Source organism: Lissotriton helveticus, chromosome 1_1 (genome assembly GCF_964261635.1).
Source record: "Lissotriton helveticus chromosome 1_1, aLisHel1.1, whole genome shotgun sequence".
Lineage (NCBI taxonomy): Eukaryota > Metazoa > Chordata > Amphibia > Caudata > Salamandridae > Lissotriton > Lissotriton helveticus.
This window is the reverse complement of record NC_136057.1, coordinates 1,215,649,234-1,215,937,591: the sequence shown is the minus strand read 5'-3', so window position 1 is coordinate 1,215,937,591 and position 288,358 is coordinate 1,215,649,234.

The window sequence follows — 288,358 nt, the reverse complement described above, 5'->3', positions numbered from 1 at the left end:
AAAGAGAATTCTTGATTCAGATTCTTGGCAAAACCAACTTAACTTAAACTGCTACTTACTTACTCCTTCCCACGTATTAGGCTTAGGTCAGGTACACCGGGGTAGGCGTATTTAGAAGCACCAGTTGAGTACGTTAGTCAATGTATATATGTATGTATATCTTTTATCTGGATGTATGACGTTACAACGCAGGCTATTACAACGCCTGCCTTTACAACGCGGTTTTTACATCGCAATCCATTACAACGCATAGTGCTTTTGGGTGTTGGATACTGAATAGTTTAATTTACTATTCCAACTCCAGTCCCCATGGACACTAGGGAAGGTTATTGGATGGTAAAATAATCTATTCCCTAGCCTAGAGCGTCCCCCAGCGCAATGCGTTGTAATGGTTTGCGTTGTAATGACCGCGTTGTAATGGTGGTGCGTTGTAAAAGTTTCGTTGTAAAGGTTGTTTACCCTTTTATCTATTTAAAAGTATCATATGGCTAAGAAACCATATCAATGCTTTTACAGTATTATTTCATAATACTCCTTTTACTGTACGCACTTTACTTTACTAGGAGTATTTCAATTGTGGCAATTCATTTCTCTTGCATGAGAAAGAAGACTGCTCAATAAATAACACTTTTTATTGAAAACGCCCGTCTCTCTTTTCTCTGCACTCTTGTGAAACTAAGTATGCACACTTGACTGAGTGAAATAGCTGTCTATTGTTTTCACATGCCTCTAGAGATACACTCTTATTCTGAGGGAGCAAAGTTGTCATGTTTTATGGTTGTCAGAAGCTAATCCCTTCTTGTCTATCCAGGGAGGTTAAACTCCTCCTCGTTTATTCGAGAAAGTTTCTAGTGACCTCTGAGCTAGCTGGCAAACCTTAAGTCTAATATAGTCAGTAGAGACCTAGATGACCTCAGTCCTACGTCTACACTGCTGTTTATATTATTCCAATGTGGAGAGCCTATTGGGAATATAGGAACTACACTACAATAGAAAGGAACTCACCAAAGTTAACTTTGCTAAAGTCAGGAAGGAAATCTCTCTGGCTATGAGAGCTTGGACACACCTGCCGCTAACATTATATGGCCGAGTCAATTTGGTGAAAATTATGGTTTTACCCAAGATAACTTTTCTATTTGACTCCTTGCCTCTTATGTTCGAGAAGGAGGGGCTCACGAAGCTGCAAAGTGAGATGGGTCATTTATCTGGGCATCTAAGGGATCGCGCCTATCTTGGAAAAAGATCAGGAGAAAACTTTTGAAAGGAGGCCTGGCAGCTCCAGACCGCCAGATTTATTCTTGGGCTTTTTTCTTGAAGAACTGCAGAATGTTTCTGGGCACTCCAGGGAGTTCAGTCATTGGTAAATTACTGTCAGCTCTGCTTAGAACGGAGAAGATCAAGCAGAATGAATTTATGTACAAATTTGCCGACCCGAAATACTTAAAAAAAATAAGATTAAAGGTGCTGAAAGATCTAGCGTTGGTCTGGTATAGAATTAGGAGGGCAACAAAAACACCATATTTTGGCGCAATGGCACCGATTTGGGATACAATTTGGGATACACCAGGAGCTCAGAGCTGGTCCGAGGACGTGTTGGCAAGGTCACTAAAACTAGAGGGACCTCGGAGATGGGGGGATTTGTTTATAGAAGGTAGCTTAGCATCGTGGAGATATTGTGAACATGAGTGGCGACCCAATTTTTCTAAGTTTAAATATCTCCAGATACAAAGCTGGGCCGCCGGGAAAGAAAATTTAATTGGGCAATATAATGTTTTTGAAGAGAAGCTGGCTTTGGAGACCCCGTTTAAAAAAGAAGTGGCGATGTGGTACTGGTCAATAGTGGAAATGGAAGACGGACCTTTTACATTGCCGGAGACCCTGTGGGGAGAGTGCTTGCCGAGGATCGCGTCGGAGAACCAATGGCAAGTAACTATGTTGATTCTTTACAAGGTGGTTAAACCGGCGAATTTAAGGAGAAACCACTTGTTCACTCTCCATAGGACGTATTGGTCTCCCAAAAAACTGGCGAAATTCAAAGCTGGCGGATCAGTGAGGTGTTCCAAATGCAGCAGCCCGAACGAAGACGACCTGCATATGTTCGTCACATGCCCGGCGATAGAGGACTTCTGGAAAGCAGTGAGTAAATGCTTGTCAACAGTACTGGGCCAACATCTGGAGGTAAGCCCCGAACTTGTCATGACGGGAAGAACTGATTTACAAGGTAAGGACTTCAACGACAAAGCTAAACTGGTGTTTTACGCTATATTGGTGGCCCGGAGGGAAATTTGCAGGATGTGGCTATGTGCAGACCCTCCGTCAGACTTGAAATGGTTAAGAGCTATGAGAGCTATAGCAAAGCTAGATATGGTCGGTCGGAATAAGAAGAGATACAGATTTTGGACTCCGTTCTTACAATGCTATGGGTGATGGTGAGGGGGGTAAAGGTAAAGGTGCAAATAAGTCCTATGATTAAGCCTCTCCAAAATCTCGGCGGAAACTTGCTTTAAGGAGGAAAGGTTAGGGTGATGCTTCCAATAGCACTATTTCTACCAGATGAGATGAAATTGCCCTAGGGTGGAACCGCGACAGAAAGGGGTGAGGAGAGGCGAATGAGGACAAAAAATAAAAAAATAAAAAAAAACTGTTTCTGTGGTATGTGGCCCTAAACTAAAGAAATGTAAAACGTTTTATATTGATAGCACCCCAGTAGAAACCGTTAAAACTTTTTGCTACTTAGGAGTACTCTATTGAGGCAATGGGAATTGAACTCATGCAATAACCAATGTCTGTTCTAAGATGACTAAGAGTGCACATGGGGTTTTTAGATTTGAATCAAAACTAGGCAATCGCCATGTAAAAGAAATGTTAGCAATATATAAGGCTAGATGTGTTGCTACCACCCTATATGGTGCAGGGGTGTGAGGCCATAACTGTAGTCAGACCCTGCAGCAAGTAGAAAATTATATTTTAAAACGCCTCTTAAGTTTACTGCTTCAGCATCCACTGAAATAATACATCAAGAAGTAGGACTAATATACCTAACTAATCTGTTTGTTATGCGGCCGTGGCTGTTATGGAGATCTATTTAGGCCAAAGACAAAACCAATTTTACTAAATCCATTATTAAGGATTGCCTACTCCTGGATAAAAAAATCACATAATCCATTGTTACATTAGTGATATATATAGTAAATTATTTAAATTACAGATGCATGTAAACCAGGTGCATGTGATAACGTTAAGTTAGCAGGAGATGAAGGATTCATTTTTAGCTTACAAAATAGAGACTCGTATGAGAGGGGTAGAGAAGCAATCCACTTTTATAATTGATCAAACATTTAAATCCAGGAAGGGAATGAAAGATTACCTGACCCTAGTGAATAAGCTTTCACACCGTTTTGCATTGATTAGATTGAGGCTAGGAATAGTACACCATTTAGTTGCTTTTCCTGTAATGAAAATGTGTCCCCTAGATTCTACTCCATACCCCAGTGATGAGCAATCCAAGCAAAGCACAATGCACTTTATGCTCTTTTGTAAATTATACCTGTATTTTGGATGTTAATAGTTGAAACCACTTTTATCAAATATAATGTGAGAACACACCATGCTACTATGAAACTACTTGTTGCACTTAATGATACTGTGATATGTTTTTATGTTGCGTCATATATTTTAAAAGCAATTAATGTAAGAAAAGGCATTGTCCTCTGATAATTGATTGAAGTACTTTGATATGGAATATTTTATGTATGGCTTGAAATGTTTTCAGAATTGTATTTTAAATCTGTAACCACTTTTATGGTTGTTTGTACACACTGAATAAAAATTATATTGAAATGAGTGCATATTCTTCTGCTGGTGATCAGTATGTTGCTGACTAGGTCTTCTTTTTTGAGAAAGTCTTCCACCACCAGGTTGATGGATGAGTCAAACACAGGACCCTGAAACAGCCAATGTCTGCAGTGGTCTTGACTATGTTACTAAGCAAACACAAGGAGATGATGAACGGAGCGCTGAAACATTTCTGACACTCGCCCCCATTCACAGATCTGGGTTGCATCCATCATCGTTTATTTAGCTCACTTCGCCACCCCAGTTCAGACACAGCTATATGCAAATCAGTCTTGACCCTTTTCCTCATGAGAACAGTCCAGCCCGAACTGCCAAGCCATGTCTTCCCTGGACTGGAAACAATCATCCTGGTACCGGTTTTGGGTTTACAGCCCTCATCAGCAAGGCTAGCTTGAATCCAGTGGCAAAGTGAGCCATGGACCCATGTCTGGGCATATCCTGCCAACTTAGGGCAAACAAAGCAAACACAAGGAGATGATGGACGGAGTGCTGAAACTTTTCAGACACTCACCCCAGTCATAGATCTGGGTTGAATCCATCAATGTTCTTTAGCTCAGTTTCCCATCCCAGTTCAGACACAGCTATATGCAAATCAGTCTTGACCCTTGCCTCATGGGAATAGTCCAGCCCAAACAGCCAAGCCATGTCTTCTCTGGACCAGAAACAATCATCCTGGGACTGGTTTCGGGTTAACAGATGTCATCATCCCGGCTAGCTTGAATTCAGTGGTAAAGTGAGCAAGGGACCCATGTCTGGGCATACCCTGCCAACTTAGGGCGAACAAAGCAAACAAAAGGAGATGATGGACGGAGCGCTGAAACTTTTCAGACACTCACCGCCAATCACAGATCTGGGTTGAATCCTTCAGTGTTCTTTAGCTCACTTTGCCACCCCAGTTCAGACACAGCTATATGCAAATCAATCTTGACCCTGTGCCTCATGGGAACAGTCCAGCCCGAACTGCTGAGCCATTTCTTCCCTGGACCAGAAACAAGCATCCTGGGACTGGTTCAGGCTAACAGCCCTCATCAGCCAGGCTGGCTTGACTCCAGTTGGAGGGTGAGCAAGGGACCCACGTATGGGCATACCCTGCCAACCTAGGCCGAACAAAGCAAATACAAGAAAATAATGGACGAAACGCTGAAACTTTTCAGACACTCACCCCCAATCACAGATCTGGGTTGAATCCATCAGTGTTCTTTAGCTCACTTCGCCACCCCAGTTCAGACACAGCTATATGCAAACCAGTCTTGACCATGTGCCTCATGGGAACAGTCCAGCCTGGACTGCCAAGCCATGTCTTCCCTGGACCGAAAACAATCATCCTGGGACTGCTTTCGGGCTAACAGACCTCATCATCCAGGCTAGCTTGAATCCAGAGGTATAGTGAGCAAATGACCCACGTCTGGGCATACCCTGCCAATTTAGGGCAAACAAAGCAAACACATGGAGATGATAGAAGGAACGCTGAAACTTTTCAGATACTCACCCCCAGCCACAGATTTGGGTTGAATCCATCATTTTTCTTTATCTTACTTCAACACCCAAGTCCAGACACAGCTATATGCAAATCAGTATTGACCCTGTGCCTCATGGGAACATTCCAGCCCGAACTGCCAAGACATTTTTTCTCTGGACCGAAAAGAATATCCTGGGACTGGTTTCTGCCTAACAGCCCTCAACAGCCAGGCTAGCTTGAATCCAGTGGCCAAATAAGCAAGGGACCCAACGTCTGGGCATACCCTGCCAATTTATGGCGAACAAAGCAAACACAAGCAGATGATCGACGGAACGCTGAAACTTTTCAGACACTCACCCCCAATCACAGATCTGGGTTGAATCCATCAGTGTTCTTTAGCTCACTTCGCCACCCCAGTTCAGACACAGCTATATGCAAATCAGTCTTGACCCTGTGCCTCATGGGAACAGTCCAGCGCGAACTGCCAAACCATGTCTTCCCTGGACTAGAAACAAGCATCCTGGGACCGGTTTTAGGCTAACAGCCCACATCAGCCAGGCTAGCTTGAATCCAGTGTTAAAGTGAGCAAGAGACCCACGTCTGGGCATACCCTGCCAACTTAGGGCGAACAAAGCACGTGGCAGCAAATCCAATTCTGTAACCTCTGGGTCACATCCATTTTTACACCTTGCTGTTAAATTCATCCAAGAGGTTTACAGCTGTATATAATTTCTCCATGGTGAACATGGCTGCTGCTGCATTAGACCGAAAGCTCTTAAAAAGTTCTTCAGGGCCAAGAACTTTAAATATCTTTTATTGTACCACAACAAAGGAGATCCACTGTGCAGTGATGCTCATGTAATCAGTCACCTGACAACTGATTTATTTTTATGCCATCAGGTGGATAGTTTGAAAAACACTTTGCTGTAAAGCTTGTCAAACCAACTTCAGGATGTCATGATGTAGCCCTGGAACAGCAACTCTGGAAAAATTGGTCCAACTTGAAACCATCTTTTCTGCGGCCACAGACACAGTTGACCTTTAAGAAGTAGGTGGTGACAGAGTCAGTGTTCATTATAGTGGGGCAGTCACTGCATGCTGTGGTGTCTCCAGCTGCCTCCAAATCCTGTGCCATGGTGAAGTCGCTGAGGTGGGTGATTCTGCTGGCACATTGTTGGGAACAGGAGAGCTTTGTATGAGGATGTCATCCTCTTCTCCCTCATCATCATCACTTCCCACCGTGATTGGATTTATAAATGAAGTTTCTCAGCTCTCCTCACCTTGATCACCCTGTTTACATTCAGCAATATTTTAAGGTGCTTCTCCCACCGGATTGTGCGATGTATTTTCATATGAATCATTTGGCGTCCAGTACCATAATATGTACCAGGCTTACCTTGACAAATATGTGAGTGGGAAATGGGGCATAGTGCATTGTGCTCCCCCTCTTTACTAAGCATAAAAAAGTCCAAACTGGGGAGTATTCATTTTGAACTGTGCCACTGCCAAAGCCTGAAGAGAAACCAGAGGCAGGTTTGCGTGTCATTGATTGCCTCTCTACAATGCATACTTCTACTGAGGTAGTAGTTACCAGTGCAGGTCTCTGATGGGGCTTTTCAAATATAGGAACTGGCGATGCTACCTGTGCCACATCCCTTGGAGCAGGTTGAATACCAATGTTGTACTCCTCTGTGTCCCCTTCCACAATGACTCGCTCATCATCATCATCATCCTTCTCATCACTCGCTTGCATTATTCTAAGGCTTTCAGGAACATTTCTTTTCCCATGTCTCTCCTGGCATCTCATGAACTCTGCCGGGGTCCATTCCATATCCCTATCATCATCCCAAGTGGTGCTTAGACAGAGTAGTACCCTTCCTTTTTCTTGCTGGAGATCTGGGAGCCCATAACTATGAAAGATGAGGTTCTTACTCCTAAGGAAGCTCAACTCCCAGTTCTGCTCCAAAATCAGGAAGATGTAAAATTGCTGACTGTGCAGCTGTCCACTTTGCTCTGTTTCCTGAAATGATTTATTTTAGGAGTTTTTTAAAGCACTGGCCAGACCCGAGGGTATTGGAGTGCTTCACAACATGATTTGAATAAGTCAAATACAGAGTCAACGAGTAAAAAACACACAAAGATAAGCATTCAGATGGTCTGCAGGTAAAATAAACACCAAGATACGTGTTCAGACAGACCACAGGTGATGTGGGCTGAGGTGTGCCGCTGAGGACTAGGGTTCAGGGGATCGGAGGTCCTCGTTGAGGTAGAACAGTCAGGAAGAGTTCTTGCTGACTCGGCAAGGTATTAACCTGAGAGATTCCCCTAGCGGTGTAAACCACATGTGATGGGGAGGATATAGGGGGTGAGGTCGGTTTCCGGTGCGTCCGGTCTGATGATTGACATGATTAGCGCTTGAGTGTTACGTGATTGGGTTCAGGAAGGCACGTATGAGGTACAGGTCTTTTAAGCGGCTTTTAAACTTTGGAAAGGAGGGAGTAGTTCTGATGTCCACGGGGATGGCGTTCCAGATTTTTGGAGCATTCCCTGCAAAGGAGCGGTTCGCCGTTTTCTGTTTGCTTGTATTCAGGGCGATGAGAAGGAGGAAGTTTGAGCTTCTGAGACTTCTAGATTAACCAGCTTTCTTGAGTTTCGAGGCTAGGTATTCTGGTTTCCTTGTGTGCAAGGCTTTGTGTGTCAGGCAGGCCGTTCTGAAGTTGGCACGCATTTCCACTGGGAGCCACTTTAGATCTTTGAGTGTGGGAGAAATGTGGTTGAATTTTTTTACTCCTGAGACCATTCTGGCCGCTGCATTGAGGGTGGTTTTTAGGGGTGCTAGGTGAGAGAGAGGCGTACTAGAGAGGATCGCGTTCCCGTAGTCCAGTCTGGATAACACCAGAGATTGGGTGGCTTGCTTGAGATCCGTAGGTGGAATGTAGGGTTTGATTTTGTTGAGTAGCTTCAGATTGAAGAAGGCGCACTTAGAAGAGTTCTTGATGTGGTTAGTCATGGATAGTTTGTGGTCCAGGTGATTCCCAGTGATTTTACTGAGTTTGTCAGAGTGAGATTCACGTTGAGAGTATCAATGGCTTTCACCCACTCCACCATTTGCGGGTTTTCTTCCTTGTTGGAGATGAGGAGGATCTCGGTTTTACCTTGATTGAGTTTAAGGTGGTTCGTTGATAACCACTCTTGGACTTCTTTGAGAGTATTATTGAGTCTTAGAATGTCGTTGAGGGAGGAGGATTCTAGGTGAATCTGGGTGTCATCTGCGTATTGATGGAAGGGGATGTTGGCTTTATTCAAATGGAGGCGAGGGGTACCATGTATATGTTGAACAATTGAGGGGAGAGAACCAATCAATCAATCAATCAATCAATCAAAACATTTATATAGCGCACTACTCACCCGGAGGGTCTCAAGGCGCTTGGGGGAGGGGGATCCACTACTGCTCGAACAGCCAGGTCTTGAGTTGCTTCCTGAAGGCGAGGTGGTCTTGGGTCAGGCGGAGGTGGGTCGGGAGGGTGTTCCAGGTCTTGGCGGCCAGGTAGGAGAAGGACCTTCCTCCTGTGGTGGCTCTTCGGATGCGGGGGACGGCGGCGAGGGCGTGGCTGGTCGATCGGAGCTGGCGAGTGGGAGTGTAGAAGTTGAGGCGGCTGTTGAGGTATCTTGGCCCTTGGTTGTGTAGGGCTTTGTGTGCGTGGGTGAGGAGACGGAAGGTGATTCCCTTGTTGACCGGGAGCCAGTGCAGGTCTCTCAGGTGTTTGGAGATGTGGCTGTGTCGGGGGATGCCGAGGATGAGTCTTGCTGAGGCGTTCTGGATCCGCTGGAGTCTCTTCTGGAGCTTGGCGGTGGTTCCGGCGTAGAGGGCGTTGCCGTAGTCCAGACGGCTGGTGACGAGGGCCTGGGTGACCGTCTTCCTGGTCTCGGTGGGGATCCACCGGAAGATCTTACGTAGCATGCGTAGGATGTTGAAGCAAGACGAGGAGATGGTGTTGACTTGTCTGGTCATCGAGAGGGAGGAGTCCAGGATGAAACCCAGGTTGCGTGCGTGGTCTGCTGGTTTGGGTGCGCTGCCTAGGGCGGGGGGCCACCAGGAGTCGTCCCAGGCGGAGGGCGAGGAGCCCAGGATGAGAACTTCCGTCTTGTCTGAGTTCAGTTTCAGGCGGCTGTTGGTTCTGGCGGTGGAGGGGTCGTTGGTAAGGGAGAGGATCAGCTGGGTGTCATCGGCGTAGGAGATGATGTTGAGGTTGCGTTGGCATGCGATGGCCGCAAGGGGGCTCATGTAGACATTAAAGAGGGTGGGGCTGAGCGAGGAGCCTTGAGGAACGCCGCAGATGACTTCGGTGGCTTCTGATCTGAACGGGGGTAGGCTCCTTGCCCTCTGCCTGGGACGACTCCTGGTGGCCCCCCGCCCTAGGCAGCGCACCCAAGCCAGCAGACTACGCACGCAACCTGGGTTTCATCCTGGACTCCTCCCTCTCGATGACCAGACAAGTCAACACCATCTCCTCGTCTTGCTTCAACATCCTACGCATGCTACGTAAGATCTTCCAGTGGATCCCCACCGAGACCAGGAAGACCGTCACCCAGGCCCTCGTCACCAGCCGACTGGACTACGGCAATGCCCTCTACGCCGGAACCACTGCCAAGCTCCAGAAGAGACTCCAGCGGATCCAGAACGCCTCAGCAAGACTCATCCTCGGCATCCCCCGACACAGCCACATCTCCAAACACCTGAGAGACCTGCACTGGCTCCCGGTCAACAAGAGAATCACCTTCCGTCTCCTCACCCACGCACACAAAGTCCTACACAACCAAGGCCCAAGATACCTCAACAGCCGCCTCAACTTCTACACTCCCACTCGCCAGCTCCGATCGACCAGCCACGCCCTCGCCGCCGTCCCCCGCATCCGAAGAGCAGTGGCAGACAGTGTCGAACACCGCGAAGAGGTCCAGGAGGATGAGGGCCGCTGTTTCCCCATTGTCCAGCAGGGCTCGGATGTCATCCGTGGCTGCGATGAGGGCGGTCTCGGTGCTGTGGTTGGCCCGGAAGCCAGACTGCGAGAGGTCGAGGGATCCGTTTGTCTCGAGAAAGGCGGCCAGCTGCTTGATGACGGTCTTCTCGATGACTCTGGCCGGAAACGGGAGGAGCGAGATGGGACAGTAGTTTTTGAGTTCGGTGGAGTCCGCTGATGGCTTCTTCAGTAGAGCGCTGAGTTCGGCGTGCTTCCAGCTCTCCGGGAAGGTGGCGGTGTCAAAGGAGGGGTTGATGATGTCCCGCAGATGGGGTGCAATGACGGCGTCGGCTTTGTTGAAGGCGTGGTGGGGGCAGGGGTCGGTTGGAGATCCGGAGTGGATGGAGTTCATCGTGCGGATGGTGTCTTCGGTGGTGATCGGGGTCCAGGCACGGACGGTGGAGGTGGGGGGCGTTGGTGCGGTCGTGGGGTGCGTCGGTTGTGTGCTGAAGCTGTTGTGTATGTCTGCGATCTTGTTGTGGAAGTAGGAGGCGAGGGAGTTGCAGAGGTCTTGAGATGGGGTGATGTCGTTGTTTCCGGCGTTGGGGTTGGAGAGCTCTTTGACGATGTTGAAGAGTTCCCTGCTGTTGTGTGCGTTGTTGTCTAGTCGTGCCTTGAATGCAGTTTTCTTGGTGGTGTGGATCAGTTGGTGGTGTTTTCGGGTGGCAAGCTTGAAGGTGGTCATGTTGTCTGGTGTCGGGTCTTTGCGCCATGTTTTCTCTAGGGCTCTGCAGTTCTTCTTGGAGCTCTTGAGTTCGTTGGTGAACCAGGATGCTTTCTTGCTGCCGGGTCTGCTGGGAGGGGTCCTCAGTGGGGCGAGGTCGTCTGCGCAGTTGCTGATCCATTTCGTGAGGTTGTTGGCGGCCTGGCTAGGGTTCGCTGAGCTGGTGGGTGGGCGCTGGCTTAGGGATGCGATGAGCTGGTCGGCTGTGATCTTGTTCCAGCTTCTGCGTGCAACCTGTTGGTGGTGGTGGTGGATCGTGGTTCTTCTGAAGCTGAAGTGGACGCAGCTGTGGTCCGTCCAGTGGAGTCCGATGGCGTGGCTGAAGACGATGTCTTTGCTGGATTAGAAGACGGCGACGAGTGTGTGTCCGGCGTAGTGGGTGGGGGTGGTCACCAGCTGCTTGAGACCGAGGTTGGCGAGGTTGTCCAGCAGGGTGGTGGTGTTGCGGTCGTTGTTGTTCTCCAGGTGGAAGTTGAGGTCCCCTAGGAGGATGTAGTCAGCGGAGGGGAGGGTGTGCCGGCTGATGAGGTCGGCGATGTCTTCGCTGAATTGTGTGCGAGGTCCCGGGGGTCTGTAGATGAGGGTGCCTCTGAGGGTGGTCTTGGGGTCGGTGTGGATCTGGAAGTGCAGGTGTTCGGCGGTTGTGAGGGTGTTGTCGGTGTTGGTCGTGATGCGGATGGTGTTCCTGTGGATGATGGCGATGCCTCCTCCAGTCTGGTTGGCGCGGTCCCTCTGGGTGATCTTGTATCCATCCGGGATGGTGATGGCAATGTCGGGTGCTGAGGTGGCGTTCATCCAAGTTTCCGTGAGGAAGGCAACGTCTGGAGATGTGGTGTCGATGAGGTTCCAGAGTTCGATGGCGTGTCTGTGGATGGAGCGGGTGTTGATCAGGATGCACTTCAGGTGGTTGCTGCTGGTGTTTGGCTTGTTGGGTGCTGGTGTAGTGCAGGTCCGGTTGCAGGTGAACTTGCAGGCGTGGCAGCTGAAGGGTCCGTGGGTGCTATCGGAGTGGCTCGGTAGCATCCGGGGGTTCAGCCGGTGTTGAGTGCGTTGAGTTCGGTGGCGTCGTAGGTCCGGCGGGTGGACTGGTGCCTGCAGGGGCCACGGGTCCTGGCGCTGGGTGCGGTCCAGGCGCGGACGGGCGCAGACGGGCTTACCTTTGGCGCACCTTCGGCGCTCAATCGGTGCGTCCGCTGTGCGCGCCCGCTGTGCGCATCCGCTGCGCGGTCGCTCTAGGGGCGTCATAAGTGAGGAGCCGGGAGGGCGGGCCATAGGGCAGGAGGGGGGCGGAGACGCCGGAGGGCAGTGGCGGGAAGGGAGGACCGAGGGCGGCTCAGCGGTGGCTGGGTCGTCCGGCGGCTGGGCAGGAAGCACACAGGAGGGGTACAGAAGGAAAAAGGGGAGAGGGGAGAGGGGAACACAAAGTTAAAAACACAGGGCGAAAGGCAACAGTGGAACAAAGGCACAATACAAACGGCGGAGTGCAGAGGGGGAGACAAAAGTTAAGTGAACAAGGCGAAAGGCAACAGGGGAGACAGGTTAAACAGACGGCGGACTGCAGGGCAAAAATTAAGGCAGCAGCAGGGAGTGTGCAGCAGTCAGCAGGGCAGGATGCTGGCAGATAGCGGGCAGGAGCAGCAGTGTGGGGGCGACCTCGCCTGGAGCAGGCTCAGCGGTCGCTCCCTATCCCTGCGTATGGTCCCCTTAAGTGAGGAGCCGGGAGGGCGGGTCAGCTGGGTGGCGGGAGCGGGGGGCCAATGGGCAGGAGGGGGCGGAGACGCCGGAGGGCAGTGGCAGGAAGGGAGGACCGAGGGCGGCTCAGCGGTGGCTGGGTCGTCCGGCGGCTGGGCAGGAAGCACACAGGAAGGGTACAGAAGGAAAAAGGGGAGAGGGGAGAGGGGAACACAAATTTAAAAACACAGGGCGAAAGGCAACAGTGGAACAAAGGCACAATACAAACGGCGGAGTGCAGAGGGGGAGACAAAAGTTAAGTGAACAAGGCGAAAGGCAACAGGGGAGACACAGGTAAAACAGACGGCGGACTGCAGGGCAAAAATGAAGGCAGCAGCAGGTAGTGCGCAGCAGTCAGCAGGGCAGGATGCTGGCAGATAGCGGGCAGGAGCAGCGGTGTGGGGGCGACCTCACCTGGAGCAGGCTCAGCGGTCGCCTTAGGGGACGCCTCTGTTCATGGGGAGAAGGTCAGAAGTAAAGATTTTGATTTTGACTCTCTGGGAGCGATTCTGGAAGAAGGATAAGAACCATTTCAAAACCTGTTCTTCTGCACCAACTCTTTCTCTTAGGGCCTTGATAAAAAGACTATGATCTACCGTGTCGAAGGCAGCTGACAGGTCAAGGAGGACGAGTAGACAGCAATGGTCTGAGTCAAGGGATTGATGGATGTCATCCACAATGTGAAGGATTGCAGTTTCGGTGCTACAACCTTTTCTAAAACCTGAGTGATGCTGGTCTAGCAGGTTGATAGTGTCGATATGTTTGTTCAATTGCCGGAGAACGAATTTTTCCAGAATTTTGGCCAAAAAGGGAAGATTGGAGACCAGTCTGAAGTTATTCAGGTCATTAGAGTCTAGGCCTGGTTTTTTCAGGAGAGGTGTTACTTGCCCAACCTTGAGGCAGTCGGGTATGGTGCCCGTTTTTAAGGCGCTGTTTATGATTCCGCACCAGAGTGGGGCAAGGGAGAGTTTGAGATCTTTGGCCAGTTGGGATGGTATGGGGTCCAAGTTGTGGGAAGAGGGTTTGGATTTGCGATTAAGTTGAGAATCTCCGTTTCCGTGAAGGGGTCGAAGGTGGATCAGGTGATTGCAGGTCATCTGCTCGAGGTGGTTTTGGTTTTTGTGAGGTTGTTGTCTTGAGGATGAGGGTTGAAGTCAAGGTAAAGTTCGATCATGTCGATTTTGTCGTTAAAAAAGTTGGCGAAGTTATCGCATAAGGCTTTAGAGGGCTGGACAAGGGAATTCGACGGTTTGGATGTTTGTTTTTTAATGATGTCAAATAGTTCTCTTGGTCTGTTTTTTTCCTTATCGGGCGCAGTGCAGAAGAAGTTGTTTTTTTCATTGTTGATATGCTTTTTGTACTTTCTTCTGGCTGATTTGAGCTTTACGCAGTGGCTAGAGGAGGGGTTCTTTCTCCAGAGCTATTCTGTTGCTCTAAGTTGCCTCCTTTCCTCGTTGATGTCCTTGTTGAACCATATTCAAGAGGGGATCTTCCTGTTTTTTTTCAGTTTCACAGGGGTGAGTTGGTCTAGGATGGAGGACATCGTTGTGTTGTAGTGTGCTGTGAGTTCTGCAGTAGAGAGATTGTCCGGGGAGATGGGTAGGAGGGAGGATATTTCTTCTTCTAAGTCGACAGTGTTGATCTGCGATAGGTTCCTAGACCATGTAGGGGGTCTCTGGTGGAGGGCTGACACGTGATCGGTTACGATAAGTGGAATAGGATTAGGTGATGATCCAACCAGTTGACTGGAAGGATGTGATCTATAGTGACTGTGTCCTGTTGGGCGATGATGGCGTCCAGGATTGCTCCTTTGTTGTGGGGTTCTTTTGAGCAGTGTTGAGTCAGCCTGTTAGAGTGTAATAGGTCATTCAGTGCTTGTACTGGAACACTATTCTCATCATTCCAGTGGAGATTGAGGTCGCCTAAAATTATGTTGTTAGTGTTCTGGAGGGAGCAGTGGGCTATCAGGTCTGATAGGTGCTCCGTGAACGAGGTGGTGTTGCCTGGTGGATGGTACAGGAGGTTACAGTGGAGTATAGTGTTGTTGACAGTACTGATGTTGGTGGTTAGGCATTCAAAGGAGTTGTGGTTGATGGACTCTATTTCAGAAATCGATATGCTGTTGTTGTGGATAATAGCAACGCCACTGCCTACTTGGTCCTTCCTATCCTTGTTGATGATAGAGAAGCCCGGAGGTACGAGCATATCCAGAATGGGTGACGAAGAGTCATTTAGCCAGGTTTCAGTGAGGAAGGCTATGTCTATGTCATGATTGACTATGGTTTCAGCCAGCTCTGTGGCATGCTTCGAGGCAGATCTGCAGTTAATAAGCATGCAATTCGTGTTGGATCTTTCTACTTTGGGTTCAATAGGTATGTTGATGACGGAGGCTGGTGGTCTAGGGGATTTTGGGAGTGTTTGATCGCTTCTGAAGCCGGTGATAACCTGGATTGTAGATTGCTCGCCGCGAGGGGAGGTGTATGATGAGGCCAGCTCGAGCGCTTCCTGCGGAGACATGGCTTCTGTGGTCCTGCTTGGTCTCGTGGCATGGTGTGGGGAGGGACGGGGTAGCAGGCTAGGGGGCGGGGTATTTGTATGCCTAGGGTATGTGGGGTGAAGAATGGTGGGAGAGGGGTGGGAGCTTAGGGGGGTTGTGAAGCGTCTAGAGGTTGGATCAGATGAGATTCAGTCCTTGTATTATAAAGGCAACTTGGCTTTCGATAAGGGCGAGACGGCAGTCCGTCTCATCTTGAGTGGGTGGGGGTTGCTTCTGGATGGGGTCGCTGCGGCCTGCTGGTGCATTGCTGGAGATGTGATGTCTTTTGGTGCTTATTACGTTGCCGGATAGGGTACTGGGGTAAGTCGAATGGTGCAGGGGATCAGGGTGTGGTGGTCTTTTAGAGTTGAAGAAGGGTTGAGACTGGGGGTTGGGAGCCGCGGAGGATATATTGGGCTTGTCAGGAGCAGGGAGGGGGGTGTTAGGCTTAGTGTGGTGTGGGGGATCAGGATGTGGTAGTCGTATGGTCTTAAGGAAGGGTCGAGACTGGGGTTTGGGAGCCATGGGAGAAGTATTGCGGTCATCTGGGGTGGATAGGGGGATGTTAAGCCTAGGGGGAAGATCTGATAGAAGGCCTGAACCAGGGGGAGTGGCCAAGTCCTTGGAGCTGCAGGGGGTGGATAGGGTTTGGTGTTGAGCGTAGGTGGCTGAGGATCCGGGGGTGAACTGGAACTGCAAGGAGAGGGGAGGATTTGAGGTTGAGCGTAGGTGGCTGAGGATGCGGGGTGAACTGGACACGAGGGGCTGGTTGTCCGGTTGGGAGGGGAGCGTAGGGGAGCATAGGGGAGGAGGGTGATATGAGGATGGGGTTGGAGTGAAGGGACGGCAAGAGGAGATCAAAGGCCTCAAGATTGTCGTTGTTGGCTTGGATCAAGACGGTGCCGTTGGAGTAGATGGTCACCGAGGTGGTCCCTTGGCAAGGCAGGTGATTAGGGGGGTGAAATGAGAGTTTACAGCTGTGGGTCGTGTTGGTAGTTTTCGTGATTTGGCGTTTTGCTCTCAAGGTAGAGATCCAAAAGCTGGGTCTAGCTGTATGAAAGATGAGGTCCATTTTCACTTGGCCTTTCACAGCAGAGTGATAAATGTCGGCAAAGAGGGATTCTGGGAATTGCCTGATCAGTTTGTGTTTGAGGGATTTTTTTGATTTAGGTGCGAGGTTGGAGGGGAGGGACAGCGAGAAGGAGTTTGGCCCATGACGCCTAATGTAGGGTGAGGCAAGGGGGTTAGGGGGGATTGTCGTGGGTGAAGGCACTACTAACCTAGTGGATGAGGCGGGAGTGCTACCTGGCGGGTATAGGGAGACCGATCTTTCTCTAATTGTAGTGAGTTGGAGGGAATTGAGACGTGATCTAGTAAAACAAGGGGAGATAGGCAGAGGGGAAGCTTTGGGTCCGCTTAGAGAGTGGAGGTGAGACGTGATCTAGGAGATCGAGTGGAGAAGGGGAGTGGGGGATGTAGTGTCTGCTTAGAGTCTGCAGGTGAGACGTGACCAGGAGACCGAGGGGAGATAGGGAAAGAGGGAGGGGTCCACTAGAGACTGCAGGGGAGTGAGTTAATGGTGATGACCAGTACGAATAGGGGTTGAGGTATGCTTCCCCCGATACAGCGATTCATCAATGGGGCTGCGGAAGCTCTGAAGGGAGAGAGTTAACTGGGTTAGGTGGTAGCTATGACGAGGGGCTGCGGTCTCTCCGCAGACGATGAGTAGCTACTGTGGGAGGTGCTCTTTACATAATCAATCAATTCGGGACAGGAGGAGAGCGCCTTGGCGAAGGGAGGAGGTCGGGTTTACTGGACGAAGGGAGTGACTCATCTGCACCTACTTCAATTAGGAGTGGTTGCTCCCTTGTGTAGGGTCCGGGCGCTCACCAAGGGTTGTCTCCTAGAGTTTCATGGGGAGTTGTCTTGATTGGCCACCATTTTGAGATCAGACAGATCGGGGAGGTTTGAAACAGGATGTTCACGAACTGCCATGTATCTTGGAACGATGTCCGGGGCCAGGAGACCGTCTAGGGTCTTGTTGCCAGGCGGTGTTCCCCTGTGCTTTGTTCAGAGTGCCCCTCGTGAGCATCCCACTCTGAGTGTCACGTCTATTTGTCTGTAAATTTCCGCCATTTTGGGGCCAGGCGGGCCGATGGGATCCGGACAGTGGCTCAGGTTACGTTTGTGTTCTTTTCAGTGGGAGGACAGAAGGCAGGAGATAGAGCCCAGGTTCGTGCCAGGGCGATTGCCCCCCACGCGCTCAGTTCAGGGTGCCCTCGACTCAAGTTGACTGAATATTTGCGCCATTTTGAAACCAGGCGGTACGGGGGGATCCGGGTAGGCGCTCCTGTTTCACTTGTGGGTTTTACAGTGTGAAGCCAGAGGCTGGAGATAGAGCCCTGGATCGTGCCAGGGCGTTGCCCCCCCCCCCCCGCGCTCAGTTTAGGCTGCCTCCGAGTCTAGTTGACACTAAATTTCTGCCATTTTGGGGCCAGGCGGGACGGGGGATCCGGGCATGAGCTCCGGTTTCGGATTGAGGCCTTTTCAGTGTAAGGCCGGAGGTGGGAGAAATAGCCAGGGTTCGAGCCGGGGCGTTGTCCCCTGCGCTTACTTCGGGTTGTCCCCGAGTGTTTTGGAGCAGAGCTTTCACGTCCCACTGGGATGTTTAGACTGCCATTGTTAGGAAAGGCGGCAAGCGGATGGATGATGAATGATTGTGTACTACTTTGCAAAAGGGTCAAATCAATTTCAGTGTCTTTGAAGATAACTGTGCCCCTTGAGAGACACTCAACGGGCCACAAAAGGAATTTCAAAAGCCCAGCAAACTAGATCATCTTCAGGGTGCAAATGGGGCAAAGAACATGCGCTCATGCGCTGGGGAAAGACTACACGGGTCTCGGGGAGGGGTGTTAAATTTTAATCTGTCCCAAGGTTTGAAATCACTGTTTTTAGCTCGTTTATACTGTTCATTTTTACTGTAAAGATTTTAATTAATCATACAGTTAACAAAAAAACAAAAAAAAATTATACAGTGGCCACTTCACTGACAGACATGGTCTTGGGCTTAGGTTGGGGTGGTGCTAAAGCAGGCACACAAAATGGTCTAAAAAAGGTTTGGGTTGACACACCATTAGTGGGAATCAGCTTCTTCTCGCTGACCCCTTTCTTAGAAGCATCTTTCTTTGTGGCAATCTTAAAACTCTCAGTTGGCAGTTGCACTAAGCTGCAGAAGCTGGAGAGATTGAAGGACGGACATGTGACATTACTGCACAGGGCTTCTGTTTGGCAGTACTGCATGTGATATCTCTTCTCTTGTGCACCTAAAAGCAAACAAGCTAGTGAAATGTGGCATTGTTGCAGTTTAAATTACAGACAAATGCAATATTAGTGTGGTTGGTTACTTTAAATTCAAACCACACCACCATACCATAAAATGTACTCCCCTATCAGAATAACACAAAATATACATAATGATAGATTTCTTTCATTAATGTCCATGCCTTCTAAAGGAGAGACCTTTGCCACTCAGGGAAGGGCAGGGGTAATTGTAATAGTATTAGTAATCTTTGAAAAATTGGAGGTTAATGTGCACCTATGGCAGGCAATGTGGTCTAGAGGGAAATAGAATCATCATTACACAAATTAATGATGCTGATGTGTCCAAAGTTCACAGCAGCCAGGGTGTCCAGGAGGTTAATGTGCACCTATGCTGGATGAATGGATGGATGTGTCGACCAAAACAAAATGGAAAGTAACAACTACATTGAAAAAAATTACAAGGTTTAAAAAAATAATTATTCGTAAAATTAAAAATTACCATTTAAAAAATGAAAACAAAGAATCCAAAAAGTAAAAAATTTATTTAAAAAAAAAGATAAAATAAAAATTATAATTTTAAAAAAATCAACAATTGCTGATGCTCATATAGGAGGAGAGGAAACCTACTGCAAGTGCAAAATAAAAAAATGCATGTAAGGTTATATAAACACTGTTCATCACAATCATATTCTTAATATACATATAATACAATTATACTCAAGCATTTTATTAAACTGATTTCTCACATCCATCCATGCAAGCCTATGTCAATGGCTCACTGGCTGGATGCACAAAGTAGCTGCCAGCCATTGTTACATGGTCAAATATTATTACGGAGCCAGGAGGTTTGGGGAACAGAGAACACATGCAAGCCTATGGTAAAAGCACTCTGACTGGATCCACAAACTGGCTGTCAACTCGTGCCACATGGTCAACAAAACTGAGCAAGGAGGCAAAGGGAACAAAGAGAACACATTCAGGCCTATGGACACAGACTCCACAAACTGGCCCCCGGTCATATGACATTGAGAACAAAGATAAATCAATGATGGCCTATGGGAAACACACACACACACAAGGCCAGACAAAGGAGGCATGGTAATACTGAAGAAAACCCTACCATTAAATCAGCAATGCCCAAAATGAAAGTTAACTGAGTTATAAAGGTTTTACAACAACATACATCTTCCCAATGTACCACTTTTTGTGAAAAAGAAATGTGAAATACAAAAACACCCCACATTTTTAATTCAATCCAATGCCATTCGAGCCATAACTAAAGTTTAAAAAAAATATATACTAAAGAAACCATTGTTTTATGCACCTCTGACTAGCACTTGCCTGGACCTACTGGATGGCCCCTTGGCAGACTAGGCTACATAGTAAAATGAATAAATATTGCAAATTTATCAGACATGGAGGAAACGCACTGAACTGAGCAACATTGCTCCTTTACAGAAGTTCAAAAATGAAATTAAAAAATATAACCAGGCCCCTACTGAAAAAATGCAGGCCAACTACCACAATAACGAATAATAGTACAATTAAATATTGGGGCATGCCCTCTGTCAATCAAAACAACACTTTATACGAGAGTTTTTTAACTTACTTGTCAAATCTCACACACGGGGAGAGGTGTGGCGCCACGGCCAGGGTGACTGATGCTGGAATCTGGGGATCACGTTCGATCCCCGGCTCCGGCGGCAGGTTAGCCCAGCACCATGTGACTCTGAGCAAAAGCTTGCTTAATCTTCCCGACGGCCCCCAGAGCCTAGAGACCCTTACGGGTGATGGTTCGCACTTTACAAATGTGGATTTATATTTATTATTTTTACAAAGTCCTTAAATCCAATGGTATGTTTGCAGCAGACAAGGAGATGAAGTTCCAAATCCAAATGACAAGTGACCAGGAGATGGACAAAGAATTGGGAGGAGCCTGCTAGATAGGAACAGGAAGTTGGAGTCTCTAGACTGCTTTCTTTCAGTTGGAAAAATAATGTAAAAAGGTGTCTCACACAAAACACAACTCCAACACCCTGTTGGAGAAGAAAATCCAGTTGAAAAGCCTCTCAGCCACTTCTCGAGCACAAAAGCTGATCTACTGATGCAGTCGTAACTGTGATTTCCACTACATCAGTGCCATTCGGGCCAGAGGCCATGCAAGCAAGCGTAAAGACTTGTGTGAGCTCGCTAAAGGCACGAGATTATCGTGGCACTCAATAGAGAGCGTCAAAACAGATCTTGAGCACACAAATGGAACAAAACTCCACTTCTCACCCGGGAAGGCTGAAATCAGGAACTCTGCACTCCTCCGCGGAGTACCCAAATTCGACAAATGCTGAGAGCAAAGTGGAGTTAACCAGGCATAATTATTACCCAAAGCCTACACGAAGATGCCATCAAAGTACACACACTTTGCCGAATATGCTCCTTCCTTACAGGCTGCACCTATTCCTGTCAGTGTGGCTTCTTCCCTTTCAGACACCCTCAACCTCGTCTGTAGAGTCTATCAAGGATCAGCGCTCAGCCGTAGCCTACTTGATAGTATCATTCACGCCTACGTGTTATGCCAACAGAATTCAGTTCATACTCAACCTCCCCATCAAAATGCCAAACACCCAAACTAACTATGCTGCCTGCATGACTGAAGTCGCTGGATGACTGAAAAATAACTGGGTCAAACTAAATACTGACAATATGGAAGCTATGATCTTCGGCAGTTCCACCTTACCATGGGACTACACCATGGGGACTGTGGGATTTAGAGCTCCAAGGCTAGAACAGAAGATGAGATGACTAAGAAAGGATGCCTGTCACCTTCTTGGAGGCCCAGTTGACGGATAGCAGTGCCACCAGGCACCCTTGTCATCCATCCACCTACCCACTTCCTTTTCTTCCAGCAGGTGTCCCCTATAAGTACTCACTGTAGGGCTACCTGTGCTGTGCAGGCATCTAAACCTTTACAAAGGTGGTTTATTAGTAGGTCCAGGTAGGTACCCACAGCTAATAATAACTAGGTCTGGGCAGAGATCACTATGTTTCATTCAGTAGAATTCTGTGGAGTTACCAAAAAACTCCACAAAATTCCCAAGTGTTCCGTGAGTGGGCGAAGTCTTGCTCAGTCACCTCCCATTGTCTGCTGAGGGTCATTGTTGACCAAGAATCCCTATTGTTACCACAAGTAAGTCCCACACATTGGGATTGCTGAGAGTTCATCAGAGGCCACATCCCTTTCTCAACCATTGCCTCCTGGCGCATTATTATTTGGGGGATGAAGTCCCTTGGCTGCTTAGGGTCTCGGGGGTCAAGAACCCCTCTTATTACCACCAGTAAGTTCCACCCAGCAGGATTGTTGATAGCTCATCTAAGGTCGTGACCCCTTTCTCAATCACTCAGCAAATGCCCCTTCTGGTATACAACTTGTTGGGGGATGAAGTCCCCTTGGATGCGGATTGATGTTGGGAGCCAAGAACACTTCCTTTTGCCACCAGTTAGTCCCACACAGTGGGATTGCAGAATGCTCATCAGAACTCCCACCCCTTTCTCAAGCAGTATGTAAATGCCCCTCCTGGCCTACCAGTGGTTGGGGGTTGAAGTCCCCTGTGCTGCTAAGGGTCTTTGGGGACCAAGACCCCATCCTGTTACCACAAGTAAGTCCCACACAGAGGGATTGCTGACACCTCATCAGAGGCCCTGCCCCCTTACTCTACCACTCTGCAAACATGCCTCCTGGTGCACTATTGGTTAGCGGAGGAAGTCTAGGGGTGAGGTGCCGGTAAACTCCACTCCACCGGAAGTTGATGGAGCTTGTGGAGTTTTGCCACACTGAATGGCAAACCTCCATGAACTCCGTTGACGAAATGGCCTCTACTGCCCACCCCTAGTAATAATACCACAATGTTTTGGAGGATAGTGAATGGGGGGTCAGGGAATTTACAATCGGCACTGGAGCCAAATATAGCGCCTGGGGTTTGGAAAGCTCATTTCCAGTCACTCTACAGCTCTGAACCAGGCGAAGTCCCTGAATCTATTGAGGTGGAGGGGTCGGGCTACCAAGGGGAGGCAATTACGCTGGGTGAGGTCACTGCCGCTATCTCGGGCCTGGCTTCTGCAAAGGCACCGGGACTAGATAGCCTACCGGGGGACCTGTTTAAACAGGAGCCCATTGTCTGGGCACCCTATCTCGCGGCCCTTTTTAACAGCGTTCTTGGTGGGATGGAAATCCCTGGTACTTGGCTGGGGGCAGAGGTGGTCCCTATCTTTAAAAGGGGTTCCCCTCTCCTCCCAGCCAACTACAGGCCAATCAGTCTGATTGATGTACCGCAGAAACTGTTCGGCAGGGTCTTGCTGAATAGGCTTCAGGACTGGATAGAGGAGGTGGATGCCCTTAGTCCCTATCAGGCGGGGTTTAGGAAGGGGGTATCCACAGTGGACCAGATCTTTAGATTAAATCTGATTTACTGGAAGACAGCTAAGTTCGACGGCGGCAGTTTGTACACAATTTTTGTGGACTTACGGGCCGCTTTCGACCTGGTCCCCAGGGGGAAGCTTTGGAGCGTCCTGGCCGAGATGGGCGTTCCCCCAGACATCCTGTCAATCCTACAGAGGCTCCATCACGGTAACTATGCCCGAGTGAGGTGCGGGAGGTCTGGGGAGCTTACCGATATGTTCCCCGTTGGCCGAGGGGTAAGACAGGGTTGTGTGCTGGCGCCAACCCTGTTTTGCCTTTTTGTCAACGGGGTAATCGCCCATCTCAACGCCACTGACTACACTGACGCCCCTAAACTAAATGGCCGCAGGGTGCCCGCAATTATGTTCGCGGATGACACCCTGCTGCTTTCAAAAACCCCTATGGGTATTCAAAGGATACTTGACTCCTTTACTGCATTCTGCCGGGATAGAGGGTTAGAAATTAACGCCACCAAAACCAAATTTATGGTTTTAAACCCGAGTAACAAATTGCGCCAGAACCCGCAATTGGGAACCGAGCGGCTCGAGAGAGTGGCCACTTTTGAATATCTGGGTGTGACCCTCAATGAAACTATGACCTGGGGATCTCACCAGAGTAGGGCAAATCTTAAACTCGTGCAAACTACTGGGGGTATTGCACGAATAATGACCGGCTCGACGTACCGGCCATTGGGCGCCCTAATTCAGATATACAAGGCCCAGGCAAGGGGAGCAATCATGTATGGGGCTGAACTGTGGGGGCACACGCCCTGTCATAGCCTCTCTGTAACAGAAAATAAATTCATAAGAAGGGTGGCTGCTCTCCCCGCGAGCACTCCTCTTCTTCCATTGAGGCTTGATTTAGGATTACGACCACTAGCTGATGAGATAGGTCTGAGACCCATAGCCTATTGGCGCAGGCTGTGGAGTAGCAACGATCTCACGGATTATAGGGCGGAATTGGTCGAACTATTGAAACATCCCAATGTGCTTAGTGTCCCTTGGGTTAAAAACATTCAAGCCACCTGCATGGATTTGGGGCTTCCTGATCTATGGACGGACCCGGCCACGGCAGCACTTAATATCTCCAAGAAGTCTCTGTCGAAACTATACCATGAACGTAAATTGTCAGGGACCATAGCTGCCCAGCCAGATGGGTCCTTATCAGCCGTGTTCCTGCAAAGCAAGGACACCTATAGGCTTGAAAAGGTCCTGGACCCTATTTTTCCCTTGCTGGCAAGAAAATTGTATCTCCAGTGGCGGTATGGCACACTACCCTTCCGGTCCTTTACTAGTAGGTGGTCGCCGGCTGCCCCTAGCAAGCACTGCCCTGTGTGTGAGGATAGGGAGGAAAACGACCTGCATGTGGTCTTTTTTTGCCCAGCCTACAGGGCAGCTAGGAAGTATTGGCTGCTCCCGTTTATAAGGAACATGGGAGCCAGGGAATATGTACCAATGTACAGGATTTTAAAAACTGATGTCACTGCCCCAACTGTTTTCGCACTCTCTAAGTTTTTTACCAACGTGTGGTACACTCGAAACCGTTTTTTAAAAAATGTTGGGTAGTGCCTGAATTTTCTCTTTTAAAACATTATAAAGTTGTTATTCCTGTACTGAATCTTTTCTATGTATTTAATATTTTAGATGTAATGATATGTGAACATGTGTTTTTTTCCTTCTTTGTATTGTGTATCTTTTATGACCAAGTGGTCGAAATAAAGATTGGAAATGGAATACCACAATCGCAAATAAGGTTCAGTCATGTCTCAATGAATGAGTCCTTGTTCAACCCTTGGTAGCTTGGCTCACTAGCGGTCAGACCTAACTTAAGAGACAGGTGTGTAATATGTATCATTCAAAACAGTTTACAATTAGGACACAACACACAATAAAAAATCCAACACCAACTTATAACAATATAAAATGTTTTTATCTTTAAAATAACACCAAAATGACAAAATTACAATGTAGGGAAATGGAGATATGATTTTTTGAAGATTAAATATACCTGCTAGTGCCAAAAACAATATAGAGCAAACCTGGGCTGACTGGTCGTGCTTGATCTGGACCAAGTCAAAGTTTCAGCCCGACCACAATGGTGCCTGAATCAGATACGTTGGGTGGTTGATGCCGGTCAAATTTTACCTCTGCACTTAGTCACTTTTTTGGTTATTTTTCCCTCAAAAAGCATTGAGCGAGCCTCCTCAGCAATCCAGCTTCCAGTTTTATGATGGTGGCCTGCTTCAGCGCAATGTCTCTGTGACTCCTGGAGGTCTTTGTCATTGATGGCGAAGAGATCCAGAGCTTTCAGTGGGGATTACATGCTGAGTCGCAGATTCAACGTCGCAGGCTTGACTCTTGTCATTGGGACTGGTCAACCTATGGAACTTTTTGACAATATAATGTCCAAATGTTTCCAACATCTGGATCTTCTTCCAGAAAGAGGTTTTAAAAAGCCCGCCAAGTGTCCGGGAGCTCTGAATGCCTCTTGGAGGTGTGCCACTACAATTCCCACATTGCACCTGGTCAAATCCTTTAAAGTTCAGGTAATGCTGGTCAGCTATCTTGGTGGAGCTGATGCAAGTGACAGAGGAGGCTCCTACAAAGCTTGTCTTTAGGTAGCTTTAGGAATGCAGTTTGCACATTTTTTGCCACTATAGTTAGAATCAATTTCACCATGGCAAGTTGCTGGATTCCTTGTAACTAATATTTTAATACTTCAAAATATTGTTCTAGCTCACTCCTGTCAAAAAATAGATGTTATTAAAGTTCAATACAGCCTTCCCATGTTAGCCTATGGAGCTAGTGAACTACAAAGGGGTAAAGCAAAATTGGCTCACCAGGGCATGTAAAACATCTTGTATAATATTACTGCTCATGACAACAATGTACCCTACCCTTGGGAAATCTAGGGCAGACCTTAGGAGTGACTCATAAGTCAAAATAAGGTTGCTTAAGAATGTGGAAGTACTTTTAGTCCCAAAGTCGAATTTAACATATTTTTCTTTTTCAAGCTGCCTGCAAAGCAGGGCTGGTTTTCAAATTACATCAGACACCACAGCATTGCACACTTGAGTGTATTACATTTATTTGCATCTCTAAACATGCATACCCTACCAAATACTAGGGAATTACTGGTAGGATGTCAGAACCAATTGTAATTAAATCTAATTACCATATACTAATTAAATGAGCACTGATCCTGGGCGTGGTCATCATACCCCTGGCAAATCAGAGTAAGTAACCACCAGTATCAGTCAAAAATGGGGGTGTTACGGGAAAAAAATCACTTTCTCACAAGATATAATGTAAGTGTCCAGTGTGGCATTAATAGGTGTAAGGAGCATTGTAGTATTAGCATAAGGTGTAAGTGATAACATATTTCTAAGTAAGATGAAGGATTGACAGTACTACCAGGGAGAGCAATAAATGTAGTTGGTGTGAGGTGGAATAGGTCAGCTAGTGTTATTGATGATGGGTATGTAGCATTAGGGTATATATAGGATGTTGCTACCAGGGAACAGAAATAGTTGATGTTATGGAGGGATGCGTGACAGGGCTGATAAGGGTAATGTGAGTGTAACCCATTATTTCTGGTGTTGGTGATGGATTAGATGAGGATGGGGTTATTGTAGTGCAGTGCTGCTTTAGGGTAGAGATAGATTGGGATCACAAGTAATGTAGGATCGGAGAACTAGGAAAGGGGGGATTCTTCCAATCAAATTGAAATGTTGTGAGATGTGCAATTTATTGTATAGTTGCATAACCACTAAAGTTGCCATTCACCTTAACCTACTCCTTACACATCTCCTATCTGCATTATTATACTGCGTGCAATAGACAAGAATGATGTTCACCAGCTTATCAGGTACTTATTCCAAGGCACCACTGGGGAGAAAAAATTGTTGTGTGCTTGGATGCAGGAAAAGTATTTTGGAGTTTGTGGTTTGGGGAAGGGGAATATAGCCAGGTAGACAGTGAATAACCAAGGTAGCATAGAGGAGATAGAAGGTAAGTAAGGTTTTACAATAACATAGTTGAAGGCGAACATGCAGTGGTTGATTTACTATTGAATACAAGCCTGAGACTTCTTTAAAACCATGTAACATATTACATTTGTACATTTGTAGATGTCATCTCTGTGAGAATTTTAGGATTGTAGCCATGATGTTGGTAATGTGGCACAATCAAAAACATCTGCATGATAGTCAGACATTGCAAAAATGTGTAAATAAAAGTGTTCAAAATGGTGGATTTGTCTACCTGCAGGACTCATTCACAAGATCTGTCAAGATAGATCATTGCATTACATTCAAGGTGGACAGTCATACATATATTCATTAAACAATACTTGTTTCTGTCTGTAGCACACTCTCCTTCTCAGCTTTAGTTGTCATTGTCAGTTCATCCTGAAAAAGTACACCCTTAATAATACAGGCATGCTGCCATCATATAAGATAACCCTTGATAACTGAGAGTCATGACTACAAGTTCATACATTCATTGTGACCATTACATTTATATCCTTTGTACTGCATGCTTTTTTTTTTTTTTTTTTTTTAAATATTTTTATTAGTGAGATGGAATAGAATACAAACAGAAAAAAACAGAAAGCATACATACACAGGTATAGATTATCAGCTGGGTACAAACAAAGAAATATGCATGGAGGTTTTAAAAAAAAAAAAAAAAAAAAAAAAAAGAAATTGTCAATATACATGGAGAATTAAAAAGGTCAATATCAAGCTACACACTAACTTCTTATTATTAAATTTACATATACTCCATTTCATCCTCTTGATTCCCTCCATTTACTAAGGGGTGCCCAAATTTTTTCCCCAAGATCTTTCTTCTTTGGTCCCTTAAAGTTATACAGACAATCCTCGATATTATGAATCCCAAGCAATCTAGTTAACCATATCTGGAATGAAGGTGCTATTGGATCTTTCCAGGCTGCCGCTATTAAAATTCTTAATACTGCAACACACAAGAATACAAAGGCTTCCGCATCCTGAGTAATATTAAGATTTTCATCCCTGCCAATTAAAACAGTCGTTGGGGATAGAAGAATTTGGCCCTATAGCAGCCCCGATAAAAACTTCTCCATTTCAGTTAAGATCGGTTTTAAATTTGGACAAGAGTAAAACATGTGGATTAAATCTGCCGGGCCTTGATCACATCTTGGACATCTGTCCGTATCCCTTTTTCCCCATTGATACAGTTTCGCAGGTGTGTAGTATAAATTAAAAATCATCTTATAATGTTGAGCTTTTAGGTTAGTTGCTCTTAAAATTTTCTTATTCAATGCCAATGCATAATCCACATCCACATTTGGGTCCCCGATTTTGATAGCCCAGGCATTTTCCACCTGTACAACATCATCTTCCATGGCCTGTAACAGAAATCCATAACCTATTTTAATCTTCCTACCACCATTCCTTACATATTGAACAATCGGATTAACCTCCTGAATAGAGATCTTGGGTCTTATGGATTTCACCGATTGTTCTAACTGGTTGTACAACATCCAGTGATTCACTGAGATACCATATCTTTGTTGTAGGGTCTCAAATCCCAACATCTCTTCCTTATTCATCACATCCCCCAAATACTGAATACCCAACCTTTTCCAGAGAGCACTATTTCTATTCTGTCCCAAATGTATGAATGGGGTTGACTCCCACAGGTCTATAATTCCATTGATTTTAGGGATTTTAAGAAATTTCAAGATTAACTTCCAAACCCCCCATACACCTAGCATAACTTTACTTTTGCTCCTCTTAAAAAATTGAGCACTCACTTCCCGGGTTAAAATTCCATTGGCTTTTTCACCAACTGCCAATTCGTATATTGTAGGAACCCTAGGGGAATCATCAGATATATTAAAACAAAGTAGGTGTTTCATATGTAACAGTAGACATACCCAATGATATAACCTTAGATTAGGAGCTGCTAGCCCTCCTCTCTCTATTGGTAATGATAATTTAGCCAATGACCTTCTAACTTTCCCGTATTGCCAGATAAATTTAGAAAAAACTGAGTCCATTTTTTTCATCAAGGATTCATCAATTAGCAGCGGGATAGCCCGGAATAAATACAACAATTTTGGAAACATTGTCATCTTGAGCACATTAACTCGTCCAATCAGGGAGAGATGTAAGACGTCAATCCTCTTTAGTTCTTTCTCAATCTCCACTAATACTGGCAAATAATTTTCCTGAGTTATTTTACCCACATCAGCATGGATTTTAATTCCTAAATAAATCGCCGCATCAACATATCTTTGATCTTTTTTCGGAATATTCTTTGTACTGCATGCTTATATATTTCTGCATGCCACATTAGTTTACAGTTATGCTGTATCATGTGAAGTATGTGTGTTTGAGATAAACTAGTCTAGTAGCCGTGTCCTCTGCGGTTGAATTGTCTTCAAAATATGTGGGATTTTGCTGTTCCTGGAGAACTGCGAGGTGAGTGAAACCAGTGAATTAGGCCCAACAGTGTACAATGACCATCAACAGCACATTTGCCTACCCCGATAATTATCTGTTTAGAGGCCCCAAGAAGAAGAGTTCCCACATAGGTGAGATCTAATTCCCCCCACTCCCAATCTCATTAACTTTGCTTTGGCGCAATGTTTTGGGTTTTGGTCTGTGAAAGGCACTTGTGAACTGCTTAAATAGCTCAGAAAAAATATACAGTGATACTACTTACAGGCTGCCCACTGGAGCCTGAATTCCCATAGTAGCAAACAAATGCAGAACAGCTAGCATTTTCATGAGGAGGTATGGAAGTACGTATACCAATGATTGCTGCAATGCATCTTCAGATGCAGTCAGGAGTTTCAGGGTGGTGTCGATGTCAATCCGATATGTGGTCATTTCATGGAGTTTGAGTATGATTAGGAGTATAAGCTACCTCTTGATGTGCCTTCTCCTCCCATTTGGACAACATGCTGTTGTAGTTACAGTTTGGCTTACAGGACCTCTATTTGTGGTTTATATACTTTAATGTAATGCAGAATTGAAGTTTCCTCCATGGTGCTGTCTGGAAGTGTGTGTGTGTGTATGTGACAGTGGGTGTAGCCAGCATTTATAAACCTGATTGCATAATTGGAGTCACTTGTAATTGTTTGTGCTCCCTGATATCCAATATTTGTTGGTGTATCTGAAGATTTGATGAAATGTATATGACTTAATTATTGCAGTCTTATTTCATGTCACCATTTTGTGAAATTAAGGTTATCACCTCACGCAAGGTCATAACGGACACTGTCCCCAGTCCTAAACATTTCACCCTCAAAACTACACTATTATACAAAGGACCAGGATTGAACAAAGTGTCCTGAATGACCTGGAGGGAGGTTTTCATACTATGTAAAGTATAGTTTAAATGCTAATATGCCATTGAACATTGTTTTTAGGTCTTCCTTACAAGACAAATGTATGTGCTGTTTGTTGCAGGACATATTGTGGGCTTACCAAAACATAGGGGGGCTTGGAATCCAGCCATTGCTTTCCATTCATTGACTTTTGAGTCACCCTCATTTGCCTGAATCTTATTTGTACCTCAGCTTAGCAATCTTGTGTTCGTCCATTCCAGGGAGCTTTGTCTATTACAGTCACTTTTGATCTGCTTCTGTGCTTCCACTGCCTTGTTTTCAATCATTACTATTTTCTTTTCAGATAATCACTCTATAAGATTGCATGTTTTTCCAGATATCTTTCTTGTATACTTTTTTCACCCACACTCCATTTTGTACTCTGTTGTCCAAGTGCTTCTCTCAGCCTCCCTCCATGTTGTGCTCTCCCTCTTGTGCTTCCCCTGTTGCTTTCATACCAGTGTTCTTCTCCCTGCCCACTCTATGTTGCTCTCTTGCTCATTGCTTCACCTCCTCATACTGCCATCCATGTTTCTTTCCCCACTCGGCCCTTATCTTTTCCCTGTTGCTTCTCTTCCCCACTCCTGTACTCCCCCTGGCGGCTGTTTGCCTGTGTGGTTCTCCCAACCAACTCCATATTGCTCTCCTGCCTCTTGCTTTCAGGAGCGGCCCGTGCAGGTTAGAGCGGTGGGGTGGGGGATATTCGTGAGGGGGGAAATTAAATAATTAGTTTTCCCTCATCATTTTCTGCTGAAGTCCCCCCACCCGACCCAATGCCCTAAAGCTCTTACCTGCACGGGCCAATCCTGGTTGCTTCTCTTCACCTGGTCGCACAATGTTGCTTTTGCACCCAGGACCCTGTGTTGTTTCCACTTCCCCTAGTTACTTCTGTCCTTGTGGTTCTTCTGCTCCTGTTCCTTCCCTTGACCTGCTTTAAAAATAAAAATAATATTTTTCACATGTTTTCCTTTTTAGTTACTAATTCAATTGGGACAGGTAACAAATAAGAAAAAATCACCTGTATCATTTTATCGGCATGCTCCTATAAAATGATGTGGGTGACAATGTCACCGTTTTTTAAAAATACTTTAGCCATGTTGCACAGCATTGGTGACGCTGTGCAGCATGCTAAAAACCATTGGCAAAGTCAATAGGTCCCAAATGCGAGACCTGTTGGCTTTGCCAATGCTCATTCTTGCTTTGTGGAAAAGTAAATTTTGCCATGTTCTGTGTCCCTACGTGTCATCCATCATATGTTATGTGTGCATGACCAATATGCATATGCATTCCCCATGTCTGATTAATGACGCAATTACAGTTGTGTCCACCTCCAGTATGCCAGTTTCCAGGCCTCGTGAATACTACGAATATCAGGCCTATGTAAAGCTATGTTGCCACGTTTCTCAGTGTGCACGTTATTCCATTATAAAGTCCCCGTTTCTAGGCCTCAAAAGGGCCTGGACATCAGATTCAGCTCCTGTCTTCTGAAGCCTCGCTGAGGAGCGATGCAGCCCCCACCTGTATCCTCGACCTTTCACTTACTTCCTGCCTCGCAGTGCCCGGTACAGCTTGGCTCTGCCTCTGAGTCTGCCAAAAGTCTGTTACAGTTCCAGTTATCAGTTCAGTCCTCCTTCTCTGCATTCCTAAGCTACTGAACTGCATCAATAGTTTCCGTCATTGTCTAGCCTATGCGGCTCCATGTTAGAGAATACTGTATTTAATGGTCATTTAATATTCTTCATCACGCACTACATGTAGAATAATGCATGGTCCAGTCTTAGAGTCAGTTAGCCTTTCCCCTCTTGACTTCTAGTTTATATCAACATGTTCTCTAAACATCAGATACTAGATAGGGTTTAGGTACATGTCGCTCCGACCCTCCAGACTTTAGTCTCTGCTCCTAGCACAGAGTTCATAGCCCCCAGCTTCTCCTCGTGACACGTCATTGCCCGTTTGCGCGCACTACCAGGTTAGAGGTCCCGGCTCCTTAGGTAGCCCCCTCCAATGTTTCCGCCCCATTCATGACATATTCTGTTACGTCTGCACCACATGTGTATGTATTCGCCCAGTTACACCTACTTTTACTCTTATCTTTCGCGACTGCTACGCGTCACGCCTTCTGCTCCACCCACTGCTACGCCTACTGCAATGTAATGCTATGTGTTTGCGTTATGTATATATGCTCTTGTATTGTCATTAAAAGGCTGGCGCGCTCATCCCAGATCCTGGCCCCCGGCAGCTGCCATCCTATTCCCGTGCAGGTTGTCCTGTTCCTGTCCTTATGCTGTATTAAACCTGCAAAACTCCTACTACCTCGAATCTTGACTCTTATTTATTGAGCTATCTGTTATGATATATGTCTAGTCAAAAATAGGGTATTATTTATTTATTTACCACATAATGGCGCCCGAATAGGGACCTGCCCTTTCCCCACGCGTCGGTGAAGCCACGCCGACCCCCTGACCCTCTGCAGCCGTGACGGAACCATACCGGCCACGTGCAGATATTTCTGCTTCAAGTATCCCTCAGGCCCACGGAGGAGACGGAGGAGGCGGTCCAGCATCCAAACGAGACGGTGGAGGAACGCGGCGAGTCCCGACCAGAGCCCAAGCCAAGAGTCCAAGGTCCGAGGTATCCGGAGGCCCACCCGTAACCGAAGTCCGAAGTTCGTCGTCCGTCGTCGTAGCAGTCCAGTCCAGTCCGAAGCTTTCCGTTCTTGCTGCCCGGTGAGTACCATTACTGGGGTAGTATCTAGACAGGGTCAATCTAAATTGACTCTGGTCCGTGGGTTGGTGGTACCCAGGCCCACAAACGAAGTGTTCACCTAGGTGGATACGGGTCTTGATGCGTCCCTTTATGGGACCGGTATGTTCCGTACTGTTCCAGCAGCGCATCCAGTAACTCTAGTCTGTTCCGTTCTCGAGAAATTCTTGTGTTTCTGTTCTCAGTATTCCAGGTAATATTTCTGTCCGAACTGTAATGTTATGATGTTGTTCAATGTATTTCCAATGTCGTGGTATGCCTGAATTGTTTTCCCAATTGTTATTGTTCCTCGTCTATTGTATTGTGTTCCGATTCAAGTTTACAATGTCTCTCTTTTCGAGATTACGTCAGTTAAAAACTAGAAAGGGTTTGTTAGAAGAAGCAGTTCCTGTTCCGCCTAGGGACAGTCCAGGTCACTTTATGTATCAGAAACATGGCATAAGCGCCATATTGTATCTAGATTTATGGGTAGATTATACCAAACAGTTAGAAGAAAAGTATAGATGGCCCGTATCGGGTACATGGGATGCCGAATGCATCATGCGAGTAGAAGAAGCATTATGGAAAAAGAAAGCCAGACAGTCACAGAAAGATGCCATCGAGTTATGGCGCAAAGAAGCTCATAAAAGAACCGAAAAAGAAATCAGAAAGTCAGAACTAAGTAGAGAATCCCAAGAACGAGCCCAAGAAAGAGAATTAATCGAGATAGGTGAACGAGTTAGAACTGAGCAATCAGACAGACAGAGGCATGCCCTTAATAAGGGTATGTATCCTCTTCTTGCTGAGGGCTTGCCAAAAGCGACCCCAGAGGCATCCAGTAATTTCCCGCCACCATTAGTTCCGACCAAGCTACGTCACAAACCGACCGCAGCTGATATTTTTATTTCGTCCTATCTGGACGACACAGTCCCCGAATATGCAAATCCTGTTCACGCTCCGCCAGTCCCTGTAAATCAGGTAATTCCTGCTCCTCCAGACACCGGGGTGCCCTTAACAGCCCCCCCGGGTCAGCCCGCCATACAAGTCCAGCCCACGTTACAATTACCGACCCTGCCAGGACGAAAAGCATCAGTTGATGATTCTAGTTTAGGGGCCGCAGGGGGAGGTCTTCCTCAAACCCCGCCGCCATACAAGCGTTTATCAGCACTCGAATTACATGCTCAAGCATCACAGCGTACTCCTAAAAGTAATAAGTCTGTTGCAGAAATCAGGCAAACCCTTGGCGAATGTGTCTATGACCCAGTTCCAGGCGAATTTAATATGGTTTTATATTCCGTACGCATAAGGAGGGTGACCGAGTATCTAGTCACCTTGCCGAATATGAAAGAAGATCTAGACAGAATATATCGTTTCATCCGTACAGGGGATGATCCAGAAAGTATTAGTAATGCCATGTCTCAAAGGAAAGCCGAGATTCAGCGCATGATATTAAAGTTCTTAATTAACTGTCTAATAAGAGAACAAGATTACCCGTCTAAAGATCCAGCCGAAATGAAAATCCTGACAAAGTGGAGTGATAATATAGCCGAAGGAAAGCACAATACCATTAGTGCCATGGAAAGTATGTACAAGAAAATCCGTAGAGAAATAATAAAGATACACGAACAGCGTAAAGCAGCACAAGTAAGCGAGAAAGAAAGTACCTCCGATCCTGAAGAGGAAGACGACGAGAATACTGCCAGAATAGCGTATGTAGGGAAACCTAGATTTCCAGATCGCCATTTACGTCTAGAACCCAAGTCTACTTTCCATCATCCAGCACCAGAACAAGGTTCCCTAGAACAAGTATTTCAAGCTACCGATCACATTCTGAAATCACGAATCGGTTATAGTGAGTTAAGTACTATGCATGAACAGGAATTAGTGCGATCAGCAGTCCGATGGATTACTGATTCTACCACTTTTCCAGACGAAATAGTGGCACAAATGTTTCTGAAATTGCCCCCAGCCGAGCAGCGACTGGTGGGTATGTATATGATTCAGTACCTCATTACTCTGTATGAGGGTCAGCACTCTGATCCAGGTCCGTTACATGATATCCTGAACGAGTTACTCCAGTATAAATGGAGAGGTCTAGGTATCGATTTAATTAGTGTCATTCTAGAACAGCGTCACAAATATAGAACATTCTTGAACCCGCATTTTGTTCATGTCTCACCCCCAGAAAGTAAATCATTCTACATAGACAGACAGAATCCGTTACGAGAAGTCCACCCAGTTAAAGGAACGGGTGGCGAAATGCAGCGAGTGTTTGTATACACTCCAATCACAAAGATGGAACTCCTTGAAATGAAGAAATTAATTCCCTGTCATGACAAAGATCCAGCAGGGTTCCATCGAGAATTAAAAGACATGCTCCGTATGGGAGAATACACATACCCAGATATCATTAAAATGTTAAAGGTTCTGCTACCCGCAGGGGTGTATGAAAAGCTAAAGGAAAAAGAATGGGAGGTGGGAGAGAAAAAGATAGATTGGGCAGTCCTAGAAGCAGAAGATAAGATACGTGTACCAGGTACTGGTCTAGGAGAGAAATGTAAAGAATTACCAGAATTATTAATTCAAGTTTTACCCAGATTATTAACAACGAGAAAAGAAGACTGGGATGCAATCTCAGCCTGTAAACAGAAACAAGATGAAGATATTAGTGATTTTTATTCTAGATTTGAAAAATGTTTCAGTATCAACAGTGGTCTCAAGACAAGTAGTGAGTCATACCCTCACCTTTTTGTTACTAAATTAGTCGAGAATTCAAGTCCACCAATTAAAAACCGAGTTCTGAAAGTCGAAAGCACCTGGCAAGCTAATACTCCGTCCCAGATGCTCCAGATGCTCCAGTATCACCAGAATAGAATCAGGGAAGAGCAAGAACACGAAAGAAAACGTATGAAAGACACGAAAATGAAAGTACTAGTTGCACAATCTGTTCCTCAAGACAGTCAGAAGAGGGGTCCGAATCAAGCCAGTCATCCTGCAGCTCCCGTTAAAGGGAACTGCAATTATTGTAAAAAGCCAGGTCATTTTATAAATGAGTGTGCAGTTCTGAAACACAACATAGCTACTGGTAAGACTAAAGAAAGACCACGTCCGCCTAGACAAGAACAAGTTTCACAGATTCCTCAGCCACAGAATGCACAACAGACAGTTACAGCACCGCAGCCTATCGCTGCAACACAGCACGTTACATCGCAGATGTACCAGTATGCACAGTCTGAGTATCCAGAGTACCAGCCATATTCATGAAACAGCCTAGAGAGGGAGGTAGGCTTGCCTCTCATCGAGATACCTGTAGATCAAGAAGGTCCCTATGTTCACAGTCAAGTATTAGGGAAAGACAGAAAGTTTTTGATTGATACAGGGGCAAGTAGGACCACAATTAGTCACGCCGAAGTTCCAGGGGCTCCGCTCTCAGGCTCAAGAAATGTTTCCCTTGGATTTTCAGGAAAGCCTATCGTTAATGAGATTTCAAAGCCAGTCACTCTAGAAGTAGGTCCATTGTCCCGCACTACTGATCTGTTACTTACTAAGTCATGTCCAGAAAACCTATTAGGCATTAAAACACTGAAAGAGTTAGGTGCAGTTATATGTTGTTCCCCAGAGGGAATACGTCTGTTCCTACGTGACTTTAAGGGTCACTATGTATTACGAGATTTTGATTCCAGACTGTCTAATGTCCCGCAGCATTTATGGGCGCAAGGTCCAACTGATGTAGGTTACATGCAAATCACACCCTATCGTGTGACTCTCAAACCAGGTGTAGTGTTACCACGAATCAGACAGTACAGATTGCCACCCGAGGCTGTAGCAGCCTTATCCAAAATTATAGACGAGCTCATCGCTCAAGGAGTAGTTGTAGAAACTGACTCCAATGTATGTAACTCTCCGATCATTCCAGTCATGAAACGTACTGATCCAAATGCACCCCCAGTATATCGATTAGTGATTGATTTACGAGAACTTAACAAATGTATTATTCCGCAGTACCCAGTTGTCCCAGACATCTCTTCCCTATTGACAGCCATTGATTCCGAAGCCACGTTCTTCACAGTAATAGACCTCAAGAATGCATTTTTTAGTGTTCCTATTCATCCAGACAGCCAGTTTCTTTTCGGATTTTGTTTAAATGGAAGGAGCTATATGTTCACACGAGCTCCTCAAGGTTTCACAGAAAGCCCTAGTATTTACAGTCAAGCACTCAAGAAACAACTAGACAACATTCACATGCCAACTGACACTGCCCTGCTCCAGTATGTCGATGATCTACTGATCACAGCCCGTTCTGAACGTGACTGCGAGCGAGCGTCACTCACGGTTTTGTATTTCCTAGCCGAGATGGGGCACAAGGTGTCACCTTCGAAGCTTCAATTCTGTGTCCAGCAAGTGGTATACTTAGGACACTTACTGTCCAAGAGGGGTAGGCAGTTGACACCAGACCGTATCCAGTTAATAGCGAGTCTTCCCCAGCCCAGGACCCAGAAGGAGGTACGTGCCTTTATCGGCCTCACTTCTTACTGCAGACAATGGATTCCTCAGTATGCATTTCTAGCCAAGCCACTGATACAGTTAACGACACAGGAGGCAGCCGTATCGACTGTTCTCCCTTGGACATCTGAACATACACTTAGTTTCAACGAGTTAAAGAAAGCCCTATGTCAAGCTCCAGTTCTAGCTACACCGAACTACAGTAAGCCTTTTACACTTTTTGTCACTGAACGTGAAGGTACAGCATTATCTGTTCTCACACAAGATCAAGCAGGACAATACAAGCCCTGTGCTTATTTTTCGAGCACACTAGATCCAGTCGCCCAGGCGTTGCCTGCGTGCCTCAAGTCAGTTGCAGCCACAGCACTAGCTATCAGACAAAGTGATTCCATAGTTTTAGGACATACTTTGACAGTACAAGTCCCACACTCCGTGGAAGTTCTTTTAAACCGAACACAAACTCAGCACTTGACAATTGCACGTTTAACAGGTTATGAATTGACACTGTTCCAGCCACACATAGTAATTAGACGCTGCAACATCCTGAATCCTGCTACACTGTTACCATCAGTTAGTTCAAATTCTGCCACACACGACTGTGTGGAAGTAGTCAACATTACGACAAAGCCAAGACAGGACCTGACAGACATTCCGTTACCAGACTCCGACCTGACACTTTATGTGGATGGTTCATGTATGAGAACTAGTACAGGAGAACTAGTCGCCGCGTATGCAGTAACTACTGACACCGAAGTTATTGAAACACACCGTATTGACACTCTGTCCGCTCAAGCAGCAGAGCTAGTTGCTCTGACACAAGCCTGCATACACGCCAAGAACCTGAAAGTTAATGTTTACACAGATTCACGTTACGCATTTGGAGTTGTACACGACTTCGGAGTGCTCTGGCAGGAGAGAGGTTTCATGACTTCTCATGGAACCAAGATTCAGCATGGTCTCCTTATTCAAGCTCTGTTAGATGCCATACATTTACCGACATCCATTGCTATCATGAAATGCAAAGCACATACGAAAGTCACTGACATTATTTCTCAAGGTAATGATCTAGCAGATCGCACAGCCAAGCTTACAGCACAGACTCTAGACATTCCAGTTAACCTGACACACACTCCAGATCCGATTACATGTATGACAGTTAAGGACCCTACTGAAGATGTCATAGATATCCAGTTACATGCTACTCCTGAAGAAATCAAGAAATGGTCCGAACAAGGAGGGGTCCAGACAGATCAAGGATGGTTAACGAAGGGTAGAGCCACATGGTTTCTCCCCGACTCTATGGTTCAAGTCATCATTAATACCGCACATAGTCCAGCACATTTAGGAGAAAAAGCTATGTTAGACAGTATCCAGAACATTTGGTTCAACAAACATTTACGAGCTGCAGCCAAGCAGAAAGTCCGTACCTGTATGATATGTTGTCAGTTTAATCCAGGTAAAAGTGTCCCGGTGGAACAAGGTGGTTTCCAGCCTCCTGACCACCCCTTTGAAGTCCTCCAGATGGATTATATTCAGATGGAGCGATGTCGAGGTTTCAAGTATGTCCTTGTAGTTGTATGCGCTTTGTCCAGGTGGACAGAAGCCTATCCAGTCCCCGATTACACAGCCGCGACCACTGCCAAGCAGTTGGTTCGTGAGTTCTTCCCTCGATATGGACTCCCTAGAGTCGTATATTCTGATAACGGTCAGCCATTCTCATCTGCGTTGATGAAGCACGTTTCCCTGTTGTTAGGGTACCAGTGGAAGTTCCATTGTGTACGCCATCCCGAAGCAGCCGGTCTAGTCGAGAGACATAATCAGACTCTGAAAATTCGAATTGCAAAAATATGTAAAGATAAGGGTGTGGACTGGCTAGTAGCTCTGCCAGTCGCTTTGTTTTATATGCGCATGGTCGCACATTCCAGATCAGGTCTGTCCCCGTATGAGGTCGTATTCGGCCGCCCCCCTAACATGTGGGGTACTCCTAGACCCCGAAGTATTACTGATGTTTCATGTAATATGCTGACAGATTACCTAGCTTCCTTGATGTCTGCCCTCAACTCATGTCGTTCACAGGTTGCTGCCGCATTTCCAGACAATACCGAGGTGGCACCGCATGAAATCGTTCCAGGTTCTATGGTGATGGTCCGGAACTTTGACAGATCAAGTCCGCTGGAGCCACGTTGGAAAGAGCCCCGTCAGGTCCTCCTCACCACCCGTACAGCCGTGAAATTGGAAGGACGCCGCGGCTGGGTGCACCTTTCGCACGTCAAAAAATTCTACGGATTGAAACCGGTCTCTAAAAACATTTTCCAGGATATCAAGACTTGTCAAAACATTGCTCCTAAGGACTGTCCCGCAAATGACATTGATACAACCCCTCCCTTGGTAGAGAAAACTCCGCAGCAGGAGTATAAGCAAAAACTCCGGTCTAGTAAAATAAGTCAGTCAGTTTGATTGTATAAGTCCTCCCCTAGGTGAAACGGTTAGACTGTTTCTGACATGTATAAAATAGACCCCCATAGTGAGAGAGTTAGTAAAAACTCAATTCGATGTATCGTTTTTCTAAGTTTCATATTATTCATCAGCCTTTTGATTTCCTGCACTAGTTACGCATTTTTCCTATATTTCCCAGTTCTTCATGTAAATAAGTCTGCTAATGCTACAGTAGAGCACACGTTTAGTGATCTGCCCCCTCATGAACTGTCCTACCGCCTCGCTATGCGTAATAACTCATTTATCCGCATGTTACATTACTCACACCAGACCAGCAATGCCACTAATTGTTGGGTGTGTGGTCGACTCCCCCCTTTCCAGACACCGAAGGGAGTTCTGCCACTTTTTCCTTATCCATTTTCACAGAATGGTTCGTGTGGAGCATGGTCCACGTTAACGTCATCCTCAACAGATATGTCTTTTCTTAACAGTACATGTTTCCCAGACAAGCAAGGTCTCCCCCACCGAACAGGTTTAGATCTAGAAAATGAAGTATATAATTTAGGTAATTATTCGTCGAATTTTATGGTCCTGAATGTTCAGTCTGATACTACTCCAGACTCACCTGCTATTTCAGTACTACCAGTCAAAGGCGAATTATGTGTCCGAAATAAGGGTTCCGTACACGTAGGACATAGTGATTGTACTACTATTGTCAAGTATAGTGACAGTGGGAAATCTATTTTTAAAGCTTCACGTCATTCTTATTTTGTTTGTGGTCAAACCGCATATGTTCGTCTGCCCCTCGATTGGGAGGGAACTTGTTACATTGCTTTCCTACTGCCACCAGTTTTTCTAGCCCCACCTGACTACCATAGGAATTCCTTCCTAGTACATACTAGACACAAGAGAAACCTCCCGATTGTCGATTATACTGAAACTGCTGCAGAACAATTCATTGATATTGATAAAGGTGTGTTCCCTTATTTAGGTACAGTTGTAAACAGTAAGCTAATCCGTAGGTTAACAAGAACCCTTGAAGCAGTAGTAGATGAGACTGCCTCCGCTCTAGGTAACTTAACCGAAGAGCAATCCTTTATGAGAATTGTTGTGCTCCAGAATCGTCTCGTCCTTGACGTCATACTGGCCGATAGGGGCGGGGCCTGTAGACTCATCGGATCCAGTTGTTGCATTTTCATTCCAAATAACGCGCCGTCTGTTTATTCAGCTATAACCAGACTTCATAAAATTGCCCATCTATTACACCAGAATCCAGGCACCTGGACATGGTCCGGTTGGTTCTGGAATATAATTTCCGCATGGGGATGGAAAATATTGTCCTTTCTAGGTATCGCAGTAGCGATCATATTCAGCTGCTGCCTCTGTATACAATGTGGCCCTGCGATTTGCGGCATGTGTGCTACCTCTTGTATTCCTAGTCCCAAGCCCCGTTCTAAAACCCGTTCCAGGATAATTCGAGACGAACAAATGATACTATATGAAATGATAGATGGTATCATGAATATTGATGTTTCCTGATGGAAACGTAGTGACAAGGAGGGAATGTGGAAAAGTAAATTTTGCCATGTTCTGTGTCCCTACGTGTCATCCATCATATGTTATGTGTGCATGACCAATATGCATATGCATTCCCCATGTCTGATTAATGACGCAATTACAGTTGTGTCCACCTCCAGTATGCCAGTTTCCAGGCCTCGTGAATACTACGAATATCAGGCCTATGTAAAGCTATGTTGCCACGTTTCTCAGTGTGCACGTTATTCCATTATAAAGTCCCCGTTTCTAGGCCTCAAAAGGGCCTGGACATCAGATTCAGCTCCTGTCTTCTGAAGCCTCGCTGAGGAGCGATGCAGCCCCCACCTGTATCCTCGACCTTTCACTTACTTCCTGCCTCGCAGTGCCCGGTACAGCTTGGCTCTGCCTCTGAGTCTGCCAAAAGTCTGTTACAGTTCCAGTTATCAGTTCAGTCCTCCTTCTCTGCATTCCTAAGCTACTGAACTGCATCAATAGTTTCCGTCATTGTCTAGCCTATGCGGCTCCATGTTAGAGAATACTGTATTTAATGGTCATTTAATATTCTTCATCACGCACTACATGTAGAATAATGCATGGTCCAGTCTTAGAGTCAGTTAGCCTTTCCCCTCTTGACTTCTAGTTTATATCAACATGTTCTCTAAACATCAGATACTAGATAGGGTTTAGGTACATGTCGCTCCGACCCTCCAGACTTTAGTCTCTGCTCCTAGCACAGAGTTCATAGCCCCCAGCTTCTCCTCGTGACACGTCATTGCCCGTTTGCGCGCACTACCAGGTTAGAGGTCCCGGCTCCTTAGGTAGCCCCCTCCAATGTTTCCGCCCCATTCATGACATATTCTGTTACGTCTGCACCACATGTCTATGTATACGCCCAGTTACACCTACTTTTACTCGTATCTTTCGCGACTGCTACGCGTCACGCCTTCTGCTCCACCCACTGCTACGCCTACTGCAATGTAATGCTATGTGTTTGCGTTATGTATATATGCTCTTGTATTGTCATTAAAAGGCTGGCGCGCTCATCCCAGATCCTGGCCCCCGGCAGCTGCCATCCTATTCCCGTGCAGGTTGTCCTGTTCCTGTCCTTATGCTGTATTAAACCTGCAAAACTCCTACTACCTCGAATCTTGACTCTTATTTATTGAGCTATCTGTTATGATATATGTCTAGTCAAAAATAGGGTATTATTTATTTATTTACCACAGCTTTATGGACAATTTCCATGATATACTTACTACCTGTTAAAATTTGGAGCTGAATTTCGATGTAATCTCTTCATGCATGACAGTTTCATCTGGAAATTATTATGGGTGTTCCGCTTCCAAAATGACCACACAGCGGATTACCTGAAGCAATTTCAAGCACATGCGGCTGTATTAGGATGCCCTTCTCTGCAGCCGGTAGTGGGAGTACCTGCCGGGCGGTGACGTGGGGAGGGAGAGGGTAGTAATGTATGGATTACGGAACTTAACAGGTAAGTAAACATATAAATACATAAAATGAATTTTGTTTCGCGCACTGCTTCGCATTTGGTGATGCAGTGCACCTCTTGCTTCCCTCTGTGCCTCTCTTGCCTCTTTTTGCATTTCTGTTGCTTCTTTCTGCACGTTTCTTTCTTTTTCTGCACTTCTCTTGACATCATTCTGCAAATCTCTTGTACTTTATGCACCTCTCTGCCCTCTTTCTGCACGTTTGTAGTCTCTTTCGGCACTCGATTTCCCTCTGTCTGTATCTCATTTGCCTCTTTCTGCAACCCTTTTGTCTCTTTCTGCACTCGTCTTCCCTCTCTCTGTACCTTTCCTGCCTGTTTTGCATCTCACTTGCCTCTTTCTACACTTTTCTAGCTCAGTAATTCTCTTGCCTCTTTTGTGTACTTCTATTGCCTATTTCTGCACCCCTGTTGGCTCGTTTCCACCTCAGTGGGCTCTTTCTGTACCTCACTTGCTCCTTTCTACACTTCTCCAGCCTCTTTCTGCACCCTTGTTGCTCCATTCTCCACTTTCCATGCTTCTTTCTGCACCTGTCTTGCTTCTTTCCGTACCCCTGTTATCTCTTTATGTACCTCTTTTGCCTCTTTACGCACTTTTCTTGCCTTTTCTGCAACTCTCACCTCTTTCTGCACATCTGTTGCCCCCTTTCTGCACCACCCCTGTTGTCTCTTTCTGCACTGGTCTTTCCTCTTTCTGTACGTTTCCTGCCTGTTTTTTTTCTCACTTGCCTTTTTCTGTACTTTTCTTGCTTCTTTCTATACCTCAGTTGTTTCTTTCAGCAATTTTCTTTCCTGTTTGTGCACTTCTTTTGCCTGTTTCCGTACCTCTCCTGCCTCTTTTGCACCTCTGTTGCCTCTTTCTGTACCTCACTTGCTCCTTTCTACACATCTCTTGCCTCTTTCTGCACCCCTGTTGCTTCATTCTGCACTTTCCATGCTTCTTTCAGCACTTGTCTTGCTTCTTTCTGCATCCATGTTGTCTTTAAATGCACCCCTTTTGCCTCTTTCTGTACCTTTCATGCCTGTTTTTTTTCTCACTTGCCTCTTTCTGTACTTTTCTTGCTTCTTTCTACACCTCTGTTGCTTCTTTCAGCTATTCTCTTTCCTGTTTGTGCACGTCTCTTGCCCGTTTCTGCACCTCTCTTGCTTCTATTGGCACCTATTTTGGCTCTTTCTTCACCTCACTTGCTCCTTTCTACACTTCCCCTGCCTCTTTCTACTACCCTGTTGCTTTATTCTACACTTTCCATGCTTCTTTCTGCACCTGTCTTGCTTCTTTCTGCACCCATGTTTTCTCTTTATGTACCTCTTGTGCCTCTTGCTGCACTTTTCTTGCCTTTTTCTGCACCTCTCTTTCTTCTTTCTCAATGTCTCTTTCCTCTTTCTGCACCTCATTTGCTTCTTTCTGCACCTCTGTTGACTCTTTCTGCACTCGTCTTCCCTCTTACTGTACCTTTCCTGCCTGTTTTTGCATCTCATTTGCCTCTTTATGCACTTTTCTTGCTTCTTTCTCTACCTCTATTGCTTCTTAAAGGAAATATCTTGCCTCTTTGTGCACTTATCTTGCCTGTTTCTGTACCTCTCCTGCCTCTTTTGCACCTCTGTTGGCTCTTTCTGCACCTCACACACTTCTTTCTACACTTCTCTTGTCTCTTTCTGCGCCCCTGTTGCTTCATTCTGCACTTTCCATGCTTCTTTCAGAACTTGTCTTGCTTCTTTCTGCATCCCTGTTGTCTTTATATGCACCCCTTTTGCCTCTTTCTGCACTTTTCGTGCCTTTTTCTGCACTTCTCTTCCCGCTTTCTGCACATCTGTTGCCTCTTTCTGTACCTCATTTACTTCTTTCTGTACCCCTTTTGTCTCGTTCTGCACTCGTCTTCCCTCTTTCTGTACCTTTCCTGCCTGTTTTTGCATCTCACGTGCCTCCTTCTACACTTTTCTTGCTTCTTTCTACACCTCTGTTGATTCTTTTAGCAATTCTCTTGCCTCTGTGCACTTCTCTTAACTGTTTCCGCACCTCTCTTGTCTCTTTTTACACCTCTGTTTGGTTTTTCTGCACCTCACTTGCTCTTTTCTACACTTCTCTTGTCTCCTTCTGCACCCCGGTTGCTTCATTATACACTTTCCATGCTTCTTTCTGCACCTGTCTTGCTTTTTTCTGCACCCCTGTTGTCTCTTTAAGTACCTATTCAGCCTCTTTCTGCACTTTTCTTGACTTTTTCTGCAGTTCTCTTGCCCCTTTCTGCACCTCTGTTGCTTCTTTCTGCATTTTCCATGCTTCTTTCTGCACCTGTCTTACTTCTTTCTGTACCCCTGTTGTCTCTTTATGTACCTCACTTGCCTCTTTCTGCACTTCACTTGCTTTTTTCGTCATCACTGTTGCTTCTTTCAGCACTTTTCTTACCTCCTTCTGCATCTCCTCGTTAGAGGTAGTTTTAATATCCCTGCCCTAATATTTACTAGGGCTATACAGGGAAGGTCATGCCAATCACAGGGGTACCCCAAACCATGGTGTACCCTAGTGTATGAATGTGTTGTCACTTTATTCTAAGTGTTTTTCAGCATTGCATTGGTGCTGGGCCTGGTTAATCAGAGTCAGTTACCACCAATATCTGCCAGCAAAAAGTTGGGGGCACAGGATGACTTTGCAACAAGGCCTCTTTCTGCTCCTCTGTTGGTTCTTTGTGCACATCTCTTGCTTCTTTCTGCACCTTTCTTTGTCTTTCTGGACTTCTGTTGCCTCTTTCTGCATTTCTCTTGCTTCTTTCTGCACCTTTCTTTCTCTTTCTGCATATGTCCTACCTCTGGAGACATAGTTAGAAATTGGCAATTAAAAACCCTTTGAAATCCACCTTAAAAAAAACACAGGTTTCAGGGATGTTATAGTTGGAAATTAGCATTTAAAAAACCTTTGAAATTCACTGAAAAAAACTATAGGTTTCAGGGACGTTATAGTTAGAAATTAGCATTTAAAAAAACTTAGAATTTCACTGGAAAACACACAGGTTCCTGGGACTTTATAGTTAGTTGGACATTTCACTCGTACAAAACCAGAGAAATCCTGTTGTTATAGTTCTGCTAACTATAACTCATACTCCCTCAATGCACTGCTGATGACATCACATATTATATCATGCTGCTTCTAGGATCCTAAAAAACTATGTGACATTTACAAATAAATTAAATAGCTTGATAACATTTTTATCTTGTGCACTTATTCCTTAAAACACCTTCCCACCTGGGGTGGCACCAGGACTTTGGAGGCTTCCAAACAAGCTATGTGCCTGACAATCCCCAGACAGTAATATTACACTTTAAAATATGTTTTAAACATTTTTAATACATGGTAAACTCAGGTTCCCATGAGGCTGCCTAACCAGTTATATCCTGCACAAACTTCACACATCTGCCCCCAAAACACTGTATGTTACCATAGGATGCTATCTTAACTGTATCTTTGGTTCAAGACATCTTTTATTTTTGGGGGCTCACAATCACTTAATGGCATAATTACTTGATGCTTTCTTCCTTTGTTCTGTCTCAGGAATGTTTAATCATTGTTCTTTTTTTGTATGATTTTAATTATTTGTTGCAAATAAACTGACTTTCTTACTTCACTTCCCTGATTGTCACAGGTGTCTCCCTTAGATGTATATAAAGCAAAGAGTTACATCTGCGTGTTATTATCCTGATTAAAAATAAAATGTTATGGTGGTGTGGTTTGACTTTGGAAGGGATAGACTATTGTTGTTAATTATTTAAGATAATAAGAAACCACACTAAATTACATTGTTTGTCCTATTAATAATTCAAGCTGCAAAAATACCACATTTCACCTAATGTTTTTCTTGCTTGTTTACTTATAGGTGCACAAGAGGCATCACCCACAGTGCTTCCAGACATGAGTCCTTCAGTGTCTTCATCTTGTGCAGCTAAGTACCACTGCCAACTGACAGCTTCAAGATTGCCCCAAAGAAAGGTACTGCTAAGGAAGTGGCCAATAAAGAGAAGAAGAATCAGATTGCCACCACTGATGTTCTCCCCCAAATCTTTTTTAGAAGACGTGTGTCTGCCATACTTTCTTCTGGTTAGCAAGCTGGGAGGAGTACTTTGAATCAACGGCACTACCCCAACTTAAGCCCAATGCCCTGTCTCTCAGTGAGGGGCCCCCCGCATTCAAGGTGATGAGCTCTGAGTTTAAATTGGGTTAGTGTCAGTCGCAAACTAGTACACAATCATTGCAAGAGACATTGTCCCTCCTACTCAACTTGGTCCCAGGGATGTGGCACTGGTACCACCACCAACCCCAGCTTCCATATTTTTTAGGCTCCCACTGAGACCTACATCCACCACTATCTCAGTTGAAGTACGCACTACAGAGGAACAATCAACGACAAACCCACTTACCTTTAGTTCTTCTTCAGGCATTGGAAAAAGTTCTACTCACCAGTTTGGGAAAATTAGCAAGCAGAAGGACAACATTGCAACATGTGCCATTTGCTCGGCAAGTGCTTGTCTGGGAAAGCCTGGTTCACACTATGGTACTGGAGATCGAACGACCCACATGAATAGAACATTATGCAATTTGGTGGGAGGTGCACCTTTAGAAAATTGCTGTAGCTGGTGGGGGTGATGGGAGAGAGGGGAATCATCTCCGATCACAGTGAGAAGGGAAGGTAATGCAGAAGAAGAAGGTGACAGCTTGATGCAAAGCAGCCCTGCCTCCAGCAGCGCACCAGTATCACCCACCTCAGGAACCTTGGAGTAGGACAAGAGCCAGATGGAGACACCAGTGCAAACAGTGACTCCCCCAATATTCACACTGAGTCTACCACCTCCAAGTTCCCTCCTGAAGTCACATGCGGGAGTGGCACCACAAAAAAGAAATCCAGGCCACTATTAAGAACATGTTTAAGCAAGAAGGGACCTATGAACTAAGCCCCCCAAGGTATGTTTGTACAATGGGAAGCTGGCTAAAATATTAGCGCTCAAGCACCTCTTTTTTTCTTTTGTGGAAGAAGTGGGATTTTTAGAACTGTTGGTGGCCATCTGCCCACAGTGGAAGGATCCCAGCTCGACCTATTTTGCAAGAGTTGCTGTTCTAGAACTCCACCAAGATGTGCTGTTATTATTTGGACAAGATTTGCAGCAGAGTGCTGTTCACACTATCCACCTGACAACAGACATGTGGATCAGTTGCCAACACACTAATTACTAGTGTATTACTGTACCCAGGCAGTAGTTCTGGCGTGTGACCTTCAAGTTCCAGAGAGGGCAGCGATTTTATTTCAGAGCAGCCAACACCAGAAACGAGAACACTGGCAACAACAACTACAGAAACAAAAGAATCAGACCCAAACTCTGCAATGGCTCAGTTTCAAGTGGCAGGGCTTAAGTCAGGTGCAGAAGCAAAGGCAAAAGAGGTTGAGCAAGTAGCACCACTATTGACCGTTCAGATGATATTTCAGGACTATATGGATGCCTCAAAAGAGGTCTATGTGCTTAAAAACTTGTTGGTCTATTGGTATGAGAAAATGCCCCAATGACCAGAGCTCGTCAGGCTGGCAATAAAGCATCTGAACTTTGAGGTAACCAGTGCGTCTGCTGACTGTGTGTTCAGTACAGCCGGCACAGTTGTCACAGTAAGAAGGACCAGTATCTCGCCTCAAAGGTTGGGCGCTTGCCCATGATTAAAATTAACCAATGCTTCAAACCACACAATTACATTGTTCCAGAAATACAACAAGAGTCAGAGAAGGATTAGGGTTATTTATTGGTCAATCTAAAGTGTGTTAGCTGAAAAACATCTGGTCGAACCATCAATATATATTTCGATTGTGTCTGACTTAAACCCACCATTTTTAGGCACATTTATGACCCAATTGGAGTTCAACCAGTGTTTCAATGAGGGTGCCTCCCCATTCCCTTCAAGGACATTAGACAGAGTGCCTGCCCCTATCCCATGCCTATCCTTCATTTTTTCATTCCCTAGCGGAGCTGCCCCAGTAAAGATAATTTCAAGTCAAGTCAATTTAATATGCTTGATTAATTGAAACCATTGCATATCCAAGGCATAAGTATTGAAGCAAAGTAATGACCCCAGGGATTCTGACCACCTGATTCCAGTGTTGCAGCAGGTGGGACTCCACACTAGCTGTCCCCCTCCGTGTTTCTGCTCACAGGTTCCTCCTCCTGAAAGGAGAAAATAGTCCACAAATCACTGCTGGAATAGGGAAAAGTAAGTGGTCACAATACAACAGTGCCTAGATGACTTACTGAACAGGATTGAGGATTCTTGACGTGAAAATACTCAACTATGTGCAAGAGTAACTTGGAAACGGTCTCCAAGATGCTGCCAGATTCCAAAACATGTTATTGGTACTGGTGCAATGTGAATAACTGATCACACCTGTCAGTCACTGAAATGTAAATTGTTAATTGGTCAATGGGTACAAATATCAATGCAAAATGTACTGTGACCAATCCAATCACGTTTAGCCTGGGAAACTAAGTGCGAGTTTTCCACTTTGTAGAAACCACTGAGTTTTACCAATGAAAATAATGATTGCTTAGTAAAGAAAATGGCAATGTTTTTTTATAGTTGACAGCCTATTAGAATAATCTAACAGAAACCTGGACTCCAGCTGCATGGGATACTTATCTTCCCTGTACAACAAGAAGTAAACTTAATGGTGCAGCTAAGAGCATTTCATTCTGAAAGAGCCCCTTTCCTTTCTGTTATAGCAATTGCTGCCTGAATCTCAAAGGCTAAAAATCGTTTTTCATCTCATGCATGAATAATTTTAGGCTGATTGATGACAGCTATGGAACCTTTCCATAGTCGCAAGGCTGCACTAATTTGCAAGTTAAAACAATATTAGCAAATTGTTAATGATCCATGAAACTGCTGTAGAAGCCTTAAATGCTATATTCGGAATTTTCTTACAACTATGGCGGCCTACCTCAATTCCCGCAATGGACACAAATGAGATGTCATTTACAAGAGTGGTGTAGTAAACTGGATGCGTTAATGCGGCAGTGCACAGTGAAAGACGTGCATTGAAAGCATCTGAACAATTAACATTAAAAAAACAGACGGTCTAAGCCATTTGAATTTCATTTTCATATCGCCTCATATTTTCAAAAGGGCAAAATGGTTGCTATTCTCGGCTTCTGCAGAGCTTTCTAGTTAGTGCCTAAAAGCTTCCACATTTGAAACAGCTGTCTCAATGCAAATCTACATTAGATATAAACATTTACTGATATGATAAACTTGCCTGTGTGCTGTGAATGACTTTCAGTTCAGATTTTATTTGTATACCTGTGCCATAAAAAAAATGTAATATCAACCTTGTTTTTTCCATTGTAATCAGATATTGCATTCTGCCACATTTCAATTGCTGACAACTGCTTGCCGAAACAGCCTAACATTTGCCTACCTCTCTCAAAATATCTGAAAATGCACATTCAAATTTTAATAGAATTAACACATTTAGAATACCAATTGAGGGTCTTGAGATATTTCGCTAAAATAAACAGAATCAGGCGATGCCAAATGCAAATTTAATTAAAATAAATCTGTTTCACATCACCTTTCAATACAGTTAACGTGTTTTTTAAATGCAAACAATGTTACTCAAAGGAAATGTTGCTACTATTTTTTTTTACTTTCGTTTTTGTATTTGTTTGAGAGTTTAGAGTGATCCCCTGCGCCACAGCCTACTCCTCAAAAAATGTAAGTTTTTACATTAAAATTTAAAAAAGGGAAGGGGCTCCAAGGGGACTTTTCCCTTTTGCTTGTGAGTTACCATTCCCACTAGGTAGGCAGTCATTTTTGAATGTTTTGCATCTGGATTTTGGTCACAAAATATTGATACATCACACATCTATTTGGTATTTGGAACTGACACCTTCCCTCGCAAACACCAAATCGGTTGGAAGTTGCAATCCCATTGTAAGACTCAGTAAATGTTTGCCAGTTTCTAAAATAGGATTAGTACATCTTAAAGAGCATGTTTACAGTCCCTAAACCTTAATCGGATTGTTTGCAGCCATAACAATGATTTGCACATCTTTTTCAGGTCTGTCAACTTCTTCTGAGTTTAAGATGTGCATGGATTTTCCCAATTGTCACTTCATTGTTAAATTCGTGGTATTATTTTAAACACAGAACGCACCGCTATGAGTGCATTCCTTCATTTATTATTTTCATGTCCTAGAGTTTCTAGTCGCACTCATCTTTATTGAACCTTTGTTAGAGCGCCGCCATCACCTTCCCATTGTAACACTTCAATTCCAGCGCTGAGAGAATGCACTTAAAATACTTTATTATTTTTGGAATGTCGCGGACAGCATTTTCCCTTAAGCTATTCCTGGCACATGAAGTGTTTATCAACTGCAAACTGCTTGAGCTAAACTTCTGCAGGTAACAATCAAGCCGAGTATCTGACAGAAGATTAACCCCTTGAACTTGTCATTGATCTTGGAAACAATTTTAAATCACATCCATGCCCCCAGACATTTTGATAGACTCGAGCATTTATCTGCACGTGACGTGCAAATGTTTCTCCTCAGACAAATACCCTTTTCTATAGCTTTGTTTTTTCAGAGCCAAATGCTAATGCATTTACTCGTATGAAAGAAATCAAATTCCCTTCTAGAATCAATGTAATATTTAGATATCTCATTCAGCGCTAACCTAGAATAACACATTTTGTAATAGTCTGCACTAGAATGTTTCTATAGTGGGGATATTGCGTGCCATTCACTTTCACCCTTTCACCATTTGATCATCCCTCCTCCAGAAAGACACTTATAAATGAATGGTGTCCACTGCGTAGCTTTATTATTTGACCAAAACACCATTTTTATTGTTGTTAAAAGTTCCAACATTGACCATTTTATTTAATTCACACATAAATGATGCGCTACATACATATGCGCCACAGGTTACCATGTATCTACAATTCAGCATCTCTGGAGGCGTGTTGTACCAGCAGGACACAACACCACCCCCTTTTTCAAGCACCGGCTACTAGGGTAGGGCCAGAGAGTCCAGGACCACCAGCAGAAGGGCTGCCTCTCCCGCCAGCCCAGAGCCGCCATGACTGCCTCCCTGCTGCAGTCATCATCCATTTTTCATCCAAAAAGGAGTCCCCCGGCCTTTTCTCTTATCCGGGACCCCGCCACTCAACTATTGAACTTAGGGATGGGTGGGTGGGCAACTGTTGCTCCGGGTGAGCCTTTCGGCAACCCCCAGAGGCGAGAGACAAAGAGGGCTACTCCCTCGAGAGACGCACTTTTAACACTTTTGGAGGAGGGATCGCAGACGCCCTCCCCGGCGTCTCACGTTACTTGCGACCCTCCCCATGACTAGACCTGGGGAAACGAAACCTCTGCTCCAGGCCCGGAATTCCCACTAAAGGCCCCCCTCCCCTAGGCACGGGGGGTGCCTCTCAATACCGACTAAACATTCTATCTATGACTTTATCCCACACAGTGACAGGCACTTTGATCCACCATGCACTAGCCTGCGTCTCTATGAGTTCCACATAAATGTGTCCGGTAAGTGACCGGAGTTATTGGCATTGGGGTAACTCTGACGGGCTGAGTTTATGGCTGATAACAAGTGGGACCCCTAAATTACCCTTAGAAATGAGAAAAAGCCAGGGTACTTCTAGCCTGTTTGGGATTACAGGCATCGCCCTTGTGGTACGCGAGGGCATTTCAATGACACCTGTTTTCACATTTGCAAGAGGCAGATTTGTCTGCTACTGATGACGCGATCATAGTCGAAAGTACAATAAAAAATGAAACCCTGCATCAGCAGCACGAGATATCGAGTAAACGTCAATATTTAGACCAACTTAGTAAATGACTTTTCAGGAGGGTATGAGTCCCGTTTGCCTTAAGGATGAATACAGCATGCACAATTTGCGGAGATGTGGTATTGTCCATGTGACCTGGCAAGCAAATTGGAAGTGCGCTGAAGACCAAACAAAGGCCACACTCCTGTGTGGTAGAAACTGCAGTTACAATAATCTCACTACTGTATTCTGCTGAATGAACCTTACATGAGCGTTCACAGAGTCCTCATGTTGACAATGTCATTGGGTCTATGCATTCAGGGGGCAGATCTACAAGGAAGTGCCGCAACGCAAGCCCTTTGGCTGCGCCACGCTGCGGCACTTCCGAAGTACAGAAATGCAACACATGTACAATAATATGTTGGATTCCTGTGCTTCTCCCTGTTCTGGTGCACAAACTGCAGCCATTCGCCGGCGCAGGCACCTTTGCACCATGGTGCAAGGATGCCTGCGTCAATGGGAGATTGTTTTTGTGCAGGAAGGGGCACCTTCCGTCACAAAAACAATCACTACAGGCATTTTCCTCTTTCAATGCTTGCTGTAGAATGCAGCACTCTTTGAAAGAGGAAAAAAACGAGGAGAAATGAAAACATTTTTCCTTGTTGCGTCTTGCTACGCCTCCCCTGGTAGCATTGACACGCATTTCCAGATTTACGATTCCTCATAAATCTGGAAATGTGTCTGATTCCATGGGTGTTGCATGGGAACACCCACAGCAACACCGGTGGAATGCCCCTTCCATGCTGTGTGTGAAGGGGCCACATTTACAAGGAGAGGAAAAGTCATGCAGGGTGGCTTTTTCTCTCCTTGTAAATATGGAGAAGTGAAATGCGCCTCCAGTATGCCACAAAAAGTGAATACTGGTCATGCAGGGGGCTTGTAAATCTGCCCCACAATGTTTTAAAACTGTGGATCAATTGAAAAGTCATTTATAATGTGTTGGTGAAGGAGCGGTTCCCACTATGTCGGCAATGACAGTAAAACGTATGCAATTAATGCGCCAATTCAAAACAAAACTATAATCTGACTAATATGAACGAATTACAAGCACACTTACTCTGTAACGTTTAACATTTTGATGTGAGGATATCCATTCACTGGTGAAAATCTTAAAAAGGAAAATGGTCTTTTTCAGTCAGGTTCCTGATCCACAGTCAGTGTCAGTGTTTAACATTTTAAAGTGAGGATATCCATTCATTGGCGGAAACCTTAAAAAGAAAATGGTATTTTTCAGTCAGGTTCCTGATCCACAGTCAGTGTCAGACCTTTCCCACATGCTTGGATGGCGAACTTAATTATCATGATATATTTAGGGGCAGATATACAAGGTCTTGCGCATCTCTGCAAATCAGCAGGGATTCGCCAGAACACTTGCAACAGGCAAAACCATCCGAGCGCCACCACGGATGCGCCGCATTTATAATGCGGTGGGCCGTGGTGCACGAATGGGCAGATGCATGTCGCATCTCCCGGTGGAAATGCGGCACTTTGCTGGAGTTGCGTCGCAAGATCTACGCGGCACCAGCAAGGCTCGGGGGTTTCCCTAAGCCTAACCGGCTGCGCCACTCCTTATGCCTGCATCAAGGAGGCACAGGGTTTTGACATAGCATGGCCATAAAAGTGACTCAGGGAAATTTTGTAGATTTCACTGCGTCACTTTTCCGAGGCGTACCTGTGAGGGTACGCCCACCCTGCGCTGGAACGCCCACATGAAACCTGACGCAGGTTTCATGTGGCGCAGGGGTTTACAACATTACGCATCTCCCTAGATGCATCACGTTGTAAATACGGCGCAACATGGCGCATGATTTACGCCGCTGCTGCGTCACAAAAGTGACGCAACAGCGGCGTAAATGTGTTGCAAGGGGCTTGTAAATCTGCTCCTTAGTATTTACATTAACCTTACAAAAGGCCCTGCTCTGAATAAGTTTTAGTCTCACTCTGCGGTTCTTTTGTATTTTGGTTAAGTCATTTTTACAAAAGTGCAAACATATTTCATGTCTCCATGTGAAATATAAATTACCCACCTAAATTATAGCCCCCACACACTTTGCAGAGATGTACCGTTATAAAAAACTAAGATTATGTGGCATGAAGCCTGAATATGTAGCAAAGTCATCTGGATTAGGTGAAAAAAAAATAGAAAAGAAAATCATGCAACATAGTCTTTGCCAGTATCTAGATCAGCAAAAGACGACTTATTTTGTAAAATCTGTAAGGATTGCATGCTAATGAAGTGAATCCATAGTTACACAGTAAAAGCAACAATTACAAAATTGCATGATTCCATAATTCCCTATCCTTGTTCAATATTTTATCAAAATTTAATTCATAAAACGTAAGCAGAATTTATCAAACCTATTTCAAATCAATGGCCTGACGGAGCTGTATTTTGCAGAAAACATCTTTCACTTGCCCCTTTCTCCAACAAAACATTTTAGGCCTATTCATAAAGGAAAATGTCTGTGCGTATAACCAGGCGTATCTCTCCACTTTATTGATATTCACCATTTCCAAATGGAGACTTACACATAGATGCAGTCTTACATGTCTCCGACCCATCAAATTAGGGGGTAAAGCCTCATACAACAGAGTTTATGACTGTTAACTTACTATTAGTTACTTTGTTTAGGAAGACGGAGATCACCACCAAAAACAAAAATACATGTATGGAGAAAATGTTGGGACATTTATAGATGTTTATTTGTTTTTAAATTAAACATATTTTAATGTAATCTGCCAATTGGAAATTATTTTTAGTATGTTTTTAGTATTTGTTTTTAATTTTGAGCTAATAAAAAGAAGGACAATAGAACATTAGCTCATCAAATTACATGTACATTAAGGGGTCGATTCAGAATCGGTAAAATCCGCTACGAATCGCCTTACGGAGCATTTTTCCCATACAAATCGTACACCTTCAACGTCCCCGTACGTACGATGAAGGACGATCCGAACCCAAAGCAGATCTCCGTACGAATCGTACGAAAGACCATCCGACTTAGAAATACGTACAAATCGCATTTGCAACACGCAGTACGTGACGTCCGTACGGATTGAAGCAGCTTTTCAAGAACGATTAGTTACAACAACACTCCTTACGACTCTTTTTCTACGTGAGTTTAAAACATCCGTAAAAGCATATTTCGACTTGAACCGCGCGCAAAACGGACCCCCCTGGGTACGCGAGTGCACCCCATGATTGCAGGGGTACGGTGCTTAGGGGTACGGTGAGTAGGGGTACGTTGCATAGGGGTACAGTGCATCGCGGTACGGGGCGTAGAGGTACAGAGCATAGGGGTACGGTGCGTATGTGATTGTGTGGCTCTCCGTACAAATTGCTCATACGACGTTTTCAGTACGAATCACATTCTCGTTCCCCGGTCCGGATCGTACTTGTCGGGTCGTACAGCAAGTTTACGATTCGTACGGTTCACCACGAGGGTCCGTTTCGTACGGATTCTCCGTTGCTTTTCGCACGGTTCACACACATTTGTACGTATTCTTTTCCTACGGATTGTACTACGCGATCCCGACGGATTTGTACGATTCGTATGGAAACAGCTACAAATACGATTCGTCGTACGGATTACTTTCCCGAATTGGAATCGACCCCTAAATGTGCAGTCATTGATCACGTTCATAGTGGTAAAAAGGGAGATTACTAGTAGATGGAAGGCCCCGGCTGGTCCCAGTGCACACAGGTGAAAGAGAGAACTAGAGAAATGGGCAGGATGTGAGGGCAGAATCTTGCTCAGAAATGCAAGAAGAGGCTTGGGAAAGCTGGACAGGGTGCAGGCAAAGGAGGTTCTAATGGAGGAGCTGAGGGAGGGGGACCCTGGGCTGAAGTCACCACCCCTGGAAGATCGTCACAACATGGTAGTCCCCACAGATAAAGCCAGAAGGGAAGGAGGGAACAAGCACCAGGAAATGAGGACTCATAGAAGCCCATGCGTCAGTGGCGTTAAGAACTAGATAGCGGTGACCGAGTGAAGGAGCTACACCCAATGAGAAATAATAGATGTGATCACAGGGAGACATCCTGTAACAATAGGAGACAGCAGTGCCGGGGGAAGGAGGGAGGGGTAGAGCTTACGTTTCAGTTCAAGAGGAGGGAGGGACGCCGAAGGCATGTTAGGTTCGGGAATGCACTCCAACATCAGAGACAATAATAATGCAAGAACAAATTGCGAGTGTAAGAGACAACAAACATGAAATACGAGAAACTTGCATAATATTCACATGTACTAGTAATACTGTGCTATGAGTGGGATATGTAAAAGGCAATAACGTTTGTTTAAACAAAAATGTGCAGTCATTGATTAAATGAACTAATGTAACGGTAAAAAAAAGAGAAATGTTAAACAATAATGAAAAAATAAACCCCACCGTAATTAAACATTTATTTTGATTTCAAATGTAGTAACTTTTGTTTAAAAAAATGTGCTTAATTAACTACAATAGAAGGAGTATACTAGACCATGGAGGTCATACTTAACGGAAAGTTTAAATGCTTTTAAGCTCCAACCTTTTGTCAATATGATTAGAAATAGAAACCATTTTAAAACAGATTTTAAATCAGTCATTAATATTGGATCAGGAGCAGGCTGTAAAAAAAAGTACGCCAGGTCGGTTATTAATTTGTATAATAAAATTTAACCCCAATTCTATCTAACTTCTTGCTTGAAACCGGCGGAAAGGGATATATTGCTTAGGCTTAGGTTTGGACATTACCCAATAAAAGATGGTACACCTAGATGGGTACAAGTTTGGCAATCACAAAAGTGTAGATTGTGTGGTTATATTAATGAAACATTATTGCACATTGTATGTATTTGCCCCGATTTGTGTCAAGAAAGATTAACACTTTTATAACCAATATTCAATGAACAAGGGATGAGAACATGTCGCCAAGTGATAATACTGTGCCTCCAAGGGCGTATCATCAATTTAACAGTTAATTTTCACAAATGTATCCTTATAGCTGAGAAAAAACTGGCTCAGGATGATGTTGTGGTCATATACTAAGAATAGAAAGCGGCTATGATTCCAACTATATTGTTTTCCCCTACACTGGCAATGTAACTTGATGTAAGGTTCGGGGTAATTTTGAGAAGCGTGTATGCACTTTACATTTTAAGTACTAAGATCACAACTGGACCAAACATGTGTTACTGTTTGCTCTGCTTCTTTTTAGGGGCTGTTTAAAAACCAGAGAGGGGACTCAAAGATTATCTGTATGGATGGGTTTACTAATATGTACGGTGAATAATAATGAAATGTAGTGTTTATATTTGGTTATGAACAAAATACCTTTTTGTGCTATTTTATGTATTTCTAACAGTTATAAAGATAGTTTAACACAGAGATGTAAGAAATTGTCTTTTTTATGAACTGTGTTGTTTTATTGTAATGATTTTAATTAAGCGGACAATAAAGAATGTATTATTATTAACTTCAATATTTTTGAATTTTTTTAAATACAAAGTGTAATGTTTATTTATTAAATTAATTTTGCAATAATGCATATGTATAACTTTTAACACTAACATATTTATTCATGCTACTCATCATATATTTTAATATAAGATGTTAATTTTAGTACTGTTAGTTTCAAAATGCTATTTTCTTTAAACTACAGCTAAGAATGGGCATTGTTTGTAATTATAATGTTTAGACTTTGTTTACAATTTTGAACAAATTGTTAATAAAGCTATGGGAAACAGTGAAGTTAGCTAGAGATAGCTGATTCTGAGGCTCTAACATTTACCACCTAAATATGGATTTACTGAATTAATCACATAATTTCCCACAATTCCAGATTGCATCCAAATCTTATTTCTATCGCAAATAGATAAACATTATACTGACAGACAATGTATTGTATAAATTGCATTTTTTGCTGCATAATTTAGATACTCTTAACCAGTACTTAATTTGTGCCGGAGCTTTTCAGTGCTTAGCACCGCCACTTATTGCTCAGGGGCAGGTCTATGACCCACCTGCCAACTCACATGGTGTGGTGGCAAAGTGTGTCACACGATATATCGGCTCTTCACACTGTCTCTCGGTGAAGAGCTGATATTATCACATAGTAAACCCATCCCTGGGTAATCAGTGTTCCCTGCCAGTTAGGGGATTTCCCACACAAATCGGGGATATTTTTTCGCATATGTGCAGTAAAAATCACCACTGGAGGCTGGTTTTGGTCGTCTGACTCCTGTGTGTCCGTAAACCTTTGTAAATTTGCCGCCACACAGTCGCTGCCTGCCTTATCATGAGGAACTGGCACACACACGCTGCCAAAACTGCCTGGGCTGGGTCACATCCATCAATCATAGTAGGAAGCCCATCTCTCATTGGCCTGAGTGGGACCAATGCAGAGATTAGTGTCCCCACTTTTTGCCCATCCCTTCGCCCCAGCATACTGCGCAGGTGCTAGCCAGTGATTTCAAAGAAGAAGAAAGCAGCGTTTCAGACATGTGACTCAAGCATTGCAGAAGGAGTCCTCAGATTAATTATGGCGGCGCAGTAAGTAATGATTTTGCTTTATCTAATCCACTGACAATCAGAATGGTATGCAAATAGCATGAGTTGATAGTAAACTTCATGCTTGCAAACCATAAAACATTAACTTACATTTGGAAATTGATTTACTCCCATATAGCTTTACATTGTTTCAAGCGAGTTTATCTGCCCCAGAGTTGGGTTGTGTGCAAAATGTAAAAAGTGAGTTTGTGGATGTTCGTCTGCAAGCCCATTTCTAACCGAATCTGATCATAGACTGACTCCAGGCAAGGGCAGAAGTCACTAGGCATCCATTTTGTTCCCCTGATCGATGGGCTTTACAGGAAGTGTGTCTGCACAGGAAAAATATTTTGTCTGTGAAAGAAAGTGTGTAGTTTTAAATACACATTTGCTAAGCATTAATACATATGTGAATAAACACCATTATGCATAAGAGTACTATCACAGCCTTCCCGAAATACTCCTGGAAATATTTGAGAATTCAAATAAATAATCAAATCTACTCCAAATGAAGGTGTAAGCCTATAAAAGTAGATTTAATTTGTGTTAATGCAAATTAGCCCCAAACGTTGTCCATGGCCAATATGCTCACAATGTGTTTATCTTTATGACAGATTTTGTCATCTGCATTTACTAACAATACTTGACACTGATGAGAAATTTATTTATTTCTGAACTCAAAATCACTCTTCAGACCGGGAAGACCAAAAGACAAGATTTAAGTCCTGGACTTTCCATTTTCACAAACATTTCTTCAGTGAATGCACTAGCCCACGTAGTTCGGCTATTTCTGGGCTGGGTCAGCTGTAGCTTGGAAGATGGCTCTGAGGTCTGAGCGTTGGCTGAGTTCTTTGCAGGAAGCTTGCATGATTCCAGGTACAAGACTGAGGCAGTTCTCATCATTGCCTAGTCCCAAAAAAGATACCTTCAACTCATCCTAGCAGGAGACATGAAAAGGCGTATTTTTATGCCTTATTTCTTGAGTGATTTAGATGTAGCGTCACAGTCATCTACAGCTACAGCTGTCAGCATATAATAACAAATACAAAAATAATATATACACATAACACTGATAGCAGTAGTTTCATGGGTCACTCAAACCTTGCGCACCTCTTCTCAAACAAGCCTCTATTTGATTCCCAGAACTGCTGCCCGACTGGTGTTAAATATTGCTCAGAGTTTTCCCACTCATGACACACCATGACCAGCCCAAACCATGATATCTAGGCCCTGGTGTGCACTTCTAAAGGGATTGAGGCACTAGATAGGCCCTTGATTTAAATGTAAGGACCGTGGAGCTGTCCCTGTTATTTATGAACACACCAAGATTTATCAAGTGGAAGATTTAGACTTTCCACGCTGAGGGGCGGTAGTAGTTTCCCCCTCCTCAGCCCCTAGAGGTCACTGGTGCACCTTAGCTGAAATCCACACCCCACAAAAATAACTGTTCATTCAGCACATTCAGCCAGCAATAAAAATGTCAATTTAACTAATGTTCCTACTAGTGAGGGATGGGAATTTTATTCAGTGGCTGTTTATGCTCATCATAAAGCAGCGTGGATGGTTAATGTGCTTGCTGCAAAGAGTGTGTACTATGTTGATCACAGAACTGAGTGTGAGTGAACCATGAGTAGCACTATAAAAAATTGAATGCATGTCAGAAAGAGGTTATGGAGAGAAGAGGAGCACTGTTGGAGAGTGGTAATTAAGGAGTTCATGGAGAAAAGGGTTGTAGGGGGCCGCCAAAAAAAGATTGTTGCACCCGGCACCACCAGCGTAAAAGCTAGACCTCCTTGTAATTACAGACCACATGCTACCCGCAAAGCTGAGAGCAATACCCCACTTGACTTCATCAGCTAACTGTGACAGTCTGGACCTTGCACGTCATATAGGACAAAAGATCACCTGCAAGGCACATTCTGAAGACCCACATGAAGGGCTGGTATTCTGTAAAACAAAGAGATAGACATTTCAAGTGGGGATACAGGATAGCTTGTAATCCTGACCTAAAAACGTAAAAAGGCAGCTCCTTTTCAAAATTGGCTCTCTTACAGTCCTTTGGGATAGGTACTGTAGAACACTAACTACTTGCTACTGTCCTGCTGCTTCACTTCCGCTACCACATTGCATCTGCCCATAGTCCACTAAATGAACCCTTGCCACCTGTGCTAGTCTTCTGGTATTTGAGACCTTCTATCCAGGCATTTGCGAACTCCACTTGCATTCCCTCAAATGCATTGCACTTATCTCCTTGAGATGGTTATTGCACTACTTTCTGAAGCTTAGCCTGCCTTGTGTAATTTAACTGGTGGTACTCATGTAAAGGAATCCAGTACCTTCGGGTTGAGGTTCTGCTATATAAAACTGCAAAGAAAGAAAACAAAAATCCTCTCGCTCAGAAATTATCCTCTTCACACAGTTCTCTCCATACTCTTACACACCCCACTACATGTCTCTGGCTGGTCTCACTCCCAGTGGCACGTAATTCTATTTTTCCTACAGTACAAACTATCTCAGATTAGAACCATTAAACGCACTTCTCACTAACTCACCTTGTCCTCTCTCAACCTCCTATGAAAGCCTTACTTGCTGAAATTCAAATCGGGTATTACATCTGGCTTTCAGCAGTGCCAGCTGAGGATGTGGGTGGAGCCAATAGAGTAGGTGGGTGGAGCCAGTAGAGGACGTGGCTGGAGCCAGTAACGTGGGTGTGGCCTCCTAAAAATATTTGAGCACCTGCACTTAATATTTTACACATTAAACACTGCTCTTGACTCATAATTTGGTTCTCTATACTGCACAAGTCTAGTTGCCCTAACAATGTTAAAGTCTGCAGAGTGGTAGCGATTATAATGATGAAATTCTTGTTTCACAGGTCACCATGAAATAATTCACATTTTTCAAAGTTCCTTGTGAAATATGGGCTATAATACCACTGCATTTTTGCAATATATTCACCAAAACATATATGACACTCACCACTGTGTAATTGCAGTTAGGTCAGAGTTTCCATAGGAAGAGCATCTTTTGTTTTACTAACAACTTTGGGGTCTTTTGACAAACCTGCACCAAACGTTACCCAAAAAAGTTTATCACCTCAGTTTCCAACTATACATTTTTGGGGTGATCTTTCAAGCAGAGGCCCAGAAAAATGAGGATCCATATCATTGATCTCCCATGTGAATTGCCACAGGAACTTTCTGTCCTTGATATACAGAAAATAGCTGAATGAAAATACTTCAAACTTGAAAAAAGTTAGAACTTTACTCAGAAGGTGCTTTTTTGTGATTTGCTGTAAATCTGTGTTGCCCCTTAAGAGACATTTGCATTTAAAGAGGTGTTCGGGTGGTCATCAGGGGGTTGAAATAATAGTTATGTCTGGATATTTGACCCTGCTGGAGCACCAGCACTGCTTCATATGAAAATAATAGCAGAGAGAGCTTTTTCAGCCATCTGCCTTTTCAATATTGCAGGATTGGTACCAGTTCCAAGGTACTGAGAGATCTTATTGGCTGGCCATAACCCAGCAAAAAGTGTTGTGTCTGCCATTACAGGACTCAGGGTCTCAGTTCACTGTGTCATGATTTCCTTTAAAAAACAAGGAATATAATAGAGTAGAGTACGGACACCCTGAGAACTAAACAAGATTTGTATCACAGCTACTACTGAACACGTGCAGCACCCATCATGGCCCTATTGTTGTTAACGCTTTACCCCTGCAGAAGATACCACACAAGCCTTGCCCCATTGGTACTACACAAACTTCACTAAGCTAGAGTAATGGTACTGGAAGAGTACTGTGGTAACCATGAAAAGTAAAAAAAATATATACAATAAATAAAATATTGTTTGGGGGCCATGGGAGTTGGCTGGTTATTTGGAGCTGGACATAGGCCCTGGCCAGAGGTGAGTAGCCTTGTACAACCCCCACTGCTTCTGGTCGAAGGCCATGGGAAGTGGTGGGTTGATTGCCCACAGCAAAGTTGGTTGCAGGGCTTGGCTTGAGAACAGGCACTGTGGCTTAGCTCATGCTGTGCAGACCGAACACCAAGCAAAGTGGGGGCATGGTTGCCCATAGGGAGATGGATGCATTGAGGTTAGAGGGCCAAATGCCATGCTTAGTAGGAGGTTGGCCAACCCCTTCTGCACATGGTGAATGAGCAGTCTAAGCAGGGCCAACCTCAGTGGGGCTGAGTGGAATCTAGCCTCTGTGACTAACCCTATTTCTGTCCTATATGCAACACCCAAAGTCACGCACATTAAGGGGGTTGAGTGCATGGCCTGGCTGAAACTGAAACCCGAAAGCGGTGGTCTGTAGTAATCAGGACAACACAGGTATGATGAAGACAACGTAGTTTTATTGAAGAGTAGGTAAAGAAGGTAATAAGGTCTCTCCACAGTCCCACCGGGAGCAGCCTGCTAGCTGCTCAGCCCCATCCATCCAACTGTCACTCTGCTCCAGTCACCCAAGCATTCCACACATAGCTCACACACCAAACATTCCACTCAGAACACTCACACAGGCTGAGCAGCTAGGAGCAAGTTATCATAAGAGATCAATAGACATAGGAGAATACTACATGGTCAGAGGAGAATTTTGCTGAATACGACGAAAACAAAACAGAAGTTCATTGAAAAACCACCTGTTCGAGTTGTATTTCAGTCAGGGCCACTGAAATTAACCAAATTAGTGGCACAGGGTTAACTAACTGATGCGGCAAGAAAAGTCAAATTATGTAGCACAATGTGGTCCATTTTGTGATTGTATTACTACATGTTTTTGACATTTGTACTCATGATACCATGGTCTGGGCAAATATTTCACCTTATTTTTACCTGCTTAACAACCAAAATGCAACAATAAGCCTTTGAAAGATGACTCACATACCAGGGGTGTGTCCTGGCACCCTTCTTATTCCTTATCTATATAAATGGCCTGGAGAGTTATCTGCTGCAAGAGTGTAGGGATATGCCCAAGATTGGAAAGAGATTTATCCCAGCACTATTGTATGCAGACGATGCTGTTTTAATGGCCCGTACCCCCATGGCTTTACAAAAAATGTTAACATCTTTTAACCAGTTTATGCTCAACCTTGATCTAAAAATAAATTGTAGTAAGACTTTTTCCATGAACTGTGGCATGCGCACCAAAAAACAAATGAAAATAATGTATATAAATAATGCCCCCTTAGATAGAACATCTACTTTTCCCTATCTTGGAATTCTGTTCCATGAAACTGGTACCTGGTTAAGTGCAGTGAAGGCACGAACGCTCTTGGTCTCTAAGACAATTACGGCACTAAAGAGTTTTACACGCAAATTGGGAATGAAACCAATCAGGGAGATTTTAACCGTGTACAATGCAACGTGTGTATCTGTGGCACTGTATGGAGCTGGTCTCTGGGGTTACTCTAACATAAAGGCACTGCAAATAATTGAAAATAAATTTTTAAGGAACATTCTATCACTTCCGGAGAGTACAGCAACTTCCATATGTCATGATGAGTTGGGGTTGCCCTATATTACGGACATAATTAGAGTACAACCCATCTTACTTTGGCACAGAGTATGGACTGTGAATGAATGTGTATTAAATCGTGCCATAATACAGGATGTTCTAAAACTGGGGAGAGCAAATGTTGTCGAATGGCTAAATTACATTAAAACGTTTCTCAATGAAATAGACCGTTCGCAATATTATGATGATCCGCCTTCCATGGCATACATCCCCAGAAAAGAACAAAAAAAAATTTGCATGGAATTCCTCAGAGATAAAAGACAGCTTGAAGAAGCGAATAAAAATACTGTCACTTCTCATCATCTAACTCTAATAAGTGACAGATTACAGCCATACTTAAATCTACATATGTCTAATTTTGACAGATTATTTTTAACACGTTTCAGAGTAAACATTGTTTTTAGATTATTTACCTTCCCTGAAATTAACTCATGGTCCAAGGAGTTGCCTTTATGCCCCTGTGATGAAATATCTATACAATCCAATATGCATGTTTTATTCTTTTGTAAATTCTATATATTGAATCGAAGAAAACTGATTGTACCCATTTTAAAGGAAATGAATTTGTATAGGTGTCGCCCCGCGTATCTAGAACTGCAAAAAATTGACAATGTTTTTACAGTGGCATCACTAAGTGAGTATTTTAAACAGGTTTTTAAACTTAGGAAGACAATTTGTTTAAACGAACTGTAACAGTGTAAATACCATGTATTATTTTAATATCTTCCCTCGATTGTTGTATCACTGAGAACTGTAAATGAAATGTATTTCTGTTGCTTTTATGGTTATACCTCTTTTTAACCGATAAAGTACTTTTTGACTTTTGACTTTGACTCACATACCTTTGCAAAAGGCCTTCTACCACGCAGAAATACATGTCCGATGTTTTTAGTTATGTTTGATCCATTTGAGCTAGAAATATTTTTATTCTGGTAACATGTGCGGATTATGCATCAGAGAATGGATAACGTGACAAAATGCAGCAATTCCATATTTATGGGGAACACACTACAGCCTCAGAATTGCTTAATTCCTTTGGCCCAGGTGATAATTAGGTGCTGAAATAACGCAGAGCTAATGTTTAAAAAAACAAAAAAATTGACCAGTTGTAGTTTACTGAATTAACTGAAACTTGCACCCCCCACCATTCACTGCTCATCATCTCACATATTACAACACACATGACATGTTAAATGACACAATTGATGGCATCACCACTGATGACATCTGATGATGTGACTGAGGCCGCAAGGCCAAAACGCATCGTTGTACAGGCTATACATTAATAAAATGGCCTATGTTTCACTGAAATACCACAAGACATCACTACCACAACATAATGGAACTTAAAAATGATGCACTCACATTCTTTTCACACATTAACAGCTCCAACAATATCATTGAACCAATACTAACCTACTTGACACCAATGACTTGAGATAGCGATAGTCAGAAATTTTTGAGATTTCACAAGCAGCATTTAATTGGAATTCCAAAAAATTAGATTAGAGAGACTTCCTTATTGTTTTCCCTGCAAAATGTATCCCTCTATGTGGAGGTTAACTACTCTCCAACAATAGAACTCATTTATAAATAAAATTAGTTGTGTCCACGTTTAAACACGTTTTAGTTGAATGTGCAAATGGGTAACCTAACTTTAAATTCCCATAACATTTCAGTTAAAAAAAATCTTAGTTTTGTCTGCTTCCATGTTGTCTCCAGATATCTTTTGAGCACAACAAAGTATTGAGAAGTGCAAGGTATATTAGCCTGAGCCACTAAAGGTCCTCGGAGTAAAGTGAGCTGACAAATTAACCAGTAACTCTTGCAGCCTTGTATTCCATCCGCCTTTGCCTTCTTTTTTAAATACATGTTGGAATATATATAGAGAGTAGCAGTATTACGTCTTTAAAAAAGTGTACTATGTTATTTTGAAGAGCTAGTGGTGGTTATGTTGCATTTATTATGGGTGTTCCATCATTTATTATACTTACAAAGGAAAGAGCTTTTCTCATTTACCAGAATAATTAGTTCAGTTTGAACACCATTAATAGGTGATATTCTACCCAAAAATCTCACCTTCACGCATTCAAAGTCTCTTTTGAAATACCAAGATAATTGATGCTAAAATCTGCAGAGAAAGATTTTTGCCTGTTAATTTCCAAAACGACATAATTTTCTCATTATTTCCTCTCCCCCATAATTAATGGTAAACATTGGCTAAGGGATTATTCTTGGGCAGGGAAATAATACGAATTACTACAGGGCTCTCATTATAATGAATGGCCTTACGTTTGTGTATGTTTATTTGATATTCACAAAATACGACTCACACATAAAGATATGCCTAGTTCTTCGCCTTTACCTTTGTAAAGCAGGCCCTTTAAAGTTTCACAGGCAAACTTACGTTTATCCCTTCCATTAGTAGACTAAGGAAGCATTGCACCTATAGTAAATTATAAAGATAAAATGATATAAGCTAGTTAATATACTTGAATAAAAAAAAGATGTATAGTCCTGACAAATAGAGAAATCTCTCCTGCAAATATGAGGAAATTAAAACATATTCGCATAGAAGTTACATAAGGTAAAAGATAAGGGCAGGTGGGAAAACACATTGATAGATGGGTAGAGACCTGGGTACAGAGATATATGGATATATGGTTGGAGAGAGAGGAGAAAAAAGATGGATGGATGGATGGAATGAGAGATGGTTACAAACATAGATGATGGACACACACATTGATAGGTCAATAGATCCACACAAGGTTGATAGAATGGAAGACCACCACACGAGACAACAACATAGATTGATAAACAGACAGACAGACAGACAGACAGACAGACAGACAGACAGACAGACAGACAGACAGATAGATAGATAGATAGATAGATAGATAGATAGATAGATAGATAGATAGATAGATAGATAGATAGATAGATAGATAGATAGATAGATAGATAGATAGATTTGACATAGATATGAAGTTGACTTTATTTTTATTCTGAACAGGGATAACCATGTTTTTACCATATACATTTTTTTACTGTGCCTTTTATCAGGTCCTATGTTTGATCTCTGCAGAGAGCAATTTATCGACTTCTGCCTCTTGCTGTGATACATACACTTTAGCTATCACAGAGCACTTTGTATTGCACTGCTGCATCTTCAGTGTCTGTCTTTGATCACATTAAATATGCCGCCTGCCCATTGAGCAGTGGACAACAAAGTCCGCCAAGTACACCTGCAATTATGCTAAAATCGCATCTAATGCATGTAACTCCATAGAGTAACACGGCAAAGAACCCAATGTGCAACAAGCCTGCTGACAACTGCCCCATCCCATATAATATCTTACCGAACAATGTGAGCCGGCTTGATTCCTCGCGAAGAGCAAAAATATGTACAAGATTACAATACCGGTAAAATATATCCAGTCCTACGAAGCTAAACCGATGCACAATTTGAACCGATCGAAAGCGTCGGTCGAGTACATTTGACGTGAAACAATATATTCAAACTGAATATTATCGAAGTTGTTTTTACAGTTACATGAAAATACAATACTTCCTAATTTTCGCAGTCCTCAATAAAAGAGGCGCTCAACATTTGCCAACATGTAGTTTTTGTGCTTATTAATTATATTTTAAAGCCCGTTAGAAATATGAATATGTTTCTCCGTCTTGTCAACGAAAGAATTTCAGCATGGAAGAAACAGATGTATTAAGTATCTGCATTCTAATGAATCGATTCACTGTGGGCCAGACTCACAAAGGTAATCTTATACTTTCGAATAAGATTGCGTTTCTTTTGGTATCACTAGCTATGAGTTAATAGTAAGCCTACGACTGCAGGGAGTCTGCAGTCGAGGTGGAGTACTACGCACATAAAAAGATAGGCCTATCCGATGAAATTAGTTTCTTCCGCTTCCGGGTATTCTTTTGATGTTTGTTTGAAAACGTAGAAGCAGGTAAGAGAGGTTGGGTGGGGCTGGGTGGGGTGGGGCGGGGAGGGGTGGGGTGTGGTGTGGTGAACTCGACAAACTATGGACTAGGTAAGCTGAGTCGGCAATAAGGCGTGCCCAAGGTAAGTGGTGTTATATTTTTTTATTTAATTTTCCCTATACTATTGTCTGGCGACTTCTTCCCCACCCCGCCCCACTGCCCTGCGCTCTTACCTTTGCCTGCTGTTCCTGCCTAGAAGAATGCTGCATCGGATTATAAAGATCAGCTGCTGCTCTTCATGCTCAGTGCTCCATACAACTCATTGAAAACTACTCAAGTTGACAAAGACCTGGTTACCACCACCACAGAAATGCCAAAATGATTCAGGCAGCAAAGACTCCCAGTCTTAGACTGAGTGTGACATCTGACTATGTAATGTTGGAAATCGAGCATCATGGCGAACACTTTCTTACGCTCTAAACTCAATTGGCCTCTGATACGTTTTTGGTACTTCCTTCAGAACATATCTTGCTATAGATGGAACAATATAGCACTTTGTGACTTGCACAACCTCGAGTTAGGTGGAACTGCATTGGCTAGTTTGGACTTTTTTTAATCAAGCAGATGTCAATCTGAGTGGAATGCTTCCATTGGCATCTGACTCCAAACCCCTTAAGGTTGGGGTTCGTCAGGGCTCCGCCTTGAATCCGACTTTGCTTAATGTCTACATACCGTTTTTTGCACCCCTGGTGGAATCCTTTGGAGTGAAGCTCATCTCTTATACTGATGACAGGTAGATCATGCTAACCAGGGACAGGCAGCCGGGGCGGTGACGTGGGGAGGGGGAGGGACAGGGTGAGGATTAGCAATGAATGGATAATGGAGGTTTGCAGGTAAGTAAACATTTACATAAATACTCCCCTACCGACCGCGGCTGGGGACAGGAACATCTCTATCGCCCAAAATGGATTTAAAGTGTGTCTGTCAGTGGTGTTTCAGTGGATGCACTGGAGAAATCTCAAGTACAACATGAGTATGACTGAAGTGCTGGATTTTGGATCTTCTCGCTTCGTGGGGTGCTGAAGTTTGGCAGAGTTCTGCTCCAGCTCCTCCGACTCCTTCCAAAGTATTGCGGAATCTCGGAGTGAAGTTTGATGATAACCTGTCTTTAAAACCTTAGTCGGAGAGTGTAGTTGGTACTTGTTTTGGCCTTCTTTCCTGATAACGTTTTTGTGCCTGCTGCAAGCTCTCAGTTGGAAGATGGTATCCATGCCCTCACAGACTCAAGGATTTGCTAATGCATTATTCTGTGGTCTCCATTTGTACCAACGGAAGAGAATACAGTTGGCGCAGAATGCTCTAGCCGAACTTTTGCTTAACATCCCGAGGAACATCTCTGCCTTGGCCCACCTCAAGGAAGTACCTCGGTTGTCCATTTGAGAGAGAGTGAGGTTCAAAGGCTTATGTCAGCCCAGGGAGCTTTTTATGGTCTTGGCCCCAACTGTTCAACTAAGATACTCGCTCACTATCACCCATCTAGCACTTTACGTTCTCCTGATGCATTGCTAGCAGTGGTGCCTAGGATGGAGAGGAAGAGATTGGGAGGCACCTCTTTCTCTGTGTTGGCTGCTACAGCCTGGAATGATTTTCCCTTGCACCGTCATGCTCCTAAGGATACTGGCTATTCTAAATGTGGCCTAAATGCATCTATATTGAAATGCGCCTTTTAATTTTGTTCCTGTCTTGAGAGATTAGTGGTCAATGAACCAGTAGCGCCGGGACACTCAAAAGAGTAACTGGGCACTATACAAGTGCCACTTTATTTGACAAAGGATATGTATATATATATATATATATATATATATATATATATATATATATATATATATATATATATTCACGGAAAAAACCATAGGTTTCATACATGTTATAGTTAGCTGGACATTTCACTCATACAAAACCATAGAAATTCCCCCATTATAGATAACTATAACTCGCGCACCCGCAATGCACTGCTGATGTTGTCACATATTACATCACTCATGACATGGGCAGTGACATCACTCATGACATCACTGATGACATCTCAAATGACATCACTGAGTGGCCATGGGAAGGGGGGCCACTTGTCCCCCTCTGATAAAATTAAAAAAAGGAAAAAGAAGCAAAAACTGGCCGGAGGCCCCGCCCCCTCCCTGCATGAGTCTGCAAACATGCCCCCTGGCCCATTCTAAGTTGTGGGATTAAGTCCCTTCCTTCCTAAGGGTCCCTGGGGGCCACCTAGCCCACCAGGTACCCCCAGTAAATCTCACACAGTGGGATTTCTGAGTGGTGGTCCGAGGCAATGCCCCTTTGTACACCACTCTCTTGGCGCATTGCTGGTGGGGCAATGAGGTCCTCTTGTATCCTGAGGAGCTCAGGACACAAGTGGACTTCATTCCCTGAGTAGCAGTGCCCCAGAAGGTGCGTTTGCATAGTGGTGTAAAAAGGGTGTGTGGCCTCAGACCACTCTCAGCAATCCAGATGTATGGGGGTTACTGCAGTTAACAGGAGGGTTAGTTCGCCCCAGGGACCCTAAGGAGGAAAGGGCATTTCATCCCCCAACCAAGAGCATGCCAGGAGGTACGTTTGCAAAGTGGTGGAGAAAGGGGGCATGGCATGTATCTACCTCTCAGCAATCCCACTGGGTGGGGCTTACTGGAGGTAAAAGGTAGGCTAGTTGGCCTCTCCTGTTACCTCCAGTAAGTCCCACACAATGGGATTGCTAAGACGCTTTCAGAGGCCATGCCCCCCTTTCTGCACATTTACTGCCTGTTTCTGCTCCTCTATTGCCTCTTTCTGTACCTCTGTTAGCTCTTTCTGCACTTCTCTTGCTTGTTCTGCACACTTTGTGCCTCTTTCAGCACCTCTCCTACTTCTTTTCCTTCTTTCTGCATCCTTCCTGCCTCTTTCTATACCTCTCTTGCCTATTTGTGCACCCCCTTCCCTCTTTGTGCAACTCTGTTGCCTCTTACTACACCTCTGTTGGTTCCTTCTGCATTGCTCTTGCTGCTTCCTGCACCCTACTTGCCTTTTTCTGCACTTCTCCTGCTTCTTTCTACACCTCTGTTGCTTCTTTCAGCAATTCTCTTGCTTCTTTCTGCAGTTCTCTTCCTTTTTTCTACCCCCTCCCGACTCTTTCTGTACCTCTCTTGCCTCTTTGTGCACCTCTCCTATTTCTTGCTGCACCCCTCTTGCCTCTTTATGTACCTCTGTTGCTTCTTTCTGCACTTCACTTGCCTCTTTTTGCACTACTCTTGGTTCTTTCTAAACCTCTGTTGCTTCTTTAAACAATTCTCTTACCTCTTTCTGCACGTCTCTTGCATTTTTCTGCACCTCACTTGCTTCTTTTAGCACCTCTGTTGCCTCTTTCTGTACTTCACTTGCTTCTATTTGCACTTCTCTCGCCTCTTTTGGCTCCTCTGTTATCTCATTCTGCACCCCTCCTGCCTCTTTCTGCACCCTTCTTCTCACTGGGCAACTCTATTGCCTCTTTCTAAACATCTCTCCCCTCTTTCTGTACCACTCTTGCCACTTTCTGTACCCTTTGTGCCTCGTTCAGCACCTCTGTTGCTTCTTTCTTCACTTCTCTTCCTTCTTTCTGCACCCCTCGTGCCTCCTTCTGCACCTCTGTTGCTTCTTTTGGCACTTCTCTTAGTACTTTCTGCACTGCTCTTGACTCTATCTGCATCCCTCTTGCCTCTTTCTGCACCACTGTTGCTTTTTTCTACAGATCTCTTGCTTCTTTCTGCACCTCACTTGCCTCTTTCAGCACCTCTGTTGCTTTTCTTTTTTTTTATTAAACAACTCCAGATAATACATCAAAATGCAAAACAAAACAAATGCATATATGAGAACATATTTAGACCATATATGACACTTAAATAAAAAGAAAAAAGAAAAAAGAAAAAGAGGAAACACAGAAAACACATACAATTAATGCTTAGGACTGAATTAGAAAACAAACCCAGGACAATTTCTTCATTATGTACAGAGTAGCTAAAATAATAAAAGAACTCTTAAATGAGCCTCAATGGCGCACTCCAAGCTGTAATAGGAGATCAGATCTTGTCACCCCGCAGTCTAGATTGTCTGCCCCTGGGTGCGTAAATTGCTCTTTAATGATTGTATACACCCAAGAAGCGGGTTAACCACATTTGAAAGCTTGGCGGGTCAATGTCTTTCCAACGAGCATCAAGTATTATTCTGTATACTGCTGTTCCAATAAAGAGAATAGACTCTTCCTCCAAGCTTAATTCTAGCGTACTATCATATCCCAACGTAAATATTGTGGGGGAATCTGATATTTTACGCCCAAAAACCTCCTCCCAAAATTCCAGTATCATTTTCTTAAATAACAACAGTTTCTCGCATTCATGAAACATATGTAATAACGTAGCCGGACCTCTGCCACATCTTGGGCATTCATCACTTAACCTTTTCCCCCAAGCATGTAATTTTGCAGGTGTGTAATATAGATTATAAATAGTTTTGTATAATTGTGCTTTTAAACTGGATGAAAGAAGCAAACGCGAAGTTAGTATCAAAGTCATCTCAATATCCACATTTGGATAAGCTCATTTACCAGCCCATAGTGTTTCTGTGCACTCTAGATCATCCTGTAGTTTTTCAAGAAGGGTTGCATAAATTGTACCAATTCTCAAAGTGGTTATACAGATATTTTCTATAAGTGGCACCCTTTCCCAATTAATCCTGGGTAGTTTTGAGCTTACTATAGTGTTTACTTGAGTACATTTGAAATAATCAGCATTAGATATATTACATTTATTTTGCAGATTTGGAAAGGTTGTATGCATGTCCTCGCCCAGAAAATCCCAGACTGTGGCAATCCCTAGTCTTTCCCATTTTTTTGAAATGACATTGTTGGCCTGTTCCGGGAGCAGTGAGGAGCGCCACAAAGGAGTATAGCGATTACGTTTAGGGATTAGCATATATTTAGCGACTTTCGACCAGACTTTCCAAGGTCTAAATATAATTTTAAATTTAACCTTCTTAAAATAGCTTGGCTCTAATTGTCTCAGCAAGAGACCTTTGGTCTTGTTGCCCAAAGCTAACTCGAAAATAGAGGGTATTTCTAAACACTCTGCATTCTGGGTGGATGGAGTAGTATTAATAAGTGGTGTCAGCTGTTGAAGGAAAGCCGCCCAAAAGTACAGCCACATATTGGGAATCGCTAGGCCGCCTCTATTCTGTGGTAGGGATAGATATTTTAGGGATCTCCTAATTTTACCATATTGCCAGAGAAATTTGGAGATCTGGGATTCGAGTGCCTTAATAAGCTTATCTTCAATTATCTAAGGGGTAGCACAGAATAGATATAGTACCCTTGGGAGAACATTCATTTTTACAAAGTTCCCCCTACCCACAATTGACAGATGTAAGCTATTAATTTGGGTTAAATCTTTTTTGATGGTATTAATTAGAGGTCCATAATTAAATTTTGAAATACTTTGAACATCAGGACTTATACATACCCCTAGATATGTGGCTTTTCCGACTTTCCTAGGATCTATAAGGTCGAAGTTATTAGTGCAGAGTATAACAGTTTTTTCCTTATTAAGGGAATGCCCAGAGTAGGAGCCAAACACATGTGCGATTGCCTCAATTTCTATAATTGCTTCCGCCGGATCAGGTGTTAGGACTGCGCCGTCATCAGCGTGTGCTAATAATTTAGTTTCATATTCTCCCACTACCACTGGTTTGATTCTTTGATTCTCTAAAAGTCTCAAAATCAGGGGATTGATATAGAGAGCAAACAAGACCGGGGAGCAAGGGCACCCTTGTCTGGTACCTCTTGATATTCTAATTATACCTGATTCACGCCCCTTAATTCGAAGTTTGGCGTGTGGATCTTTATACATTGCCTTTATAGATTTAACAAAATTAGGCCCAAAGTTATGGTGTTCCAGCACTGCCCACAGAAACTCCCATGACACACGGTCGAAGGCCTTCTCGGCATCTAGGAGGATCATTGACATCTGGCCCCCGTCAAGAACATGATGTCAAATAATGAGATAGCTCTGCGAGTGTGGTCCATGGTACCTTTCCCGGGGATAAAACCGTGCTGCCATGGGGAGACCCGATGTTCAACAACTCTCCCGAGCCGATTAGCCATAATGTTTGCATACAGCTTTGAGTCAGAGTTAATAAGTGAGATTGGATGATATGATGATGGTAAATCAGTAGGTTTGCCTTTTTTGGGAACAATAATTATGTTTGTATCTTTCCAGGACTCGGGTGAAATGCCATTCCATTGAATCCCGAGAAATAAGTCAAGTAAAAGAGGCAAAATAACCTCGCCTAGGATTTTATAAAGTTTTAGGGGAATTTTGTCTGGGCCTGCGGCTTTACCAGAGGATAGCTCGGATAGAGCCAATTGTAGCTTTGTAAGAGTAATTTCTTTCTCTAGGTCTTCTTTAGTGATTGTATCTAATCCCATGCCCCTATTTGTGACAAACTCATTTAAAAATTCTTTTGCTTCCTCTCCATTGACATAACTATAATTCTGATAGAGTTTCAGATAGTAGTGCTGAAACACCTCAACTATATCTTCTGGTTGTGTATATGCATGGTCATTTATTTTAATGGATGGGATCGCATTATAAGAGATTTTCCATCTAGTAAGCAAGGGCAGTTGTTTACCTACTCTTTCACCATTTTCGTATACATTTCTTTGGTGGGCTCTAAAGATCTCTGCTAATTTCTGGGTCAGCCCATTAATCAAGTCCGTTTTTAATATTAGCATTCGACGCATTGAGTCTTTTCCATCAGCCCCTTGAGCTATTAGTGCCGTGTGTTCCTCCTCTAACCTAGCGAGCTCAGCGATCCTATGGTTATGTTCAATGACATGTTGTTTTTTAATTCTGGCTACATAGCTAACCGTTTCACCCCTAAGGGCAGCCTTAAAACATTCCCATACCACACATCTAGGGGCACTATAACGGTTAATGTTATAAAACCCCTGAGCCCAGTTCTTGATATATTCAATATAGTCCCTGCTAACTAATAGTTTCCTATCAAATGTCCAAGTGGAGCAGTGTCTGGCAAAATTGGGTAGATCAATTGTAAGAGCGAGAGCATTATGATCAGAGACTAGTTTAGGATGCTTAGCAACTGTCGCTTGGTTTGATAATGCCCGTGCTGTAAATATATAGTCAATTCTGACGTATTTATTGTCGGGCTATGAGAAGTATGTATATCCTGGGTCTGTTTGGTTTTTAAGAGTCCAAATATCGACCAGGTCGTAGATGTCTCTAAGTAGGCTAATAGCGCTAAATACTTTGGGTTTTTGGCCTAGATATTCATGTTTATTTGGTTTATTAAATGTGGGCCCAAGTTAGATATTAAAATTGCCGCAAAATGTAAGTGATCCTGACCAGGAGGCCAACTCGAGTTCCAGATTCTCAAAAATAGAGGGGTCATCCTGGTTTGACCCATAGACTGAACAGAGGTAGACCCAGAGCCAGTTCAATGATAACCCATCTGCCTTGGGAGTCTGTGGCTTGACGTATAGGCTGACCTATACAGTTTTTAGCTAGTATAGCTACTCCGCGGGTGTTTGAGGTTTGAGTGGTGCTTACTAGCAAATTGTAACCCCGGATTTTTATTAGGTCCCTTTTATCCCAGGGCAGATGGGTTTCTTGAATACATACTATATCAAAAGAATTTTGATTAATTATTTCACTCATCCATCCCTGTTTATCCCTGTCGTGAAGTCCTGCAACATTCCAGCTACATATGGTTATTCTCCCCATATTTTGTTCCATAATTACTCGCAAGATTCTAATGATTTTTATTATTTGGCATGCTGTGCTCTCTTTCTGTTGTACCTACTATTAAAGATGTTGAATTGTTTCTGCCACTTGTAGTTTCTATTCTTGTTTTCAAATCTGGAGTTGTTTTCATTTTAAAGGTTTTTGCTCCCTGCCCCACCTCCTCCCAACCCCTACCACCCTCCCCATCCCCCCTCACACCCAAAATAAGGCAAATAGACTCCATTAGAGTCTGGTAGTGATGGACGTGCTACACGCTATCAGAGCCCGATCAATCAACTAACACCATGTGAAGAGAAAAAAAAAAGAGAGCACACCAATGTAGACTAGATGAAACAGAAATATAAATATATTTATATATATATATATTTTTTTTGTAAGATCTACCCCTCTACCTACCCAGACTTGTGCTAGTAATAATATATTTTTTTTTAAAGCCTTTGCCATTACTATGACATAACTATGGCAATATCATTCTTACAGTCAAATAGTTCAACATCCCTTAGAATTTATATCTTACAGTCAGATAATTCAACACCCCTTTAGAATGTATTTCTTAGTGGCAATATTTATGGATAGTATGTTTATTTTAATCCGTCCAGATGTTCCTTTGCTTTAATCTCAGAAAGGAAGAATTTTGTCTGGGCCCCAAAAACAACTTTAAGCCGTGCAGGATTATTTAAATACAACAGTGCCTTCTTATCCTGGAATGGCTTTATTAGCTGACGTAGCCTCCATCTTCTTTCCAAAAGTCTGGTCGTAAAAAGTATGAAATCCCGTTAGAGGTGCGCTTAGCTTCAGGTCTTGATTTTTCGAAAGTCACCTGCAGAAGCAAAAAATTACCAAAAAAAACAGAATAGCCCTGGGGTAAGCCCCAGGTTTCACAGGGGTTTTCAGTGTAAATGGCATACGGTGGGCCCGCTGGATTTCAACATCCCAGTTCCAACTAGAAAGCTCAGGCAGAGAGTCGCAGAGAAGTTTAATCACAAAAGAGCGGGTGTCATCCCCTTCTGCGGTTTCTGGTACACCCAAAATGTGTAAATTGTTCCTGCGCTGGCGGTTTCCAAACTCCTCTAGTTTCCACCTAACGTCCACCAGCTCCGATTCATGAGATTCAACCCGCTCTTGGTTTGTTGCAAGTTCTGACTCGTTCGAGAGCATCCTAGACTCCATCTCTGTCAATCGGTCTCCGAAAGAACTACAGGTTTTTGTTAGCTTCCGAACCACCCCTTGTACTTTGCGTAAGGCAGCTTGTGCCCTTCGCCCATCCTGCGAAGTTTCTTCATGTTGGGCTGCTATTGCTGGCAGCACCGTATCGAGAGATGTAGGTGGTGGGTCTGTAGATATAGGCTGGTTTAGCTGTGTTGTAAGGCCTACTAGAGGAGAAGGGTGGGTGAATTGATCAGTAGGGGTATAGTCCCAAGCAAGTTCTGCTCCCCCATGTGATTTTTTCTTCCCCTGTTTATTAGCTATCTTAAACTTAGGTTTAACGGTAAGAGTTTCTACAATGTCTTCGCTCATACTGCTTGATTCATCGGTTTGATATGAGATAGAGGTATCAGTCCACCCTGCCTCTAATTCGGCATCATCGGAGAAGGAAAATAAGTCACTAGCTTCTTTCTCCATATCTATCTGTGTAACAGCATTACAAGCATTATCAGCTTTATCCGTATTATCAGTTTTTTATGGTTAGGAGGGTTGCTAGTATCAGGTGCTTCCAAAGGATTGACCGCGCCACCCTCTACTGTTTTGTGAATTGTCTCGGCCCCCCACATCCAGCGCCATCCAGATCAATGTCTCCCCCCTCAGTGTCGTGTCAATGTTTTTAGCCATAGTACCCTCAGTATTGCAAGTTGCTCAACTCAGGGGCCGCTGGAGTATGCTCAAATGATGCATACGGGGTATTGCTCTCCTCGATCCTTGGATTTTTGCCACCGGGCCCTTCTGACACACAAGAATGCCGGTTACAGCCGCGATGATCTCTGGTGTCACTGGAGTACCCGCATCAATAGCATGCTCTGCTTGGCGCTTCCTCTAATGCCCCGGAAGCAGTCCGGAGTCTCTATGCATCAGATCCACAACCGTCGGACCTGCCGTGCCTTTCTTTGAGTCATTCTCCCGGGTCACGGCTCCCTTTCGCGGCGAGTCCAACACAGCGGGCGCTGCAGCAGCTTTCTCCGCCCTCTCCGGTTTGTCCACTTTTCCAGCCTTCTCTGCCGAAGCCTGTGAGTTGTCGATGCCATGCCGATCGGCCCGTTCAGCCGCGTCCCGCTGGGCCAGCCTCGCCGCCCTCGCTGGTGCTGCAGCAGATAGCGGAGCTGCAGCAACTTTTGGAGCCATGACGGCGTTGCCACGGATGCTCGTCTGGGCGGTCTCAGCGGTCCTTGTCGAGTAAGTGCAGCCCTCTCACTTGAGTTGGATTATTGAAGGGGGTCTTAGGGCGATTATCAGGTCTGCCCAGCCGATGATTAAAAAGAGAGTGGTTATTGCTTTAACCGCAGGGCTGGGTAGATTCATGCAGCTTCCTCGCATTCTGTTAGTGCTTCCTTTTCAATAGTTACTCATAAGCCTTAGTTTGCTTGGTCATCGAGGTAGTCGGTGCTCTCGTAGCATGAAATGTCGGGAGCTCTGAAGCGTGTGCACTGCGATCAGTGACAGATCGCCATCTTGCCTCTCCGCAATGCCACCTCTAATCGCATTGGTTTGTTTCCAATGTTCTTAGCAAAATCACCTCCTCTGTTGCTTTTCCCTGAGGATCTCTTGCCTCTTTCTGTACCCCTCTTTTCTCTTTCTGTACCTCTCTTGCATATTTCTACACCTGTTACCTGTTTCTGCACTTCTCTTGCTCTTTCTGTACCCTTCGCGCCTCTTTCAGCACCTCTGTTGACATTTCCTGCTACTCACTTTCCTGTCTCTACACTTCTCTTGCTTCTTTCTACACCTATGTTGCCTCTTTCAGCAATTCTCTTGCCTCTTTCTGCAGTTCTCTTCCTTTTTTCTACCCCCTCCTGACTCTTTCTATACCTCTCTTGCCTCTTTGTGCACCTCTCCTACCTCTTTCTGCACCCCTCTTGCATCTTTTTATACCTCTGTTTCTTCTTTCTGCACTTCACTTACCTCTTTTTTCACTTCTCTTGGTTCTTTCTAAACCACTGTTGCTTCTTTCAGCAATTCTCTTGCCTCTTTCTGCACTTCTCTTGCTTGTTTCTGCACCTCTTATGCATCTTTCTGCACCTCTGTTGCCTCTTTCTATACTTCACTTGCTTCTTTCTGTACTTCTTTGCCTCTTTCGGCTTCTCTGTTACCTCATTCTGCACCCCAGCTGCCTCTTTCTGCACCCTTCTTCTCACTGTGCAAATCTCTTGCCTCTTTCTATACATATCTTCCCTATTTCTGTACCACTATTGCCTTTTTCTGTACCCTTTGTGCCTCGTTCAGTACCTCTGTTGCTTCTTTCTTCACTTGTCTTCATTCTTTCTATACCCCTCGCGCCTCCTTCTGCACCTCTGTTGCTTCTTTTGGCACTTTTCTTGGATCTTTTTGTACTGCTCTTGACTCTTTCTGCACCCCTCTTGCCTTTTTGAGCACCTCTTTTACTTCTTTCTGAACTTCTCTATCCTCTTTCTGTACCCCTCTTTCTATACCTCTTTTGCTTCTTTAAGCAATCCTCTCTCCTCTTTCTGTACCCCTCTTGCCTCTTTCTGCACCACTGGTGCATTTTTCTGCAGATGTCTTGCTTCTTTCTGCACCTCACTTGCCTCTTTCAGCACCTCTGTTGCTTTTTTCTGCAGATCTCTTGCCTCTTTCTGCACCCCTCTTTTCTCTTTCTGTACCTCTCTTGCATCTTTCTATACCTCTTTTACCTATTTCTGTACTTCTTTTGCTCTTTCTGCATCCTTCGCGCCTCTATCAGCACCTCTGTTGGCTTTTTCTGCTGCTCACTTGCCTGTTTCTGCACTTCTCTTGCTTCTTTCTACACCTCTGTTGTTTTTAGCAATTTAGTTGGGGAAATAATTCCCCTTCAATCCCGAAGGTCCCTAGGGTCCAACTAGCCCACAAGGTACATCCAGTAAGCGCCACAGAGCTGCGTAGCAGAGAGATGAAATAGGGGCACGGCCTAAACCACCTCTCTGCAATGCAGCACAGTGGCGCTTACTGGAAGCATCTGATGGGCTAGTTGGCCCCCAGGGTCCACGAGGATTGAAGGGGAATTATTTCCCCAACTTAAAATGCGCCACAGGGCGTGTTTGCACACATCACCTCAGGCCCCGTCTCCTCCCTTCACCACTGTGTAAACGCGCCCTATGGCAGTTCTAAGTTGGGAGATTATGTCCCCTTGAATCCTGAGGGTCCCTAGTGTCAAATTAGCCCACTAGGTACCTCCAATAGGCGCCACAGAGCTGCGTTGCAGAGAGGTGTAAAAATGGGCGTGGCCTCTGATCTCCTGTCTGCAAAGCAGCTCCCTGGCGCATACTGGAGATACCTGTTGGGCCATTTGGCCCTCAGGGACTCTCAGTATTGAAACAGAATTTATTCTCCAACTTAAAACGCACCCTGTGGGGCATGGCCTGAGGTGATATGTCTGCAAACACACATTGTGGTGGGTTTTAAGTTAGGAAATTCATTCCTCCTCAATCTTGTGGGTCCCTGGGGGCCAACTAGCCCACCAGGTACCTCCAATATGTGCCAGGGGGCTGCATTACAGAGAGGTGTTCAGAGGCGACCCTCCTTTTTACAACACTCTGCAACGTAGCTCCATGGTGCTTACTGGAGGTACCTGGTGGGCTAGTTGACCCCTAGGTACCCTCAGGATTGGCAAGGAATTAATTCCCCAACTTAAACCGTGCCACGGGGTGTGTTTGCACACATGTGTACTCAGGCCCCCCCCTCCCTTCACCACTGTGCAAATGAGCCCCGTGGCACGCTTTAAGTTGGGGGATTAACTCCCCTTGAATACTGAGGGTCCCTGGGATGCAACTAGCCAATCAGCTACCTGCAGTAAGCACCCCAGAGCTGTGTTGCAAAGAGGTGTAAAAAGGGGCGTGACCTCAGAACACCTCTCTACAACGCAGCCCCCTGGAGCATACTGGAGGTTCCTGGTGGGCTACTTGGCCCCCAAGGAGCCCCAGTATTAACGGGGAATTTGTTTCCCCAATGCAAACGCGCCATCCCAAGGGCCTGCCCCCAATATTTTTTAAAAAAATGTAAAAATCGGCAAGGGGTTTGCATGGCCCCCTCCCGAGGCCATAATCTGCCCCAGGGACCCCATCCCCAGGGCGTGGCCCTTTTTTTATTAATATTTTTTTGGGAGGGGGGCTGCCTTGCCCCCCTCCTGTGGCCACTTATGGCCCCAGGGACCCTATCCCCTGGGGCTGGCCTTTGGTTTTTTTTCAATTTGAGGAGGGGGGCCGCGTTGCCGCCTCCCGGGCCACTAATAGCCCCTGGGACCCCATCCCCAAGGGCTGGCCCTCTCCGTTGGGGGCCATGGGGGGTCCCCAATCCCCCCACGGTCCTAGCCGGCTCCCTGCGTTCTTCGGGAGCCGGCATTGCTTTTCCACATGGGGAGCAGCTAGCATGCTGCTCCCTATGGGGAAAAGCAATCTGCTTTGCTATTTGGAAGAGAGAGCAGGTTTCCTGCTCTCTCTTCCAAATATCAAATCAGTTGGTAATGACAAGGAGGACACAGGGAGGGCACCCCAGGACACTGCAGGAGCTGGCCCTGGGGGGTGGCGGCCCTGGGGGGTGGCGGTCCCCAGGGCCATCGAGGGCTCCAGGAGGGAGGCCGCACAGCCCTCTCCCCATGATTTACAAAGCCCCATGGGTGGTGGTCCCCGGGCTGGGGGGTCTGTCAAGGACCTCCCAATTTTACTATTTAAAAATATTAGCTCCAGGGGGTGGCGATACCCGGGTCTGCGGGGGGGCATGGGCCCCATCCACAAATATATAAATAAAGCCCCAGGGGGTGGCGGTCCCCGAGGCTTGGGGGCCTTTAAGCCCTCCACATTTAATTTTGGAGCCCGGGGTGGCGGTCCCCGGGGCTACGGGAGGCAGTGTGCCCCCGCAATATCAATTACATTGAGCATCGGGGTGGCCGTCCCTGGGGCTCAGGGGTGCCTTAGGGGCCCCCTAAAATTATAATATTAAGCCCCGGGGTGGCGGTCCCCGGGGCTGCGGGGGGTCCTTGTGCCCCTACAATTATACATGCTTTTGCCCTGGGGGTGGTGGTCCCCGGGGCAGTGTGGGGGAGGATTGGACCCCCCACACTTTTTATATGAACATGCCCCCGGAATTAACCCAACCCCTCAGCCTGGAATGACTCCTGGTGGCCCACTTCCCTGGGCACCACCCCTACACCAACCAACCACACACGCAACCTGGGAGTCATCTTCGACTCGAAACTCACCATGACCAACCAGATTAACGAAGTCTCCTCAACCTGCTTCTACACCCTCCGCATACTCCGCAAGATCTAAAGATGGATCCCTACCGACACAAGAAAGACGTCACACATGCCCTCATCAGCAGCAGGCTCGACTACGGCAACGCCCTCTACGCCGGTGCCCCAGCCAAACTCCTCAGCAGACTTCAAAGAATCCAGAACGCCTCTGCACGCCTGATCCTCGACCTCCCCACCGAGACCATATCACCCTCACCTGAGAAACCTTCACTGGCTCCCCATCGACAGAAGAATCACCTTCAAGCCCCTTACCCACGCACACAAGGCACTCCACAACACCGGCCCGGCATACCTCAACAACCGACTTACATTCTACACACCCAACAGGAGACTCCGCTCCGCCGACCTCTCCCTGGCATCCACAGAACCACCTCCGGAGGCAGGTCCTTCTCCTACTGTGCCGCCAAGACATGGAACTCCCTCCCTCTCCACCTATGGCAGACAGAAGACCCTCAGACTTTCAGGAGACTACTCAAGACTTGGCTCTTCGACAACTAGCTGCAGCCCCCTCCCCCCAGCGCCTTGGGACCCTCGCGGATATGTAGCATGCTCTATAAATTGTTTGATTGATTGATTTTTTCTTTTTTTATCGGCAAGATCCGCGCACCCTGGGGGTCCTTGTGGGACTCCCTGAGCAGGCCCAGGAGGTCAGGGTGATTCTACCCTGCCCCCTTTTCGCATTTTTCATGTTTTTTATTTAGGTTACCTGTGCCTTGGTTCTACCGAGGCACAAGATGGCTTTCAACACTTCCTGGTTTGGAGTGTTGACAGCCAATTAGCATGCAGCTTGTGATCAGGAGAATGCGAGGATCCTGCGCAGCCATAGATATATAGGAATTCACAATCCTGAGGTGTCAGAAACAGCAAACGGACACAGACCAGGTACAGACCACAGGACGAGGAGTTTAAAGGTGAATGGTGTGCTTTATTCCATCGATGGGGACGGCAACATGACGCGTTTCGTCCGGGAAACCCGGACTTGATCACATGACAAAACCCAGAGATTTGTGTGGTTAAATACTGGTAATGACGAGACTCCTCCCATAAATAAACTAACATAGAAGAAATACCCTTCAACATAAACTAAGGTCAACCAATATACATTTCAAATACAAATTTATGCGTAAAATGCAAAATATCAAACAATCAATTTAAAAAATTGAAATAAATAGTTTTGTATATAAAGGGCAAGTGCCCAAAGGTCAACCACAGTAAAAACTTTGTCTCATAATTAAGCAATATAAATTGATTTCATGGGGTCATGGCGATAAACCAGTAAAAAAGAGTAGAAACCACATAAGAAAATTAGTGCAAGAGTTATAGTGCAAAATATGTTATCCCAAATTTTTTGGGGGGAGAGAGCAATGTATATCCAGGTCGAAACCTGGAACAAGATGTAAACAAATGTGATAAAGTGCATAGTGCAAGAAGGTGTAAAGTGCGGCAGTGCATATATCTATAAGGGGGATATATAAGGGAAATATGGGGGGGATAAAGTGATCAATAACTAGCAGCAGGAAAACGGGCATACCTAAAAAGGTCATAACAGTACAGCTAGATTATAAAATGTTGTGTAAATAAGTCCAATATGGCCAAATCACAGAGTAATAACAATACATTCAATCTTAGACCATCCTCAACATGAATAAAATAGATTAAAACCAAATATAAAGGTGTAAAATCTATTTAAAAGGATCATGCATATGGTAAGATAAAATATTTACAGAAAGTTATTTAAATCTTCCCCCATGTTGAGTCCATTAGGAATCTTGCTCTTTAGCCTCAAGATGTATTGACTTTCCAAATGTCTTAGTCTTTTTTCTCTATCTCCACCTCTTTTGTGTGGAGGGACTGCATCAATAACAAAATATTGTAAGTCATTAAGATTGTTATTGTGTACCAACTTGAAATGGCGTGCCACAGGGTAATTGGGGTCTGAATTTACTATGGCACGAAGATGCTGTAAAATACGGTTGTACACTTGCAGCTTTGTGCTACCAACGTATTGCAACTTGCACGTGCATTTCAACACATAGACTGCATGGTCAGCTTTGCAAGTGTACACATTATTGATTTGGATTACAGCATCCGTCAAGCCCTCAACAAATTTGGTGGTATTCACACCGAATTTGCATGCCCTGCACGAACTACACTTTCGAAAACCTGTTTTATTTGAGAACCAAATAGGTTTTGTAATGGTCTCAGGACTAGTTCTAACTAGAGCATCCCTCATCGAGGGTGCTCGGCATATCTTCCAACAGTGGGCCTAAGATAATATCAGTTTTCAAGATGGGCCAATTGGACTTAATGATTTGCTTCATCTTTTTTTGTTGATTATTAAAGGTAGTGATGAGACGAATGGTAGATTTTTCAGATGTCACAGCAACCTCCTCTGATGTTAGATATATATGTATTTTTAATTGTGATTTTCTCAGGAACTACTGAATGGATATACACCATTAAATCAAAAGGCATGAGTCTGAACCAAGGACTACCTCTTTGCCAAATGTTGTGTAATTCTGTTCAGCAGTTCGGGCTGTAGCTGCGATGAACGGTTTCTATGGAAAATTGCATTGGGAAGCACCTTTTGGGACTCCCTTTTTTCTCGACCCCCGCTTAATGTATCACCCCAAAACTTTCAGGATAGGAGCGGACCGGAGCGCCCCATCAGTTTTAGAATGTTCACAAAGATTCGCCAACTGGCGCCAAAGTTATTCCAAATAGAATGTTATGGATTTCCTATGGATAATAGGTCCTAACTATAACTAGCTACTGGTGACCGCCAGAAGGTAATATATATATATATACACATATATATATATATATATATATATATATATATATATATATATATATATATATATATATATATATATATATATATATATATATATATGAATATATATATATAGATATATATATATATATATATATTCACTGAAAAAACCATAGGTTATAGACCATATATAGTTAGGAATTAGCATTTACAAAACCTTGAAAATTCACTGAAAAAACCATAGGTTATAGACCATATATAGTTAGGAATTAGCATTTAAAAAACCTTATTTTACTCACACAAAACCATTGAAATTCCATATATAGTTAGTTGCACTAACTATATATCGCGCACCTGCAATCCACTGCTGATGATGTCACATATTACATCATTCATGACATGGTCAGTGACATCACTGATGACATCACTGATGACATCTCAAATGACATCACTGATGACATCACTGATGACATCTCATTTGACATCAATGACCACATCACTGATGATAGCATTCATGTGACAATACAATGCATCTCCTCACATTTTAATATAACCTCTGTTTCACCCAGTGTTAAATACAGAGTATAATTTTTGAAACCATTGACACACCAATACTAGTTACTACATACGCACTCACTGATTCCTACGTCTACACACACCTTCACTCATTCACCCATACTATCATTCATACATACAATCACTCATCTTTACAACACTATCATATGCACTCATACACCTATACAGACACTCACAGTCTGCCACTCATCCATGGAGTTACTCACACACCTAGTCAGTCCTGTAAAGAATCAATGACACTTCCATTTTCTTGTCTATACAGTTAAACATAGAGCACCTTACATTTTCAAACATATACTAACACATACTTACCTTGTTATACAATCATTGATACAAGTACACATTGATCTGCACAGAGTCACACACCTCCCAGCCAGCCACACACACACTCAGTCTCCCATACAAATACTTGGACAATCAATCAGTAACCCATATAGTTAATCATATAGCTACTGATCAAAACATGCAGCAGTTTACAGAACAACAGACATAATGATGCACAAATTAAGACACTTTAGTCACTAACCCATGCACTCAGTGAGACACATTTAATCACTCACTCATGCATTCAGTCATGCACCTACTAAATCCTTTGTCCAGACACTTATACTTCCACTCATTCTTCAATATGTAAGACACATTTTAACTTTACAGAAACATACAGTCACTGGATGTTGTCATCAGTGATGTCATCAGTGATGTCATTTGAGATGTCATCAGTGATGTCATCAGTGATGTCACTGACCATGTCATGAATGATGTAATATGTGACATCATCAGCAGTGGATTGCAGGTGCGCGATATATAGTTAGTGCAACTAACTATATATGGAATTTCAATGGTTTTGTGTGAGTAAAATAAGGTTTTTTAAATGCTAAATCCTAACTATATATGGTCTCTAACCTATGGTTTTTTCAGTGAATTTTCAAGGTTTTGTAAATGCTAATTTCTAACTATATATGGTCTATAACCTATGGTTTTTTCAGTGAATTTTCAAGGTTTTGTAAATGCTAATTCCTAACTATATATGGTCTATAACCTATGGTTTTTTCAGTGAATTTCAATGGTTTTTTAATAGCAAATATCATAAGCTGTCGAATGTCAAGTACGTGGTAAGTGAAAACATTTTCGTGTTTATGCACACTGATCTGCTTTGAATGGTGCCCCCCCCCCTCATTTCTATTAGGAGTACTCTCTCTTTGCAGATAGTGAAAGGTAGTTAACGCAGGTCTTTGCCCCCATTGTAATCCGTCGTGCCTGCTTCTCTCTCCATTTGATTCATTGTTATCCAAGTATTTACTGTTTTAGAATTAGTTCTCTTTGGTTCATTCTCTATTTACAAACAAACACAGAGTCGCAATACTCTGTTTAGTCTTTGCAGATAACGAAAAATCGTGTAAAAAAAAAGAAAAGGAATCGAGCAAAATCAGTAGGCCACTAATGGGATCTCTTTTTGACCTCGCTAAAATAGAAACATTAGGAACAACCCCTCATGACAAATACAAAACTAGTGAGATGAACTGAACTCCACACAATGATGGCTGCAAAACAGCTCGGCTCCGCCACCCACCCCGCCCAAAATAACGATAAAGAACGGCTGCCATGATTGGTTGCGGAATGACCACGACGGAGCTACGAAATGGTGCTGCTCTCATGCTAACCCCAGCTTCAGTCTGAAACATCCAGAAACACTGTAGACTACCAATTCGATCAGTTCCGGTAGCGCCCCAATGTAACCCGGTAGAGAAGAACTAGCCCTCCCCTCTTTGACTGATGGTTCTTGTTGCCTGTCCCTTCTGTTGTCATTTAACAGAACTATTTAGCCTGCTGAAAGGGGTTGTGTTCCGACCGCTGGTTGGTGGAGACATTTTGACTATATTCTGTACCTGCGTTCTCGCGTAATGCGTCATATGACGCGCCGCGTTAGCGCATCCGGAAGTCATCCGGGGCGCGCAGCGCGTAACGTAAGCATAACAAGTCATGTGACTTGTTAATAAAACTTTTCATTGGTTCATTTTACTTTTCTTATTGTAATGATGAAAGGCTTGGTCATATGACCTAAAAATTACGCTTTTCATTACTTCCGAACATTATTTTTTCTTAAATATATGTTATAATGTTCCAGGCTAATGTACTTTCCCGGAAATTTTACAACTGTCCTGCAAGTAAAATATATTCTTTTTTCGAGAAAAAGAGCGTTTCTTCGTCCCATGACGGAGCCGTTGAGCAAAAGAGGGTCGACCTGCTGTCTTAGTCGCCGATACGCCTGAATATGAGATTCTTATCGATCACTTTATGTTGCAGGAATAGAAAACACAACAGCCCTTGACCATTTATCTTTACTGCGTTCCTTCGTATTATACCTTTTACCCTTCATGTAATTGGTCTGCTTTATTTCACTTGCCTTTTAATGATTCTAAAACAGTGACTATTATTAAAAACTTTACCAATGTATATACTACTACCATGTTTTCTTTTAAAAACCTTTATTGTGAAAATTTCATTATACAAATACGAGCCTATAACCACGTGGGCCGGCCACGGAGCAAACTGTAATCGTATATGATGAATAGACATTTACACTGTAGAGGAACGTAACGGGCGGGCCATTAGGTTGCAAGAACTAAGGTGTCTAACAGTTACGGAATCGGTGGACGTACATTTTATAATTAAAATACGACAGGGCCAGTTACAATAAAATTATCTAGATATACATTTGCGGGCAAGTACCATGGGTGACGTTAATTCGAACTTTCAACAGTACAGTAATCAATAACACATCAGAACTTAATATCAATAGGGATGTCGAAATATTCAATCAATTCTCGTCCCCGCCCGCCATGTGCTTCAAAACTGCATACGTATCTCGTGATTTCAAGGTTCTGCAACCAGTACACAACAAGGAGTTACGAGTCCCATTTATTCTGGCGCCATTTTGGGCGAGGACGGGCAGGTCCAGGATATAGTCAAAATGTCTCTACCAACCATCGACTATTATGATGTTCATATGCTGTATTTATTAGAGTAACACTCATCTGTCCACATGAAATTAATTTGCCACAATCTAAACATGTCATTTTAATCTTTCCAAAGTTCTTCTAAATATTTGGGACCGTTTCCCTTGCCTCTGAAGCTCTCAGTGCCACTTCTTTGATGAATGTACTAGCAGGTCAGGGGTTCTCCTCCAAATCTCTCTTTTATGCAGCACTATAATTATTTGGTGCCACCTCTCCATATGACGATGCATGGTATAGTTACCACAACTATATTTTTTTTCGGTTCCTCTGGAGAGTTCATCGTGGCAGATGAAGCGTGTAACGTACCGGGCATTTACCTTTTTTTGCATGTACAGGAAAGGAAAAAAAAATCGAGCGTCCGAGTTCTAAGGTGTCCCAGGGCCATTTTAGTGGAGCAGGCCCAAATCCAAAGAACAGGCCGCCATTTTGAGAGTCCTGTTGCAGCCGCCTGTCGCTGTAGCATCAAGAGCAGCCGAAACTCAGCTGAATGGCAACTGAAACGGTAAAGGGGCGCCCCACTACAGCAGACGAGCCAGGCCCAAATCCAAAGAACAGCTATCTCACAGGCTAATGGGGCGACCCACGCCGAGTTTCAGCATTGTAGGATGACCACACAAGTACAGCAACTTGCTAGACATCACCTCGGTGCCATCCGGATCTCGGCGCCCCACTGCAGATGAAGTGCCTCTCAACTATGAAACCACCACGGTGACATCCGGATCTTGGCGCGTTGTGCTGCCTTCGGCCTATTCGCACATCGGTCCGCTACTGACGCCATCTCACAGGCTAATGGGGCGACCCACGCCGAGTTTCAGCATTGTAGGATGACCACACAAGTACAGCAACTTGCTAGACATCACCTCGGTGCCATCCGGATCTCGGCACCCCACTGCAGATGAAGTGCCTCTCAACTATGAAACCACCACGGTGACATCCGGATCTTGGCGCGTTGTGCTGCCTTCGGCCTATTCGCACATCGGTCCGCTACTGACGCCATCTCACAGGCTAATGGGGCGACCCACGCCAAGTTTCAGCATTGTAGGATGACCACACAAGTACAGCAACTTGCTAGACATCACCTCGGTGCCATCCGGATCTCGGCGCCCCACTGCAGATGAAGTGCCTCTCAACTATGAAACCACCACGGTGACATCCGGATCTTGGCGCGTTGTGCTGCCTTCGGCCTATTCGCACATCGGTCCGCTACTGACGCCATCTCACAGGCTAATGGGGCGACCCACGCCGAGTTTCAGCATTGTAGGATGACCACACCAGTACAGCAACTTGCTAGACATCACCTCGGTGCCATCCGGATCTCGGCGCCCCACTGCAGATGAAGTGCCTCTCAACTATGAAACCACCACGGTGACATCCGGATCTTGGCGCGTTGTGCTGCCTTCGGCCTATTCGCACATCGGTCCGCTACTGACGCCATCTCACAGGCTAATGGGGCGACCCACGCCGAGTTTCAGCATTGTAGGATGACCACACCAGTACAGCAACTTGCTAGACATCACCTCGGTGCCATCCGGATCTCGGCGCCCCACTGCAGATGAAGTGCCTCTCAACTATGAAACCACCACGGTGACATCCGGATCTTGGCGCGTTGTGCTGCCTTCGGCCTATTCGCACATCGGTCCGCTACTGACGCCATCTCACAGGCTAATGGGGTGACCCACGCCGAGTTTCAGCATTGTAGGATGACCACACCAACTTGCTAGACATCACCTCAGTGCCATCCGAATCTTGGCATCTCAACGCCTAGTGGTATCTTCCATACAAAAAATATTGTTACACTGCCTTTGGCCCCATTCGCACATCAGTCCGCAACTTAGACATCACCTCGGTGCCATCCGGATCTTGGCATCTCAGCGCCTTGTGGTGTCAGTCAGAAAATATTGTTGTGCTGCCTTCGGCCTATTCGCACATCGGTCCGCTACTGACGCCATCTCACAGGCCAACGGGGCGCCCCACGCCGACTTTCAGCATTGTAGGATGGCCACACCAGTGCAGCAACTTGCTACACACCACCTCGGTGCCATCCGGATCTTGGCATCTCAGCGCCTTGTGGTCTCTTCTACACCGGAAATATAGTAGAAAATATTGTTGCGCTGCCTTTGGCCCCATTCACACATCAGTCCGCTACTGACACCATCTCACAGGCCAACGGGGCGCCCCACGCCGACTTTCAACATTGTAGGATGGCCACAGAAGTGCGACAACTTACTAGACACCACCTCGGTGCCATCCGGATCTTGGCGCGTTGTGCTGCCTTCGGCCTATTCGCACATCGGTCCGCTACTGACGCAAACTCACAGGCCAACGGGGCGCCCCACGCCGACTTTCAGCATTGTAAGATGGCCACACCAGTGCGGCAACTTCCTACACACCACCTCGGTGCCATCCGGATCTTGGCGCGTAGTGAAGCTGCAGCAGCTGCAAATAAGCTTCAGACAGTGTTACAACCGCTGCTCAGAACTCTCAACTATGACACCACCTCGATGCCATCCGGATCTTGGCGCGTTGTGTTGCCTTCGGCCTATTCGCACATCGGTCCGCTACTGACGCCGCCTCACGTGCCAACGTATTTTCTCCGCATTTTATACCCTATGCCGCATAACAGGTCATGTGACTTGTTTATAAAACTTTTCATTGGTTCATTTTACTTTTGGTTTCCTAATGATGGAAGGCTTGATCATATGACCTAAAAACAACACTTTTCATTGGATGAAAACTTTTTTTTTCCCCCAAACGATGAAAGCCCCACCTTGTTTCTGGATGTTTCAGACTGAAGCTGGCGTCACCATGAGAGCACCACCATCTCGTAGCTCCGTCGTGGTCATTCCGCGAGCAATCATGGCAGCCGCTCCCCACCAGAAGCCTGCAGGAGTCGGGGCCCCCAAAACTTTTGATGAATTCTCAAGGCGGAGGGGACGCTTTCGAGAATGGGGTCCAAGACCTAGCAGACAAGCGTCCGATTTCCAAGGTGTCCCAGGGCCATTTCAGTGGACCAGGCCCAAAAAGGAAACAGCCTGCCGCCATTTTGAGAGTCCTGTGACAGCCGCCTATCGCTGCACCGCAAGAGTGGGCGCAACTCAGCTGAATGGCGGATTTTGACACAGTGGACCAAAAGCGGACGGAATGGCAACTGAAACGGTAAAGGGGCGCCCCACTACAACAGACGAGACTCCACCTGGAGAGGCCCGTTCACGCCGCCTCCCCCGGGGCGCTCCACGCCGTTATTCGGAGCAGCATTGTAGGATACCAAAACCAGTGCGGCAACTTACTGGACATCACCTTGGTGCCATCGTTCTGCTGCCTTGGAACTATTCGCACAACAGTTTGCTACTGATGACCCACCCCCCGCGACGCCCCACGCCGTTATTTGCTGGGTGGCAACTTACTAGACATCACTTTTGTGTCATCTAGATTTCGGCGCGTTCTGCTGCCTTGGAACTATTCGCACAACAGTTTGCTACTGATCACCCACCCCCCGCGACGCCCCACGCCGGAAATCTGGACGTTGTGCTGCGTTGGGACTATTCGCACAGCCGACCGCTACTTCGTTGTTTTTCTCTAAAAATGTTTATATGTTATTACTATTTTTGTTTTCTTGTATATATTTATAAATTATTAAAGTTTTATAATCTTACTACTTTGTCGGAGTGCTATATATTTTTAATGTGACACATAATTGTAAAAACTTTGATGTACAAAGAGTCATCCCTGGAATCTTCCGCTTCACGCTCGGTCCCCTCCCCAATCACAATACAGGATGGTTTTCAGATAATAGCAACGCTTCTGCTGTGACGGATCTCATCGAGTGTGGGCCTTGATCTACTATAACTCCTTTGAAGACGGGTGATTCTTTACAGCTGTGGCCATAAACTACATCTGCAGGGCTAGCTGATAGCCTAGGACCGGCCTGGACAATCGGACACAGAGGAAAAGGAGTGTCAGAGGGTGCGGTAGTGAATAGGGCGAAAGGGAGGTGTCGGGCGGGCACAGGGTGTGATTCTCAGGGAAGAACAGCGCAGATGGGGGGAGGTTTATTACCCATGCATAAAACAGAGAGCGGGGGTGACCACTGCCTGGGGGAGATGCTTGCGAGGGTGGGGAGCCATGCTAAGGATCGACAGCGTGCACAGAGTGGATCTGGTCAAGGCATCTAAAATGGCTGCCGTGCACGACAAAAGTGTGGCATTTGAAAAAAGACAAGATGGCGCACACAATGTTTTTCAACAATTCCTGATTTCCTTCGAATCGAACGTTAACAGACGTTGGGGCATATTACCAAAGTTAAGCGATATTTATCCCTAACGATGCATTGCAAAGATTTTTTTACCGTCAGAAATTATCGCAGATAAACCTTGCTATTATCAAGGTTTATCGCAAATACGATAAAAAACGAGCGCAATGCATTAATATCGCTGAAAACTCCGCGATATTCATGCATTACCGAGCTAATGCTCTTAGCCATGTTATCCACCTCCCATTGGATAACATGGCTAAGAACTGCTCAGGGCAGCTGTTACTTTTTGGAGATATTCGCGCTTATCTCGAATATTTCCAAAAGTTGATAATAGGAGATAGCGATGTTAGCGACTGTTTCCAGTCGCTAACATCTTGGCATGCCCACTTTGCATGTCATTAGTGATAAATATCACTCACATGCAAAGTGGGACCCAAGATGGTCGCTATCTCCTACTAGCCGTCGCTAACTGGTGTTAGCAACAGCTAGGTAATACACATATAATTTTATCTCCGCGAAGCGGAGCGCTGTTACAGATATATATCTTGTTTTTGAACGTTAATTTCTCAAAATGCACTGAAGCACATATATTGAGACATAGCAAAGGCACATCGGGCTACCAGTCCCTAATATTTTACCAAGTTTCGTGCAAATCCATTCAGCCGTTCGATTATTATTATTATTTTTTTTTTTTGCCCCGCGGGGCCCTTTTAAAACCTCCACATCAAACCTAGGGGGTCAGCGAGGATCTACTATGCCCCCTTATAGTTATTTCCCCCTTTGTTTTGACCTCCTCTTGTCTCTCGATCCTACCGAGAGACAAGATGGCGGCCGCTACGGACTGTTTGGAATGTTGACAGACGCCGGAGAACCAATCAGCTTCGCTTCACAAAGCTCCGTTGCGCGAAAAGTCCGCGAACCAGAGCGCTAACCGGTCCGCTGTTACAGATATATATCTTTTTTTAAACGTTAATTTCTCAAAATCCACTGGAGCACATATATTGAGACCTACAAAAGGCACATCGGGCTACCAGTCCCTACAATTTTGCCAAGTTTCGTGCAAATCCATTCAGCCGTTCGGGCTAAAAGTGAGGCCAACCGCCCTATGGAAAACTCAATGTTAAAAACACGTTTTGGGACCCCCCTTTTTTCTCGGCCCCCACTGGACGAACCCCCCGCCAGTAGGTAATATATATATATATCTATATATATATATATTACCTACTGGCGGTCGCCAGTAGGTATATATAGTTAGGATTTTTTCTCTATGGGATTTTTGAAAATTCTATGTCTAATAACTTTGGCGTTTGTGGACGGAATCGGCTGAAATTTTCAGGAAAATGGCACATTTTGTTTCTGAGCAGCCCTTGAAAATTTGGGGGGGGTTCGTCCAGTGGGGGCCGAGAAAAAAGGGGGGTCCCAAAACGCGTTTTTCCCATGTTAATTTCCATAGGGCGGTTGGACTCACTTTTAGCTTGAACGGCTGAATGGATTTGCACGAAACTTGGCAAAATTGTAGGGACTGGTAGCCCGATGTGCCTTTGCTAGGTCTCAAAATATGTGCTCCAGTGGATTTTGAGAAATTAACGTTCAAAAAAAGATATATATCTGTGACAGCGCTCCGGGCAGCGCTCCGCTTCGCGTACTTTTCGCGTTACGGAGCTTTGGTTCTCCGGCGTCTGTAAACATTCCAAACAGTCCGTAGCGGCCGCCATCTTGTCTCTCGGTAGGATCGAGAGACAAGAGGAGGCCAAAGCGAAGGGGCAAATGACCATAAGGGGGCATAGTAGATCCTCCCTGACCCCCTAGGTTTGATGTGGAGGTTTTAAAAGGGCCCCGCGGGGCAAAAAAAAAAAAAAAAATCGAACGGGTGAATGGATTTGCATGAAACTTGGCAAAATTGTAGGGACCGGTAGCCCGATGTGCCTTTGCTGGGTCTCAATATATGTGCTGCAGTGGATTTTGAGAAATTAAAGTTTAAAAAAAGATATATATCTGTGACAGCGTCCCGGGTAGCGCTCCGTTTCGCGTACTTTTCGCGTTACGGAGCTTTGCGAAGCGAAGCTGATTGGCTCTCCGGTGTCTGTAAACATTCCAAACAGTACGGAGCGGCCGCCATCTTGTCTCTCGGTAGGATCGAGAGACAAGAGGAGGCCAAAGCGAAGGGGCAAATGACCATAAGGGGGCATAGTAGATCCTCCCTGACCCCATAGGTATGATGTGGAGGCTTTAAAAGGGCTCCGCGGGGCAAAAAAAGAAAAAAAAACCTTTTTTTGGTGGGGTGCGCCCGGTTAGCGTAACGGGAAGCGGACTGGGGAGCGTACTACAAGGAAACAAGAATGATTGACTTTTAACTTATTGTATGTTTATAGACTTTTTAAAACTTTTTTTCTGCTGAGTGACGTCTCGGCCTATCTCCACGGGATGCAGTCCCTACCATCTCGGCGTTTAAGCCCAGGGGGACCGGTAGTGTGGGAGAGATAACGTCTGTTAACGTTCGATTCGAAGGAAGTCAGGAAGTGTTGAAAAACATTGTCTGCGCCATCTTGCCTTTTTTCAAATGCCACACTTTTGTCGTGCACGGCAGCCATTTTAGATGCCTTGACCAGACCCACTCTCTGCACGCTGTCGATCCTTAGCATGGCTCCCCACCCTCGCAAGCATCTCCCCCAGGCACTGGTCACCCCCGCTCTCTGTCTTATGCATGGGCAATAAACCTCCCCCCATCTGCGCTGCTCTTCCCTGAGAATCACACTCTGTGCCCGCCCGACACCTCCCTTTCGCCCTATTCACTACCGCACCCTCTGACACTCCTCTTCCTCTGTGTCCGATTGTCCAGGCCGGTCCCAGGCTATCAGGTAGCCCTGCAGATGTACTTTATGGCCCCAGCTGTAAAGAATCACCCCTCTTCAAAGGAGTTACAGTAGATCAAGGCCCCCACCCGATGAGATCCGTCACACCACACGCGTTCCTACTATCTGAAAACCATCCTGTATTGTGATTGGGGAGGGGACCGAGCCTGAAGCGGAAGATTCCAGGGATGCCTCTTTGTACATCAAAGTTTTTACAATTATGTGTCACATTAAAAATATATAGCACTCCAACAAAGTAGTAGGATTATAAAACTTTAATAACTTATAAATGTAAACAACGCAACAAAAACAGTAAAAACATTTAAAAATTTTTAGGAAAAAAGAAGGAACAATGGTCAGTAGCGGTCGGTTGTGCGAATAGTCCCAAGGCAGCACAACGTCCTGAGTTCTGGACAGCACCCAGGTGATGTTGCCTGGGTGCCGCACTGGTTTTGGGTATCCTACAATGCTGCTCCGAATAACGGCGTGGGGCGTCCCGGGGGGTGGCTCGTCAGTAGCGGTCTGTTGTGCGAATAGTCCCAAGGCAGCAGAACGCGCTCAGATGTGGATGGCACCCAGGTGATGTCAAGTAAGTTGCCGCACTGGTTTTGGTATCCCACAATGCTGCTCCGAATAACGGCGTGGGGCGCCCGGGGGGGGGGGTGAGGCGACGTGAACGGGCCTCCCCAGGTGGAGGCTTGTCTGCTGTAGTGGGGCGCCCCTTTACCGTTTCAGTTGCCATTCCGCCCGCTTTTGGTACACTGTGTCAAAATCCGCCATTCAGCTGAGTTGCGCCCACTCTTGCGGTGCAGCGATAGGCGGCTGCCACAGGACTCTCAAAATGGCGGCAGGCTCTTTCCTTTTTGGGCGTGGTCCACTGAAATGGCCCTGGGACACCTTGGAAATCGGACGCTTGTCTGCTAGGTCTTGGACCCCATTTTCGAAAGCGTCCCCTCAGCCTTGAGGATTCTACAAAAGTCTTGGGGGCCCCCGACTCCTGCAGGTTTCCGGTGGGGAGCGGCTGCCATGATTGCTCGCGGAATGACCACGACGGAGCCACGAGATGGTGGTGCTCTCATGCTGACGCCAGCTTCAGTCTGAAACATCCAGAAACAAGGTGGGGCTTTCATCGTTTGGGGAAAAAAAAAAGTTTTCATCCAGTGAAAAGTGTCATTTTTAGGTCATATGATCAAGCCTTCCATCATTAGGAAACCAAAAGTAAAATGAACCAATGAAAAGTTTTATAAACAAGTCACATGACCTGTTATGCGGCATAGGGTATAAAAAGCGTAGAAAATCCATTGGCACGTGAGGCAGCGTCAGTAGCGGACCGATGTGCGAATAGGCCGAAGGCAGCACAACGCGCCAAGATCCGGATGGCACCGAGGTGGTGTCTAGCAAGTTGCCGCACTGGTGTGGCCATCCTACAATGCTGAAAGTCGGCGTGGGCGCCCCGTTGGCCTGTGAGTTCGCGTCAGTAGCGGACCGATGTGCGAATAGGCCGAAGGCAGCACAACGCGCCAAGATCCGGATGGCACCGAGGTGGTGTCTAGCAAGTTGCCGCACTGGTGTGGCCATCCTACAATGCTGAAAGTCGGCGTGGGGCGCCCCGTTGGCCTGTGAGATGGCGTCAGTAGCGGACCGATGTGCGAATAGGCCGAAGGCAGCACAACGCGCCAAGATCCGGATGGCACCGAGATGGTGTCTAGCAAGTTGCCGCACTGGTGTGGCCATCCTACAATGCTGAAAGTCGGCGTGGGGCGCCCCGTTGGCCTGTGAGATGGCGTCAGTAGCGGACCGATGTGCGAATAGGGCCAAAGGCAGCGCAACGCGCCAAGATCCGGATGGCACCGAGGTGGTGTCTAGCAAGTTGCCGCACTGGTGTGGCCATCCTACAATGCTGAAAGTCGGCGTGGGGCGCCCCGTTGGCCTGTGAGATGGCGTCAGTAGCGGACCGATGTGCGAATAGGGCCAAAGGCAGCGCAACGCGCCAAGATCCGGATGGCAACGAGGTGGTGTCTAGCAAGTTGCCGCACTGGTGTGGCCATCCTACAATGCTGCGCCGAAAGTCGGCGTGGGGCGCTCCGTTGGCCTGTGAGTTCGCGTTAGTCAGTGGGGGTTGTTTGAGGATCTGACTGCATTGGAAAGCAATGTGATGCTGTGCGTCGCCCCCAAGATGAAGGTTCCTCGGCTGCAGTGGGGCGCCGCTTGGTGTTTCACTCGCTATGCAGCTGAGTTGCGTGCGCACTTGCGGCGAATAGGCCGAAGGCAGCACAACAATGTTTTCTGAATAGAAGACACCACAAGGCGCTGAGATTCGGTTGGCACCGAGGTGGTGTCTAGCAAATTGCCGCACTGGTGTGGCCATCCTACAATCCTGCTCCGAATAACGGCGTGGGGTGCCCGAAGGGGGGGGGAGGCGGCGTGAACGGGCCTTCCCAGGTGGAGGCTCGTCTGCTGTCGTGGGGCGCCCCTTTACCGTTTCAGTTGCCATTCAGCTGAGTTTCGACCGCTCTTGATGCTACAGCGACAGGCGGCTGCAACAGGACTCTCAAAATGGCGGCCTGTTCTTTGGATTTGGGCCTGGTCCACTAAAATGGCCCTGGGACACCTTAGAACTCGGACGCTCGAATTTTTTTTCCTTTCCTCTACATGCAAAAAAGGTAAATGCCCGGTACGTTACCTGCCTCATCTGCCACGATGTACTCTCCAGAGGAACCGAAAAAAAATATAGTTATGGTAACTATACCATGCATCGTCATATGGAGAGGTGGCACCGATTAATTATAGTGCTGCACAAAAGAGAGATTTGGAGGAGAACCCCCGACCTGCCAGTACATTCACCAAAGAAGTGGCACTGACAGCATCAGAGGCAAGGGAAACGGTCCCAAATATTTAGAAGAACTTTGGAAAGATTAAAATGACATGTTTAGATTGTGGCAAATTAATTTCATGTGGACAGATGAGTGTTACTCTAATAAATACAGCATATGAACATCATCATAGTCGATGGTTGGTAGAGACATTTTGACTATATCTTGGACCTGCCCGTCCTCGCCCAAAATGGCGCCGGAATAAATGGGACTCGTAACTCCTTGTTGTGTACTGGTTGCTGAACCTTGAAATCACGAGATACGTATGCAGTTTTGAAGCACATGGCGGGCGGGGACGAGAATTGATTGAATATTTCGACATCCCTATTGATATTAAGTTCTGATGTGTTATTGATTACTGTACTATTGAAAGTTCGAATTAACGTCACCCATGGTACTTGCCCGCAAATGTATATCTAGATAATTTTATTGTAACTGGCTCTGTCGTATTTTAATTATAAAATGTACGTCCACCGATTCCGCAACTGTTAGACACCTTAGTTCTTGCAACCTAATGGCCCGCCCGTTACGTTCCTCTACAGTGTAAATGTCTACTCATCATATATGATTACAGTTTGCTCCGTGGCCGGCCCACGTGGTTATAGGCCCGTATTTGTATACTGACATTTTCACAATAAAGGTTTTTAAAAGAAAACATGGTAGTAGTATTTACATTGGTAAAGTTTTTAATAATAGTCACTGTTTTAGAATCAGTAAAAGGCAAGTGAAATAAAGCAGTCCAATTACATGAAGGGTAAAAGGTATAATACGCAGGAACGCAGTAAAGATAAATGGTCAAGGGCTGTTGTGTTTCTACTTCTGCAACATAAAGTGATCGATAAGAATCTGATATTCAGGCGTATCGGCGACTAAGACAGCAGGCCGAGCCTCTTTTGCTCAACGGCTCCGTCATGGGACGAAGAAACGCCCTTTTTCTCGAAAAAGGAATATATTTTACTTGCAGGACAGTTGTAAATTTTCCGGGAAAGTACATTAGCCTGGAACATTATAACATATGTTTAAGAAAAAATAATGTTCGAAAGTAATAAAAAGCGTAATTTTTAGGTCATATGACCAAGCCTTTCATCATTAGAATAAGAAAAGTAAAATGAACCAATGAAAAGTTTTATTAACAAGTCACATGACCAGTTATGCTTACGTTACGCGCTGCGCGCCGGGCCCCAGATCGCTTCCGGGAAGCTGCGCTTCGCGCACCGGAGCACTTCCGGATGCGCTAACGCGGCGCGTCATATGACGCATTACGCGACAACGCAGGTCCAGAATATAGTCAAAATGTCTCCACCAACCAGCGGTCGGAACACAACCCCTTTCAGCAGGCTAAATAGTTCTGTTAAATGACAACAGAAGGGATGGGCAACAAGAACCATCAGTCAAAGAGGGGAGGGCAAGTTCTTCTCTACCGGGTCACGTTGGGGCGCTACCGGAACTGATCGAATTGGTAGTCTACAGTGTTTCTGGATGTTTCAGACTGAAGCTGGCGTTAGCATGAGAGCACCACCATTTCGTAGCTCCGTCGTGGCCATTCCACGAGCAATCATGCTAGCCGCTCCCCACCAGAAGCCTGCGGGAGTCGGGGGCCCCCAAGACTTTTGTAGAATCTTCAAGGCTGAGGGGACGCTTTCGAGAATGGGGTCCAAGACCTAGCAGACAAGCGTCCGAGTTCCAAGGTGTTGCAGGCCGATTTTAGTGGACCACGCCCAAATCTGAAGAGCCGGCCGCCATTTTGAGAGTCCTGTGGCAGCCGCCTATCGCTGCACCGCAAGAGCGGGAGCAACTCAAGTACATGGTGAGCGAGACGCTGTAGTCAAAAGAGCAGGCGGTAAACAGCTGAATAGCGGAAGAGGCACAGTGTAGCAAAAGCGGACGGAATGGCAACTGAAACGGTAAAGGGGCGCCCCACTACAGCGTGTCTTTAGGTGAAACGGATTGTGGGACAAGGTCAAGAATGGAAGACTCACCAAAAGGCAAAAAGTTCCGCTTGACCCCGGGAGCCGGCCACCTATGTCGGGGGCGATCTCAGGCCACACCAGGGCAACACGACTTGCGGAGGGGGCCGGAGCCAAGCGCCCCCTCCGAGTCCGCGCCATGACACCGTCCCTCGGGGGCCTCCGTCAAGCGGTTCAGGGTGGCACCGCATCACATTGTTTTCAAATGCAGTCACGTCCTCAAACAGCCCCCACTTACATTGAGAATAGTGAAGCTGTAGCAAGTGCAAATAGGCTTCAGACAGTGTTACAAGCACTCCTCAAAACTTTGAATTATCAGAGTGCATGAGTTTCATGCTCGATCGATTGAGCTAGCCGGATCGGGCAACAAAAAGTATAAAATAGTTATGTAAATAGTTATTTAATAAAATGTTTTACCCTGTTACTTTGCTGGTGTGTTGTATATATTTGTAATATTTGCATAGAGTTTATCGTTATTTTGGGCGGGGTGGGTGGCGGAGCCGAGCTGTCTTGCAGCCATCATGGTGTGGAGCTCAGTTCATCTCACTAGTTTCGTATTTCTCATGAGGGGTTGTTCCTAATGTTTCTATTTTAGCGAGGTCAAAAAGAGATCCCATTAGTGGCCTACTGATTTTGCTCGATTCCTTTTGTTTTTTTACACGATTTTTCACTATCTGCAAAGACTAAACAGAGTATTGCGACTCTGTGCTTGTTTGTAAATAGAGAATGAACCAAAGAGAACCAATTCTAAAACAGTAAATGCTTGGATAACAATCAATCAAATGGAGAGAGAAGCAGGCACGACGGATTACAACGGGGGCAAAGGCCTGCGTTAACTACCCTTCACTATCTGCAAAGAGAGAGTACTCCTAAAAGAAATGAGGGGGAGGGGGGGGCAGCATTCAAAGCAGATCAGTGTGCATAAACACGAAAATGTTTTTACTTACCACGTACTTGACATTCGACAGCTTATGATATTTGCTATTAAAAAACCATTGAAATTCACTGAAAAAACCATAGGTTAGAGACCATATATAGTTAGGAATTAGCATTTAAAAAACCTTGAAAATTCACTGAAAAAACCATAGGTTATAGACCATATATAGTTAGGGATTAGCATTTAAAAAACCTTATTTTACTCACACAAAACCATTGAAATTCCATATATAGTTAGTTGCACTAACTATATATCGCGCACCCGCAATCCACTGCTGATGATGTCACATATTACATCATTCATGACATGGTCAGTGACATCTCTGATGACATCACTGATGACATCTCAAATGACATCACTGATGACATCACTGATGACATCTCAAATGACATCACTGATAACATCTCAAATGACATCACTGATGACATCTCAAATGACATCACTGATGACATCACTGATGACATCTCATTTGACATCAATGACCACATCACTGATGATATCATTCATCTGACAATACAATGCATCTCCTCACACTTTAATATAACCTCTGTTACACCCAGTGTTAAATACAGAGTATAATTTTTTTTTAAATTTATAAAATCTTTATTTCGGCAAAATAGCCATAAAAGACACATATATATACATACATAAAACAGAACGAATTAAATTCAAGTTTTCAATTCATCAAAGAAGAAACATACATAAGCGTTTTTACTAAGAAAGGTCGCCAATCAACAATCTCCTTATAAACGTTTTAACAGTAAAAAGTTCATTTTAGCGTAATTCAATTTACCAACAGAAGTGCACAACAGGGTATACCTCCTTGGAGAATCTGACACATTTAATCAAAGCATTTGACCCAATCTTTTCTGACTAAAGAAAACTGATGTTAAAAATCTACTAATACTAAACACAATGAACTGGGCAGTGTTCGTTTTAACAATCCTATATGCAGTATGACAACTTCTAGTTCCTAGGAGAGCACACATAGGTTTTAGCCATTTTTTCCGTGCTTTTATGTAAGCATTGCATACAAAAAGCATGTGAATTTCATTCTCCAAACAGGAGGCAGAGCACATAGGACATATTCTGTTATTATCAATTGTACATGCCGTATTTTTCTTTGACCATCGTTCTAGATTGGAAGATAACATAAGATTCCCGTATCTGAATTTCAGATAGAGGGTCTTGGCCACAGGAGGCTCAACCTCATCCAGAAATGTTTCAAAACAAGGTTCATCTTTAAACAATAGGAATTCTTTAGTTAGGGTCCCAATTCTGCTCTCGTATACAACCTTGTTATTCATATAGGACCAAAAAACTCTCTTCACCATGGTTTTTGCAGATGGTGGCAGGTTCTCAGGGTGTTCCCAAAAAGAGTACAACCCCAACAGTTTAAACCATTTTTGTATATGCCCAAACCATAGAATGGAGTTAAAAGTGTTGAGGTTTAGTACCTCTTGAAGGCTATTCCTATAGTCCAACAATTCAGGGGTGGACCAAACTCTGATCCAGAACATCAAGGGTCTTAAAATTGTAAAGTGATCAGTACGTTTAAAATGTAGGTCAAGTTGGAGGGGGATTAGGGGGGTGCTAGTAGGAACCCTTACAACAGATCTCATAAATTTGTTATCCAATCCTTGGAAACACTCTTTGGCCCAGGGACCCCAGATTTCAGCCCCGTATAGAGAGGCAGATTGGATTTTGAATTTGAAGAGTTCAAGAGCAGGTGTTGCACTCTTACTCATACTAGCATTCAATTTACTCATTATAGGTTTGGCATTTTGAGCATATACCACCCTACTCTTCTCAATTTGGGCCTTCCATGTTAACTTTGAGTCAATTGCCACCCCCAAGTAAGAAAAATTGTCAACAACTTCCAGAGTTTGACCATTCAGAGTCAAGATCCCTCTATCTGGTCTGCTAGGGTTTAATGCCATACATTTCGTTTTGCTAGTGTTTATTTCCAGGCCTTTTTTTTCACAGTAGCCACTAAATGAGTTTAAGAGTATCTGGAGGCCCCTCTTGGTCTGGGATATAAGGATGGTATCATCCGCAAAGAGCAGCGCGGGTACTCTCTCTCCATTTAGCTGGGGTGAATCGTTCTTACAGGCATTTAAATATTCAGGAATATCATTAACAAATATAGAAAATAGAGTGGGGGCCAGGACACAACCCTGACGAACGCCGCGCTCGATTGGAATGTCGCGAGACAATTCGCCATTTGGTCCCCATCTAATGTTGGCATGGTTTCTAGCATGTAACTCAATTATTTGGCTTAGCAGACACCCTGGCATCCCGGCTTTTTTCAAGGAACCCCAGAGCAAATTTCTAGGAACAAGATCAAATGCAGCTCTAAGGTCAACAAATGCTACATACAAGTGACCTTTCCTAATATGTACATACTTCCAGTAAGAGTATAATTTTTGAAACCATTGACACACCAATACTAGTTACTACATACGCACTCAGTGATTCCTATGTTTACACACACATTCACTCATTTACCCATACAATCATTCATACATACAATCACTCATCTTTACAACACTATCATATGCACTCATACACCTATACAGACTCTCACACTCTGTCCCTCATCCATGGAGTTACTCACACACCTAGTCAGTCCTGTAAATAATCAATCACACTTCCATTTTCTAATCTATACAGTTAAACATAGAGCACCTTACATTTTGAAACATATACTAACACATACTTACTCTCTTATACAATCATTGATACAAGTACACATTGATCTGCACAGAGTCACACACCTCCCAGCCAGCCACACACACACTCAGTCTCCCATACAAATACTTGGGCAATCAAGCAATAACCCATATAGTTACTCATATAGCTACTGATCAACACATGCAGCAGTTTACAGAACAACAGACATAATGATGCACAAATTAAGACAGTTTAGTCACTAACCCATGCACTCAGTGAGACACATTTAATCACTCACTCATACAGTCAGTCACGCACCTACTAAATCCTTCATCCAGACACTTCTACATCTACTCATTCTTCAATATGTAAAACATATTTAAACTTTACAGAAACACACAGTCACTGGATGATGTCATCAGTGATGTCATTTGAGATGTCATCAGTGATGTCATCAGTGATGTCACTGACCATGTCATGAATGATGTAATATGTGACATCATCAGCAGTGGATTGCGGGTGCGCGATATATAGTTAGTGCAACTAACTATATATGGAATTTCAATGGTTTTGTGTGAGTAAAATAAGGTTTTTTAAATGCTAATCCCTAACTATATATGGTCTATAACCTATGTTTTTTTCAGTGAATATATATATATATATATATATACATATCAAAATATATATATATATATATGACCGCCAGAAGGTAATATAAATATATATATATAGATATAGATATATATATGAATATATATATATATATATTATATATATATATACATATCAAAATATATCAAAATATATATATATTACCTACTGGCGGTCGCCAGTAGGTATATATAGTTAGGATTTTTTCTCTATGGGATTTTTGAAAATTCATTGTCTAATAACTTTGGCGTTTGTGGACGGAATTGGCTGAAATTTTCAGGAAAATGGCACATTTTGTTTCTGAGCAGCCCTTGAAAATTTGGGGGGGGGTTCGTCAAGGGGGGGCCGAGAAAAAAGGGGGGTCCCAAAACGTGTTTTTAACATTGAGTTTTCCATAGGGCGGTTGGCCTCACTTTTAGCCCGAACGGCTGAATGGATTTGCACGAAACTTGGCAAAATTGTAGGGACTGGTAGCCCGATGTGCCTTTGCTAGGTCTCAATATATGTGCTCCAGTGGATTTTGAGAAATTAACGTTCAAAAAAAGATATATATCTGTAACAGCGCTCCGCTTCGCGGAGATAAAATTATATCTGTATTACCTAGCTGTTGCTAACACCAGTTAGCGACGGCTAGTAGGAGATAGCGACCATCTTGGGCCCCACTTTGCATGTGAGTGATATTTATCACTAATGACATGCAAAGTGGGCATGCCAAGATGTTAGCGACTGGAAACAGTCGCTAACATCGCTATCTCCTATTATCAACTTTTGGAAATATTCGAGATAAGCGCGAATATCTCCAAAAGCTAGCACCTGCCCTGAGCAGTTCTTAGCCATGTTATCCAATGGGAGGTGGATAACATGGCTAAGAGCATTAGCTCGGTAATGCATGAATATCGCTGAGTTTTCAGCGATATTAATGCATTGCGGTCGTTTATTATCGTATTTGCGATAAACCTTGATAATAGCAAGGTTTATCTGCGATAATTTCTGACGATGCTTAGCGGTAAAAAAAATCGTTGCTAAGCATCGTTAGGGATAAATATCGCTTAACTTTGGTAATATGCCCCAACGTCTGTTAACGTTCGATTCGAAGGAAATCAGGAAGTGTTGAAAAACATTGTCTGCGCCATCTTGTCTTTTTTCAAATGCCACACTTTTGTCGTGCACGACAGCCATTTTAGATGCCTTGACCAGACCCACTCTGTGCACGCTGTCGATCCTTAGCATGGCTCCCCACCCTCGCAAGCATCTCCCCCAGGCAGTGGTCACCCCCGCTCTCTGTCTTATGCATGGGTAATAAACCTCCCCCCATCTGCGCTGCTCTTCCCTGAGAATCACACCCTGTGCCCGCCCGACACCTCCCTTTCGCCCTATTCACTACCGCACCCTCTGACACTCCTTTTCCTCTGTGTCCGATTGTCCAGGCTGGTCCTAGGGTATCAGCTAGCCCTGCAGATGTAGTTTATGGCCCCAGCTGTAAAGAATCACCCCTCTTCAAAGGAGTTATAGTAGATCAAGGCCCACACTCGATGAGATCCGTCACAGTAGACGCGTTCCTATTATCTGAAAACCATCCTGTATTGTGATTGGGGAGGGGACCGAGCCTGAAGCGGAAGATTCCAGGGATGACTCTTTGTACATCAAAGTTTTTACAATTATGTGTCACATTAAAAATATATAGCACTCCGACAAAGTAGTAAGATTATAAAACTTTAATAACTTATAAATATATACAAGAAAACAAAAATAGTAATAACATATAAACATTTTTAGGGAAAAACAACGAAGTAGCGGTTGGCTGTGCGAATAGTCCCAATGCAGCACAACGTCCAGATTTCCGGCGTGGGGCGTCGCGGGGGGTGGGTCATCAGTAGCAAACTGTTGTGCGAATAGTTCCAAGGCAGCAGAACGATGGCACCAAGGTGATGTCCAGTAAGTTGCCGCACTGGTTTTGGTATCCTACAATGCTGCTCCGAATAACGGCGTGGGGCGCCCCGGGGGAGGCGGCGTGAACGGGCCTCTCCAGGTGGAGTGTCATCTGTTGTAGTGGGGCGCCCCTTTACCGTTTCAGTTGCCATTCCGTCCGTTTTTGGTCCACTGTGTCAAAAGCCGCAATTCAGCTGAGTTGCGCCCACTCTTGCGGTGCAGCGATAGGCGGCTGTCACAGGACTCTCAAAATGGCGGCAGGCTCTTTCCTTTTTGGGCCTGGTCCACTGAAATGGCCCTGGGACACCTTGGAAATCGGACGCTTGTCTGCTAGGTCTTGGACCCCATTCTCGAAAGCGTCCCCTCCGCCTTGAGGATTCATCAAAAGTTTTGGGGGCCCCCGACTCCTGTAGGCTTCTGGTGGGGAGCGGTTGCCATGATTGCTCGCGGAATGACCACGACGGAGCTACGAGATGGTGGTGCTCTCATGCTGACGCCAGCTTCAGTCTGAAACATCCAGAAACAAGGTGGGCTTTCATCGTTTGGGAAAAAAAAAAGTTTTCATCCAATGAAAAGTGTTGTTTTTAGGTCATATGATCAAGCCTTCCATCATTAGGAAACCAAAAGTAAAATGAACCAATGAAAAGTTTTATAAACAAGTCACATGACCTGTTATGCGGCATAGGGTATAAAATGCGGAGAAAATACGTTGGCACGTGAGGCGGCGTCAGTAGCGGACCGATGTGCGAATAGGCCGAAGGCAATACAACGCGCCAAGATCCGGATGGCACCGAGGTGGTGTCCAGCAAGTTGCAGCACTGGTGTGGCCATCCTACAATGCTGAAAGTCGGCGTGGGGCGCCCCGTTGGCCTGTGAGTTTGCGTCAGTAGCGGACCGATGTGCGAATAGGCCGAAAGCAGCACAACGCGCCAAGATCCGGATGGCACCGAGGTGGTGTCTAGTAAGTTGCCGCACTGGTGTGGCCATCCTACAATGTTGAAAGTCGGCGTGGGGCGCCCCGTTGGCCTGTGAGATGGCGGCAGTAGCGGACCGATGTGCGAATGGGGCCAAAGGCAGCGCAACAATATTTTCGGAATAGAAGACACCACAAGGCGCTGAGATGCCAAGATCCGGATGGCACCGAGGTGGTGTCTAGCAAGTTGTGGCACTGGTGTGGCCATCCTACAATGGTAAAAGTCGGCGTGGGGCGCCCTGTTGGCCTGTGAGATGGTGTCAGTAGCGGACTGATGCGCGAATGGGGCCAAAGGCAGCGCAACAATATTTTCTGACTGACACCACAAGGCGCTGAGATGCCAAGATCCGGATGGCACCGAGGTGATGTCTAAGTTGCGGACCGATGTGCGAATGGGGCCAAAGGCAGCGCAACAATATTTTCTGTATGGAAGATACCACTAGGCGTTGAGATGCCAAGATCCGGATGGCACCGAGGTGATGTCTAGCAAGTTGCTGTACTGGTGTGGTCATCCTACAATGCTGAAACTCGGCGTGGGGCGCCCTATTAGCCTGTGAGATGGCGTCAGTAGCGGACCGATGTGTGAATGGGGCAAAGGTAGCGCAAGAATATTTTCTGAATAGAAGACACCACAAGGCGCTGAGATGCCAAGATCCGGATGGCACCGAGGTGATGTCTAGCAAGTTGCTGTACTGGTGTGGTCATCCTACAATGCTGAAACTCGGCGTGGGGCGCCCCATTAGCCTGTGAGATGGCGTCAGTAGCGGACCGATGTGCGAATAGGCCGAAGGCAGCACAACGCGCCAAGATCCGGATGTCACCGTGGTGGTTTCATAGTTGAGAGGCACTTCATCTGCAGTGGGGCGCCGAGATCCGGATGGCACGAGGTGATGTCTAGCAAGTTGCTGTACTGGTGTGGTCATCCTACAATGCTGAAAGTCGGCGTGGGGCGCCCCATTAGCCTGTGAGATGGCGTCAGTAGCGGACCGATGTGCGAATGGGGCCAAAGGCAGCGCAACAATATTTTCTGAAGAGAAGACACCAAAAGGCGCTGAGATTCCAAGATCCGGATGGCATCGAGGTGGTGTCTAGCAAGCTATGCAGTTGAGTTGTGTGCGCACTTGCGGCGAATAGGTCGAAGGCAGCATAACAATGTTTTCTGAATAGAAGACACCACAAGGCGTTGAGATTCGGTTACCACCGAGGTGATGTCTAGCAAGTTGCCGCACTGGTGTGGCCATCCTACAATACTGCTCCGAATAACGGCGTGGGGTGCCCGAAGGGGGGGGGGGGAGGCGGCGTGAACAGGCCTTCCTAGGTGGAGGCTCGTCTGCTGTAGTGGGGCGCCCCTTTACCGTTTCAGTTGCCATTCAGCTGAGTTTCGGCTGCTCTTGATGCTACAGCGACAGGCGGCTGCAACAGGACTCTCAAAATGGCGGCCTGTTCTTTGGATTTGGGCCTGGTCCACTAAAATGGCCCTGGGACACCTTAGAACTCGGACGCTCGATTTTTTTTTCCTTTCCTGTACATGCAAAAAAAGGTAAATGCCCGGTACGTTACACGCTTCATCTGCCACGATGAACTCTCCAGAGGAACCGAAAAAAAATATAGTTATGGTAACTATACCATGCATCGTCATATGGAGAGGTGGCACCAATTAATTATAGTGCTGCATAAAAGAGAGATTTGGAGGAGAACCCCTGACCTGCTAGTACATTCATCAAAGAAGTGGCACTGACAGCATCAGAGGCAAGGGAAACGGTCCCAAATATTTAGAAGAACTTTGGAAAGATTAAAATGACATGTTTAGATTGTGGCAAATTAATTTCATGTGGACAGATGAGTGTTACTCTAATAAATACAGCATATGAACATCATCATAGTCGATGGTTGGTAGAGACATTTTGACTATATCCTGGACCTGCCCGTCCTCGCCCAAAATGGCGCCGGAATAAATGGGACTCGTAACTCCTTGTTGTGTACTGGTTGCAGAACCTTGAAATCACGAGATACGTATGCAGTTTTGAAGCACATGGCGGGCGGGGACGAGAATTGATTGAATATTTCGACATCCCTATTGATATTAAGTTCTGATGTGTTATTGATTACTGTACTATTGAAAGTCCGAATTAACGTCACCCATGGTACTTGCCCGCAAATGTATATCTAGATAATTTTATTGTAACTGGCCCTGTCGTATTTTAATTATAAAATGTACGTCCACCGATTCCGTAACTGTTAGACACCTTAGTTCTTGCAACCTAATGGCCCGCCCGTTACGTTCCTCTACAGTGTAAATGTCTACTCATCATATACGATTACAGTTTGCTCCGTGGCAGGCCCACGTGGTTATAGGCTCGTATTTGTATAATGAAATTTTCACAATAAAGGTTTTTAAAAGAAAACATGGTAGTAGTATATACATTGGTAAAGTTTTTAATAATAGTCACTGTTTTAGAATCATTAAAAGGCAAGTGAAATAAAGCAGACCAATTACATGAAGGGTAAAAGGTATAATACGAAGGAACGCAGTAAAGATAAATGGTCAAGGGCTGTTGTGTTTTCTATTCCTGCAACATAAAGTGATCGATAAGAATCTCATATTCAGGCGTATCGGCGACTAAGACAGCAGGTCGACCCTCTTTTGCTCAACGGCTCCGTCATGGGACGAAGAAACGCTCTTTTTCTCGAAAAAAGAATATATTTTACTTGCAGGACAGTTGTAAATTTTCCGGGAAAGTACATTAGCCTGGAACATTATAACATATATTTAAGAAAAAATAATGTTCGGAAGTAATAAAAAGCGTAATTTTTAGGTCATATGACCAAGCCTTTCATCATTAGAATAAGAAAAGTAAAATGAACCAATGAAAAGTTTTATTAACAAGTCACATGACTTGTTATGCTTACGTTACGCGCTGCGCGCCCCGGATGACTTCCGGATGCGCTAACGCGGCGCGTCATATGACGCATTACGCGACAACGCAGGTCCAGAATATAGTCAAAATGTCTCCACCAACCAGCGGTCGGAACACAACCCCTTTCAGCAGGCTAAATAGTTCTGTTAAATGACAACAGAAGGGACAGGCAACAAGAACCATCAGTCAAAGAGGGGAGGGCTAGTTCTTCTCTACCGGGTTACATTGGGGCGCTACCGGAACTGATCGAATTGGTAGTCTACAGTGTTTCTGGATGTTTCAGACTGAAGCTGGGGTTAGCATGAGAGCAGTACCATTTCGTAGCTCCGTCGTGGCCATTCCGCAACCAATCATGGCAGCAGCTCTTTATCGTTATTTTGGGCGGGGTGGGTGGCGGAGCCGAGCTGTTTTGCAGCCATCATTGTGTGGAGTTCAGTTCATTTCACTAGTTTTGTATTTGTCATGAGGGGTTGTTCCTAATGTTTCTATTTTAGCGAGGTCAAAAAGAGATCCCGTTAGTGGCCTACTGATTTTGCTCGATTCCTTTTCTTTTTTTTTTTACACGATTTTTCGTTATCTGCAAAGACTAAACAGAGTATTGCGACTCTGTGTTTGTTTGTAAATAGAGAATGAACCAAAGAGAACCAATTCTAAAACAGTAAATACTTGGATAACAATCAATCAAATGGAGAGAGAAGCAGGCACGACGTATTACAACGGGGGCAAAGGCCTGCGTTAACTACCCTTCACTATGTACAAAGAGAGAGTACTCCTAATAGAAATGAGGGGGGGGGGGCACCATTCAAAGCAGATCAGTGTGCATAAACACGAAAATGTTTTCACTTACCACGTACTTGACATTCGACAGCTTATGATATTTGCTATTAAAAAACCATTGAAATTCACTGAAAAAACCATAGGTTATAGATCATATATAGTTAGGAATTAACATTTACAAAACCTTGAAAATTCACTGAAAAAACCATAGGTTATAGACCATATATAGTTAGGAATTAGCATTTAAAAAACCTTATTTTACTCACACAAAACCATTGAAATTCCATATATAGTTAGTTGCACTAACTATATATCGCGCACCCGCAATCCACTGCTGATGATGTCACATATTACATCATTCATGACATGGTCAGTGACATCACTGATGACATCACTGATGACATCTCAAATGACATCACTGATGACATCACTGATGACATCTCATTTGGCATCAATGACCACATCACTGATGATATCATTCATGTGACAATACAATGCATCTCCTCATATTTTAATATAACCTCTGTTTCACCCAGTGTTAAATACAGAGTATAATTTTTGAAACCATTGACACACCAATACTAGTTACTACATATGTACTCACTGATTCCTACGTCTACACACACATTCACTCATTCACCCATACAATCATTCATACATACAATCACTCATCTTTACAACACTATCATATGCACTCATACACCTATACAGACACTCACACTCTGCCACTCATCCATGGAGTTACTCACACACCTAGTCAGTCCTGTAAAGAATCAATCACACTTCCATTTTCTTGTCTATACAGTTAAACATAGAGCACCTTATATTTTCAAACATATACTAACACATACTTACCTTGTTATACAATCATTGATATAAGTACACATTGATCTGCACAGAGTCACACACCTCCCAGCCAGCCACACACACACTCAGTCTCCCATACAAATACTTGGACAATCAATCAATAACCCATATAGTTACTCATATAGCTACTGATCAACACATGCAGCAGTTTACAGAACAACAGACATAATGATGCACAAATTAAGACAGTTTAGTCACTAACCCATGCACTCAGTGAGACACATTTAATCACTCAGTCATACAGTCAGTCATGCACCTACTAAATCCTTCGTCCAGACACTTACACATCCACTCATTCTTCAATATGTAAGACATATTTAAACTTTACAGAAACAAAAAATCACTGGATGTTGTTATCAGTCATGTCATCAGTGATGTCATTTGAGATGTCATCAGTGATGTCATCAGTGATGTCACTGACCATGTCATGAATGATGTAATATGTGACATCATCAGCAGTGGATTGCGGGTGCGCGATATATAGTTAGTGCAACTAACTATATATGGAATTTCAATGGTTTTGTGTGAGTAAAATAAGGTTTTTTAAATGCTAATTCCTAACTATATATGGTCTATAACCTATGGTTTTTTCAGTGAATTTTCAAGGTTTTGTAAATGCTAATTCCTAACTATATATGATCTATAACCTATGGTTTTTTCAGTGAATATATATATATATATATGTATATATATATATATATATATACATTCTCCTTGCGGTTATATGGTCTGCTCCAAACCACAGGTGGTGCAAGGTAGGGGGCTGGCACTTACCACAACATGTCTTTACCTTACCACTATCTCCTTCTGCGTAAAAGATGTACTTGCACTCTAGTGAGAGTTTGTCTCGTTACTTTATTAGCCACCTTAACACAAAGACGCATTTCAGCAATTAGTTGGCTTTCTCAATCTGAATTAACTTCAGGAATGTAGTAATGTTTAATAAATGCAAATTGTCTGTCGATAAACACTGAGTAATAACTTTCCCTTTGTCTGTAGCAAGCTGGCTCATCGTAATAACTTAACGCGTACAAATGTCCCAGTTTGCACAGTCAGTATTTAAAGTGTTCTCTTCAAAAAGATGTAATGGTCAACAATCAAAACATGAAAATTCATGAATAGCAGCTTAATATTTCCTTCGTTCACCTGGAAAATATTTCCCCCTAGGAAGCCATAAATCTCTCTCCTCTCCATTGCTGACAAATAAAATTGCAGTGCCCTGCTCCGTAATCTTTGTGAAATTTTACCCAAAAAGTATAAGGTGGGTTCCATTGATATAAAAAGTTTGGGGATGATCCGTTCAGTGGGGACCGTGATTTTGGGGCACGAAATAAGGTTGCATTTGTAATGTTAATTCCCATAGGAAAATTTAGCCTCACCTACAGCCCGAACCCCTGAACGGACTTACACCAAATTTGGCAGGGAGGTAGATGTTGGTACAAGGAAGTGCATTTTGCTTAATTGATGTACATCTGTTTAGCAGTTGTTGAGAAATGTAAGTTTAAATTTATAGTGATATCTCTGGCAGTGGATATTTCACTGTGGTTTCACGATGAATCTTGAATGCACGCCCCAACGGGAATTCTCTGATTTGCTGGACGCAACCTGAACAGAAAGTTGCGGCTTCCATTTTATCTGTAGGGAGTGGTTTCCGAGGCTGAACGTTTCTGAAAAAGAAAAAGATAAGGGGTCAGAATAGATGTACTCTGACCCCATGTTTGAGAAATGGGGCGTTAGTGACATAAGTGATGTGTCCAAAATTGAATATTTTTATTGCAACCAATATTTGCTTGGACTCCCAAGTACCAGTGCGGGGGCATTGCGAGTATCAATGTTCCCACGAACGTTGGTGAAAATATAAAAACATGTATCAGTGAATCATTAACACGCATTTTCATAGAGATATTGAGATTTTGATGAATTTTTTATAGAGTTATTTATATAGCGTGTTATCTACTGTGATGGTTAGAATTAATTATATAGTTATAACTTTTAATGTGGTGGTGGCTATTGAATTCCTGCTTTTGCTTTCTGCTTTTACAACATAACAGCGGGTTTCACGATTACCGGCTTCTTCGGATTCTCTGGCCTTACCGGTAAAATCGGAAAATAGGTTTTAGGGATGGTTGTTCTAGAGATACACTAGGAAAACATGAGTTTGAAGTGTACAGCAATAAACTCCAAGTCTGTAAAATACCTTACTATGTATGTATACATGTGTTTTCACTTTAGGGAAAAGGCGTGATCGTCCTGGTTAACAATGTCGTTGTGACGTCCGAATAACAGTGAAAATGGCAAATAGGTCTTAAAGATGATTTTTAAAGAAACTTAGTACAAAAATATGAATTTAGAGGGGGGGATGTGGCCAGCCGGCAACCAAGGTGGCCACACCGGAGTAGAGCTCCGCAACTTACATCATAAACCACCAAAGTCCATCACAAATATCCATCTTTAGCAAAGAAATGACATTACCCTTGTGGTCCCTGATTTTCCAGGCGGACTCGATCCCGAAGTCGCGAACCCCTGGAGCCCCTGGATTGCAGAGCGACTAGGCAGCAGCCCGCAAAGATTGCTGCGTAGAGCCCAGGAGTCATCGAGGGGTGGAGCGGCTGCACCCTGTTTGCAGCGGATTGAGGCGGTGTCTGGCAGAGACGTGTTGCGGCGCTGTCAATGTAGCCCCCCGCACCTCCTTAGTGAGGCCTTATAGTGGAGTGCGCTCAGCAGGGACGCAGTCGAGCGCTTTGTGGAGGTTGACTGTGACCGTGTGAGGTGGGCGCCAGTTCAGGGGAGAAGTCGGAGGCCGGCAGCATGGGGTCTAATGCCCCAGAGTGAAATGGACAGATTGAGGAGCGAGGGGAGGGAACCGTAGTACTTCCTGGCAGGCGCTCCACGATTATACCTCAGTGCCGGATCCTGATAGAACCTGGACTGGGGATCAAGGCGGAGCAAGAAATCAATGTATGCGCAATGCAGAGGAGAGAGTCACCTGTCTGGTGAATTGAGGGGGCCCCATGGACATAATCAAACATGCAGCATAAAAGTGAAGGATGGGGAGTCAAAGAGGAGGTTTTTGTACTTTACCGAGAGTTTTGCCCAGGGTCCCCTCGAAGTGCCGCCCTTTTGGAGTGTGCTGGGGAAGTATTGTGCAGGATAAGCAAACAGTATAATCAAGAGACTGTCGCAGTGGTGAGGCTTTCATCAACACTGCTGAAAGAACTGTGCCATACCCAGGAGGCACAATCGTATTGAGCTCCTCTTCACCAGACGTTCAGTACAGCTTACAGAGAGGCCTCTGATTAGTGAGTGATTGCGGAGATGGTGATATTAAAAGGATCCAGAACACAAATAGGGCAACCCGATAATCCCCCAAGGACTGGGTATGTATAATCACAAAATATATGTCCATAGGGGAATCATTCAACATCAATTATGAGTCAAAATATTGTCACATTCGTGATCATTAATATGGTGGTGTGGAGTGGAAAAACGATGGATTTGGGCCCAGATCCTTGGACTGGGGTGACTGTGTGACATTGATCCACATTCTGTCCATCACTGTTGTGTTTGCAATTACCGCTCTAAGTGTACTGGGGATGCTCAGACGTGAGTCCCAGGCACTCCACACCACTGGAGGCAAGCTAGCCGGGCTGATGAGAGGTGTTACCTCGAAACCGGGCCGGTCCTCGGATGCTTGTTTCCGTTCTGGGAAGGACATGGCTTTTGTAGTTTGGACTGGACTGTTCCCATGGGGCACAGGGTCAGCGCTGATTTGCATATCGCCATTGTCTAATCCAGGGTGGTGTGGAGTGGAAAAACGATGGATTTGGGCCCAGATCCTTGGACTGGGGTGAATGTGTGACATTGATCCACATTCTGTCCATCACTGTTGTGTTTGCAATTACCGCTCTAAGTGTACTGGGGATGCTCCGACGTGAGTCCCAGGCACTCCACACCACTGGAGGCAAGCTAGCCGGGCTGATGAGAGGTGTTACCTCGAAACCGGGCCGGTCCTCGGATGCTTGTTTCCGTTCTGGGAAGGACATGGCTTTTGTAGTTTGGACTGGACTGTTCCCATGGGGCACAGGGTCAGCGCTGATTTGCATATCGCCATTGTCTAACCCAGGGTGGTGTGGAGTGGAAAAACGATGGATTTGGGCCCAGATCCTTGGACTGGGGTGAATGTGTGACATTGATCCACATTCTGTCCATCACTGTTGTGTTTGCAATTACCGCTCTAAGTGTACTGGGGATGCTCAGACGTGAGTCCCAGGCACTCCACACCACTGGAGGCAAGCTAGCCGGGCTGATGAGAGGTGTTACCTCGAAACCGGGCCGGTCCTCGGATGCTTGTTTCCGTTCTGGGAAGGACATGGCTTTTGTAGTCTGGACTGGACTGTTCCCATGGGGCACAGGGTCAGCGCTGATTTGCATATCGCCATTGTCTAACCCAGGGTGGTGTGGAGTGGAAAAACGATGGATTTGGGCCCAGATCCTTGGACTGGGGTGAATGTGTGACATTGATCCACATTCTGTCCATCACTGTTGTGTTTGCAATTACCGCTCTAAGTGTACTGGGGATGCTCAGACGTGAGTCCCAGGCACTCCACACCACTGGAGGCAAGCTAGCCGGGCTGATGAGAGGTGTTACCTCGAAACCGGGCCGGTCCTCGGATGCTTGTTTCCGTTCTGGGAAGGACATGGCTTTTGTAGTTTGGACTGGACTGTTCCCATGGGGCACAGGGTCAGCGCTGATTTGCATATCGCCATTGTCTAACCCAGGGTGGTGTGGAGTGGAAAAACGATGGATTTGGGCCCAGATCCTTGGACTGGGGTGAATGTGTGACATTGATCCACATTCTGTCCATCACTGTTGTGTTTGCAATTACCGCTCTAAGTGTACTGGGGATGCTCAGACGTGAGTCCCAGGCACTCCACACCACTGGAGGCAAGCTAGCCGGGCTGATGAGAGGTGTTACCTCGAAACCGGGCCGGTCCTCGGATGCTTGTTTCCGTTCTGGGAAGGACATGGCTTTTGTAGTTTGGACTGGACTGTTCCCATGGGGCACAGGGTCAGCGCTGATTTGCATATCGCCATTGTCTAACCCAGGGTGGTGTGGAGTGGAAAAACGATGGATTTGGGCCCAGATCCTTGGACTGGGGTGAATGTGTGACATTGATCCACATTCTGTCCATCACTGTTGTGTTTGCAATTACCGCTCTAAGTGTACTGGGGATGCTCAGACGTGAGTCCCAGGCACTCCACACCACTGGAGGCAAGCTAGCCGGGCTGATGAGAGGTGTTACCTCGAAACCGGGCCGGTCCTCGGATGCTTGTTTCCGTTCTGGGAAGGACATGGCTTTTGTAGTTTGGACTGGACTGTTCCCATGGGGCACAGGGTCAGCGCTGATTTGCATATCGCCATTGTCTAACCCAGGGTGGTGTGGAGTGGAAAAACGATGGATTTGGGCCCAGATCCTTGGACTGGGGTGAATGTGTGACATTGATCCACATTCTGTCCATCACTGTTGTGTTTGCCATTAATATACTAATACAGGGAACAACAAGTATGGTTATTTAATTCCAATAGTTCTTCATCAAAGTGATTTACGATAGGCAACGTACATACTACTGATGTTTCACATTCACTTTACTGTAGTATCTTGAGCACCTCTTGCTTATAAATAATATGGAAAACTAAACACCATATACTGTGATATCAAACAAAACATTGCATACAGCTCATATTTTGTATAATCAATATATCCATATAAACAAGAAGGTGTTCTTTCGTCGATGTTTCGGTCCCACGTCAATCTTACAAGTTCCACGGAACCATCATCAGGACAGTAACAGTTGCACATCCAAATCTAATGTCATATAATACAAAAAATATATATTTAAAAACCCTGTATATACAAAAAGATATCGGCTGCTCCACACTTAAGACAACAATAGTGGTCCTCCAATATGAACCCAGTGTAAAAACTTTAAACATGTCCCCTCTCGTGAGTGTACAAAAAGACACCAAAAAACACCAGTGTCTATTAATCCATCTAAAACTCAATTGCCAAAACACTAATTTATCCAAAACTCACTTTATCTTCCTATATCACATGAGAGTCGCAGGGGTGATAGGTAAACCATAATTCTCCAGATTCTGTCTGATAACACACAAGATGGCAAAAAATGACTAGCCACTCAGACTCCTATTAAAGTAAATCAATCCATATGTACAAATATCTACATGCTCCTCTTGATGTCATACTTACATGTCTTCTACTCAGTAAGACATATATTCATCTAAAATGTGAATGCAAAAAACGAGTGTCTCAATTAGTCCAATGTCCTAGCTCAAAGTGCTTTAAACACCTAGAAAACACCGCATAGTGCCACTCATAGAAGTTTTACTCACAATTCCTTCATTAAATGCAGAGTATATATTTCCTACAGGGAACATAAACCACTGCCATTAGAACAGACGTCCTCTAACCATAATAATAAGGAATCACAAAAGCAAACAACACGTTCTAAAAACTTGGGCATACTTACTTTCACATGCAGATAGCAGCAGCTTGTTCCACACACGCCCGACTCAATCAACTAAGTTCAGAGCGCGGCGTGTGACCCATAGAAAAGGGACTTTCCGATGACGTCGCACGCGTCCCTACATGGCGGCCAACTTAGACTGTCTACAAGGCTTCTAGACAGAGAGCAATGCTAAACTGGCTGTTTTTTAAAAGGAATAATTGCAAACGTACTAAAGAACCAATCGAGGAAAGATCATTGTCTACGAATGCGCAAACAATATCCATGAGTCATTTTCATTAGGACATTCACAAGTCAGTACCTCTAGAGGGTGGCTAAACTCTGCCACTCAATACGTGAATTTAAACCCTTGTTCACTGTATCACAGGACCAAATCCACTTGTTTTCCTTAAGTGTCAGCAGCCGATCGACATTCTGTCGTCTTTTTGAGTTTTTCACAACCCCTAGCACAAACAAAAATATGTCTGATGCATTATGTGAAGCCTTCTGGTAATGTTCCACTAATGGAGCTGTAATGACATTACATCTAATGCGAGACTGATGTTGCATAATGCGCTTCTTGACTTCTTGGGTTGTCTTACCAATGTAAGTTAAGCGACAAGGACATTGTACACAATGTATCACATTCTTTGTGAGACAGTTTGAGTGTTGTCGTAGTTTCCAATCTCTCCCATTGAGATTACAACTCTTTGTTGCTATTGTGGTTGCACATGCTGCACAATTTCCACAAGGGTAATGTCCTACCACTGGCATTAAACCCCACATATTTTGTATTGTTAATTGCATTTGTTCACTATATGCTCGTACTAAGTGATCACGTACATTTCTTGCAGTCTTGAAAGCAAACCGTGGTGGTCTTAATTGTGGCTCTACCTTTCTGACAAGGTGCCATTTTTTTCTGATTATTTTCTGGATACAATTTGATTCTGTACCAAAAGTCATAACGCATGTTATGGGTTGTACTGTGTTTGCAATTGGAAGTTCTTGTTCATCTTTATAAAGCAGTGCGTGACGATCACAATACCATTCTCGCTTCATTGCGTTTTTGACTAGTCTGTACGGGTAATTTCTCATTGTCAGTTTGCATTGCAAAATCTTTGTTTCTCTAAAATAATCTTTCCTTTTGGTGCAGTTCTGTTTTATTCGTAAAAACTGCCCAAAAGGGAGATTATCCCTCAAGTTGCAAGGATGGTGGGTATTGTATTTTAATAGCGTATTCCTAGAGGTAGGTTTAGTATGCAAACTCATAGAGTGCACGCCCTCATCATGTTTGATAGTGAGGTCCAATAAACTGATACTATGTTCATTGCTTTCCTGTGTAAATTGCAGATTCCGATCCTGCTGGGTTAACCACTGGTGAAAATTCTCTAATTCTGTGTGTGATCCTTCCCAGACTATACAAATGTCATCAATATAGAGTAAGTATTTCTTCATATGAAAGATGAAGGGATTATTATTATAGATCCTCAAATTCTGCTATGAAAAGGTTGGCAATATATGGGGCAAAAATTGCACCCATGGCCTCTCCCTTAACTTGGGCATAGAAGTCAGTGTTAAATATAAAACCATTTTACTCAAGGGCAATCCTAGTACATTCCACTATAAATGCTGTGGGGACCTGATGTGGACGTACACGATTTTCCAGCGTTTCGCTTATGACATTAAGAGCCTCCGCCTGGGGTGTGCTCGTGTATAAGCTTTCGATGTCCAATGTAACAAGTATATTTTGCTGTGGATTATACACCTCTACCTCAAATTTCACGATGACATCTCCACTATCTTTGGTATATGATCTAGTCATAGGGACAACGGATTTAAAAAAATAGTCCACCTATTCTGCTAGTGGTTGCAACACTGATTGGCAACCTGCCACAATTGGCCTTCCCGGTCGGTGTTGACTATTTTTATGAATTTTAGGTAGCGTATAAAATTCTGGACTCATAAAGTCCTTTTTGTTCATATAATCAAATTCTTTTTTGCTCAGCCATATTCCATCTATTCCTTGCGTAGTGAGACATAAGATTTCTTTACGAATTCTAGACGTGGGGTCACTTGTATGTTTCAAATAATGTGTGGGATTATTTAATTGTCGGAGGGGTTCCAGATCATAATCTGTCCTATCCTGTACAATTATTCCACCACCCTTATCTGCCGGCTTCACAATTAGATCATCATGGCTAGATAGGGACTTTAAAATTCCTTTTTCTTCCTTTGAAAGTTTGAATCTTACATATTTTTTTGTCTGAAATACCTCTTCTATCTCACTTAATACTACGTTTTCAAATGTTATAACATTGTTGGCATTAAGTTTGTAGCAGGAAAGAAAGTAGATGGACATTTAAGCCCACTAATATTTGTAGATCTACTTAGTGGCATTTTAGAGAAATAGTGTTTGAGGCGTAATGTTCTAAAGATTCTATGAACTTCCACCAAAGTAGAGAAGGCGTCATTCTTATTAGTTGGGACAAAGGACAGTCCATTACTTAGCATTTCAACTTCCTACGCGCTAAGTTCATAAGATGATAAATTGAAAAACTGTACAATGTCCATATTAGAATTATTAGAACCTGTTACACCAACAGGCTGGGAATCTACCACTCGTAGTAGTTGTTGCGAGTTTGTCGGAACCCTTGAGTATACTGGTTTCTGAAGCATCCTCTACGGGAGTTCCAAGCTCGTCCTCTCTGTGGGGGCTGGCCTCTGGAAAAAAAAGATGGAGAAGAATTTTGGTCCCAATTAAATCTGTGGTTAGATGTGCTACGGCCGGTGTTGTCTTCTGAACTGGAGGAACCTGTGTATGAAAAAGATGTATGTTTAGGAACCCAGTTTGACTGATTAGTGCTTTGTTGGAAAAAATATTTTCTTAAAAAAGGATATGTGCGCTCCCTACTGTAATTCTTAATATCTTTTTGTAACTTTTCTGTTTTCTTTAGAATGTTGTTTCTCTGAAAATCCGCTATAACAGTATCCAATTTTTTCAAAAAGTCTTTTTGCATCAGTGATGGCCATGTCCTCTAAAATGTGTTTCTCCAGTTTCTTCTATTTCTTGTTTTATTTTCTCAATATGCCTTAAGGCTGTTTCTATACTGAGGACCATCCAACTTCTAGAGCATTTGTTGGAGACATAGCTAAATCTCACCTTATAGTCTTCGTCCTCAACAAAAATAAACAGTATGCTACGCACCTGCAGGCCTACCGGAATGATGTTATTATTTAAACAGTCCGTCAAAAACTTTGCATGCAATTCCGTCCTAATAAGTTTTTGGTGTAATCTCTCTAGAATATTACGGGTTACACTCTGTTGGGTACTAAAGCCAGTAGCAGACTTTGTGGACCTAGCAATGAAGGACCTCCTGCAATCTTTGCTATGTATTCATCCGTATAAGTCAATGTTTCTTGTTCAGACATTAGGACACACTCTTAGTATATTTACAATTAATATTTACAATGAATGACAAACTTTAAACCCCACATAAAATACTCAATACAATTCACAACTGATCAGCCAAATACCTTAACCATAAAAAAACGCTTTCGTCTGAAAGGACCCTTGCGGACCGCGTCTGCGCTTACAATCTTGAACAAAAATAGGGCAACCCGATAATCCCCCAGGATATTGTTTGCGCATTCGTAGACAATGATCTTTCCTCAATTGGTTCTTTAGTACATTTGCAATTATTCCTTTTAAAAAATGGCCAGTTTATCATTGCTCTCTGTCTAGAAGCCTTGTAGACAGTCTAAGATGGCCGCTATGTAGGGACGCGTGTGACGTCATCGGAAAGTCCCTTTTCTATGGTTCACACGCCGCGCTCCGAACTCGGTCGATTGAGTCGTGCGTGTCTGAAACAAGCTGCTGCTATCTGCGCGTGAAAGTAAGTATGCCCAAGTTTTTACAACGTGTTGTTTGCCTTTGTGATACCTTATTATTATGGTTAGAGGACGGCTGTTCTAATGGCAGCTGTTTATGTTCCCTGTAGGAAATATATACACTGCATTTAACGAAGGAATTGTGAGTATAACTTCTATAAGTGGCACTATGCTGTGTTTTCTAGGTGTTTAAAGCACTTTGAGATAGGACATTGAACTAATGGAGACACTCGTTTTTTGCATTCACATTTTAGATGAATATATGTCTTACTGAGTAGAAGACATGTAAGTATGACATCAAGAGGAGCATGTAGATATTTGTACATATGGATTGATTTACTTTATGAGGAGTCTGAGTGGCTAGTAATTGTTGGCCTCTCTTGTGTGTTATCAGACAGAATATGGAGAAGTCTGGTTTACCAATAACCCCTCCGACTCGCATGTGATAAGGAAGATAACGCGAGTTTTGGATAAATTAGTGTTTTGGCAATAGACACTGGTGTTTTTTGGGGTCTTTTTGTACACTCACGAGAGGTGGCATGTTTAAAGTTTTTACACTGGGTTCATATTAAAGGACCACTATTGTTGTCTTAAGTATGGAGCAGCCGATATCTTTTTGTATAAACAGGGTTTTTTAATATATATATTTTGTATTAAATGACATTAGATTTGGATGTGCAACTGTTACCATCCTGATGATGGTTCCGTGGATCTTGTAAGACCGACGTGGGACCAAAACGTCGACGAAAGAACACCTTCTTGTTTCTATTGATTATACAAAATATGAGCTGTATGCAATGTTTTGTTTGATTTCACAGTATATGGTGTTTAGTTTTCCATATTCATTATAAGCAAGAGGTGCTCAAGATACTACAGTGAAGTGAATGTAAAACACCAGTATTATGTACGTTGCCTATCGTAAATCACTTTGATGAAGAACTATTGGAATTAAATACCCATAGTTAAAATTCAAAAGATTTCAAAACGTGTTGTTCCCTGTATTAGTATAATAATGATCATGAATGTGACAATATAGTGACTCATAATTGAAGTAAATACACACCCTCCAGGACCGAACAAGTGGAGGAAAAAAATGAAGCGCAGGACGGAAAGCAACAATCAGATGAGGACGCCCCTACCCTTCAGGACATTATTGAGGCCATACAAGGAGTCTGTACAACCATTGAACAAAAAAATTGATTCGGTCACAACGGAGGTGACGCTGATAAATGCAGACCTACGGACCTTGGGGGAAAGGGTGAAAGCCACGGAAGACTTGCAGCCAGATTCATCATTGTAAAATCGGCTCACAAAGGGCCAGATTCTGAGAATCCGGCCCTTTGCGAGCGCTATTTTTGCATTTGGGATTCATCTTCCCAAATGCTAAAATCGCTGTTACAGAAAGCTCAAAATTGCGAAGAATCGCATTTAAGGAATCTGAATTAGAGATTCCTTAAATGCAATTCATGAACCTTTTAAAAATTGCGAATTCGCAATTTCTGCCCGCTATTTACCGCGAAGTCTGACTTCGTGGTAAATAGCGAAACATGTCCTTTAGGCCCATAGGAATGTAGGGGGAGTTATTCCCTATTTGCGATTAGCAACTTGCTAATCTCCAATAAGGAAGCTGTAGAAATCGTAATTTGTTTTGCGATTTCTACATGAATCCCGTTTTGTGAGTCTTTAATAGCGATTCCTTAATAATCGCTATTACGGACTCGCAAAAAGGGACATTGATGAATCTGGCCATTGGTCACTACCCTCCATTTCTGTACAAAAACATTAGAACTCACGGTGAAGAAACTCCAAGTGACAACCGTGGAACTGGAAGCCAAGCTTGAAGATTATGAAGGACGCGCACGGAGGAATAATGTGCACATTTTGGACGTACCAGAGCAGGCAGAGGGCCAGGCCATGGTTCTGTTTGTTGAGGAATTGATACAGAACCAATTGCAACCCCGCTCCCTCTCGCAATACTTTTCTGTGGAACATGCCGACAGGGTACCAGGGGGGCCCCCAAAACTGATAGCCCCTCCATGCCCCATCCTGGCCAGGATATTCAACTACAGGGACATGCTTTTACAATCAGCATGTGCGGCTCCCCTGCTGAAGCTCGAGAAGTCTACAATCCCCTTCTTTACGGACTTCATGGTTAAGGTCCAGAAAATACAATGATCATTCTTGGAGGTGAGAAATATGCAATGCTCTTCTCTGCAAAGTTGCAGCTGATGGTGGATGGGAAATCCTGGTTCTTCCTGTCCCCAGCGGGGACCTAGGAGTGCTGGAGGGGTGGACAACTCCTAGAGCCCCAAGATCTAACTCACAACATCTCACGCAGGGGCAAGATAGTTGGCTGGACACCCGTGGACCCAAGGATGGCCCTAGAAAGGACATGGGCCAAAATGGCGCAGCTAAACAAAGGCGATGGTCTCTAGACAATCGCTGAACTGAGGCTGGTCTACCAGGGCAAGAAAGAAATGTGTTTTGATGTCGAAAGACAAGATCAAAGACTGTTAAGTATTTTGAATGTTGCTGGAGAGGCGAATATGGCAGGGGTTGTCTATTCAGTCCCTTGCTTTTCACAGGGAAACAAATGTCTGAGCGCATTACATACAAAATGTTTGGTACAAGTTTATTTGATATAAATGTATCATGCAGGCTTAAAGAACATTGAGTTGGGGGGACCTAGGATTATTAGCTGGGTCCCGACTAGACCGTGTTCCCCTACGCAGTGTTTGATGGGTACGGGTATACAGGTGCTCTGCAAAGTTGGGGGTTGGGCAGTGTGGAGTCCACGTTACAGGGAGGCAGGGAGGGAGGTGGGTTTTGGAAGGTCCCTGAGGGATTGTTATGGTATAGTTCTATATTTACTGTGGTTTAAAGCAATATTTGTTGACAGTGCATGGAAAATACATGACCTAACAGTAGAACAACCAACATCAGAACAAGCTGGACAGCTGTCCACTACACCGCTGCTTACACATGGAGAGGAGAAAGATGGGTGTACACTATTTTGGGACACCTATGACATTAAGTACACCAACCAAATGACAAAGGATGTGGGGGAGGTTCCATGACTGGGCTGCATTAAAATACTTTCCTGGAATGTTACTAGGTTGTGGGATAGGATAAAGAGGGGAATTGTACTGCAGTACGTAAAGAGACAGGCCCCTGTCCTGGTGTTACTGCAGGAAATTCACATACAAGTTACCTCTTATTGTATTTTGAAAAGATAGAGGTACAAATGAGTGTCCCACGCAGGATACACTAAGGGATCGAGAGGGATGGGGATATTCCTTCGCAATTTGTTCCCCTTCCAAGTTCAATCAGTGATTTATGATACGATGGGTAGATTTGTGACCCTCTCGGGTACATGGGAGTGCAGATTACTCAACATTACGTCCCTGTACATTCCGCCTCAACTGCACTCCTCAGCCATGGCTGATCTGGAATAACATATACATACATTTCCTGAGGGGGAATCGTGATTGGGGGGACTGTAATGCTGCCCTGAATGAGGATGTGGATAAGAGGCCTCCAAAACAGGGAGTGTCAGCCTGGAGAGTGCTTGGAGAATTTCAAAAAGCGATGGGGCTTATGGATATTTTGAGAGCGTATAGCCCTTCATCCCTTCAATATACTTTCCACTCTGGAGTACATGGGAGTCTGTCAAGAATAGACTATATATTCAGTAGAGCTGAACAGCTCTCTAAGTTCAGAGAAGTGGCACACCTACCTAGAGGTATCTCAGGCCATTCCCTAGTCATTGGTACTTATGGAGGTAACCCCTGCGCCAAGATACAGAAGTTGACACTTAATCCCTGGTATTTACGAGTACCAACTATACAGGGGGGGTGGCTCATTGAAGCAACAGAAAATTATTTTAAAGAGAATGAGGGGTCGGTGGACTCTGCCTCCACGTTATGGGAGGCATATAAAACTGTGATCAGGGGCAGTGAGTATCAGGGATTGCCAGATACAAGAAAGAAAGGCAAAAGCAGTTACATACAATAGAAGATGAAATCTCCCACCTAGAACGAGCGTTGGTGAACTTGGCAACCCTTGGTCAAATATAGATTGCTCCTAAAGCAAAAGGAATATCAAGACATTGCCAAAGAGGTGGCCAAGACTCATTACTGGGCCACATATTGTCGGGTGTATGTGATAGGGGACAAAGCGAGCAAACTATTGGCGGGGTTGAACAAGTGTGAGCAGGCTTCCAGATGGGTGTTTGAGATTGTGATGGAGAAGGGGGACCGACTCAAAGAGAGGGACAGTATAACAGAGGGCTTCGCAGAACTGCTTAAATAGATATATGAGCCTTTAGGTACATCTACTTACGAAGCGCGTGAGTTGCTGGCCACCCTTAAACTGCCTGTTCTGGATTACACAGAGATAGAAGAACTAGAGTTACATATTGCCAAAGAAGAAATGATTAAGGCAATAAGGGCATTACAATTGGGAAAAGAAATGAGACAGAGGGATCTTCCTATTGAGCTATTTGAAATAAATGCATCTACTATTGTTCGCTACTTGATAGATATGTATGAAGAAAGTGTGGCTAATGGGAGCCTCCCTGAAAAACAAAGGTTGGCTAATGTGGTAGTGAACCATAAGCACAGATTACCCCTCGTCTAGAGATGGATCGTTTAGGGCTCTTGGCGAAATGTTCTGGATTTGACAAATGGAATCCTATTGGTCTCTCAAGGAATGGGGATGTGTGGGCAGGAGTTAAAGTGGTCTCTTTCCGTGACCTCCAACGAGATTATGTGTTAAATGTGATGGAAACCGTTAGATACTTTTAGGTCAGAAATGCGTTATATAAGGCAGTTCCCAAGGGTACAGAACTCCTGGCCGCCGCGCCATTAGAGGACATACTCCTGGATGTTTACCTCAAAGAAAAATCAATCTCTTTGACTTACATGAAGATATTAAATAATACACCAGATGCATTGGGGAAAACCCACGCCAAGTAGGAGGATGATGTGGGAGACTTAGATGATAAGGAATGGCGGGAGGCATTGGCATCTGCTTGTAAGGTGGCAATTCAGTCCAGGGTCAAATAAATTTAGTTTAAGCTCCCTCATAGAGTATATTATTCCAGTACAGCGCTGGTTAAAATGGGTACTTTAAGCTCCCCTCTATGTCCTAGAGGCTGTGGTTAGCAGGGGACGTATCTACACCAGCGGTGGGATTGTGCAGTCATATTGGGGGAAAGTAACATCAAAAATGTGGGAAGTCTGCGGGAAAACTATGGTAGTCCTGACCCAGTTGTGCCTCCTCCACATATGGGATGCAACTGATTTGACGGCAAAAGAGAAGACCTGGTTCTCCCTAGGAAGTGTGGTGGGAAAACGCAATATAGCAAGAACTTGGAAGGGAGCCGCTGCGCCAAAGCTCCGTGATTGGTAGGCTGACATGGACTGGTGCATGCAGAAAGAGAGGGTGATATATGAAGGGAGAGGGTGCCCACAAAAATGGACAAAGATTTGGGAGGCGTGGAACAAAAGTAGAGGAATGTTGTGTTCACCGTTTAATGAATCCCCACATGCAGAAATAAGTGAATCAATGGAGATAGGCTGTCACAAATGTTGAGATGACAGTATGTAATGTACGGAACATATTGGTCTCGGAAACAAAATCATTGTAAATGTACACATGCATTGTATCACTTTATTGCCAACTGTTATTACTCCGTGTTTCACATTTAATTAAAAAAAATATGAGTTTAAACATGCTTTGAAAGAAGTAGGTATACAATAATATTTGTTGTGCAATGTTCCAAACAGATTTTTTTAATGTATTATTTTTGGATTTGTTGATGGCTATTGAATGTCTACTTTTTTCCCGGTTTCGCAATGTATCCATAGGAATCGCTATCATAGCGAAGATTCTTAAAAAAGGAAAGTAAAATGTTAGGAGAAACTTCCCAATATTTTGGGAACTACGGTTGCTCTGACAAGAACAGTTCTGTTGGTTGTGTATATATGGCTGCGATACAGTAGACCGGATGCAGAGCATCACAATACTTAGAAATACCTGTTGCTTTCATCCGTAAAGTGCAGTCCCTCATTTCTATACATTGTATGCATGTCAGTCAGTCAATAAACTTTATTTGGTTTTTATTTACAAAACCATAAAAGTTGCACAGAAGTATACATAAAAACATTAGGTTATTGACATAAGATTAAAGAAGAAGCAAACTCCATATCCACACAACACATCCTCTAAGAACTTGTCCCGGTAAAAAGCGTCCATATGTCCATTAAGTGCCTAGATTTCAGTGACGCTTTTTCAAATCCTACAATAAAAACGATACAGTCATCTTTCAATAATTGTAGGTACATAAGAGCAGGTCAAACTTGGTTAAAATTCAATTTCTTTAAAATACGAACTAAAAATTGCCTCCTGCGGACTGCGTACAGTCTACAGAAAAACATAAAGTGCAGCAGATTCTGTGGAGACTTTCCATCGCAGCCACAGGGAGCTAACACTTGGCCCCGTGATATCCCCTTGGATCTTGCCAACAGAAGATGAAAGACCTTCATCCGGAATCTAGTTAAAAGGAACTTCTCGTGGGTTGTCATAGAGCCAGACAGTAAGATTCCACCAAAGGCGTTGTTTTTAGGGGAAGATATGCCAGTACACTTGGTTTCAGTGCCTCTTCTGCCTCACGATCTAATCGCCTATGGTTCAGAAAGGCTATCTTAGCTAATTCTACATCCTTGATTTCTATAACTTCTGGCTTGTGGAATAAAACGCCCCGTCCAATCAGTTCAAACCCTTTTTTGATGTAGCTAAACCAGGGGATACGGGCCATATTGTCTAGGGCCAGGCATTCCTTTAGTATCAGATTGGTAAGAATCAAATAGTCATTTATCCAGCACTTTAACCAAAAGAACATGGGGCGCAAAGCAAGAATGTCACTTAGGTAGGGGCCCCCAGTTCCTCATGTACTACCATATTCAAGGTGCCTCGTGGGGCACATAATAGTCTTTTTAAGAACCCATTTTCCATTACTTGGAGGGGTTCTGATGCCGAGTGGCCCCAGATCTCACTACCGTAGGTTGCTATGGCTAAGCTCTTGGCTTGATAAACTTGTAGCATAGCTCTTGTCGGTTTCTTCCCCACTTTAGAGGCAAAATTTAAAATTGCTGCATTGACCCTAGCCAAGTCCCCTTTTTTCCTCTGAATTACTGGTTCCCATGTTAGTTGATCGTCAAATAGGACCCCTAAGTAAGAGAAGACACTTGTGCGGGGAATTTTGCCATTGCCTGATCTGAACTGAAAGCTCCTCTTTGTGTACTTCCCTACCTTCATGACGTAGGACTTCGTATTGTTAATGGACAAGACCAATTCTGTAATGAAGCCCAGAAAGGAAGTTAAAAGAGTTCGTAAGCCCAGTTCAGTTCTTGATATTAGGACGGCGTCATCCACGTAAAGCAGGAAAGGGATGCCCCACCGCCCCACATAAGGGAAGTCAGCTCCAGTTGCCAGCCTCACACTTTCTAACTTGTTAATATAAACATTAAATAAGAATGGTGCCAAAATGCAGCCCTGGCTGACTCCTTTCTTGATCTCAATGTCCCTTGAAACCTGTAGATCCTGTGAGAACCTAACATTAGCTTTGGTCGATGAGTGCAGGTCCTATAGGAAATTGACAATACTGTCTTCCACCCCCATGGACTGCCACAGCTTGGTCCTATTGACACAATCAAAAGCGGATGACAAATCCATGGAGGCAAGGTGGATGGTTCCTGAATGCGCAACAGTATATTTGCTCAGGATCATATATAAATTAAGACACAGAGCAACAGTTCAACGCCCCGGCCGGTAGCCGTATTGGACGACCAACAGGATCCTGTTTTAATCTGCCTATGTGGTTAATCTTAGTAGGAGGACCCTACCCACCAATTTGACCACTGAGTCGATAAGCGTAATAGGTCTGTAGCAGTGGGTACTACTTCTGTTGCCCTTCTTGAAGACTGGGACTATGGTGGAGGAAGCCCAGGACTGAGGGCACCCATTTGTTGCCGCAGCGTTAAATAGAGATTCAAGTATCGGGCCCAGAATGAGGGGTCTGACTTGAAAAGATCAGGCGGGATCCCATCTGGGCCTGGGTCTTTGTTGACAGTTAGCCCTAAGATCCCTTCCATGATCTCGCCCCTTTCAAAACTGATCACGGCATCCTCCCTATTCCGGTCTTCACTATGGTGAAGTTTAGGCTGGCAGTCAAACATGGTTTTAAAATGGGCTACCCACTCGTCTTCAGTAATATGGGCCTCAATGCTATCCCCCCTTCCTTATCAAATAAAGGCCCATTCACTACGCTCCAGAACCGCAAGCTGTTCCTCAGGGTACTGGAGTCAATCAGTTCCCTCCATGTGTCTTCTTTCAGAGCTACCTTACGTTTGACCAAGGCTGACTTATCTTCCATGCGGCATGCACGGACCTCAGATTGGATTCTTGTTTTGGCCGCCAGAGCTTCCCTCAGCCGCTTAGCTGATTTAGAGCAGTGGGAGTGAAACCATCTGGGGCCATGTACAGCAGTGCCTCTGGCTGGAACACTTAACAGTTCCCCCACTTTTTGCGCCAGTATTTCATAGGCACCAACAATCTCAGTAGGGGTGGACCACTCAGATGTGCATAGATTCAGTTCCTGGGCACAGGTTGATTTCACTTTGCTGTAAAAGCTGTTGGGAGATACTTGGGACCACTTTAGTCTGTGCTTTCCATCCTTCGTTTTCAGAGTGCCACTGATCAGGAACTTTCCTCTTATTTTTGCTAAAGGGCCCGACATATTAACTGTTACAGAATTATGGTTGCTGAATTCACTATCAAGGATATTGAAACCGCTAAAAAAGGATTGCAATGACGCAGAGATTAAAATAAAATCAATGAAAGAACCTCTACCATTTCCTTTAAATGTTGGTATGGAAAACTTGGTGGCTGGGTCAGCTAAAGACATCATAACCACCAAGTCTAGTTCATTCAGCAAATGAAAACCCGCCAGACGAGGGCAGCCCAACTACGAGGTACAGGTTGTTAAAGGGTTACCACACGGGTGTATATTGAAATCACCTGAGACCAAAAGATTATAAAATCCAGGGCCTGTGGAATTTTTTATGAACCCTCCCAGGTTGGTGATATTGCACTCCTCATGTGGGTCGCCCACCGAGTTATAGAGGTTTAAAATTCCCCATCTAATGTCCCCCCTAGTTGCGGACAGTGCCAGAATACCCCGGTGGGTGGTTGAGATCACCTGCAACCTACAACCAACGGCCACAGAGATATAGGTAACTAGACCGCCCCTTGGTCTCCCACTCGCTGAAGGAGTGGACGGGACAAAAATTGCCTTGCAGCCTTCTAAAAAGAGGTTGCAGTCCACCGACCATGTTTCTTGTAGACTAATTACGGTGAATTGCTTCACATAACATACCCACCGTGGGTCATGTTACCCAGCCCAGTGGTTTTCCAAGATAACAAATTATTGGGCCTCTCTGCTATATGTCTCATGGACGCAGCCTTTAGGGTCTGGGATGATAAGGCAGATTGAGATCCAGGTGGTACAGAAGACCGCAGTCAATCGCAATTCTCCAGCCCAGATAGAGCTGCAAATCTGTTGTCTAGCATCAAGATTTGGGTGCTGTGTAACTGCCCAACTAATTCAGAAGCATAATGGGCAGGGGCAGGAGGCGGAGCTGGTTTATTTATCCAGTCTCCCAATTGGCGTGCCCTATGACCATGCTCCGGTGTTTCCCTCTGGGGAGCTGGCTTATAGAAATAACCCATGGGTAAAGCCTTAATACCAGATCCGGATAGTGGAATAAGACTGCTGTCCCTAGATGAAATGCACCCAGCAATAAAAGGATTATCAAAATTCACTATAACACAATCTCCACTGTCTGATTTGCATTAGTTTCCTATACAACTGACCCTACATACCATTATTATATTCTTAGATAAATGATAGCCCAATGTGGTGTTGTAAGAAAACCAGTGAATTAATTTATTTATAAGTTGCACGTAGTCGTCCTTGGCCCCAGTGGGAAGAGAAGGTACATTTACCAGTACCACTACATATGGGGTAGATTCAGGTGGAAGGTCAATGGTCGGAAGGCACAATCATTGATGTTCCCTACCCTCCTTCTTCCTTTCCCCTATGGGCCTCAGGCAATCCTGCTCTACTGGGAGGATGGCATGAAGTAACTGTGGTGTCTACACCGCTAGGCCCTGTGCTATTAGGACTTATCATGTCTTGTGCCACACCATTAGCTATATAGCTGACTCCGGACGTGCGATTTTCTTGTTGAATTGAACTTCTTTCCACACGCTATTATTACTTTATTTCCTCTGTTTTAAACATTCCCTTTCATGTTTTTTCTCTCTCCACCCTTGCAGTGTTTGAGGCCCTGATGAGAATCCCTGACGATAAGAAGGGGATTTGAAACGCGTAGGCCATTCTTCTACTGGTCTGCTTGAGCATCTAGGAGTCATTACTACTCCCAGACTCCGTATTATTTTTTGTACATTACCTATCATTGTATTAATCTTTAATGAATGGTGTAAAATTCAAAAATCTATTGGAATGTACTATTTTCAAATAATTGCACTAAATTAGCGTATAACTTGTGCAGATCCAGCTTGTATTTTCTTTCCATTATAGCAGCAGTATGTGGTATGTTTGATTCAGGTATGAATGCGGCGAATGCTTTTTGACTGTGACATGATTGAGGTTTTGAGATGTTATAAGTTTCTACTGAATGTAGTTTAATGTGTCCGCAATTGTTCTAATTTCTCTAATGCTTCTCTTTTTTATGAAAAAATACATTTTGTAATAAACTGTTGAATTTCTATAAAATAAAATTGCGACTAAGTAGCAATACCCTATCTCGAATCAATTTTCTTGATGTGGATGATGAGTTCTACCATTGAATAAATGTTATCAGTATTGGCACTTCTCTTTGTTATTTGATATATAGGCTCAGCCTTGCTGATTAGTGCCAACCCTATTTTTGTTTTCACACCATTAGCTATAGGCCTTACGTTAAGCCCACCCTCTGCCCCTTCCCGCATCACTCTAGCGTCCTTTGTAACCATATCGACAGAGTCAGAGGGGGCGATCACTGCCCGAGTAGCCGGAAGAATACATCCAATAGTCCCTTCTAATTTAGCTAACCTGGTTTCTATCGCGTTTATTTTTTTAAACATGGGGTCTAGCATGGTAGATAACATGGTTTCCAGCCTCATCCAAAAGTTCCCCTCCTTGGTGCAGTCAATAGATTGCCCTACCGCGGATTGTGTTACTCTCATTATCAACACAAGGAGGGGGACAGATGGTCCGGACCCTCCAGTGATTCGCTGAGCAGGTATTAATTTTGTACCCCCTCGGCCCTTTCTTTTTATGGTTGAGGAATCTTTATTGCCAGTAGATTTAGACTTGACAATCTGAACTCTGGTGGTTGCTTTAATTTTCACAGTGGTGGGTTTGTGCTCCTTGGAGGGAATAAAATCTAGCAAATTAGCTGGGAGTACTGAGGGCAGTGGACTCGCCCTAACTGTGGAAACATCCTGGCTTGTTGCCAGCGAGGAGTCAGGGAGTGTAGAGGTTAGGGGAAGTCTACCCAATGGGGATTTGGGGTCAAGGGATAACCTTCTTTCTGTCAATTGGATTTTGTGGATGAGGGCCAAGTCTGCCCTCAGGATGAAGGCATCTAACGTTCCTACCACACTATTCCCCATGGTTGCTTTCCGTTTACTCATTCTTATTGGGCTAGAGGACACCACTCCCTGATATAATAAGATGCTGGCCAATTGTGTAAAAGACAAAGTGCAATGTGCAAGAGTACAATTTGATGCTAAAACACAAATGCTAAAATAGCTTAAGATAAAAACACATCAAAACAATGTTGCAATCATCTGCAAAATACTAAGTGCTAGGGGCCTTATTTATGAAGGCCTTGCGCCACCGCTGCGTCACTTTTTCCCATTTTAAAAGTGACGCATCGGTGGAGCAAGGCCTTCATAAATAAGGCCCTAGGTGCTTATGCAATGGTCAGCAATAAAAATGATTAAACGGTCCGATGTCAGTAAAGTGCAAAGGTTAGTTACAAATTTCCAGACACTCAGAATAGAGTCTGTTGTCCATTAAAGTTAACAGAGAACGGTTTAGTGTGGAGTGGCCAAATCACAAAGTTTACAGGACTCCAAGAGGTCCCTTGGCTGACCAGGAGGTAAAAGAGTATGTTAAAATGCGGTATCACAAAAGGGTGGCAACAGTACCTGTAGGGAATACCTGGTTGGTAGATGTAAGGGGGGTGGCCCTGCCCTGCCTCTTCCTGGCAATGACTGGCAAGGATGGGCCTGTCCTTGGCCTTGGCTTCGCCAGCGCGCGTCCCGCACTGCGGGAGAGCCTCGGTGCTTATGAGGGCCTTTGTCGCCCTCAAGTGACGTGCTTCACCTGCGCCGGTTGGAGGCTTCTGGGTGTAGTAGTTGGCCGTTCCACTCACGGAGCTGAGCAGCATGGCAGGCAGCAAGGCTCCAGGAACATTCCCCTCACGGCGGAAAGGAGCAGGAGAGAAGGACAACAAGCCATTCCCCTCGGGGCAGCCGGTAAAAGAGTGGTGCGTCCCGTGCTGCGGGAGAGCCTCTGTGCTTATGAGGGTCTTTGGCACCCTCATGTGCTTCACCTGCGCCGGTTGGGGGCATCTGGGTGTTGTAGTTGGCCGTTCCCCTCACGGCAGTGAGCAGCAGGGCAGGCTGCAAGGCTCCAGGGCCGTTCCCCTCACGGCAGAAAGGAGAAGGAGAGAAGGAAAACAAGCCATTCCCCTCAGGCAGCCAGTAAAAAAGTGGCACGTCCCACGCTGCAGGAGAGCCGCAGTAGTTATGAGGGCCTTTGGTAGATGTAAGGGGGTGGCCCTGCCCGTCCTTGGCCTTGGCTTAGCCCGCGGGGCTCTCGCACTGCAAGAGAGCCTCGGTGCTTATGAGGACCTTCGTCGCCCTCAAGTGATGTGCTTCACCTGCGCCGGTTGGGGGCTTCTGGGTGTTGTAGTTGGCCGTTTCTCTCACGGCGCTGAGCAGAAGGGCAGGCAGCAAGGCTCCAGGGCCGTTCCCCTCGCGGCGGAACGGAGCAGGAGAGGACAACAAACAGTTCCCCTCACGGCAGCCGGTAAAAGAGTAGCACAGATTGTTGTTATAGGTGCAGCCCATGCAATGGTCTCTGAGGAAAGCAGAAACAGTTTTATTACCATGTTTCCTGGCTTTGTCAATTGTGGACAGAATTGATTTGACCACTTCATTTCTGTTCTATGGCATAGCTTAGAGTACACATAGACAGTGTGTGGGAAAAGTAACATCAGTTTTGCCAAGGTTTATTTCTTTAGGATTTCCATCACTACCCCAGTCAATGTGCCCATGTCATTGTAAACACAGTGCACAATCATGAGCTTGGGAATCCAGGATAGATTTAACCAAAGTCAGCTACTGATGAAACTTTAACCCTCTTGTATCTCTTTGGCCCAATACATATAGCTGTGGCCCACAATCCATACTGTAAGCATTTTGAGGTAAAGGATCAATAGTAGTCAGGAGAAGGCTGGAGCTCAATGAGGTAGTTTCTAAAGGGAAAGCAGTTAAAAATGGAGGCTTTATTTTTTGTAAAAAGATATATTTCATTGGATGCTGTCAGCGTGAAAGTGAATACAATTAGGTATTGTCCTGGATGCCTTAGCCAGCAGTCTTATTACTGTCTGTTGTTTAAGAAAAGAAATTAAATACTGACATGGATGTGCCTTTGAATCTGTATATATTATTTGGAAGCAGCATGTTCCTTCTAGAATGTGCTGTGAACCTGTGACCTACTGTTCCACTGGGTTGCTGGGCACACTGAGCTAAGACTGAATTTGGGAAAGGAGTGTTAAAGAGTTCGAAGTTTCTTTTTTGTTGATGAGTGATGACACAATTTAAGTAATGGCAAGTTTTTAATTTCCAACATAGGACTATGTAACAAACTGTTGTGTAGTATTTAAATTTCAGAGAAATGCAGTTAGATATAGGTTCGAACTCCATGATGATCATGAAAACATCGTGAAAATGTGCAGAAAGAACCTCATTTTGAAAGAGAGGAAACAGATGCTAACCATTCGCAATTGGATATGCAGTAGTCTAAAATGGAAGACATGACTTCATTTGCTGCTTTTCTCATGATGATGGAGTGACAAGTTAAAGAAGTTGCCATTTTAGAGTTGCTTTGTATGAGAGTGGTGTGCCATTCTTGTGCTTCATTATTAACACTGTCAAAACTATCTGTAAAGAGCTAAAGCGATAATATAATCTACAAACTAAATTCACTGATATGTATATCACTTTGTAAATATTTAAAACATGTACATTAGAAATGAAACTGTATATGTGAGTTTGATTCAAAGTATCACAGTGATGTGAAAATATATATGATATGAACTGTATCTATTAGAGGGTATGTGCCTATGAGGTTAGTGATGAATGTTTTGGGAAGTAAGAGAAAGATTAATTAGTGCCTCTTTATTACATTGTGTATTTTATTGAAAACAACAGTATAGTCTTGTGGAAAGTTGCGCTAATGTACTAATAATCTTTTAATTATCTAACATGGTGTGCAGAATAGAAAAATCTTGTATTTGCATTCTGGGGGGTTGTATTACTTTTAGTAACATTATTAAGTAGTGAGAAATAAAAGATGAGAACATGTTATCTGCTTGTATATGAATTAGAAAGAAGTAATATTTGTAAGGTATGTATTGATATGTATTGGGAAGTGTTTGTCAATGTGGTTTTCAACTTATATGACCTATTTGCATATGCTTAGATGGTGAGATATGGTATTTGTGCTTGCACATAGCTATTTATACAGTGAGATTTTTTTAGTTTAAAGATGAAGGGCCAGATGTAGGTAATTTTGATTTACCGACTCTTAAATACCGACCCATACCGAATCGGTATTTAAGAGTCGGTAAATTTGAAGCAGGCAGATGTAGGTAAAAAATTACCGAATCTGTAAGAGTCGGTATTTACCGATTCTGTAAATACCGAATCTGTATTTCACATTGATTCCTATGGGCCTTGAAGCCCCTAGGAATCAATGGGAAATACAGATTCGGTATTTACTGAATCGGTAAATACCGAATCCTGCAAGGGTGCAGGGGGTGTCACTTTGACACCCTCTAGCACCCCAACTACAGGCTTGTGTGCCATGTGGCACACATACATGCCCTAAGGGCATGTCTGTGTGTCACATTACGCACAGGTGTGCATGCACAGATGTGCATGCACACCTGAATTCGGTATTTTACCACCCAATAGGATTGGGTGGTAAAATACCGACTCTTAAGGGCCTGTGGCACTCTCAGGAGTGTCATCTACATATGGATTTACAGAATTGGTATGTTTACCGATTCAGTAAAATACCGAAGTGGTAAATTTACCGAATCGGTAAATATACCGATTCTGTAAATTCCGACCCACCTACATCTCAAAAGCCAAATACCGACCGGTATTTTGCTACCTACATCTGACCCGAAGAGAGGTATCTATTTTTGGAAAATAGCTTGAAGCTGTCCATATATTAAGAAATATCATATATGTTTACATGGTGATCTATGTTCAGTAAGTCCGATGAAAATTTCATGCATATGATGACAGTAGTGTTTTTTTAAACATGGTTTGTTTAAACTTGAGGCGGCTAACTAGTACAGAATGCTTGAAAGTTTCTTGTCCTAGCTTCATTTCGAGTGTAACTTTTGCTTGAGATATGCTGAATATATGTTTTAGAAGCAGAATAAGTATTTGAGAAATGTTGTAGGTATGCAATTTGCAAAAGGTTTTTCCTTTAAAAATTTCAAAATGTTATTTTCAGTTTTAGAAACTTAATTATTCATGTGCACAAAGCTATGCATGTTTGTAGAGAGCCATGTATGAAATTATATATCAAGTGTGATACCTAGATTTCACTCACATATAGCTCAGAAGTAAAGCATATGTACAGTAAAACAGGTAGTTGGAAACTGTCAGAAGGAGATAACCAATGAGTCAAAGGTATAGTGACAACTGTTATTTATCTGACAACAATGAAGGTATTTTCACTGTCAGTCAAGCAGTATTCAAGCACTCATGCATTCACCCAGCCACAACTCAAGCAGTCATCAAATCAGTGATTCACTATCTTTAGAGTTATTCAATTACCCAGACACTACACATGGGCTCTTGCAATCAGGCAGAAATGATGTAGTCATTGAACTATGCAGGCACTACCCAAACATTCATCTAATCACCTAGGTACTAACTTGTGCAATTATTAAAGGCTGTAACTATGTGATCATTGTAACATTTTTACAGAACGTATGCAGCCATCTACACAGCCACTTACAACCCATGCAGTCTTTGAAATGCTGAAGCACACATGTGCACTGATGAAACACTAAGGTACTAGTCATGCACTTATCTAATTACGTGGAAAGTTCCATTGTAGAAAACCTATCACCCATTCAGTACCTATCCAGTCATTTAGTTAATGAGGCAATAGTCTTGTATTAATTCAGTCACCCAAGCAGTACACCTATTTTCATCCAATCTCTCAAGCTTTAACAGTGGAATAATGCAGTCACTCAGACATTAGGCATCCACTCATCTAATTAGCCAGGCACTATTGAGGCACGTATTCAGTTCTCAAGGCAATACCCATGTAGTTGCCTAAACATGCAGGACCTACCTGTTTACTCAACAAAAACAAATGGGCAGCATCCAATTGCTGAAACACTATTCATCCACTCACCCAATAGGCTAGGTGCTATGCATGGGCTTAAGCAATCATGTATGCACTATCCATGCACTCTACGAATCACCTATATACTATGTATGCATTCTTGTAATCATCCAGGCACTAGAATTGCACTCTTTTAATCATCCCACCAGCATCTATGAATGTACTGAATTATTGAAACATTAGTCATTCAACTGACTAATCATTCAGGCTCTACTCATGCACTCATCCAAACACCCAGATACTAGTGTTATACTTATAAAACATACAGGCAGTAAGTATGCAGCTATGAATTGACCCATGGAATCATAACATAATCAGGGAATGATCTACACATTCCCAGGGAATCAACTTGGCACTACCTATGCACTTATTCAATCGTCCAGGGAGTACTGATATTCAACCACAAACTCATGTATTTAACATTTTACTGAGGAATATGTAGTCTTTTAGAACCATGTGGGGAATTATATATGCAAACTGTGGAACACTCTTTGCAAGTACTCAGAAGAATTAGTAAGATAAATGGTTGGATATAGATTATTGTGCAGGTTTTTATATGCAATGTTTCCTAAAATTTGCATCTGATACATTTAAGTAGAAAAGTACTGAGATACTAAATACAACAGTGAAATTGTGGTTGAGAGGCACGCAATTAGCTCCTATGTAGGGCTGGGTGAAGTGACCCAAGATCTACGCCATACTATGTGGAGTTCCGCGACCAAGCAGAGTAAGTTCATAGACATAACAAACCCTTCACTCTGTGTAGCTGGATGTGGATGTCACTCTTCTAAACAACACACTGCCAGAGCTGCACTCTTCCATCTTCTACTAAGAATCCGCAAGCTCTGCTCTGATTGGCGGCTCGTCATCTCTCTCACCTCAGCTGAGCACTGTAGCCAGCAATGCATTGCAACAGGAAGAGATGAACTCCTGAGTCATGATGACTCTCGTTCGGCATGTATGCATACAATGGACGGATGCAAGAGACAATGAGTCACTCATGAGATGCAGTCAAGGATACTAATCAGAGCGCAGCCTGCAGAGAAGGTGACTCGGAGCAGAAGATGGAGGAAGGAAGCTTCGGCTGATGAAGGCTGCCACCTGCAGTGCAGTGTACACCATCATTCATAAGTGAGCTTCCATTACATATTTTCTTTTTGCAACCAATGCGCTCACCTCCATGTGCAACTCCCTGTCATTCAGTGATGTGTGGACCCATGGTTACTTGTAGTTCATACGAACTTTGCATTTCTAAGTGAAGCACGGAAACCATGAAAATTCACTGAAAAAAATAAAGGCTAATATAATTTTAAAAACTTTAGTTATTCACAGAAAAAAAACAAAGGGTACAGGGATATTATAGTTAGGCTCAGATTCAACATGCACAAAAACAGAGAAATTCAACAGTTATAGTTAGCTGAGCTAACTATAATTTGCGCCCCCACAATGCATTGCTGATATCCTTTCAGATTACCTCACTCATGACATGGTCAGTGACATCACTGATGACATCACTCATGTGTGTGAGTGTCTGTATGAGTGTTTGCGTGGATCTGTGAGTGGGTGTATGAGTGTCTCAAAGGGTCTGTGAGTGAGAGCATAAGTCTCTGAGTAGATGAGGGAATTGCTATATGCATTTATGTATGAGTGGGTCTGTGACAGGAAGAGCGAGGTCTGGTTGGTTCTGAGACTGGATGCATGAGACTTGACTGGGTGAGTGAGTGGGTGCATGTATATTTGAGTAAGTCTGTGAGTGGGTGTGTGAGTCTCTGAGTGTATGACTGAGTGACTAAGTGCATTTGTCTCTGAGAAGGGCTGTAACTGAGTGTGAGAGTGACTGCATGAGTGTATGAGTGGGTGTATACTATTTGAGTGGATCTGTAAGTGGGTGTATGAGTATCTCAGTAGGTCTGTGAGTAGATATTTGATTGTGATAGTGGGTCTGTGAAATGCCTTGGCGGAATTCGCATAGCGGAGCTGCTCAGTACTCTGTGGCAAAAAAACTCTGCCATGCTACACGGAGTTTCATGAGTGGGCAGAGTTGCTTGTCCAGCCCGTTCTCATGATGGGGTGGACTTACTTCTGCACTGACCGCTACATGGATTGCGTGTTTGAGTGGAAATATCATGCAAACTGCGTCAGCCTGCCACAAAAGCTTCCATTGACAAATAGAGGTTTGGATGGCCCTAGAGGCTTTTTTTTATTTGCTACCAACAAAAAGACTTTTTTGGAGAAGATACTGTCTGTAATTTATCCAAATTGTAGTGTATGATATGTTTGATGTTTTTTTTATTTTGCTATAAAACAAGTAATAGGGAGAGGTGTATCTGGCATATAAGAAATGCAATCTTTTTTTTCTAGCAGCATCGACCGTCCAGTGCCAGGGCTTGTATGTAATGGTTGGAGGACACAATGTCTATTTACACCTTTGTATTTTCAGATAAGGAAAGGATTAAGCTCTCTACCAAATCATATGATTCTTTTCTTTCTCCACACCTGTGTATATTGCAGACACCTTATTTAGCTGTTCCTGTAGCATGTGCAAGAATGGGATCGATCAGCTCATATTACAGTCCTCCTTGCTGACTTCACGTGTGAAACACCTAGAAAGCAAGCATCATCCCAGTCAGGCATTTAACTAGGCCACATTGGTCCATCTTAATGATCATGCCTTTCATAGTTGCATCCCCTCTTTGCATGATATAGTCATTGATTGGTCTGTACTGCTCAAACAGATGTTCAAATATGTAATAAGTCGAGTTCCAATGTGTTGGCACCTTGTGTCTTCTTTTTCCAGAAAGTCTTGAACAATGATGTTAATGCAGTGCACCAAACACAGGACATTGAAATAGCCATCTTCTGCCATGACCTTAACAATATTACTCCCATTGTCCATGGCAGCAAACAAAATGTTAAGCCCTCTTGATTGCAGCCAGTCAAAGACCTTAGTGTTAAAGTCTTCCAAAATGATTGCAGCAGTATGGGATTTCTACATGGTGAACATGGCTCCAGTAGCATGCTTCCAAGCACCATTAGAAATGTCAGCAGTGTCAACACCTGCAGATATCTTTTCTCTAACCACAACGAAAGAGATCCAGTGTGCTGTGATGCACATGTAATGAGTGGCTTGGCAACTGGTCCACATGTCTGTTGTTAGATGGATAGTGTGCTGCAAAGCTTGTCCAAGCAATTCCATCATGTCATGATGTAGTGCTGGAACACCACTTCTGGTAAATTAGGACCAGCTGGGAACCTTCTATTTTGGGCAGATGGCTACACAAAAGTCTAGAAAACCCACACCTTCCACAAAAGAAAAAGGGAGGAGGTTCAGCGCTAACATTTTAGCCAGCTTCGCGTTGTACAAACATGCTGTTGGGTGGTTGAAGTTGTACTGCCTCTCCGGCCTAAACATGCTGAGAATGGTAGCTTGGATTTTTTTCTTTTCTGTTGCAGGCGTCTTCTTGAGACCAGATATTGTTAGGCTCCATGTGTGTTTTTTCATTGCAGTAGTCTCTTGCCTTGGACCCCTTGGTGTCTCAGCCTGACTCTTGTGCCATTGAGATGTTGCTGATGATGATGTGGGCAGTACTACTGCACTGCTGGGGACAGGGCTGGTTTGTGTACCATAGAACATTTCTACCTCTTGTTCACCTTCCACAATGATCGGATATTCTTTTTCCCCTCCACCAATTACACTTGCAGTTTTTTGGCCGCTGAGGTGCTTCTCCCACTGGGTAAAGTGGTGTTATCCCAGATGGATTGTCTGGCCTCTGGTACCATAGTTTGTACCAAGCTTCCTCTGACTAACACCTACTCCACAAATGGAGCATATAGCAATGTTCACTTACTGGCTAACTGAAAAGGAGTCCCAAACCGGGGAGGTTAACTTTCTGATGCTGCTGATTCCACTTGTCGGATGAACTGGTAGTTGGATGTGATGTTTGACTCTCTGCAGTAACTATGTTTGAGGTTGTTGTGGTGGATGTAGGTCGCTGCCGGGACTTTGTAAATATGGCTGCTGGGTTGGGGTAATGTTGGTCTCTACTGGGACGGGGCTAATGTCCATGATGATTGGCACATCATCATCCTCCACTTCAACATCTACCTCCATACCTCTAAGGCTTTCTGGAACCTTCCTTTTCCCTAGTCTTGTCTAGTGGTATATCTCACTTTCAGACTGAGGTCGGTTCTAAATGGCGTCTAGATCATCAGAAGGGGGCTCACAGAAGTTGATGGACTAACCCTCCTTTCTTTTGCTGGGGATCTAGAAGATAATAGATCTTCTGAAATTGTGGCTTGGTCTTCTTCTTCCTCCGCCTGAACTGTCCCTACTTCGGGAGGAACAACTACTATTGGGGGTTGGTTGTGGCTGTTGTTGCTCACTTATCTGAGTTTTCTGCATTGAATGGGTACTAAATGGCTATAACGATAAATCAATTTCAACATCACTGCTCGTCAGCGTTTTCGTGATTAGACTGGCTGCCTCTGCGACAGAAATGGGCATGGGCCTAGGTTGATGGGATGGGTCCACTGATGCAGGGGTGCTGCTCCCAGCTTGCTCCCTGGACACCGCTGCTGCAGGCACAATTTGTGGTTTCCTAAAAAAGGTCTTGGGCGACATACCGGTGGTGGTAAGTGGCAGTGCCTTCTTCTTAATCTCACTGACAACTTTTATTTGTTGGTACTGTTACCTTTCTTCGGTGCCATATTGAAGATGTCAGTTAGCACACAGCAGCACTTGTTTTAGATTCACAAGTTGAAGAGATTTCTGTGGTGGTCACACGTCACGTGATGTTGTGCGCAGGGCGTAAGCCTTATGTCTGGCAGCACAATGAGTGATGTTGTCTCCCCCTCTTTTGTGCATCTAAAAGCAAAGAAGCAAGAAGACCATCAGTGAGATGTGGCATTGGTGTAGTTCAATTACAAGTACAATTAAATGTAATATAATTTAGTGTGTGGTCACACTTGTTAGTTATTACCTCAGTTCTTAAAACAATTACCAATAAAGTGTAACCATTTGTGAGACTATGACAACAACAAGGACTTTCATGGTGTACACAGGAAGTATAGGAAAGAAACGGAACAACAACAAAAAGTTCAAATGTAACAGTTTGGCATTGTACATCACAGGGGATGCAGCATTCAGGGAGCTGCAGCTGACAAATGACAATGGAACCAACAAGCCAAGGGAACAAAGGAGAGACAGACATGGAGGCCTTTCTGGCATAAGCACACTAACTGCCTCCACAAAATGGCTGACACATGGTCATAACAACAAAAAGCAGGAGGCCTGGAAAACAATGAACTCAAGCAAGCATGTATGGGCACAGACTTTACAAAATGTCCCCTAGCCACATGGGGAGGCTCAGCCATGGCAAATGCTGGCCTACTATTACAAACACACTCACACACTGGTCAGACAAAGAGGTATGCTAATCAACACCTCTTTAATGCAACAATGCCCCAAAAAAATCCACAGGGCTAAAAAGGTTTGCAAGTTACAACCACACATGAAAACACACATAAAAATAAGTGAAATAACCCCCAAAACATTTTTTTTATTCTTAATCCAATGTCATCCATGGCCAAAATGATGTTTAAATTAGGGGTGGGCGGCAAATCCGTTTCCGCTCTCGGAAATTGTGAAATTTCGGCATTTTTGCGTTTTGCGCGGAACGCGAAAATGTCAAAACTTCCGCGATCCGTGGTGGAACGGAATTGTATTGCAACTGTGGCATTTTCTTCTTAGATAAATATGCAGGGCAGGATTCTTTCTGGAACAGTGCTCCTGACACACAAATTAAACCTCAACAGGAAGTACTTACAGATATAAATAAAGCAGGTTCCCGAGTTGCAGCTCAAATTCAGTAACTCATTAATCAGCCCAAAAAAATCGTGAGCTTTGTCGAGGCTGGGCAGGTGTGCTTTCTCCCCATCTCTACTGTTGAAAATTAGCTGTGATGCTTGATGGAGGCCTTTGCATCCTTGACTTTCACAAGCGCAAAACCCGTGCAGTTCCTGTGACCAGGAGCTTCTTTCTTCTCATCTGCTGCTCTGATCGGTCTCTGGCCTTTTATAAACACAAGAGGCATGTAAACTTGCATAGAAGCCTGTCCATTTAGCCCCGCCCCACACACTAGCAGTGTGCACCATCTTCCCGCCTTTTACCCACTAGGATGGACAGCTCACTCAAGGGACCCTGGCGCCGTTCGGTGCCATGGCGACGTTACACACACAGGGTGACTGGAGACAACTCTTCTGGCCCTTTATGCACCTGTAGTGTAGGAAAAGCACTATACATTTACCCAACGAGGTAGCATTTACTGATTAGCCAGTAGGAAGTACTCCAGTTGAGTAGCGGTATTGCACAAAACGGTGGCGTCTTCTTTGATAAATATGCAGGGCAGCATTAATTCTGGCAAAATGCTCCAGTCACAAAATTAAACCTCGACAGGAAGCACTTGCAGGGGCCCGAGCTGAAGCTTAAATTCAGTAACTCATTAATCAGCCCCAAACAATCATGAGCTTTGTCAAGGCTGGGCAGGTGTGCTTTCTCCCCATATCTACAGGGCTGTGATGCTTGATGGAGGCATTTGCATCCTTGACTTTCATGAGCGCAATCACTGTGCAGTTCCTGTGACCAGGAGCTTCTTTCTCCTCATCTTCTGCTCTGATTGGTCTCTGACCTTTTATAAACACAAGAGGCATATGAACTTGAATAGAAGCCTGCCCGTTTGGCCCCGCCCCCGCACGGTAGCAGTGTGCACCGTCTTCCCACACTTTATCCACTATGATGGACAGTTCACTCTAAGAACCACGGCGCCTTTCAGCGCAATGGCAAAGGTACACACACATGGTCACTGGAGACAACTCTTCTGGCCCTTTACTCAGCTGTAGTGTAGGAAAAGCACTATGAACTCTCAAAGAAGCCCCGCCCCGAAAAACTCTACAAACACGCAAAATTCCGTGTGTGCGCGGAGATTTTTGGCCGGATCGCGGAAGTTTGCGAAAGGCAATTTCGCAAATTCTGCCTACACCTAGTTTCAATTAAACAGACACCACAGAAACTGTTGTTTCATGCACCCATGAATAGCTCTAGTCCTACTGGCTGTTAAAAACCTATTTTTGGCAGACTACTGGGCTACATAGTAAAATAAATAAATATTGCAAATGGATTGCAAAACATGGAGAAAATGTAGTGACTGTGCAACATGTTTCCTTTATAAAAGAAGTACAATTACTTACAAAGAAACAACTAGACACCTACTCAAACTACAGGTCACCCACCACAATACATTTTAAAAAACCATGAAAAGTACAAATAAATCTAGGTGCATGGCACCAATCAAACAAAACAACAGCTATTTTCCAAACTACTTGTGAAATCGCAAATTCAAAGTCCTCAAATCCAATGATATATAGGCAGCAGACACAGAGAGTGAGCCTTCCAGCTCTATATCCAAGTGAAAAATGACCACGAGATGGACAAAGCATTGGGAGGAGCCTCCTGGACAGGAACAGGAAGTTGGAGACTCTAGGGCACTTCCCTCCTCTTGAAAAAAAAAAAGAAAACGACTCCTTGCACAAAAAATTATAGATAAATATCAATTTGAGAATATTTTTACTCCAAATTTTCATTTTGAGCAGGTTTTGATTCTGCTTAGGGAGAGAACCTCCTCCAGATTGTAGTTAAGATAGATCCTGTGCATTCGGAATCGATATCTTCACAAAACCTAAGCCGGAACTCTGCTTGCTCACTCGAATGAATTGTTTGTAGTCCCAAACTCATGTAGGACCTTGCGGCCACCAGGCAAAACTCGTGGCACTCGCAAACAGATCGGGATATCTTGTCGGCAATCGCAGACCCCTGTTACGTCACTCCTGCATGCGCGAAAAGGCATTTCGGGTGCGCAAACACTAAAACATTTCCGCTCTGTTGTCGAGTGTGGAGTTTTTAGGCAACTCCACGTTCTACGTGGAACGCGGAGTTGCCAAAACTCCACAAACTCTGCGAGCAGAGCAGCGTTTTATGCCCAGGGTTAGTCTGTAAGTGGATGCATGAGTATCTGAGTGGGTCTCTGAGTGGGTACATGACTACCCAGGTGGATCTGTGAGTGGGTGTAAGAGTCTCTATGTGGGTATTAGACTGTACGCATGAGTCTATGAGTGGGTCTGTGAATAGGTGCACCCCCTCTCTGAGTGTCTCTGTAAGTGGGTACAGAAGCACCTGAATGGGTAAGCGAGTTGGTGCAGAAGTATCTGAGTGGGTATTTGACTGACTGAATAAGTGGATATGTGAGTGGGTGTACAAGTGTCTGGTGAGTTTGTGAGTGCATACATGAGTGTTTGACAGTGACTGGCGAGTGTGCACAAATGTATATGTTTTCACTAATGTTCACAATGGCTTCGTGATATTTGTGATGTCCCCACAATGGTACACGGGAGCCATGGTGGTAGTCATGTCATCGTCTCGAATATCAGATTTGATTATAAAAAAATATCTTAGACATATAACATGTGTCACCCCCCGGGGCTAAAACAAACAAAATGGTGGGTGGAGGGGTCCAAAGTCCCCGAAACCACAGGGACCACCACTCCCCGGGGTTTTATGTATTGTGGGAGGGCCGGCTCCTGCAGTCTGGGAGGGCCGGCTCCTGCAGTGTCCCAGGGTGTCCATCCCACCCTCCCATAGCAAGAAAATCTGCACTCTCTTTTAAAATCTAAATCAGATTGCTTTTCTACATGGGGAGCTGCATGTTAGTAGCTCCCCATGTGGAAAAGCAATGCCGGCTCCCAAACGCGTAGAAATTGTGCACCAAAGGTGCTGGAGTCGCGCACCCTACATATTATGAGTCGTGCATCCAGCGCGTGCACACCAGGGGGCTGCACTGAGCGCTGCGCTGGGTGCGTTTTTTTTTAATTTTACCATAAATAAATAGCCTCTATCAGTAATTTCTTATATCCCAGGGGACCCTACCCCCGGGTCTTATAAAAAATGTTGGGGACCATGGGGGGAGCCACAATGCCCCCACGGTCCCACCGGCTCCCTGCGTCCTTCGTGAGCCGGCATTGTTTTTCCGCATGGGGAGATGCTAATTTGCATGTGGAAAAGCATTCTAGTTTGGATTTTTAAAGTGAGAACAGATTTCACTGCTTTTTCTTTCAAAATGCAAACTAAGTTTGCTATGGGAGGGCGGGAGCAGCAAGACTCCCGCCTTCTTTTTTTTATTAACTTTTATTAAAACAATAATAAATAACTGGAAACGTAACTTAAAGCTAACAATGTAATAAATAACTAGAAACTTAACTTTAAAAAACAATTCAACAAAATGTGATATGGATTCCAATAGAAGTAGGGTAGGTAATACGCAAAACAAAAATGAAAAAAAGTGTTTAAAATTAGATAGATGTGACTAAATGAGGTCAAACATTACAAGTTGATTTGGCAACATTTAGTTATTTGCACGTCTGCAGTGTGCCTGATACATTTCACCTGTCTTATAGGCCCGCATTCAAGAGGTGTCTGTATGGAAGTGCCTACTGCATCAGATTTACACTATGGACCAACAGGTCTTTAAAATGATTCAGAGATGAGACAGAATTAGGTGAGAGATCAAGTCATTATGCAGTACAATATTCTTTAGGGCTTATTTATAAGACTCTTGCGCCATTTTTGTATTACTTTTCCCACATTGAAAGTGACGCAAAAGTGGGGCAAGGGCCTTGTAAATATGCTCTTTTAGTTATAATGCATTTAATCGGAGTCATTGTATATCTAGGCCGCTCTGCTTACTTTCTGTAAACACTGTGGTCAACAGAGTTTACAACTTGAACTCAGCTTTGGTGTACACTGCAGACTGTCTTACATTCAGCCTCGGCAGAGTGGACAGTAGCGTCCATAACTTTAAAAGAGAAAGAGAAAGAGAAACGATGTGAGAGAGAGTGAGAGAGAGAAAGAGAGAAAAAACAACATTAAAACTGTGAGAAAAAGAAAGTTATAGATGGAGCAGTTAATACTGGAGAAAATCTTTGTAGCTCACCTTTTTGCCTCCTTTGTGTGTCCAAGCATGTGCCGGTTCATAGAGCACCCTCTAGTTTAGTGATCTGAAAGATAGTATATAGAGTTAGTAATAGCATTGTACATACAACTGCACACGTATATCTTTGTTTTATTTATTTGTACACTCAGGATAATGTATTTCATCCAGTTCCACTGTAAGGAGGTGTCTGTGCGCTATTTTTCTTCCAAAGTAGTATATCCCATGCACTCCCACTGCATAGCAGTGTGTTCTCAATTTTGCCTACCTAGACTGTTACACCCTATTGACTCGCAGAGTCCGGAGGGGAGTGTTTTTCTTGGGAAGTCAGAGGCAGATTTAGAAGTTCCTTGTGCCTCTTTTCTCATGTTAAAAGTGACAGAAAAGTGGTGCAAGGGGCTTGTAGATCTGCCCCTGAGACTGTTGTAACATATCCTCACTGCTCGGAGGTAATTTGACTTTCCTACGCAGTGAAGCTGCTGCACACTACCCACTTTCCCTTTTCACAGCTAATTTGTTGTTGTTTCGGAAACAAGTTTCTTTGCTCACCTTGTGCCATTGGCGTTATTCAAAGAGGGTGCACCAAGTGTCGAAGCAGGCTTCTCAGACATTGTTACGATGGCCATGCATCATCGCAGAATACCTTTTTATTATTATTAGTCTCTTTAGTCTGCATCTATGTAATTCAAATGGTACTCCACTACTGTTGTAGTGGAGTACCTTTTGAATTACTTAGATGCAGACTAAAGAGACTAATAAAGTATGTGACTACTTTCAGCTAATAAATATGCTGAATTGTGTGGTATGATATGTGGATGTGAATGGATGGGTTGTGTTGTGGACAGAGGGTTGTTTTACCAAAAAGAAGGATTGACATATGTTTTTTCAAAAAATTCTCTGTTTTTAGATATTTAGAGTTATATTCATGTTTTCCAGATGTTGATTTGGATTGGGACTTTTATACAAATCTTCCTGAAGTAAGTGTTGGCTATAAATTAGTGCCCACCGAAATACGTCGATGCTTGAAAAAGAAAACTTTATAAAATCTGTGGTGACAATTGTATCAAACTTCAGCATTAGTATGAATTATTCACAGCTGTTACAATTGATCCTTACATGGTTTATTAGTTTTCTTTAGCAATAGGAAATATTTTTTCCCTTTTATTAGGTCCCTGAAAAATGTCTTGGTATATTTTTGTGTTTTTATGTAGATATATATATGTGTGTCTTTTTAAAGAACAACGATTACAGTGTACTATTGACCACATGGTATGAATACTATTGCCTAGCTAGGTTATTTGAATATTATGTATTGAATGCTCTATGATATATATGCTTTTTAACTACGAATAAATTTGTACTTTTTTAGATTTGTTATCTTTTTTGTTTACATCCCTCGTGTCCACCTTAAATTAACTGTTTTGGAGTGAGTTGTGTATCAATGGTGTGACGAGTAAATATCAATCCAAAGGGGTTTCTTTTATGACCTTGAAGAGTAGCAAGGTAAATGATTTTCAGGTGCTCTATGATTTGGTTGCATGGGAATACTTCTCCTGTAGTTGTTTTCTAGAACTACACCAGCACCTGATTGATCCCAGGAAGCTTGCTATGGAGGTGGACCGCTGGGTCAGTACCAAGGTCTACAAGGGTCTAGTGGGAGACTCCACCAAGGGTTGGCAGGGTCCCCAGCAGAGGAGTGAGGGAACAAGGGTAAACAGAAGGAGTTCCAAAAAGGGCCCCCAATTATTCCCCAAAGGAACCACGGTAAGGGTTCCCAGCATCCCGCTGAAAAGAAACCATGGGGCCCGCCCGGTAAGCCAGTGGAGCAGGGTCTCACAACCTGTTTTTGCTGTGGTCAGGTGGGTCACTTCCAAGGAAGACCCAAGTATCCCAACACAGTGACCACTGCACCCACTGGTACACACCCCCGGGAGATGGGTAGTGTAACCTTGAGGGAGGAGTTGAATGCTCAAGGTGGGTGGGATCCCTCGGAAATGTCACTGGTCTCTGTAGGAGGCAGTGAGATGATCCCAAGAGCTCATCTGCCTGATAAAACTAAAAAGTACAGGAAGTGGGTGACCATCAATGGCCATAGTGTGTAGGCTCTGAGAGACACCAGAGCCAGTGTGACAGCTGTCAGTTGTCAGCTGGTGTCTAAATAGCAGGGTGTCCCCTATGCAGTCTACCCAGTAGTTGCAGCTGACAATTCAGTGTGCCTCTGTAAAATGGCACAGGTTCCCTTTGAGTGGGGGGGGTCTCAGGTACCTTGAAAGTAGCTTTGAGGCCAGCCATGCCTGTTGATTGTCTGCTAGGCAATGATTTGGAGAGCTCCCCTTGGGCAAAGGTGGAGTGGAGGTCTCATTTAGAGATGTTGGGTCTGCTGAGTGGGCGTGTGTGACCACTTGGTCAATGGCAGCGGGTAAGGGCATTCAAGAGTACCTGGAGCCTGAAAGAGTGTCCCAGGTGCCTGCCAGAAATAGAAGAGGCAGGTGGCGTGGGAAACCGGCCCCCGAAGTTCTCACGGTACAGGGGGAGGCAAACCTTGAGGGGATGCCCTGGAGTCTAGAGGGGAACAAGTGGCTGCACTTGGGGACCTGCCTGAGCTGTCCCATTGGCAGCAGGAAGGAGGCCCTCCAGGGAAAAGTTCTGCGAGGAACAGAAGTGCCCTTCTCTTGTCAGTTTGCAGCAACAGGCTGAAAATCAAGCACCAGGTGATCTGGGTCATATTGGATTTACTGGGAGAATGGTCTCCTGTATAGCGAGCCTAAGGTTGCTGAGCCAGGGTCAGCCTGTGTGCTGGACGTACCCCAGTGCTTCAGAGCCTTCCTACTGGGACTGGCTCAGGACATTTGGGGCAAGACAAGGCCTTTGGGAGAATTGTCATCCACTTTTACTGGCCCCAAATGTGTAAGAGTTCAGATACTCATTGTAGGACTTGCCAGACTTGCCAAGCAAGTGGTAGGAGTGGGAGGAAGTGCAAGTCTCCTCTCCAACATCTCCCTGTGGTCAGCACCTCCTTTGAGAGGGTGGCCAGTGACATTGTGGGATCTCTGGATCCAAAGACAGCCATGGGCAAGAGGTTCATCCTGGTCTTGGTGGAACATGCCACCCAGTACTCAGAAGTCATCCCTCTCTGGACTGTGACAGCCCCCGTGGTGGGTCATGCATTGATGGGGATTTTCTCCCATGTGGGGTTCCCCAGAGAGGTGGTGTCCGACTGGGATACCAACTTCATATCTTTAATTGTGTTGCACTGCGTGCTGATACTTTTTAAATACTGCTGTTGCTGATACTGTTATTTTTAATACTGCTGCTATCCTTTTCATACCAGTTTTAAAAAGAACAATGTTATCTGCCCTTTGTTCTCTGACTTCCTTCCCTTTAGCCTCTCTTGCACAGAATGGGTGCCGACCCCGGTCCACCGCGGCTGTTGTGCCGATTGCGTGGAGGGCGGATACTCCACCATAATTTTTTTCCTCATTTCCACCCAGTCAACACTTCCAGTTGGACGCGGTCTAGTTGTCCACAGGAATCACATAAAATTTCGAGATGGTGCGGGTACGCAGCGGACTCAAGTAAGTCCTGCTGGCGCCTCGCTCTTTTTAGCCTCCCCTATTTTATGCTTGGTAATGTTTTAATTGTGTTGCACTGCATGCTGATACTTTTTAAATACTGTTGTTGCTGATACTGTTTTTTTAATACTGCTGCTATCATTTTCATACCAGTTTTAAAAAGAACAATTTTACCTGCTCTTCGGTTCTCTGACTCCCCGCACTTTAGTCTCTCTTGCACAGAGTGGGTGCCGAACCCGGTCTGCCATGGCTGTTGTGCCAATTGCATGGAGGGCGGACACTCCACAATAATTTTTTTCCTCATTTTCGCCCAGTCAACACTTCCAGTTGGACGCAGTCTAGTCGTCCACCGAAATCACATAAAATTGCTAGATGGTGCTGGCGTGCCAAAGGTGCCCATAAGGCAAGCCCTTCTGTGCCCGTTTGTGCCTGGACTTGGCCCAGGGCCAGGACCCCTGGTCTTTCCTATACCCAGGTGATCAGTTATATCACCAAAGATTTACTCCTCCTTAACATCCCCAGGAAAAACTATTGCCGGTTTATTCCGGACGAAGGTGACATAAACTGTCCCTGTGGCTATACACTCCCACAAATACAAAGGACTAGGGCTTTCCAGCCCCTTAGAAGATCTCAGAGTCATAACTCTTCTAAAATCACAGAGAGTGCAAAACTTATGGGGGCCTTGTAAATGTCAGATCACTGGCCAAACACAAATATGAGATTGCACACACGATCTCAGATTGTTGCAATCTAGACATACTTTTCTTGACAGAAACCTGGGCAGATGCTGATTCCGACCCTGACTTTGTCACCACAACCCCGTCCGGATTTCGGGCCACCAGGGTCGACAGACCACTTAATGGAGGAGGCAATTATCCTGAGGGAACATCTCCCTGTTATATTTCACTCGACCTCCTTGCCTTTTTAGAAGGCTCTTCACTTTGCGATTGAACTTATTCCAAGGCAGACTTTCAGAGGTATCTTGCTGTACCGGCCTCCAAGCTCCAGAAGTACCCTTACTTCAAATCCAGATAACCTTCTAGAACCTACTCTCCTAAACAATGACTTCACTATGCTCGGTGATTTCAATTTCTATCTTGAAGACAGGGAAAACAGGGAGACAGAGGTATTGATAGATACTTTGGGGGCTGTCTACCTTACCCAATTGGTTCAGATCCCTACTCATGAGGCGGGACATACACTCAATGGTATTTTCACCTCAGCCCACGGTTTCACATGCAAAGAAACCCTACTTCTGACTTGGTCAGACCACTCAGTTATTAAGTTCTACCTCCCAATCACTTCTTTTGGGCTTTGAGGGACAACAACAGCCATGGCAGACCGGGGTCGGCTTTGAGGGACCTCCAAGACCCCAGTCGCTACCCAGATAGATTGGAGTAAAATGGATAAAACGAACCTCCGCATGTCTTGTCACATTTAAACGGTCACCCTGACTTAACTGTCACCAAATACACAGATTGCCTAAATGAAGCGATTAAGGCCTCAGTACCTATATAAAAAAAAACTACAGGGAATAGGAAGACCCCTTCAGCCCTCTCGTTTTCTGATGTATTATGGGAAAAAAAAATGTCATCGATTAGAAAGGTGTTGGAGTGCAAATTATCACTTACCTGAGAAGAGAGTGTACAAAACGGCACTAACACAGTATAAAAACTTACTGACATCAGAAAAGAGGGATCACTTTACCAAACAGTTTGGGGAAGAAAAAACACTCCTCTAAAGCACTCTTTACAGTAGTAAACAAGCTCACAACACACAAGATCACAGTGCATAAGGGCAATCAAAAGTCTTGTGACGACATTGCAGCTGCTTTTAAAACTAAAGTCCGGGACATTTTTAAAAATGTTGAAGATATTTTAGCTCACCTCCCCATTACCCCATCGTTAAGCCCTGACTTGGACAAGAACACCCTGCTTAGTTTTTCACCCATTTCATCTGAAACAGTGGCGAAATACAGTCATGAAGCAAAATCAGGATCTCCCTCCAACCCATGCCCGCCAGTATTTCTGAAAGAAATTGCAGACCTGGTGTGTCCTGGGTTAACAGAAATTTTCAATTCAATATTTGTTTCTGGCTACTTTTCGTCTATGTGGAAGGACACCTCCATCCTTCCGCTGTTAAAAAAACCCTCCCTAGATGCAACCAACCCAAACAACTATCGTCCTATAGCCTGGTTGCCGCTGTCTGCCAAAATAATTGACAAACTTATGAATATCCAACTAACCCAATTAATTCGCGACAATACCTTGCTTGTTCATTCCCAGTTTGGTTTCCGCCAAGAACACAGTACGGACACGGCAGTCATTAAAGCCACAGAGGAGATCAGAGCGGTGATGGATGGAGGAGGTACGGGTGCCCTAGTACTCCTCAATCTGTCAGCCTCTTTTGATACAGTTGATCATTCTCTCTTGTAACAGTGGCTGGAGAGTCTGGGGGTCAGGGACACAGCACAGGCACTACTGTCCTCCTTTCTCAAGGATAGGAGATTATCAGTTTTGGTTGATGGGTATCACTCTAAGCCTTATACCCTCCCGTGCGGAGAGCCACGAGGTTCCTCCTTGAGCCCGTCTCTATTTAATGTATATGTTTCTGAACTGGCCCCTTTGATCTGGGACTTTGGGTTCAGTCTTACGTCTTATGCTGACAACACCCAGATTGTGGTGGCTGAATATAATAATCAGGTTCCCCTATTCAGCAATTTCAAAATTGTATGTATGCCATTAACCGATGGATGAGTACACACTATTTTAAACTTAATTCTGATAAAACAGAGATTCTGATCTTTGGTAAAATGCAACCAAACTGGGGCAACCTGTGGTGGCTGGCAGAGATGGGAGATCCACCAAAACCTGGAAGTGTGGTTTGACAACAAACTTTAGCTTACCCAGCACACAAATGCAACTGTCTCCTCCTTCCACTTCCTTATCAAGAAAGTAAGGAAGATTCTTCCTCACATTCCTGTGGACACCAGAAAAACTGTAGTTACATTGCTGATTCAGTCCAAACTTGATTACTGCAATGGGTTGTATCTGAACATTCAGAAGCAGTGCTTAAAACGGCTTCAGATTGTACAAAATACAGCAGCACGGTTACTGTCCAACATCCCTAGGTGCAAATCTGTATCCAAAGAGATTTGCAGCTTGCATTGGCTTCCTGTAGCACAATGGATACAATTGAAGGCTCTGTGTCTGGCGTACAAAGCACTGAACCACGCAGGCCCTATCTTTTTGTAAAACCTTCTCGTCTGGTACGAACCAACCAGACATCTTTGCTCTACTGCGGCCAACTCCTGACCGTGCCCAGAATTTTAACATGGCACTGGGGTGGGCGCAGCTTTTGCTTTGGCACCTCCAAACTCTGGAACTCTCTTCCAAGTGAGCTCAGAAGTGCGAGCTCCCTCTCCTCCTTCAGGAATGTATGAAAACCTGGTTGTTCCAGAACTAGACGTTCTAGCAGGCTTACTAATGTCCTCAGCACCAAGACACCTCTGGGTATTTGTGCACTTTATAAATCCCAGCAACATCAACATTAACATTAACATATCTAAGCATATTAAGTCCCTGTGGCAGGAGTGCAGTGTAACCTATAGGCTCACCACTCTGTACCACCCCCAAGGTGATGGGCTGGTTAAGAGATTCAACCGGATCCTGAAGGGCATGATTATGGGTCTTGGTGAACCCATGAGGTGTAAGTGGGAAGTCCTGTTGCCATGCCTTCTGTTTGCTTACAGAGAGGTGCCACATAAGTCCTTTGGGTTAATTCCCTTTGAACAGCTGTACAGCCATCCTGTGAAAGGACCTCTGAGTCTGGTGAAAGAAGGCTGGAAGAAGCTCCCAGTGAACCTCCCCAGGATGTATATAGCTACATGCTTGCCATCAGAAACCAGACAAAGCGCTTCAGACAACTCGTTCAGGCGAATCTGGAAGCCAGCCAGGAGGAGATAAAATGCTGGTATGATCAGAATGCCACTTTGATCGAGTTTCAGCCTGTGCAGAAAATGTGGGTCATGGCCCCAGTGGAGCCTTGTGCACTCCAGGATTAATAGACCAGACCATCTGAGGTGGTGAAGCGCAAGAGTAAAATCAACTACTTGGTGGACTTGCAGTCTCCTAGGAACCCTTTGCGGGTCCTGCATGTGAAACAGCTGAAGCCCCACTTGGAGAGGTCCGAGGTGAGTATGCTCCTAGCAACAGATGCGGGGATGGAAGAGGAGACTGAGCCTCTTCCTGACCTTATGTCTGCAAAGGAGCAAGATGGGTCAGTGAACCGTGTGAACCTCTCTACCGCCCTGACCCCTGAGCAGCAGAATGACTGTCGCCAACTGTTATTATAGTTTTCTGACCTGTTCTCCCTGACCCCCGGTGTCTCTCAGTGGTGCGTCCATGATGTGGACACTGGGGACAGTCCTCCAGCAAAACATAATATTTACAGAGTGAATGAAAGGGTCAGAGCTTGCATCAAGGATGAGGTCTCCAAGATGTTAGCGCTAGTGTTGATTGAGTCCTCAAACAGGTCTTGGGCCAGCCCAGTGGTCCCAAAGGCTGCCGCACCTGGTGCCACACCAGAACTCCGGTTCTGTGTGGACTACTGACTGCTCAATTCAGTCACTAGGACTGATGTGCCCCCCATCCCCAGAGCTGATGAGCTCATCTATCAGTTGGGGGCTGCCCGGTAGCTCAGTACGTTTGACTTAATGTCTGGGTACTTGCAGATCGCCTTGACTGATGGGGCAGGAAAGAGGTTAGCATTCTCCACACCAGATGGGCACCACCAATTCCAGGTGATTCCCTTTTGGATGAAGAATACCCCTGCCACCTTTCAGTGGTTGGTCAACCAGGTGTTGGCTGGGCTGGAAGATTTCAGTTCCGCCTACCTGGATGACATTGCTGTGTTCAGTACCACTTGGGAGGAACATCTGCACCACCTCTGGGAAGTGTTGAAGGCACTGCAGAGGGCAGGGATCCTGATGAAGGCGAGTAAGTGCCAGGTCAGGCAGGGTTCTGTGGCATACTAGGGTCACCAGGTGGGGAGCGGCCAGGTGGCATCCCTACAGCCCAAGGTTGATACACTTCTGGGTTGGGAGCCCCCAAAGACCCAGACAGAGGTGAGGGACTTTTTAGGACTCACAGGGTATTACAGGAGATTTGTCAAAGGGTATGGCAGCATTGTTGCCCCTTGACAGAGCTGACTTCCAGGATGCAGCCCAAGAAAGTGAACTGGCCTACCCGAAAGCTTTTGATGCCCTGAAAATCTGCCATGTGCATGGCGCCCGTGCTTCAGACGCCCAACTTCTCAAGGGAATTTATTGTGCAGACAGATGCTTCAGAGCATGGTGTGGGGGCTGTGCTCTCACAGCTGAATAAAGAGGGCCTAGCCCAACCAGTAGCCTTCATTAGTAGGAGGTTACTTCGATGGAAACAGAGGTGGAGTGCGATTGAGCGTGAGGCATTTCCTGTGGTCGGGGTACTGAAGAAGTTGAGACCATACTTGTTTGGGACTCATATCTAGGTTCAGACAGACCACAGGCCACTTAGATGGTTGATGAAGATGAGGGATGACAATCCAAAGTTGTTGAGGTGTTCCATTTCCCTACAGGGGATGGACTTTATGGTGGAACACCGCCCTGGTACAGAACACGTCAATGCTGATGGTCTGTTCAGATTTTTCTGTCTTAGTGAAGAGAACTACAAAGAGGTAGTTCTCCAAACATTTCAGCTAGAGGGTACACATGTTAGGCTTGGCACCATTGGCATGAGTCTCCCTTCCATTTATTGCTGTCGCCTCCTGTGTTTTTGCTGGTCTAGATGCTTTAGGCATTTTCCACTGCTGTTCAGTGCCAAAGTGCAAGTGCGCCCTTTGTAAACTGTTGTTATGTATTAGTGATTCCATGATTGGCATTTGATTTACTTGTCAGACCCTAGTACAGTGCACCATGTGTGCCCAGGTCCTGTAAATCAAATGCTGCTGGTGGGCATGTAGCACTCATTGTGCCACCCACCGAAGCCGCTTGTAAAATGTGGCTCAGGCCTGCCTGTGTGCAGTCCGGCACTGCCATGTCGACTTGGCAAGTGCACACACTTGCCAGTCCCCAAGCCTTCCTTTTTCTGCATGTTTATCACCCCACGTTAGTCCTAAGGTTCCCCTGTCGGCAGGGTGCATTCTATGTGAAAGGTAAGACATGCCCTGATGTGTATGTCACGTCTTGATAGTGAAATACTGTCAATTTCGTTTTTCACTATTACAAGGCTATCTTTTCCCATAGGCCAGAATGGGGAGTTTGTTTATAACCTCTTATAAATATAACTGACCCTGGGAACAAGATAGAAAAATAAAGTTGGGTATGCCTGAACTCAGAATGGTAAAATGCATATTTTAGTTAGGGTGATTTTTACATTCTGTGTTTGGAAATAGCCCTTTTAAAAAATATGTATTTTCTTGTCTAACCATCCAGTGTGCCTCGGCTAGGTTTGTGTATTGCATGTATGGCTTTTGGATGACAGGGGCTGGAGACGGGCTGTATCTCTAGAAGTCTGATGAGTCAGGGCTGGGCTGAAAGGACCTGGGTTGCATGTAGTGTAGGGGCAGGAGATTTTCTTTCACCTGCCTGGGCCTGGTCTGCCTTCAACAATGCAGTCTCTACCTCTTGCCAGGAAGCTGCACCAGTGAGGACAGAACTGGCTTTGGCTGGGTACAGACACTCTCTGCCTTCAGAGAACAAAGGATTTGGGTGTATAAATAGTGGGGTCCAGACCCCAGACTTTTAGATCACTTCCGGGAAGTCAAGAGGAAACCTTTGCCAAGGAGAAGAGCCGGTGAAGCTGAGGAGGAATACTGCCCTAGTGCTGTTTGCTGTCTGGGGTTGGCCCGCAGTGGCTGATTGCTGCCAGGGAAAGGAGAAAAAGGACTTTGCTGTTTTCTTTGTCACCTGCTTGAAGAAAAGATTGCCAAGGGCTTAAAAATTCCAAGATCAGCACAATTTCTTATACCATATTTTAACAATGAGGTTACATCCAATAATTAAAAATAAAGAAAAAGAAAAAAGATGAGCATTCACAAGCTGTCAACCATCCATCTAAGTAACATATAGCAAACAATAATACATCCATTGCATAGTATAATCCAAAATTTAAGTTTGAGACAGTGCTCTACCCTAAATCAAACATATTACTGCCAGCGGATTTTATAAGATTTTAATTAGCTTCCTTCCACCTTATTAAGGGGGCCCATATACGCCCACCGAGTAGTCTAGCTTTTTTACCCATTCTCTCATATATAGCTCTTTGCCCAAAAAATATTGAAAGTAATATCGACAGCCACTGCTGAAATGTAGGAGACAGCGGATCCAGCCAAACTGAAGCAATAATAATCCTAACTACAGCCATAGCCAAAAAGAGGAATTGATAGGCCGGATCTTGAACATCCCCTATGCTAACTCCAAGCAAAATCATGGCAGGGGTTAACGTAACTTTCAGCCCTAATTACAGGTTGAAAAACTTCCCAATAGAATGTAATAGGTTTTCCAATCATGGGCAAGAAGCAAACATATGTACAAGATCCGCTGAGGTTGCATCACAGCGCGGACAGTTGATCCCTACCGTTCCACCCCATTGTACTATTCTCACCGGGGTATAATTCAGTGCAAAAATAGTCTTATAATAATGTGCTTGGAGCCCGGTCACATACATAAACATCTGTCCTAATTCTATAGAATCACGGAACCTCTCTGGCGCCGCACCCACCCGTTCCATCCATTTTTCCGCATGCTTAGCTAGATCATCTTGTTTCAGTGCTACCAATTGAGCGTATATATACCTAATGTGACCCTTCCTGATATCCCTAATAGTGTCTATGACTTTAGCCTGAAGAAAAACATGCACCCCCCACCTTCTTACTAAAACAACTTCGAAAGTGTAAAAATTTAAAGAAATTGCTTATAGGGAGTCCATACTGCAACTGAATGTCACTAAACTGGCGAAAGCCTTCCGCCTGAATTAAATCCCCTATTTTCCGAACCCCCGCTCAGACCAGCCCGCCATAATCCCATCTGAAAAATTTTTGGGAGGCAATGGGTTTTTATAAAGTTGAGTATAGTCATTAATTTGTCCCAGACCAATCTTTTTTTGGAGTGCCGCCCAGATTTTAAAGGCGGCCAGAGAGTCTTAAATTTCGTCTTCTTGTAGTAACTGGGCTCACTAAATATCATAAAACAATTCTCAGCATAATCCCAAAGTAACAACTTATATACATGAGGAAGTACACTTTCCTCGTTAGAATTTTCTAAAGGAGCACCAAATAAAATAATAATAAACTGGATTACTGCAGCCCAGTAATACATTCTAAAATCCGGGATGGCAAACTCCCCTTTTCCCGTGGGAGAGACATGAACCTGAGAGACCTCCGAGTTTTCCCATGCACCCAGATGAATCGATTCACTATGTTCTCCAATTGTAAACACCAAACCTTCTCAAATTCCAGCGGTATAGCCCTAAACAGATAGAGTATCTTAGGTAAAAACATCATCTACAACACGTTACAGCGGCCCACTAAGGACACATGTACAATTATTGATCCTATCAAAGCCAGTTCTTGCCTGGGTAATTATCAGCTGAATATTCCTAGCAACCAAGCTCACCAGGTCAGCCATAATCATAATACCTAAATACATTGCTGATTCAGCTACTCGGAGATCAGAAATAGTAACATACCTATTCTTAATAATTTGCGTTTTAGTTTTATTTAATGCATACCCGGAAAGTCTACTGAAATCCTGTGCTACCTCTTCTACCACCATAAGTGCAACTGGAGGGTTTGCCGTGATGATAGCAACATCATCGGCTTAGGCCAATATCTTAGATTCCAAACCCTGAGAGACAATGTGTTTAATTCCATTATTATCCTCTGGTAGCTAAATTAGAGGCTCAATATAAACAGCAAATAGCAGGGGCATGGACATCCCTGCTGTGTTCCACACTTGATAATAAATGCCGCAATGTAACCACCATTTAGCCTTAGACGAGCAGTGGGTACCTTATATAGTACTTGAACAGCTTTAATAAATCCTCCCCCTAACCCAAACCATTTCATGGCCTCCCAGAGGTAATCCCAGGAGACCCTACCAAATGCCTTCTCAGCATCGAATAATGAAGCCACCATAGGGTCTCCTGAGATCTCTGTTGCATCGAAGAGTGTTATTAACCGACAGACATGCTGAGTTGTTCCACGGCCCATTATAAACCCATGTTGACATGGATGAATAGTTTATCCCATTATACTATTTAGCCTTGTTGCCATAGCTTTTGAAAAGAGTTTAGTATCGCTATTTATAAGAGTTATTGGCCAATATGAGCCTGGCTGTCTCAATGGTTTGTCTTTCTTTAGAAAAATTACTATGTCCGCCCCATCCCAAGACTCCGGAACAGCTCCGCCCTTTTGAGCCTCCTGCATAACCTCAATCAGATCAGATCTTATTATATCTGCAAAAGTTTTATAGAACTCTAGCGTAATCTGTTCGGGCCTAGCTGCAGAAACCCTTCTTTTCCTAACCAAGTATCTACCTTCCGTTTTACCCCAGTGAACCCCTAACCCATAAATATGTAAATCCCCACAGACTATGGCCGGCATTGACCATAGTGCGAGTTCAGAATCTAAATGCTCAAGTACCTCAGGATCATCTCCATTCAATCCGTATACTCAACCTATAGTGATTTTCTCATCTCCAATCAAAGATTCGATCATGGTCCACCGACCCCACTGATCAGCTGCTTTTCTTACAACCTTTAAGTCACTCCCACGGGTCATGATCGCAACCCCTCTTGTGCGAGTACCATGTTTGGTGTTCACCATCAGCTTATATTCTAACTGTTCTAAGGTACCTCCTCTGAAGCCTTCTATATGTGTTTCTTGGATTCAAAGTATGTCTATGCGTAAAGTTTTACACAAAATTGTGGCCCTTTGCCGTTTGCTTTGATCGTTTAATCCACAGATATTAACTGTAGCTATTCGTAAAATCATTGTATATTAATACCCCGATTCCAACTACCTTTCCCGATCATCTTTCTGCTTTTTAGCATACCAGGACATACAAAAGTCAATCTCCTCACGTTTTGACTCCCAAAGCTCATCTCCTTACCTTGCCTCATATATAATACTGTATCGTGTTCTGCTAATCCTTTACCCTTACACCCTTACCCTTCCCACCTCGCTGTCCCCCCACACCCCCTACAACCCTTACAGGCAAACAGGTCTCCTTAAGTTCAGTTAGGTATTCTTGAGCTTTAATTTCAGAAAATAACATTCTGACCATTCCATTTAGAATAACCTTGAGTCTTTTAGGAAATAACAAGAAAGTTTTGCAACCAACCCCTTGAAACTGAGCTATCATCTGCCGGAGTCTCCACCTTTGCTCGCCCGTGCTGTGACAAAAGTCCGGTTGAGCGAAAAAGGTATGCCCTTCATAGGATCACTTTGTGTTGGGTCTGGCCCGATCCATTATGGCCTGCCTTAATAAAAAATTCCCAACAAAAATCAGAATAGCTCTAGGTCGCTGACCTTGGCTATTTACATTTGTTCTTTTAGTCATTGGAAAGGGGTGTGCCTGCTGGATTTCCATCTCCCAGTTCCAGTGGGCGAGCTCAGGAAAGGCACCTTTCAGCATAGAAATGATAGAGGCCATAATCAGTCGCGGTCCGTGGAGGGAGTTCGGTGGGGCAGAGATGCGGGGCGGGGGAGGGACAGGGAGGTGGGTACTAAACACCAGAATATGGATAATTGCAGGTAAGTAAACAATTTATTTAATAAAATGAATTTCGTATCCCGCCCTGCATTGCAAAATGCGATGAAGAGCACGCTACGTAATTCACCAACCACTGCACTCGAGACTCTGCTTCAAACAATCCGAGCATGTGAGTGCACAAAACCATATTAATCCGCTCGCCCATACATTTTAGGGTGCCTCAGGAAGAGTGAGAGTCTGGACTGCTCTCTCTGAGGTCAGCCAGCGGCCATCTTGCCCAGGATTTAACTGAGTCTTTTTAGTTTTTTAAATGTTAGTTGTTATTTCATTTCAACACATAACTATAACTTTGCTTTAGTTTTTCTTTTCTCAGTGAATTTCATTTATTTTTTTAATGTAAGATCTTACTCCCCTACTTATCTAGAATGTTTCTACAATCTTTTGATGTTCATGTGAATTTCTGTGGACTTTTTATTATATTCATCTAATTTCCTGTTGGCAGGTTATGCACAGGGCCTGTCCTCTGGCCAGGTTCTACGTTCAACCTCACCTGGGTACCCAAGCTCCTGCTACAAATAGCCAATGGCCATGCGCAGTGGGCACTGAGTACAGAGCCTGGCCTCTGGCTAATCCCTTGGATGCACTCAACCACCCCTGTGCAGGATTTTTGGTTGTGGCCAGCAGGGTGGGAGTGCCCAAGCCTCAAAAGGCACCCAACTCCCTATGTACTCCCTACATACAATTCCTTTCCTTTTTTATTTTTTCAGTTATCACTGTACTTTATTGGGACCTCACTCACAAGCTTAGATTTCATGAACAACGGGTTGGTGCAAGCATTTTCAGGTAAGTTTGTCTGGTTCTGCAGCACCTTAGGTGTAAATGTAAATGTAAATGTAAATGTACAGGAATTTATATAGCGCAAATCACCAAGCGGTTTCTAAGCGCTTGCTTTGGGAACCCGTCCTGGTATTCCCCTGTGAGATAACCCCAGCAGGGTATCCGCAAGGTGAAAGCCAGGCATCCCGCCGCGAGGGGCCGTTGTGGAGATTAAGCAAGCTATTGCCCAGAGTCGCGGAGCGAGAATTGTCGAGTCCATGGACATTGGTTTTTTTTTAGGACTCAAGACCCCGCCGAGCCGGGAATTGAACCCTGGTCCCAGGCTGACCTCTGCTTCCAGGTCTGCCTACTCTAACCAGTGAGCCACACTTCTCCACCTTAGGTGTGAAATTTCAACAGTGGTTCTTTATGTTACTTATTAAATGACTGCACTGTGTTACACAGTATTACACATCATCAACACAAAAGAGGGGGAGGGCCAATATTGTTTAAACTCCAATACCCCAGGCCCCCTAGTACAAACCAAATGATCACACTAGAGGGGTATATAGAGTACACAACAAAAGCACAACAAGGGAAAATTATCCAATTCGGAAAAACTGCCCTCACTCACATACCGAGGTATGTGACATGCTTCATCATAGGGCCTGCTACAGACGCCCTGGTGTAGCCACATCCAGGACGGAGCATTAGGGAGGGGGAAAAAATGATAAATTCCACACTACAAGACGTACAACCAAATAAGTCAATACGTACAACGAGTAACACACATGAATAATAGAACGTGCAGTGAACACCTAGTGGATTAACTGATAGTGCGACAAAAAAGTGCAGTAAGGATGTGATTAAAACTGATTAAGGGTACCAATAGAAATAATTACTTTATTAGACACAGTTTGATACCCCTATCAGGATTAAAAATAAGAAAAGGATGGGAAAATGCCTTATTGAGAAAATGAGGTTCCTCAAGACTTCCCTCGTACCATTGCTGAAGTCAACATGTTTCGACCGCTTGAATTGTGCCTCAAAAGGTCACTTCGGTCTTCATCAGGACTGTCGCGATCAGAACCACTTAACACCCTGCCGTAGTTCGGTCACAGGGCCTCCAGACTAGAGTAGGTCTAGCAGATTCGTACTCCTCCAGCTCCACTGATCATTCGGTGGAGATTAGACCCCAAAATGCGGGGTGGACATTCCCGAGTTTATGTATTACACAAACTCGAACTGGTGTCCGCCAGGAGGGTCTGCCTACGAACACAATCGTTCTCTGAGGCTAGCCCTGCCGAAAGTTCCTGTACCTTGGAGCACCGCGTAGAACAGTATTACCACAGGTCCTGCAGTACAGAGTTTTTCTTCGCCAATTTTAAACTCATGGGGATCCCATTAGGTTCTCCCCATAAATGCCTGGGGGTCACGGTGTCCCTACCCAGACCCCTATAACATTTTAAAAAACTTTTACAGTGCATGAGTCCCCAAGTGACTACAAAACAATTTTCTTCTTTGTTCAGGCCAGCCAGCAAGATTGCAGCATTACCATGGGATCTGGACTTGTACTGTGGTACTGAAATGGCTGATGGGAGAAAAAACTCCCTAGGCTCATCCCTAGGCTGTCTTATTATAATTTTCAGTACCATGAGACTCCCACTGGATTAACCCTCCAGATATACCTTACTTTTTTAACCCCCTTCAAGCGCACTAAAGTCTCTCTTTAGCTCCTAATTTCTCTAAAATGGCTCAACTGATTTGCACCACATGACAAAAGCACCCTTTCATAGACCTAATTTTCTGCAAAATTTGGTGTAGTTCTGTTCAGCCATTTTTTCAGTATCTGAGTGCAAATTTAAAGAGGGGCTTCGGCTGGGCATGAAGAGGTTAAAAATGTTAAGTATAGCTGGATAGTTGTTGTCCATGTATGCTCTGATAGGGTAATTTAAACAGGCCTTGTCGAAATTGATGAGCTGAACACAACATAATCATAATGTTGTGGCAACCATTAAAAGTCACAGGTACATGGTACCTGTTTCTTCAAGAAAGAAATTACAAACACTTTTAAGGGGGGTATACTCTGTCCCTGGGGAGCATGTGGGACGGTCCATAAGGCCCCTCCCACTGAATGGCAGACAACAACATAGACAACATTTTGGGTAGCCATTTCATGATTCAGGGGCATGGATACCATTATTGGTGCTGATCATGAAAACCAAGTCAGAACTGGAGCTGGTGCAGGATTCAGATACTGACAGAACATTGGAGGTTAAAGTTGGAGATGTCCCTGGCAGTGAGTTCTCTGTCAGAGAGAAATCTTCAGATGATCCTGATTCCCATGACGTAGTTGCCAAGCTATTTTGTTTGTCTCTAGAGCAGGCACTGGAAACGCCAAGGGTAATAGTTCCTTGAGCTGTTAGATTTATTTCTGCTGCATCAAGGGCAGATGTTAGCTCAAGTATAAAGCTTGTGATGGAGTTCAACCCATACTTCTTCCTTGTAAAGGTTTTCAAACTTTGAGTCTAAGAGGGGTTTTCAGCAAGAGAGTTGTTCAAATGAATCTCCAAGCTGAGCAGCATTTGATGCAGTACAGATAAAGGTTACTGTCCGATTCAAGAGTGCATTGATGTACTCCAACCAGTATCAAAGAGTTGAAGAAATATTGGGGTCCTACACTGGTGATGGGTATTATTTACAAGCCATCTGTGTCCCTTCACCGGTCATGTGACCCAGTGAGATGCACACCATTGTTCTCCGATACCATGAGCTGAGATTGTTTTCAGCTTCCGCAGAGCATTCATTTCAATGAAAATGCACAAGATCTTGCCCGAGGCCATCAAGACTCTAATTTGTCTCTTTAAAGTTTGTACTGTGCTGGAACATTTTGCTGGAAAGAACATAGATGTAGATGAATCCTTCCTGTTAAATAAGGCATGGCTGCTGTGTAAGCAATGTATCAATATTAATAGAGCTCAATATGGTATCTGATTGTAGCTACCGTGAAAGGGTAAACAACCTTTACAACGCAACTTTTACATCGCAGAGCCTTTACAACGCAACCATTACAACGCAAACTATTACAACACATTGCTCTGGGGGGCGCTCTAGGATAGGGAATAGGTTAATTTACTATCCAATAACCTTCCCTAGTGTCCACGGGGACTGGAGTTGGAATAGTAAATTAAACTATTCACTATCCAGCACCCCAAAGCACTATGCGTTGTAATGGACTGCGTTGTAATACTTGCGTTGTAAAGGCATGCTAAGTAAAAGCATGCGTTGTAATGTCATACATCCCTGTGAAAGCTCTACTGCCTACAGCAAAAGCTTTATTAGTATTTAGCTACCCATGGAAAAGTTGTGTGGGTTTTTGTGCATACCCTTTTGAACAAGGGGCACCACTTGCATCTAGATACATTCTGTAATGAAATTCCACTCTTCAGGGAGTTATTTTCTATAGCCACATCTGCTGGTGGTACAATTAAGAACAACACAGAGTTGTTTCATGTCGACCTGGTCATTAAAAGGCTTACAAAAGGACAATCCCATGCTTTATGTTGTGAATCTCTCATATTCCAGGATCTCAGGCAAGTGTTTTTGTTTACCACCATACATGATGAAAATATTGTTTATGGTCAGATGGCTGAAGTACAGACGTCTAGTTGCATTCTACACTTTAACAACCCAGGGTAGGGTTAACCAGCACGGCTTAATTCTTCAGTTTTTGAGTGATTCTCATGTTATTTAGATGAGATTGCCATTGTACATGTGTCATTGTTCTTTGAACGATGCTACCTGTTATAAGCAGCAACATTTACTTAAAGGAAGAAATTACGTTACATCGTAAGATACATGGGTGTTGTAACTACAGTTAATGTTCACTCTATCCCCTGTTCCCCTTTTCTCCCTCCCTTCTCCCTTATCGCATGTTGGTACATTCCATCTGACAGCCAGGCGCCCGCTCTGGAATGTTGACAGAGTGGACCGGCGTCCTGGTTGACAAGCTGACGGCTTTCTGTTGTTATATTCAAAACGATTAAAGAAACTGGAATTAGACCCTTGTGTCCCTCATCACTACATTTCTTGGCGACGAGGAGAAGGAAACTGGGCCAGGGACAGTCATTGCCGTTTCCCTGGAATGAATTTAATGCTTGTTGACGGAGGAAGTTAAACGGAGCCGGTGAAACTAAGGAGGAAGCGAATGACCGATGCTGGTTGTCACCAACTGCTGCTTTAGCCTCACAAGTAAGGAGATTAGGAGAGACATTTGCGAGAAAATACCTTGGGTTGTTTACTTTATCGGTTGCCAGGTCGGGCATCGCGTTGCCTGTGTATGGTGAAATTTCAATGAAGGGGCAGGAGCGGAATTGAAGCGTCAGGGGCGGTGTGCCATCGCTTATACTTGTGTGCCGGGTCGGGCATTCGCCGTGAACTTGAGTGGAAAGCGAGCTGTTAAGTGTGGCAGCGTTACGGAAATCGACTTATTTTCAAGTAGGTTGAGGGGCGATTAGCAGTACCACCTTTCCTGCTTTCTTGCTGTGAGGCGCCCTGAATTTATTGCCGTGCATCTTGCTCCGGCGCACTTTGACTACAGACGTTTTGAATGGATTGGTGGGATTTCACGGCTTTACATGAAGCTTTGAAGCTTTGAAGCGCGCATGAACCAACGGCGCTGACTGAAACAGTGCGCGAGGCAGAGCGCTTACCGGTATTATCGCCCAGATATACGTGTTGACTCTGTGGATTCATGTTCGTCTCTCGCTATCGTGTGGGAACTTGGAAGGGCAGTGTTGAGGGGTTGAGAGAGGCAGCAGTTCTGTGAGTGCACGCCCGGATACCTCAGCTCCAGCTGAAGAGCGGCATCTTCCTGACAGGGATTATTTTGAGGGGAAGCTTCTCCACAGGAAGCTCCCGCCAGTCGGAGGGAAAGCAGTCAATCTCATTGGACTAAATTTATCGACCGTGGAAGCAGAAAGAGGACTGCATGAACCTCTGGGTTAATTATTTTCTCTCCAGTGTACAAATATTGAGTGGCAAAATAGAAAAGTGTGTTTTTTTTATATGTTTTTTTTGGCGGAAACAAGTGTGTGTTAATCAGCTTAGAAACACAGCAACCAGTGGCATAGAGTCATTTTCACGTTTTTTAGTGTACTGTTGCTTTTGCTTTGAGAAAATTTAGACCTACAAGTATTTTAGGAACTTTATGGCAATGGCAGGTGCAGGAATGAGCCAACCCCCACCTTTTCTTAATGAATTAGGAGAACCAGTAATCCCTTGGAGAAGGTGGGAAGGTATCTTCAAATCTTACTTAATAGCAATTGGAGGCAGCAACTACACTAATGTACGCAAACAACATATATTGCTACATAATTTGGGCACACATGGGAGGAAAATATATGAAGATATAACTGGGAGATTTATTGAGGATGAGCAAGAGGAGGTGGAGGAAGGTGTCAATGTATATGAAAGTACGCTGAGGGAATTAGCGGCTCATTTTAAGGAGAAAATAAATGTGGTGATGGAAAGACATAAGTTTTTTAAGAGAGTTCAGAAGAGGGAGGAGAAAGTGAGTAATTATGTAGCTGTGTTGAGAGGCTTGTCAGCCAGATGTGAGTTTGGTCAACTCACAGACTCTTTAATAAGAGACCAGTTGGTGAGGTGCACCAATGAAACCAAGATACAAGAGGAATTACTTACCAAGAACCCCAATCTTGAGGAAGCAATAAACATAGCTAAGGGTTTAGAGCACACAGCACGTTGCATGAAGGAAATGAGAGTTACAGAGGGTACAAACAGAGAGAGGTCGGAAAGCAAAGTTAGTACTGAGGGTGAAACGGTTTGTAAAGTAGGGGACAAGAGTAAAGAGGTTAATCGAAGCAAGCCCAGTACCACAGTGTGTTATAAATGTGGCAGTCCAAATCATTTGGCAAATAACTGGAAGTGTCCTGCAAGGAATGTACAGTGCAGAAAGTGCAACAGGTGGGGGCATTTTTCCAAGGTATGTAAGGCACCTGGCAGAGCAGTGCATGTCATTGAGGAGACACCCCAAGAAGAGGGAAGGGAAAAATCATACATTTTTCAAGTGGGGGATGAGGAAGATAACAATGATGATGTTTACCCAAATGTGATGTCTTACTTGACGGAGTGATGTTTAGTATGTATGCTGATTCGTGCTCCCCTTATACTTTAGTAGATAAGAAAGTGTTTGAAGATATGTTTGCCAATCATCCTGTAAAATTGTTGCCACCAGACATTAGTCCCAAAGGTTACAACAAAGGGAAGATCTCCCTTGAGGGAATGGTGACCATGAGAATCTCATTTAAAGATAGACACACAGTAGGAAAGGTGTATGTATCCACGAGAGGCTCGACCCTATTGAGCTGGAAACATCAGAGGCAGTTGGGAATCATACTTGATCCAAACAACAAAGAGCAGGTGTTGTTAATTGACCCAGAAGGTATATCAGAGAATCTCACTAATGAGTTCAAGGAAGTGTTCAGTGATGGATTGGGGGTATTTAAGAACTACATGCATAAGATTGTGCTAAAGGAGGGGGCGGTGCCAGTGGTGCACAAGACCAGGTCTATACCTTTGCGCATGAGAGACCCTCTCCAGCAGGAACTTCTGAGGCTGGTTAAGGAGGGAGTCATCACAGAAATCGAGAGTTCAGCCTGGTTGGCCCCGATTGTCATCATGGCCAAAGATAAAGGGAACAGCATAAGACTCTGTGTGGACCTGAGGGACCTCAATGCGAATATTCTTGTGGACAGGTTCCCTCTTCCCAGGATAGGGGAAATGCTAAGCACGATCAGGGGTGCCAAGTATTTTAGCGTGCTCGACCTATCCTCTGCCTATTACCAAATCAAGCTTCACCCGGACTCCCAGATACTGACAGCGTTCACCACCCCATTTGGAAATTTCAAGTTTCAGAGAATGCCATTTGGATTGGCATCGGCAGCTGCTGCTTTCCAAAGAGTCATGCAACATGTGTTAAAAGACTGTAGGAACACCGTCTGTTTCCAGGATGACATCCTGATTTTTGGAGGTAGCGAAGAAGAACACAATGAAATGGCTAGAAGAGTGTTGGAAAAGTTGAAAGAGGTGGGCTTCACCACGAAGCCTTCAAAATGCAAACTAGGAGTAAGTTCGGTGGATTACCTGGGACACACTCTATCTGAAGATGGCATCAAACCTAAACATGACTTAGTGAAGGCAGTGGAGGATGCTCCCATTCCCAAGAGTAAAGAGGACATACTGTCCTTCCTAGGTCTTGCAGAATACATGGCTAAATTCATTAAGGATTTTGCTATGGTGTCGCAACCGTTAAGAGACTTGATAAAGAAGGACAGTGTTTTTGAATGGGGAAAAGACCAGGAGGCGTCCATGAAGTGCATAAAGAAGGCTATCATTGAAGCCCCGTATATAGGGAAGTTTGATCCTAATGGTGTAACCATTATATCTATGGACGCCAGCAACAAAGGCATAGGGGCAACGCTGGCACAGAGAGAAGGCAACCAGATGAACGTGGTAGCCTTCGCATCAAGAACCCTCACAGTATCTGAGAAGAATTACTCCACCATAGAGAAAGAGGCCCTAGCTGTCTATTGGGCCATCTGTCACTACAAGTTTTTCATTTGGGGTATTCCTTTTGAAGTACAAACCGACCATAAACCTCTGGTCTCACTGTTCACCAAGAAGGACATGGAAAGCATGACACCTAGGATAGCTAAATGGGCAGTGGGACTACAAGCTTACAACTTCAAGGTCTCCTATATACCTGGACAACAAAATAGAGTTGCTGACTTCCTATCAAGAGCACCTGCAGACGGAGAGGAGGTTGAGGAAATGAAGAGTAGCTCAATCCTGGAAGTGCGTCTAGCAGCAGTGGAAAAGGCGTCATGGGAAACCCAGATGGAACGAGATGATGTCATGAAGAAGGTGAAGAGGTATATACTATCTGGATGGCCCAAGAAATGCAAAGACATGGAGACAGAGATCCAGCCATATTGGAACGTGAGGGAGGATCTATCTGTGGAAGGTGACCTAATACTGAAATCAGGGAAAGTGGTCCCACCAGAAGCATTAAGAAGTAAGGTAGTGGAGCTGGCTCACGAGGGACATCTAGGCAGAAGCTTGTGCAAAGCCAGACTTCGTGCAGACTACTGGTTTCCTACCATGGACAGAGAAATGGAGGACAAGGTGCGTGACTGTTATGCGTGTGCCCTGAGTGACAAATCCAAGATCACGAGGAGAGCACCTTTGTCACCAGTTGAAGTTCCGGAGGTTCCGTGGAGCAAGTTAGGCTTCGACATAGCGGGTCCTATCCATGGCAAAGGGCCTCAAGACAGGTACTTATTGGTCCTAGTTGACTACTTTTCAAGCTGGATAACCTGCAAGACCGTTCACAATGTGAGCACCAAAGTCATAGTTGATTTCTTGAAAGAGGTGTTCACACTAGAAGGCATACCCTCAACACTGGTGACAGACAATGGCGTACAACTGATCTCAGAAGAGATGAAGGATTTCCTCAAAGACTGTTCGGTGACCCATGTTCGCACGCCGCTGTATTGTCCCAAAGCAAACGGGAAAGTGGAAAGAGTGAATCGTATGTTGAAAGAGTGCATACAATTGGCCAACCAAGCGGGGGAAAACATTGAGGAAGCCATAAGGGACATGTTGTGGGCATACCACACTACACCGAAGTCCACTACAGGATGCACACCCTTTGAGTTGTTGAGGGGAAGGAAAGCTGGCACGAAACTCACACCCAGTTGGATGGGGAGAAAACAAATAAAGGAGACCGATCACAAAGAGATCAAGAGGAGAATTGAAGACAGTCAGCAGAAATACAAGGAATGGTATGATAAGAAGTGGGGAGTGAAGGAGAGAGAATTTCAGGAAGGACAAGGGGTTTACGTAAAGAAACCAGAGAGACTGTGGAGTGGAGGCAACAAGTTCTATGCCCCCAAGACCATCCAGCAGCAAAACAGAAACTCTGTGGTTGTGGATGATGGTAAACTGTGGAGTCATGATCGAGTGGTTCCAGCAGAAGGGGGAGAGCCCAGGACAGTAATGAGAAGAGTGGGAGGTAATGACATCAGGGAAAACATCAGATTAGACCGAAGGAGTGACAGATTTAGGACCTCTCCTCAGTGGCACAAACAGTACATAATGAGATAGACACACGTACTTAAGTCATAGGAGCACAGGATCACCCATCATTATAGATCCAGTACCTTTCAGTTATTTCCCTTAAGGAGGATGATGTGTTGTAACTACAGTTAATGTTCACTCTATCCCCTGTTCCCCTTTTCTCCCCTCCCTTCTCCCTTATCGCATGTTGGTACATTCCATCTGACAGCCAGGCGCCCTCTCTGGAATGTTGACAGAGTGGACCGGCGTCCTGGTTGACAAGCTGACGGCTTTCTGTTGTTATATTCAAAACGATTAAAGAAACTGGAATTAGACCCTTGTGTCCCTCATCACTACAATGGGTTTATCACATCATGTCATCAATTGCTACTTCTGTGTACAAATAGGTGCATATATACAGGATATTTACCTGCCCAAAAAAACGTTATGTCATGTGAATATACGCATATATAAGTTAACTGTAGGTATTTGAATTACAAAAAGTGCATATTTTACCACAAGATATATTTGCACATCAGACCATGTAAATATTGTTGCTTTTGTGTTCCTATGGACGTTTATACAGGGGAGTATTCTCCAGCCACTGAAACTTTGCCAAATGTAATGTGCATATATGTATATATAAGTTAATTTCAGTTTTGAAAAGAAAAGAAAACAAAAATACTCCCTTTAAACTTTGTCTCATGTCTTCTTACTCCTCCCTGACTCATGCCAAAACATTCAGACTACTACGAATTACCAAACAACCTTTTCAAACTTCAGTCTCCTTTTTTCAGCCTTGTCACCCAACTAACAGGCAGACACAACCACTACTTACAAAAACAACTTACTATTTCTCCTTTCAAATCAATTTCTATCGTTCTATCCCTACTCTAAATGCTGCTAAACAAACCAGTAATCAAGAACACAAGCCAAACACAACTAATGTACATGAAAAAAACACTACTTGCTAGCCTACTAACTATTAACTCTAGTCTTCGGTTCCGGAGAAGCAGGCATCTTGCCGCAAAGCTCTTGAACACCTCATCAGTGGTAGTAAGCACTATACAATTTGCAATTACAATGCTGCACCTAAGGCCAACATATGGTATAAGAAGCTGGCTTTGCACCTGAGGCAAATGGCAACCCACAACATGTGTGTTGTGTATGGTCATTTAGCTCCTGAATGTAAGATGCATTTTCCTGATTTTAAGAAAGCAGTCATCAGCACCTTTGGTTTGGTTTTGTGTGTGGAGCATGAAAGGCATATGAATGTACAAAAAAGAATTTGGTGCCTTGAAGTGGTTTTAATGCTCACAAGCATTACAAATTATGTTTTTAACTGTTATTTTCGAAGTTTCATTTCCATGAGATCATTTGTTAATAACATTTGCTCTTAGAATGTTCCGCCACCAGTAGTTCCTAATCCAATTCGAATAGTCTGTACTTTAGTAGTGAGTGAGTGTGCAGTAATAATTATAATCACTTCATAGAAATACTCATGTATTTCTAGTAAGTCTGGTATGATTTTTCCTATGCATGACAAATACATTAGATTATGAAGCTACATAAAATCATGTGCAGCTTGACCGCACATTGAAGAGGTGCACAAAGCTATCACCTCTTCACTGCCAGTGTGCTTGTTGTCTGCTAGGACAAGAAAAACCAACAGTGAAATACATATTTTAGGATCATCCTAAAATAGGTTTCCATACTAATGCTCGTTTCACCTACAAACACTGGGCTTCAGGCATTTTCTTAAGCAACTGGCCAAGAAATGACCCAGAGTAGTGGAAGGTCAACATCTCCTAGAATGTGTTCAAAACTCCATACCAAATTTCCCTCTGTGTTGACTATGATATTTTTGCCCTGTGTCAGTCAGCTCCGAGGGTAGAATGACATTCTCTGATTTTTTTAAAACAAGCTACAGAGGACAGTCCAAGATTATGTGTCTTGTGTGGATCCCACTCTTTTCTTTCCCAGGAGTCCATTCAAATATTACATGTTGGCTCTAGTCAAGACATCTTCCACTTCCACATATTTCTGAGGGAAACTTCCAGAAGCTGCGAGGGTCCACAATATTCCAACCTCACAGAGTAGTCACACTTGTCACAATTTACAACAACAAAAGTGGTACCCATTGGTGTTGCAGAGCCAATTACCCACACAAAGAATGGCTGAAACCTGTGGGAGTATAAAGCCTTTATATTATCAATGCAATCACTGAGCTGGTATTTTGATGTTCCAGGTAATAAACCCAGCCACACAAGCAGGGTACCATTTTCTGGAATATATGGGCTTAGTAGGTTCTTCTAGGTTTCAGCCGAGGCTGGGCCCAAACAACAGTGCCAAACACATCACTAAATTGGGCCATTTGACATGGCAAACATTTCATGTCTATGTGTTACATTCTGGATCCTTCTGCTGTCATGGTCAATAGGCCCACCCGCACAAGTAGAAGTACATTTGCATCAGGAGAATTGTGGAAACAGAGAATAGTAGAGAATTTGTTATTATCCATCTTCATTTTTGGTTCAAAATGTAAGCCAGTGTGCAAGAGAGAATACAGTTTGAAAAATGCCATCTGAATCACATGATAGAATGCCTAACCCAAAAATCAGAGTTGTACAAATATTCAGTATTGCTTGAGTCAAGTTGGGAAGGTGGAGGGTTTACAACTCACAACGCAGGGGTGCAGGGATGGGGCAGTTGGGGGATTTGTTCTCTTTAATTCTGTTATTTAAATGTTTTTCTCATCAATGCAGTATGCTTATCGGGTAGTGTGTGGATGCTATGGTACATCCTACATTTGAATACAAATGCACTACATACCTATACTAATGGTGGAATGTAAGTGCAGAGAACTTCGTGCATAGAGGTGGAATGTTACTGGACTGGGAAACAAAATCAAACACCCTAGTATTGCAGTATTTGAAGCAACATTCCCCTTATTTAATTCTACAGTAAGAAACACATCTCAGAGGGAATTATTATAGTGTCCTGGACCGCTTTGGCTACAGGTTGCTGGCTCAGGCTATATCATTCAGATTCAAGGGAGGGGGGTGGTATATTAGTAAAAACTATGTTGGTGTTTACCGCAACTCACACATGGTGGGATGATCAGGGCTGCTACATGACCCTCTCAGGCCCCTGGGAGGGTGGCACCTTATACTTTTGCTCCGTCTATGTCCTTCCGAGATTGCATGCCACAGTTTTTCCTAAAATCAGTGTCCTTCTTTTAGAAATGCCTACGGGCATGCTCATGTTGGGAGGAGATATGAATGCTTTTATGAGCCCTGAGATAGATAGGTTGAGCACAACATATACACAATCTGATGAGGATGTCCTGCCTGCCTTTGTATCTGCCATGGGACGGGTGGACCTGTAGAGGGCCCACAATCCTCACCTTAAACAATACACATACTATTTAACTTCACATGGTTAATTTTCCCAATGAGATCGTATTCTCACACATCATTCTCTAGGTGGGGTCTTCAGACAAACTACTTACTATGCATGTGGGATCTCAGATCATTCTCTGGTGAGGGTTAGCGGACTGACATACAACACTACCATTTTCCCTAGACTTTACCTTTGGTTCTTGCGTGATAGGTAGATCAATGGGAAGTTGAACACAGTGACAGAATTGCATTTTCAAGAAAATCAATGGGAAGTCTTTAAAGTGGTCAAACTGGGGCAAGCCCAGGCAATAATAGGAGGACAGAAGAAGGAAGCTAGAGCTGAATGTAAAGCCATAGAGAAAGATAAGACTTGTTGGAGATGGCCCTTTTTTCAGGGTTATCCCTAAACTTTTTGCTTCTTCCCCCTATTGTTTCCTGACCTGCTGTTGTTGGTTTTAGGACTCTCAGCACTTTACCACTCCTGAACAGTGCTAAAGTGCATATGCTCTCTGTGTAAAAAGTGTTATCGATTGGTGTTTCCATGATTGGCCTGTTTGATTTATGTGTCAGTCCCTAGTTACGTGCACTGAGTGTGCCAGGGCCTGTGAATCAAACACTGTTAGTGGGCTGTAGCACTGGATTGTGCCACCCACACAAACAGCCCGTAAATGTAACTCAGCCATTTCAGAGCCTGTGTACAGTTTGGGACTGCCATGTCGACTTGGCAAGTGCACCCACTTGCCAGTCCCTGAACCTTCCCTTTTCTACATGTTAGTCACCCCGAAGGTAGGCCCACGGTACCCCTGTGGGCAGGGTGCATTGTATGTGAATAGTAGGACCTGCCCTGGTGTGTGTTGCATGTCCTAATAGTGAATTACAACCAATTTCATTTTTCACTATTGCAAGGCTACCTGTTACCATAGGTCAGAATGGGCAGTTTGAATATAACATCTTATAATCCTAACTGACCCAGGGAACACGATAGAGAAACAAGTTTAGTATGCCTGAACTCAGAATGTTAAAATACATCTTTTAGTGAGGATGATTTTTACATTCTGTGTTTGAAAATACCACTTTTAGAAAGTAGGTGTTTTCTTGCCCAACCATCCAGTATGCCTCTGCTAGGTTGTGTATTTGATGTCTGATTTGTGAGTAATAGGGGGCTGGAGAGGGCCTTTGCTCCAGCAGTCTGATGGGTCAGGGCTGGGCTGAATAGACCCTGCATTGAATAGAGAGTAGGGGGAGGATATTTTCTTTCACTAGCCGGAGCCTTCATAGAATACAGAGTAGGGGGAGGAGTTTTCCTTTCAGCTACCTGGGCCAGGACTGCTTTCAACAATGCTGTCTCCGCCTCCTGCCAGGAAGCTGCACCAGGGAGGACCGAACTGGTTTGGGCTGGGTACAGACACTCTCTGCCTTCAGAGAACAAATGATTTGGTGGTATAAATATTGGGGCCCAAAGCCCAGAACTTTAGAACTCTTTTGGACGAAGAAGACTGCCAAGAAGAAGAGCTGGATAAGCTGTGAGGAGGAACCACCACTTTGTTGTATGCTTTGCTGTGTTAGCCTGCAGTGGCTGCTTCTCTCTTGGGCAGTGGAAGGACTGGACTGAACTTGTTGCAATCTACTTTTGAGATTTTCTTCAGGGGATTTAGGAACAGCTTGCCCCCTGTTCAAGAAGTCTCAGGAACAGCAAAGACGTGAAGTTCTTCTGCCCTAAGCACTGGGGATTGTGTGTTTTGTGCTGCAACAGAAGAACAAGGAACCCGACGTCGTCCACGAAACTGCTGCCGACTCACTGTCCTGACAGCACCGCAGAGGGCACCGCCACAATGCCACACCGTGACCCTGGTCTCACCGAGGACGCCTGTTGACGCTGCCACCAGGCCGCTGCTCGCACCACGCTCTGTGGGCACCGCACTCTGTACGCTTCACTTCACGACAACACTTTGGTATCCCTGACAACGCTTCTCCATGCCGGAATTGATGCTGCTGCTTGCACCGTGGTTCGAGGGCACCACTCGCAAAGATACACAACGCGCTGCCCTCATCCCGCACTGCAGCCTTGGCCTACCGACGCTGGTGCCATCGACTCCAGTTAGTCAGCTGACGACAGCCCTTCTGGAATGACGAAGATGCTGCTTGCACCGCCACCTGCCAGCACCGTGACAAGCACCGCATCCACATCTCACCGCGACCCTGGCCTCACAACGATGCCATCTGACACCAGCACTGAGCCGCTGCTCGCACCGCGACCTGAGGGCACCGCATGTCGCACCGCTGCACTTCACACCACAGCACTTGACACCTGCTGACGCCTTCGCTCCTAACTTCAACAAATAGGATTTCGATCTGCAATGCGTGTGACTTCAAGGGCCCCAACGACTCCTGCACCGACCTTCGGAACTGATGCATCCAGACGCCGTGCTTTTGGAAGCTCAACGAGAGGTGCCAGGCGCCCTGCATTTTTCAAAGGTACTGTTTGGAGGTCTTCCCAACACCGAAGCTGGCCCTCAACGCTGGGGTCAGCCAGAGCTGCTTGGATTTGTTTGCTCACAACGCCGTGATAGCCCCGGGCAGAGCTATCAACTTCAAGGAACTGTTTTTCAAGGTTATTTTGTTAACTGGAGATTTTTTTACTGTATTGTGTATTTTTATCGTTTTTGGTCTTGTCTTATGTATATATAAATATTGGGTATTTTTCTAAACTGGTGTGGTGCTTACACTGTATTACTGTTGGTTATGTGCAAATGCTTTACACACTGCCTCTGAGATAAGCCTGACTGCTTGTGCCAATCTACCAAGGGGGTGAGCAGGGGTTATTTTAGGAGTGTAACTCCATTATCCTGACTAGGAAGAGGGGTCCCTATTTGGAAAAAGGTGCAAACCCTTGCCAACTTTAGACCCCCATTTCTAACACATCTTTAGCGACAGGGCAGTGATCTATGCCATATGTTACTCCTGCGTCAACAGGACCTGCTGGCCCTGGCAGTCAGTGCAGCGCAAACTCATGCATTGGTGACACTTGGCCTGACTCAAAACGAGAGATAGAGATCGCTCCTGGGTGATAGGCATCCTGAATAGAGAGAGGAAACTTCAGACCACAAGCACGATGATTGCAGATAGATTTGCATCTTATTATGAAGATCAATACACCCTCATGAGCATCAGGACTTATAAAGACTGTGGGGAGCTCCTACAGGAGCCCCCCTGCATTTCCTCACTGTCAAGGCCATAGAAACGATTGCGGTAGATCTATCCGAGGACGAACTTCCTAATACCATCTGAGACTTCCAACCTGGTAAGGCTGCAGGTCCTAACAGCCTTCACATTGAACTATTTAGGGGCTGATTGTCTCCTGGAAGACCAGTGTACAGCCACCATAGTGATTACACATAAAAAAGGAAAGCCTCCAGCGCACTGCAGCTCCTATAGGCCTATATCATTACTTAATGTACTTAATGTAAAGGTGAAGGTATTGGCAAAGGCACTTGTGACACGACTCAGCAGGTTCATCACAACCATAATATATATGGACCAGTCCAGCTTCCTGTCCCACAGGAGTGCTCACCTCAACTTGAGATGTCTTTATGGCATGTTACATCTAGGCCTCCCTAGTGCAGAACCATCAGTACTGCTGGATTTATAATCCAAAATGCATTCAATAGTATAGAATGGCCGTACAACTTTGATGCCCTATCAAGAATGGGTCTTGGTAAAAAAAATTGTGCTTGGATAAAGCTGCTATATCAAGCTCCCATGCCCAGAGTGCATGCAAATGGGGTTATGTCCTGTAGATTCACACACATTCACGAAATGCATGGCTGATACTCGGTGGCGCTACTCTGACAGAAATAGGGGAGACTGGTTCTGATACATCGCTTTGGCCGTCACCTACCCAGCCGGTTTTTGGACATTTGTCTTGTTTTCTCCTCCGCTGCTGTCTCCTTCCTTTGGACTCCCAACTCTCCCCGATCTGTTTTTTCCCTACTCTTTGCTCTTTAATTGTTTTCCTGTTGAGACCTAGTTGTTTTGCTGATGCCCGGTGGAGCTTCCCGATAGCTATAGAGGAGATGGGCTGTGGACTTCATCCTCGGCCGTCACCTACCCAGCCGGACTTTGGGCAGACTCTCCTTCGTCTCTCCATCCTATCTACTCCTACCCCATTACCCCACCCCCTTACCATTCTAAGCTCCATTGATATCGTCTTCTACTCTCTTGAAATGTTTTTCTAGTAACGGATGTAAAGTGTAATTGATGTCAATCAATCAATCAATAGAGACTTTATTTCGGTTTTGATTCAAACCACAAAAGTACATATACAATATTACCAATTTAAAACACATTCGTTTTTAAAACATGATGGATAAAGTGCAAGAGTGAAAACATAAAGCGTATTCCATACATAAAAGTTCATTATAAAGACAATTCAGTCAGCAATGACCATCACTGGTCCAAACAATTTCTCAACTTAACAGACAATTTTAAAAATTCAGTAACTTGGAGAATACTGTCACTATGTAAAAGTTGCAGAAACATTAATGCGGGTCTGATCTGGTTAAAATTGAGTTTCCTTAAAAGATCTACCAGATAACGTTTGCGCGGGTATTCATAAAATTTACATAAAAATATAAAATGCAGCATATCCTGTGGAGACTTTCCGTCGCAGCCGCAGGATGCAGCAGATTTATAAAAAAAAAAAAATTTGGGGTCTAATCAGCAGATGATGAGAGAGATTTAACCTAAACCTTGTTAACAGGAACTTCTCCTGGGACGTCAGCGAGCCCGTCAAGTAGGGCTCCATCGTTTCACATGTTTTTAGCATAACAAATTTTCTTAAACTAGGTTTCAGGAGCTCATCTCCTTCTCTTTTAACCTTTCTGTCCATAAGGAAGGCTCGCTTAATTGCCTCCACATCGCCCTTTACAATCCCGCTCGGGTGTTCAAACAGATCCAAACGGCCGAGCCTGGAAAAACTAGATTTCAAATATTTTAACCAAGGGGTACCCATTGCCTTATCCTGAGACAGGTAATCTCTCACGATCAGATGTGTCAGTGGAATGTCCTGATTCAGCCACAGTTTTAGCCAACAGGTCAGCGGGCGTAAAGAGAAATTATCACCTAAGTATTGCGACCCTAACTCTTCATGTACTACAAAATTGGATGTACCATGCTGGGACACACAGGAGACGTTTCATAAAAGAGTTTTCAGCAATCTGCAGCTGCTCTCCGGGCACATAGCCCCATAATTCACTACCATAAACGGCAGTTGCCACTGATTTTGCATTGTACGGTTTCATCATGGCAGTATTAGGTTTTTTCCCCAGTTTCAATGCAAAGTTAAAAATAGAAGCATTCACCCTGACCAATTCCCTTTTCTTTTTATCAAGCTGGGGACCCCAACTAAGTTTGTTATCAAAAAGGACCCCAAGATACGAGAATGATTTAGCAATGGGGATTGCTGTATCATCTTTTTTAAATAAAAAGTTCCTTGGTTGTTGGCCAACTTGCATGACGAAGGATTTAGAGTTATTGACCAGAAGGTCTCTATCCATCATGAACATTTTAAAAGCATTTAATAAAGCTTGAAGACCCCTCTCGGTTCTAGAAATTAGAACCGCATCATCTGCCTATAAAAGGACAGGAATACACCGCCTGCCAACTCTGGGACAGTCAGCCTTCACATTCTGCAATACGTTATCGAGCTCATTAATATAAAAATTAAAAAGAAAGGGGGGCGAGAATGCATCCTTGACGCACCCCCTTTCTGATGTCAAAGTTACTAGTGGTGCACAGATCTTGAGAATACCTAACATTAGCACTGGTGTTGCTGTGTAAATCGACAAGGAAGTTGACAATCTCGCTGTCAACACCCTTATCCCTCATGGACTGCCACAGCTTTCCCCTGTTTACACAGTCCAAAGCAGATGACAGGTCCATGAAGGCAAGGTGGACAGTACCCCTTTGAACAACAGTGTTCTTTCTTAATATTAAAAAGAGGTTAAGGCACTGCGTAATAGTAGAGCGTCCACTGCACAAACCATACTGAGAAATGGACATGATGTTGTTTTCCAGAGCCCAGTCAGAAAGTCTCTGCAGTAGAATTCTACCCACTATTTTAACCATAGAGCCAATTAATGAAATAAGTCTATAACAAAGTGGGCTACCCTTGTCCCCCTTCTTAAAAACTGGGACAATCGTGGAGACCCCCCATGATTGTAGGCAGCCAATATTAGCAGTTGCGTTAAAGACCGACTCTAATATGGGTGCCCAAAAACTAGGTTCAGACTTATATAAATCTGGAGGGATCCCATAAGGACCAGGAGCTTTCCCGGCTGTAAGACCCACTATACCCTCTTGCAACGAGAAAAATTAAAATGATCATTCGTCGTACAGCAATACAATTGTTTAAAATGTGTTTCTCACTCCTCCTTTGTTATGCAGCATTCCAGACCATCCCCCGGGTCCTGCACCAGGAAAGGTTTCTTTACTATCGACCAGAATCTAGAGCTACACTTCAGGATAGAAGGGTCAAGAATTTCACCCCATGCTTCTTCTCTTAAAAATTCCTTGCGCATTGTGATAACGGATTTGTATTCTTTCCGGCACTGTTGAACATTCTCCTTTATTCTGGGATTAGCTGCCAGGGCTAACCTTAAATTGCGTGCTGCCTTAGAACAGTCATGATTAAACCATCTTGGTCCCCCGATCTCTGTGTTTTTTACTGGGACTGACATCATCTGGGACACCTTGTCCGATAGGCTCTGAAAAGCACTAAGGTCCTGGCTCGGGTCAGACCCTACTTGAGTGCAATTCGCAATTTCCTCTATGCAATTGTCCTTGATGATTTTATACAACGAGTCTGGGGTAATCATAGACCATTTAAGAAGCCGTCTCCCATCAGTTGTGCTCAACCTGCCTGTGATACAATTCCGACCTTCCTTAGCCACCCAGGGTCCCTTCAAGTGAACAGTCAATGGGTTATGATCACTAAATTCACTATGTTCAATAGTGAAAGAGTCCACAAAAGACTGCATTGACAGAGAGAGTAAAACATAATCAATGAAGGTTCCCCTCCCATGGCCCTTAAAGGTTGGGATCTCAAAACACTTTAAAGGATCCCTCAATGCCATAGTTAACGATAAATCTAAATCATTCAGTAAATCGTTAAAAACTTCCCCCTCCGTTGTATGTTCCAAATGCAAGCCCTTGGAGCGGTCACAATGCAAATCCGTGATGCTTTTCAGCAGAGGGTCACCGCAAGGATGGACATTAAAATCGCCCATAATCATAAGGTTATGGAGGCATTCCTTCATTGAAGTACTGATAAATACATTTAGTGCTGATATTGGGCTAGAAACTGCACATAAGTTGACAGCGTTATAAAAATTTACCAAACCAGCCAAACAGTTATCTCCATTCAATACTAAACCAATAATTCCTGAATTGCCTGTTAAAACTCTACGTATTTTACAGGAGAGTGCAACAGAAATAAACGTGACCAGGCCCCCCTTAGGTCTACCCCTGCTGGATGCTGTCGCAGGAACATAGAAGGCCTTGTACCCTTCGAGAAAGAGGTCACAATCCACTGACCAGGTCTCCTGCAGACAAATGATCTGAAACTGCTTAATATACCTAATCTAGTTACAATCCACCATCTTTGTACCCAGTCCCGCAATGTTCCAAGAAATTACATTATTTCCAATCGTTTTCACCTGTTCTATTTCCGTATGGCTCTCTTCAGCTGGTCTTACAGTTTCCTGGCCCTCAAACTCCTCACGTCAATCGCATGCCTCAAGGCCTGAGAGCAAATCATATCTATTCTGTGTTTCCACAATAAACCCATTCCTACTATGGTTAGCAACATTATATAGATATGGTGCTGTCAGAGCCGGAGCCTGAGTTTGGATCAGTGGCCGAGAATTCCTGTAATTAGGCGGGGCTTTAATCAAGTGGGTGTAAAAATATCCAAGTGGACGAACACATATACTGTTCACATTATACACTAATGAGGATGCTCTTAATAATACTGTGTCCACATGTTGGGGATGTTTAAAATTAACAACAATGCAATCCCCACTATTTGCCTTTCTAGATGGGCCAATCCAATTTACCCTTCTAACTGATAGTATTTGATCAGTGTATGCGATTGGAAATCCTCAATTTGTATTCAACCAAGCAACTGTTTTATTTTTTAATGATTCATGGGATTCCCCATGGGACTGGTCAGAATGGCCATCAGTAGTTGGGACATTAGTCAGGACAGCCACATAGGGTGCACAATCGGGTGGAAGATTAATATAGCGACTTTTCCTTATTTGTCTAAGATCAGATCAGCCATCAAGATCTGCTGTGGGCTGTATAGTCAGATCAGTTTTTGATGGGGGTTCAGGTGGAGCGTTTTCCGCTGCAGAAACTTGCCGACAAGTCTGTTGTACTTTCTCTCTCCTGTGTCCCTGCCCCATTTCCACTGCCTTAGGTCTGGCAGGCGAGGCTGATGCCAGGTATGCTGAAAACAGTCCACCTAGTCTGTCGACCTCTAAAGCCAATATACATATCAAAGGTCTTATCAGCTCTTCCATTTTTCCTCAATTTTTCCTTCTAAGGTGCTGATCAGTAGGGCAAGTTGCTCAAAATGTGTTTTTATACCACCCTCATTATTTCCCTCAGATAGACAGGGTCCCGTGGCAGAGCTATTAATGACTAATTCGGCTGTGTCAATTCTTTTCTTGCTATGCCTCCCACCACGTTTCAGTGGTACTTTATTGCAGTTTTTCACAGGTCTCGGTGCTGGCGGTGCCTGCTCTATTTCCTCAATAGAGGTATCTGGCTGGTCTTTATGCCTCTCTGCATGCACCTGAACTATAGCCGTTATGACATCCCTATCACTAATATCAGAGTTATTGGGCATAGCTGTATCCACCACTGGGAGAGGCACCTCTTCCTGTAACAATGGAGGGCTCCCCCGACCCAGAGAGGCCCTTCGATCATTATTAATCTGATTTACCTTTTTAACCAAGTAGTTGTCCATGGTACCCAACCCAGAAGCAGTTTTATCAGTTTTACCTCTAGACATCGAGTCGGCTTATTGCTACACTCAAAATGAAGGCTAATGTAATGGAACAATCCTCAAGCTTTCAGCGCACCTTACACATACACCAAGAATTAGAATATAAAGTCTCACTTCAATACAAATAGTCCTTCACTAAAAGACCAAAGTCTATGGCCCAGCCCAGTCTCTTCAGGCCTCTGAGGGCCTAAGAGGGCCCGCCCTTTGCCCGGCGACGCTCCCGCGCGCTCCCGCGATGCGGGGGAAGAGGCGGATTTTGTAGCGCCTCCTGGCACGTTTCTGCTGGTATTGGTGGCGGCTTCCGGACGCTTTGCAGCCTGGGACCTGCAGTCCCTAGTTGTCCCGGGGTCAGGAGAACTCCCCCGCACAGCAGCCGCTGCAGGTGAAAGAGGCTTGCGGCGGCGGGGGGAGAATGAAGGAGCTGCAGCAAGGGAGGCGGGTCCGAGGACTGGATGTCCCCACACAGGTAGATTCAATTTGCCAGGGTCCCCCGCTCCACCGGGGAAGAGGCGGATTTTGTAGTGCCTCCTGGTGCGTTTCTGCCGGTATCGGTGGCGGCTTCCGGCCGCTTTGCCGCCTGGGACCTGCAGTCCCTAGTTGTCCCGGGGTCAGGAGCACTCCCCCGCACAGCAGCCGCTGCAGGTGAAAGAGGCTTGCGGCGGCGGGGGGAGAATGAAGGAGCTGCAGCAAGGGAGGCGGGTCCGAGGACTGGATGTCCCCACACAGGTAGATTCAATTTGCCAGGGTCCCCCGCTCCACCGGGGAAGAGGCGGATTTTGTAGCGCCTCCTGGCGCGTTTCTGCCGGTATCGGTGGCGGCTTCCGGCCGCTTTGCAGCCTGAGACCTGCAGTCCCTAGTTGTCCCGGGGTCAGGAGCACTCCCCCGCCCAGCAGCCGCTGCAGGTGAAAGAGGCTTGCGGCAGCGGGGAGAGAATGAAGGAGCTGCAGAAAGGGCGGCGGGTCCGAGGACTGAATGTCCCCACACAGCTATATTCATTTTGCCAGTGTAATTTTTTAATTCCCGTGGAACCTTATGTAAAGAGCACTGATACCTCCGGGTCTAGCCAACGCTATATAAAACTCTCAAAATAAATAAATAAATAATAAATAAAACAAGCAACAGGGCTACCCCTTCTTGCTCTTGATTTTTGCCTTGGCACTTGAACCCTTGGCATCCTGGATCCACCAGGACCCTCTGATCTGGGGAATCAGAGCAGCTGGAGGTTGGGACAGAGCTCCCAGTGCGCTGATGATGTCTTGCTATGTGCCACAAGACCATACTCCTCCATCACTAGAATTTTAGATATTTTCAATCTCTTTTGTAGCTTGTATAGATACCAAATTAATTGTGCCAAATCAGTAATTTTCCCCTTGTCTGGAGCCTTGCCACAGCTTCCACCTCAGTCCACAGCATAGGTAGCGACTGACAGCTTCCAATACCTGGGCATATATCTAACTTGTGACCATTACTATTTATACAGAGGAACCTAATGTCCCAGTTGGAGAGGCTCCGAGCCAATGTGGCACACTGGCGTGCACTGCCACTGACCTTACCAGGCAGAGCGGTGCATTTTAAAATGATGACTCTTCCACAGCTCCTGTAGGTACTCCAAAATACACAATACCTGATTCTAATGGAGGACTAAACCCAAATAGACCACAAACTCAGCTTACTCCTCTGGAACAGGGGAGCACCCCGTATTGCCCTTGAAAAACATCAAAGAGGAGTCTATAAATAAAGACTTTCCCTCCCAGATGTCAGGAAATACTATTTGTGGTTAATAAATGGGTATTCTCGGATAGAGGGGAACCCGGCCTACCAGGTTCATAAGGACGCCATTAGGAACAGCAATCATGAAATGATCCTTTTCTGCAAAAAAGCTGGAAAATACATTGCCCCCACACATGGGGCTGATATCCAAGGCCTGGTGGGAGGCAAATAGCTAGCTATTTGGGTTGGAAGGGCAGACTCACAGCATTGACCCCACTGTGGCATAGTGACTTACTCCTTGAGGTTGCCAGCCTCACAAGTTTTTCCCCATTGGCGACAGTAGGTATATAGCACCTGGGCAGCGTATGGATTGAGAGATCCTTTGTGCTCTTTGAGCTCCTCTGCCAGGAGTATGAACTGGTGTAGGTGGAACATTTTCACTATCTACAGCTAGGACATGCATTGCAGGTCCACATTCGAGAGGGGGGGACCTTCCAGATGCCTCCCTCCTGGAGCATCACTTGCTCAGGAGCCCATACCAGACAAAGGGGTTTCCACGATTTATCAAAAATGCATCAATAATTTCCCTGACCTCTTGGGATGCCTGCACAATACCTAGATGCAGGACCTGGGAGGACTTCATAACAATGACTAGGCTGAGTCTCTTTCGGGCCCATGGAAAATAGCTATTTTTAGCCAGATTCAGACTAATTTAGCTTAAAATACTCCACAGGGTGTATTATACACCCACCCCCCTACATAAGATTTGGAAAGGCCCGCATGCCACAGTGCGTTAGGGGCTGTACCCAAGAAGGCACCTTGATCAATATCCTGTGGGAATGCCCGGTGATCCAGGAGTTCTGAAAGTGAATGACAAGTTTGTCGTCCAGGCTGATATCTCAGTAGGTGTCACTCAATGCCAAATGGCATTATAGGGGTAAGAGAATTGGGCTTGTTATACGGGGATTTGGTTGAAGTTGGCAGAGGTAGTGGCAAAATGAAATATTGCAAGGAAGTGGGGGCGAGTTTCCCCCCAAATATTGAAGAATGGGAGGTGCAACTTGACTGGTGTCAGAGGGTGGAAGGTATAATATATGAAAGCAGAGGGTGACCCATAAAGGGGGTTTGGGTGTGGGGAGCCTGGCGAGAATTCCGGGACATTGATACAGTGATCGCATGATTGACGGCCTAGTAAGCTGTACAATAGTCTAGACAGTTGTTGAGAATCTAACCTGAATTATCATATGGCCGTAAAAGTGCCCTTGGTAATTTATGTCTCTGGCCTGTTGTCCATACTGTGTACTTTATACAATGCTTAACAAAGTAAAATTGCTGACTGTATTCATTCTGTGCTACAATGTATGATGAGAAACTGTTTAATAGCTTCTATAAAATAACGAGTATTACTAAAGTCTGTATCCTGGGCACATTTATTAATCTTACGTGTCCTTCATATCCATGTGTCATACATGAGATTTTGCTATATGAATTGTTGCATGCTCAATACACAATAAAAAAGCTGCAGTTCCGTTTTTGGCTTTGGGAATCTGATGGTAATGGTATATTACTTGTTTATATCAGCCATTGGGGGAAAACATTACTTATGAAAACGTTATCACCATTAGCTATTTTTTCTAATAATTGTCATTCTTTTTGATGCTATGTATTAGTTTTATTGGGAAACCCATGTGCGATCAACATTAATGAAGGCTTGCTGAAAATGTTTTCTGAGTTTCAGTATTGAGTTTCACCTATAAAAGATAGGAAACATGGACTACCACTTAGTGAAATGCAAACACTGTGGTAAAACTGTTTTCTGAACTGTCAATATGCTGAATTTAGCACAGCAAACCTTTTGTTGACTCTATTTTGATTTGATCAATATTCTGTGAGAATAAAACATGATTTCGTCCACAGCACTGTCTCTTATTCTCTAAGTCTGCTATTTTTGGGACCTGTGCAGAATAATTTTGTGACGTTTGGGTTCACCCTAACAAGTTAATGTTATGTTTTTCTTGAAGTGGGTGCCTGCCCTCTGCAAATAATAATCCACATTTCTACAATTAATCATAAATAATGCTTGGGAGCAAGTATTTGGGAAAGCACATATGTAATTGCAAATGTATGGCTGTAAGTCTTTCCATATGAAACTGCTTTCCCCAAAAGACACTTCAACAATGCCAAATGACTGGAAAAAAGCATTCCTAAACAAAATGCACCCGCAAAGTATCCAATAGTCTACAAAAACAAATGTCTTGAAGAGTAAAAAAACAAACAAACACCAATTCACTTCTATGTAACCAATATCAGAGTGCCAAAACATTTTGTGAGCCTGAATTTACATAAAACCTACAATACATCGAACTTCTTTCAAGATTTAATCATTTGTCACTTTAACAACATGATAACAGAATAAAAGCCAACGAGCAACACTAAATAATATACATCAAATAGACACAAATCAAACTTGAGAGGAAAATTAACCTTGTTCATAACCTCAATGAAACAAATTCACAAAGAATATTTAGGATTTAACTATTTGCAAATGTATTAATGCCACTTCAATGTGTATTTTTTCTCATTTGCTGACTTTTCATATGGCATCAGAAATTAACTAGACCTGAAACAAATTTGCAATGAATGATTAGGATTATAGCCATTAGTATTAAGGCGCGGTGGGCCCATTGGGGCGTTAGGGCGTAGCCACCCCGCCCGCAGCTCCCTCGGCGTCTCTGTACTTAAGTAAACTGACTTAGTTTAATTAACCCCTTCCATGCTGGGCCGATTCCGCCGCTGTGCGGTAAACAAATGAACAGGGCAGGGCCATGACGAACCCCAGCCGTCATCAGCACACGAGCACCGTGTAGCGTGACGGCTGGGGTTCGTCATCAGCATGGAAGGGGTTAAGTTCAAAGACGCCGAGGGAGAACTGACAATCATGTCAGTCAGCATGACGTCCGACCACCCACCCCTTCAGAGTCTGAAGGGGGTGGGCGGTCTGGCGTCATGTTGACTGACATGATTGTCAGACCAGGGGCAACAGGCAGCAGCACAACACAAGTGCGCATGATTGGGGATGGAGGGTGAATTTTTCACCCGTGCCCAGTCATGTGCACTTTTGTTTGCACTTGTTTGCGCATGCCCACTAGGAGCCCTTCTGGCTACGAATGGGCAGGTGGCGGGCGCTTTTCAAGAATAACCAGTCTGATGAAAAGATTCATATGAATTAGAGTTAATTTTCTGTTATGAACAAGTGTGCATCGCCGCCAAGAAAGCATTTCTTGAATGTCAATCCAATAAGTAAAATGGCAGGAGGGTTTACAGGCCACAAGAATGATAGCGCCTTCAAACATATAAACTTTAAAAAATAATGTGGACTGTACTGTTATAAGAAACATCCTCTATTACCTGACTTACTGCAGCCGATGGATGAATAGTTTGAAAACACCCTGACCTCTACCAGGCATTCTAATTGTAAACCAAGGATGGGTGGGTTTGACTCCTTGTGCACCGAGTCACTGCAGAAGCTTAAGAGGGCTCTATCTAGCAGGCTCAGAGATAGGTCGAGTATCATAACTCTCAAGGCCGCCTACAAGGGGCATTTAAAACGTCGAAAGTTGGAACTGCAGGAAGAAGCATGGGACAATCTGAGTAAGGCCATTGAACTATCGGATACAGTTAATTGTCCCTTTCTTAAGTGTGATAACACTCCAGTCCTCGCTGCTCAAGTTAGCGAGCATTGCTGGGTCACTCACTTTGTTAGTATTTTCGACCCACAGAGGGCGGAGGACTCATCCTTGGCAGAGGCTGATCCATGGCCAATAGTCCCCCTAAGCATTACAGTACCGGAGATAGATCTTGCCATTAGAATTAGCAAGGGAGCGAAAGCCCTGGTCCTGACGGGGTGACCATAGACCTGTATAAGGCAGATACACCATTGTAGGGTCCCGTCTTGACTAAGGTCTTTAATGTGGCAGTCATGGAAAACACACCGCCTACTTGGGGTGAATCTGTAATCATTCCGATATATAAAAAGGGGGATAGGTCGGATGCTAAAAACTACCGCCCTATCTCCCTTTTAGATTAATCACTCAAAACCATGAGTCGGGTGCTGTTGGCCAGGTTAGAAGAGTGGGCAGAGGGTAGTGGTATTCTTGCGCGGTCCCAATTCGGATTCCCGAAAGGGTCTTGGTACCGTAGAACAATGCATACATTTAGACCTCCTAATAGGGAAGTATACCCGTGCCAAGCAGGGCTCGCTTTTTCTCTGCTTTGCTGACCTAAGCAGCGCGTTCCATCTTGTCGATCACGCGCTGCTATGGACAACCCTATTAGAACAAGGTGCTCCAGCAGAGATCATTTATTTCCTGGCCAGATTATATTCTAAACTTTCTGCCCGCATTAGATATGGTCAAGGGGGGGAATGCACCGATTGTATCAGTGTGAAGTTAGGCATTAGACAAGGCTGTGTCCTTGCGCCCTCTTCTTTTCTCCCTCTTTATTACTGCAATAGACACCGAGCTTAAGCAGATTAACTCTGATGCTCCGCTAGTAGATGGTCAGGCTGTTCCCATTTGCTTTATGCTGACGACTCAGTGCTCCTATCCAGAACCCCTCGAGGTTTACAGAAATTGATGGACAAGTTTGCGGGTTTTATGAAGGAAAAAAAATTAAAAATTAATAATACCAAAACATTCATTATGCCATGCATAAAGAAAACGAGGAAGCTGAAATCTTTCTATATAGAGGGACAAAAAATAGAAATTGTAAATACATTTTGTTATTTGGGCATAACTTTCAGTAGTAACGGTATGTGGTCCCACGAGATATCTAATGTAAAAGCCAAGATGTCCAAAAGTGCTCATGGAGTTTTTAAATTTGCAAATAAGCTCGGCGACCGCCGTATATATGACATGCTACACATATATCGCTGTAGATGTGTTGCAACTGTGCTCTACGGATGCGGTGTTTGGGGTCATTGTCGCCATGGGGATTTGCAAATAGAAGAAAATAGTTTTTTAAAGAGATTGTTATGCTTGCCTACGTCTGCCTCCACTGTGATAATACACTAGGAATTGGGTCTGGAGTTTTTATCAGAATTAATCTGTCTAAGACCATTGTTGGTGTGGAGAGCAATTTGAAACCAGCTTTACGAGGAGTATTATTACTGATTGTCTCCGCCTTGACAAAAGCTCACTGATCCCATGGATTAATTATGTTGTGACAACTGCCAGGGATTTATTTATTCTTAACCTCCTGGTTGATCAGGAGAGCTTCTCTGATATTTCAAAGAAAGTGCTTAAGTCTTCTTATCTACATAAGAAAGCCCAAGTGCGTAGAGACTCTACTATGTTGTTAACTATCCCTCAGTACTACTACTCCAATAGGGATTCATCTGGCTTTTCCAAATATTTAAAGGTTGTCACCAGACCATCTCATCGTTTTGTCCTTATTAGACTAAGAGTCGGAATTGTCCACCATTTGATCGCATTCCCAGTTATGAAAAACCATCCCTCTATACCATGCCCATGCGACCGGGTCACTAAACAGAGTACTGTGCATTTTTTATTTCTGTGTGACCTTTACAAACATCCATTATTTATAAAACGGGCAATTACAACGGTAAATTCGGCAATGAGGCTGCTGTTTTCCTTAGATGACCCTGACATTTGTTTTCACACAGCCACGTTTATCCTGAAATCTGTGGCCGCAAGGAAAAGTATGGTCTTTTAACCATTTTTGTTTTATTGTATCACCGAGCTGCATCAAACCTGATTTTATGGGGCAATCCCATTAGAGTTTATTAATATGAATGTAAATGTATTGTATGCTTTTATGATTGTTTTTTTAATAATCGAATAAAGCTTTGAAACTTGAAACTAGTTTGTCAGTTCAGAGGATGCCAATGGTAGACCCTGCTAAAGCTAGGTAATCCGAACCCCTCTGGATGCCTCACCTCTAAACGGGTTGAATGAACAACGGATCGGGCAGGATAGGACCACACCTGGTTTACAGTGGTGCTTCCACCCTGCCTAGGACCCTCCCACCCCCAGTAGTGTGATGCTTTACACGTTTTGCAAAAGTAAGCAAAAAGTATCCATGCTCTGTAGGGTGATATAAAGGAGATACCGAGCCGCTGTTATGGCTTCTAGATAATCTGTGTTTGTGTGAAGGAAGTGGCCCCATTAGCGTCACTCAGGTCACTCATGACCACCTCTCAGCCTTCCATACCAAATGTAGAGTTGTTAGGACAGTAGAGAATACAAACCAATATCTGTTTGTTCAGGTACACTCAGAGTTGAGCCCAGTCTACCCAGTCGCTTAGGATTGCTGCAGAGGGACTGACATCAACAAGCATAAAGGCACATTATGTACATTTCAGAACAAATGAAGGCAGGCCAACAATGGAATTTTCCGAGCAGATGCTGCTACTAAAAAGGTTCAGGGGATACGTTTTGATTCACACACTATCTGCTATTTAAGGCCGTTCAGCCCGTGCCTGCCAATAGACAAGTGGGAGAAAGCCTCTATCTAAAGGGAAAGGTATGTGCTAATAAGAACAGTGTATTCATTAGTGAAGCGAAACTTAGCCTTTGAGAAATACAATTCAACAGAGGCCTTTTCTCAGAAATAAAAGTATAAGTTTCGATTATAACTCAAAATGGTGCCGACATAGAAAATGGCGCCGCGAATGCTAACATACACAGAACAATGCACAAACATGAATTTTTCTATTCTAACAGACCCTCCTTTTAGCATGAGTTAAACATTTTCAAGTAACAGCAAAAAGCATATAAATCAATAAAACAGAAAGTCATAGGTAAACTTCTTAGGAGCACCCCATACTACCAGCATCAGGAAGGGAGACCGTAAGGAGGGAAGAAGTCTTGAAAATGCCCTCATCTATCTGCATTAGGTCATCGGGCTCTTTTTGAACCATAATTGTAGCATTGGTGTCATGAATCAATATTTTCCTTTTAGGGGTGAGAAGAGTCATTCAATATTAAAAACAGAAGGGAGGCATTGAACAAGAACACAGCAAAAGACCAAGATCACAATGAAATAAATCACCTTTTCAAGGATCCAACCCCAGCTACCAAAAAGAGACCAACTCCAGTTGCCAATTTCCATTCCTATGACATTTTCTAAGATGTCTAAAATGTGTTGGGTAATATTCTTTTCTAACCGCACACACACCACCACTCTAAGCTGGGATGAAATAGACTGCACATCTCGTCTGCTCAGAATATAATCAAATACTTTCCAATTGGGTGGTCATTTCACTCAAAGCTGCTATTGTGGAGTTAGACAATATTTGCTACTTACATCCAAAATATTCTCCAGCTTTTCCACCCCTGGCCATAGCAGTACCACCAAATGTTAATTATGGAGGAAAGAATGTATCCAAAAGTAATACCATTACTATAATTATTGACTTTGAGATTTGTCACTCCTTCACAGAATTCTTTGATCAATTTCCTTTTAACCTATCTTACTTTAGGCTTCGCATGTTTGCAAGGTACAACACAAAGCAGTACCATTCCAAGTGCCACATCATCCATACCGTTATGGACATTCAAATAGGTTGGTTTAGACAAAAAGAAAAACACTTGCTGTGCATACACCAGTCTATCATAATCTACTGCAGAATACCTGGAATTCCTCCCAAAGGTACTGGGGTCCTTTATATTTACCAGAGAGTACGTGTCCTTATGCAATACGATCCCTGAACAATTTACATACAATATAGTGTCAGTAAAATGATAATTGGACAACAAGCAGGGTATTAACCCGCTTCCCGGGGAACTGTCAATTCCTTTTACTGATTTCCCTCCAGAGTTATATTTTGTTTTTCCATATAGAAGTTGTTGCAATAATTTTTGTTGTAACACCCCGGATAACCCATGCCTCGTGGCTTTCTAAGATACAGACAAAGACTTCGATAGCCAAATACTCCTCGCACTTCTATGAAGTCATGGGGCCGAGTATAGGTATAATTGACAATTGACAATGGATATGCTGTCCATAGGCTAGTGACAGATTCAGTGGGGTAACAAATAGTCCTTTCTCCAAAGAACTCTTTTTTGTATCTAGAATCACATTGCTTGGTGCTGCCATTTTCTTTCGGACCTGAGGAACAACCTTAACCTTACTATGTAAAGGTACACTTTGATCACTTCCCAAAATCCATGATACCCCACATAATATGATAAATAGCAAAATCACAAAGGCGAGACATGTTAACTTTTGTTTATGGGTCCATACTGCATTGTGCTGGGCACCAAGAATCTCTGGTTGCTCTTCCTCAGCAACCATTCTACCAAAGGGATGCATGACGAATGATGAAATGGGGGCAAAATGCAAGAAAAATATACAAGTTCCCAGTGTCCATTAGAGCCTCACTGGTACAGGCTCCTATTGTCCATCAAAACGTTAGGGGTCTTGAGCAATGGCGGGGGAGCTTGCTCTTTCCTAAGCTTGTATCGCACGGTGATAAGGATAATATACCCCCAAGGGATTGCTTCGATCTATCCTGTCCAATGTTCAAACAGCGCACAAGACTCTAATCAACCTGATCTAACTACGTTGGTACTATAACAAAGCACAGCCTGACTTACACAGTCCATCCCTGATAATCTTTCCTCTCCTTTGTTGGTGCACCGTCCCTCAGCCGAGGGTGCAAATTGTACCTTGTAACTCCAGGCACAGTATGGTCAACAAGCAAGGGCTCCTGGATAGCTTGTATTTCCAGAGGAACTGTTGCATTCAGCACATGATCATTTTCTTTATCTGTTTGCATCCAGGTCAACTTGGCATCACTGAAAGGGACATAGCAAGGCACCTTCTCACACTCACTCAGAGTCCGCACTCCCATCCCTCACCTACTGGTCATAGGGCAGGGACAAGGGAATCATGTGACAATGAGTCACAGGAATTCAGTTCTCATGGCCAGTGACCTTGACCACAGTGCACATCGCTAGGAGGACTTGTTCTGGCCCCTTCCAACGTGGCTCCAAAAATTTCTTCCACTGAGAATTTATAATCAAAACAAAGTCACCTGGCTGAATGTCGTGTCTGGGCCCCTCTGGAGTAGCTGGCAGGGTCTACCAGACCTGTTGGTGAGTAGAATGCAAACTTTCGGTTAACTGTCCTAGATAATCAGTCAACAATGGGGACTAAACATCAGAGAATGGCCAAAGTTGCAGGAAGCCCCAGCCGTTTGCCGGGAGTCCAAAAATGACCTCATACATACAACAACAATACTGTCCTAGAATGTGCAGTTGTTCTTGTTGACAAAAGAGCTAACAGTAAAGCATCTGGCCACTTTAACCCTGTTTTCTCCTGATTTTCTGCCAGTTTAAGCTTGAGAGTACCATTAAACTTCTCAACCAAACCTGCTGACTGTGGACTAAAGAACGGTGATGGATTAAACCCAGATCTGTTGACTGGGTGTGAGTGTTTGATTGGTTCTGATGCTCCGTCCATCACCACCCCCTTTTGTACCACTTTCTTTGCCATAAGTTGGCAGGGTATGCTCAGACGTGAGTCCCATGCTCACTTTGCCACTGGATTCAAGCAAGCCGGGCTGAAGACGGCTGAAATTCCAGAAACCGGTCCTCGGAAGCTTGTTTCCTGTCCAGGGAAGGCATGGCTTGGCAGTTCGGGCTGGACTGTTCCCATTAGGCACAGGGTCAGACTGATTTGCATATGGCCATGTCTGAAGTGGGGTGGCAGAGTGGGCTAAAGAACGGTGATGGATCAAACCCAGATCTGTTGACTGGGTGTGAGTGTTTGATTGGTTCAGATGCTCCGTCCATCACCACCCCCTTTTGTACCAGACTGTCGATGATTGGCAGCATGGAACCTTTGTTTTACGTGAAAGAAGAAAGAAAGAAAGAAAAGTTTTTTATTGTTTCAGTTAATTAAAACCATAACAATACGTTTTATAAAATTAACTACTCCTTTTGTATGGATAAATTCTCTAATATTTCATTCTAAAACATTCTGAGTCTAGTGCAACACTTTGTTGTATAAGAACAATTAAGCAATCCATGTAGTTTATAGTTCCAGGAGTTCTGATATTTACATATTATTACGTTCAAAAGAGCCCTCTCACAAAACTACAGCAGTTTTGTTGTCCTTATGTGGGCAGGGTGCCTGGTTCTGTTTTAACGCTTGGGCGTGAGCCACAAGGAACTTTAATAATGAACAGTTCAAACGGGTGTCTGTTGGGTTCAAAGTTGACATAATCGCCAATCTACACGTTCTTATGCCTCGTTCGTTCATTGCCTTTTTTAGGAAGACTGCTCGTGCTTGGGCTAAATTCGGGCAGATGCAAACTAGATGGATAAAGTCCTCCTTGCTGCTTCCACATAGTCTACAGATGTTGGGTCCGTCATGCACCCAAATTGGTTGGTCCATGGTTGATGGAAGATTTCCCAGACGGAGCCCCATGAATTTTTGTTTTCTGTAAGCTGGAAATGTAATTGTTAGGTATGGGGCTGCAGTGAGAGTTTTGTAGTTTGATATGACCATCCAAGCGTGTTTTCTCGTGCTGAACGTGGCTTTGTCTAGTAGTAGAGAATGGAATTTTGTTGACTAGTTTATAGCTTGTTTGAACGCTGGGTAAGGCAGATTGAGTTCCCAGAGATTTCTTGTTCGAGTCTCGGTTATGGCCTTCTCGAGGTACTGGTTGTGTGGGGATTTAACGTCATCTTTTATTTCTTCCCACAATGCTTGGTGCAGTTTTGAGGTTGCCATGTTCTGTTTCAAGTTGTACCAGTACTTTATGTTTGCGTACTTTCTTCCCACTAATTCATTTATTATTCCAAATTCTAATCTCGACTGAGCTGGTGAAGCTCCCCGTTGAATTTGGAAGGTGGATTTAAAGATGGCTGTCTGCATTTTATTGACCAGCTCCGCGTCTTTCCCGTGCAGTCCCACGCTGCTGTATGACAGAGTGGGAAGCACTTTTGCTTTTATCGTTGCCAATAGAGGTTTGTATGATGGCCCCGTAAGCTTTTTGGCCAAGGATCTAAAAGCAAATGACAGTGAGTTTGCTCTCTGGGCAATGTACGTCTTTTGTTGCTGGTGGTTATGTCGATTATCAAAGTAGAAGCCCAAGAACTTGTAGTTGGTCACGGCCTCTATTTTTGTTCCCTCCAGTTAGATGTGTGGGTTGATTGATCGTCGTCTGGTGATGACCATTGTTTTTGATGTTGTTGTATTTATCTCATGGCTATTATTATTAAATTCCGCTAGCCCTACTAGTGACCTTTGAAGGCCAATCTTCGTTAGGCTCAACAGTACCACGTCGTCCGCGTAGGATAGATGAGTTAGGGATAAAGATCCTAGTTTGGGTGGGTGGGATGAGATCTTGTTTAGAGTTGGGGGTAAGTCTGCCACGAAAAGATTAAAAAGATGCGGTGCCAGAACACAGCCCTGATTGAGACCTTTGCTGGTGTTGATTTTTCTTGAGAGCCGTGTTCCGTTCCCCAATTTTACTTCGATCCAAGTGTTGGAATAAAGGAGTAAGATTCCTCTCAGTGTTTTGTCCGGGATGTTCCAACTGCGCAGTTTTCTCCATAAGATGTTACGATCTACGCTATCGAAGGCCGCCTTTAAGTCGATGAAACATAGGTGGAGGGGCTGTTTTTTCCGTAGGTATTTGTCGGCTAACACTGAGAGAGACAGGATGTTTGTCATCGTCCCGGTCCCTTTCCTGAAGCCTGTTTGATTGGGCGGTATTCTCTTTGTTGCATCAGACCAGTTTGTTAGGTCTTCCAGGATTAGGGATGCAAAGTACTTCGCCTCCACATCCAGGAGGTAGATCAGTCTGTAATTTGCTGGGGATGTTCTGTCTCATCCTTTGAAGATGGGTGAGATCATGGAACCCTGCCAGCTTGATGGAATTTGATTTACCCTTTCTATCTCGTCAAATAGTTTTTTTAATTTTCCGCTCCAAAAGTCCGGATCACTTTTAAAGATTATCGGTGGTATCCCGTTCGGCCCTGGAGCTCCACTGCCGCGAGTATTCCTTAGAATTTTCCTTATGTCCTCTTCGCAAAACCTTGTGTGTTTGGGCTTGTTTGTTGTCTCCTTCATCTCCCGTGGCTGTACCGTGTCACAATGAAGACTTGTAATAAGGAGAGCCCCCTCTGATGATTGGTTTACTCTGCGTTCTTCCTTCGGGTGTTGTGTCTGCCTGCGACAAATTTTGAGTTTGGCACTGGAAACGGTGCTCGCTTTTCTTTGTTTGTCCCCTTTGTTGGTATTTTGTTGGTTTGCTTCTGTGTTGGGCTGGTCAGGTGTTACTTGCGAGAACCTCTGTGTTAATAGCGCGGCCCAATCCGCTTCTTGGACGTTAGATGTTATTGGGTTTGAGGGATGGTTTAAACTGTTTATGATCCTCCAGAATGCGTTTGAGTTGGTGTTCTTTGTCGTGCAGAGTAGTCTTGCCCAAAAGTCATCCTTCAGAGATCTTTTGTGTTCCCACATTTTCTTTTTGTACTCTTTCTTAAGGTTCTGTCTTTGAGCCCAATCTTTTGGGGACGTAGTTGTCTTTTTTAATGCTCTGGCGTTTCTCCGTATTTCTGTTTTGAGCTTTACCAGGTTCTTTAGCAGTGAAATTTTATGAGTTGGGGGCCTTGTTTTTTTGTGATGTACTTAGTTGTTGTTAACTTTTTCGTAAAGTCCTCCAATTTTTGTATTTGGTTGTCTGTAGTTGTCTCACTTTCCATTTTCAGTCTCTGTACATTTTCCTGCAACTCATCGATGTTGGCCGTTGTCCAATTGAGTCGTTTCAGGTTAGTGGTAGAGGAGCTATCTCCCACTGACTTGAAGCTACGATGTTTGGTGAGGTTTAGGTTAAAGTAAGTGTGCTGGTATGAATGATCACTTTTTGATGTGTATTCAATTGAAAATTGCTGGACGAATTGCAGTAATGGAAGTGAGACTGCTGTGTAATCGAGTCTTGAGGTGGTCGAGGTTCCTAAATGGGTGTACTGCGGTGGGTTATCACCTGGAGTTCTTCCGTTGAGGAACCGCAGCCCAAGAAATTCCAAGGTTGTTACTAATTGTTGACCGATTGGATCGAAGCGCTCTGTTTTAAGCTGGCTTTGTGGTTTAACATTCCAGAATTCATTGGCAGCACTTAGCATCTCATCCTCCTCTGGTGTAAAGATTAGATTTGAGTTAAAGTCCCCTGTTAGGATGACTTCCCAGGTGGGATTGTTATTTCGGATGTCCCTATGTGGATACTAGCTCTTCCAGCTGGGCTTGTTTCTCTTTCACCTTTGGAGGTGCGTAGAAATTAACCAATAGTACCGGGACTGCTCTCCCAGGTAGAGATAGTTTTATTAATTGCGTGTTTGGCCCTTGCGGTGCTATTTGTTCTGATTTGATGTTGATTTCCGACGAGATATAAACTGATAGTCCCCCTTTTGGTCGGCCGTAGGTGAAAATTTTTCTCGTAGGAATGCTATAATGTGTATACCCAACAAGAGGTAGCCCCTTTGTTTTACGTGTAAACCATCACAAATCAATGGAATAACTTATGCATTAAAATGACTTCCATTATCACTCCAAATCAATCAAGGCAAGCTGAAATGAGGAAAGAACTCTTTCCAGAGTATCTTTGCAGTCGTAATGGCTGTACTGTCTTTAGTGGGATATGCCTCAACCCATTTACTAAATGCACAGACAACCTCCAAAACATACTTCTAATTATTGCATCTATCTAGTTCAATATAGTCCATTTGAAGGGTTTCAAAAGGAAAAGTGGGTGGTGCAATATTATCAGGCATTGTAGGGGTACCCTTTTCAGGATTGTGCATCAAATACACCATACAGTACTTCATTAAATGTGCTGCTGTCTTAGGGATATTGCCATTCTGCCATACAGGATCTAACAACTTGCAAATACCATTAGCACTGATATGGGCTGGACCATGGGCCATAGTAACCACAGGGAGACCATATACATAATTTTTATGTTAAGTCATGCAGAAAATATTTGTAGTGGTACGCGAGCAACTGATGGACGGGATGCTGAATAAATCATACATTCACCCCAGTCAAGAGACCTGGGTTAAATCAATTGTTCTTTTGCTACACATGCCATCCCAGTTTAGACCCAGCCATATGCAAATCAGTCTTGACCCTGTGCATCATGGTTACAGTCCAGACCGACCTGCCAAGCCAGGTCCTCCCTGGACCGAAAACAAGTATCCTGGGACCGGTTTCTGGGTATTACCCTTCATCAGCCAGGCTAGCTTGAATCCCATGACACAGTGAGCAAGGGACCCACATCTGGGCATACCCATCCCACTTAGGGTGTAAAGTGCTATGGAAACAAATGATGGACAGAATGCTGAATAAGTCATACATTTATCCCCTGTCAAGAGATTTGGGTTAAATCCAACGTTCTTTTGCTCACCATGCCACCCAGTTTAGACCCAGCCATATGCAAATCAGTCTTGACCCTGTGCCTCATGAGAACAGTCCGGACCGAAATGCCAAGTCAGGTCCTCCCTGGACCAGAAACAAGCACCCTGAGACTGGTTTCTGGGTAGTGCCTTTCATCAGCCAGGCTAGTTTGAATCCAGTGGCATACTGAGCAAGGGACCCACGTCTGGGCATACTCATCCCACTTAGGGTGAAAAGTGCTACGCAAACAAATGATGGACAGAATGCTGAATAAGTCATACATTCACCCCGGTCAAGAGATCTGGGTTAAATCCATCTTTCTTTTGCTCACCATGCCGCCTCAGTTTAGACCCAGCCATATGCAAATCAGTCTTGACCCTGAGCCTCATGAGAACAGTCCGGACCGAACTGCCAAATCAGGTCCTCCCTGGACCGTAAACAAGTATGCTGGCACCTGTATCTGGGTATTACCCTTCATCAGCCAGGCTAACTTGAATCCAGTGGCACAGTGAGCAAGGGACCCATGTCTGGGCAGATCCATCCCACTTAGGGTGAAAAGTACTACGCAAACAAATGATGGACAGAATGCGGAATAAATCATACATTCACCCCCAGTCAAGAGATCTGGATTAAATCCATTGTCCTTTTGCTCACCATGCACCCCAGTTTAGACCCAGTCATATGCAAATCAGTCTTGATCCTCCGTCTCAAGGGAACAGTCCAGACTGAACTGGAAAGCCAGGTCCTCCCTGGACTGGAAACAAGCATCCTGGGCCCGCTTTCTGGGTATTACCCTTCATCAGTCAGGCTGGCTTGAATCCAGAGGCACAGTGAGCAAGGAACCCACATCTGGGCATACCCATCCCACTTAGGGTGAAAAGTGCTACGTAAATAAATGATGGACAGAATGCTGAAAAAATCATGAATTCCTCCCCAGTCAAGAGAACTGGGTTAAAATCATTGTTCTTTTGCTCACCGTGCCATCCCAGTATAGACCGAGCTATATGCAAATCCGTCTTGAACATGTGCCTCATGGGAAGAGTCTAGACCAAACTGCCAAGCCAGGTCCTCCCTGGACGAGATAAAAGCATCCTGGGACCAGTTTCTGGCGACTGCCCTTCATCAGCGAGGCTAGCTTGAATTCAGTGGCACAGTGAGCAAGGGACCCACGTCTGGGCATACCCATCCCACTTAGGGTGAAAAGTACTACGCAGAAAAATGATGGACGGCATGCTGAATAAATCATACATTTACCCCAGTAAAGAGATCTGGGTTTAATCTATTGTTATTTTGCTCACCATGCCACCCCAGTTTAGACCGAGCCATATGCAGATCCGCCTAGACCCTTTGCCTCATGGGAACAGTGCAGTTTGAGCAGGAACTTTCCCATTGGGCACAGGGTCAAGACTGATTTGGATATGGCTGGGTCCAAACTGGAATGGCATTGTAAGCAAAAAACCTATGGTTTTAGGCCCAGATCTCTGTACTGGGGTGGATGTATGACATTGTTCTGCATTCTGTCCATGATTTGTTCTTTTTGCATTTGTCACCCCGAGTGGGATGGGTATGCCCAGACTGGGTCCCGTGCTCTCCATGCCAATGGAGTCAAGCTACCTTGGCTGATGAGGGCTGAAACCGGTCCTCGGATGCTTGTTTTCAGCCCATGGAGGTCCTGGCCTGGCAGATCGGGCTGGACTGTTCGAATTAGGAGCAAGGGTCAAGACTGATTTGCATATAGTTGGGTCCAAACTGGAATGGCATGGTGAGATTAAAAAAGAAGGATTTATGCCCAGATCTCTGTACTGGGGTGAATGTATGGCATTGTTCTGCATTCTGTCCATCTGTCCATCAATTGCTCTTTTTGCATTTGTCAACCCGAGTGGGACGGGTATACTCAGACATGGGTCCCATGCTCTCCCTGCCACTGGAGTCAAGCAATCCTGGCTGATTAGGGCTGAAAGCCCGAAACCTGTCCTACGATGCTTGTTTCCAGTCCAGGGAGGTCCTGGCCTGGCAATTCGGGCTGGACTGTTTCCATTGTGCTCAGGGTCAAGACTGATTTGCATATGGCTGGACCCAAACTGGAATGGCATGGTGAGCAAAAAAACAATGGATTTAGGCCCAGATCTCTGTATTGGGTTGGATGTATGACATTGTTTTGCATTCTGTCCATCAATTGTTCTTTTTGAAAATATCTGTAAAGAGCGGTGGCCAGCTACTCATTAAATCATTGATTTGTATGCCTGAGAAACCAACCGCATTTTTAACTGTCTGCTAAAATGAGAGTAGCATGTAGAAGATCTGATGTTAAAGGGAAGTGAATTAAACAAATCAGGGGCCAATACCGCGAGACGGGATCCGTCAAGTCTTTTCCATTTAAAATTGGGGTTGGCCCAAAGGTTCTGGTGGGCTGACCTAAGGATCCGGATAGGGTCATACCTCTGTATGAAATTGAAAATAAATTCAAGGCATGTGCCATGGAAGGATTTGAAAATGAGGCATCCAACCTTAAATGTTCAATGTTGAGTTACCAAGAGCAAATGTAACTTCCTCATGAGGGGAGTGGCATGGTGCCATCTCGGCTGTTTAGTGATCAGTCTCGCTGCCTGATTTTGCACCAGCTACAGTCTTTTCGTTAAATACTCTGGAAGGCCAATGTAGATAGAGTTACCATAGTCAAGATGTGAAATTACCAAGGATAGAATTACTTGATTGACAGCTTATGTTGTAAGGAATCTGCTGATTTTCCTGATCTTCCGAAATTGGAAAAAGCAGGTAGAGACTACTGTTCGAATCTGGGTCTTCAACAAGAGGTGCCTATCAATTGTGACACCAAGGCTCTTGACTGAGAAGGAAGTGGTGGCACTCCCAGCTCTGCTGGACAAAAATTCTAACTCCAGGGATTTTATTAATTAATAATGCATAATATTTCTTTCATTTGGTAGGAATACATTTTTAATTGACACTTCCGAAAAATTGTTTTAATTTAATTTAACATATTTCCATTTGGTCAAGATTTATTTCAAAATTAAGGCAATAGTGTAGTAGCAGTTTTTTATTTTGTTTTACATTTAGAATAAGTATAACATTAATTCACAATAATATTTAATCTGAAAATATTTGCATATTTATTTTCAAGTTAAGTATTTTTTTATAATTCTCCCACTTCTTTTCTACGCAGAGATCTTTGGCCCGACTGCTTTGCAGGAGAAGATCCCCGTCCTGAAATTCTTCAATCTTCACATTGTACACTAGGATCAAAATATGACTTCTGATTTGCTCGGTAGCCTTGTCTCCTATACAGGACTTTACCAAGCAATCAGGGAAGTGGCATTTGTGTGGGGCAAAAGCACCATGACCATGGTAGAACACTGACCACACTCAACATCACGCAGTGCATCAGTCACTGTTCAAAGAAAAGGCTCTAATATAATCTCTTGAATATGTTTGGTAATGTATTTAAGAGGACTCTTCTTTCACAAATACGGCAACCTCTTGATTGGAGTAGCAACTTTTGACCCCTTAGCATATGGGTTGCCGAACCTCGATGGTGCAATGCAGCCATTTTCACTTCTGATAACAAAAAATTGCTAACAACATCAGTTGGGAAGTCACAAATCAACACATACATAATACTACTTGAATAATTTCGGTATTGCATAACATTAAACCGCCGTCACAATGGACAATGCTTAAAATAAACGTGTCTAAGTAAGCATTTTAAACACAAAACTTTACAAAATTGAGCGCCTCAAAAATACATATCGAAACGATAGCAGGTATAATCCATATATGGCAGGTTGCTTTATTTTACATTCACTCACCCTCTACTGTATGCAGTTTGGCAATATTGTGATAGAAAGTGTTGCATTTAAATGTATGTTGTATTCGGTATTTAGATCAAAAGAAAACTCGCTGCTCAAAAAGTTAAGGACGGTGCCATTTGGCATTCGAATGTTAATGTTACTTGTTGAATCAGCGCTGTCGATTGTTCATTCTGAAGTGATAAAGTACATTTCTCCATTATTCATTTTTATAATGTCAACAGTGTTCACTTAACATATGGCCTGCTTTTATAGCCTGCTGTTTATAAGATTAGACGATTTACTGAAATGTTCAGTTGAATGGATACTCGTCAGAGTACATGATCTATGAATCCACAACAATATAACTCCTAGCTTCCATTTTTTTAAAAATCCAAATATATACCCAGGGCTTTTAGTGGGATTAAAAAACTGGAGGGTCTCTCACAGGGGCGTGGCCGATGTAAATAAGGGCGTGGCTTGAAATCACATACAGTGAAAATATATGCTTAGCATAGTGTGCTGCCCTGCTGTTATTTTGCTACTTCTGTCCTTAAATTCAGATAAATAATACAGCAGGTAACTTTACACTTACAACAAGCCAGTGCTATTGGCTTTGTCAATGGTTGTTAGTTGCATAAGATAAATAAGCAACAACCATACCTTCGCAGTACAGCATATTGAAAATGCTTCAGTTCTGAAATGGTGGGACTGTGAAACAACTATAAGGAGTCTCTTTGACGTTACATGAAAGTCATGGCGAGGGCAAAAACGGAGAGCTCGATAGGGACTCATTTTGGTACTCAGCAAGACCCGGTCCACTTAAAGCCCTGTATATATCTTTAATTTAGTCTGTAGTTTGGAAACCAAAAAGAGATAAAAAAATATATATGATTTATATTTGGTGTATTTTCACTGCCTATTGCAAACAATAAACATAAAAAAGTGGTCTAGTGTGCATGGTACAGAGAGTCAATTAAGCAGGCTAAAGCAACTATAGGTTACGAACAACAGGGGCAGCCCTAAGTCCTGAACCTGGGGCAAAGTAACACTAGAATCAAAACAAAGGTTCAAGTGTAGCACTCAGAAAATTACAAAGTAACCTCCCAAGGAGGAAAATTATAAATTAAAAAGGAGAAAGAAAGAAAAGAGAAAGGAAAAAGGCCAATTATTATTTGGGCACAGGATACCCATGTTCAAACTATTTAATTTAAATAGAAAATATATTTATTACCCATGCTAAACAATCAAAAACAAACATAAGGGTTTAGCCATATAGGGTGACATGCTCCTGTCATTGGTTAGTCCATTGTATAGATACCGCTTTGGAACCTTGCAAGAAGGAACTGGAGATCATTGCTGATCTAGAAAGACGGCTGAGTGAAGGCAATGTGGTTGCTGATACAAAAGCTGCTTTAGAAAAAGTAAAATAAACCATTGCTGAATTTCGAAAATATTGAACGCCTGAAGAAAATTAACATGATTCAAAGGGATATTTTTAATTTTGATCAAGTAAAGGCACACCCATACCTTCTCAACGAATTCTATTCTCAGCCTCAACAACAGTACTCTGATAATTACCAAACTTTGGGCCCCTTTAAGAGAAACATAGGTATTACGTTCTCTGAATCCTCTGCAAGTTCTGCTGAAGACACTGGTTCTAACTCAGGGCAGGGACCTTCCACATCAGCCTATAATCCTTTTATAGGCCAGCATGGCCGAGGCAGGGGTCGTGGGAGATCTAAAGCAATTATAAGGCCTGTGTCTTTTGCTTTCTCGCCCTATGTGTGACGGGTATGCCCAGAAGTGGGTCCTGGGCATGTCCAGTGGCACCTGGGCTCACAGTGCCACTGGATTCAAGCTAGCCTGGCTGATGAGGGGTAATGCAGCAAAATCGGTCCCAGGATGCTTGTTTCTGGTCGTGGAGGACCTGGCTTGGTAGTTCGGGCTGGATTGTTCCCATGAGGCACAGGGTCAGTTGAAAAAGGCTATTACACCTTGGGTTCAACCATTGACTTTGAAATGAACACATGCAGACAGTCTGCTGAAATAGAATGCCTCTGATTCCTAAAAATAAGCCCCCATCCATATCCTTTCATTCCTTCCGAAGCTTGGCTGCCAGTGAAAGTTGTACAAACTGAGTTTGGCCTATATTTTGTATCTCTTCTTTGGAGGGACATAGGGAAACCACACACTTGGAACAGATACTTTACTTGCACTAATGAGTGTTATCAAATAAATGATTCATTATGTTGTAGTGGATGGGAGGGTCTGATAACCTCCACTTTTTATTGTATTGTTTTGTTTGGATCATTCTCCTTCAATGCTTGCCTTTCATGTAATGGGATATATACTTTTACTTTCCTCTTGATAACTTAAGTCCATCATCTGTAGATATTTCTTATACCAGTCAGTTTACAAGACTAAACGACCATTACTACTCTCAAAATTATTTTCATTTTCTTGTTAACACTACAGATCTATCTCTTTCAGCTAAAATAGTAAATCATAAAGTACTGTTACCAATGACCAGAAGAAGGACCAATGCCTAGTATCTGCTTCATTGGGAAACAAGAGGCCTCAAAAGAGCATACCCCTCTGGACACTTGCTGGGGTGGAAGTGAATAAAGGGACACCAACTGGTATAGGAAGAGGCACTACCCTAGCCCTGTCAGGTTGTTTCTCCACCATCTCAAAATGGTGTATTTTCAGGGGATGGTTCACATCATCTGCCAACTCTTAAGGGTGGTGCTGGCTGAATGTGGACACTCTTCCTCATCTAACTAATTTCCCACCAGTCCTCCTACCAAATGTGGAGCAGGACAGGGGAGTTGGCATCCCCCACTAGCCTGGGATAAACTTTGAAGGAGGCAACACATTTAAAGCATCCCGCTCTTGAAGGCCATTCTGGCCTGGAGGAAGTGTGATGAACCTCTGCCCAGAGCAGGCTTTGTTTCTGACCTCTAAGAGCACAGGCTCTCACACCATGAGGTTGTAAACATGTTAGGTGGTGGCAGAGTGGCTAAGCCTATTTGGAGATCACACCTGTGCTTGGTAGGTTTTCAGGGGACTCTCTAAATGGCCTCCTGTGTTTATTTATAAATCTTACACTGACATTAGTGAGGATTTATTAAGACAACATGTTTGGTACCAAACATCTTAGAGTACAGTGAAGCTATCATGGAGCTAGGAAACTCATAATGACAAGTATCCAGCCAAAGTACTCTTTGTGACTTCCCTGTGCACTTAAAATATCCAAGAATGGGTAAGATATTTCAGGGTCATATCTACTTGTGTAGATATGTCAACACATGGGATATAATGCACCCTGCCTTGGTGCAGAGCAGGAATATCGATGGAGAAATATCGTCTGACATAAATATCCCCGCAGAAATATCGAATTGAAGAAATATCGATAACAAAAATATAGTTTGACCAGAATATCGACTGACAGGTAAGTAATATCGATAACATTAATATAGTTGTAATAAATATCGTTTACAAAAATATAGCTTACAAAAATATCGATTTTTTAATAATGTTATGTATTTTAGTGTTTTTAATGAGAATTGTTTGTCATTTTAATATATGTTGTAGAATTTTAATAGTTATTGATGTATATTATGTTGAATTTTGTGTTATTAGTTCTGTAGCGGGTTGTGGGTTTATAGGGGAATAGGGTGGGTAGTAATTTAAATATATAAAATTAATTGATTAATTAATGTGTTAAATTACTAATTATTTGTTAATTAATTTCAATTAGTCAATTATTAATTAATTATGTTAATTAATTAATTATGTTTATTACTTATGTTAATTTTTTAATTGATTTTAGGTGTGTGTAGTGGAGTTTATATGTGTAAATGGTGTGAAATAATTAAATTGTTATTACTTATTTAATAAATACTTTATAAATTAATTACCATTAACTAATTAGTAATTAGTAATTGTAAATGTGTAATTAATTTTAGGTTTGTGTTGTGGTGTTTATAAGTGTACATGGTGTGAAATCTGTCAATTAAATAATTAATTAATTAAGTTAAAAAATACTTTAATTAGTAAATATTAAATGAAATTGTGTAATTAATTTTAGATGTGTGGTGGATATTATAGTGTTAAATAATGTGTAAATATATTTTTTTTATTATCTTTGTTAATAATAATATATTTCAATGTATATTTTAATTAAGTTTATATTGGAAATTAAATGTAATACAAATGTTGTTAGTTTTTTTTTTATTGTTTTGGGTTCCAGTGCTTTCCCTACTGTTGTACCCTGTGGAGTGGGAATAGTAATTTTCACCCCTACGCTATCCAACGCTTTCCCTACTGTTGCACTCTCTGGAGTGGGAATAGTAATTTTTACCCCTACGCTATCCAACGCTTTCCCTACTGTTGCACTCACTGTCATTTTTACCCCTACGCTATCCAACGCTTTCCCTACTGTTGTACCCTTTGGAGTGGGAATAGTAATTTTTACCTCTACGCTATCCAATGCTTTCCCTACTGTTGCACCCTCTGGAGTGGGAATAGTCATTTTTACTCCTACGCTATCCAACTTTTTCCCTACTGTTTCACCCTCTGGAGTGGGAATAGTAATTTTTACCACTACGCTATCCAGCGCTTTCCCTACTGTTGCACCCTTTGGAGTGGGAATAGTAATTTTTACCTCTACGCTATCCAACGCTTTCCCTACTGTTGCACTCCACTGGAGTTGGAATAGTAATTTTTACCCCTACGCTATCCAACGCTTTCCCTACTGTTGCACCCTTTGGAGTGGGAATAGTAATTTTTACCCCTAAGCTATCCAACGCCTTCCCTACTGTTGCACCCTCTGGAGTGGGAATAGTAATTTTTAACCATACGCTATCCAGCGCTTTCCCTACTGTTGCACCCTTTGGAGTGGGAATAGTAATTTTTACCCCTACGCTATCCAACGCTTTCCCTACTGTTGCACTCACTGGAGTTGCAATAGTAATTTTTACCCCTACGCTATGCAACGCTTTCTCTACTGTTGCACACTCTGGAGTGGGAATAGTAATTTTTACCCCTATGCTATCCAACGCTTTCCCTACTGTTGTACCCTCTGGTGTGGGAATAGTAATTTTTACCCCTACGCTATCCAGCGCTTTCCCTACTGTTGCACCCTTTGGAGTGGAAATAGTAATTTTTACCCCAACGCTATCCAACGCTTTCTCTACTGTTGCACCCTCTGGAGTGGAAATAGTCATTTTTACCCCTACGCTATCCAGCGCTTTCCCTACTGTTGCACCCTTTGGAGTGGGAATAGTAATTTTTACCCCTACTCTATCCAACGCTTTCCCTACTGTTGCACTCACTGGAGTTGGAATAGTAATTTTGACCCCCTACGCTATCCAACGCTTTCCCTACTGTTTCACCCTTTGGAGTGGGATAGTAATTTTTATCCCTACGCTATCCAACGCTTTCCCTACTGTTTCACCCTCTGGAGTGGGAATAGTCATTTTTACCCCTACGCTATCCAGCGCTTTCCCTACTGTTGCACCCTTTGGAGTGGGAATAGTAATTTCTACCCCTACGCTATCCAACGCTTTGCCTACTGTTGCACTCACTGGAGTCGGAATAGTAATTTTTACCCCTACGATATCCAACGCTTTCCCTACTGTTGCACCCTCTGGAGTGGGAATAGTAATTTTTACCCCTACGCTATCCAGCGCTTTCCCTACTGTTCCACCCTTTGGAGTGGGAATAGTAATTTTTACCCCTTCGGTATCAAATGTTTTAACTACTACTGTTATAATTTTGTTATTAAATGTATGTATTATTATTTTTAAATACTTTTATGTGTTAATTAAATATAGAAAATTGTATTTTATTCAAAATGTTTTATATATGTTTTTATTTTATTTTTATATAATTATTAAAGTTTATAAATTAAATAAAGATAATAATAAAATGTATTTAAGAAAATATATGTATATGTACACATTTATTAAGTTTATAATGATTAAATTTTGTTTATTTGTTTTAAATAGTTAAAATATAAATGTAATGTAATTTATTTTGTTAATAATATTAATAATATTTAATTATTTAATTTAAGTAATAATATATTTTTAAAGTCGATATTTTTACATCTATATTTTTTACATTTATATTTTTGAGTCGATATTATTGTACTTACCTGTTTAAGTATAGGGAGTCGATATTTTTGTAATCGATATTTTTACATCTATATTTTTGTAATCGATATTTAAACATGGAACCCCCTGCCTTAGGGCTGCAAGGTTTGCATTATGGGTGACTCATCTATATCTTATGCAGTGTGTGAGGGCATGTTGACTCTGGTTTCTCTGCACCAAGACATGCAGCCTACAGTGGCGGTTTGCATGGTCTTGGATGAGAGGTTTCTAGGGTGGCACATTTCATCTTGCAGCGCCAGTGGTCCCATGCCCTAGGTACCAAGGGCACCATTTACTATGGACTTACAATGGTGGCTGAAGTTGTGTCAATCGTGGTACTGTTTTGGGAAAGAGGTCTGGCACTGGCACTGGGAACCTGGTTAACAGGGACACAGTGCACTTGCAGTTTGAAGTCACATCAGGCATCAAGAAAAACATGTGGGCTAACCACGTCAAAAGAGGCACTTTCCTACACCTCAATTCTCTTCCTTTTAGGGAAAGCTCTAGGGGGTCCAACCATATAGAATCTCTTTTGACCCTGATTATTCATGCCTGCGGTCAGGAAGCGCGATGTAGCCTCACAGACAGACTCTCCAAATGTGATAGCAAATTTGATAGCCCAAAAGGCAATCTCTACTAGTCAATCTGATAGTACACCTGAAAGTAGCTCAATGAGTAATCCCATTACCCAGCTAATGTAAGGCAGAGATTATCCTTCTTTTCATCTGTCTGCTCCAGAATGCCTCTAGCACCTCACTGTTCCACTGAACATGCCTGATGCACAACTGTTCTTACATGAGCTTTAGAGAATGTCAGACATCTGTCCTTGTGGCCAGACTCTGCCCCACTGAATACACTATTGAGGGTAATCAAGGTGCATTGCCATTGCTAAATGTAAATATTCAAATATAGAGAAGGTTATATTTCCAGCTCTTTTTTAATCTTCCCTGAAATATCTGTTTTTAGTTGATAAGGAGGTGACTTTGGCTATAGGTATTCATATTATGATACAGCAGCTAAACACAGAAAATGGGGAAACATCTGCATATTATCATCTGTTTTTAAAACACATGTTTTTAAATGTGCTTAAAATGTCACAAATTAAAAGTTGCAGTGTTTATTTTCAAAATATCGACTTCAGGAGTAACTGAGAAAAGGGGAAGACACTACAAAAATGGAGGAGTTTAAAGAGGGGTAAGGACATTTTAAGGGAGGGTTCAGAAAAAGTCTAGGGAGAGACAAGCACACATTCACAAAAGACTAAGGCCCAGATGTAGGTAATCCAGATTTACCTATTATAAAATACAGAATTTTACCGATTCGGTATTTTAGAATCGGAAAATGGGATGTAGGTAAAAATTAGTTAATTTTTACCGAATCGGTAAAATCTGGAATCAGCCATTCGGTATTTACTGATTCGGTAAATACCGAATCAGCTATTCAAAAAAAGAGAAACCCAGGAGTCAGCCAATCAGGTGCAACCACCCCCCTCCCAACCAAGAAGTGGCTACACCCAGGCAGGTGCAAGCAATCAGAAGCTTCTGGAGAGGCCGTGAAAGCAGAGCAGAGTCCCTGAGCCACCGGAAAACTTTACTGCTTTTGAAAGTGTAAAAATGGCAAACACCAGTGAGAAGGAAGGTTCAGAGAGGAAGAGAAAAATAAAATTCACCACCATGGAGCTGCAGGTCCTCGTGGAGGAGGTGGTAAAAGAACATCAACAATTGTTTGGGAAGCAGTCCCTGATGGTGGCAGAATCTGCCAAAAGGAAGATTTGGCTTGAAATACAGCCAAAGGTGAATGCTGTTGGAGTGACCCCACGGGAGATAAACGACCTTAAGAAGAGGTGGTATGACCTCAGGAGCTTAACCAAGAAAAAAATTGCAGAGCTCCACAAAGAGGCAAACCATACTGGAGGAGGGAGGAACCATGCACCTTCCCTGACTGAGCTGGAGGAGCTGGTGGAGTCCACCATAGAACCAGAGAGCGTCTGTGGACTGGGAGGTGTAGACAGCTCAGCCAGAGCTGCCACCAGAAAAGGCAAGAAGCATGCACAGCAATCACCCCCACCCTATCACCATCCCTTTCCCTTATGTCGCAGTTTTAACCCCACTCCAGTAGAGGTAGCAACATACACCAGCAATGCATTATGGGAGATGTAGTCATTGAAACACCTACCATGTCATACAGCACACCAAGTAACAAGTCATGCGACACACATCACTGATAAGCAAGCTGAGGCAATAGCTACAGTGTGTCAGTGAAAATAATTTAATTGTATTAGCAGTGCTGCAGGAACACAGAGCTAATGTACGCTTTTATGTCCACAGGCGAGACATCTTGCAGGCGTACCAGGGAGAAGGAAGGCAGTGCACCACAGAGGGACGACACCCAGGAGGCAGGCACAAGTGCGGGGAATAGCACAGAGGACACTGGTGCACCAACAACACAGCCAGCCTCTCAAGACCTGCAAATGTTTCCACAGCTGCAGGCCCCCCCAGAGCGCTCAGGCTCCCCTCTGCTACTGTCCTCACCTGAACTGCCTGCGTCACTGCCTCATACAGCAACTGCAGTTCCAAAGAGCAAGAGGCATGTAGTTGCCTTACTAGTCCAAATGGAGCCATCAGCAGGTGACATGGAGGGGGGTGAGACACCAACCTTGGCTGGGGAAGAAAGCACTGCCATACAGCAATCCATCGCAGAGGGTGCCCGCACAGGTACCAGACGCAGCAGGCCCAGAGACAGCAGTGCTGCACAACATGTGGAGGGTCCCAGTGTCTTCTGTGGGCTGGAGGGTAACATGGTGAAGATACAACGTATGCAGGGGAAGGCCATCCAGCCGGTGCAACGACCGATGAGGCACCTGAATGACAACATGACAAACATAGGAAAGGGCATCAGTGCATTGGTGGATGAGAACAAAGAGATGGCATCAGGTATGAGGGAGATTGCTGAAGGGATGCGGGACATGTCCCAATCCGTGCTTCTCTTGTGCATAAAACTGGACCAGGACAGGACACCAAGGTAGAAGGACAGGCAGCAAGCACAGCGACACACTAAGGCAGTTAACCGCCTGGCCATAGCCACTTCCCTTCTTTGCAGGCGATGCATGAACATGCAAGGGGACTAGCACACAGCAGCAATGAGGTGTCCAGGAGCCTTTCAAGGGTGACAAATGCTGTAGAGGTGCTGCTGAATGCTCAGTCAGCACATACTGATGCTCTGGATGTACCTGAGAGCGAGGAAAGCACCAGTAGGAGCAGCATGACACGCCCCCCTATTGCTGACACACGGAAGAGCAGCAGGCTCCATTGTGCTCCCACTGACCACACACCTAGGGGACGATTATGATGGCGGACGGACCTGAGTCCGTCCGCCACCATAGAGTAGGAGGGAACCTCTGCATTGCCTGCGGAGTTCCCTCCTGTGCAATTAGGATGTGACCGCCACCCTGGCGGTCACATCCTCAATCTTTAACATTGCGGCGGGTACAGCTTCAAGCTGCACGCGCCGCAATGTTAAAAATGCATGCACGGCATTTGCGTGCACGAAGCAGCAGGCACCGCGCGGTGCCTGCCGCTTTGTCCACGCAAATGCAGGGGGGTACCATAGGTACCCCCCATGTGCACCTCCCACCCCCCCTTCACCCAGGGGGCCCGCAACAGGCCCCCGAAGTGAAGATCCATATGCTTTTCCACGGCGGAAAAGCCGCCGTGGAAAAGCATACTTTCTACGCGATCATAATATGGCTGGCAGTGTCTGATAGACACCGCCAGCCATGTTATTGATTTTCCGCCGCGGTCGGAAGGCTGAAAAATGATCCCCCAGCCATCCTAATCTGGCGGTGGGTCTTTTTCAGTCCGCAGCGGTTTTCCCGCATCCTCCGGGCTGGCGGTGGATTCCGCCGTCCCGGAGGATGCAGGAAAACCGCCATCATAATGTGCCCCCTAGTGAGGACAACCAGCCAATTCCATCTGGAACCGGTAGGCGTGGCCGAAAATGACTAATGCTGCCCACACTCCATGACCTTAAAAGGGGAAGTGAGCCAGGACTCCCATTATTAATGGATACCATTTGTGTTGCACATTTGTGCCTTTGAGTACTTGCGTAGTGCCAAAAATTAAACTACGTTGGGTACATACTCCACCTGTCTGTGTCTCTTTACTTACTTAAAAATAGTTGCGTGTGATCTCTGCCCGTCTCTATCTCCCATCTGTTGCTGGCGCCACTCCTGCTGTGTTGGGGTCAGGCAGTGCATGTTCATCATCGTGGTCCTCATAATTGCACAATTCCACCTCTGTGCCCTTCTTTGTAGCAAGGTTGTGCAACATTGCGCAAGTTACAATGATCTTACAGCAGATGAGTGTTGAGTACTGCCGTGCGCCTCCGCTTTTGTGGAGGCAGCGGAACCTACTTTTTACCAGCCCAAAGGTGCGCTCCACAACGTTCGTAGTGGATTTGTGTGCCATGTTGTATCGTCTCTTGCTCGGGGTTGATGGGTTGAGGTAGGGTGTCAGGTTGAACGAGCTGACGGCATATGCGCTATTGTCGTGTATTTCTATAGGTCCTGAATCGATCCCCCTATTCCTGACCCTATTCTGGTTAAACTAACTAGCTAGTTAACTAACAGTCAGCCCATGAGGCAAGAACAGCCCCCATGATGCAGATACCGTTATCTGACGCAGTCACACTACGGCACAGGAACGTGTTATCTGATTAGGTCATAACGCTTGAGATCTAATTAGACAAGCGACATTCCTCCAGCCCCTGATAAGGCATACGACGTTCTCATAACAAATCAAACCTATGACAACCTGGATAATCCGTGCGGCCATTGTTTTGATTTCACAGAGAACTTTTGCAAAAGAATGTGCTAACGAGCAAGTCGTATGACATCTTTATTGACGTACCTATGTCCATCCTTACGTCAATCTCGGCACCTTTAAGGTATAAATATTGCCGACCTTGCCCTATGCAAACACACGCGTGGTGACAAGACGGAGCAGCCACACTTGCCGAAGCCGAGAGCAGAAGCAGACCCCGCTGGCAGCAGCCCCGCCTTCCTGACGCGCTGAGAGACGCGCTGCTATCTCAAGCCGAGAGACCCAGCACCGGCGCTTTCGGGCAGCCCTCGCAGGCAGCCTGGAATATCGAGAGCAGAGAAAGAGATACCATTCCTCATTCATCCTAACTTCCAGGTACAGAACTGAATAACCCCTCACAGAGAATTCTTTAGTTATTCACTTGGCAAAAACAAACTTAACTTAAACTGTAACTTTCTATTCCCGCCCACGCATTAGACTTAGGTCAGGTACACGGGGTAGGCGTATTTAGAAACACCAGTTGAGTACGTTTAGTCAAATGTATATGTGTATGTAAATATATTTTAATCATTTTAAACATCATATGGCTCAGAAACCATATCAATGTTTTTACAGTATTATTTTATACTATTGCTTTTAATGTATGCACTTTACTTAACTATAAGTATTGCAATAATATCGATCCATTTCTCATGTATGAGAAAAGAGACTGATCAATAAATAACACCTTTTTATTGAACACGCCCGTCTCTTCCTTTTCTCTACATTCTGATGAGACTAAGAATGCACGTACTGACTGAGTAAAATAATTGCCTTATGCTCACACGACTCTCGAGATTGACTCTTGATTAGGGGAGAGCAAAGTTGTCATGTTCTATGGTTGTCAGAAACTAAATCCCTTCTTGTCTAATCAGGGGAGGTAATTCTTTCCTGAACATTCGAGAAAGTTTCTAGCGAACTCTGAGCTTAGCTGGCAAACCCAAAAATTAAGTCTAGTATCGACAGTAGTAGACCTAGTTAACGTCTGGCCTAGGCCTTTACTGCTGTAGGTACTATTCCAATGCGCAGAGCCTATTGGGAAGATAGGAACTACACTACATGGCGCCCAACGCGTTTGGAAAGGGCGATAAAACTAACGTAAGACATTTAGAGTAACTCAGTCGTGCTTTCTCACTCAGACCCCTTTTCCCAAATACTCCAAAGACGTCTGGAGTGGGTGAAAGGTTATATCCTCCAAAACCTCGCAGGAGGGGACTCCTATGTATGGTTCTTGGTCTAGTCAACGTTGAAGGATAAACAGTTCCAAAATATTGTGCATCTAATCTCTGTTTCCATAAAGAAACCTGATCTGCAAACAAACATAATACCATCCTGTCTGTAAAATGGGAGACAGTGATGAAGAAAGAGAGGCAGTTAGATTAGCAACTGAACTCGCAGATGCTGATGCTACCATGCAAGCAGCAGACCCGAATATAACACTCATTCCGGTCATTAAAAGGAGATCTATAACCTTAAAACTTATAGAAAATGGACTGACACCTAGAGGTGGCACAGTCATATTCGTAATCGAGGCACACGAATATCGGCAGACAGAGGTATACTATTCATGGATACATTTCCCAGCAGCAAATGCTGTAACAAAGTACTTCCACTATTACAAAGTAGAGGAACCTCCTGAAACGTACACTCCTTTCGAGGAGGTGGAAGTACCACTCAAATTCCAAGAGCATTTGCTCTTATTTGATGGCGCCCTAAAACACAATAATCACATTACAAGGCTCGGTCCTTTAGGTAGACCAGGAGCAACGTGGCCGGTCTTAGCTGGATACACACCACATCCAGACATCGACGAGATGCCTGCCCCACAGCTGTTAATACAGCTAAAACAATTACTAAAAATTCACAGACAATTAGTTCAGTATGTAATGCGGACTTCAACAATTCAGCCAGCGATTAAACTTCCACAGCTGACCCCTCACCAGGGGAACACAAATAAAATTACACCACAGAACATCCAATCCTGCCTAGGTAAAGTTCCAGCTAAACGGGAACAAATACCATTCTGGTTGGCACAGAAAATCACCCAAATAGAGGCGGTGTTTCCTGACACCACCCCATTAGAAAAACACAGGATTCTGACTATATGTCTCCCAATGGGAATCGCACCACACATTGAGGACTGTGACACTTGGGGTACAGTCTTTGCTTCCATCTACACAAAAACGCACGGTGTTCCATCCATTTCGGTAATACCAGATGTGCTAAAACAAATTCAAGATGAATACGGTCCAGAACCTGCTTTAACTCTTGGTATGAAATTACTGAAAGACTTCAAGCAGGTCTCGGCTATATTACTAGCCAACATAAAAGGTGAAGCAGCAAACGTGGCGATCCGCCAGAGGTTAAAAGAGACAGATATAGCAGACCAACCAGCTGAAATTGCCAGAATCATAGAAAAATCCTATGAAGAACTAGGCAGAGATAGTCTAGGTGGAATACCAGTAAAACCGCAACTGACTACAAGTCCAGAAAAAATATTTTTTAATAATAATAATTCACCAAAAAAGAACTGGGATGGAAACAAACAATCCAATCCTAAAGAAAAGAAATTCCAGTCCCGAGGGAGGTCTCCTAGGCGAAGAGAGAAATCTCCGAACCAAAGACAGAGGTCACCGCAGAGTGACCCCTCTGGGAATAGATATAACCTTAGAAATAGGGATAATATTAAAAAACCTGATAGATATCAAGACATTGATACACGTCCCTCTCATTCTTTTCAGAATTCCTCGCAGAAATCGGAAAGAAGAGGACGATCAGAAGAGCACGCCAAGTCCAAAGACAAGGAACCTGCTCAGCTAAAAAAGAAATTACAATTTCCAAAAAAGAAGGTAGCCAGTATCAAGGTAGTTAAAAATGCCGAGAATACTGAGGACACAACTGAAAAACGGAGAGTGGGCTCAGACAATGCTAGACAGCGCAGCAGAGGTGAGCATAGCTCGCAAAGTCCTTATGAATCATCTGGAGACAGTGGACACGAATGAATACCTTCAAGTGGAAACTGCAGACACCAGAGTTAGCAAGCCCCACAAGATATACGAGATAACATTACGTATAGAGGGAGATAAGACTAGGAAAATAAGGGGACTATTTTGGGATAACCTCTCCAAAGGCTATGACATCCTTCTAGCTGAAAAAGACTGGCCACCAGAGTTTGTCAGGGAGTGCCCTCATGGCGAAGAAGTAATTATGCCTGCCTTCTCGAATCAAATCCCGATTCATAAAAAATATACACTTGCTAGAAAGTGGGCAGTGGCCTTAGCACCTGCTTTATATAAAAATCACGTAGGATGGGATGAGGATTCTCCTCCTCACAAAATCCAGTTAAAATCACAACCTACTGCACAAAGGCAGTACCCAATTAAGCAAGAAGCTAAAAAACAAGTAAATGAAATACTAGATCAGCTAGAATACCAGGGGGTGATTGAAACTTGCACCTCACAAATGAACAATCCTTTGTTTACGGTCGCCAAACCAGACAACTCATATCGTCTAGTTTTGGATTACCGACACCTTAACACATGTTGCAAAACTTTTGCAGTGCAAAACTCACACAGTGCTGCACTAATGAATAACATAGTGCGCAAAAAATACAAAACAACCTTGGACATCTCCAATGGATTCTTTTGTCAAAACATAGCACCAGAGAGCAGATATTTAACTGCATTCTCAGTAAATGGCACTCAAAAGCAATTCTGTCGGTTAGCCCAGGGGTACAAGAACAGCCCGGGGGTATTCTCAGCGAGAGTAACAGAATTACTACAACTATATGATGATGAAGCATTATCTTATGTCGATGACATTTACTTAACAGATGATGACTTGGAGACTCACTTGAAAAGGGTGAACACCATAATACTTGGGTTCGCTGCAGAGGGTTACAAATTCAACTTCAAAAAGTCCAGAATTGCCCATCTGACAGTCCTATTCTTAGGATATGAGTTATCAAGTGAAGGCAAAAGCCTGGCAGACAATTTCCTAGAGAAATGTGCCGTAATCCAAGCCCCTAAAACACTAAAAAACCTACAGTCAATTCTAGGCTTCCTAAACTTCGGAAGAACATACATTGCAAATTACGCAGAAAGGGTCAAACCCCTTTATGATCTAATTAAATCAGACTTTAAAATATCCAATTGGACTCAAACACACACAGAAATTTTGAGATCCTTACAAACAGACATGCTAATTAAAACAAAATTAGAAACACGTGATAATACACGCAACCTTGTGATCCGAGTCATCCCAGGGAGATGCGGATTCACATACCTGACTTCTAATGAAGGAGAAATGGTACCAATTGCATTCAAATCACACATATACACAGAAGCTGAACAGAAATTCAGTAATACAGAAAAAATAATTTGTGCAGTTCAAACCGCAATAGCTAGAGAAAAAGACATAGCTGACGGTAGACATATCACAGTCAGAACAGCAGAATCAGCCTTTGAGGCACTAACAACACCGTGTAATTTACCCACTACAACATTGAATCCGGAATGGATACAATGGGTGAATTCAATCACAACGGACAAAGTATACTACTACTTTGACCCAGAACTAGAAGAATTAAAAAATCTAAAATATGAAAAGACGTATCCTCTGCCAATCGACATTCTGCCTCTACGACATTACGCCTGTGTAATCTACACAGACGGACATGCTCAACCGTCCGTTTGGGGAGAACAAGCATACAACCCACATGTGAGATTACAAAAGAAGTGTGGCGCGGAGGTATATTAAAACCTCTATTAACAAAATCACACTCCGTAGAAACTAATTCAGAACAACAAACTGAAATAATCGCATTGAAAATGGCGCTAGATAATGCGGATCGCGAATTCCCGACACTTATAGTGTCAGATTCATATTACTGCGTCAAATCATATAACAGCGATTTGCAGACATGGATTCAGAACGGTTACAAAGATGACACAGATGCACCAATAAAGCAGAGACTGCTCTGGGAACAAATAGCTCTTTTACAAAAAGAACTACCAAAGACTCACGTGACTCACTCACTGAGTCATCAACGTGATGGCGTTCACGTTGTAGGGAATTCATTGGCTGAAACAGCCGCAGCGGCAGCCACTAAATCGGCTCCCGTAGTTCGAAAAAAGCGTACATTAAAATACATTGACGGTGAAACATTGCTGGCGGTGAAAACGTCATCAAAAGGCGACTGCTCAGCGCTACCGATCAACTATCCACTCAATTATACATACATAATCGATGCAAACTCCGTCCCTTTTGCTCGAATCCCTGGAGTGGGGGATAGAGTGATTCCAAACATGGACAGGAGAAACTTGTTAATCGCAGACGCACACATGGGCAAGGGTCTCAGACACCTTAAATTAAAAGATTCTCTGGAAGAATTACAATCACGGTACTGGTGGCCAGGCATGAGCCTGCACTACACCATGTTTGTAAAAAACTGCCCAAACTGCAACAGAGATCGCAGTGGGGAGAGAAGCAGTTTAGTACCTCGTCGTATCAAGGCAGATAATATTACCAGCAAAAAGAATGGCTTGCGATTAACATATACAGGCTAGTTTCCACTTATAATGTAGATCACCAGCACTCGGCTGACGTCCGGACTATTATACAAGATTTGCGAGTCTAATTGGCATATACGCTAAGAGCATGTTACGTTTGACCATTGTTTTCACTCAGGCAAACCAGCCTGGGGGGAAACATGGCCAAATGAGCACAGCCCAGCGGGAATCTTCTCACTTCCTTCCTGAGGGTACGGGATGGTGTAAAGAAAAAACCAAGGCAGAAAGCAATCTATAATAGAAAGGATATTAGGTTCGGGAGCTGGGTGGGTCAAACATCTAATAAGTGTCCAACGTAGTCTAAATAACTTGCCAAGAAATTCTCTGAAGGGATTCAGTCCGTACGAATTATTATTCGGAACTAGGATGTTAATCTCTGACCTTGATAGTCAGACTTCAGTGGTAATAGAAAAAACCTTTGATGTCAAAGACCGTTTGGCTATTTTACAGGACTTAAACAAAACAAGAAAAGACCTGAGCAACATACAGTTGAAACAACAGCCAACAACCACTGAAGAATCACCACCTGTCCCAGCAAGACCTGTCTGGATTCCAAAAGTCGGGGATCTAGTCAGGGAAAAGATCGCGGTAAAGAAGGAATTTGGGCCTTCTTACAGAAAAGCAGTTCCTGTCTTGTCTGTCAACGGGACAAGATCAGTTGTACTACCGCCACTTGCTGGTAAAAAGGAGAACCGAGTTGTATCCATCGACCTGGTAAAACCACAACATGTGGCCGATAACAAACAGTAGGCCAAGTGGACTCCCAATAAGTAGCAGAACACCAAGGTTTGCTACCAGCACAGAGGTCCTAACAAAAAGGCTCATCACATTCGAAACGCCTAAAGAAGGACTATGCAACAATGCAATAGAACTCAGACCTCTGAAAACCCAAATAAAAACATTTAGCAGAGACACACCAATCTACAATGAAGTACCAAGTGACAATGCGAGAAACAAAAATCCTGAACCAATTGGAACAATTGACAGAACTGCATCCGGTTACTTCATCAACTTCGATGATTCCTCTGACGGCTTCAGTGAATCAAAGACACAGCCATCATCAAAATCCTTTAAAGACAAAGCTAAGGAACTTTTGAAACAACTGAAAGAAACATATCTGGTTTCTCCATGGATTGAATTTTGGGTGGGTTTTGGTGCATTTATCCTCATACTTTGGCTCATCATGGTATTTACTTTGGGACGCTTCATTGAGGGAAAATATGCTAAAATGGACACAGCAAGTCAGAACATCAACTTGATCCTCAGACCACACACATCTTCACACGTCGAGAAAAGAGAACTCTCTCCAGAACTTTCTTCAGCCAACTTCACAGCCAATCCGATACCTGGTGGGGTAGCCTGGGACAACACTGACTATGAAATTTATGGTCCGGTCGAGATCCTGAAATATCCACACCAAATCAAGATCTCCTTGAGTGACTTTGCAAAACCAAACTCATTTGCTGATGATTGGGACTTCGAAAGTATTAACAACATGATGTCTGACTTAGTAATGTCTGCTAAATTTACAAAACATGATTATTTGCAAGGTTCTACAAATTATGATAGTATGTATTGCTATAACCATTATGGTAACCATTTTTTACATAAATCTGCACAACCTAGATATGTTTTAAGTTATAATCAATGGGAACATTGTGCTACACCTCCAAAAGGAAGCTCTAGAACCGTATATGACAAATATTCATATTTTTCAGGTTTTAACATAAGTAATGCTGAAACATTTTATTTTAAATTGTCAAACAAGACAGGGATGAAAACCATGATAACCAACACAAAATTGATATATTCAGATTCATTCTTTGAAAAAATGAATACATTTGGATTTGATTATTGGGACAAAAATGTTGATTTGAAAAGTGTTTGGGGTACAAAAGAATGGCAAGTACAGGGTATAGAAGCTTTGTTTAGAGCCTGCATGATCCCAGAACAAATGATATTTTTAAATGACACTGTTCAACAAACCACCTGTCTTGGCTTAGCCAAAATCAAAGATTTAAATAATCCGTCTATTCCAAAGCCAACAATGTTTAGCAATAGCTCTAATACAGATGAAGAGATAGACGTAAACCATATATTAAACCAAAACAGAACACATCCTGATTGGAAACAATGGTTGATCTGGCCCACAGATACAAATTACTGTCAAGATAGATTCCTGAATAAAACACAGGGTTTCAAAATGACCAGGCCAGACCCTAGATATCCCCAAAGACATCACCCAGGGATAATTACAACCTACAGTGTGGGCAAATTATGCCTTCAATGGCTACAGACTTCCACACTGCCTGAAATTAAGCAACACCTAACTTTACTTACTGATGGTGCTGACTTGCGTGATTTCATAATGGGACCACGCAAACAGCGTCAAAAGCGTTTCATAGCAGCCTCTGTATATGCAGCATACAATGAGGCCTGGAAGGTTACTCAAATTGAAACAGCAGAGAGAATACGTGAAATTGATCGTATTAATTTGGAAAAATCACTTTCTGTAGTGGACAATGGGTTAATGACTCTGTCCTCCAGAATTTTTTCATTGGACAGCATTGTGTCTTCAGCAATCAATATATTATCACAAGACTTACTGTTATTACAACATGGTCAGTCACAATTGCGTTCTATTGTACAGCTTGGCTGGACGTTACAAAATCTGCGTTCAGGCTATGTGCCTTGGCGTTTAATCAACACAACGTCACTATTCCAAATCTTTAACCTTACTGATAGACAAATCGGTATGGCGCAAAAGGGTGCTGATTATACAATCTTGAGCATTGAAAAACTAGAAAGATTACCAATGACAATGTCAGAACGACCTGTCAGTGAATGGATAATCCACGGAATCATAAATATTCCAATCTCAACCTTCAGGTTTCAATACTGCCAAAAATATATACAGGCTGGCATGTACGAGAAATTGGGAAAGGGGTACCTTAAAACAACATGGAACCTGCCCTATTCACATGCATGTGTCAGTAATAAAGGACAGAAAGTGTTTCTTAGTGGCAACAATTGTGCTATGTCACTAAGCGGCACGCTTCTGTGTAACGGAATTAGTTTGCATGGAGCCTGTGAAGGGAATTCATACAACCTTTCATGTCACCAGCAAGGCGCACCTGCAACTGAAATAGAACCATTCTTTCAAAGACTCTATAATGGGAGTTACATTCTTATTGTAGACCGCAGATGTTGTAGTCTTATGCCCGGGACTCCTTATCTAGTCACTACAACGGCGAAGGTCAAGTGCTGTGGACGTTCTTTATTCCCCAGCTCCTTTCCAGACAGGGAGGCAAGGGCATGGCCCAATTTGAAAATTACTTCTATTCGAATAGATACTTTAAGCAGAATGAAAACAGTGCTTCTTCAGACGCCTACAAGGCTCACGTCATCTAAAGAAACATATGATCTACAAGTCGCAAAGACGACTGCAGAGATACATACATTATTATCAACTAATTCCCCCGTACATTTCGCGGAAATCCTGAGCGAAATCTTAAATATTTCTGATACCAATGGGATCTCAGGGGTATTTAAGACAGTATTTTCGATGGCATTAACACCATTCAAAGCCATACTGGGTATTTTTCCAGATTTCGTCCATTCGATTTTTGGCGGACTTCCCCTGATCCTGGGACTAATTGCAGGAATCCTATTCCTAGTCCTTATTTTTCGTTATGGCAACCCATGTCACAGATCAAACTCTCGCGACAATGGAAGATACGATCCTAGCCATTGGATACCGGGACCGGATATCAAAAATCCTGGGACTCTCCCGGCTTAGAGACCTAAACATGACTTGGTTTCTATCATTTCGACCAATGTGGCAAAGGTGTGTTTTACCTGTACTAAGGTGTCTGCTATGCGGAGAAGAATGCGTGTTAGACACCTGTCTGACGCTACAATCGGATGCGCCAGTGGATGCAGATACACTGTTGGTTCCTACCAAGGTTCACGCTTTGTGCTGCCCTCAAAGGCTGCCAATCCTGATGACGGCATTCCTGGAATCTTCACCACTGCGATTGAAGAGTAGTGAAGTTCAAGATGAAAGCAGCATCGAACAGGTACGACCTTCTGTCAGCAATGCGAATCAGAATGTCAATGCAGACAATCATGCGCACGAATGCATGGTTACCCCTATTTCCGACTTAGTGGAACTTTCCCATGAAGCTGTTGACAGTTTTTTCGAAAGCCTGAATGATATGATGTTCTCTCCAGAACAGAAATAGAGACTTTTGAGTAAACTCGCACACGGCGTTCCCTGAATTCGGCCTTCAACTTTAAAAATAAAGTCGCATGAACAATTTCACTCCAGCTCACGGACAGCAATTTTTTCAGCAAGCCCCTAAAATATTTTTCTATATATTTTTTTTTCCGGGACACTGATCCTAGAGAACTAAAATTTCTATTTTTAGATACTTTATAGACTTTAGCTGCCCGCTGGTATGTTCACCAATATTTTATTATGAGATGAAATGGTCTCGGACTTCCTTTCTGTATAGCCATATTAAGAGCCATTTCATGTGTATTTCTCATATACCAATAAGCAATAATGCATAAAAATGCGTGTTTACTTTTGCATTTAATTCATAGCTTAAGTTCATACAATATATATGACTGCAATTTTTCAGTATATTTGAAAATTTCAAAATGCATTTATGTATTTTGGGGTGGTAAGGTATACACTATACTCTATAGTATGTTGTACTATGTTATACTATGCATAGATTAGTAATTATGACCATAGTTAGCGTGGAGTGGGTGTCGTGTATTTCTATAGGTCCTGAATCGATCCCCCTATTCCTGACCCTATTCTGGTTAAACTAACTAGCTAGTTAACTAACAGTCAGCCCATGAGGCAAGAACAGCCCCCATGATGCAGATACCGTTATCTGACGCAGTCACACTACGGCACAGGAACGTGTTATCTGATTAGGTCATAACGCTTGAGATCTAATTAGACAAGCGACATTCCTCCAGCCCCTGATAAGGCATACGACGTTCTCATAACAAATCAAACCTATGACAACCTGGATAATCCGTGCGGCCATTGTTTTGATTTCACAGAGAACTTTTGCAAAAGAATGTGCTAACGAGCAAGTCGTATGACATCTTTATTGACGTACCTATGTCCATCCTTACGTCAATCTCGGCACCTTTAAGGTATAAATATTGCCGACCTTGCCCTATGCAAACACACGCGTGGTGACAAGACGGAGCAGCCACACTTGCCGAAGCCGAGAGCAGAAGCAGACCCCGCTGGCAGCAGCCCCGCCTTCCTGACGCGCTGAGAGACCCAGCACCGGCGCTTTCGGGCAGCCCTCGCAGGCAGCCTGGAATATCGAGAGCAGAGAAAGAGATACCATTCCTCATTCATCCTAACTTCCAGGTACAGAACTGAATAACCCCTCACAGAGAATTCTTTAGTTATTCACTTGGCAAAAACAAACTTAACTTAAACTGTAACTTTCTATTCCCGCCCACGCATTAGACTTAGGTCAGGTACACGGGGTAGGCGTATTTAGAAACACCAGTTGAGTACGTTTAGTCAAATGTATATGTGTATGTAAATATATTTTAATCATTTTAAACATCATATGGCTCAGAAACCATATCAATGTTTTTACAGTATTATTTTATACTATTGCTTTTAATGTATACACTTTACTTAACTATAAGTATTGCAATAATATCGATCCATTTCTCATGTATGAGAAAAGAGACTGATCAATAAATAACACCTTTTTATTGAACACGCCCGTCTCTTCCTTTTCTCTACATTCTGATGAGACTAAGAATGCACGTATTGACTGAGTAAAATAATTGCCTTATGCTCACACGACTCTCGAGATTGACTCTTGATTAGGGGAGAGCAAAGTTGTCATGTTCTATGGTTGTCAGAAACTAAATCCCTTCTTGTCTAATCAGGGGAGGTAATTCTTTCCTGAACATTCGAGAAAGTTTCTAGCGAACTCTGAGCTTAGCTGGCAAACCCAAAAATTAAGTCTAGTATCGACAGTAGTAGACCTAGTTAACGTCTGGCCTAGGCCTTTACTGCTGTAGGTACTATTCCAATGCGCAGAGCCTATTGGGAAGATAGGAACTACACTACACTATCACCTATTTGAAAATGATAGAGCCATTAGTCACTTGCGCAACAACACATACATCTGCAATATCTATCAGGGTGTGTCACTGTGTTTTACCTAGCAGGTATCCTTCTCCGAATTCCCCCACTGTCAGGCGTGTGTAGATCCCACTGTTCTGAAAGATGTAGGAGTCGTGGGTGCTCCCCGGGAATTTGGCCACAATGTCTGTGATGATGTTGTTAGCATCACAGATTATCTTCACATTGATGGAGTGGGTTGACTTGCTGTTTCTGTAAATGTACTCTGAGGCAGCAGGTGGGCAGACTGGGATGTGGGTGCCATCAATACAACCGATGACGAGTGGAAACTGTGCCGGTTGATAGAAGTCAGTCTTGGTGTTTAGCAGTTCCGCATGTGTGTTAGGGAAGCTGATGTAATGATGCATTCTCTGCATCATGGCCTCTAGGGACTTCCGGATGAAACGGGACCGGCAGCTCTGGGACACCCAAACTACCGCAGCAATCACCCCCTGGTAACTCCCAGATGTAGGCTACAGACCACCTGCACATGCGGTGGGATGGCGTACGCTCTTGGTCTTGGGTGCTCCAGGAGTGGGTACAGGTCTCTAATCAAGTCCAGGATGGTTTGGGGGTGTAGCCTGTACGTTTGCAATATCTCTGCCTCAGTGAGTTGGAAGAGCGTTATCCGCTGTCTGTAGTCTTGCTCCTCCCATCTCCAGACCCTCTCTCCTGCTGCCTGTAGCCGTAGCCGCCTTGCTATCACGTAGAATTCCGCCATTCTGGTCACACTGTTGCATTTTGGGGCCTTTTTTATAGCCTGCACCTAGTTACCACCTGCTTTCAATGCATGGTAATTACCGACTCTTAAATACCGAATTTCTTGAAATTCGGTATTTTAAAAGTTACCTACATCTCGTTTCTCAATTTTTACCATTTCATATTTACCGATTCGGTAAATACCGAATCGGTAAATTCCGATTCTGTAACTTACAGATTTGGTAAATTCTGATTCGGTAAATTACGGATTCGGTAAATTACCGATTCATATTTACCGAATCTGTCTTTTTGGGTGTCCTACATCTCAAACGCCCAATACCGGTCGGTAACGGCTGAAATTCGGTATTTTTGGCCATTACCGACCGGTATTTGGCTACCTACATCTGGCCCTAAGCCCATTGCTATGCACAAACTCAATCTCTATAGTTACTACAACCGAACAGCCCTCAAACCAGCCATAAATATAGTATACTTATTTCAGACCAGGAGTCCAGCAACGTAAATGGTCTATCACTGGTACTGCAACACTCCCATAGAAAATATGGGGCATATTAACGAGCGGTTTAGCGGCGCTTTTTTGGCTTCAAAAGCCAAAACAGCAGAGATAAAATTATCTCCCTATCAACAACAGGGTGCTAACATGCGAAATCGCATGTTAGCACCCTTTTTCTCTACGCTTCCCTTTCCATCTCTATTGAGATGCAAAGGTGGCGTTCCAGAGCAAAATAATACGAGAAATGTCGCTTATCGACATTTCTTCTATTATCAAGCTTCACGCTAACCCTCTTAGAGATAAAAAAAAGCAGCGCTAACCACGGTTAACGCTGCTTTTTAAAGTCTGCTAATTTTCAGGTTTAGGCATACCTGTAAAGGGAGGTGGATTATGTGACTGCAACCACAGTCACTATCACCAAGGTTATCGCAGTTTTTCATTGAATATCGCTGGAAATCCAGCGTTATTCAATGTAAAACGGCGATATTCCTGCTATCCCTGTTTTTTTTAATTGCCATGGCGCTCAGTGTAGATAATACTGCGCTACCATGGCGATTATCGCCAGGGATAGCCGGCGATATAGTTTTTTAACGCTAACAGCGGTCAGCGATAATTTTCGCTGCCACTTGTTAATATGCCCCTTAATGAAACATTCTATAGTACATGCTATTAACAAATATGAATTGATTCCAATGCTTGGTTATAAATTGTAATATATCAAAAATATTTGCAAGTAAACTATACATAATATTTTATTCTCTAAATATTTTGATAACATTTCACTTAAAAATACATATAATTTTATTTTTTAAATAATTATTGTAATTTAATTCTCTACGCAGCTAATCATGCGATTTGGCAAATGTTACAGCGTAATACATAACTATAAATATTTTATAGTAGGAGAGAATTGTTTTAACTAAATTGTATTTAATGTAATCTATCTAATTAAATTAAATATGTAATTCAAGGCGATGTTCATAGTGCTGTATACTGTTTTTATTTTGTTCAACATTTAAAATAATTATTTAAAATTAATCATTAAACATAGTTTAACATAATATTTGACTATTTTTTGAAGTTTTAATAAACTTTGAAATTTTCTCCATACTTTCACATAGAGATGTCCTCAACCCCGTGGCAGAGATCTCCCCTTACATGTTGAATGTCACAAGTAGTTACTAGGAGTAACTTTACCTTTGTACATATGGCTCCACCTCCTTATATCAGGGGGTGGAAACATGTACATTTGCACTTGTAAATGGTGAATAGCAATAACTAATATATTTTCTACAAAGTGTAAGAGTAAGTTTACATGTGTAGATTTATGTATGTGTAAACTGGACTTTGTGAATAGGCCGTATTTTGTTTCTGCAAGCTTTCAGGGGATAACAGAGAGACAATGTACAATAACAAATACAGTACCAGAACCATTTCTGAAAAGTAAGTTATTTCACTGTAGAAAGGCCCTGTTACTGATACCTCATTCTTCTGTAATATAAATCTATAACTTAGGCCTGTGAATCAAGGATCCATTCCAAATGTTCAGGATAATTTTAGTGTTTTCTCGGAGGGTTTCAAATACATTACTTTTAGGCACATTTATCTTAGTTGGCTAGCCTGAATATTTTCAGATCAAAAATAGGGACACTGTTCCTGAGAGATATAGAGAGAAGGTCTAGGTTCTTAACAGAATGTAGGGGACAGTCAATAAGACTGTTTCCTGTTGCCCTAACACATCCCTGAGGATGTCATGCTTCATCATTGGGTGGCTGCTACTTGTCTGGCTGCCACTGCAATGGCCAACTAGTTCCCCCCAATGGTCACTTTGGAGGAGATCTTTTGTTTTTTCACAATTTGATGAGGGGATAAACGGGGTGGTGTAAGGTGTGTGCGACAGAGTGAGTTAAAAAATTACTTGGGTGATATCACCTTAACCTTTAATATATAAATACCCCAGCCAGATTAAAAAACTGATAGTAGCTCTGTGTGTATTTCTTAGTGAAATAAAACACTGGTCAACATGTTTCATGCCCCTTTTGCTCTGAAAATATCTGTGGCGATTGAAGGGATCTCATCCTTCAATCCTTTTTTGTTTGTCTGGAGACAAAACACAAAGCATTGTTCCCTTCTGAAGAATGTGGTCCTGTTCCACTTTGGGATGACTTCCAAGATAGTCCAGCCCAGGTCCTCTGGTGAGTGGCTCAACTGCTTAAAATAGTTGCACATCCTGGTTCCAGACAAACAGTCAAGGATTGAAGGATGAGATTCCTTGGATCGAATTGTAACCCAGTGTTATTTACACTACACCCCCAATACCGACATGTCACCAAGGTATTACTCGATACACCCAACAAACACAATGAAGCCACGTGAACTCCCCATAAACACGTTTTCTTGAGATACCACTCCTGTTGTGTATTTTCCCTCTGATCAAAATACAATCTTCCTTGTCATAAGGTTAGAATTCCTCTGTTCTATGTCAGGCTAAAAAACCTGGTGCTTGTATACAAAGTATGAGACATAAAATTAATTTCCCTCACATGAAATAAGGCTACACTACATTTGCCCATACAATTACATGATACAAACAAATTGAACGTTTTCCTCTAATTCCAGCACTATACAAATATTTATATATAATGGTGAAAAGACATTCATACGTTCTCACTGTTTTAATTCAGTCATGCCAGAATAATTGGTTTGAGGATTGTTGAAGGACTCAGGCCAGAGAGAACATTTCAAATGAATGTAGTACTGCATTAAACCATTCTACAAAGGACATATAGAGAAATGAGAGATTAGACAGAAGCAAGGGTTTCTGGCTGTTATTATGGACATAATGTAGTCTATGAGATTGCAGTTTCCTGTGCACTTGAGAGCAGTGAAGAAACTTCCTACAGTGATTAATTTGTTGCTCTTTTTTTAAGTAAATGAGCTTGTATGCGCCCTCCTGCAAATAGTATTCTGCAGGTTATTTCTGTTACATGTATTCCTTGTTTCAGTGGTTTGAAAGAAGCCAGTTGTTCTAGAACCCAGTTTTAAATTAACATAACCCCAGAGTGAGTGTCGTTAAGGCCATTGGTAGATGGGCTGCCAATATGTCACACTATAACCAGCTATCTTTAAGCCTATGACCTCAGTGTCATAATAAAATGTGAATGGCCTCCTAAAATTTCAAATTAAACTAATGTTTAATGGGGTGGTTTAAGATGCACTTACTTTATGTTTTAAACTAAAATAATTGGTAATAATTTGCTTTAGGAAGCATAATGTTCCCGGAAGCCTTCTGAAAATGTTGCAAAGCGGGGATCATGGTTTGTCATCTATGGTGGTGAGGTGAGTGAAGGTTAGGATGATAACAACGATATAGTTCAATTACCCATGAATGACTGAATTTAAAGCTAATGCTGTCGCTAGCACTGATGATGTCCAAGGGCATCAGCTGGCAGCTGCTACTTTTTTGTTAGCAATGATGTTTCTGAGTCAAAAAAGACTTTGCATTCGCAAATTCGGTATGACTGGCACTGCCAATACAAAATCTGAAATGCAATGTAGGAAACTAAATTGCAATTTGTAAAGTGCACAACAGACAACAAATTGTTAACGTTCGCAAAGGGCTAGCAGTAAGGACTCTTCAGTTTCCACAAAGAGTCACAATATGGTTCCAGCCTCATTAAAATCCATGAGAAGGGTAAAATGTTAATTTTTTTCCTACATCCCTCACACTGCCCAGACTGCTCACACCAGATAGCAAAAAAGTGCTGAGACCAAACTCTTTTGTGTATCACGTCACATATTTCAAAGTGATTTAGGCCAGGTTTACAAGCCCTTGTGCCAATTTTGCGTCACTTTTCCCATGTTAAAAGTGACGCAAAAGTGGTGCAAGAGGCTTGTAAATCTGCTCCATAGATGTATGTTTTTAGCTTATGTTTCCTGGTTACCTCAGTGCTTTCTTTGACAGATGCTTCATCTGCTGGAATCCTGTGTCTGGATTCTAGGAGTTGAAAGCAAGCCATTGGAAAGACAAGACCTGGCTAGGGGCCATTCTACTCATCTTCATGAAGATTTTTTTCTCAAATCAACCCGCGTCCTGTCAACTTATTAATGGTGCTTAAAGGTTTTGACATAATTTTTGTGAAAGTTCACACTATATATAAAGACCTTCATTTGACAATATAACAGTTAAAAACTACAGGTCCACAAAGACACAGGAACGTGAAGGCACGGGTCTAAGCAGATGCACATGGGAGAGTCTGGAGTTTGGAACACGGAAGACAGTGAAAAGAAAAATCCAGAGGCAGATCATATATGGGCAGTGGTAAATGGGAGCATGGTTTCTTTAAAGGACAGACAGCAGGATGGCTAGGACCTCGTCAACATAAAGCCATGGAAACAATACATTTTATTGCACTATTCTAAAACATTATGCCTGCCTCACAGCAGGAGTAAGACTGACGCAGGCCCTGTCACATAGGGCATGCTCCATGTTAAAGGACACATTGCTGGAGTTGTGTCTGTTTTCAAACACAGCCCAGCAATGCACCTACAGATACGTCAGGAATACTGACGTATCTGGAAATCCTTGCGACATGGAGCACCATATAGTAAATTTATCGCACCCACGGTGTCAAAAGGAGGGCGCATTGAAAAGTGTGGCATCGCTGTTTTCACGCAGCGATGCAACACTTTTTAGAAATGAGGTCCATAGTTCTTTTATCCATGCTTTTTGCCACTATTTTTTATGTTTTTTCCCTTAATGTAATCATTTAGCACTCCCCTTCTTTTCCCCTGAGTGCACCAACTGTCACCCTCCTCTTCCCTTTTCCCTCGTCCCTTTACTGTCCCATAAGGTTTTACTCTCCTCTCATTCTTTATCATGTTGGTGCTCTCAAACCTCTGCTGGTTACCTCACCTGTAACCTTTCCTCATTACCTCACTCCCTCCTCAACTTGCCATGTACCTTTGTTCCTAGCCTATACCAGCAGCTCGCTTTCTCTCTATTATTTATTTTATATTTGCCAGGAAGTGGCTACCAGGATAGGACTGCCTATAGGGCAATCAGGCATTGCTGGACGGGCTGTCTCACAGACCAGTGTATTGGTCATTTTTTGGGTTCTTTGTGGGCCTGTTCTGTGGTCTCCTAGGCTTGTTTTTACCGTTGATTTTTTTTATTAAAACAAACATTGCCTGCAGCAAGTTCAAATCCATGCAGTCTTCAATACCCTGCAAAATGTTTATATAGCATGTCATTATGAATTAAAAACTTCCCAAATTGCAAACATGGTCAACGATCTTAGCTGTGTGAATCACTAATAGGGGCCACTTTTGATTTGGTGCCTGGGCCTATTTTTTGTTCAGGTATGACCATGGTGGTGAAACTGGAATTTGAACTTGGGTCTCACACACTAAGGTCAATGAGTTACTGTAATAAATGGGGTCTCTAGCTGGCAGAGGTATACAGCTTGGCAATGTAGGGACAACCACTCTAGTCAGGGTATGCTAAATACACACTAAATGATAATGGGTGCTCATCCTCCCGTAGCTTTCCAGAGAGCGGTCAGGCTTATCTAAAGAGACAAGGTGTAAAGTATTTGTGCAACACAGAGTAACACAATGAAAACCACCCAAAAAGACCACACAGGTTTGGAAACGTAGACAATAATGTTATAAATAAATCAAGACCAAAACAACAAAAATCCAATGAGTAGATGATTAAAAGAGTTCTAGTGCTTAGAAACAATAAGAGCCAGTGGGGGTTATCTGGTCACTCTGGACTGGGGAAATATCAATAATTCAGGCTGACTGTGATTGAGTGCACGTGCCAGTGAACAAAATACCTTATCGTGGTTGCAACAGCGAGATGGTTGACACAGTCTAGAGATTGAAAAAGTGGAGGTACTCATGCAAAAAGTTTGGGGGCAGACCACACCAAGGATGACAGGTTTAACAGTTACATACACTGTCCTCTCTGTTTTTGACTCATAAAGGTACTGCAATGAGGGTGTAGACATTCCACTATTGTTGATAAAAAGAGCTTTGTTTGGGAGACAGGAAGCAGTGCAGACATTCATAGTTCATGAAATCTCCTTAGTACAGAACGTGATGAAATCTTGCTAAATAAGTTGGAAGATGCAGTCTTTCATGTACATCAAAAAAGAAAAATATTCCTGGCTGTCCTCAATGTACAGGCTTGCTAGTGAAACGCAAACCACTAAAAAGGCGATCATGATGATCGTTCTTGTGCCTTTTCTCTCCTGTGATCTCAGCCACTCCTCACATGTCATCATACTGGTGCACCCTCGCTCCTGGTCGTGTTTTCTGTTTTTTGATTCCTGCCACTTTCACTGCCCCTGTACTCTCACTATGAGCCCTTGCTATATTATATTGGGCCTTATATACAATGACTTGGCATAGGGCAGCACAGCATGTCATCTTTCTGCACTGCCCTACGCAATAGAAAAAGGGCAGGCATGCAGCATATTTATGCAATACAGTGCATTCCTGTCCTTTTTCTCTCGCTGATGCTGTTTCAGCTGCCTAGCGCTAACACAGCCACCCTTGGCCATCCTGTGTTGTCAGCAAGATTGTTTTTGTGCAGGAAGTGGTACCTTCCTGCACATAACCAATCCTAAGAGGCATTTTCCTCTTTTTGTGTGTGCTGCAGAAAGCACCTCGAGAAGTGCAAGGATTTGGATCTTCCCCAGATTCACATGCTCTTGTAAATCTGGAGCAAAATCCATGGGTAATGTATTTGAAAACCTACTGCAATGCCCATGGAACACCTCCCGAGTGCAGAGTGAGGCAAAAGAGTGATTTGTGCTGCCTTGCCTTACTCCATATCTACAATGACACTTATAGCCACGCTTAGTGGCTTTGCATGGCCTCATAGATTCGATTTTGTAATCTGTGCCACGGGAGCGTCACCAAAAAGTGTTGCTCAGGCAGCACGGGGGCTCTCAAATAAGCCCCTACTTCTTTTACACTTCAGTCACAGCCCTCCTTCCATGGTTGCCGCCTGTTGATATGCTGCTTGGTGCCAATTTCGCTGTTTTCCAGTTTCCCTCTGCCACAGTATGTCTTGTAAGTTCGTGTTTTATATGTTTTTGCCAGCCCAGAAGAAGTCCCTGTCATTGGGACGTAACACGTTGGCTGTGTCTTGTTGTATTAAAAAATGAAAAGAAGGGATAAAAGAAAGAGTACAAGGAACTTTATATGATAATGTGATGCTCAGTTTAGCAATGTTTCTCTATTGCTAAAATGTTTGAAGTCCTGGTGATTCTTGTTGGCTATATTTTCGTGGTTTGATATTTGGCTGATTTTGGACTCCTTCCCCTATAATTCACAAATCACATGTTTGTGGGGAGCTTTAATCGGTTAACCCTTGACGTGAGCACAGTTCAATAGGAATTACATAGAGTGCAGCGATAGGCTATCACAACTGTTTTTTTGTTTTTGTTTTAATCCCCCGCCACAATACTTCCAGTATTCACACCTGCAACAACTCAGATCCAGGGCAGTGGTCATACACCCAGATATCCACACAGACCCGGTATGAAGGAACATCCTGTCACATGGGCAACACCAGGCTTGGCTTCTTTAATGTCCTGCTATTACTCTTAGGGGGGTATGTGGCCTAGCAGCCAGAGCCTCTAATCTTGAACCTAGGGAACCACTTTCGAATCCTAACCTTAGCTTAACATCCTTAGAGTCTGTTCACCAGCCACGGCCGGCAGTGTGAGCACCTGCAGGGCGATGTCGTGGGGAGGGGAAGGGGCAGGGTGGGGGCTAGTAATGTATGGATTACGGAGTTTTACAGGTAAGTAAACATTTAAATAAATAAAACGAATTTCGTTGCACGCACTGCATCGCATTTGGGGATGCAGTGCACTCACCGAAATTCGTTTTATTTATATAAATGTTTACTTACCTGGGTAGCTCCGTATTCTATACATTACTACCCCCCACCCTGCCCCCCCCCCACGTCACCACCCTGCAGGTACTCTCACTGCCAGCCACGGCTGCTGTTCACATCACTTAATGTCTGTATGTCTTAAAGAATTATGCTTTGTTGCACTCATGACAGAGTTGGGCTATATAAAAATGAAAAGCAAACATCTCATCCACTCCCTCTATGATCAATATCCATTCACCAACCTGCAAAAACCCGTCGGCTCAGTTTCTCGGCACATTGAGATCACATTTCTCATCTGAATGCCTTGTGCAGAGGATGGTAGGGTGCCCACTTCAAATACCATGGATGTTTTTAAGGGGTCTCCAGAAGTCATACCTGTGACCCCCTGGCTTTCCACTTGCCACCCCTGGCTTTGCCCTTGTGAACCCTGGCCACAAAGGCAGTAGGGGCAGCACATCAGACATGCAAGAAAATCGTGCTTGCAGCCCTGTGTACATGTAGCACTCTGGAAATGAAAGTGCTACTGCTCCTAGAACTTTGCTGCTCAAACCACATGGCAGTGTACGCATTTTCTTTTTCTCCACAGAAGGGGAAGGGAAGGCGGCTCTGAAATGCAATTTATGTAAACAGGCTGTTTTGTGCTCATTAGAATATTTCTCTCTAAACTGTTCTGAGACAAGAAAAAGCAACAGCAGCTCTAGCAGGAAAATATTAGGTAGGGAAATATAATAAATACACGTTTACATTTTATCCGTTTTTAAGATTGTAGCTGCAATCGAAATAAGAAGGCACCTATTGTTGGCCTAATTAACTTGAAAAAGCCATGCATAACAGAAGACATGAGGACATTTTTGACGCAGGTGCATTTCTTGCATAATCATTACAACCTAGGCAGACTCTGCTAGTGGGTGTGCACTGCTTTCTTCCAAGAATCATGTAACTCAGAATCGAAGGCTCAGTTTAAACAAAGGTCCTACACCTTGCCTTTGGGCAGCCCCGTCCGACACAGGCAAACATGTGAAGTACTGATAGCATAGAAGCATCGATCGTGAGCCTGCCTAGTGCATTCCAGGTGTGGACACAGATGCTACTCAGCCTTCCAGGTGTTGACACAGATGATGCTCAGCCTTCCAGGTGTTGACACAGATGCTACTCAGCCTTCCAGGTGTGGACACAGATGCGACATAGCCTTCCAAGTGTGTACACAGATGCTACTCAGTCAGAGAATGACCACTGTCTCAGACTAGAACCCGGGTAAATAACGGGGCATGTCAGGAAGGGGCAAACTCAGGTGTATACAAGACTGGTTCCTGTTAACTATGTGTGGCTTGGAACCTTTGTTGCCTTATCCTTTATGGCCTCATTGCAGGACCGGAGTGCTTTACAGGTGAAGATTTATTTTTAAAGTAGAGGTACTTTATGAACCAGAGGTGGTTTACCAGAGTGGGATGCTTTAACCAAAGGTTTTTTTCAGTAAAGGTGCTTCACATGGTGCATGCATTGCAGTAGGTGTATCTTACAGGAGTGGGCATGCATTATAGGAGACTGATGCACTAGAGACAAAGATCCCTATAATAGAAGTGATCCCGAAGAGGAGAAAGATGGTTTATAGAGTGGCGCTTTCCAGCAGTGCTAGAAGGGCTGGCTTGACAGGTAACTATTATGTTTTTTTTTACTCTTCTGTTGATTTTCCTGAAATTACTACTAAGATTACCTGCAGCAAGTTCAATTGCATGCAGTCTTCCATACCTTAAAAAAAATCTATTCAGTGTGTCTTTACAAGTTCAAAATTTCATGGGCCAATTTTTCAGCAATCTTGTTCGCTAACAGGGGCCACTTTTATTTTGGTGCCCAAGCCTCTTTTTTGTCCTAGTCTGATCATGAAGAGGGGTGCTTCAAGGAATATTAGGTGCTTGAGACAAGAACAGTGCTTTAGAGAAGAGGTATGCTTTACAGGAAAGAGATGGTTTAAATGACAGCAGTGTTTTACAAGAGTGAGGTGCTTTACAGCAGAAAGGTGCTTTAGGTGACAGATGTGCTTTGCCAGAGAGAGAGAGACAGAGAGATGGTACACCGGTAAAGGGTGCTTTATAGATGAGTTGTGCTATAAAGAGGTGATATACAATGTAGTAGGCAATGCTATAAAGGGAAACATATTTTAAAAAGGTGGATTCTTTAAACAAAAGGCTTGTTTTATAGGAAGATGGTGCATTAAATAGGAGAGTTTCACTGAAGAGGTGGATAGTGTTTTGAAGATGTGCTTTAAATAGATTTTGGTACTGCTTAAATGATTTAGAGCTGCTCTAAAAGGATTTGTTGAAGTCAAACATGAGTGTTAATATTTCACAGCACTGCAAATGAACGCTTAACTCCAAGATCCAAACACCTACAGTCAGAGTGCCCTAATCCACTTTTTACATTTTGGTAGTAACACTATCATGTAGCAGACATGCTATATACTTATGTCTTCCTTTTTTTGTCCATCTTTTGTAGTGATCCCATATATTCCTCTTTTACCCCCTGACAACTCTGTGTTGGTTTTACCAGCATGATTCTCTAACCTTAAAATGTTGCTAACACAATGTTTTCCTTTGAAATATGATGCCAGTCTTTTGAAAGGATGTTGATGACTGAGGTCTTTAATACACCTGCTGTTTAAATAACCATTTTTATTTTTCGTACACAGGTTTGAATTTATTGTAAAGTTGCATAAAGGAATACACATTCGTAACAACTTTGCAGAACGTGCAGGGAAACAGAAAGCCAACCTGCTTGTGGAGGATGCACGGGAGAAATATCCTGGCTATATCCTATGTTGAGTCTTGAGCTACCCAGGTATCTTTGGCTAAAAAAAGGAAAGGCACTGAGATACTGAGTAGTTAGTGTCTGCCACTTACAGACACCTTGCTGCTCATTTGTTGACTAGTGGCATATTGCAACCAAGACTGAACGCTTAGCAATACACCATTACTCTCTTGGATACATAGGTTATTATCCACCCTAAAAGCCATTGCTTTGTGAAGGGGACTAAAATGCTGAGCACATGACTGGCTCAGTAAAGTGATCAAACTATTCCCCTCCTTTCCTTCCCCATCAGTTACCATTGTATTTTTCTGTGTTGTCACTGCTTTTCTTTCTGCCACCAAAGCTATTTCTCGCTCTGTTTGGGCTAAATGTGATGCTCTTCCTAGGAGCTGGATTCAGACCACAGACCATGGAAGTGTGCTCCTCTAATCTATGAGCAGGCGTCGAGACGCTTCTAGCTCCCCCTCCTACCCTGCACTCCAGTGAGCAGTCCCATTCACTCTCTGGAGGCCAGCTTCAGTTTGCAATGTTTCAACTATTTGCCTTTGTAACTAAACTATTTGTGATTATTAATACTCGTATTGTCGAGGCACTCCTTGTTGGTATCACCATCACTGGAGGTCATGGTGCACTGATGTCCTTGATGTTACCATATTTACCAGACGAGAAACCCTGGCTAACTAAATGGTTCATTTCATTAAAATAAAAAGCCATGCATTTTCAAGTTAATTGTTAAATTGTTGATGCCACTTTCAGAATAATAGTGTCCGGTGGTTTAGGTTATTTATCACATTTAAACCGAGAGAAGGAGAAGAAAGTGAAAAGGTGGTTGTGCAATAATTTTGAGACAGATGTATTACATCTGTATTTCAGTACTTTAGCACTGACAATGTTTGACTTGAACTATGCACTAACATCCCAGTATTGAAAGGTTTAGAAAGCTGTTTAGGTCACTACTAAATTTGTAAAAGATTAAGGGGAAAATTATCAAGCAGGGCGATAGGCAATTATCGCCGCTTTAGCGGCCGTTTTCGGCCGCTAAGTGGCGATAATTCTATCTCCCTATTAGCAAGCTGTCGCTAACTGATGTTAGCGACAGCTTTTAGGTGATAGCGAGTGGTTTGGGGCCCACTTTGCATGTCAGCGATGTTTATCGCTAATGACATGCAAAGTGGGCGTACCCAACCAATTAGCGACTGAAAGCAGTCGCTAATGTCGCTATCGCCTATTAGCAAGGCAGGCATAGCGATGGAAATATTCGCGCTAAGCGTGAATATCTCCAAACACTAACACCTGCCCAGACCAGTTGTTAGCCATGTTATCCAATGCGAGGTGGATAACATGGTTAAGAGCATTTTGTCGCTAATGCGTGAATATCGCTGTATTCGCAGCGATATTCAAACATTTCGCCACTATCGCTGGATATTTTAGCACAATGGAGAAAAACGTTGCTAATAGCATGTTTTCTCCGCTAACATATCCAGCGATGGCAGCGATAAAAATAAATGCGCTAAGCGCATTTTGCGATAAATATCGCTATTCCTTGGTAATATGCCCCTAAGTACCTGGCACAAATTTTGCTGAGAAGCCTGCGGCCAGCACTGTTGAATGTTAGAATGCTAAATACCAAAACTGCATAAGTTTGATTACCCTTTATACCTCTTTAATGCCCCACCAGTCACTCCCTGCTCCCTTATCTTAATCTTGCAGGTTCTTTTAATCACTGCTTTGTCCTTTGTCGCAGTTTGTCCATCGTTCTCTTCCTCTTTCTTTCCCCTTTGCTGTGGATTAAAGTTTGTTTGAAAAGAAAAATAAGCACTGGTCCACAAAATGAGTGCTGGTGGGGTCACCTGCATACAGAGGCTCAAATTAAGCACTGCTTATGGTGCACCTATTCGGACCTGCATTAATCTCGGAAATTCCAGTACTGAAATCTTAATATAAATTGGTAAAAGCAAAATGACCTGTTCATGTAGTGAAGAACTATTCTCCTGGACTTTACAAGTTAAATTTCAATACAATAGTTCAGGGGGTTGAGTATCTGGACAAAGAGATGTATGTTAAACGTGCATATGCAAAAGGCTGCAGTAAGAGTGAAACAGATTGTGTATTTAATGTGCCTGATCCTGAAATGTGCATTCATAGCGTACAAACACATACACAAATAATTGTATGTGCAATCTCATTAACCCTTTCAGCTTTCTTACTGGTATGATAGCCTCCAGTCATCAGATTACACACAGTAGATATGTGCTGCGGGAGAGCTCCATGAATGTATCAGTACTGGCATATCACCCAATTTACAAGCTGAGTTTGAAGTGCTTTATTAACATTTTCTGATACTGGGGTGCATTGGAAATCAAGACAGATATGTACCGTAAGAGCTCTGTGGATCTTTCTATACTGATATATTGGTGTAGGGTGTAAATCAGGATTGAGGAGTTTTGATATTATGATTCCAGGGTGCACTGCTGCGCTGTGAGAGCTCTAACAATATATAGTTTCTTTACTAGAAATATGTATTCTGGGCAACAATACAGATGTTAGAACTCATCAGATGTCAGTCCATTGACACCAAAGGACAGTGCAAACCCAGATGGATGCATTGCAAGACTTTTTCCTATGTATTGGGGCTATTGAACGTGTGCGCTGTATATGTTAGGATTGAGGTGCATTTGAAGAACTCTCTTGATGTCTCAGTGGTAGAAAAGGTTAGCATAGCTGCCTATAATAACAGCTAGATGTATGTCTCAACTAATGGGAAAATAATGCATGATGCAAGTTATGCATGATGGTTATGCCTGGGCATAGCAACATTTAAGCGGCTGTCTGTGTAATGTTCAAATGGCAACTTAACTACTCCTTTGTGTGTTTTAGTTTAATTGTTTTCAAATATTTCATTGATCTAGCATGTATTGTATTTGGACTCATGCCATTTAATGTCATCAGGGTCAAAGGATGTCTGACATCATATCCTGTGATGTAATTAGGTTCAAAGGGCATTGGATGTCACTTCCACTACCCCAGGCATTTTGCTGAATTGACATCCATGTAAATCTCTAGAGGGGGTTGAAACAGGCCATCAAACAAGGAACTCATTTTGTACCCTTGGCCACACAATAGTTTCCATGCCTCATGAGGGGAAGTGAAATGTTCAGATGCATGTTAGACCGACATTAAGACAAAATAGTCCGATTCGCATTCCCAATGCTTAGCTATGTCTTTTTGAACACACTCAAATCATTAATCAGCAACGTCATCAAATTTAGCTAAAGATACAAACCCACCTTTTGCTAAAAATTAGGTTGCCTTGTAGTAAGTGTCAACTTTGCATGCCCACAACAAAGTGCTTAGGCACTCGGCGTAAGTTATATTTACGTAAAATGTTATTCAAATATTTGTTTTATAAACCTTTTTTGGTTATGGCATTCCAAAGTACATTTAATATCATACTATCCCTTGCCCACGTGTACGAATATTGCTCACCAGTCAATAACAAGATCAAGAGGGTTTGGAAAACATCACTGACAGAAAGCGTTCCTTCTCTCGAGGAGTTGTTATACGACATTCTTATTTCATGTGAGGCTTGGCATTTTCTATTTAGGATTACTCAAATAACGTCTGCACACGGGCCACTTCTCTATCACGATAATTCTTAACCTTTACATGTAACCTTCTTGAATGGCCGGTAGATGTTTTCTCTGTTTATCGGAAATGGAACCTGAAGTTATATACATTTAGTATTTCACTAGTATGAATATGTAGTAATGCACCAAGGAGCAGTAAAAGACTCCACATAACAATTGCACCGATTTTTGAGTGAATCAAAGGTCCTCCTGACATGAGATGCAACATTTATAGATTCGTGGGTTTTATTGTAAGTGTTTAAGATCCTGTGCTACATAGTATCTCATGTATCTATTCCTATGTTTTGTTTTGCTTGAGACATGCTTTTATCCATATCTGATCGACTTAAAGTTTAAGAATCAGTTTAAGAATCAGAAACATACCCAGCCAATGACTTCCTTTCCTTTTCCAGGAGCCATCCATCTCACATCTTCATGATTATGGGTTTATTTTCCCTTTCAGATCTCATACATATTGTAAAAAAAACTACACAGAACTGCAGTATGTAAGCATGAGCTAAAGCACTGTCTATTATTGACTGAAGATTCCCTTTGGATTATGAAATCCGTGCAAATCTCTCTCTAACTAATCCCCAATTAACTGTTTTAAAGCTGATTTACATACCGATTGACTGAAATTCGTTCCTTCAAGAATTGTTTCTTTATCTCCAACAAGCGTCAGTGGCATATTTTATAAAATGTTTAAAACACATGGGGCCTCATTTATGAGAAATGACGCATCGCTGCTTGAAAGCAGCGATGCGTCACTTCTCAGTGCGCACTCCTTGCGACATACTGATGCGTCATATTTAATGTATGACGCATCATGTCGCAAGGAGTTACGGATACATCAGTATTTCTGACGTATCTGTAAGCGCAAAAGTGACGTATTACTGGAGTGTGTCACAAAAGTGACGCAACTCCAGCAATGCGTCCTTTCACATGGGGCAAGCCCCATGTGAAAGGACATGTGTCAGTCTAATGCCTGCTGTGAGTCAGGCGCAAGATTTTGACGCAACGGCGTCCTAGAAGTAACGCAGTGAAATCTCATAGATTTCACTGCACCACTTCTACGAAGCTTTTTGCGGGGGAACGCCCCCCCTGCATACATTATACCTGACGCAGGTATGATGTAGCGCAGGGGTTTACAAAGTGACGCCTCTGCTTAGATGCGTCACTTTGTAAATAGTGCGCAACAGGAGGCATGTTTTACGCCGCCAATGCGTCACAAAAAGTGACGCATCGGAAGCGCAAAACTGATGCAAGGCCTCATAAATGAGGCCCCAGATTTTCTTAATTCATTTTAGTTTAGGAATACATTCTTATTCTATCAAGGCAGCTCTAAGGAAAGAACTAGCCCTCGGTTAAGAAGGATATACTGATGGGATTGATCTAGCGTTTTCTGGGCCCACTTTCTTACCATTGGACCTTTTGTTTTCCACCTGAGAGGTGACGGGAGTTAGCATTCCCTCAATCGATTCCAATTAACAGTGTATCCAGGGCCTCACTGGCCGTATCAGGCATAGGGCTTTTACCTAGGAAGCTGGAAGGTGGGGGCAGGTTTTACAATCAATCAATCAATCAATCATGCCATTTGTATAGCGCACTACTCACCCGGGAGGGTCTCAAGGCGCTTGGGGGGAGGGGTATGCTACTGCTCAAACAGCCAGGTCTTGAGTTATTTCCTGAAGGCGAGATGGTCCTGGGTCAGCCGAAGGTGGATGGGGAGGGAGTTCCAAGTCTTGGCAGCCAGGTAAGAGAAGGATCTTCCTCCGGCGGTGGCTCTTCGGATGCGTGGTATGGCTGCGAGGGCGAGGCTGGTGGACCGTAGCTGGCGGGTGGGCGTGTAGAAGGTCAGGCGGTTGTTGAGGTACTTGGGGCCCAGGTCGTGGAGAGACTTGTGTGCGTGGGTGAGGAGCCGGAACGTGATCCTGTGGTGGGGGTCGGTTCTGTAGCTTTGGCCAGTTTTGCAGTGGTACTGCAATATTAGCAACCAAAATCAGCAGTGCTTCACACTTGCACATCCCAAGCCCAGAATGCTAGTCTGACAAAATTGCCAAGGCTGCTTTGGTTTCCCAGTCCAGCTCTAAGTGTTACCCGTTTGGCTACACAATAAGGACCAGGAACGCATACCTATGGTTAAGAAGGTTTATTACAAATTATGAATCAAGTTAAAATACATGACTCTTAGCACCATGCTATGAAGATACAGAATAACAAAGGGAAAGCCTAAAATCTGGTAGAATTGATGCAGACTAATATTAGGCAAACAAGAAGTTCAGTCAGATTAATACAAAATGTTAACAATAAAATTTGATGCTCAGAAAAAAGTCTCAGGTTTTCTCATCAATCCATGGGTAGTTCTAAATCACCTAAAGTAAAGTCGAACCCAACACAGTGGTTCTAGAGCTCGGAAATCGAAAGATTCCATAACAGAACAAAGAACGGAATGTAAAGTGAAGCAGGAAGGTGTCAGCATTTCAGAAGCTGGGTCAAGAATCTTCTTCTGTCAGTCAATAACTGTTAGCCTAAGCCACATTCAGCAAAGCATCACAGGAAGCATTGAGGTCTAACGCTCCTAACGTTTAAGGGTCTGAAGGAAATCTGAAAGGATGCAATTTCCAAGGGTGTGAACAGTAACTTATAACTCACAAGAATCTCCTAGGAATGCCCCTTTTGCACACATCATCAGGGGTCCATTGCCTTTCTCCACTTTTCAAATTGTAAACTGCAACATTTGCAAAGTATCTCACACTGGACATGGCAACAGCATTGTTTTCTCACACACAGGCCAGGTTGTACATTACTGAATAGGCCTTTCAGTTAATACTCTAACTCTCTGTGTTCTTTCATCAGGGTCTTCTTCCCAGGCTCTCTCTTTATCACTAGTACAGTAATTTATCAGTTCTGCAACTAACAGTGCATGTGACTACCTGCAAGAAATGTCATGATAGCAGGCAATGGAAAACACGATTTTATGCAGCACATTAATCAGGCCTACTAAAGCCAACTTAAAGTATAAACTCAATAATGCACACTTGATATGCATATGGACATTAAAACCCAAATGAATATGAATAGCCAGTATATTAGATTCATCTAATAGAACGCATACTTTAAAATCTTATAGGTATACATGCAAATGTGTCTAAGAACTACATTTTAAGGTAATACATGAAGCGTTAGTCCACACATTACATATACTTTTGTTGTTTCTAGGGTAATCACATTCTACATGTATGAGGATAGTGTCTATTCACTCATCAAAACCAGGGTTCTTTAAAGTTGGTTCGGTCCAGATTTTCAAAATAACAACATTTATCTAAAAGGGAATATGCTAAAAATCTGGCATGGGTCCGGCCCTCCAGCACCAACTTTGAAGAACCCTGATCTAAACAGTAAATAGCAATTAATGAATTAAGGCACACATTATGTAAGTCAAACTTGTTTTTCTAATGAGCACATATCCACTAAGTAAGGACAGTTTATTAATACCTCATTTGATTCGGTTAAAACAAATAGTATAAGTAATTTCACCAGTCCTACAGTAAATAGACTTAAAAAATAATGTCTAATGCAACACGTATTTTAATATTGCTGGACTACACAAGAAACGCGCTAAATGCCCCTTCATGTCATGCATCTGTTATAAACTTGTGATGAAAGTGTGACGTGTAAAGGGTGAGTAAAATTGCTCTGCACCAGGATCATTTGAGTATGAATGTTCAGATTATGTAAGTGTATATGTAAGTGCTGTACCCTTCTTATAGAAATATCTGGTTTACTAATGATGATGATACTGGTGGACCTCAGCAATTTCATTACAAGACCAGAGGATACCATTATTCGATAATCCATTATTGCTCCCCAACATGCAGCCATTTACAGAATATCATAAAATCACAAAGCATTCAGAACACATAAATATCCATTGCACACAGATGTCCTCCCCTTTTATTCGTACTTCCTTTTTATATACTTTCTTAATTGATTTTGTTCTTCATATATATTATATCTGTAAGTAGTGTATGTTTATTCTATCATGCCCCTTCAATTTACGGTCGAGCCAGGTACGTTCTTTTTCTAGTTTGAGTAGTTGTTTTTCAAGAGAAAAGTCTCTACTGACCATACCACATTCACCTTTGCACAGTCTTTGACTGCTGTGCATGACCAAGAGAACCCTGTAGGTTCCTTTTACATTTGACCTATGCAGACATTTCTGCTGTGCAGAGGAGTCCTTGATGTTTTTGAGATGGCCTTCCTTTTGCAGTGGCCTCCGCTGAAAAGGAATTAAAAAAAGAGGCTAGAAAGGTGGCCTAGAGTGTGTTGCTAGGCAGCCTCCCTGCTGACAGCATCCTAGGCAAACACACTGACAGGAAGCATCTACGTTGCTGCCAGGGCCGTAGTCCTTCCTTTGTTTTGCAACCAGGTGATGTGCTAGCCTGCACGTTGCAGGGACTCTACTACAGCTGCAGTGTTGAATGTCATGTCGCAGCAGCGAGCAGTGCACAGGTATCAGTTTTGGCAAAAAGGATATTGTTTTGCCATTTCTGAGACATTGTCAGTACCAGGACTCCCCCTGCTGCTGAGAGGTTGCATTTACAGGTGGATTCACCAGCAATTGGTACCCAATTACTATTGAATTTTAAGCTGCAAGAGAGCAACGTTTTTCTCTTCTATTCTTATACAACGAGGTCTCTAGGCAGTTTTTAGACATATTTGGCCGTAATTGTGTTTGGGCAAACTTGCAAGAAGTTGTTATAAGAATATGGAAGGAATAAGGATTTCATGGGGGAATCCGGTAAAAGATTTCTAGAGGAGGAACTTAGGTCCGCTGCAAGTAAGGCAGTGGATTCTGCATTGGCTAAGAGGAAGAAGGACGCCCCAGCTGAGTAGAACTATTTTTTAGTCTCATATGGAGACTCCCCTTCTACGTCTGAACCCCTTGGTGGGGGAAAGGTTTGCCTCAAGAGGAAACATACTGAGAAGGAGTTACGCCATGCCTATGGCACAGGTAGCTTTTGGGCTACAATGGGGTCAGGGGCCCTAGCATCACTAGAGGAAGGGGTTACCTTGACAGGGCTCAGAAAAGACTGCCCTTTGAGCATGATTGATAAGAGTGATCTTCATGGCACAAAAGAGTTATGGGTCAATTTAAATTTTACTGAGGATAACACTTATCACGACAACATGGAATGGGATGAGTATATTTTTGACCCACATGATATGTGTGACCTGTTGGGTAGCCTAGATGAGGACTTGGAGCAGGCTTCTAGACCCAATGAGATGAAAGATCCCTACGGGAGAGAGGTGTTTAATTCTACAATGATTAAGCATCTGGGCAGTGCAAAATGGTGGCTAATGGACCACGTTGCCAAATACTTAAGACAATTGGGTAAGGAAGTCTCTGGATAAGGAGGCCCAGAATTTTATTCGGAAGGAGTGCCCAAGAACCTCTACGGAAGATAAGATTTGTAAAACCCCTAAGTTAGACCCAGAGCTGATAACTTCTGTGATCCAATTCAAGAAGGAACAGAGAAAGGGAATTGTAAAATGCCTAAACAGTTTCATAACAAAGTCCTTGACATCTTGGGTCCACTTACCCATATCTTGGATATGGGCGAAGGGGCCAGACAGAATAGTGGCAGAGTTAATTTGGATCTTTTGAGAGGTTGGGCCCAACGTGCCATCTGCGTGCTAGGTAACGCTAATGTGAGTCTACTAACTGAAAGGCAAAAAGAAGTACTGATGTGAATGAATACTAAAGTAGCTGACCTGGCCACTAGGGAGGATATAAGAGATCCCAAGGGACTTCTCTTTGGTGAACATTTTGTAAAATCAGTGGGAAAATATGTTTCTATTTTCACTGTTTACAGTAAGGCTCAGTCCAGTATGAGAAGAGCCTTCTGTTTTTGGATGGGCTGTTAACCGCAGTGCCTTCAGGTCCCAATTTAAAATACAGCAGCCAAGAAATGATGGCAACTATGTCAGAGAGTTCCACAAATATTCAAACTTCTTCCCCCAGAAAGGGAGTAACTCGAGAAACCATGCAGAAAGATCTAGATCTTCAGGCTCCAAATCACAAGGTGAAAAGTGTTGGTTCTTCCCAGTTAAAAATTGGGGGAAGATGGAGATGCTTCATCCACAATTGGGAAAAAAACACAGGGCAATCTTGGGTTTTAGAAACTATGCGAGGCATTCAAAATAGAGTTTTGGAATTACGCACTACAGGTCAGACAACCCAAAGGCGAAACCTTAGATACAGAATGATATTGCTGATAGGTTCAGAAATTACCCAAATGTTGGAGAAAGGGGCATTTATTTGAGTGCCAGGTCAGGAAAGATCAGGAGGTTTTTTGAGTACAGTGTTCCTTGTAAAGAAAAAGGACAAAGGATGATGTCCTATCATAAATTTAAGGGACTTGAAGAAATCCCTGATCTACAGGCATTTCAAGAGGGAGGCACTCCATTATTGAGGGACGTTTTACAAACAGGATATTAGTTATTGAAGTAAGTCCTCAAAGATAAATACTTTGCGATACCCTTAGACAGGGACAGTCAGAGGTACCTGCGTTTCAGCTGGAGAGGTGTCCTTTTCCAGTTCTATTGTCTTCCCATCAGGCTGTTCTAGGCTCCATGGTTTTTCACCAAGGTGCTGCGTCCTGCAGAGACATTTATCAGACAGAGAGGAGTGCAGCTACATTTTTATTTGGATGACATTCTGAAAATGTCCCAGGACAGGATAGAACTTCGAGAACATTTGGCTTGGACCAGCGACCTACTGGAGAGCCTAGGCTTCATAGTGAATACAGAAAAGAATGTCATGGTTCCTAACCAAAATCTAAATTTTTCGGGTTTGGGCTAGATACATTTTTATTTCAGTTGATTCTATCTCATAAGAAGGTGATGAAAATAAGAAGGCAACAGCATTGTTGCTGAAAGAATATTGGTTGCTTTTCTCATCCTCCATTCAGGCCATTTATCTGGCCCCTTAAACCACAGGGGCCTTCAGAGGTTGAAGCTTGGGGACTAAGAAAAGGCTTATGGTATGGAGACTCCCTTCCCATTTCAGTGGATGCACAAGAGGACCTATACTGGTGGTTGAGGAATCTCAAGGATTGGAATGGCAAGCTATTTGCAGGAATGTAGCCACACAAATGTTAGAATCGGATGCCAGCAATTTGGGCTGAGGAGCATGTTTGAACAATTTAGAAATAGGTGGACGATGGTCCAGAGAGGAACAGGAGGTCCCTATAAATTGCTCAGAGATGTTGGCAGGTTTGTATGTTTTGTTAAGCTTCAGGGAGTTATTGGCAAACTCTGTCACTTTGATTTGACTGGACAATTTTACAGAAGTTTCTTCTATAAACCTTTTGGATGGACTGAGGTCGAAAACTCTGGCGGAACTGGCAAGACAAATTTGGTATTTTTATGTTGGGACTACAAGATTATGTCGAGATAATAGTCTATTCCAGGCCTACAGAATGCAAGAGCAGATTGTAATTCCAGATATCGCCGGAATTCCAGCAATTGGAAAATAAATTCAGTCGTCTTCGATCTTATTCAGGAGTTATGGGGCCCAAATCAAGTAGATCTGTTTCCAAGTAAGCTGCTTCTCAGGTACTTCAGTTGGAGGCCAGATCCAGAGGCAGCTGCAGTGGATACCGTTCTGAAGGATGTGGGGAAGGAAGGGAGGTTATGCTTTTCCCCCCTTTTACATGATTTGGAGAGGTTTGAGGAAGGTGAGGTTGGAAGCCTGCAACATTAATCTGGTGACTCCCTTTTAGAGGTCACAGGTCTGGTTCCCGGGAGTGATGGAGCTCGCAGTCACCATACCTCAGTTGGTCCCGGTATCCTTGGGTTTACTGGTAGGTTCGAGCGGAGATGAGCAGCCTTCGGTTGTAGACGGGAAAATGAACCTTCTTTTCTAGAAAATGTCATTGGTACAAGCAGATACTCAGGCCTTTCAGGAGAAGCTAAAGGTTTACTGGATGAATCGTGGGTCCCATGAACAAGGACAAGATATAGGGGAAAGAGGAATAAATGGTGTAGTTGGTGCATGGAGAGTGTTCTCGATCCCATGGAAACTCATGTAGCCGAGGTGGCCAATTACAGATTTATATAACTCAAGTCTCACTTATAGGACAATTAACTGTTATAGATCTGCAATTTCCACCGTACTTTTTGATTGGGAGTGACCCTCTAATTTGAAGAAAGATGAAGGTGTGAGATTAAGGAGACTTCCCAGGGCTCCTCATGAATCTCTGGGATGTCAGCCTGTTTTTCTAGCTGTTTATTTCATTGCCAGGTAATAGTTACCTCTCCCTAAATCAAATTTCCATAAAGTTAGCAACATTACTTTGTTTAATTTCATTCAGAAGGGTTTCAGATATGAAAGCTCTAGAAATAGCTAGCAGATTCTATCCCCCTGATGGAGAACAGTTTGATATTTAGAAAAGAACAAAGACCATGCTTGATTTAGTTTTGTATCCCTTTTTTCATGATTGTGTAAAGTTGTGTGTAGTGAGTTGTATGAAAACGTATGAGAGTAAGATTCTGGAGTTTAGGGTGCATGGTGTAGATCAGTTACAAAGCAGTGTCTACTGCTACTTTAGTGAGATGGGTATGTATGGTTATGAGTGAAGCAAGTGTGGACCTTTCCAGGTTTGTTGCCCTTTCTTCAAAGGGTGCAATGGCCAGTAAGGTTTTTTGGGCTGATGGATCTTTACCAGAGATCTTAAAGTCAGCCGATTGGTCAAATGAGAGTACTTTTACAAAATTCCTGTAGAGCATGTAGGTTGTGTGGCATTGGATGACTTTAAACATGCATAATGGTAGCCTCCGGTCTTGTAATGAAACGGTGATTCTCAAATTAACATGCACAGAGAATATTTATTTCATTAAAGACAATGGAGGCTTACATTATCCCACCATTATCCTTGAGTAGAGGGTATAAATAATGGTGAGTATAATAGATTGGAAGAAATGTTATGTAATATTTAAGTCTATATTGAATGTGTTGAAGGTTTCTGTATCCATCCTTTCTTTCAGACACTGCTTTGCAAAGTTTGTTTGTATGGACTGGATTTTCATATGTTCTGGACATTCTAAATGCTTCGTTATATGTTGATATTCTTTAAATGGATGTATGTTAGGGCAGCAATAAAGGATTACTGCATAATGTTAGCCTCCATTGTCTTTAATGAAATCAAGATTCTCTATGCATGTTAGCATGAGAATCGTCATTCTTTCAAACCTCTTTCACACCACTAATTACAAACCCTATAAGATACCAAGGTGATAACACTCATAATGATACCCAAGTCTCAATTTCAGATCAGAACACCATTCCTGTTTGTGCCATGCACCCTTAACTAGATGCAAGAGGTGCAGAATGGAAATCTGTGCCCCATGACAGAAATTACATTTTCAATCAATCAATCAGGGGTTTGTAAAGTGCGCTACTCACCCATGAGGGTCTCAAGCTGCTGAGGGGGTGGGGGGTGGCTCCGGAACAGTCGATGAGCCAGGTCTTGAGGTCCTTCCTGAACATGTCCAGGGTCGGGGAGCATCTTATGTTCACAGGATACCAGTTCCAGGTCTTGGCTGTGATGTAGGAGAAAGCTCACCTGCCGGTTCTGTTTCCGTGGATGCGGGGGACCTCTGCCAGGGCGAGGTCGGCGGAGTGGAGGTTCCTTTTAGGTACATGGAAGGATACTCTCTCATTGAGGTATTTGAGTCTGATGTTGTTGACGGATTGGTAGGCGTGGGTGAGGAGTTTGAAGGTGATCCTCTTGTCGACAGAGAGCCAGTGGAGGCCTCGTAGGTGTTGGGTCATATGCTTGTGCTCTGGTGTCCCAAGGAGGAGTCTGGCTGCGGCATTCTGGATGTTTGGAGTTTGTGTAGAAGATTTCTGTTGATTCCAGCGTAGAGGGCGTTGCCGTCATCCAGTCTGCTGGTTATGAGAGCGTTGGTGATGGTTCTTCTGCATTCGGGGGGATCCGTTTGAAGGTCTTAAGGAAGATGCGAAGGCAGTTGGAACTAGTGGAAGCAACGGTGTTGATCTGGCAGTTCATGGAGAGGGAGGAGTTAAGAATGATGCCGAGGTTCTGAGCATGGGCTGTAGGGGTGGATGTACGTCATTACGATGCACACTTTTACAACGTGTTCCATTACAACGCGGTTGTAACAACGCAAGTCGTTACAACGACTTGCGTTGGGGGGGGCGCAAATTAATCATTTTTAATTTACTATTCCAACACCAGTCCCCGTGGATAGTAGGGAAGGTGTTGGGATAGTAAATTAAATGATTTACTATCCTTGAGCGCCCCCAGCGCAATTTGTTGTAACAACTTTCGTTGTTATGACCTCGTCGTAATGGAACGGCGTTGTAATAGTTGCATTGTAAACGTCGCATACCTGTAGGGGTGGGTGGGTTCCAGAGGGCAGAGGTCCACCAGGTGTTGTCCCAGGCGGAGGTGCAGGGTCCGAGGATGAGGACCTCGGTCTTCCCTGAGTTGAGCTTCAAGCAGCTGTCTTTCATCCAGGTGGCCAAGTCAGGTGTCTTCGGGATTCTTCGTGAGCAAAAGAATGAGCTGGGTGTCATCGGCATAGGATGCGATTCTGAGCCCATGCTGTCTGACGATGGCAGCTAGATGGGCCATGGAGATGTTGAAGAGCGTGGAGCTGAGTGACGATCCCAGGTGTACTCTGCAGTTGATCTCCATGGCTTCGGAAAGGCAGTGAGGGAGTAGGATCCTCTGTTCTGCCAGCGAAGAAGGATTGGATCCAGTCAAGGGCGACTCCTTGTATCCCCACGTCGTGGAGTCTGGCTGCAAGCGTGCGATGTGAGACGGTGCCGAAGGCTGCGGAGAGGTCTAGAAGGATGAGGGCCGTAGTGTGTCCCTGGTCCAGTAGCATGTGGATGTTGTCAGTGGCAGCGAGGGCCGTCTCGTGCTGTGGTTGCTGCGGAATCCAGACTGGGAGGTGTCTAGGATGGAGTTCTCTTCGATGAAGGCGGTCAGCTGGGTGTTCACAAGACTCTCGGTGACTTTGGCCGCAAAGGGGAGGAGAGATGGGCCAGTAGTTTTTCAGGACCGTTGGGTCGGCCGTTGGTTTCTTGAGGAGGGGTTTCACCTGCGTCCGTTTACAGTCATCTGGGTAGATGCCGGATCTGAGGGAGGCGTTGATCGTCCGTCTAAGTTCGGGTGCAATGGTGAATTTTGGATCAGAACACCATTCCTGTTTGTGCCGCCATGCACCCTTAACTAGATGCAACAGGTGCAGAATGGAAAACTGTGCCCCATTACTGAAAGTACATTAGAGCAAGGTCTGCTTTTCCCTGCAGGCAGCGGACTTGATTTTCCCATCATGGGTTGCAATATATGCCTTTTCCTACCTGAGGAGCAAACCTGATAGGTCTCTCTGACGCCCTTTACTTCTGCTCAAGGGCACATAATCAGTATACCTCCTGGCAGCTTTCTTGCCTCTTTGCTCACATCTATAAAAAATTGCTGTATTCTAGTGCCTATGTCTTTATCTGTATTTTAGAATGTGCAACAAAGCACCTGCAGCTTCTTCTGTAACACCATAATGCGCCAAGGTTCAAAAAGATGATGCAAATGCCTATTGCACTCTCGGGGCTCTTTATAGAACATGGCAGTGGGTATCTGGTCTGGAACTTGAGACTTTATTGTGGTACACGTTTGACACAAGAAAAGATGCTGTTTGTAAACTTTCTGGACAGTTTATCTATGTTACCATTACTTTAAAGGGTGTGTCCCTATTCCTTGACATTAGGGCCAATCAAAGGTCCAGAGGGTGTGGTTCTCTTATTAATTTCTGGCATTTTTGGGCCCGTTCATCTGCATTTCTTGCTGAGTAGGTCATACATTTTTTCAACAGTTGTGTTATGCACGTGTGTATCATATAGCATAGAGCTGACATATGCTCTGTTCATTTTTTCAAACCTCTTTCAGGTAAATTTATCTTTTGTATTGAAATACAGGCTTGCAAATTTTGATTTAAAATGTCCACAAGATGGCTGACTGGATGGACGGCTGAGTCCACAGCTAAGTTCCAGCCTTCTCCTGTCCTGACTGATCCGGCTTGCCCTCGGGGCATTTCAACCTCATTGATTGCTCCCTGGAAGGGGTAGATGGACCTCTGAGGCACAGGGGCTGTTAAGCTATGATGGGCGACAAACGAGGCCTGAGCCAGATCGAGGGCGGCGCAGGCCATGCTGTTGTTGTGGCCGGTAGGTGGTGGCACTGTACTGCTTCACTCTGAGACCTGAAGGAGCAAGGCAGATACAATGTAGACGACGGGCTGGCACTGGATTGTTGCTTGCAGAGGAGCGACCTCTCCTGAGTCGGGAAGCGCAGCGCCCATCAAGCGAAGACATGGATGTGCTAGAACCGTTGGGGATGCGGAGTGCTTCGGCCTCGGAGGTGATTTAATGGGAAAATGCAAAAGACTCCACATGCGGTGTGGGGCGCCATATTGCTTCCCACCACTGCCTGTAGGAGTGGGGCCTGTACATTGTAGATGGCAGGTCTGCCCTGGAGTGTTGTTTGTGCCAGAGCGACCTCCCCTGAGTCGAGAAGCACAGCGCCCTCTGAGCAGAGACGTAGATGCGTCGGAGCTGTTTAGGACGTGGGGTGCGTCGGCCCCATGGTGGACTTCAATGGGAGCATGCAGGAGACTACACATGGGTGGGGCTGCTCACTGTGAGTAGACTGCACTGGAGGCCTGCCCTGGTATCTGAGGGCCCCTGCTTGCAAGCACTGTCACTTGGACTGGGCCTTTCCCCTGCGCCATGGCATCCATGGCCTGGTCCTCAGTGTCTTGGCATATTGGAAAAACAACTTAACAGGATGCAGGAGAGCCAGTGAAACTTAAAGGAACCACAGTCCTAAACATACTTAACTGGGGAGGTTCTGCCCAGTAAGGAGATCTCTGAAACTTGGACTTTGCCAGAATTAGGGTAGGAAACATTAGTAGCAAGCGGCTACCCCCACTTCATTGACATTGAGCAAAGTTGGCAGATTAGGGGGGAGGGGCTGTGCTGGTGGCACAGCATTGAGGTCTGGCCACTTGCACCTGTGGGCACCTGGACACCCTGCTTCTCCCCTTCCTGACATAGCTGATCTACAACAAGTGAATGCTTCAGAGACACACAGCACACACAGTGCAGCCCCTGGGCTGACCAGAGGGCTCTGAGTGTAGCTTCTGAGGTGTTACCTTTCTGATGAGACTAGAAGAGCTGAGGTCCCCACAATTGACTGTAGCAGCCACAAACGAGCACCTGCTGACCCTCGGGGGCATGGGGAGGATGAACTAGGCTTTTACCCTTTTTTGTTTCCTGCATCCACAGTGAGCCAGATAGATTGGAGTCAGAGGAACTTTACTTAATGAAAACAGCTGGGATAAGCCCCTTTCCTCACTCATCTCCCGGCCTAGTGGTGGTATACATTTCCACAGGTGGGGTTTCCCCTGCACTATGACTACTGTTGTGGGGGTGACACAAAACAAGATCCGGGGGCCACCTGGTGGTGCAGTTTAGTGCCTTTGGCGGTTCAGGCCCTGGTATCCTGGCTACACACAAGACTGGCCAGAAGAAGCACCTTCAACTATTAAATATCTGGTTTGCACTCCTATTGATGGTGACAGAGCACGTTGCATGGTGAAAGGCACCTGCTGCAGGGAGTTAAACTGAATGCCACTATGGGAAAACTGAGGGCTAAGTCATGCTGCAAGCCACAGGACTCAAAGCCAGATATGTCTGATCCAGAGACACTCCCAGACCCCTCTCCCCACGCTCTTCAGGTAACACTAGACAGGATCCTAAGGGCTATAGAGGACGCAAAGACCATGCCCCAGAGGATAGGGATGGTATAGGTTGAAGCAGGACTAGAGGTGTTCGGAGCTCACAGAGTTGCCCTACTCAGAATTCCATGGAGTAGCAAAACAACTCTGTGGAATTCCAATCAATCAATCAATCAATCAATCAATCAATCAATCAATCATATCATTTGTAAAGCGCACTACTCACCCGTGAGGGTGTCAAGGTGCTGGGGTGGGGAATGCTGCTACTGCTTGAAAAACCAGGTCTTGAGGAGTTTTCTGAAGGTCAGCAGGTTTTGGGTCTGCCGTAGGTGGATGGGGAGGGTGTTCCAGGTCTTGGAACATTCCACGGAACTCCTCTCTGCCTTACCTCCAATTGAATTTGGATGAACCCACCTTCTTGAGTGTATCCGACGTAAACAAAAAGCAGAACCCCAATATAGAACTGGCAATGGGACTGTCTTGTATAGTTGCTGCAGTACTGGAGCGCGATCTGGAAGGTGTTATCCACATCAAGGGACTTAAACCTGCAGAGAGCTGTCCCCAACTTCAGATCAGCAGCCTGCACCAGCTTGCCTATGCTGAACAGGTACTACTGTATAGGGACCATCACACTGGCCTCCTCACATTGCACAGACATTGGATGCAAGGGGACATAGCTTGGCTCACAGCCAGCCTCCATAGGCTATTGAAGAACACACCTGAGCGCCCCAGCGGCACACTTCCAATAGGCAGCCATGTTAGGTGTCATTTGTACACAAACTGACTGCATTACTTATGCTGGTGGGAATCGGGAAACATCCTTTACCACGCAACTTTTACCACGCAGTGCTTTAACAACGCAGGTTTTACAACGAAAACCATTACAACGCATTGCACTGGGGGCGCTCTAGGACAGGGAATAGTTTTAATTTACTATCCAACACCTTCCCTACTATCCACGGGGACTGGAGTTGGAATAGTAAATTAAACTATTCACTATCCAGCACCCCCCAAAGCAATGCGTTGTAAAGGCTTGCGTTGTTACAGCATGCGTGGTAAAAGCATGCGTTTTAACAAAGTACATCCGTGGGAATCTGAAGTGTGACTGTGCAGTTGGCACCTGTTTTGAGATGGGAACTGTTGGGATTTGTAGTCCCTAATTGCATCTGTGACAAACCATGAGTCCATGCGCAACACTGCAGCGGCCTCTAAGGTGCGGCACTGGCTTGGCCCAGGTTGGCAGAGACCCAACGCAGCAGGGGGTGATTCTTTAGCCAATTGACGGCTAATTCTATGCATCTTCAAGACAGGTCACTATCTTTTAACACCAATGCTACTGCGCGGATATTGCTGTACATATAACTTCCCAGGAACTGACTATAAATATAAGGAATTTTATTTCTACATAGCAGTGCAATTCACTAGTATACTTAGAAATGCACGTGCGTGTGTATGTGCGCGCACCTGAACTGCATTTGTGTGCATGTTTGTGCATTTGTGCGTGCTTGTAAATCTCTGTATGAGTGTTCTGTCTGGATGGGGTTATTTGTCTGGTGTGTGACTCGAGTGTGGGTGGCATTATATGTGTGTATTTGCTTATGCACCAGTTTTTGTGTAGGTTTCCACTTTCCATGCACACTTTGTGTCTTCTTTTATGTCTGGGTGTGGTGTGTGTGCGTGTTCAATGGCCATGTCTCTTTGTTGTTCGTATGTGAGATGTATAGGTTGATTTTGGTGTGTGTGATTGGATACATTTTGTATATGTTCTGTGTGTCCCTTGTTTTATTTTCGCATGCATGTACATGTGTTAGGTGTGTCATTTGTTTGCGGTGTTCGGTGCTTCTGAGTATGCGTAGTGCGAAGAATTTTGGATTGTCTGGGTGATTGTTTGTGTTTCAAGTACAGAGCATTTATTTATTTTATTTATTTATGGGTTTATACCGCGCTTGAATCGACTCCTGTAGGAGTATCTCGGCGCACACCGCAAATGATAGACCAGAATGGAGGAGCTGAACATTTGTATAGATTTGTAGAGATACTAAGCCTGGAACAAGTAGGTTTTTAGCCGGTTCCTAAAGGACAGATGATCCAAACATTGCCTAATATGGCCAGGGAGTTTATTCCAAAGGCTAGGGCCAAGAAGGGATAGAGCTTTCCCACCCTGTCTAGCCTTTTCAACCATTGGAACTACAAGCAAAGACTGATTACTTGAACGGAGGGTACGTACTGGATTGTAAGGAAAGGGACCTAAAACATGTATGCCCTTATGGACCACACAGCAGGTCTTGAATTTAACCCGCTGGCGTATCGGCAGCCAGTGTAGTTTTTCCAGCAAGGGGCGTGACGGAGATCTAGGTGGGGCGTTCATGACCAACCTAGCAGCAGTGTTTTGCACCACCTGAAGCTTGCTAAGAACACCATCGTTTGCTGATAGCAACAGCCCATTACAATAATCTAGGCGACTGAGCACCAAAGCCTGAACCAATGTTTTCCTGGTTGTGTCTGGAAGTAAGGGGAACACTTTACGAAGTAATCCAATCGTGTGAAAACAGGTCCCAACCGTCTGGTGGACATGGTCCTTTAAAGATAGATCTCGATCTAGCCGTACGCCCAACTTCTTTACCGCCTGTTTGGGGCTAGGGACAGGACCCAGATCTGGGGGCCACCAGTCTGGAGTCCACAACATTGATGCTTCTCCAAAAAGCATAACCTCTGTTTTTCCCACATTACATTGTAGGAAATTCAGAGCCATCCACTCAGAGACCGCCTTCATGCCTTCTGAAAAGGACTGTTTGACCATGGGGCTTAGTGACTTAAAAGGGAATAGAAGCTGAGTATCATCAGCATATGACACCGGGATGAATCCGTAAGATCTCATAATACTGGCCAGAGGGGCCACATATATGTTAAGAAGAGTGGGACTTAAACATGATCCTTGTGGCACCCTCTTTGTGAGCTCTACAGAGGTTGATCGAAATGAACCCATATTAACACACTGTGTGCGGCCAGTTAAAAAGCTCCTCATCCAGGCCAATGCCGAACCCTCAAGCCCCACCTCTACCAGATGCCTGAGCAAGATGTCATGGGATATAGTATCGAACGCCGCCGATAAATCCAATAGTACCAGAATCACTAAATGCCCCATATCCTCAGACATTCGGATGTCATCTACCAACTGAACGGAGTGCTGATTCGGTACTATGGCGAGGCCTGAAGCCGGACTGAGAGTAATCCAGACTTCCTGTTCACTCAATAAAACTTGACAGATGGAAGTTAACATGCTTTTCTGTTAATTTGCTCAGGTACGGGAGGAGGGATATGGGCCTGAGGTTGGACAGCTCCGTCCAAGGAATGGAAGAATTCCGCCTGATAGGTCTCACCATTGCCGTCTTCCACTCCTGTGGGATCCGGCCCTCGTAAAGAGAAAGGTTGACAACAGACTGGATCGTAGGACCGAGCGTCTTACCAACCGATGACAGAATTCTTACCGGGATAAGATCTAATGGTGAGCCGATCTTGATTTGGCCCATAAGGTCCTCTACCTCATCCATAGAGGCAGCAGGAAACTTGGTGAGCATGAAGGATTTCATACCCCTACTTTCCTGAGATGGAACCAAAGGCTGCCCCATGGAAAGGCTAGATTCAATGATTTTATCATAGATCCTGTCAATTTTGTTGGTAAAGTAGAGAGAGACATCATCGCATAATTGTTGCGATGATATATCAGGGCTCTCACAAGCCATAGGTTTGATAAAAGTTTGCAGAATCCTATACAATATCTTAGGGGCATTGCCTGCCTCCTTAAGTTGAGAGGCAATATGGTTCTTACGTGCCAATCTAATATTCTTATGATAGGAGGCTAAGGCTGTGTGGTAACAGTTCTTATCCGCCTCAGAATGAGACGTCCTCCAGGCCTTTTCGAGCTTTCTACAGGCCCATTTTTGAGACAGTAATTGGTCGGTAAACCAAACTTCCTGGCGATGTGCAGGGCGAGGTTTGCATCGTTTTAAGGGGGCAATAATATCTACAGGAGAATGGATGGCAAGAGTATATTTGGACAGGGCTGACTCAATATTGTCAGAAGTGGTGATACAAGGTTCGGCAAATATCTCTTGAAAACCTTCATAAGATATCTTGTGCCACTGTCTTCGCAACAGAAGTAATAATAGGGGCTGGCTAGGGGGCTTAACACAATGAGGCATAACAAATTCTAAGACCGCATGATCGGTCCAATTTACCTGTTTGGGGGGGTAACATAGGATTTTAGGAGAGTTAAAAAAGATGAGATCCAATGTGTGTCCTGCCTGGTGGGTGGGACCCATATTATATTGTCTAAGCCCAAGTAAGGACAGAACGCTTAGCAGAGACTGTGCCTCCACATCTTCCGGCAATTCACTGTGTACATTAAAATCTCCTAAGAGTAAAAAGTCATTGCCGGAATTGATGCGCGGGGCTAATGCTTCAACTAGCGAGATGGAAAAAGTCGCACAAGGGCCTGGGGGGCGATAAACCAGTGCCCCTTTCCAACCAACCCTTGACGAAGTATTGATTCTAAAAATCATAAGTTCCATATTCGCAGTGCAACAGTGGTCCAATATAGAAATATCTATGTCAGATTTATGGACTATGGCGATACCACCGCCTGTTTTTTTGGGTCTATCCCTCCTCACAATTTTATAACCTTCCGGGATGCCAAGGGTGATTGCAGGGACTGAATGAGGCTTCAGCCATGTCTCCGTCACAAAACACAGTTCAGGTTGTGAGGTTGAGATCAAGTCCCAAACCTCCGCGAGATGTTTGGACAGGGATCTGACGTTACAAAGCAAGTTTTTCCACCCTGTTCGTAAGTTAGGAACAGTCAGAGAGGGCATTCCAGGTTGATAATCATCATAGGGAGCCTGAAACTGACAAAATCCGGCAGGAAAATGGCCCCTCTAGGTACGGCCAGTCCTCCATAGCACAATCTTGCGAGGATACTGGCCGATAGGCTAATAGGTCCTGGGGGGAATATCTGATGGACATAGATATGTTATTGTCCCCATCTCGCGGGACAGAGGTCATGGTCCCTAGCCCCGTCCGGTCGCGGACGGGCGCAGACGGGCTTCTCTTTGGCTTGTCTTAGGCGCGTCTAAGGCGCTTCCCTGTGCGCGACCACTGCGCGCTCGATGCGACGAGAGGGCTAAGTAGCCCTTCCCTTGCAACAACTAGAGCGCTAACCGCTCCAGTTGTAGACCGGAAGTACCTGGCTCTGCCTGTCCCGCCCTCCGCTCAACGGTACTAGCTACCGAGTCGGACCGGGGCGGGCAGGAACAAGACACCGAGCTCAGGCTTCCTACTAGGTAAGTGCCGGCCCCCTTTTTAATTTTAGAATTCCCCGTATGGCACAAAATACTGTTAGGCACAGAGATGCAGATATACTAAAACACATCAAATTAAAAGTTGAATTTAGCAATTTTAAAATTCGATCTCAATAAAGCATAAAATAGTTCAGCTCTGGGTTGTCTCACTGTTTGCGTGAAGCGGGTCGGGGAGACACTACCACTGTCCTCCCTACTGCAGCACGCCCGCAGATCCTCGCTGCCTAAGTAGCCCTTCCCTTGCAACAACTAGAGCGCTAACCGCTCCAGTTGTAGACCGGAAGTACCTGGCTCTGCCTGTCCCGCCCTCCGCTCAACGGTACTAGCTACCGAGTCGGACCGGGGCGGGCAGGAACAAGACACCGAGCTCAGGCTTCCTACTAGGTAAGTGCCGGCCCCCTTTTTAATTTTAGAATCCCCCGTATGGCACAGAATACTGTTAGGCACAGAGATGCAGATATACTAAAACACATCAAATTAAAAGTTGAATTTAGCAATTTTAAAATTCGATCTCAATAAAGCATAAAATAGTTCAGCTCTGGGTTGTCTCACTGTTTGCGTGAAGCGGGTCGGGGAGACACTACCACTGTCCTCCCTACTGCAGCACGCCCGCAGATCCTCGCTGCCTAAGTAGCCCTTCCCTTGCAACAACTAGAGCGCTAACCGCTCCAGTTGTAGACCGGAAGTACCTGGCTCTGCCTGTCCCGCCCTCCGCTCAACGGTACTAGCTACTGAGTCGGACCGGGGCGGGCAGGAACAAGACACCGAGCTCAGGCTTCCGACTTGGTAAGTACCGGCCCCCTTTTTAATTTTAGAATCCCCCGTGATGAGTTCTATACCTTACCTGGAAGTGTGTGCATGCGCTGAGACATATCTGTATGTTATAAGGGGAGTGGGTTACATGTACTTGTGGTGTGTTTAAGGAGAATGTGCATGTAAGTGTGTGTTTGATTGCACGCAGTGGCACAGTGTGCACACCTATACACTAGCTGTTTCACACTCACTTATTGTGACTCCTAGAACATCACTGGTGATTTTCTTGACAGTTTACACTGGCATGTTTGCAGGGAAAGCAGGAACATTGTGGTCAATGCGGACCCACACCTGCTGCGTCTTTTTATTCTTTCTGGTTGTCAAAGTCTGCCTTTCGCTGCTGCTTCCACGCACCTCTCACCGAGGTGGACATACCAAGGCATATGAAGGTATCGAGAGCATACTTACGAAATATCTGAAACTGCACACCTGGGTTCACAATCTACACATCAGTGTGGCTCCATTGACTTATTTTAATGCCTGCATGGACATACTTTAAAAAAAAAAGAACCCTTGCCTATGGTCATCAATCTCCTGCTTGGTGACATTTTCTGAGTTGGCGGGAAGTTAGCACATGGTAAATAAACAGCGGTAACGCTGCCTAAAGACAAGAACGTTTCATTATTAGTTTCCCTCTCTCTACCTGGCATAGTCTTTTTTTTCTGTGACTCCTCCAGTTTGCTATTTTTGCATCTCTCCTTGTGTCAAGTGTGCAGGTGTTCCGGGCAAACAGAAGACCAGCTCGTTTTGGTTTCTTATTGTAAACAAATAACACTCAAAAAGGTGGCTGTGACTGGACACAAATTAATTATTGTTAGTTTCATCAGGCAGGAAAATAAAAGAAAATGTGAGCCTTTTAATTATTAGGAGAGGTGTGCTTCATTAACGGGACTAGCCCCAGTATAAAGAGGAGATATAACAAATGTACAGACAGAAACTGGCAGACAGGGTCAGGAACACTAAATGCTCACTACCTGACCTACACCCATCACACCAAGCCATGAAAACACAACTCACCCACCTTATGGACCAGGTACAATGGCTGGAATGCCTGGTCTGAGGATGCTGAAGGGCGCATAGTGGGTCTCCCAGAAGAGTCTGAAGGGCCTGATATGGTGGCCTACCTGGAGACTTGGTTGCAGAGAGTGGTGGCCCGTTCCAACTCTTGGTGAAAATTGCAAAAAACACAGTCTGGGAAAGACATGGCTTGGTAGTTCGGACTGGACTGTTCCCATGAGGCACAGGGTCAGAGCTGATTTGCATATAGCCAGTGTATAACACAGGGTGGTGTGGAGTGCAAAAAAACGATGCATTTAGGCCCAGATCCTTGTACTGGGATGAATGTATGACATTGTTCTACAATCTGTCCATCAACTTTGTTTTTTCGAGTTCCAACTCTTGCCCTTCTTTTCTCTCTGGAGAGTGCAGCAAGTCCATTTCCAACCACCGGCTTCGGGGCATCCACCTAGACCTGTGTTTGCCAAACATATATACTACAGGGATAGGACTTACTAGGTGCTAGCAGGGGTCCCTTTTGAGGCGGTAACAATTGTCGCAGACAAAGATGGCTGCTATGTTTTGGTGGAGGAGTGGCTTTGCGGCACACTGCTAGTGTCAGAAAGTTTGTACACACCAAAACAGGACCAGGCCCCATTCTATCATACCATATCAGCATGACTGGGTCGCCTAGTGGGTGGACGTACCTTATTGGGGCTGACTTCAACTGCATACACTAGACCTGTCCACACCCCCTCTGCTGGGGGCAGCAGCGCTTAGGGTAGCCACCAATTTGACTAACTGGGTTGCCCACTGAGACATGGAAGACCTCTGGTGCACCCAACACCCAACAGACAGGGATTGTTCCTTTTATTCAGGTTTATATCAAGTCCACACTAGGATGGAACTCTTTGCGTGCAACAAGATCTTTAGTGGACGTATGTATAACACACAGAATTTCTGGGCCCTTCCCTGTCATACCATAGTCCGCCCCTCCAAACGTTGCAACTGACTGACGGGTGGACGCTGATACCCACATGGCAGCTGCACTCGGTGGCCTAGAGGATGCCCCATTTTGGGATGCACTAGTGAATAGAGTGAAGGAGTATTTTGCCTCAAACCCCGGGATGGCGTCAAGTTCAGCACTGGAATGGAAGGCTTTTAAGGTGGTGATGAGGGGGCACTTCTTGAGGCAGTTGTGGACATCTCATTCGACCTGAAACAGGACCTCCTGAAGCTGGAGCATGATTTGCATGCTTGTGTGAATGCCCACGGCTTGAACCCCGGGGCTCTCCAATGGGTATTAGAGAAGCAAAAGCTTTTGAAAGTAGCACTGGAGAACCTCAGATGCCATGATTATAAGAGCTATTTGAGCCGAGTGCACAAGGAAGAAGGGATGTCGGGGAGACTCCTGGCTAGGTTGGTCTGCCTGGACAGTAGAGGGTCCCTAGGCACCCACTTAGTGTCCTCGAGTGGAGCTGTTCTCTTTTACCTGAAACAGGTCAATGAGGTGTTCAGAGACTTATGTTTCCCTTTATCACCCACCGGTGGTGGACCTCCTGGTGACATTCGGCGTCTACTTGGATTGCCAATCCCTTCAGGTCCTCCCTGGGGCAGAGCAGGGATCACTGGGTGCCCTGATTACGGAATTGGAATTTCGCAATGGAAATAAATCCATGGTGGCTAGTAAGACACCAGGAGCAGATGGACTCCCTTCAGAGTTCCTTGCAGTGTTTATGGTGGTACTGGTGCCAAGGTTGACAGGAATGTACATGGAGGCTTACAAGAAGTGAATACTCCCTGCCATGGCCAGGGAAGCATTGCCCACTTGCAGTGATAGTGTCAGTAGACCGTGAGAAGGTATTCAACACAGTGATATAGGATTTTCTGGAGGCCGCCATGCTCCGAATGGGACGTTAGACTTTAGGTCTGTTCTAAGGAGAGAGCGCTAGGCTGGGAAGAAACAAGAGAGATCTGACGTAGGTCCATAGCTTTCTTGTTGACAGAAGTGGTGGATGAATGGAAGGTTCACGGTCCGTTACTGAGTCATCAGGGGATGAGGGCAGAGGGTTGGAGGTGTCATGACCAATGGTCAAACATATCTCAAGGTCTTCAGCCTAGTTACAGGCTACCTTAGGGATTAATTTTATATACCACAAGAGAGCTTTTTTGACAACATGTTCTGAATATCAAGGCTGCCTATCAGTAACACAGCACATAGAGACTCTGTAATAGCAGGCCCGAGACATGTTGAAAGGGGAACTTGTCTGCATGGCTGACTGCTTAGTGTCATTCATCAGTACATATCTGAATGAATGTGTCTGTCCCTCCTTGGGTCTGAGAAATTGAACGATTTCTCAGATAAACAACTATGGCCGTGGTAGATACACCAACCCTCCCAATCTCGTGCCTAAGATCTGATTGGCTGCCAACAATTCAAACCAGGAAGTGTTGGCAGCCATCTTGTGACTTGGTTGAACTGAGTCCCAAGCAAAAATGTGGCATGACACCCTGACACCCTAGAACCCTCAGGGCCAAACAACATTTTTTTAAACATTTTTGGTGGGCGTCACAGTGGAAAAATCAATGAATCAGAAAAGCACTCTACAACTATTATTAAAGCGTGCTACAGTGGTTGCACGTTTGTTTGAAACGTACCCTATCAAACCAACCTAACACAAGTCACTAAGACCTGACCTCTGCGCACTGTTGCTGATAGTAGTCACCATCACAATTGTATTCTGATAAACGAAGAACCTTTTCACAACAGGGTTATTACTCTTACATCTTAGCATACACTTTTACATATAAACACAACAATCACAGTACCTTCAACATCAGCTTTACTTTGTATAATATAATTCTCCAAAGATAATGTACATGATCTGTTTAAAAATCAATGAAGAGTTCAGGAATTCATTCCAATCTTTCAGTGAATTCCCAATGCATTTCAGGCCAAATTGTCCCTTCTTTAGGGGCCTTGAGTCTACAAAATACATATGAATAGAGTTTTTTTAGACTTTTGAATACATGAAAAAATATTTCTGTGCAAGAAGATACATAACAAATTCATATTAAGCAACTAATTCCATGTGGTTTACTCCTCGTAACGTCATGGTTTTAAAAAATAATAATGATAAAGTGATCAATCAAATCAAAAAGAAAACTAAAGATGAAAATGAAAGATTTAGGAACCAAAGGTAATCACAGTCACAACCTGTATTACACTGTGACCCCCTCCACCACTAAGTGAACCTCTCCCAAACAATATAGCAGCAGAAGCTGCAAAACGGTACTTACAATTGAACCAGTGGAAGATGACATGGCTTTTGGACAGAAGGAGCTGCAAACATGCAGGGTCTATGTGTTAAAATCTAGATTGCAACGTAAACAGTATCGGCGCCATTTTGTCCCCTTTTAGCTCAAATGTGCGCGTAAGTAGCAGCCATTTTGAACGCCATGGCCTCTCTGCCCACTGCCGATAGCCAGCGCGTCTCTCTCTCTCCCTCTCTGACCCCGCCAGCATCCCCCGTGCGCTGACAGCCCACGTTCTCATATGCTTGGGCCATAAACCACCCCTTCAGCGCGGCCCTGCCTCGGAGCCACATCCCGTACCCGACTAACACCTCCTTCCATCCCTTTAATGATCACGCATCCTTTGATGAACCCCCTTCCTCTGTGCCCGATTGTCCCGCCCGATCCCAGGCCATCACCTAGCCCTGCGGATACAGTTTATTGCCCCTTACAGTAGAAAGCTGTCCCTCTTCAAAGAATCTATGACTGATAAAAGCCCCCACCCCATGAGATCCGATCAGCCGCACACATTCCGGGAGCCGGCGGGATATCCAGCTGCGCGATAGTCATCACCTACTGAGATCGGGGAGGGGACTTTTACTGTAAATATGTGTGGGAACGGGTTTGGAGCGGAGATTCCGAGGATGCCTTTCCGTACATCAAAGTATTGACAAGAATGTGTTTTATGTAATAAAGCAATAAACCTGTGTATAAGAGGCCAGGCCTCAAGGATGCGTTTAGAGCACCTCGAGAAGATACCCTGTTGTCTGATTTGACGTGTTCTGCTCCGTCGGAATAAACTCCTGTTTCCTGCATTCTGTCTCCAGTGCCTGCCTCTTTGTTTGGTAATCTCGAATGGTATGGGAGGCGGCTAATGCCGGGCAAATACTGAAGGGTTCTTGGTCGAATTCGGCCCTACCTTTCAACAATTGGCGTCCCAAACGTGGGGCCCATCAGCGACGCGTGGATCCAGTGGGAGAGGTCCCAACGACAGAGTGAACGACTGCAACGATCGGGAAGAGCTCCTGCCTGATAGACCCTCGTCTGGCAGCCGATCATCCGAACTTCACCGGTTCCGAGCAGACCTCTCTCGAGTGATCTACGGTCCTGACTGGGAACCATCAGGAATGCCACAGCAATTACGGAGAACAGAGGACGATCAGGCGCTGGAAGCGGAAGACGAGAAACTGTCCATGCGGTCCGGGTAAGGTCGTGTAACACGACGAATTGCGAATTGATTGTTTGATTGTTTGAAAATACTAGTATTACTCATTTGATTGTTTCTGAGAGATTCTCTATTTGCAAACAAGCACAGAGTCGCCATACTCTGTTTAGTCTTTGCAGATAGTGAAGGGTAGGTAACGCAGGCCTTTGCCCCCCTTTGTAATCCGTCGTGCCTACTTCCCTCTCCATTTGATTGATTGTTATCCAAGCATTTACTGTTTTGGAATTGGTTCTCTTTGGATCATTCTCTATTTACAAATAAGCACAGAGTCGCAATACTCTGTTTAGTCTTTGCAGATAGTGAAGGATAGGTAACGCAGGCTTTTGCCCCCGTTGTAATTCGTTGTGCCTATTTTTATCCCTCATTTGATTGATTGTTTATCCGAACATTGATCGTTCGGAATTGGTTTTCTTTGGGTTATTCTCTATTCACAAATAAGCACAGGGTCGCAATACTCTGTTTAGTCTTTGCGGATAGTGAAGGATAGGTAGTGCAGACTTTTGTCCCCTTTGTAACCCGTCATGCCTGTCTTCGCCCCGTTTGTTGGTAGTTGGTTCAGCCCGGACCGCTTATTAGAGGTGAACCATCCGGCTCCTCCGGAGGGCACCCCTAATAAGGACATGTTTACTAAATATGGACTAGTCGCCATGGCTTATAGTAAGCTTTGGCATAAATACACGAGAAAGGATCGGGGAAGTCAGTGGCCACTGATAGGATCCTTTGATAATGACAAAATAAACGCGCTGGAAACAGCCCTTTATAACAATAAGACAACACCCACTATGCTCGATAGCTTCGGCATGTGGCGCAAAGAAACAGAACAGCGAAAGAAGAGAAATGAGGTCAGGTTAGAAAAGGAATTACGCAAGGCAGCTCACCTGGCCGCTAACAAATTAAAGGAAGAAATAAAAGAAAGAGAGGAAACCAAGCTAAAACAAGATTCCGAATCATCAGGCCAGTGTCCCGTCAGGACACCCTCTACACTTTACCCCGAGCTACCTTCGAAACAGCGAACGAACGATGATTTACTATTAGGTCCCCCGATCATCTACATGCCCCCTCCATACGCCCCTTCCCAACCCTTAGCGCAGCACCCGCAACCCCCACCGACAGGCGAGAGTAGTGCCGGAGCCTCGGTCCTCACGGCCTCTGCGACGACCGAATCCCTTGCACTCAGCACAGCACAAGCAGCAACTTCAGGTGATCCCGAAGCGGGGAGGAAAGACCCCGTGAGATCGAATAGATTAAGTAAGGACGAACGAGCTGGGATCGATAAGATTGTAAAGACACTGGTGGTGCGAAAGGAAAGTGAGGATTATATAACGGATATGTACAATACATATGCCAATAGCCACAGACGACACTTTGTCGTACGCCTTTGTTACCATACCCTTAATGCCTATGAAGACCGATACCAAGGAAAGGGCCCTGAAAACCTAACGACTCTGTATAGGAAAGTTGATGTCGGAGATGGGGATGAGTGTGATGTGACGAACCTCTTCACGCGTACGCTTGAAGTTTACCGCCACCTCACGGAACTGAAACCAGAAACCAACACCATGACTCCTGCAGTGACTGAAGCCAGAGTAGAAAAAATTGACACTATGATGCCCATAAAGGAGGCCGCTCCCTATTGGGTTCCCCCACGAGGACAGGGAACACACGATGATATTAACCACCAAGGTGCGAGAGGAAGGGTAGTTTACAACTGGGTTTACCAACCATGGGATCGGCAAGACATCCTGACTTTCCGAAAGTCCTTGCCTGATCTGCGAAAGAACCCCACAGCCTTCTATACAGAATTAGCCACCGCTCTGGGTTCAACGATTACGACCCTAGCGGATATCGATTTGTTTTTTGGGCTATGTCTGCCAGCTGATGTGTGGAAGCAAATCCGGAAAGTCGACCACCTTGAGCTGTTCGGACATACCTGGATACAACTCGGTGATGTAGACAAACAGCGAGAGCCGGGACAGAAACCTATAAAAGCCATTCTAGACCTACCAGATAAGATCGTACAGAAATTAAAAACCTTAGTCCCAGAAAGGAAGGTGGACTGGTCGGTAGTAACGGCCTGTCGCCAGAAACCCCAGAAAGACGTATCAGAATACTTCTCCCGGTTTGAAACGGTGTTCTCCGATTACAGCGGCCAGGACATGACCACTGCAACCGGACATCACTTGTTTGTCCAGAACTATGTGAAAGGCCTGACACCAGAAGTCTCGCAGAAACTACAGACTAGCGAGAGTAGTTGGGCGGCCTCCAAGCCCGCAGCTATCCTTCAGATGGCTCAATACTATGAGCGACAAAAGAACGAGAACGGTCAAGCGACTGAGAAAAAGAAAAAGGACTTGAAAGAGAGCGTAATGATTGCTCAGTTGCAAGGGGTGACTATAGGAAGGGAACAGTATAGAGGGAACTACCAGTCGAATGCTCCTAGAAATCCACCCCCTAGAGACCGCACACCCGCACCCGGCGCTCCACAAACAGACCTCGTTGAGAACCAGTGTGCGTTTTGCAAAGGATTTGGCCATTGGAAATCTCAATGTCCAGTACCTGTAATCTTTACAGAAGATCCAATTTTTAAAAAAGGATTCTCTATGATAGAGACCAAATGCAGTAGAGATCTTATGGTCTTAACGGTTGAAACAGCTGTGAGAATATCTAAGGAAGAATTAGCTGAGATCGCCAAGCTAGAGTCTGAAATTAGTGGTAACCCCACCATAGCAGATGCCAAGACACTTTTAGAAAAAGTCGCGAAAGAAGTACAAGAGTTTAAGGACTACACGATTACTCAAAAGTCGAACCAATTTGAAAAAGATAAAAAAGGTTTTTCTTTAGACAATATATATCCTTATTTACAGGCTGATTTTTATTCCAAAGCGGAATCTAGACGTTTCCTTCAAGGAAACCAGGGTAGATCGCGAAGACAATTTATTTCTTTTTCTGATACCTCCTCCTCTGGAACAGATAGTGACGCTGCAAGCTCTTATAATCGTTCCAATAGAAATAAAAACTGGAACAGTAACCAGCAGCAACAGCAGAACCAGTCGGCTAATTTTTTAGGGAGAGGCCAAACACTCCCGAGGGGCCGAGCGAGAAGCAACGTCCAATGGGAGATGAAAACGCGACGACAACACTACAAAAACTGAACGCGTCGCCTATCTTTAATCTTTCAAAAAAAGTGTTGACACCGGACGAGGTTAGTGTTTTGGCAAAAGGGTTGTCATTCGTCCCCTCCAAAAGAACCGACTTCGTTAAAATGAAGTCTGAGTTTATTGAGTTTTGCAGAAAACTACGCTTGACCGTGTTTTTTAGTGAGAACCCTACTATCCAATCCGTAGAGGTGACCGGTCTCAGAAATAAGTCTACCTTCTGCCCCCCAGCTAATAAAGTCCCGAAAAACCTTTTAACGTTTGAGAAAAGTGTACTCTCTGCCATATCGGCTATGGAACGGGAGAAAAAATACATCAAGTTCAATACCACTAAAAAAGAAATGACGGCTTTAAATAATCTTAAAACTGACAACACGGTTATAATCAAGCAAGCAGATAAGGGCGGGGCAATCGTGGTGTGGGATATCCAAGACTACACCGCTGAAGTATTGAAACAACTTCAAGACCCTGCTTGTTACCGCAAGATAAACAAAGATCCTACTATGCAATTACAAAATGAGCTCTTTGCCATTGTGCAAGAGGGTTTTGACTCAGGTTTTGTTGGCCCTAAGGAAGCCGAATACTTGAAAAATAAACATCCTAAAGTCCCTATGTTTTATGTGTTGCCAAAAATACACAAAGATCCCGACCATCCACCAGGTAGACCCATTGTGGCGGGGTGTGGTTCGGTATTAGAACCAGCGGCAAAATATGTGGATTGCTTTTTGAAAGAATTTATGGTTGAGGTCAGATCCTACCTTCAGGATACTACTGACTTTATTAAAAAACTTGAAAACATAGATTTCAATGAAGGCGGTGACAGGCTTGTCACCTTAGATGTTACTGCATTATACACTCAGATTCCTCAGGATGAGGCTATAGCAGTACTCACTTATTATCTTGACTCCAGGCCAAGACCAGCGCGGGTGCCCACTAAGTTCATAGTGGACCTGGCAACTTCCGCCTTAAAAAGGAATTATTTCTGCTTTAATGGTGACTTCTATTACCAAGTCAAGGGGGTGGCTATGGGCTGCCCCTTTGCTCCAGAATTAGCAATTCTGTTTATGGCCATGTATGAGAATACATACATTTATAACAACAACCCTTTTTCTCAATACATCGGAACTTGGTTCCGTTTTATTGATGACATTTTTTTGACATGGAAAGGTGATGGGGACACTCTAAATCAGTTTTACCAATGGCTGAATGATAGAACAGCAGATATAAAATTCAGCATTTCTGAATCCACCAGCAGGATTGCATTCCTGGACGTTGAAGTCTTCCCTTCCAAAGGCAAGCTAGCAACCACTCTGTATACTAAACCTACGGACCGCAACAAGTCTCTTATGTTTACCAGCAATCACCCCAGAAATCTAAGAGAAAATCTCCCGTATGGGCAGTTTCTGCGAGTCCGCAGAAACTGTACCTTTAAAGAAGATTTCGAACAACATTCAGAAAATCTCACATCCAAGTTATGTGAGAGGGGCTACCCCAAGAAACTTGTTAAAAATTGCAAGAAAAGGGCCCAATGGACCCCACGGGAAATACTTTTGGAGCGTAAATCTAAACCTGCCCTGGAGAAGCAAGTATGTGTCACGACCTACTGCCCTAATGCCAATCACTTGAAAAGGGTAATTAAACAGAACTGGCACTTGGTCAAGAATCTTGACTCGAGTCTGGTCAATGAACCATTATTTGCCTTCAAGAAAGAGAATAACATTGCGAACCACATTGTTCGCGCTGCCATGCCGATACCCAAACCACAAACGTTGCGCCAAATGATGGGGATGCCACCCATCCTTGGACACCACAAATGTGGAAACTGTTTATGCTGTGAATCAACCTTTGAAGGCTCTTTGTTCCAGCATAATGGAGTGTCATGGAAACATGACACGATGAGTAATTGTAAGAGCAAATATGTGGTTTATGGCATCATATGCCCATGTCAACTGCTGTACATTGGCAAAACAAACCAAGAGATCCGCCAACGGATCTCGCAGCATAAATCAAGGATCAATAGGAAAGTTGAAAATGCTCCCTTGGTGCACCATTGGACGCGATTGCAGCATTCTGTGAGTGACCTCAAGTGGACAGTAATCTCTAAGATAGAGCGAAATCCTAGAGGTGGCGATTTAAATTTGACATTATCAAAACGTGAAGCTTTCCTTATCGTGAAGTTCGATACGGCAGTATCTGGACTCAATGAATTGAGTGAAATCTTCAAATTGTAAAGGGCCCATAATCCATCTCAAAGTACTGTGATGATATGCATCTAAGTAAACACTGGTGTTTTTTCGTTTAAATTTTGAAACTCCAACCCCTTCCTGGTTCCAGCCCAGTATTTTCAGGCAACCCTGGCCATCGAATGGGCTGGTCCTAGGCTCTTCAACCAGGTATTTAAGCAGAGCAGTATAACCTGAGTCTGCTACTGCGGAGGAGACGCGAGCTTGTGCTGTCTTGGACGTTGCCGTTTTTTTGAAAACCGGATTCATTTTAAAACTAGTAAGTACTTTAAGCTGGTAACTCGCGGTATTACGCTCTGTTTGGAGAGTCCAATTCAGGTTTTCACTCTGGCATTTTCACTTATTATTTCTCCTAGTTTAAAAATTAACGCTGATCGCGAAAATGTGCCGCCCTTAGGCGTCTTGATCTCCAAACAACCGTGTGCCGAATTATCGTGGCCACTCGTAGCTGACTTGTTGTGCTGGTAAGCGGCCGCCTCTGTTTTAATTTACTGTCTTTCTGAGAAAGCACGCTGGCGGCTAATGAGACTCACTGTTTTTCAGACGAGCTACGCGTTGAAAGCCTCCTCGTGTTTAGACGGTTTCCGCGAACAAGTGCTACTTCAATACTTCGTACTACTACGTTTTTCGGTAAATGATTGACATCTGTTGTTCTGTTCACTACGGTTTCAGACTATGTCATTAGGATATACTAAATGTGACATTTCTTTATTTTTCTAAAAGACACGTCCAGTGACAATGAATGAATAGCCTGTTGAGACGCGTTCTCCTTCACCATCTTACTAGGTGAGAATCTCTTTTAAACGGCAAGCACCTCTAATGTAACATATAATTTCGCCCTTCTTTTGAACAAATCTTAAATTCGTTTATAGGTCTACCTCCTTTCAAGGGTTTCTACCTATCTCCACCTTGAGACCATTAATGCTCCCAAATAAAAAATGTGAGTAAAGTCTATTTTGCCTGCGGTACTTTTAAGACTTCTTGTATTGGTCAGGAGTTTGTGCATAGTCTTAGTTTAAGAAATTCTGGGTCCTCACTGAGTGCAGGCGACTGATGTTGATCTGGTGACTACAATTAACCTTACCTGTCTGAGTTGTGTTTTAATCCTTTTTCTCCCCCCTTTTTTCTTTGTCTTTCTATTGTGTAGAAAATTCAAAAGGCCCTGAAGAGAATCCCTGCAAGTCATTGGGATTCGAAACGCGTAGGCCCAAGCCACTCGACTGTCTGCTACAGTGATAAGCGTGAATGTTATGATAATTGTTGCTTATCACTTATTATTTTCGTACATTATCCCCTTTTTTCAAAAGAACTGAGAAGTATTCTTTATACTTAACTATAGGAATGTACGCCAAAATTGATTGTATATCAGAAAAAAGTATTTTCTAAGTGCTTTTGCAGACATTGGCTTCTCTTGTTTTTGATAGTACTGTACTGTATTATATTGTAAATATTGTATGTTTTATTACTTGTCGTAGTTTTCTGATTTAGTGCTTTCCTTCTCTCCTTGATTGATTGTTGACTGGATGGTTGTGATATGATTGTTATGATGAATGTTCATTCCTATTTTTGATTGTGGGTAGTAAATTGTTTTTTACATGTTGGTTTTTGTAAAATGAAAAAGTATCTTTTGATGAAATCATAAATAAGAATAAAAGCTATCAACTAGCATTCAGTTTTGAATATTTTTTCAAGTACTGTTTTTGAATGTATGTTACTGCGGTATCATCAGTACTGGCAATTTCTCTTTTGTTATGTTCAGTTCTGCAAGAAGCACTCAGAAATAAAGACACGAGAGACGTAGCGGGCGGGCCGAGAAATAAAGGACAGGGACGAGGGCACACAAGCGACACCAACAATGACAGACCAGGTAGACCGAACACGTTTGACCGTCCCCGACAGAATCAGTGCCAACAGTCTGACTGCAACAATGCCCACGACTTTGCATAGGACTGCCAAGGGCAAGGAAGGGATCTAGTCGAGCTCTATGTTGACCAGCAAGGCCCTTATGTCACCGCTAAGGTCCTAGGTACGAAGTCTCCATTTCTGGTAGATACTGGTGCAACACGTAGTGCGTTGTCTAAACGATCGATTCCCAGGGCACCCTTGTCTGGCTCACATGTGACATCAATAGGTTTTGATGGAACGCCCTCCACTAATCCCTTGTCCACACCGATCTCTTTTAACTTGGACAATAACACCACTGACACGACGTTTTTGCTCTCCTCCAACACCCCCGACGCCATTATGGGACTTGACTTATTGAAACATTTTCGAGCTACTATTCGGTGTTCACAATACGGGGTTCGAGTCATTCTGTACGACAACCCAACACTGCTCAGATCTTGCCGCACGCAACGCATGTTTTCCATCACTGACGCTGACTTGTCCTTACTCGACACCCTACCTCTGTACCTATGGGCAAAGACTGACTCGGACATAGGACGCATGATGATAGACCCTGTACACATAACTGTTCGACAGGACGCAGTACTCCCCAAACTCCCACAGTATCGGATATCGCCCGAAGGCGAGAAGGTGTTGGTAAAAATCATCCAGTCCCTGGTAGATGCAGGAGTGGTAGAAGAAGTAGTTAGCAATGTTTGCAACAGCCCTATCCTACCCATTGTAAAGAAGCAGGGTGAGGGAGATGAAAAAGCGTACCGCTTCATCATCGACCTACGAGAAGTCAACAAAGTGGTTGTACCCCAGTACCCTGTAGTCTCAGACATCACCACCATTCTGACTCTGATTCCTTCCACTGCCACCACCTTCACGGTAATCGATCTTAAGAACGGATTCTTCTCCATCCCCATTCACCCAGACAGTCGCTACCTTTTCGGCTTCACTTTAAAATCCCGCTCATACAGATTTTGCAGAGCACCCCAGGGCTACACTGAAAGTCCAAGCATCTACAGCCAGGCCCTCAAGAGACAGCTGGACGCAGTCCAATTGCCGGATGGAGTGGTGTTGATACAGTACGTCGATGATATCCTTTTGGTGGCCGACACCACTCCACTTGCAGTCACAGCCACCATCCAACTCCTGCACTTCCTTGCGGAAAATGGCCACAAGGTCTCCAAGAAGAAGTTGCAATTCTGCCAACCTCGTCACTTACCTAGGCCACCTCTTGTCCAAAGACGGGAGAAAGCTCTCACCCGATCGAATAAAGGCTATTCTAGAGACCCCTATACCTAAAACCCCGAAGCAAGTCCGCTCTTTGGTAGGCCTCACCTCCTTCTGCCGACAATGGTTGCCAAATGTCAGCCTCATTGTGAAACCACTACTTTCCCTACTGGCTAAAGATGTCCCCTTCCTGCTCCCTTGGACCCCTGAATGTCAATCCTCCTTCAAGGAACTACGAGACGCCCTTTGTTCAGCGCCCGTCCTAGGAACCCCTGATTATACAAAGCCCTTCTCTCTCTACACTCACGAAAGGGAGGGATGCGCTTTGTCTGTCCTGACTCAGTCCATTGGCCCCAAACAACGACCATGTGCCTATTTCTCTGCCACTCTTGACCCTGTAGCAAGAGCTTTGCCTGCCTGCCTCCGAGCAGTAGCCGCTGCTGCTGTCTCAATCCGACAAAGTGAGGCAATCGTACTCTTGAATTCCCTCACGGTACTAGTGCCTCATGCTGTTGACACCCTCCTAAACCAGACAAAGACACAACACCTGACCAGCGCACGACTGACTGGGTACGAACTGACACTGCTCGCACCTCACATCACGCTGAAACGATGCACCACACTTAACCCAGCCACCTTGCTGCCTCTGCCTGAAAACGATCCCGATGTGCCCCCAATACATGACTGTGTGACCCTCACGGACGAACAGACTAGGAGTAGAGTTGACCTCCGAGACACTGCCTTCCCAAACCCTGACGGAGAGCTATGGGTAGACGGCTCTTGCATTAAACTCCCCGACGGCACCACCTCAGCTGCCTATGCAGTTACCACAGCCCGAACTGTAGTTGAAACCGCCCGCATCACGCAACGATCCGCCCAGGCGGCAGAACTGATTGCCCTCACACAAGCCTGTATCCTAGCAAAGGGGACAACAGCAAACATTTACACGGACAGCCAGTATGCCTTCGGGGTGGTTCATCATTTTGGGCTCTTATGGAAGGAGAGGGGATTTCTGACATCTCATGGCACGCCCATCCTGCACGGAGATCTAGTCTCCGCTCTGACTGAAGCGGTTCTCCTCCCCAAACAACTTGCCGTAATCAAATTCCAAGCACACAAAAAGGTTACAGACATCATTGGACAGGGAAATGCACTGGCCGACATCACTGCCCGAACCACAGCTGAGAACAGGACGACGACTCGCATGTACGTGACTAGGTCACAAGCAGAAAAATGGACGGACGCTAGGGAAACTATTAGGGACATCCAAATGGCCAGCTCACCACAAGAATTGACTGAATGGGCACGGGTGGGATTAAAGGATGATGAAGGCTGCTGGCGGACAAAAGACACGAACAAATGGTTGCTACCCAACTCGTACCTGATCCCCATACTGACGATGGTCCATTCCCCTGCACACATAGGATCTGCCCGTATTGCCGAACTTGTCTCCAGAGTTTGGCATAACGATAGAATTACAGACTCAGCCAAACGATTAGTCCAACAATGTCTAGTCTGCCTGCAACACAACCCTGGGAAAGGAACTGTCGTACCCCGGGGAGGGTTTGGGGTCCCCAACCATCCATTTGAAGTCCTACAGATGGACTATATCCAGTTAGAGAGATGTCAAGGACTGAAGTATGTACTTGTTGTTGTGTGCGCTTTTAGCAAATGGGTGGAAGCCTACCCGACGCGTGACAACACTGCTATTGCCACTGCAAAAGTACTACTGAAAGAGTTCTTCCCTCGCTACGGCCTTTGCCGTATTTTATGGAGTGACAATGGCCCCCATTTTGTAGCCGAGGTTATCCAGCTCATCCTGAAAGGACTGGGGGTACGACAGGAATTCCACGCAGTTTTTCACCCCCAATCTGCTGGACTGGTCGAGTGGCACAATGCCACATTGAAACTAAAACTGGCGAAAATAGTGGCTACCACAGGACTAAAATGGCCAGACGCTCTCCCCCTAGCATTGCTGTCAATGCGTTCCACCCCCACGAAACACCACTTGACCCCTTACGAGGTCGTTTTCGGCCGGCCCATGAGTATCTGGTCCGCACCCAAACCGACATCTATTCACGACGTCCCGGACGTCCTAATGTCTGACTACCTGTATAACCTAACTAAAACACTGTCTGTTATTCATCATCAGGTGCTGCAGGCCATCCCCGATGCTTCCAGGGGCCCCGGACACACCATCCAGCCTGGAGATTTCGTCCTGATTCGGAACTTCCAGCAGGTCGGGCCCCTGGCAAGTCTTGATCACCACCCGAACAGCTCTTCGAGTGGAGGGGAAGCAAAATTGGCTGCATGCACATCATTGCAAGAAAATCTCTCCGGCCCTGACGTCGACCGAAGACATGAGCACCCAGGAAGAGCTCCTGAACAAAGACCGACCATCCCTGAGCTGCTACCCTGAAACAGACACTCGAATTGGCGAAATTCCCTGATCCCACTGTGCCATCCAGAGAAGGGTATAACCTGCGACGAAAGGAGGGAGCTTCGGTTAAGTAGACCACTGACTAAGTTATCATTCTCAGAGCGGCAGCCTAACACTACAAAGGCTGCCAGGAGAGAAACCAAACGAAGTCTGTGGTTCTGCCCACTACAGAGCACCTTGAAGATGATGGAAGCGCCCGATACGAAGATGATGGAAGCAACCGGACATCCGAAGACCCGCTACAGGAACCCGAAAACTGACAGTTTGCACAGCTCAAAGACTATTGCTCTTCTTATCACTCTTCTCTTTTGCCTCCTCCTCATGACTACCTTCTGGATCGTGGAAGAGAACGCACCGGCTCATAAGACATTTCTAACGACTGCACAGCCTACCACCATGAAAGAACACTACCTGGTCTCTCTTTCAACTCAAATCCAAGAAAGGCGTAAGGAGTTCTGGAACAACTCCTTCGTACAGTTGCTGCACCAACACAACCTTGCTGCAAATGCCACGAATTGCTGGATCTGTGGGTTGATACCACATGCCACCGGACATTCCATCCCCTTCATCCCTTCACCTTTCTCTGTTCATGGCTCCTGCCTTGCCTGGCTGATCCTCTTGCAAGAGAGCTACAGAGACAATGCCACTTCCAGCGAAACTATGTCACACTTTTATCATGGAGTCTGGCTGAACAAAACCGGGAGAGCTGCTGCTCCTTTTTGCCCTCTATCCTCCAATGCCTCTGTTCACATGGACATCCCCGCTAAAGAAATGGTGGAGATGCAAATATTCAACAATCCAGCCAGACCCACCTTCTCCTACCTCCGGAAACGAACAGCTGCCACCCTGACTGTGGCCCTATCTGTCGTCAATGTCTCGGGCCTCGTATGCATCACAGGCCATGGGACACAAATGGTGGGCCACAGCACTTGCCGCATCACCAGAACTTTGTACTCAACCGACCCACCCTCTTTTGTCACCTCTCCAAACATGTACTTCATCTGTGGTACAAAAGCCTACACCTGGCTCCCAAAGGGCTGGGGAGGTACCTGCTACATAGCCTTCATCCTCCCTCCAACCTATGTGGCTCCGGCAAACCATCACCGACAGAGACGAACAAAGGACATCGAGCGGGCCGACTCCACTGGAGCACACTTCTTGGATGCAATGAAAGGACTTGTTCCACTTTGGGGTCCGATGGCGAACAGTCATGCCATTCGACATTTATCCCAGGCAGTCGAGACAACGATGAACATTACAGCTGGTATCCTCACAAACAATACAGCCGAGCTTCAGGCGGTCCGTCTGGTGGCTCTTCAAAACCGCCTTGTTCTAGATGTGGTTCTGGCGGACCGTGGAGGAGCATGTCGTATCATCGGGTCCACCTGTTGTACCTACATACCAGACAATTCACCCTCCGTTTACAAGGCCATCGAACACCTCCACAGACTCTCCTCAGAAGTTCATCAGGAACAAGAAGGATGGTCGCTCGGGAGTTGGTTCTGGAGTACTGTAAAGGACTGGGGATGGAGGTTGTTCATGATTGTACTGATACCAATCGTCGTAATATGCGGACTCTGCCTGGGTATTCAATGCTTGCCACCTCTGTGTTCACTATTTGCTAACTGTATTTGCCCTAAGACTCCGAACTTTGAAGCTGAACGCATGAAAGCTTTGTATGATGTATAAATCCGTAATATGATGGGGATAGACATAAATTGACAAGCTGTCTAGATATGTTGAAAAGGGAGGACTGTTAAAATCTAGATTGCAACGTAAACATTATCGGCGCCATCTTGTCCCCTTTTAGCTCAAATGTGCGCGTAAGTAGCAGCCATTTTGAACGCCATGGCCTCTCTGCCCACTGCCGATAGCCAGCGCGTCTCTCTCTCTCCCTCTCTGACCCCGCCTGCATCCCCCGCGCGCTGACAGCCCACGTTCTCACATGCTTGGGCCATAAATCACCCCTTCAGCGCGACCCTGCCTCGGAGCCACATCCCGTACCCGACTAACACCTCCTTCCGTCCTTTTAATGATCACGCATCCTTTGATGAACCCCCTTCCTCTGTGCCTGATTGTCCCGCCCGATCCCAGGCCATCACCTAGCCCTGCGGATACAGTTTATTGCCCCTTACAGTAGGAAGCTGTCCCTCTTCAAAGAATCTATGACTGATAAAAGCCCCCACCCCATGAGATCCGATCAGCCGCACACATTCCGGGAGCCGGCGGGATATCCAGCTGCGCGATAGTCATCACCTACTGAGATCGGGGAGGGGACTTTTACTGTAAATATGTGTGGGAACGGGTTTGGAGCGGAGATTCCGAGGATGCCTTTCCGTACATCAAAGTATTGACAAGAATGTGTTTTATGTAATAAAGCAATAAACCTGTGTATAAGAGGCCAGGCCTCAAGGATGCGTTTAGAGCACCTCGAGAAGATACCCTGTTGTCTGATTTGACGTGTTCTGCTCCGTCGGAATAAACTCCTGTTTCCTGCCTTCTGTCTCCAGCGCATGCCTCTTTGTTTGGTAATCTCGAATGGTATGAGAGTCGGCTAACGCCGGGCAAATACTGAAGGGTTCTTGGTCGAATTTGGCCCTACCTTTCAACATATGAGTGGTCTCTAAGTAGGTGCCTGATTCTCTGAGTGGGTCAGTGCATGGATAAGTCATCTCTGTTTCTCAATTTCTCAGGAACTACTGAACAGATTCACACCATTTAACAGAAATACTGCTTTCTGGACCAAGAGCTACCTTTTTGCCAAATTTGGTGTAATTCCATTCTGCAGTTCGGGCTGTAGCTGTGTCTAAGTTTTCCTAATAAAATTAACATAGAGAAAAAGCATTTCTCCACCCTTTTTCTCAGCCCCTGCCTGACGGATCACCCTGAGATCTTCAAGACAGGAGCTGAAGTGAGTGTCAAATTAGTTTTGATAATTTTGTGAAGATTTGTCAAACGACACCACAGTTATTGGCAAATCAAAAACAGCATTTTAATAGAAATCAGATCCTAACTATAACTACCCACTGGTGACTGCCGGTAGTTCACATATATATGTGTTGTGTTCTGTTAGCAGGTCCTATGGGAAATGCATGCTTTTTAACCCAATTTTCTCAGCCCCCCTCTTCATGAATCGCCCTAAAATTGTCCATCTCCAGCAACAATCACTGGCACACATTTTTTGCTAACTTTTGTGAAGATTAGTCAAACGACGCCAAAGGTGTAGGCAAGTCAAAAAATGCTTTTCTGGGGGGCATGGCCAAGGAGTTTAGGAAGATGGCGATGCCTTAGCGGAGCTTCATCCACCGACTCTGTAATCCCTCCAGAAATCCATCCGTCCATCCAATCCTACCAGTGATTCATGTTGAAGCAGTGCTAAAGACCCCCGGGGACTGAACAGGGGCTGAGTGCGGCCCGAAGACACTGCCGATGAGCTCTCATTCACACTGTGGTGCTGCAGACAAGAACGGGCCTGCTGATGTGCTGACGCAGTTGGAAGTGGAGGTCGCGTACCCGGCCTCCGCCTGCGGCTCTAGGGCGAGGCAAACCTATACACTAATTGGCTGCCTTGGGTGTGGCTGGGCCTCGGTGGTGAGCAGCGGAGGTGGCGATCCTGCCGTCTTGTGGCCATTGAACGCAGAGCCCACCAGAGACACCCGTAAGCTGGCGGGGCAGCCCAGTGCCCAGAGCAGCATGCTTCGGCTGCTGGCCCACGTTGAGATCCCGGGCGTGCCATCATTCTACCAGGGTGACTGGGAGCTCAACCACACTCCAGGCCACTGCCTGAGCAACATAATCCCCCAAGCGGCTCTCCCCAAATGAGGAGGGGTGTGGACTGCCCCCAAGTAGTGCTAACATCAGCACCTGACACAGAGAGCTCAAGGGGAGCTCAGTCATTGTTGTGGGCCTAGAAGTGTGCATTTACGGTCTACCCAGGAGCACTATCACCTCTGGAGTCTGAGAGCTGGGCAACACATGCAGCAGTGTCATCGGAGACGGAGAGACCCTGGGGACTATGGGAGCCCAGGAGTGAAGGGAGCCCCTACCCAGCTAGAAAGGGGGTGATCGGTGCCTCCCAGAGAGTGGATGAGTAAGATCTTGTAGATTAGGGGGCCCCCATAAACAACAAGTGTCGGAAGCTACACAGAGGCCATAGAGAGGTGGCAAGAAAGTAGTATCATACCAGGCCTGGACATCCCTGGGTGCTGTCTACCCCGTGCTGGAGGTGCGGGCCCACAGAGGGAGAACATCAACTGGTTTGGGGGGCCAAGCCATCTCCAGTGCCCAGTGCCAGAGTACCTACCAGGAAAAAGAAACGGCAATGACGCCAGGCCCCTGGGTGAAGCTCGAGGGGCAACTCGGGTCACAAACAAACAAAATGGACAAATATGCCGTCCCTAAACCCGCAGCTGCCGCCTAGGAGCAGCAGTCGGAGAGTACGGCAGAACTGTCCTTGGGCGCAATAATGTCAGTGATTGCGGATCTCAAGGGCTCGATTGAACCCAAATTAGATGCCATAACAGTGGAAGTGAACCTTCTGCTGGCCGATTTTCACAAAATGCCAGACAAAGTGGCAGCTTCAGAGAAAGATGTGACGCACCTACAGCACAGCACAAAAATCCTCGAGGAACAAGTTTGGATCCTCACGAAGCAGCAGGAAGGGATCGCAGCCAAGCTCAAAGAGCAGGAAGGGCGGGCTTGGAGGAACCATATGCAAGTGGCCGGGGTCCCAGAGGGGATGGAAGGGCCAAGTGTTGACCTGTTCTTGGAAGATCTCATTCTCAATCATCTGAATCCCCCAAGACTTTCTACACACTTTACTATTGAACGCTCGCATATGGCTCCCGCCCCTAAACCGAAACCTAGAGCCCCACCCAGAACAATCATAGCACGACTCCTCAACTATTGGGACAGAGATGCAATCCTGCAGACAACATGAGCACGAGGGAACCTGCACGACAAAAATTCAGTGATACGTTTCTTTCTAGATTTCTCCTTGCATGTCCAACAACAACGGCGCACCTTCGAAGGTGTCAAAAGGGAGCTGCGTAGCAAAGACATCAAATACTCCATGTTGTTCCCTATGAAGTTGAGAGTGCTCGCTGAGGCGAAGATGTGGTACTTTGGTACAGCTCAGGAGGCCTGGGAATGGTTGGAAGGCTGTCGTACAGTGGGCCGCACCTCTCAACGAAAGAGACGATGAGGCCTTGTGGATGACCAGCAAAGGGGCTCAACAGAACATAGAAAACAAGCTTCGGAATGAGGTACGCTTGAGATGATGGATTCTGCTTTGGCAGGTAAAGCAACATTTTAAGTTTTATGCCTATAGACAAGCAGGGAGATGCCCCTCGAGGAGGATGGAGGATGAGACTATACGCATAAGACTCTGCCTACTGGGAACCATCATTGGCTGATGCTAGATTTTTGGCCGGCAGGACTGAACTAGACTAGAGAAGGTTTTTGGGATGTGCAGGAGGTTGGGGATGGTGCATCACTCTGCTCGGCACCTGCCAACCCCTTAAGTAGTTATACAGTTCAGGGTAACAGGCACTCTGCAAGTTAGGGAGGTGGGTGGTTGTTTCACCCGCCTGCAGGGTAGCAGGGAGGGGGAAAGGTGATATTGAGGTATGGGAGGTTATTCTAGTTTTTTTGGGAATGTTCACTTTTTGTTTTAAAACATTGTTGTGCAGGCTTCGTGCAGTGCTTAGCGGGTCTGTTGATGTGGGTGATAACTAAATACGCAGGGAGGGGGTGGTTACCTCCCAAATGGAAGACCAGTGTGTAGATGTGACGAGCCAGGGGGGGACATCATCATTCCAATAATCTTAGCGTTATGTCCTGGAACGTCAATGGTTTGGTTAATCATATCAAACGTACTGTAGTTTTGCCATATCTTCATCCACACCCCCCCAGACCTGGTACTTCTCCAGGAAACACACCTTAATGGCAATAGGTACAAGACGCTAGAAAGATACAGCTATAAGCTTGTTGTACACTCCAGTTACACAACACTTTTAAGGGGAATAGGGATTCTGGTTAGGACTGGCCTCCCATTCGTGGTGGGGAATATCTGGCATGACCCCATAGGAAGATATGTGGCACATACTGGGAAGTGGGAGAGTCAAACGCTGAACATAGTATCGGGCTATATACCGCCAGCTCTGCATACCAAAACACTGTCAGCTCTGAGGGCCTTGCTGGTGGACCTTCCATTGGGTGTCTTAATACTAG